This window comes from Orcinus orca, chromosome 6 (assembly GCF_937001465.1).
Source record: "Orcinus orca chromosome 6, mOrcOrc1.1, whole genome shotgun sequence".
NCBI classification, from domain to species: Eukaryota; Metazoa; Chordata; class Mammalia; order Artiodactyla; family Delphinidae; genus Orcinus; species Orcinus orca.
Window position 1 is genome coordinate 94,995,371 of NC_064564.1, and position 288,358 is coordinate 95,283,728.

A 288,358-nucleotide genomic window follows, 5' to 3' on the forward strand; every position below is an offset into this window, starting at 1 on the left:
AACTATTTTATAGAAAGTATAAAGAAAGTTAAAAGCAACTTTATTTCCATTTTTTAACATGCTATATTAAGTCTTCTTGTCTTCCTTTAGACACATATGTTCTTCTAATTTGTTTTTTTAGACAATATCTGAATCATACCATATACAGTTTTGTGGCTTCAATGAACATTGAACATTGTGAACATTTCCTCTTTCCCACAAGTGGTCTTTGAGAATGCTATGGACTGAATTCTATCCCCACAACATTCGTATGTTGATGCCCTAACCCCCAATGTGACTTATTTGGAGTAAAGAAGTAATTAAGGTCAAATGAGGTTGTAAAGTGGGGCCCGAATCCAATGGGATTTGTGCATTTATAAGAAGAGACACCAGAGAGCTGGCTCCCTCTCTCTGCCTTGTGAGGACACAGCAAGAAGGCAGCCATCTGCAAACCAAGGAGAGAGCCCTCACCAGAAATCGACCCGGCTAGATCTTGATCTGGGACCTCTAGCTTCCAAAAGTGTGAGAAAATAAATGTCTGTTGTTTAAGCCACATAGTCCTTGGTATTTTGTTATGGCAGCCTGAGCTAATACAGAGAACATGGGTTTTTCAGAACTATAATACTCTATCTGATGGATGTACAAAAATTTATTCAATAAATTTCCTTACGCTAATCCTGTAAACTGTTTCCAAATTTGCACTTTTCACAAGTAACACATATTATAAGTAATCTTTCCAGCCTCTTCACCTTAGGAAAAATTTCTAGAGGCAGAGTTAGTGGTAGGGTGATAGACTGTCTCAGTTTGCCCTGGACTGTCCTGTTTTTGCACAGACAGCCTCACATCCAGGGAAACCCCTGAGTTCTGGCAAATCAGGACAGTTGGTCACTATACCCTTGGGTCAATAGCAATGTACTTTCCAAAGCCTTCTGACATGTACTGTTGGATCACCCACCAGACATGTGCTAATTTCCACAGCTGCCATATAAGAGGTTTCCCTTCTGAGGTATAGAACCTTATCTGTAATTTACATTAACATGCTTCAGCATAGATAGGAGAAACATGAAGTATAAATTAAAAGTAGTCTATACCCTAGAAACGGTTAATTAATATGTGAAGTACCCTAATCATGAATCCATATTGCAGAGGTAGCTGGTTAGCATTTGAAAGACCCTAATCAGGAGCCCGCACTCCAACTCCAGTGCCTGCTACAAGCACCGTGACAAGTGCTTTCTTTAAATACCACTATCTGAAGCTGCATATTGAGCTTGTTAATTAGCATAAGGAATATTAGAAATAATGTTTCATCAGTGAAATGCAAGCTATTCAAGAATCATTCTGCCTTAAATTAACAGATATTTTGAAAAATCTGGTATCAAAACCCAGCAACCTTAGGAGTAATACTTTACACCTTTGGAGTGATACTCTAGGTCAAGAACTCCATTTGATCCCATCACCCTTACATTTATTAGAAGATCACAGAGGTTTGGAAATGGGGTGCCTTTTGGGGTTATCACAGTGATTAAGGGGTAGTGAATGCGGAGGATGGCTAGCAGAATTCAGCGCCTGGGTCCAGGGTTGCTAAATATCCTACAATGCCCAGGAAAGTAGAACACCCAAAATGCCAGGGATGCTGGAGAAGTTTAGCCAATGAGCAGAACCTTGTGGCATTTTTGCCTCAAAGTGAACCTTCTAGGTTGGAGGACCCCAAGGACAGAGGGTTCACACTTCAGTGGGCTTACAAAGCAGACTGACCAGTCTTTGTGTCTGTTTTCCATTATCGTGTTGGGTTTTTTTTTTGTTTGTTTCTTTATTATTTTGTTGTTGTTACATGTGGTTGAATTTGGTCCAAGACTTGCTAGTATTGTAACACATCACCTAGAAGTGAGATTTAGAGGAGGAGACCTACTGACTTCACTGACCTCTAATCACTGGAAACCATGAACATTCAACAAAAAAGAAGCTGCTCATGGTGGACAGGCAAATCAGCCAAGGTCAGGTCACAAAAACGGGTATCTTTAAGGTCTGCTTTAACATGTCAGTATCCCTTTTAGTGCTCTTAAATACCAAGAAAAATGAAATGCAATGAAAATAAAGCTGGTAAGTTCCTCTGTTTTATTTAAAACAATGCATAAGGCATAATTGTCTGATGCTACTGTTTACTGAAAAATATGCCAGATGAATGTGACAGTGTGCATATGTGCATTCTCCTTGGTAAATCCAGTTATACATGTGCCCATCTTGTTTAACTGATGGCCCAGATTTAAATTCAGTCTTCAAGCAAGCAGAGTGAAACTCAGAAGCAATGCCACTGCTGGTAGGTAAGATCCCCACAAAGAGAGGTCTTCCCCACCACCACTACCGCCACCAAAGACAGCCAGCAGAGGCTTATGTGGATGAGGGCAAATCCCCTATGACAGTGAATCTCAAACCCAATAGGGTATCCAAATCCACTGGAGGGCTCCTTAAAACACAGATCACTGGGTCCCACGTGCAGAGATACTGATTCAGAAGGGCTGAGAATCTGCATTTCTAACAAGCTCCCAGACGCTGCTGACGCTCCTGGTCCTGGGACTACACTTTGAGAACCATTGCTCTGGTCCTCAGCCTTAGCTGTACATTAGAACCAGCTTTTAAACCAATCAAGACTCAGCCACACCCCAAGAGGACTGTGTCAGAATCTTGGGGGTGAGTGAGTCCCTGGCCCCAGGATTTTCTTTAGCCTTCCTTAGGGAATTCCAGAGTAAAGCCAAGGTTGAAAACTACATTTCTAGAAGGAGGAAAGAGTCAAGCTATATCCAGCTTGGAAGTCCCAAGCTCGATAATATCAGCAGTAATAATAATAACAATAGATGCTCTTTATTACCTCTGACTGTATGCCAAGTTCTGTCCTAGACCTCCTTTAAGCATTTTAATTAATCTGTACAATAACCCTATGAAATTGGTATCTTTGACGTTTTTCATAACAGATGAAACTCAGACTCTGAGAGGCCAAGCAGCTTACCAAGGAAATAAGTGGTGCATTCAAACCCAGGAGGATGTGATTTCAAAATCTGTCTTTCTTAACGACCACATAATGCTTCCTCCTGTCATCCAATCCAAGGGGTAGGTGGAAGCCAGAGCGAACATGAAGGATTAAAAAGGGGAAAAGGGAATTCCCTGGCGGTCCAGTGGTTAGAACTCCATGCTTTCACTGCTGAGGGCCTGGGTTCAGTCCCTAGTTGGGGAACTAAGATCCCGCAAGCCAGGCAAAGAAAAAGTGGTGGGTGGGAAGGGGAACAAACCTAAGAGGACTTGAGAAAAGGAGAAATGAGCAAACAAGAGGAGGCTGGGGCAGTTCTAGAGGTGCTGCCAATGCCTAGGGCGCCACCTTTGGTCATCCTCTTATAGACCGCAGACAGATGGGGTCCATTCGAAGGGCCTCTGTGCACAGGATGTAAAGGAACAATGACGGGATGGTGATCTTCACACCCCGACATCCCACGTTCCAGGTCAGGTAGAGACATCTACAGAGTTGATGCCATAGTCAGCAGGGGAAAATCCAGGTGACCTCGTTCCCTGCCCACAAGGAGGATGAGGACTTCACGCAGCCTGGGTAGGGGTGAGGGGGGCAGACATGGGTTCATGACTTTAAAGGAGGTCTGGGATGAAAGGATGTGAACTGGGTCTGGGAGCCTTCGGGAGAGAAGGGGAGTTGGCATCTGGAGACTGCCGGGTTCCCCTGATGCCCAGAGCCTGGGAGCCTTCAGGGAGCTAAAGCGGCCCCTGAGAACCATGGGCAGTGCCCCTCGAATCACACAAGTGGGAGGGCCTCGGAAGCTTTTCTCCTCGTGAGGCTCTTACGTTCCGCTGCCTGCAGTTGTCATGCATCTTCCATCACAACGGACCTGCACCTGGTTGCAGTTAGAGTCACTTGGAAATGTTTATGATAGCAGTGCTCAGGCCCCTCACCCATAGATTATGATTTAATTGGTCTGGGGTTAGGTCCAAGCATCTTTTTTTTTTTTTAATGTTCCCCAGGTAATTCTAATGGGCAGCCATGTTCTAAGATATCCATAATTTACTTTAAAATACCTCAGCAGACAGTGTGGTGTTACTACATTTTTGGATTAAGCCAAGTTCTTGACCTGGGCTGCATGCTGAAGTCACCTGGGCATCTTTAAAAACACGAGTGCCTGGATGCCACCTCCAGCGAGTCTGATATACTTGGTCTGCAGGTGCAGCATCAGCATCAATGGTTTTAAAATTTCCTCCAGGTGACACCAATAGGTGGTCAAGGATGAGAACCACTGGATCAAGTTCTAGCCCAGAAACTGATAGTATACTGAAGTGTGCAAAGTTCGGGGGTGGTCAAATGGCATTCTAATCCAGATACTCATTCTTCAAGAGTAGCCTATCTCAATCGAAAACAAGTGCTTTGGGCTTCCCTGGTGGCGCAGTGGTTGAGAGTCCACCTGCTGATGCAGGGGACACGGGTTCGAGCCCTGGTCCGGGAAGATCCCACATGCCGCAGAGCGGCTGGGCCCGTGAGCCATGGCCGCTGAGCCTGCACGTCTGGAGCCTCTGCTCCGCAACGGGAGATGCCGCGGCAGTGAGAGGCCCACGTACCACAAAAAAAAAAAAAGTGCTTTGCAAATTAGCATACTGGACATCAAAAATGAGTTTTATGAAATAACATGAGTATTACAAATCGGCTCTCACTGGTGAAATTATAGTTATAGAATATATATGTATTGACTAATAATATTTTAGAGACACTTTGCATGAATAGGGTAGGAGAATCCAGTGAGGCCGATAACCTTTAATTTTAGGGATATTATATTAGGGATATCACGTTAGGCATATATTAGGGATATATTGCCCTGAGCTAAATCTCTTAAGTGGTTCCATGTTCAGCAATGAATTCTCAAAGATTCTGCCTAATGCCAGCTGTATGGGTGACAGGAACACTGCCTTTACATCAAATGAATCTTTGATGCAACGTGTTGATTGAGCACCTAAGAGCAGACTTCCTTAAGCTTACAGAACAGATCATATGATTTTGGTGGAGGGGCAGGGGGTGTAATAGCTTGCTTATAAGCATTTAGTTAGTAAATGTATGTACATCTAGCAGAATTTGCATATGTCCAACTCATCAAATTGTATACATTAAATATGTGCAGATGTGTGCAGTTTTTTGTACATCAATTATACCTGAATAAGGCTGTAAAAAATTATCATATAAAGACCTTTCCATTCCCTTCCAAAAAATTAATTAGTTAACTAACATTGCCATATCTTAAAAAAAACCCAAATGTATTAGTGAAGTTGAAGAAGTATCTAACTCACCCACCCACCCCAGGGCAGCCCCGATGGCTGTCAGCTCAGAGCTGACCTGGCTCTAACAGGAAACCCGTGCTGTTCTCCTGCTGAACACAAACAGGGCCACTCTGACTGTGGTGGGTGAGACAAAAAAAAAAAAAAAGGCCACTCTGGAACCATGTCTGAGCACAAAGACAGGAGTGCCGTCCAAACCACAAAAATGGCCAAGCATCCCGCTTTCCCTGCTAATGGAGTGACTGGGGCCTCTTCATCCATTCTGGCTTTAGCCCCACTATGTTCTTCTCACCTCAGAGATAAAACTTACTAGGCTACTCAACCACAGAATAGTCCCTCCTTCTTTCTGATAGCACCCAAACCAGAGCAAAACCATGCTTCTTGAACTCTCGCCCAAATCACCCAACATAAACCCAGATTCTAGGACCAGCCCTTCCATAACCTCCTTACTGAGACCCTCCAAGATTCCCCATTTTGTTCTGTCCCCCTTGTTGCAATGAACCAAATGCATTCTTTCTCTATTCTATGTTACTGCATAATAAATCACCATAAATTTAGAGGCTTAAAAATAGGAGAGACGTATCATTTCATAGTTTCCCCGGGACAGGAGTCCGGATGGTTAGCTGGGTCCTCTTCTCAGGCTCTCACAAGGCTGAAATCAAGGTGTCAGCTGGGGCTACATTCTCATCTGCAGCTTGGGGGTTTTCCAAGCTCATTCAGATTGTTAGCGGAATTTGGTTCCTCCTAGTTGCAGGACTGAGGTCCTGCTGTTCTTGTTGGCTATTGGCTGCTGACCTGGGGTCATTTTCAGCTTTGAGAGGTCACTCCCACATCTTAGCCACATGGGTCCCCTCCATAGGCAGTTCACAACATGATTGTGATGCTGTATGAGCTCCCTGATGTTTTACCTTCTCTGATGAGTTCACCTGATTAGATCAGGCCCAGCCAGGATAATCTGTCTTTTGACTCATTAGTAACCTAATCATGGGAGTGACATTCCAACATAGTCACAGGTCCCACTTAGATGGAGGGGGGAGTAGAGGGGAGGGGGAATGATACAGGGCTTATCCACCAGGGGGCAGGAATCTTGGGGGGCCATCTACCTATCACACCAAGAAACACTTTTCAGCTCTCATTTTCTATCAAAATGAGCCTAAGACTTGTGCACAATCAGACTACATCAAGTCACTTCATAACACCAGGATGGGAGACCATGGGTCAGACTTGCCAGGAGACTTTATTGAGCTTCAACCAAACAGTCTGGGTGAATCATTCCCCTTTTTCAATGGCAGAGACATTGAAAGCCTCTTCCACCAAAGGCAGATAGAGCTTGATACCCAAGGGAGTAAAACGAAGCCTATTTGCTCAGTGACCTAGTCACAGAATTTAAACTGCTTTTTAAATGATGTATTCCCAAACTATACCAACTTTACCCATTTACTTAAGTTAACCCTAAAGAATATTCTTCTTGAGTATATTCAACAAATATTAATATTTTCTGTTAGATATAAGAATGAAGAGCCCTTCTCCCCTTCTATTAGAAGCAAAGAATACTTGCTAAGTGAGCAAATAAATGGTATTTTCATTATCTACAATTTTAAGCACCTCCTGCCCAATGAGTCCAATTTAAATTATCCCTTTGGCAGAAAATATCAGAATGGTTGGGGACCTGGAATTCACATCCAATTGAAGTCTCTCTATGAACTACAACAGGTTGATTTTCCCGAGGAGGTGTCCCTATGACCCCAATTATCCTTTAACTTGTGTGAATTCTCCAATTATCTTCTTTTAAGCTTTTACTCAAATTATCAGGATTATTCATTTATTCATTTTTGAATAAATATGTTTTGAGCGCCAACTATATGCTAGGTTCTCAGTATGGAGATCCAGCAGTGGACCATAGAAATGTCCTCCCTCATGGAGTTTTCAATACAGCAGAGACACAGATGTTCAACAAAAAATCCAAAAATTAATATGTAATTACAAATTCTGATGACTATTAGGAAGGAAAAGAATAAGAAAAAACCATGTGCTTGTGATAGTTACAGTAAATTTGAAGTGAAAATTGTGAGTTTGGACATTTTCTCTTTTCTCCTATCGCTACAAAGATTGTTTAGGAAATATGCCCAATAAAATAAAATCACTATCGCAAAGAGATGCCTGCACTTCCGTGTTCATTGCAGCATTATTCACAATTGCCAAGACATGGAAACAACCTAGGCGTCCATCAATGGATAAATGGATAGATAAAATGTCACACACACACACGCGAATATTACTCAGCCATGAAAAAGAAGGAAATTCTGCCATTTGCAACAACATGGATGGACCTTAAGGGCATTATGCTAAGTGAGATAAGTCAGACAAAGACAAATATTGTATGATCTCACTTATATGTGGAATTTTAAAAAGCCAAACTCATAGAAACAGAATAGAGTGGTGGTTGCCAGGGCTGCGGGGTGCTCAAAATGGGGAGATGTCTGTCAAAGGGTACAAACTTCCAGTTACAAGATGAGTAAGTTTTGGGAATGTAATGCATAGCATGGTGACTATACTTAACAATACTGTATTATATACTTAAAAGTTGCTAAGAGCAGATCTTAAATGTTCTCAACACACACACACACACACACACACACACACACACACCCCTAATTATGTGAGTTTATAGATGTGTTAAGTAACCTAATTGTAGTAACCATTTTGCAATATATAAGTGTATCAAATCGTCACATTGTATACCTTAAACTTACAACGTGTTATGTGTCAGTTATACCTCAATAAAGCTGGAAAAAACGGAAGAGACATCCACCTTTCTGGGAAATGCAAAGGATAGTTTGGAATGTCCTTTACGCAGCGGTTAAGGGATCCACTTGATCAAGTTTATTTCAGAGATTAAAAAACAGGTCAGCTGTGTGACCATGACTTTCCACTCACCTCATTTCAACTGGAAAAGCTAGAGCTCCATCAATTCAAAGGTCTCCACTCCTAATATTACTTGCTCCATCAATCTTTGTTTAAAGTCAGCTAAACAAGAAGCACTTTTCCCCCTTATGGACCAAAAAAGTAAAGAAATCTACTCTGCTTATACTTAATGCCCATTAAAATTGTGTATGAGAATCAGGAATACCTCCTGTTTAAATATTTACCAAACACAGATTAATCTTAGGTCTTAAATTGAACAATATAATTTAGTTCAGTTTCATTCACTCTAAAATAAGGATTCTCCACTGTAATTATCCAGGTAAAGTCAGTTACTCTCTAAAACCTTCCTTGATTCCCCCAGGCACAGTTATTAATAGTTACGTCCTTCTCTGTGCTCCTGCAAGACTTCCATTACAGCTCATTTCTGCATTGTACCGTAAATAACTTGAGGTCTTTGAAATTATTTTTCTGGCTTTTTTACTCGACTGAGGCCCTTGAGGAAAACAACTTGGTCTTATTCATTCATGTATCCTTGGTATCTAGCAGAGTGCCAAGGTCATAGTGATAAAACTCAATAAAAGTTTGAGTGAATAAACAAAAGGCATTGCACAAATCTAATATTATTACAACAAGTGGAGAAGGGTGACAGCTGACTCTTGACTTGGACCCGGAATGAGGAGACAGCCATGCAAAGATCTAGGCAGGAATAGCATTCAAGAAAGAATCACCAGTGCCAAGGTCATGAGGGGAGGAAAAAAGATATGGGAAGAAGGCTACTGGGAGAGCGAAAGAGAGTAGAGGAGATAAGGTTAGAGGAGAGGGGCAAAGGCTGAACAATGAGGTCCTTCTAGGTCAGGATAAGAAGTTTGCATAGTGTGCTACGTACAAGGGAATTCACTTTCAGCAGAATTACATGATATAATTTATATTCTTAAAAGATCATTCTGGCTATTGTTTGGAGAATGGACTATAGAGGGTGCATGTTTGGGAGCAGGGAAACCCTAGAGGCCTACTGCAGAAGTTCAGGCAAGAGAAGATGGTGCCCGCGCACTGCATCCCAAGCTGCCCCTTGATCACCGGCTTCCCAGCTTTGCTGCTCTCCTCCCTCCTCCCACCCTCTGGCCCATCTGAGTCTGGAAACAATTGCAAAGGATTATTGTGTTGGGGGTTTATATAATATGGAGTGAAGTGTAGAGCACAAAAAAAAAAAAAAGAAGAAAAAGAGAAGATGGTGCCCAGTTCTAGAGTAGAAGCAATTGAGGTGGACAGAAGTAGCTGGATTTAAGACATGTTTTGGATGTAGAGGCGACCGGACTTGATAATCTGGATACGGGAAGGGCTGCTGTTTCACTGCTAAGTCCCTAAAGAGCCCACCCAGTGACCAAAATATTGAAATATTCTATACTAGTTGGTAAACAGTCACTGCCAAAAGCCCCCAAGTGGTGCCCCACTTCAACACCCTAACACCCTTAGACTTCCCCTAAAACCAAAAACCAAGATATCAATGCCTGGCATGGTAGAGACCCCCTTGGACAGCTCTACTGCCTGACTCTGTTCTGATTGGTGGGTCCCATGCCACACTGTTTGCTAAAAATCACAATTGGATTTAAAAGACGGGGAAAAGAGAGGAATGGAGCTCTCCTAGGCTTTTGGCTTGAGCTGTTGGATGGATGCATTGCTGTTGGCTGACTGTGGAGGGATAGGAGATGAATAAGTCTGGTGGGAGGAAAACGATGATTCTGTTAAATTTTATTACTTATTAAACTTCCAAGTGGAAAGGACTAAAGGCCAAGTGAAGGTTCCCAGTCACTATGTACACCACAAACTTCAATGCAACAAAACTCTAGAATGATCAAACTTTGAAATAATCTTGAGGATTATTTTATTGTGAATAAATCTATAATGCTCTGGATTCCATTAAAACCTTGAAGGACCTCCAAGCCTTTTATAAATCCAGGCTCTTATGATCCATTTGGCTGACCAGTGGTAGGCTGAATAGTGGCCACCCAAAGACACAAGGTCCTAATCCTGGTACCTGTAAATACTGCCTTATTTAGAAAAAGGGTTTCTATGGATGTGATTAGGCTAAGTATCTTGAGATGGGTAGATCATCTTGGATTATCCTAAATGCAATCACATGTACTATGGACTGAATTGTATACCCCTAAAATTCATATGTTGAAGCCCCAGCCTCCAATGTGACTATATTTGGAGACAGGACTTTTAAGAGGTAATTAAGGTTAAATGAGGTCATGAGGGTGGGGCCCTAATCTGAGAGGATTGGTGGCCTTATAAAAGAGGAAGAGCTTTCTCTCCCTACACCCCAAAAAATGTGATGACACAGAGAGAAGGTGGCTGTCTGCAAGCCAGAAAGAGAACTCTAACCAGGAACAAAATTAGCCATCACCTTAATTTTGCACTTTCCAGCCTCCAGAACTATGAGACATACATTTCTGTTGTTTAAGCCACACAGCCTATGATATTTTGTATGGCAGCCCAAGCAGACTAATACAGTATGTATTCATATAAGAGGGAAGCAGAGAAAGATTAGAAACAGACCAAAGAAGACAAGGCCTTGTGAAGATGGAGGCAGAGATTGGAATAATGTGGCCACAAGCCCAGGAATGCCAGCAGGCAGCAGATACTGGAAGAGCCAGGGAACAGATTATCCCCTAGGGCCTTCAGAAGGAGTGTGGCCCTACTGACTTTGATTTTGCCCCAGTGACACAAATTTCAGACTTCAGACCTACAGAACTGTGAGAGAGTACATTTCTGTTGTTTTTAATCAGCATGTTTGTGGCAATTTGTTACAGTAGCCACAGGGAACTAATATACCCACTAAGATAGGTGGGATGAAAAGTGGTGTCGTGTCCCTCTCACAAATGAAAACCCAGAGACAGGAATGTTTATAACATTTTGCCAAACTTTCATGACTTCTAGGGCAGCACATCTGCCCCACTCCTGCTTTCCTCAGTGGGAGTAGGACAGATGGCTTTCCCCAGGCTTCCTTTTTTTTTTTTAGCGAAAACTTTTATATTTAGAATTGGCCAGCCGGACTCAGTTTAGATGATCCCAATTTTGTTGGCAATATCCAAAGCGTCATAGTCAGGAGCCAGTCGAACATATTCCTTCTTCTCTCCATCAGGCCTGGTCAGGGTGATGACCTTAGCCAGGTCAATATCATAGGGCTTCTTCACAGCCTGTTTAATTTGGTGCTTGTTGGCCTTGACATCCACAATGAACACCATTGTGTTGTTGTCTTCTATTTTCTTCACGACTGACTCAGTGGTGAGGGGGAACTTGATGATGGCATAGTGGTCAACCTTAGCCAGGCTCCTCAGAGCCCTGTTCTCAACTAGGCCTTGATCTTGGCCCCCATCCTGTCTTCAGTCTGCCTACCCAGTCTTAGTAAGAATCCTGCTAAGTCAGTTTACCGAGAATCCCCCCACCCTTGATATCTGATCACTCAGATACCCCCACCCTTGGTATCTGATAAAGTTCCCCATTCCCCACCTTTGATGTCTAGGTTCTTGGCCTTCCTTTAGCAAGAATCCTAATAGGTCAGTTTAGCAAGAGTTCCCCTACCCTTGATGTCTCTTCTTAGTAATTTTTATCCACTGACCCCTTCATTCTGCTCCTTGGCTATCAATCCCCATTTGTTCTTGTATTCAAAGTTGAGCTTGATCTTTCTCCTCTATTGCAATAGAGTTCACCCTTATTGTACAAGCCTTGAATAAAGTCTTCCTTACCATTTTAACAAATGTCAGAATACTTTTTTTCTTTAACAGATGTGGCACTGCTGGTATATCAACTATTGGCTTCCAAAAGTTAGGGAACTTTAAACGGCTCTCCCTTCCAAATATAAAGATTGCTGCTGTCACTAAAAATGTTGCACAGGATTAGGACAAAGAGGAAATATCCCTACTCTCTTTGGAGATACTTGTCTTTGAGTTGAAACCATCGTAATTTTTGTATTACAAAGAAGATATAAGTAAGCTAAACCTTTCATATCTTTTCTCTTTCCTCCTCCCTTCTTTCCTTCCTTCCTTTCACTCACTTATTCATTCATTCATTCAGGAAGCATTTACTGAGCCGTGACTATGCACAAGGCTACATGCTCTGTGCCTTAGGGTTAGAAACATGTAGACATTGTAGTCATTGCCCTCAAAGAAGAAAAGAAACCACAGTAAGACTCTGAGCTGCTGCCATGTTATCTGTCACCATTTTTACGTGTATTGTCACATTTAATCCATCCACAGGACCAGAGAAATAGCTGTTATTTTTCTTTTTTTTTTTTTTCTTTTTCTAACAGATAATAAAACTGAGTCTTAAAGAAACTGAGCAACTTATTCAAGACCACGCAGCTACTGAGCTTTGGAGGTAGCTCTCAAAAACAGATATCAGGGGCTTCCCTGGTGGCGCAGTGGTTGAGAGTCCTCCTGCCGATGCAGGGGACAGGGGTTCGTGCCCCGGTCCGGGAAGATCCCACATGCCGCGGAGCGGCTGGGTCCGTGAGCCATGGCCGTTGAGCCTGCGCGTCCGGAGCCTGTGCTCCGCAACGGGAGAGGCTGCAACAGTGAGAGGCCCGCGTACCGCAAAAACAAACAAACAAAAAAAAAAAAAAAAAAAAAAAAACAGATATCAGGGGCTCCCCTGGTGGCGCAGTGGTTGAGAGTCCACCTGCCGATGCGGGAGACACAGGTTCGTGCCCTATCCGGGAGGATCCCACATGCCGCGGAGCGGCTGGGCCCGTGAGCCATGGCTGCTAAGCCTGCGTGTCCGGAGCCTGTGCTCCGCAACGGGAGAGGCCACAGCAGTGAGAGGCCCGCGTACCGCAAAAGGGAAAGAGAAAAAAAAAAAAAAAAAAGATGTCAGACATCAAAATCTGTGCCTTTTTTTCTCTCACTGTGATATATAACAATTAAGATATACACCCACATAACTATGATACAAGGTAAAGAAGAATAACTTTGCTGCCCTAGAAGAAATAAATACTCTTGGAATTCAAAGAATTATAAAATGTAGAAAGGAAAAAAAAATACTGTGTGTCTAGTGTTTGCTAGGCATTTTACTTTGCATATCCATGTGCATAATCTTTTCATTTTATTGTGGTAACAACACTTAATGTGAGATCTACCCTTTTAACAAATCTTTAGGTGTACAACAGTATTGTTGACTACGGGCACAATGTTGTACAGCAGATCTCTACAAGTTATTCACCTTGCATAACTGAAACTTTTTGCCCATTAGGAACAACTGTCCGTTTTCCCTTCCCCTCGGCCCCTGGCAACCGCCATTCTACTTCTGTGCATAGTCTTGTTCAATCCTTTCAACAACCCTGTGAAGAGAGACATCCCACTTTCAGCAAGAGAGACCGGGGAAATCTTCAAGGAAAAGGTAATGCCAGTCTGGGCTTCGGAAGATGAGGAGAGCAGAGCATGCGCAACTAGAGAGAAGACACGTTCAAAGGGAAGAAACGGGGTGCTCTAGAAAAGGAGGGTACGTTCTCAAAGCAGCTGCTGGTGAAACTGGCTGGAGCAGAAAGAACACAACAGGAAGGAACAAAAGGCAGAGGGCCTACAAGGCCATGCTCAAGTGTTTGGTCCTTGTTTGGTGAGCCATGGGAGCTCTTGACCTGGAGGCCAGAGCTGAACTTTGGGAAATATGTGGTGTGAGGGTTGAATTGAAAAGGATGGAGGGAAAACCCGGGGTCAAGAGAACAGGTGGGAGGCTATAAATAACCTAATGAGTGGTTTATCTCCTAAGGCAGAGAGGCTGGATAGGAGGGACAGGAGAAGCACATAGTGAGACGAAAGTACACATCATTTTTCAAAAACGGCATTAAAGAGAGGAAAAACTGTGGCTCAAGATAAATAGTTCTCTTCTGGAACAGAGGTAGCAGTGGGCCCATGATGCTTTCATTTAAACCTATATTTGTTAGATGGCAAGGGCGGCAGCTGGCCAGCAGTAAATTGCCCCTTATCTCTAGATCCAGGCCATTTCACTCCTCTGCCCAGAGTCTGAATAATAAATATTCTATTTTTCCAAAGAAAACAATGTCATTGAATGAGGCAGAAATATCAGAGATAGGACGGTTTGATTTTTATGGACAGAGTTTCATATGATATATCAGAACTCATCTGTTTCTTTCCCAGTTGACCCAGAGCCCAAATACCTGACCTTAGAAAGTCATTTTCTTCCTCTTTTCAGTACAGTTTAGAAACATCAAAGTGTTTTTAGAACTGGAGAGACAAACCTAGGAATGAAGCTTGCAGCAAAGAAAGGATAATCGATCTATTCAAAGGACCAGAGTTCTCCTGATAAGACTGAATGGGAACAGCTGGAAGTGGGCCAGCAAAGGCTACAGATTAGGCAGTGATGGGAAAGGGAACTAATTTATTCGTACCCGTTTCTCTTCAAATACTGAGCTTGGTGAATTTAACAATGAACAAGATGATCCCTGCCCTCAAGGTGCTCACAGACATAGAAAAATCCCCATACAGTGTGAGGTGAGCACCAATATGGGAGCAGAGGTTTGGGGACCCAGGGAAATTTCCCAGAGACCTGAGTAAATACACATGATCCAAGGCTCAGAACATCAGGCCTCCATAATCAATGTCTCCTAAATGTCCACATCACACTTACTGATTTCAAACTATATCACAAAGGAATAATAATAAAAGTAGTATGGTACAGGCATACAAATAGATACACAGACCAATGGAACAGATCCAACAGCCCAGAAATAAACCTTTGCATATACGATCAACTAATATTTGACAAGGGAGCCAAGAATACTCAATGGGGAAAGGATAATCTTGTCAACAAATGGTGCTAGGAAGACTGGATAATCACATGAAGAAGACTGAAATTGGACCCCTATCTTACACCACTCACAAAAATCAACTTGAAATGGATTACAGACTTAAAACATAAGACCTGAAACCATAAAACTCCTAAAGAAAGCATAGGGGAGAAGCTCCTTGACATTTGTCTTGGCAGTGATTTTTTGGATTTGACTCCAAAAGTGAAGGCAACAAAAGCTAAAATAAACAAGTGGGACTACATCACACTGTAAAACTTCTGTGCAGCAAAAGAAACAACAAAATGAGAAGTGCTGTTACAAAATGGGATGGACTGTCTTGAGAGGATGTACATCCTCTTATTTCTGCAGACGTTCAAACACAGGTGGGATGAGCACTGGGCAGGGGTATGGCAGAGGGGCTCAAAATAGCAGGAGGTCATTTAGAATAGATGACTTCAAGCTTCCTTCCAAGCCTGACATTCTGTGACTCTATATTGAAGGTTCACGCTAGATTTGCTCCAATGCACTCTTGATCCCTACAGAGCTCCCTGCCCAGAATCATGCTATGAGGAATGGTAAGTGGCATCTTGGATGGGCCTGGTCCAGGGCTAGCTGGAGATAAGTAAATAAACACATAAATATATAAAATCATAATAGTGCCAAACATTTATGTATGATACACCTTCAATCCACTCATGGAAGGTAATCCGATGGCAACTTTATTTCTGTTTCCCTTCAAATTGTATTCAGTGGGCTAAAAACTCAGGCAATCTCGTGATATTTGGATCAATTTCTGATCAAAAGTTTGACAACCACTTTGAGCTGCAAACACAGTATAAACCCTGAGATTACAAAGACCAGCCTCCTGTAATACTAATCACAGCTGCCTCCTCATTTGAAGGAAAGACTTTCCCCTACTTCCCAGGGAGGGTGGGGACTGGAGGAAGGGGAAGGAGTGTGGTAGCTCCTCCTCCTGACAAGACTCCCCTCCCCCAGCTTGTCAACGGCAGTTTCTGATCCCCTCAAGGTTGGGGTAGGGAAAGATCAGGTGGGGATAGGGGGTAGGAAAAAAAGTAAGAGTGGCAGGACTGTTTTACCTGCCTATCATAAGCAGGTTAGGCCCTGGAGATGGACTGATATTAAAGTTGTTTTCTGGGGCAGTTCACTGATGAGCTCTCACAGGCCATGCCCTTGACCCAGGCAAAAGCCCTCTGGTCTACCATTGCTCGCTCTCTCCTCTACCTCTAGGAATCCAGAAGCACGACTTCGACTTAGCCTCTACTGAAGGGCACTTCTCTCACCTTGGTGACTCTACTGGACAGCACACCAGATGACCCCACCCAGAGCTGCCAGATAAACCATCTTGTCTTTGCCCAAAGTCTAGGCGTGAAGACCAATCCCCAAGCAGGAGCAGTTCTCCTTTGCTTTGCTGCTACAACAGCTAATAGCCCAGGTTTCATCCTCTGACATCCCGGGTGGGCACAGTGGTGTGGGACCAGACAACAGGCCTGTGTGTTTCCCTAACTGCTCTCTGGTCCCAGTGAAACTCCTCTCCCTTGACAAGATGAGGGGGGAAGCTCCCTTCAACCCTTTTCCTTGGATGGGGTAGGAGGACTCACCGCACAGCCACAACTCTCCAGGGAAATCCTCATAAATTTCTCTAACTTTCCACTCTTCTAACCTTATTATATCCTTGATGTGGCTGGGGGTTTGGTGAGCTGTGTTTTCCAACTTCTCTGTAATTTCTGCACATGGCCTAGACTCTCCTTTACATTGTATGGTATTGCATCAATTGAAACTTCCAATACAACATCCTGTTTAATTTTCAGTGACCAAATTGGTAAGAAACTATAGAATTTATTTATAGCTATCTAAGTGCTTGATGCTCCAAAGCAAAGCCCTTGTAAGAGAAGAAAGAATGCGGGTGAGGCCTGAAGCCCCTTGCTTCCCACTCATGAATCTCTGCCTCTTCTATTCCCCAAACCCAAGGGTAGGATGTTAATCACTGCTGTGCAAAGAAAAACCACAGTGAACCACAACTACCAGAGGAAGTGGAGCTAGTCAAAGCACTAAAAGGACCACATTTGATCCCAAACCTAGTGCTGAGTATTCCAGGCACCTTTTTGTGGGACGAGAACAGTAGACAAGGTCAGGTGGTCATTGGGGAGAAATTCAATCCAACTGGAGACGGCCAAGTCTCCTCCAACACAGTAGAGAAAGACCCAATCATTCAACGAATCCTTGGAGTAGGAAGTAAAAGAGGAAGGTGCAGGAGAGCCTATCATGCATAGATTCAAGAAGTAAAAGAGAAAGAGGATGGCTTGGTCCCTGCCCCTGAGTAATCCAGAGCTTCCCAGTGGGCCAAGCTGAGGTGCCATGAATGGGTTCCAGATGTGCCACAAGGCCTTAAACCCCCAAGCCTTTGGGGGCTGCAGGAAACCCCAGACAGGTCAACTCTGGTCATAAGCAGCCTTATTTGGGGCTCTACAGAGGGGGGTTCCAAATAAGCAGGACCTGTCTGTACATCCCACAGTCCCTACAGGCAGAAGTGTACTGAGCACCACTGAGCATGAATGGTCAGCCTCAACCTTCTGAGTAGAGCTAAGCAGGAGCCCTTCGACATGGACAGTCATGCCAGCAACTAAGCATGGAGCCCAGACTGCCCATCATGGACAAGTGGCCCATGGAGCTTCTGGGGGAGTTTGTATTCCTGGTGCCCAAGGAGCATGGTGCATAGCCCAGGGTGCCATGTGTCTATGTTGAGAGAAGGTAGACCAGGAAGGCTGAGCTCCTGGTGGTGGCCTTCCCATACATTTGGGACTTCTGCCCATTTGTAATTGATGTGTCCTGTCAATGATGACTGCTCTCGTGATGTGTGAGAGTTTTGCACATTAATATTTGGAAGTACTAGATGTGAAAAAGTTCTATTATATTTAAAAACATTTGTGTTATCACAAGAAATTTCAATATTAAGTTTGTCAATAAAAGGATGGGCTGCTATAGTCCCTAAATATAATTTCAAGTACTACAAATTTTGAGACAGTTGTAAAACAATGGTTAAATAACTTTTTATGACCTCCTCATGCAAAGTTTCTCATTGATGGTGAATAACCAAAATTTGAAGAGATTGTTATTAAAGTCTTTTGATCAGGAATTGAGTTCAGCCATTTCAAGCATCAAACTTGATATTAAAAAGTTACATTTCTAGAAGCAAACTCATTTTCTCATTTTGAAAATTGACAATGCTCAATTTGGATGTTTTTATGCAAACCTAATATCCAATATCTTTCTCAATTTAAAATTTTTCTTGTAATTCCATGATGTAAAAAGAAATGATTTTTTTTCACCTTGTCCCACATAGGTGCCCCTGGAACCCCTTCAGTCTACCCACAATGTGCTGTAAGAATATTGCCATCTTCTGTATGAGCCATGACACAGAGGTAATCCTTGAGTTTGAGCACATGGTCTAATAATCAGATTAGGTAAGAGCTCCTTCTAACACTCTCTTGATCTGGGTGAGGAAGCTTAGAGGGAAATTTTCTAACGAGGAAATTGCTTTGACGTACATATTTTTACGTTTGCATGCTCTATCAAGAACATATCCATTGTGTATAGTGTGTCAAAGGTGTTTCCTAAAACACTGATCCTCAACGATGGATCTCAGCTCTCCAAATTGCTGCATGAACCCCATCTTGGGAGCATTGTTCATGGCTACCTCCTTCCTCAGGATTCTCCCTCCCGTGGGAAGACAAAGAGCAATCTGGGCTCTTCACTCTCCCAGGTGTTTCATATTACCAATCCATGTTTTCTTATTTGGTCGTTTGGCCACCTCAAAAAGACAAAACCAATTTAATCTAAGTCTAGCATACTCTTTGGCTAATTTTACTATTTTCATTATTTTATCTTTAAAATATTTTCTCTATTCTTTTAACTTATCTGTAATATTTTATCTCTTTTCTCCTAGTCCTTCCCCATTGTGGAATGGGAAGATTGGAGAGATGAAGGTGTGACTCACATAAGTGACCCAGGTCAGAGGACAATGTGTAGTCAGGGCCAGGCCTCAGGAAGCCTTGCTGAGTTTCTCCCACGCCCTCATTCATTGTTCACCTGCTATGTGCTAGGCACACACACATGCTATCGCTAGTCAGTACAAGGACCCTGCAGTACAGGTATTAGTAGGTCCAACTTACAGATAAGGACACAAAGGCTCAAAGTGACTTAGCAATTGCCCAAGGATACATCTCTAGTGAGTGCGTTAGTGTCAGGAGTTACAGTAAGATCTGTTTGATTTTGAGCCTGTGCTCTTTGTACTCTGACAGTGCTTCTCAAACTTCAATATGCTCACAAGGACTTCCCTGGTGGCGCAGTGGTTAAGAGCCGCCTGCCAATGCAGGGGACATGGGTTTGAGCCCTGGTCCAGGAAGATCCCACGTGCTGCGGAGCAACTAAGCCCGTGTGCCACAACTACTGAGCCTGTGCCCTAGAGCTCGCGTGCCACAACTACTGAGCCCATGCACCTAGAGCCCGTGCTCCGCAACAAGAGAAGCCACCGCAATGAGAAGCCTGAGCACTGCAACCAAGATTAGCCCCTGCTTGCAGCAACTAGAGGAAGCCTGCGCACAGCAACAAAGACCCAATGAAGCCAAGAATAAATAAATAAATAAATAAATTTATTAAAAACATATATATGCTCATAGGTCACCTGGGTGTCTTAAAATGCAGGTTGGATAGGTCTGGGGTGGGGCCCCAAGAATCTGCATTTCTAATAAGCTCGTAGGTGAGGCAGATGCTGCTCCTTGACCTCACTTGAGTTAAAATCTGCCCATGGGCTTAGCCAGGCCCCTCTGGGTACGCCAGCATCAGGGAGACACCCCAGACAGAGCTGTCGAGGTTATCATTTACAGCTGATTTCTCCCTCTTTCGCTCACTGGCTTTTGATCAGGGTTCCAATGGATGGCTAGCAAAAGCTAATTACAATCCCAACTAATTCACTGTGTCAGTTGTTATTCATTAACAAATTATGTTCCTGACAAACTGCTCTAGTGTGGTACCCTAAGTACTGTAATTAAAATCTTAGAAAGTTGCATGTGGGCCTAATTGATTTCCTTAATGTATTACTCAGACTAAACATTCCATTATTTCCTGTCTTGATGTTTATGAAGGGGTGGAACTGCCGCTGCCACCCAGGTAGCAGATAGATGGGCTCTGGCTTAATGGGGAGCTTGGCTGCTCTTGGGGACTGCCCACTTCCCCAGCAAATGACAGTGGGGACTGCTCTCCACCAGAAATATTCACGGAGAAAGGGATGGAGAGTAATTTGACTTGTGTCCATAATTAATTTGTGTCCTTGGATTTCCGGACTTTGGGGACGTTATAATGATTCCCTAGTGTACCGATGGAGAAACGGAGAGATGCTCCCCGAGGCTGTCATGGCCCCATGTCAAATAGCCTCTCCCTTTTAGCACTGAGCACCACAGGGCAGAATTGGAGAGGAAGCTGGAGACAATGTTTATATTCCATCTAAAGGTGTGTCTGATGCAGACAAGTCCAAGTGCATTTGGCAAATTTGGAATATTACAGACAGCCAATATCTATACTGCAGGCCATTGAATTAGACTACATGTACTCATTCATTCATGTTTTCAATAGCCTCTTAATGAATACCTAGGATGGGCCAGGCCCAGGGCTAGCTGGAGATAAATAAATAAATACATAAAATCATAATAGTGCCAAACATTTATGTATGATATGCCAGGCACTGTTCTAGGAACTTTAAACATATTAATTCATGTAATTCTCGCTCAGCTCCTGTTTAGTAGGTATACTTATTAGCCTTGTTTTACAAATGAGAAAACAAGCAACAGAGAAAGTGACGAATTTGCCTAAGGCCACACAGCCAGGATTCAGATCTGAACAGTCTGGCTCTGACTCCTTGCTTGAACCCCTGAACTACACTGCTTCTCTTCAGTATAATAATAATAATTAACAAGGACTTAGTGTGTCCTCATGAATAACTCTAGACTCACAAAAACCCTAAAATGGGGTAGGTACTGTCATTATTCCCATTTCACAACTGAAGACACTGAGGCATAGAAAGGTTGCTTAACTGCCCCAAGGTCTCACAGCTGCTAAGGGGCAGAGTCAGAATTTGGGCCCAGTCCAGGACCACAGCCTATATTCTTAATCTCTATGCATCTTAGATAAAACTAGCAGAGATCTGAGAAATCATATGGGGGTTGGGAGCCTGCATAGGTCAGCCAATTTAAATAATTAAACTCCAGGTGGCCCTGCCCTAGATTTCCAGTGGATGAAAGTACAGAGCTGGATGTGAAGGCAGATGGTCCGGTGCCTAGGGCTGCCCCTGACCTCTATTATCACGCCTCTTGACACTATTCCCCTGCCCTCCGCCTTACTCACTCAGCATCCAGCACAACAGGGGTGGACCACACATGTCTAAGGATAAACACATTTCTAAGGAAATGTGTTGCATTATTTGCTGCACACTACGTTATGTACTTAATTTTGGAACTTCACTTTCATTTTTTATGAAGGCAGACATCAAAAACTGCAAACTATAAATGACAGATGTTTCTTACATCTTCCTGATTTTGGGAAAAAAAAAGGTGTCAGTTGTGAGGTCTTTGGAAGAACTAGACTATTTTGTTTGCTGGAACAGGAGACTGGGCTTTTCCATAGGTTATTTCTCACACTGCAGCGATGTGCTCAATGAGGACTCCCATTACCCACCCACTGCCCTAAGTGTGAAGTGCTTCCTTAGTACTTTCAAGCTCTCCCCTTAGTTCTGGAACCACAGCTTGACATGACTCATCCCCGCTACCCTCTGAGTCACTTCCTGTGTCACTGGTTCACAGGCTCCCTCATCGTAAATTGCATTGTTTCTGCTTCTCTCAGACAAGTGCCTTTGCGTACACCCTAACCCAGAGTCAAATAATCTACACCCCATAGATCATCTGACTCCCACACTTCTGCTCCAGGAATCACAAATTCCTTTCCCTCTGGTTTCTCTGACTATGTGCCATCCTTGCAGAGCTCCTTCTCTCAGCAGTTTCCGCTCATTATTAGGCATGTTTTCCTCTCAGTAAACTGATTGTATATCCTTCCATTGGACTATCCCACCAGTAGAACAAACTGGCTTTTCATTCATCCCTTTTAACACATCATATTCTCCAACTATCTTTAATGCACATATATACATATATTTATATTTTAATATTAGCAGCCAATGCTGTAAATTTTTGTCATATTACTAAGTTCAAAGAAATTTGAGTTTAAGTTCAAAGAATCATGTAGACATATATGCATCCCTGCAAACTCCATTTTTCACTTCTTATGCAGGACCTTGGAGCATTGATGACTTAGCTAATAGAAATGCTGTCGAAAGCTAAAAGTCGCTCCTTGGGGTAGTGCTACCTTTCTCTAAGAAAGTCCTTAAAAACACTTGACAGAACTCGGTTGCCGATGACAGATTTTCCCCTCTACACTAGTTACCATTTGCAAGCAGAGAAGGAGGCAATGCAATCATCAGAAAAGCTTCAACCATTCTTTTCAATTTATTTGATATAAAGGAAAACATCTGGTTTAGGGTATGTGTTCAGAATACAGACTATCTGTGAGGCAGGCATGATGCCGGTACCTAGGAAAGACAGAGTTTTTTTTTCTTTGCTGGAACTGCCATTGGGAGGTTGCTGGCAGCTTCTAGCTTGGGGAGGCTGAGAAAGCTCTCAGAATTTCTGGAACCGATTCCTTTTGTTTTTGGAAAATTACCAGGATTGGTTCCGTAGTTATATAAATATAAAGCAAGTCCCCACCCATTGTCCTTGGCCACCGCAGTGAAGTCACCATAAATCTGAATGCTGATGCTGCAGATCCAGATGCCAAGTATTCTGTCCAGTGATGTAAGTGGGTATCTTCAGCCAGAACCATGCCCTTGAAGAGGGTGAGAAATGTTTTGCCTAAATGTGAATCTAGAGCAGGACCACTGGTATTTAAAGAGTAAATTAACACCAACCTTGTGAAATGTATTTTCAACTATTTGAGTGTTTTCAACTTTTCTGATTAAAAAAAAAGACATTTAAGAAGATATTTTATATTTTACATAGTATTCCAGTGAACATATGCCACAAATCTAACAAATAAGTTTCATAAAGCAACACCTGTCCTTATTATGCATAATGCTGATATTTCCATATATTCTTTGCTATTGTTTTTGATGTTGGTCATGTCCCACTGAATTCATATTAGGACCTGTTAATGGGTCGCAATTTGCAGTTTGAAAAACATCCAACTATTGGGTCCAGTGGTCAATCTGTGGAATCCAAGAGATTGGGGGCCTTAGACTTTGAGGTTTGGGGACCTATAATGATGACAGCATTTTACTTTAAAACACTTCAACATAGATAGGGAGATTTTATATATGTGCCAGTTAGTTTCAGTTTTAACTCTATGGGTAGCTGGGGCAGTCAGCTAGCATTCTGATATAAAGTCCATCCACCAGTGCCCCTGCTGTCTGTATCTCAATCAATAGTCATACATAGCTTTGTTAATTTGCACATGGAATGTAAAAAATTGGTTTTTATTGTGGAAAATGGTGTCCTGTTGATCAGCATAACAGATACCAGAAATGGGCTCCTTTTAGTGAAATTAAAAGGATTTTTTGTCAAATATATTTCAATTTAAAAACGTAAAAAAAAAAGAACATTTATAGTAAAGATGTTTCTAAGAATGTTAAAAAAAAAAGTGTTCTTAATATGTGGACTAGTTTAAATATCTCTACCCTCTCTACACGAGCAGGGTGTCAGAATCCAGAGAGCTGGGCAGCCTACAACCCTTGGAAGACTTAATTGCTAAAGGTTCCATATGCAACACCGGTGTGTGGCCATCGATGTGGAATGTCCTTGTTGTTGGATATTGACGGAAAGGGTGACAGAATCCTGCCTCTGCGGTCTTGGCTTTTGTCTCCAGTGAACAGAAGTTTATGCAAGGTGTTCATCAGACCATCCAAAAGGCCAGACAGAGGCTGTGACTTCGTCAAGCTTCCAGAATGACAGTGTGAGCTGCTTTGTGCCTGCTTGTTAGGGAACGTCTGCTGTGTGGCAGTCGTGGTCTGAGACTTGCTTTCAGTATAACACAGTGGTGAGTTACATGAGAGTAGCAAATTGTCCCCCACCTCAAACTTTTTTGGGTTACCATGTATTCTTTCACATATATTAAAAAAAAAAATGAGCTGTGTTACCAAATTGATTAAATCCAGTTCATAGGCCCCTTCGGCTCTTGCAAATCTATACAGAGATCAAGGCATCCCGGAGAAGCAGGTCACCTCAGGGGTGAATGGCTGACAAACACGACCAGAGAACAGATATGTAGAGCATGTGAGTGTCCTCTTGATGCCCAGAATTCAGTTGGTAGAAAAACTCAGCAGAGGAAGGATCTTCAAAGGATGAGGACTTAGGGTCATTTTACTTTAGATCATAAAAGGAAATATGACCTTCTTTGGTAATTAGAGGCTAGTGAGGCCTGGAAATCCTTAAGTCACCTTTGGAACCACGGTCTCTAACAAGAAGGATTTTGTTCATGTTCCACTCTATTTAAATGTTGGTGTTTTCACTGTGAAGTTCATTTTCTCAGGATAATATGGTGGGAGGAAAAGTGGCAGGACTCCCATTTGCGCCTAAGATATATACACTGCTGAGTTTCAGACCATCCTGATGAGCCAAAGAAGGGGACAGGCCATAACGGAACAACCACTGAGGAAGGGGCTTTCTGAATTATGGGGTTATTTGGAAATAGCAAGTGGAGGTTTGAAAAGGGTCCAAGAGCAATGAAGATGAAAGACTTGGGATCCTCCTTGTACATCACTCCCTGGCCCAGCCCATGAACTATGGGTCTGGTTAGATCTCTCAGGGCTGCAGGCAGAAACAAAAGGAGACATGAGAATATTGCTCCCAGTGTATTAGACCCGGGGAATTAAGTGTAGCCCAGATGGGAAGAAGGATCTTCTCTTCATTGCTGTTTGGATCCAACATAGAGAAGATTCAAGGGAGTGCAGAGCCACTTGGGAGCTACAGAGTTGGGGTCTGCACCTTGGGTATCACTTGGAGAACAGACAGTGCTGTCACCCAATGCCCTGGGATCAGTGACAGTACTGGAATATGGCCACTGAGGGGCTCTTCCATTGGTGCACATTGATTATGTAAGCCAGAGAAAAAGAATTTGAGATCAGTGTCTGTAGCCTCATGCAGTTTGGGGCAAAGACAAAAAATTTTGGTCATTACCCATGCTGAGCTCCACTGTACCTATTTATGCAGGTAAGACCTGAGGAAACTTGAATTAAATTTAGGACTCTCATTAGAATTGTGGTGATTCTGGGTTCTCCTTCAAAAATAGAGCCTGAGACGAGGTCTTGTGTGCGAGCAGTTTATTTGGGAAATGATCCGGAAAAGTGAGGCCAAGAGGGAATGGCAATACCAGAGTATATTATCAAGTTGGTCACTCTGAGTTACTAGGGCTTGACCCAGTAAGACCCTCTGAGAAGCCATGTAGAATATGCCTCATTTATCCACCAGCTCTCATCCCCCATTAGAAAAGAGATGCCCATTGGCTTTAACTCCCCCGCCCTTTCGGGTTCCATGTGCCTGAGTGGGTTTCCATAGTCATCTCACGGCGCAGCATTAGAGAAGTCCCAGGGCAGGAAGACATGATGCAGATGAAGTGAGGCGCTGTCAGAATGTTTGCACAAAGCTAGTTGCTACAACACCAGCTGGAGTAAAACGTGGGCTGAGAAACCTCGAGGATGTGCAGTGGCACACACACAGTGATACGGTACATCTCTTGCATGGCTTAGATCCACTCTCGTCCGACGTTAGTCCCATTCATCAGACAGCCTTCAGTGTGACGGCTTTCTACAGTCTCTACAAAAGACTTACAGGAGGCTTCCTGGAAAAAGCTATAGTCGCTCCTGATACAACCGGCATTGCAGGAAGGGGTCCCATAGAGTCAATCTGCTACCAGATGCCTGGCCAATACTTTCCCCATACCTTCACAAGAAACGGAAATTCTCAATTATGCGAATTGCAATTCAGTTTCAAGTAATAGATAACTGACCCAAAGTGGTTTAAACTAAAAAGGGAATTTATTGGCTCATCTAACTGAGCAGTCCAGGAGTAGATCTGGATTCAGATAGGGCTGGATGCAAAATATATGTGGTACTGTTGCCATAGAACAGAAGGAACTGATGCAAGGCAGGAAAAAAAACAGGTGCATATTACATCAACATTTTAAAATTTTGCCAATACAATAAATGAAAAAAATAGCATTTTTATTTGCATTTCCCCAACCACTGCTGGTCTAGTGGTTGAAGTGGAATTTGAACACAAGTCAGTTGACCCAGAAATTCATATTTTTTTTTACCAATATCCTACACTATATCTTTCACATCAGCTCCATTTGGAATCCTGAACTAGAAAAAGGCAGGAAAGAAAACACTGTCTATAAGATCTAAGAAGATGACAAAAGATTTAGAAATTCTGCCTGGGAAAATTTAATGGAAATGGGGATTTTCTCACTGTTAAATTTGTAAAGGCTATGAAATAATGTAACTTCTCAAGAACATTTAAGGGTTTAACTGTTGCCTTTTATTGACGGAGAATCATGAAAAGATTCTGACCAGCTGGCAGAAGAGGAAAGGAATTAGCCAGAGGGAATCAGTTTAGTCATAACAATTACATTTCTCAATAGAAAAGGTATAACACAGGGATGGGTATAGCAGACACACGTTGTCTGTCTACCCTGCATCCTCCCCGGTCATGTGGTCCTAACGCAACTGTGAATAGTGATGCCACCCTACCCTCAACTCAAGAGTGGTCATGCAGCCCAGGCTGACCAATGAATATGCTCATCCTTCTGGTCATGGTGAATGGTTCAAAGATGGGCATGTGATATAAGCAGAGTGATGATTAGTGAAGTAGAAATAGAAAGCACATAACATATTTAAGGAGATTTAAGGATCTATACCCAGGCCACAAAAAAGGAGAGAAAGGAAGACAAAAGCAGAAAATAAAATAGAAGTAATACAGTTACCACATGATTTCTGTAGTATGTAATAGAATGTGTATGCAATAGTGCAATTTTCTTTACTAGTCCAGCAAGGCAAATCTAAGCGGAGTCCTCCCCAAGACTTTTCTGCCAGAGTAACCAGAATACCTCTTTTTCATTGGGGTTGATAACCTGGCATCTAAAATCAGCATTATCCCTGAATTTCCAAATCATCTGAGCCAATAAATTTCCTATTTTGCCTGAGCTGACTTGTTCAGATTTCTGTTTTCCAACAAGAAGTTTTCGACCAATATACTAGCTCACTCTCAAAGCTGTTACAGCTCCTTCTTCTGAGTCTGTTTATGTGAGAGGCTTCGTGTGTGGAAGGACGATGGCCAGTCGACACCTTTAGACACCGGTCCCTTCACCAGGTCCCATGGAGAGTGTAATGGAAAGAAAAAGGAATGCAGGGAAGTGTGAGTCTCACTTCAGATTCCGGAAAGTGCATTCGTTCCCCCCACATTCCTTCCCCCCACATTCCTTCCCCCCACATTCCTTAAATATGATTCCAGAACCCGTAGGCGAAGGATATTTAAGTGATTTACAGTATGTAAGCTATAATCCTTTTTCCTTTGTCGCATGGGAAATGAAAAGTTGATTCCTATGTACAATCATTTAAACAAAACAGATTCTGGACCAAGTGTCAGCTGTTATGTTATCAGCCAATACTGTGCTTTTTAAACAGTCCTTCCTACAACTCGTCCATTAGAGCCAATTGATAAATCAGGATGTGAGTTGGAAGCAAGGCTGTGATGAATAAAGACTAACTGCAGCCCAATTAAAGCCTTTCTGAGGAACTTTGTAATGTGGGGTTTCAAAGGAACAAAAAAAGGAGCTGAACTGAGTCTCTGACCCAAAGGTGCTTAAGTTCCCTGGAGAAGGGGAGGGACATCAAACCACAAGAAGAATGGCCACCTTTTGTGGAGCTGCTTCTCCATGCTAGGCACGCTGCCTGCTTTATCCCACTTGATCCTCACAACTATTTTATAAAAGAGGCATTTTTAATCCATGGATATTCACATGGAGAAACAGAGGCTCACAGAAATCAAGGTTTGCCCAAGGTTGTATAATTGGTCCACGGAGGCTCTAGGAGTCAAGCTCAGTTCGAGCTTGTCCAAGGCCTGTGCTCTTCCCAAAAGCCTGTATTTTTTCCCACAGCATTATGTGGCCATGTATAGCTGTGTTTATTAACAGTTTTGCATTTAAGGCATTCCTTCCAGAACTAAACTTCTAGTTAAGACCTCTGAAGGAATCAAATCACACCCACAGTTATTACAGTATTGCTTGGTCTTCTTTTCTAGAAGGATGCTCTTCTAGAGGAATTGTTTACTGCCTTGAAATGCTCTCTTATAAAATCTCAGTTCAAAGGCTGTGTGTGTCCCAGTAAAAAAAAAAAAAGCTTTTAAATCTTTTGCCACCAGCTTAAATAGTGCATTATTGTCACTCACGAGTCATATCCTAATCTATGGTAAATCACACGATATACTCAATTTGTATTACAGCTAGTGCCCTAATTATATGTATCCTTAACTGTTTATACAATTGTGATGGAATCAATTCTATTAATTTTGCAGTACCCACAGATTTCCCCTCTTACCCAGTCTGCCAAAGAGATCCTGTAGTTAATTATCTGCTCTGTTCTCCTCCTTAGGAGACACGAGAAAATGAAAAAATTCCTCTAATTATTTTGTGCTTATTTGTGCCTCTATAAATCCAACCCTTCTCCAGAACTGAAGCACCTGGGACACAGCTTCCATAGCGCTGCACGACAACACCTGTGAAAAGCTAGCAGTACACCAGGTACAGAATCACACATGCCTGGCGGCGTGGCAAGGTGGGATGATTCCTGGAGCCTGACCATCCCTTATGTGCTCTTCACAGCATTATCAGGGGGATTACATGAAATAATATACATGAACATCCCTTCTTAACTACAAAACACTGTGCAAATGTGAGCTGTCCTAAACAGGTGGTGTGTGCAATGGAGATTACCTTTTGCCAGGGGGTAAGCATTTCAGTTTATATAACACTTTTCATTCCAGGAGCCCCAAACCCTTGTGAATATTATCCTAAGAAATATCACTTGAAATAAAGTGCACATAAGTAAACAGAGTCTAACAAACGGAGACACCAATTATGATGACAATGATGAAGGTCTTAAAAAAGATCGTCAATATTTTGACAAGTCAACTCTCAAGGATGCTGCCACTGTAATCACAACACCTTCTGAGGGGAAAAATCAATTCTCAACATTAAAGTTTCCCATCAGTGTTGACTGTTTGGGTGAGGGGGGAGGACGAGGGGAACAGAAGTGGGAAAACATTTTAAAACGTGAATTTTATTTCCCATAGCAGTATACATCAGAAAACTGAAATGTAAATCCGCGACTCTTTCAAGAGTTTCTTTTTGTTTTCCGATGGTAAAGGGGGAAAAAATAAACTGTCATTATCAGAATGATCAAATGCAGGGAGAAAAGAGGCAGAGGTAAGGAAAGCACCAATTACAGTGCTGCCAATCTGTGTGCATTGGGCTCCTTCCAAACAACAGTGCAAATGGATCAGAGGATGTGGGGAGGGGATGGTGCGGGTAGGGAAGGGAGAGCTGCCAAAATACAAGAGGGAGGCGGAGAGAAATTGCCCCCTGGCGCTCTGGCAGCAGTTTAATCAGCCAGAGCCCCTACATTCCCAGGCACCGCTTCCACTGTGTGTGTTCACTTGCGGATTTGGCTTCTGCCTCAGTCTCTTTGTTTGGGTAGCTAGGCATGAAAAAGAATCATCGGCAACCAGAGCTCCACTTGATTCCCAGTTCCTCTCTGGAAACTCTCTGTCCACTTAATTCCCAGTTCCTCTCTGGAAACTCTCTGTCCACTTAATTCCCAGTTCTTCTCTGGAAACTCTCTGTTGGCATCGTGTAATGTTCTGTGTAAAAGGCCAGGCTTTGGCAGGTCAGAAGAGAAATTTCAGACCCTCCATCAGGATCCTCATGGATAAAGCTAAGTCAATTCTTGGAAACTGACAGAAGAATCTGCACCTCTGGAATAATGTGTTGCCCCGGCATCTCACTGTTCTTGACAGTGACAAATAGGAACCCCTGACAAATGTTCCTCCCTCTCCTAGCGTATGCAATGACGGCACAGCTGTTTTCTCACTATAAGAAGACAGTTACTCCTCTCTCACTCCAGACTATAGCAAAAGTTCAACTTACACTAGTGATTGAACTACCATGTGTCATATGAACAAATACAAAAGAAATTCACCAGGAGATGCTCTAAGATTTCTAATCATTTTACCCACTTTCCAGTACCTAAATTTGAGCATGATGTTCACAAGTTTTTGAATGAGCAAAACCCAAGAAATCTGGATAGATATTGCATTACCTGCTCTTTTCAGAAATCTTCATGCAGGGTAATTTTAATCCCTGCCTTTTGTCCCCATGGGTCAGGGAAGCCACTTTGTCTTATTATAACTGCTTCGATTTGTATCAAGTACCTATTGGGTTCAAGATACATTGAAGAGTGCTCTGAGAGACATAAGAAAAACTGGAAGAAAGAATAAGTGAATAGACTTCCAGTAAACATGAAAGATTATACACATAAATTTGCCTTTCCCTTCCCAAACCCCTCTAAAATGACAGTAAAAATTAAAAGAAAAAGAAAACATGAACCTACAAAAACAAAGAAAAGAGAAAAGGAGATGACAGCAGATTATAGACAGCCACAATATTTTGGAAATGGAAACCCAAGGAGGGAAAGGAAAGGAGGTACGGGAGGAGGACTTAACCAGAAACACACCAGTTCATGCCTCAGAATCCCCAGAAAGTCTCAGGATTTGAGGATGCCAGGTGCCTCCCAAGGAAGAAATGCTGAGTGGGTTTGAAAGCAGGACAACTGACCGCAAGTTTTGTAAGGAGTGAGCAATCCCTCCAACCCCTCACCAGCCCTTTGTGGCCAGGCAGCCACAATCCCTGCCCCAGTGGAACCTCAGCGTTGTCCCCCGGACATGTCGTGCAGAGGTGTCTGGACTTGGGAACATCAGACACAGCTGACAACGGAGTGAGGCACCACAATTAAATAAGGAGACTGTGTGATAAATCACACAATAAACAGACAGTCCAACCAAATCCATCCCCTTCTTCATGGTAGTTCTCAGAAATATTGCCATTTAAGCTTCAGACTGCAGACAAGACAGGAGTTCCCTGGTGGCCTAATGGTTGGGATTCCGGGCTTTCACTGACGTGGCCCAGGTTCACTCCCTGGTCAGGGAACTGAGATCCCACAAGCCATGCAGCGCAGCCAAAAATAAAATAAAAATAAAAAAACAGAACTACCAATAACCAAAAGGACCTACTGTATAACACAGGGAACTATACTCAATATCTCAAAAAAACCCTGCAGATAGGAGAGAGAAAACTAGTCACAAAGAAGTAGGGATAAGAATGGCATCATCTTCTCAATAGCAACACTAGCATCTTGACCCTGGTTGACTCTCCTTCAATCCCACCCCACATCACTCCACATGCTTGGTTCTGCAGCTTTGACTTCATGCAGAGGCTCCCACAAAATATTAGTGTTTCCCTCTGTAAGTGCTTGGTATGGCGTATCCACCCAGCCCCCTCTTACCAAAGAAATGGCCTTGGTTCAACCTACAGAGATAATGAGGAACTGCTTTAGCAAAGGGAAGAACCAGCATGGATTGCTTCCCTGGTCTCTCTGCTCTTTGGATAGTACTTTACTCTCAGTTCCCTGTCCTCCTCTTGTGATTATAACCTAAAGTGCAACGATGGCAGCCAATCCCAAATATATTCCTGATTCCTGCAATGTAGCCAAAGACTGATTTCATCACCCTTTCCTTTTTTGCTGGTGATTGGAGGAACAAACGGATCATGGGCCTGGTTTGATGAATAAATATATGGCCTGGTGACATCTGGAGTGGCAGCCTGCCAGATCTGCAATTGGCATAAAACACACATAATGAACCTGGGGTGGAGACACTGGGTTTAGGGACCATAGATTTGGTATTACCTCACCATCCGGACATCAGCCTAGATTTCCCTTTCTTGGCTGCGTTCAGGGGCTAAATGCCAGCTCCTCATCAACTACGCAGTGGAGACAAGAAGATGATGCTTGGAAAGTCCACCATAGTTTAGGAAGCCTGCAGCAGCCAATTTGCTGTGTCCTTTTAATTAAAAAAAAAGAAAGAAAAAAGAAAAGGAAAGAAAAGAAGAATAATCTCATTGTTAGGTGACTGACGGAGAAGATGATTGTTTTTGCTTTCAGCAAACCAATGGAAGAGAAAGTCAACCCACATGGTCTGAAAAGGAAAATGAGAACCTCACTCATATACTAGGAAGAATTTAAGAAAGACAGTTTCCAGGCACTTGAATGGATACAACTCTGTTGTGCCTCTGGTTCCTGGATTTTGTGTTTGAGCTTGGTCTCTCTGCCTTTTGAACTTTCCACTGGTAAGGCCGGCCCCACCTCACTCATGAGGAGGAAATTTGCACATTTCCAGGTTCAGATGCTGAGTGAATCATGGAAGATAATGTTATTTGCAATAGAGGAGAAGCAGCCATTGAAGGAAAGAAGATGATAAGTTTGCTTGGGGGCATGGAGAGTTTGAGATACCTGCAGAAGGTTCAGGCTGAGGTTCCTGTGGACACTGAGAGTGTTACAAGGTAACTAGAAACCTAGATCCTGGGCTCAGGTGATCAATTAAGTTCAGTTCAGTAGATTTGGAATTCATTTAATTAGAGGATAAAGTTAAAGCCACAATCTTGGATAAACTCATCAGGGGCTAAGGTGAAGAGTTTAAAGAAAAAAAAAAAAGAAGGTTATTTCAGTCAGGGTAGAGCTAGATTATGCTGTAGAACAAATAATCCCCAAATCTCAATGACTTAATACCTCAAAGGTTTATTTCTCATCCATTCTTTATGGCAAGGATTGACTAGGAATGCTATTCAGTGTCATCTCACTCTGGGATTTGGACTGATGAACAACCACCCACCCGCAACATTGCTGGTCTCTGTAGCAGGTGGAAAGCTGGGTCTCATACTGGCAGTTAACTGTTGTAGCCCAGAAGTGACAGATATTGCGCCTGCTCATAATTCAAAGGCCAGAACTCATCACACAGCCCCACCCAACCACAAGGAAGGCAGTACTCGTCATCCAACCATGTGTCTGGAAAGAGAGGAGTGCTGACATCAGGAGCCACATTAATGACTACCCCAAGGCCCAGGACAGACTTTGTATAAACATGTCACTACAGAGATGCAAGAACTAAGAGTCGGCACAGAAAAAAGACCGGGAAAGAACACTTAGGCATAGGAGAAGGACCAAGAAAGCAAGAGTCATAGATGACCAGGAGGAAGGAAAGAGAGTGAAGAAAGGAGCAAGTCATCAATGCAGAAGTTTCTAATAGAAGGGTGCACCATGCACAGTAAGGCAGAGGGATTTAACACATCCAACTGGCTATCTCACAAGAGACCCTTCAAGATGGCGCTCATTTCCTTGATGATTTTCTCAGTCACAATTTCTGTCCGTCAGCCTAACCCTACCCCCACAACTAATCTTGATTATAATGATGTATACATAAGGCTGCCTCAGCCTGTGGCCACCAAACATTCTAAAGGTCTAATGATTTCATTCTTGTTAAGTAAACTTCTGCTTATGATTTGGCTTTCCTTGAAGGTCTATCTTCAGTAAGAGCCGTGTGTTAGTTATTGTATATTAGAGCATTTGGGACCACGTGACAACTCCACTGCTCATTTGGGTAAATTTAAAAGACAACATTCTGATTCATCAGTGGGATGAACATGGTATATATGAATCTCTCCCTAGATGGTTCCACCCTTGATATGCAGGTAAATGTATGATATGTAGGCAAACATAAGGCCTGCAAGCCCTATGTGCAATACTGACTTTTCTCTACAATGAGCATTTAGCAGGAAAAATCCAATAAAAATAAACTTCACGTTGAAGAGAGACAGAGGAAGGAGTACGAAGAATTCAACAGAGGAAAAGGAGTTAGGAAGTAAAGGAAATGGGGAAAAGAGAGACCCTGAGAGGAGATCGCAATTTCAGCAACCTAAAAACTTTGGTGGCCTTTTAATTTTTGCTGAATTTAAAACAGGACTACAATTGTTTGCAGACTATGAAGTCTACAGTTTGGCAAAGTTTAAGTTAAGGTTATTGATGGTGGGATGAAGTATCAAAACTGAACACATGTCAGAAGCCAAGTATATACCATATTTTTCTATTTCTAGAAACAAGCAAGCTGGGAATTATTAAATAAATTATAATAGAACCAGATTGTATATTTTAATATTACATATAACGTGCATTATAATATAATAAATTATAACAGATTATAATATGATGGAATATAATTTGGTCACCAAAATTAGATCATTAGATAGTATTAAATAGCACAGAAAAAAAAAATGGCCTCAGTAGAACGTTCAGTGGGAAAACAGCAGGGTTTTGAAATGTGTGTGCATTATTATACCCAGCTTGAGAAACAGAAAAGGCTAGAAGATCTCCAGAACGGGTGGGGAAGTAGTGCTGTGATTATGCTGATTTTTATTTTAGTCTTCATATTTTCCTGTGATTTTCAAATTTTCTATAATGAACTTAAAATTCCTTTAGATAATGTAAATGACTTGTATAGAGAAGCATGCTTCCACTAGCAACTCAGTTTTTCAATTATTTTGTTAGTTATATTGGAATTAAAACCTCATTAGATACATTAAATGTAGCATATTTAAATGCTCAGGGTATATATGTTCCCAACTGCTTTTAAAATGAAATTGTAATTAGATGGAATAAGAGAATTGAGACTAGAAAAGCTCTCTGAGGGTAATGGCAAAGGCATGAAATGCCCTATTTCAAACATTATAAAATACCATACAAATGGTAATCTTGTGAACATATTTTGCAGAATGCAATACATATAAATTAAAACTTGACTTTAGATTGTCTCATAAGTTTTAGTATGAACAGAAAAAGTTTTCTAAATTTCAAATTAAGCTCAAGGTTTATTTTTACAATATATGAAAATGAGATGATAAGCAAACCAATACTGAAAATAAGATTATGGAGAAAAGAGTTTACCTGCCTAAGAGAATATACGATTGTCAAATAGTGGAACCATCCTTTACATATTTACAATATATGTGTTAATTAACAATTAATACTCTAAGTACAGTTCTAAGCTCCATTTGGGGATGCAGAAGAAATGAAGAGTTTCCTCCCTTCTGATGAATTCTGCTCTTTCTGCAAAGACTGAAGCAAGTCATCTGAGAGTAAGGGGGCAGTGTGAAGCTCAGGGAGCAAGGAAGGTCGAGAGGCTCAAGGTAACTTTGCAGAGAATAGGAGGGTGTGTCCACCAGAGAAAATGCTATATTGCCATGGCTTGAAGGTCTCGACCTAGCTTTGGATTGAGATTATTTCAATGATATAATTGAATGATCTCACTGAGCAAGATGGATTCCTAGGGTGCAAAGAGAACACAATTGTATTCTTCACCCCCAACTGCCCATTTGAATTCTCTTTTTTGAGCCAGCTCTTCCTTACCTTTCAGATGAAATATTAGGAAGATCTTCTAACTCTCTGATCATCTCAGATAATAAAATGTCCTCTGGTCACTTCATCCCCAAATCACAGCTTCAGTTTATAAATTAATATGCCAAGAACTATTGCAACAAAACTCCAAACTTCACTGCAAGCTTGGATATGCTTTAGAACAAAGGGCCTGCCGTGGGGAATGAGGTTTCACCTCTATTTCCCCATTAGTGCTACTCCTCCCGACCCCTCTCCGATCTCCCACCATTTGGCTACCAAAAGGTCTTCCAAGATGGAGCAGAGACAGCAGGAAGGTAAGCGGAAGGAAGGCCTTATCTGACTGACACAAATATAAGTTGGTGTAGCTTCCCTCTGGTTCTGGCTGCTGTTTTAAGCTGGCATTTTTTCTCTCATTCGAGTATCTGTGGCCTCCCAGAAACCCGCCTGCTGGACCCTTCCAATTGGAATTCCTTTGCCTCAGGCAGTGCCTCTCCTCTAACCAGCCACCTACAATCCCTCTCTGCTTGTCTACCTAGTAGAACCTCCAACCCCTTTTTGCTGAGGACATCTCATTGACTGCAGGAAGTCCTTTGGGTCACAATTCCTTTTAAACAACCCAGACTCACATTCCTTCTGTGGGTTTCACATTTGGTCCTTGGAAAAATACAGCTTTGGCCTGGCATAGACCAGAATGTGGTTATTTCCTAAATGCAGCCCTCGGCTGTACTGACACAGTTCATTTCAGTCAGCCCCTCATTAAAGACTTTCTTCCTGGGCTTCCCTGGTGGCGCAGTGGTTGAGAGTCTGCCTGCCGATGCAGGGGACATGGGTTCGTGCCCCGGTCTGGGAAGATCCCACATGCTGCGGAGCGGCTGGTCCCATGAGCCACGGCCGCTGAGCCTGCACATCTGGAGCCTGTGCTCCGCAACGGGAGAGGCCACAGCAGTGAGAGGCCCACGTACTGAAAAAAAAAAAAAAAAGACTTTCTTCCCTAGGCATGAATCTAATGCCTGTCTGTGTCCCCCAAGCTTCAAAACATACCTGTCAAAGATGCCTGTGAAGCTCCCACGTGGCTAAGGTATGGGGAGGGAGGGAGTGTCACATAGGAAGAACTCACAGCTCAAGGTAAGTGAAAGATAAAACTCATAAAACCTGTTTCCACCCACTTTCTTCACAAGTCATGTATAGGTGGGCCGAATGATTTGCCTCGGAATATGATAGTATTTGGCATCCTTGGTCTTCGGGCCTCAGTGAAAACTGGAACAGAGGATTCTATTCTACTTTTATCTTCCCTCTGTGCAATTTTTTCACTACTGCTCAGCCTCCCAGTTGAAGAGAAACAAGATGGTTGGGATCACGTTATGTCAAAGAGAAATGATGAAAAATAGAGCAGCAAGGGGATTTGGGCTCTGGTAAGAGTGACTGAATTGATGCAGCATGGAACCAAGGCCGGATAAGGAAGGAAGTAAAGGAGGTCAGTGGACTAAATGGTTCAGGAGGCTGAAGAATGAAGAAGGAATGGCTGAGTAAACATTCTGGAAAGATACTTTTAGCAGTTGATTGACTAAAGGGAATGGAGATGAGAGCAGTTGAACAGTCTTTGGGGTTTGGAGCCTTGTGGACTGGTCAGTGATTATGGAATTATTGGCAGGGTTGGAGTACTGGAGAGGAGAGCTGGTTTTCAGACCAGAATGATGAACTCTACTTTGTTGAACAAGCTGAACTTGAGAGGTTAGTGAGACATCCAGGTAACGTGACTGGAGGGTTGGAGCTCAGAAGAACAGCATGGTCCATGATGTGCCTTTCAGAGTTAGGACCAGAGGTAATTTTGGGAGTCACAGGATTCAATGATGTCTCCAAAGGAGAAAGTAGAAAGACTGAATGCAGAAATCAAGGACCACTTGGGAAATGCATCTTGTTTGAAGAAAGGGGCATAAAAAGAGACGGTTAACAGAGAAGAAATAAAGCTCTCTGCCATCCCAGAGAAAGAGCTGCATCTGGAAGTCAGGCTAATCTGTTCTGAAGAGTGCTTCATCCAAGAATACCCTTTCTTCTGCTTCCTTTCTAATCACATTTATTGCCTGATTATGCAGCTAAATCTCCTCCTACCTCTACGCTTAGTTTCCACATCCATAAAATGAAGTTAGTAACACTTTCTGCCTCTGGGGCTGTGGTGAAGATATAGTGAAACAAAGGGTGACACGCCTGGCATAGAGTATAAACCCAGCAGATGTGAGCTATGATTATTATTATCATTTTTTCTCGTATCTGTCTCTGCTTAATCAATAATTACTCCTTTACAGGATGAGTCTATCGAACTTGTTTCCAAAGGCTTTGTCTTTTTTTGCCTCTCCGTTAGCTCCTCCCTCTAATGCGAACGGCACTGGGAAAGAGAGAATAACTCAAATGTCGCACTCCTGATGCCCTGGCATGGTTAGGATAAATATGCTGCCATAACCACACTGGTTTGATTTTCAAATCTAATGTTCAGAAGTCACTATTCCTCTTAGGGACTATGCCTAAGGTTTAGACACATTGTCCCCAACTGGACGATGATGGCTGAATTATGACATTTATTTACTGTATTAGTTTTCTATTGCTGTGCAACAAATTACAACAAACTTGGGGGCTTAAAACACCACTTCTGTCTTAGTTCACAGTTCTGTGGGGCTGAAATCAGGGCACTGCCTGGGTAGGTTCTCTGCTCAGGGTCTCACAGGGCTAAAATCAAAAGTCAGCTGCAGTCCTCATCTGGGGCTCAGAGTCCTCTTACAAGCTCACTAGTGTTTGGTAGAATTCATTCCTTTGTGGCTGCAGGACTGAGGTCCCTGTTTTCTTGCTAGTTTGTTGTCTGGGGATCTGTCTCAGCTTCCAGAGGCTGCTCCTTTCCACTGGCAGTTCACTACATAGCTGTACGTATTCTTCCAGGCCAGCAGGAATGTTTCTCTCCGATGTTTTCCTTTGCTACCAGTTGGAGAAAACTCTGCTCCTAACAGACTCGCCTGATTAGAGCAGGCCCATCCAAGAGAGTTTCCCTTTTGCCGTATAACATACCCTAACCACTAGACTGATGTCTCATCATTTTCATATGCTCCGCGCACACTCAAAGAGGAACGGATGATACAAAGGCAAGGGTCACCGGGGGTGGCCTTCGAATTCTGCCTCCCACGCTCACTTATGGAACAGCAACTATGTCTCATGCACTGCCCGAAGTACCGTGGGTACACGATAGATTAGATATTGCCTTTCAGTTGCTCGTCCTCTACCCCCCACTGTCCAACACAGGAGCCCCTGCCACATGTGGCTATGTAGCACTCAAACATGGCTAATCCAAATTGTGGTATGCTGTAAATGAAGCATGCACACTGGATTTCAAAGAACTAATACCCCCCAAAACCTGTGAAATATCTATTAATATTCATGTATTAAATACATAGCAAATTGATAATATTCAGGATACATTGGCTTCAAAAAATATATCATTAAAACTAATTCTACCTGTTCCTTTTTACTTTTTTAAAGTGTCTACAGTTGAGCCTTGAACAACGCAGGTTCGAACTGGGTGGGTCCATGTATACACAGATCTTTTTCAATAGTAAGTAAAACAGTATTACATGGTCTGTGGTTGGTTGAATCCACAGATGCCAAGGAACCTTGAAAAGGGAGGGCCGACTATAAGTTATACACAGATTAACCCCCTGTGGTCAAGGGTCTACTGCTTAAGAAAACTTAAAATCACAAATGTAGCTGGACAGTACCGGTCTAGACCAAGAAAAAGACAAGCACTTCCATGTGTACCAGGTGCCAACAGAGGAGAAGCCAATGATGTTTTGGGCACACAAGGAGGAGTGGTCAGTTCAGCTGGGGAAGAGAGAGCAAATAGGAAAGGCTTCCATTGCTCGGCTTCCCATTCACAGCAGACGAGGTAGAGCACACTGGTCCTTTTCCAATAGATAGCAATTTATATAAAACTGCAAAGCAATTACTAGTGACTTTTTAATTTTAGAAGGCACACTTCAGAGCAAGATTTTAAAACAAATGCAAATGCCCAAATACAAGTGAACACTTCCTGACAAACTTTTAACTGTTCTCCATCCAGCTGCACTTTCCTCTTTTCCTTGGACCCCAGCAGACAGAGCCAAGTCTCTCTTTGAGCTATTTTGTAGGGTGAGAACTTCAAGGCTGTCATCATGGAGAGAGGAGAGTGGCCTGTCTTCCAAAGTCCTCGCCGGCAGTGATTCTCTGGCTTTTAATCTCTTCGATAGAGGGCGGCTATTACCAGCTTAATTAGAGAGCAGTTAATTACCCTCTTGGCCCTCCCAATTAGTTCAAAGAGCTGTCTTTGGCTTCCTTGACTTATGGCAAATGAGAAAAAGAAATGCTGAAATGTGATTTATAACATTTTGTCTATTATGGTCTTCATTCCCATTGGGAGATTCCCTGTCAATTATCTTTTTAGACTATATTCCACTTCCTATAAAGACCCCTGTAAATAATGTGTACTCAGACAAATGCTTTTATATGCAAATAGTTAATACCCTTTAAGCACATGTTATATATCAGATGTGCTCAGCACTTACATCATCTCATTTAATCTTTACAACTCAAAAAGGTAACAATAATAGTATGATACTAACAATTATTGAGTGCTTGCTAGGTGCCAGTTACTTTTCTAATCTCTTTTTATTTGTGATGAAGTTAATTTAAGGATTAAATGAGATAAAATATGGGAAGTGCTAAGAATAGTGCCTGATACCAGAAGAAGTGCTCAATAAGTGTTAACTAATATTTAATCCTCACAAAGGTTTTGTGTCATCAATATTATTATTATTTCTATTGCAAAATAAAGGTAAGTAAAGTGAGGCTTAGAGGGCTTAAATTCCTTGCCCTATATCAGTGTAACAGAATCACCTGGAGGGCTTGTTAAAAAAGACTGCTGCCCCCACTCCCCACCCCGCCCTTGAGTTTCCGATTCAGTGGGTCTGGGGTGGGAGGCGGGAATGTGCATTTCTAGCCAGTTTCCAGTGAGGCCCATGATGATGCTCAGGGATCTCACTGCTCTGATCACACAGCTCATAAAGACTTCGCCTCTGCTGCCCATGCTCTTCACTACTCAACAATCCCTCTTTCCACCTTGTGTTAATGAAGCTTAAAGTGTCTAAAAATCAAGCTAATGTCAGAACTCAGACAGCTTTAAAGAAATTATAAGAGTTTTAAAGGACAGTATAAAATGATTGACTCAAACTACATACTGGGAAATCCTGAACCAAATAGGGCATCAGTTCTTCTGAGGACCATGCTATCCATAAATGCCCATTAGTAAGGGCCTTTGCTCACTTCCAGCCACCATATATACCAGCAAAGATGAGTACTGTCTCGTCTAAATATGCATGTAGATGGGTTCTTTCCATGCAAATTATGGCTCGTTCTTATCATCTTCATGATAAGGGTTTTCTCCAGAGTGGAAAGGAGGGCTATGGGATTGAGAGGAATTCACAAAGGTTTTAGTTAGAATACCAATGTTTTTGTTCTTTAAAAAAAATGTGAAACAATTCTGGCAAAATGTTGAGATTTGTTAAAGCTCATTGATGAGTACACAGGTGTTTATTATGTTATTCTCTAAATTTTTCTGAATCTTTGGACTATTTTTTAAGTATATATATTTAAAAGACCCTATGCCTACTAGTTAGTAGGGAAATCTCATAATGGAAAAACAGACACAGACCCAATTCCCATAGGAGTCACTCTCCAGTGAAGGAGGTGACCCTGAATCAAACAATTATAGATAGAGTTTCAAACCGCAGTTTGTTTTACAAAACTAAGGTTTAGAGTACAAGGAAAGCTTTCAACTCTGGTACCTGACCTAGACTTGGAGTCAGGGAATGCAGAAGTTCAGCTATGAGCCGAAGGACTTGAAAGTGTTGACCAGGAGCAAGTGGGTTGGGGCACAGAGAACACTGTAGAAAGGCCAAGTGCTGGGAAGGAGCAAGGAGTTTTCAAAGGAATGAAAGCGTGTCTGTGGGTCTGAAGAGCTGGGAGCAAGTAAAAGGGTGGCATAAGACGCAGCTTAAGAAACAGGCAAGGGGCAGGTCATGCAGAACCATATTTAGGATTCTGGACGTGATCAGGGCCCTAGCAGAATGTAATGTGCCTTCATGGTCACCTGGAAATAGGTTGAAACTATAAATATTAAAGCCTCGACTACTAAGCATCTATAGTTTAACAAGTGGTATACTGGCAAACTGGCTTTCCAAATTAAAAAAAAAAAAAATTCCTGGTTGAAGTGTTTGCCTATGTCTGTGGTGGAAATACTCCCTCCATGTCTGATTTCAGGTCACTCACGTGATATTACAGAAGAGATGTGTAGCCAGAGCTGATACAAGCTGGCTTCTGTTCACCACCATATTGTAACTTAGTTCTAGACACATTCTAAATGGAAATGATATTGTGTACTTTGGTATTAGTGAGAAACAACAGTTGTTGAGAGCAGATAGAATAGAATGCATTTTTTTCACAGAGAATATAAGATGTTCTCATTTCCTGAAACAAGTCACCACAGTGAATTTTAGGTTTTGTCACTTAATGGAATCAAATCAGAACCGACCATGATTTCAATCTAACCTTGAGTTTATAAGCTTCGTTCATCCTTTGTTTCCTCATGCATAAAATGTGGAATCCCTTGAAGGGATAAAATCTTTATTATTTTATGAAATGAGGTCTTTTATAACCAAGATCTAAGTTATGCCCATTAAGGGTTATAGCTTTCTAGTTTCATTGTCAGGGTGTGGGGACACAAAAAATCAACCATCTGCTGCTTGCTAGTGGTTTCTGACTCATAAATCAAAATTTCCCTCTTCTCTGTATGTCAGAGAATCACCACTGACGTTGGTTAAGTGATTTGACTTGGCATTTTCAGCACTTAGTCCTTAGCCTACTATGAGAAGGCATCTTTTAGGTCAAATATCCGTGTAACTAATGCAAGCAGTCTTTATGTCCAAAATTTACTCCACCAGGACTTGGAATTAATTCTATAATTAAAATGTTAGACGCCTGATTTCCTACAGCTACTCTTGATGATATCCCACTGTGTATGAGGGCCTCTGGAATCCCTGACTTTCTAAAGAAGTTTAAAAAAAATCAGTATTATCTCATGAATCCCAATTTGGTACACCATAGGTATTTATAAACCAGATTATACAGAAGGGAGAATTTCCTGATTGTGAAGTTTTGTTTTGTTTTGTTTCTTTTCAAGAGTGGTCTCCTTAACAAAGGGTATAAGACAGTATCTTCCAGCATCATTGGCAAGGGGCTATGATAATTTCCCTTGTAAAATATTCCTGTATGATTCATTTATTTCATGAAATAAAAGTGAATGGTGGCACACACTTGCATGGAATATAGTTTGAAATCTCTCCAAGGACTGCTATTACTTTAAAAACATTCCATTACAATATTTATCGTGAACTCTTATTCATTCAAGCTTGCTGCAAGGGCTGTACTTGGAGCCCCAAAGAACCAAGCAGGAGCACATGGCCACGTATTGGCCATATTACTCTGAGAAACTTTCTAAATTTTTATTCTAGACATGCACTTTCATACATATCCCAAATGAGGGAAAACAGCAGAATGAATCACCAGGTACCCACCACCTACTTCAATAGTTATTGATTCATGGCTGATCTGGTTTTATCTTTACCCCACCCCCTTTTCATTCATCCAACCCCACACTGGATTCCTGAGAGCTTTCAAAGGAAGTTGTGGAATCTTAGCCTGTGGCAATAACAACTGCTCACATTCCTTCCTGGAAACTAGACTTTCTTGTAACCTTACAGTTTCAGCACAGCCATCAAAGAAGGAATGAACACATTTTCCAAGGCATTCTATTTACATGCTCCGGGTTTTTCATCAATCATGTAAAACAGAGTGACATTTTCAATTCAAACTAAAGTGACTCATCAAGCCAGAGGGACGGGTCATTGAGGACATACGACACCTTCCAGTTTAACCTGCTCTTTGACTGTGAACACCTGTGTAGTCATCTTGCCATAAATCTCTCCCTGACCTTTCTGTAATGAGAGACCCTGTTTACATAATCCTGAGCCTTACCAGTACAGTAAGAAATGATTTCAAAATTTATTGCAGGAAACCTCAATTTTTGGAAAGTATAGATTTATATCAAATTCAACAGCAGGTCCATACTTTTACTTTAGAAGTAAAGCAAGCCACCGGGAAAAGCAATGGGAGAGAGTTTGATTCTTTCGACTAGAAATTTTTCTTAAAGAAACAATCAAGCAGTTCTTCAAAAATGTATGTTAGGGTGTTGAGTGCGGTAGATTGAATATATAAAAAATATTGGAAACAATTAATTATGCAACAATAGAGGATTGTGGAAATAAACTCTGGAACATCCACACAGTGGAATATTATGAAGCCTTGAAGAATAATGGGGAAATGTTTGTGATATATTAAGTAAAAGAAAAATGTTATCTTTAATAAATAAAGTGCTAAATAATAGATGGAAGAACCTATAGATTAAAAGAAACTTAAGAGAAATATTAACCAATTGCAGTGTACTGTATTGTCCTTGTAAGTCTAAGCATGCATACGTGGGCATAGAACTGAGGAAATCTGAACAGTGACCAGTTATTGAAAGATACTATGGGTTTTTTTATAACTATTTTTTAAATGTAATAGTGGTATATTTTTTTAAGTTCTATGTTTAGAGATGAAATGCTATGCTGATGGGGTGTAAGGCTATAGATGAAACGAGTTAACAAAATTTGAGGGTTCATTACACTCTCTACATCTGCACATGTTTAAAATTATGCACTGTGAAAACATGTTTAAGTTTGAAAACAGTATACACTGTGACTCTGTTTATTAATTTTAGCTATCTTTTTTCTCATTCTGTATGAAACATGATAATCTTTAAACACTTTTTGTAATAAATTATTTAACAAATTGAACGAATGAGACAGGAACGAATGGGGGCAGGCACAACCGTTAAAAGAATGACACAGCCATTGAGAAAAACGGGATACGACAAAGACTGGTAAAAACCGACCAGGCCCAAGATGGCAGAAGATTCGACCTCCAGGAGACCTTGAGCCTGAGCATCTGCTCATTGTAACACATCAGCTAAATGACACCCCCACAGGCACCATGGCAGCTCTGAGGCTGACCATAAAAGGCCAAAAAGTGGGCGGTAGTCCGATTTCTGAAGTCCCCACCCCTTCCCCAAAATAGTTAGAATATTCCTCCCACTCCTTAGCATATGAAATTACCCAGCCCATAAAAACTAACAACTCCATACCCCGGGGCCGCTCTCACTTTCTGATACAGCTGGCATTATGCCTGTGGAATATGTCTGTCACTAATAAACCTGCTTTCACTTTACTTTCGCTCGCTCTTGAATTCTTTCCTATGAGAGACCAAGGACCCTCACTTGGTGGCCTGTCCCAGGAACTCGCCCGAGACTTGGGACATGACCATTCTCTCACTCCCCCTTCTCCTGCAACACTAATTTATGATAGACGTTAATCACCAAAATTTTGCCATTTTCTCATTTTTGCTAGTAAACCACTGTGTTCATAAACTGTTAAAAATAGCAATCTAAGATGAAGTCACATATTGTCTCAAACTAAATTTGGTGATCTTCTATTGACCTAAGGCCCATACACCAGTTATGAAGTGACTTTTATCCCGTGGCCTGGGAGCAATTTATGCCTGAAACAAGCAAAGAGACAAGCACAACTCTTTTGAAATGCTTGGCTTTCAAGTTTCAATACGAAGCTAAACTTTCATAAACAAAACAAGTAAGCAAACGGAATCTCCTAACAGGTGAGTGTAGAGAAACAAACAAAAACTTATTTTATATAAATGATTTGAATAGTCTATAACATTTTAGGGACAATTCTGCCCAAACTGATAAGAAAATGCAATTTTTCCAGGTACCAATTTTGCTTTTGCTTTGTTAAGGTGGCAGGATTTATCTTATGTAGGAAAAACTAAGTCACCAAGACATTGAACTTCCAAGCTCCTGAAAGATGCAGTTAAGCCTGAAATGGGCTTTCCAGAAAGTGACCACAAGCATACAAAATGGAAAAAGGAAAAATCACATATAAAGTACTTACCATATCAGAACCCCTGTGGATAGGTGTGTGGCGCTTTGTAACTTGATCCTGCTTAAAAACTCAACCACAGACCCTGTGTGCAGGAAAGAGAACAGTCTGGAAACTGGATTTTTGTGATCCTGCTTGAGTCCTCCAAGGCTCCAAATTGTTTAACTGACTAGAAAATTCTGCTTCGCTTCTAGTATTGGTCTCTCCTCCCTGGCCCTCTCAACTACAGGCCCTGAGCCCCATTTGGGGTAATTTAAGTTCTGTCCCACTCACGCTCCTGAGCCCAAGTTCATCCTCTGTCCTGGGTGAGTCTCCACCCCCCCCAGAGAGTGGGGTCTGGAATGGGCCTTGCTGCCCTGTTGCCAGATGGGTACAGGCAGCAGGAGGCTTCTCCCCTCACTCCTTCTCCCATGGCACCTCAGGACTTCTGTTTTGCTTTCCTGACTGCTCCCCTGGTCAATACCCAGAAAGAAGCCCTGAGTCTCAGCCTTCTGCCCCCAGATGTGACCCTTATCCTTCTTCCTTTAGTAACTGCAGGCTGAGGTCTGGCTCCCTCTATGAGGGACCACCTGGAAGCACACTGCCCCCTGGTGGATGCCATTCTTCCTGCTTGGAGATCCCTGCAGCCAGCCCACCCCTCATGCCAGGTGGCTACCCAAATATCTCCTTAAGTGGGGATTAAACTGTAATTTGCCACACCTGTAAAAAACATAATTAGAACTGTGGGACGTTCCTCGGTGGTGTGCCAACTGATACATTTTTAGGCTTTCTACAAGTTGTACTGTTAAACACTGTCATTATTAAAATTGGCCGCTGAGCCTGCGCGTCCGGAGCATGTGCTCCGCAATAGGAGAGGCCACAACAGTGAGAGGCCCGCGTACAGCAAAAAAAATAAATAAATAAATAAAATAAAATTGCATAAACTTAAAATTAACTTACATTAAAAACAAAGGCCATAAATACTCAAAACTCATCCCTTCTTAATAATCTTACTAAATTTTACTATTTTCTATGCTCGTGAGTTATTTATATCTATTGGTATCTGGGTGGTGGAAATTACTCCACTTGTCAAATCATAGTTGAATTGCAACCAGAGGTTGGCTATGGATACAAGAGTTCAGAAAAAATCAATGAAGACATTTAGTGTGAATCAACTGGCTATATGGAATTTAAAATAAAAAGCATTGGGGCTTCCCTGGTGGTGCAGTGGCTGAGAGTCCGCCTGCCGATGCAGAGGACACGGGTTCGTGCCCCGGTCTGGGAAGATCCCACATGCCGTGGAGCGGCTGGGCCCGTGAGCTATGGCCGCTGAGCCTGCGTGTCTGGAGCCTGTGCTCCACAACGGGAGAGGCCACAACAGTGAGAGGCCTGCGTACCGCAAAAAAAAAAATTAAAAATTTAAAAAAAATAAAGAGCATTGTATATTTTATTATTATTTATAAATGGTGTGCTGCATACCCTTTACATCAGTAAAATTTATAAATGGACATAGTTTTTTTTTCTAGAGAGCTAATTGTTAAACATTTTGAAGCACACTACAGTGTCCCTTCCTCCCACTCCAGGGCCAGTTGTAGAGTCTCATTAATTCTCCCAGTTCTGCAAACACCCCATTACTGACTTTGAGAGCTGGTTGGAGGGTGGGAAGCTCATACTCCCACCCCTACCCTCACCACCCCCAATTAATCCTGTCCAAGTGGAGGGACATCATTAGCATACCACACCTGGCCTCTTCTGCTTCCTGACACATTCCTTCCCTGCGGAAGGTGAACTGACTTCCCTGGTTGGTGAGTTTAGAAGGAGAAAGAAATCATGCATGGCCTAGCTCCTGCTTCTGTTCCTTTTCTTAGAAGCCACCCACAGGGGGCCTCTCTCTCCACATGGGGAAGTCTGCCATATTCTGGTATTGCCTGAGGCTGATGAGCAAGTTGGTCAAACTCTGGAGTTTGGTATTAAGAAGCCCACTTGCTCAAAGATAGAAGCTATGCTCTGTAAAGTAGCATTGATCATAATGAGGGCCATATATTGGCCTCCATCTGCTAACTCCTTTGTCTTATTTCTCACTGGTTTAAAAACTGAATGGGGAAAAGAAATGCTATTTACTGGGTCCCTCAGAAACTCACAAAGGCTCCTCTTCCATCAGCCTTTGCTCCTGAGGTCACAGAATGCCTTGTGGCTGTACCCATTTGTACTGGTATGCATGAGCCTTTTCTAAGATGAGAAAACTTGACTGGCAAATTTATTTGATTCTAATTCCTTTTATTACCTATACGTGTATGTGGAATAATAATGCTTACATAGTTGAGCACCTTGTATATGCCAGATATTGTACATAGGAAAACAGATCTTAGAAAGCAAGTATCAATGACCTAGAGTGTTAAAGTAACTTTCCCAAGGTCACAAAGTAACAAGCTAGTTGTCTGATTCCAAGGCCCTTGCTCTTTCCAGTACATTTTCCCTCATTCCCCTTTTCCTTCTCTTTCCTCCCACCCCCAGCCCTCTAGTCTTCCCTCCTCTCCTCTCCTCTCCTCTCTCTCCTTCTCTCTTTCACCCATCCATCCTTCCACTACTACCTTCCCCCATTTCCACATTTTCTAGCCCTTTGACACTACAGAAAACTAAGACAGTATCTGAAATCTCGGAGGATTTTTTTTTTTTTTTTTTTTGCAGTGTGCAGGCCTCTCACTGTTGTGGCCTCTCCCGTTGCAGAGCACAGGCTCCGGACCCGCAGGCTCAGCGGCCATGGCTCATGGGCCCAGCCACTCCGTGGCATGTGGGATCCTCCCGGACTGGGGAACGAACCCGTGACCCCTGCATCGGCAGGCGGACTCTCAACCACTGCGCCACCAGGGAAGCCCTCTCAGAGGTTTTTATACATATATATAATTTTAGAATTTATACATATAATTATATATAACTCATATATAATTATATATAAATTCTAAAATATAATAAAAATAAATAAAAATTCTACAAAATCTTACCCCAACAGCTGGGCCCTCAAGAAACTTGGCGGCAGGCATGAGGAAAACTGTGGCTGTCTTTTTAGTATCTTCCTCGGGTTTCTCATGAGCAATGTCCAGCATCCCATTCAAGATCCTGGGGGAGGAGGTCAGAAAGAAATGAGTGTGTGTCGAGAGAGACCACAGGATTGCATCAAGCTAGAGTCTGTGCAGGCTTGACCAAGGGGGCTGGGCTCTACGTGGAAAATGCAGCCTTACCTCAAATGGAGTGTTTTCTGTTACCTCCACATCAAGCTTTCTTTCCCTGGGGTCAATAGTTGTGCAACAGTTTCAGAGATTGAGCAAACAGTTTAGAAATTATTTGGGGAATGATTACAGGAAGGGGAAAAATAAATACATATATATACACATATATACCTATTATATATATTAAAAAAATGCATTCTCTATGGGAGGTAACATCATCCCCAAGGGGGTGAAAATTTGTTCTCAGGGGAGAGGGTGAAAAAAATCTCTCTTTTTACATATAAAGCACAGATAATACTGACATACATATAGTGCCTAAACAAATAGAGTAAGTCTTTGGTATTAAAATTTCATGGAGGGGATATTAAGAAAAACATGTCTAAAAAGGCTCCTTAGGGGAACAATAATTTTTTAAAAAATGGTTGAAAAACAGTGATGTATATTGAGAGCCTAGCAGACTATGTGACACATGGTAGGTATTCAAAACATGAGACTTGTAGGTGCTATCATCATGGTTAGCTGTTCTTACAGTTGTCCAACAAACTAACTAGAGAGCCATGCCATCCCATCATGGTTACGGTGGAGAAGGGGTACTGTGGCCAGTTCCCAGATGAAGTTAGCTTAGGGTGGATGCATGAGCTAGAGGTCCAAACTGCCTGGAGTTCTAGGAAATAAGCAGATTCTTGCACACCACTGGGATGGCCTCTGGGATGCTCAGGAACACTTGTGCAGGATGGTGTTAAAATCCGAAGAACAAAGCATGGCACAGACGTTTGTGAGCAGCGCATGGGCTACCACAATGCCCATGTTAATCCTCTGGGGAAAGGACGTACTCCTAAATTCAGTTTCTTCCTGGCTAAGAACTCGACCACCGAGTTTTGTGTGCCTGCCTCTGTTTCTCTTTAGAGAATCTGGCTTCTAGGAGGCACTCAATATTTGACTTAATACAGGGTTGGAGCAAATATTGAGCAACCTCTCATGGCTGCTGCATGTGCTCTGCAGGTTGAATTACCCAATGATTATCCTTAAGACCTGTATTTGTGTTCCTTTCAGCGTACAAAGTGGTCTCATATATAGTATCTTATTAAATCATCATAATAACCTAGTCATGTTATTATTCTATCACTACTTGAAGGATAAAGAAGCTGAGGCTTGGAAAGTTCACTTATTTTAGTTATTTGTTGGTTTTTTTTGGCCGTGCTGTGCAGCATGCAGGATGCTAGTTCCCCGACCAGGGATCAAAACTGTGCCCCCTGCAGTGGAAGCATGGAGTCCTAACCACTGGACCTCCAGGGAATTCCCAGTTATTTCTCCTCTTTAGCTGCCCAGTAATAAGTAGCAGAGCAAGCCTCCTTTCTACTATGCTACACCACCTTTGATATTCCTTTCCCACAGAGGAGAAAGACACACAAATGGTAAAGCTACAGAGGAAAAGTCATATGCTGGAATTTGGGGACTCCGAGCGAGGGATATGGTAATATCTCTGAATTGACACAATTAAGTCATGCAGGAAGAGGAGTTATCTCGCGGAATACGAATCTGGCATACGGCAGAGCCTGCTGAGGCTGGTCAAACTAACAACTGCCAAGTTACAGGGAAATGAAAAGCCGTCAAAATAGAGATGGAAGCATCTCAAGATGCTGTGAAATTTGGAACATAGAAGACTTAGGGCACAAATGTGGAGAACGAAAATGTGACATGAAAAATGAATGGCCAGGGCACTTCCTTGGTGGGGCAGTGGTTAAGAATCCGCCTGCCAGTGCAGGGGACACGGGTTTGAGCCCTGGTCTGGGAAGATCCCACATGCCGCAGAGTAACTAAGTCTGTGTGCCACAACTACTGACCCTGTGCTCTAGTGCCTGTAAGCCACAACTACTGAGCTCATGTGCCACAACTACTGAAGTCCACATGCCTAGAGCCCATGCTCCGCAACAAGAGAAGCCACTGCAATAAGAAGCCCACGCACCGCAACGAAGAGTAGCCCCCGCTCGCCGCAACTAGAGAAAGCCTGCGCGCGGCAACAAAGACCCAATGCAGCCAAAAATAAATAACAAATAATTTTTTTTAAAAAATGAATGGCCAGATACACACTTGGTGCAAATTTTCATTTCAGGGCCACAGCTTCAAATGTAGGAATGAAGGATATTTGACTAAGAATGGAGAACATTTTTCAAAGAGTGAAAAGAATGTGTTTAGTCAGAGACCAACTCATCTGGCCAAAAGGGCTGTAAATGGAAAACAGATGGAAAGGAGAAAAAAACACCTACATAAAACTGAAATGGGTTTCCATGGATGACATGAAGGAAGGCCTGGGAAGAATTTCAACAGTGAGGGAGGTGCCGAGTGATTCCATGAGAAAACTATTGGGAAGGACATCAGAAACAAACTAGACAGCAGATGTCCTGATATCATGCACAGAACATAGTAACCTTGAGATTACAGCACAGGGTGACAAACAAGACCTCATAGATACCAAGAGAGTTGGCAGGATGGAACAGGTCCATGGGAACATAGTGATAGAGGGTGTGCTGTGCACAAAAGACCCGTTGAGAGGAGATGGAACAGCACTGTAGGCTGTAATAACAATAGATTCAGAGGAATCCCTGAACACTTGGATGAAGATGAAAGGAGAGAGGAACAGAAGTGATGTTTTTATGGAAACTGAGCTGAGCCACATGGGGGAAAGCCACAAAATTGGCAGAGCATACACGCTGGGGATAACATTCTGGATATCTCATTCAGATAAAAGCAGAGTTTTTTTCACTTGCCTTCACATCCTAGAAGGTAGAGGAAAGAATAAAAATAACTATGCTCTGACTGATTCCAACCAATGGGAAGAAGCCATTTGTTAGAGTGGAAGGGATGAGACCCCGGGAGAATGTGGCCATGTCGTCTTCAAGGGAAGACAAGGATGAGCTGGATAAAATGCGTACAGAGGACTTAAGGAAGCTAGACTTCAAAATATCTTTTAAAATAGGCATAATTCCACAAGTTTCCAAAAGAAGACAGTACCAGGAAGTGCTCAGAAGCATGACTTTGGGCAATTCCAAAGAAGAGAAAAGAGGTGCGGATATTCTTAAAGAAATTAGAGAGATGGCACAGAGCTCTTTAAACTAGAATATAGAATGAACACTCAAAAAGACGGAGGCAAGTGATCAGAGTGACAGAGAACCATACAAATAGTAGCAGGAATGTTAAAATCCTGGAGGAATCAAAGCATGCAAAACTGGCAAGGACCAGAGGATGTGTTACAGGTACAAGGGAATTATGATAATAGATGGTAGAAAGGATGTACTATTTCTCAAATTTCTCTTTTAGGGTCTGAAAAAGACTGCAATTGTGGGCCTCCAAAGACAAAAGTGGATAAGAATATGTTGAAATCCAAGGTTGGGGAAGATGTTACTGATCCCTTTTGAAAGCTAATACAGGATCAAACTTGGTGGTCCACAGTCTATGGATCAAGTGGCATTCATTTGCCTATCTCCACACATTCTTCCTTCTTCCTAAGTATTACCAATAGCATGTTAGCAAGTTGATCTCCAAATTCTTACAGGAGATTGGGGGTATCACTGTTTCGGATCAGAAGAATTGATTCCATTTGGATCATCTGCATACTCTTCTATTATCAGAGTGCTTTTAGTTGAAATATGTCTAGTTCAAGGCTTAAAACTAGCTAACTAATTACAGAAGAATAGTTTCTAAAGTCCTCAGTGGCATACTGTTTATACTTCTAGTAAGGTATTCTACCTTTACCAACACAAAATGAAATGTGTTGGAGTTTTCCAAGGGTTGTCTAGAGTGGTTTCTCTTAAAAGAACTTGGAAAAATGAGTGTCACTGTCTTATAAAAATTATGGAGTTAGCCCATAGTTAATACATCATTTTGTGAAATTATAGAACAGGCAAAACTGATCTGTGGGGAGAGAAATCATGATAGTGGTTGCCAGGATAGATAGGGGCAGGAATAGAATGGAAGAGACCGTAGTGAACCTCCTAGGATGATGGCATACTCAGCTGGAGTACTGGTTACACAGATATCTGCAGTTGTCAAAACTCATCAAATTGTCACTGTCACTGTATGCAATTACACTTCTATAAAAATATATAAAAAGTATATAATAAATCTGGGCAGTGATATGAAGTGAAAAAAGAATGATTTTCTCCCATGACTTGACAGCGATCAAATGAAGTTAAGAACATCAGGGAATCAGAGAAAAGCAGTCTCAGAGTTTGAAATTAGCAGTACTCTACCAGTAGATGTAGTGAAAAGTCAGTCTTACCAACACCCTTGACCTGTTAATTTCCTATTGGCAAAGTCTCCCATATTGTAGAAAAGGGGCACCACTACCCTTTTTCCTGGTTACACTGGAACCAAGTACTGCTGGTTCCCAAACTTCCATGCACATAAATATCACCTTGGATGTTTGTTAAAAGTGCAGACTCTGGGTCCATACCTGGAGATTTTGATACAGTAAATCTAGGTTAGTGTCGAAGAATTTCCATTTTAGTGAACATCCTTGGGGAGACTGATGGAGGTAGTCAATGGACTTATACTTTGAGAAACACTTTAGATAATCAAATCATAAAACTAGTTCCTAATTCCTCTAATTTCAGGCTCTCCAGCCCATCTTCTGATAATATAGCCTTTTTCCATTCCTTCACAAAGAAAATATGTTGCTTATAGCAATACGTGTATTCCAGCCCATGTGACCAGAACTTTCTTATTCAGTAATAAATAGGCATTGGTTTTGTACCTCAATCTGACGGACCTGGTATTTAAATAAATATAAATACCCTTATAAATGTGGTAAACGTTTCACATGATACTGAAAAACTGTACTTCTTGGACTGAAGGACAGATACGTGCCAAATTTATGCCAAATTTACCAAGATAAAGGGTATTTACAAAATTCCTTCCTTAAAGAAATCCTATGCCTGACATCATTACGGTTGCTGTGTTCTTTTTTTTAAATTAATAGACTTAATTTTTTTAGAGTAGTTGTAGGTTCACAGCAAAACTGAGTGGAAAGCACAGAGAGCTCCCATGTATTCCCTGTCCTCTCACACACACAACCTCTCGCATTGCGGACATTCTGTGCCACAGGGTATGCTCTTTATGAGCAATGAAACTGCACTGACATACCGCTATCACCCAAAGTCCACGGCACAAATTAGGGTTCACTCTGTGTTGTACATTCTATGGGTTTTAGCAAGTGTTGTGTTCTTCTAAGCCAGTAAGCTTAACAATAAACATGTAAATATAATATTTCCATTTTAAACGTAACTCAGCAAATATTTAAATAATTTGTGTTGTGGTTTACTTTTCTAATGCTAAATAAAAGTTCTTTATTGACATTTTGGAAAAATGAAAACATATTTAAAAACCACAAGTGGGACTTCCCTGGTGGTGCAGTGGTTGAGAGTCTGCCTGCCAATGCAGGGGACCTGGGTTCAATTCCTGGTCCGGGAAGATCCCACATGCCACAGAGCAACTAAGCCCGTGCACCACAACCATGGAGCCTGCGCTCTAGAGCCCGCGAGCCACAACTACTGAGCCCACGTGCCACAACTACTGAAGCCCATGTGCCCTAGAGCCTGCACGCTGCAACTACTGAGACCACATGCCACAACTACTGAAGCCTGCACACTCTAGAGCCTGCACACCACAACTACTGAGCCCACATGCCACAACTACTGAAGCCCATGTGCTCTAGGGCCCGCGTGCTGCAATTACTGAGACCGCGTGCTGCAGCTACTGAAGCCTGCACGCCTAGAGCCTGTGCTCCACAAGAGAAGCCATTGCAATGAGAAGCCTGCACACTGCAACAAAGAGTAGCCCCTGCTCACCGCAACTAGAGAAAGCCTGCACGTGGCAATTAAGACCCAACGCAGCCAAAAATAAATAAAATATTTTTAAAAATTAAAAAATATTTTTTAAAAATAAAATTAAAAAAAATGAAAACCACAACTTATTTTACTACCCTGGGCTAACCATTGTGAATGTTCTGATTCTTTTTTTCTTCAAGTCATTGTTCTGTTTTTATGTACATATATTTATCATGGTGGTGGTAATGGTGGTTGTTTATTTATTTACAAAACCAGGATTATAATATATAAACAGTTCCTAACACTGTATCATTCTATCATATTTTAACAGTATTAACCCTCCTCTGCTCTGATTTTATTTTTCTTCTTGGCATTTATTGCCACCTGACATAATACGTTTGCTTTTTTATTTTCTGTCCTCACTGAATGTATGTTCCAGAACAGCAGTTGTTCCAGAAGGGAGTTCTGTTCATCATGAAAACACAGCATCTATAACAGTGCCTGACACGTGTTAGTTATTCAATACATATTGGCAGAATGGACAAATAAATGAATAAGTGGCACTTTATTGTGTTAGTAAATATGCTTCAAAATCATGATTTACAATAATTAAGCAATTCCATCAAATGTATACATTGTAATTTGTTGAATCATTCTTCTAAGTGATCAACAGTTGGGCTATTTCCACCTTCTAGTTTTTTCCTATTGTAATTAATGAGGATATATAAATCTTGTTTATAAAAGGGAGTTCATATTGCTGATATTTCCTTAGGACTAATATCTAGAAGTAGAGTTATTATATGAAAAATTATAAAAATCTTAAAGATGTTTTTACATATTGCCATTTAACTTTCCAGGAATATTGCAATTCATTTGTCTATAAACAGTGTAAGAAAATGGCCACCTCTTTTCATCTTTGCTAATAGTGAGTACTGATATTTTATTTCAAAAAATTCTGTCCTGAGAAAGAAAAATGGAGATGTGGGAATCAGGCTCTCTGACTTCAGACGATACTACAAAGTTACAGTAATCAAAACAGTATGGTACTGGCACAAAAACAGAAATATAGATCAATGGAACAGGACAGAAAGCCCAGAGATAAACCCACGCACCTATGGTCAACTAATCTATGACAAAGGAGGCAAGGATATATACAACGGAGAAAAGACAGTCTCTTCAATAAATGGTGCTGGGAAAACTGGACAGCTACATGTAAAAGAATGAAATTAGAACATTCCCTAACACCATACACAAAAATAAACTCAAAATGGATTAAAGACCTAAATGGAAGACTGAATACTATAAAGCTCTTAGAGGAAAACATAGGCAGAACACTCTTTGACAGAAATCACAGAAATATTTTTTGGATCCATCTCCTAGAGTAATGAAAATAAATACAAATAAATGGGACCTAATTAAACTTAAAAGCTTTTGCACAGCAAGGAAACTATAAACAAAACGAAAAGACAGTCCACAGAATGGGAGAAAATATTTGCAAATGAAGTGACCGACAAGGGATTAATCAGAATATACAAACAGCTCATGCAGCTCAATATCAAAAAAACAAACAACCCAATCTAAAGGACAAGTGTTCTTTTCTCTTGTGTTGAGTTGAAATGTAATTTTTTTTAATGTGTATATTGACCACTTGTGTTTTATATTTGTTTATTGCCTGTCCATATCATTTGGCAAATTTCCTATTAGACGTTTTCTTATCAATTTGTAAGCATGCTCTATTACTTAGAGATATTAACATAGCACATGGTTTATTTTTGTCTTCATTTTAATTCTGCTCTTTTTTGTGAATGAAGTTAGCTGGAGCACTGACCCCTTTCTGTAACTGGCCTAATTTCTGCAGTACAAGCTTACTATTATTGAAACATCCATTCTTCTCCCACTGATTTGAAATGGTCACTTTTATCACATTCTGTTTATATGGACCAGTGGTTAATAGTGAAAACCCTGGGATCAGACTGCTGCCATCCTCTTTGTCACCGTTTTTTATGAGGTTGTGAGTGAACTGGGGCAGTGGCCTTTAGCACATAGTAAATGGTACTTAAGTGATAGCTGTTATTATTACACTGGCTAAATGATCTCTCCTGTTGTTTTTTGTTTGTTTTCACATCCTGCTTCATTTGGTGAGATCAATCTCAGTAAGCCTTGACCTTTGCTCTTGGAATATTTTCAGCTACACACCTCCCTAGAGACAGTTTGGAAACTCTCTCAAGTAAGATAAATGGAGTTCTCTAAATTCTTTGCTTTGATGCCCTCCCTGCACCATTAAAAAATTGCCAAACATGCCAGCTTCTGTCCTTGGATATTAGAGACATTGCAGGAGGTTACTGCGGTGGTGATATGCTGGACTTGTCATGACATGCTCAATTTACCATGGCAACCTGAAGGGTCACTGCAGCCACCAAACCCCTTACTGCCCGATCCAGGAGCTGGCTGTGGCACACCCCTCCCTTAGCCGGCACGCCTAGCAAAGTGAAGGTCCTTAAGTTCACAACCCCACCCAATTCTTTGCATCTCAGGGCTGGCTCCTGATAGCATTGCCTCTGCTCTGAGCGTGGAACACATACAGGAAGTTCTACCTGCGTTTGTTTGTTTACTGTCAGTCCACTTCCAGATGCTTTATAGCTTCTAGAATGATAGCCAAGTATCAATCAACCCAAAATTTCATGGCTTAAAACATTAACTTATTAAGATCTCTCATGACGTTATGTGTTGACTGGGTTCAGCTGAGCAGTTCTCCTGGTGTCATTTTAGGTCTCTCGCGCAGTTACACTCAGACGGCTAAGCTGCATGGGGACATCCGAGATGATCTCACACATCTGGCCCCTTGGTGCTTCTCCAAATGGCCATTCTCTCCATCCTCAGGGGTATCTCATCCTCCAAGGTCTTTCTACATGGCCTCTCTCTATAGCATGGTAGTTGGACTTCATACATGGTGGCGAGCTTCCAAGAGTGGGTAGGGGCCAGAATATGCCACCCTGAAATATGCCATTGGCATAAGGATTATTTTGAGCTAGAGGCAAATGAGAATCGACAAGTGCAGAAAGACACCTTCCAGGAGCTTCCCTTACCTGACAAAAAGCAGAAACTTCTGAGAAATGAGAGCTGCCATAACTCCCTCTCCCAGGGAAGTTTTATGGCCATGAAAAAGATGGAAAGTCAACACCGATATGGACCTGCAGAAACCAACCTCACTCCATTAGCTTCCCCCACATATTTACCTTCCCACAGTTTGTCACCCTTGGAAGCCTAAAACTATCTCCCTTTGTCCTGTCACTTCTCTACAAATTTATTGTTCTTTGCTAAGATCCCATACAAGCCCAAGTTCTAGCCACTCCTTTGAGCAACTCATCACTGAGCAGACACATAATGCAAGTGTTAATAAAATTCTTTTGTTCTTCTCTCTGTCTTTAGGCAGTTTAATTGGCAGGGCCCCAGTCAATGACCTAAGTTGGATACAGAAAAAAAGTTTTTCTTTCCTTCCCTGCAAGTGTAAAAGAGGAAGCTGCCAGGACTTTTAAAGGCTTAGATACAAAATGGTCCAGTACCACTCTTGGTATTCTATTGGCTAAAGTCCTGCTTCAGTATGAGAGGAGAACTACACAAGGACCTGAGTACCAATGTGCCTGTTTCACTGGGAACACTTTTATATAACTATCACATCACCTTCCTGGTTTTCCAGAGCTCTTATTTAAAAAACAAAACAAAACTAGATTATTTCAAAAAGATTTCAAGGAGAGAAAAATGGTGAATTCCTAGTTTTAATTCATCTTCTTCAAAGTGGAAATATTTGTTTTGAAGATGGCTATGCAAATTATTTTTTGCTATTTATGTCATCCTCCTTTTACATATGTGTATTATGTAATACAACATTTACAATACTCTACTCATTCTCCAATCCTCTCAATATCACTTAATTGAAAAAATAACCTTTCTTTGACAATGAGATCTCTCGGAATAAGAATATATTTAATTCTTATTTTAATAAACGTTTTAAAAATGCCAATTATGTGCTGTGTCCTAACAATTAGGGTACAAACAGACTAATATTTTCAATTCAATTCAATAGTCAGGAACAACAAAGCATTTTTTTAGAGGGCATTAAGCTGTTGTTAAATGCCTGGTACTGTAAGGGATATAAAGAATTATAAGACACAGTGCTGTCCTCAAAAGGCCTTCTTGCAATATGGAAAATCAGCAAATGTAATAAAAATGAACATCTAATATCCACGTGCAAAAGAATGAAACTGGACTCTTACCTAACACCGTATACAAAATTAACTCAAAATGGATGAAAGACCTAAACACAAGCTCTAAAACTATAAAACTTTTAGAACTGGGGAAAGCTTCATGACATTGAATTTGACAATGATTTCTTGGATATGACACCAAAAGAACAGCTACAAAAGAAAAAATAGGCCAATTGGACGTCATAAAAATTAAGAATTTTGTGCACCAAAGGACACTGCTATGTTTGTGTCCCCTCAAAACTCCTATGTTGAAATCCTAGCCCCCAAGGTGACGGTATTAGGAGGTGGGGCCTTTGGGAGGTGACTGTGTCATGAGGGCACAGCCCTCATGAATGAGATTAGTGCCCTTATAAAAGGAACTCCAGAGAGCTCCCTCATCCCTTCCGCCACGTGAGGACACAGCAAGAAGACTGCTATCTATGAACCAGGTAGTGGGCCTTCACCAGACACTGAAGCTGCTGGCACCTTGATCTTGGACTTCCCAGCCTCCAGAATGGTGAAAAGTAAATTTCGGTTGTTTATAAACTACCTGGTTTATGGTAATTTTGTTATAGTAGCCCAAATGGACTAAAACAGACACTATTATTAAAATAAAAAGGCAACTCACAGGAGAAAATATTTCTGGATTATATATCTGATAACGGAATAACATCCAGAATATATAGAGAACACCCAGAACTCAACAACAAAAAAACAAACAACCCAATTCAAAAATGGGCAAAGGACTTGAACAGCTGTTTCTCCAAAGACGATACACAAATGGCCAAAAAGCACACGAAAAGATGCTCAGCATCACTAATCACTAAGGAAATGCAGCTCAAAACCACAATGTGATACCAGTTCAAATCCATTATGACGGCTATTATTTAAAAGAAGCTTTGGCAAGGACGTGGAGAAGTTGGAACCCTTGTACGTTGCTGGTAATAATGTAAAATGGTGCAGCCACAATGAAAAACAGTATGGCAGTTCTTCAAAAAATCAAACACACAATTACCATTTGATCCAGTAATTCCACTTCTGGTTATATACCCAAAAGGACTCAAAGTAGAGATTTGAACAGATATTTGTACACCCATGTTCACAGCATTATTCACAACAGACAAAAGTGGAAACAACCCAAATGTCCATGGGCAGATGAATGGATAAACAAAGTGTGCTATATACATATAATGGAATATTATTCAGACTTAAAAAGGAAGGAAATTCTGATATATAATACAACATGGAAGAAGGTTGAAGAAATTATCCTAAGTGAAATAAACCAAACACAGACCAAACACAGAAGGACAAATACTGTATGGTTCCATTTATATGAGGTACCTAAGGTAGTCAAGTTCATAGACAGAAAGTAAAAGGGTTGCTAGGGACGAGGATGGGGGGAGGAGTCGGGGGGGCAAGGGCAGAATGGAGAGTTATAGTTTAATGGGTACAGTGTTTCAGTTTGGGATGATGAAAAGTTCTGGAGATGAACAGTGGTGATGGTTGCACAACAATATGAAAGTACTTATTGTCACTAAACTATATATTTTAAAATGATTAAAATGGTAAATTGTTATGTTGTGTATATTTTGCCACAATAAAATAAATAAAATAAACATATAGAATAGAAAGTGATAAATGCTATAAGAGAGGCACAAGTAACCTTTCCCTAGGATTTCCCTCAGACATGGAATCTAAAATTTCAATCCTGGACTTCCCTGGTGGCGCAGTGGTTAAGAATCCGCCTGCCAATGCAGGGGACATGGGTTCGAGCCCTGGTCCGGGAAGATCTCACATGCCACGGAGCAACTAAGCCCATGCGCCACAACTACTGAGCCTGTGCTCTAGAGCCCGTGAGCCACAACTACTGAGTCCATATACCACAACTAAGGAAGCCCGCACGCCTAGAGCCTGTGCTCTGCAAAGAGAAGCCACTGCAACGAGAAGCTCACGCACCACAACAAAGAGTAGGCCCCGCTCACCGCAACTAGAGAAAACCCGCGCACAGCAGTGAAGACCCAATGCAGCCAAAAATAAATAAATAAATTTAAATTTTCAATCCTATTTCCACTCTGATACTTCTTACCCCACCCCCACATGTGCTTTCTTTGTTCTTACCGCTATTTAATATTCTATAAATTTAACTTTATTTATTTTTATTGTCTGCCTTCCCCCTTAGAATGTAAGCTCCATAAAGGTAGAAATTTTTGCCTGATTTATCCATTGCTTTAACTGCAGTGACTAGAACATACAGTAAATGCTCAATAAATATTTGTTGAATGAGTAGATAAAATGATAAGGGAATTGAGAGGAAGGAAAAATGATTTACTGAGCAGTTGAAGGAAATCTTCAAGGAGAACGTGCCTTTAAGGATGAATAGGATTTGAATTCTTGAGAGGCAAGAGTGATGTGCCCATCAGATTGGCAAAAAAGAAAATTATAGAACCTATGAAGTGTTGGCTGGGGGGCAGGGGAAACTGGTACTCTCAAACCGTGTTGATAGGAATATACATGGCAATTTCGATAGAACTTTGGTAGGCTCTATTAAATTGAAAATCCACATTCTCTGTTGACCTAGCAATCTCACGTCTTTGCATCTTTCGTGGAGTAATTCTCAGACATGTTCACAGAGGAGGGAAACTGAAAGGCACAGAAAGATTAAATAACTCGACCAGAGTCATCTCATAATGATGTGAAGATTAAAAGTTAATATATTAGGCATTTAGAAAAGGACCTGAACACATAATAAGCACTGTATAAACAATGGCCCACGGGACTTCCATGGCGATCCAGTGCTTAAGACTTTGCCTTCCAATGTAGAGGGTGCAGGTTCGATCCCTGGTCGGGGAGTTAAGATCTCACATGCCTCGCGACCAAAAAACCAAAACATAAAACAGAAGCAGTATTGTAACAAATTCAATAAAGACTTTAAAAATGGTCCACATCAAAAAAAAAAATCTTAAAAAGAAAACAACAATGGCCCACATTATTATTTACTGGCTAAATGTACTTTTCCTGCAAATTTTCTGTATAAACCATTTGTGCTTTTGCCTAATTGGATTGTAATGTTTTTCTTTTTAATTTGTATGAGTAATTTATATATTAAGGCTATTAAATTTGTCACATGTTGGGAATATTTTTCAGTTTGTTGCATGCTTTTTATTCTGTTTATATTGTTACCACATGATGAGATAATGAAATCTTTATCTAGTCAATCCATTATGGCTATTTTTTTTAACTTGGATATTTGCTGCCAACCAGAAATTTGATAAATATATGCACCTTATTTATTCTGTTTCCATAGTCTGACTTTTTATATTTACTAATCAATCCATCTGGAATTGTTGTTAGTGTTCCTAGAAGTTTTGGTATTAGTTTCCTAGGGCTACTGTAACAAATTACAGCAAACTGGGTGCCTAAAACAATAGAAATGTATTGCTTCACAATTCTGGAGGCTAGAAATCTGAAATCAAGGCGTTGGCAGGGCTATGCTCTCTCTGAAGGCTCTAGGGGAAGATCCTTCCTTGTCTCTTCCTAACTTCTGGTGGTTGCTAAAAATTCCTGGTATTCCTTGGATTATGGCAGCATTGCTCCAATCTCTGCTTCCATTGTCACATGGCATTCTTCTCTTTGTCTGTGTCTGTGTCCAAATTTCCTCCTTCTTATCAGGTCACCAGTCGCTGGATTAGGGTCCACTCTAATCCAGCATGACCTCATCTTAACTGGATTATATCTATAAAGACTCTTTCCAATATGGTAACATTCACAAGTACGGGGGGTTAGAACTTAAACATATCTTTTGGGGAGACACAATTCAACCCACCATGGTTTCTACATAGCTAACCAATTATTCCACTGCTAACACTTTTCCCTATTAAAGATTATTAAATAGTCTTTTATTGTGCCGTCAGATCCTAAATTGAATGGGTATATACTAAAGTCTCAGGCTGTCAGTTTTTACTGTTTCTTATACCAATATGAGAGGTGATATTTCTTTAAGTGGCTTATAATCACTTTTTATAAGTAGCTGAATATGATACCTTTTTAAAATGTCATATAATGCAACAACACAACCAAATTATTTCCCTCTGCCAAAAACCTATACTTTGACCAGCAGAGTCTTCTTCATTCCTAACTTTCTCGGAGCCAGTGGTTTCATCGTGAAAGCTACATGGAAGAGCAAGAGGTACAGCTCTGCTACGTTTAGGAGCACACCCTATTCACAGCCCCCGTATTTTTTGGTTTTATTTTATTTTTAGCCCATATTTTATGTAGCCCATGAACTACAACATGGGTTACAACTACTTTATAATAATTTGGAACTGGCAGTAAGGAGACTCAATAAGAAATGAGACAGATTGGGAATACCAGTAGGAACTAAAACCATAAAACCAATTTCACTCAACAATGAATATGCAAGAAAAGATGTATCAGTGCGACAACTATCTAAGCTTCAAACACTTTGGGTCCTGGGACTCTTCTTAATTAATATATAGTGCAACAGCTCTGCAAAACACATGTATTGCATGTATTGCAAAACCACAAATTATAAACATGGGTCTGGGAAAAGGAACCCATACTTTCTATTTAAAGTAGAAAAAACATTTTAAATGCTCTAAAGTTTCTTTAGAGAAGCCCATAGGATTATATTAATTTATTCATAGTTTCATTTATGACAATATAATATTATAACTCTAATATAATTTTCAAAACACTTGACCAATATATAGATTAGATAACCAGCTGTGAAACAGAGACAGACAGAGAGCTGAAAAGATGCTGGATCCCTGTGTCCATCTCCTACCTCATCAAGAGCCAATCAAGCCTTACTGCCTTCCTGGAATCTACCTCAATCCCAGCACATAACAGAGATCTTGGACTTGTTTATTTCTCTTAGTAACCTCCTGAGGGCAGAGATTCAGAGACTCATCAGACATAGGTAGGGCCTGACATATAATTGCTTCCCAATAAATATTGGAGAAAAAAATGACAATAAACTAATAAACACATAAACGTGATTTCAACAAAAAGCCAGCTATGCTTTTTAGCTCAAAAGACAAGCCAGGTATACTTGAAATAAATCATAAATAAATCAGCTTTAGCTAGTAATGAAAAAACCTGCTGAAAGAAAAAGAATGTTGAACTGGGAAAAAACAGAAGAACCCAAACTATTTAAACATATTGAACTTCAGCAAAAAATCTAATCTATTTCACAACTTGTTGCTAACAATTTTTCGACTCTCTCTTGCAAAATTAATGAGAAAATCAGTTCAAATGAAAAAAAAAAGAAATTGGAAAAGAAGTAAAACTGTCACTGTTTGCAGATGACATGATACTATACATAGATAATCCTAAAGATGTCACCAGAAAACTACTAGAGCTAATCGATGAATTTGGTAAAGTTGCAGGATACAAAATTAATGCACAGAAATCTCTTGCATTCCTATACACTACCAACGAAAGATGTGAAAGAGAAATTAAGGAAACAATCCCATTCACCATTGCAACAAAAAGAATAAAATACCTAGGAATAAACCTACCAAGGAGGTAAAAAACCTGTACTCAGAAAACTGTAAGACACTGATGAAAGAAATCAAAGATGATACAAACAGATGGTGAGATATACCATGTCTTACTTTCGAAGAATCAATATTGTGAAAATGACTATATTACCCAAAGCAATCTACAGATTCAATGCAATCCCTACCAAACTACCAATGGCATTTTTTACAGAACTAGAACAAAAAATCTGAAAATTTGTATGGAGACACAAAAGACCCCGAAGAGCCAAAGCAATCTTGAGGGATAAAAAATGGACCTGGAGGAATCAGACTCCCTGACTTTAGACTATACTACAAATCTACAGTAATCAAGACAATATGGTACTGGCACAAAAACAGAAATATAGATCCATAGGACAGGACAGAAAGCCCAGAGTTAAACCCACACACCTGTGGTCAACTAATCTACGACAAAGGAGGCAAGGATATACAATGGAGAAAAGACAGCCTCTTCAATAAGTGGTGCTGGAAAAACTGGACAGCTACATGTAAAAGAATGAAATTAGAGCACTCTCTAACACCATACACAAAAATAAACTCAAAATGGATTAAAGACCTAAATGTAAGGCCAGACACTATAAAACTCGTAGAGGAAAACATAGGCAGAACACTCGTTGACATAAATCGCAGCAAGATCTTTTTTGACCCACCTCCTAGAATAATGAAAATAAAAATAAACAAATGGGACCCAATGAAACTTAAAAGTTTTTGCACAGAAAAGGAAACCATAAACAAGACGAAAAGACAACCCTCAGAATGGGAGAAAATATTTGCAATTGAAGCAACTGACAAGGGATTAATCTCCAAATTACACAAACAGCTCATGCAGCTCAATGTCAAAAAACAAACAACCCAATCCAAAAATGGGCAGAAGACCTAAATAGACATTTCTCCAAAGAAGACATACAGATGGCCAAGAGGCACATGAAAAGATGCTCAACATCACTAATTATTAGAGAAATGCAAATCAAAACTACAATGAGGTATCAGCTCACACCAGTTAGAATGGGCATCATCAGAAAATCTACAAGCAACAAATGCTAGAGAGGGTGTGGAGAAAAGGGAACCCTCTTGCACTGTTGGTGGGAATGTAAATTGATACAGCCACTATGGAGAACCATTTGGAGGTTCCTTAAAAAACTAAAAATAGAATTACCATATGACCCAGCAATCCCACTACTGGGCATATACCCAGAGAAAACCATAATTCAAAAAGACACATGCACCCCAATGTTCACTGCAGCACTATTTACAATAGCCAGGTCATGGAAGCAACCTAAATGTCCACTGACAGACGAATGGATAAAGAAGTTGTGGTACATATATACAATGGAATATTACTCAGCCATGAAAGGGAAAGAAATTGGGTCATTTGTAGAGACGTGGATAGACCTAGAGACTGTTATACAGAGTGAAGTAAGTCAGAAAGGGAAAAACAAATATTGTTTATTAACACATATATGTGGAATCTAGAAAAATGGTACAGATGAACCGGTTTGCAAGGCAGAAATAGAGACACAGATGTAGAGAACAAATGTATGGACACCAAGGGAGGAAAGCGGGGGTGTGGGGCATAGTGGTGGGATGAACTGGGAGATTGGGATTGATGTATACACACTAATACGTATAAAATAGATAACTAATAAGAACCTGCTGTATAAAAAAAATTAATAAAATAAAATTCAAAAAAAAAGAATGTTCGGTTGCATAAATGATACTGTTTAAACATAAAACATGTGAATGCTAAGCCTTCGCCCCAGTGGCTAGCTGACTGCACCATTGTATCAACTTTTCAAATCATAGTTAGATAGCTAAGCTGAGAAAAGTAGTTTCAGAGGTTTCATGTAGTGTGTACAAGAGTTGAAATTCCAGAAGTTAAGAACCACCTATACGCTAAGTGGCTTTCCAAAAGGTTGTAACAAATAGTAAAATCACCAGCAAACTATGAAAAACATTTTTCCCATATATTTTTTGATATTATTGGAGGTTATTAAGCCTTAAATGTTCATTTTAACATGTAACAATATCACCTTGTTTTACTTTGCTTTTTTTTGATGGGTGGCTAAATTTTCCTTTCATTGCTTAGTTCTTTCTGTTTCAGGCACTCTTTCTGGTGCTTAAAGAATGTAAGTAAAATAGACAAAGATCCCTGTGTTCTAGCAGGGGAGACAAACACTAAAGAAGAAACATAATAAATAAATAATGCACTGTGTTAAAAGAGGAGGAAACAGGGTAAGGGGTATAGGGAGTGCTGGACTGGGAAATGGGCATTTTGTCGTATTACATAGGGTGATTAAGGGGTTAGAGCAGGTTTCATTGAGAAGGTGAAATTTGAGCAAAGGTTGGAGGAGGTGAAGGAGAGGGCCGATATCTGTAGAAGAGTATTTCAGGAAGAGAGAACAAAAGATCAGGTAGGAGTGGACCTGTTCAACTCAAGGGACAGCAGGGAGGCCAGTGCGGCTGGAGCAGATTGAACCTGTGTAGCTGATGACATCAGAAAAGTAAAGAAGAGGATGGGGGAGGGGGCAATGTAAAGATTTGGGATTTTACTGGTTGAAGTGGGTAGCCAGGGTAGGGTTTTAAGCATGAGTGAACAGATCCATGTTTTAAAAGAATGGCTATTGTATCTAGAATAGACTATAGGAAGCAAGAGTAGAAACATGATGAGTGGAGTGACCATGGTGGCAGAGATGGAGACTATGTATGGCCTCTTGGCATGAACTCTCGGTAAGGCTAATCTAGCCATCATCACCTCTGAATGTCCAATCTGCCGAATTCCCAATGTGGTACTATTCTCTGAGGGACCAACTGGTCCCTTGGTGACAAGTTGACTTCGTTGGGCCCTATGCATGCTGGAAGGCCAAGCAATTCATTCTCACAGGAATAGACATTTATTCTGAGTACAGGTTTCCATTTCCTGCCAGCAGAGCTTCAGCCTATACCACTCTACAGGAGTTTACAGAGTGCCTGATCCATAGACCAGAACCCTGCCTATCACAGCATCCAACCAGGAGACCCACTTTACAGTGAAGGAGGTTTGCCAGTGGTCCCATGGTCATGGGACATGTTGGTCTTATCACATACCACCCTTCCCCAGAAGCGCCAGCCTGAGAGAGTGACAGAACAATCTGCTGATGGTGCAGACGAAGCACCATCTCAGGGGCAACATTGTGTAAGAACAGGGTCTCATTCTCCAGGGTGCAATCTACAAACTGAATAAAAGTACCCTCTAGGCTCTAGAGTCTAGGGCACGGTGTCCCCAGCAGGAAGACTAATTGGGTCCAGGAATCAAGGCAGGGAAGCAGAATGGTCTCATTTACCACTCCCAGTGACCTACTGAGGATTTTTCTGTCCCCACAACTCTGGGACCTGTGGTGTTAGAAGTCTTGGTCCTCAAAGGGGGAGTACTTTGCCAGGGGACACAGCAATGGTCCCACTGAACTACAAGCTTTGTTGCTTATATTAAGAGACCAAAAAGCAAGAAGAGTCATCAACTTGGGAGAGGCAATTGATCCTTATCAGCGAGAGAAGGTAGGACCACCTTATACTCAGAACAAGAAGGAATATATGTGGAATTGACTTGGATGCCTCTTGCTACTCCCTTGCCCAGTTGTGACTATGAATGGACAAGTACAGCAACCCAGACCTGAGAAGAGTGGAAACACCAAAGGCTCACCCTCTTCAGGAATAAAGGTTTGGGTCACACCACTAGGCAATGCACCAAGACCAGCAGAGGTAACTGATGAGAACAAGGGGAATTTAGGATGGACAGTGGAGGAGGGAAATGATGAGTACCAGTAGTGGCCCCGAGACCAGCTGCCAGTATGCAGTGTGGGGTTTGTCCCACTGTCCTACTTCATTTAGGTTTCCCTTTAGTAAGAGAGGCTCAATGGGCCCCTGGAACAGCTGTTTCCTGAGTGTGTATGGAGAAGCGGGTTTACATGGTGCAAGCAGATGCCTATTTCAGCCAAAAAAGTGCACTGCCTGGATAGCCCTTCAAGAAAAAAATTACCTGTGAGAACTTAGCTATGAGGAGTACAGTTAGCTGACAGCTCTTCCTGGGCAGCCTCTAGCCACTGAACATGGCAGGGATACCAGAGTCTGGCAATTTCATCCAAAGAGTGACTGCTCTAACAGGTAATCTTCACACCACTTACTCCCGTTGGGTTGGCTAATACTTTGTCAGATCTAGATCACAATCTGAGTCTTTCTCTACCCAACGTTTCCTTCTCTCTTTCCTTTCACAGCAAACATATCAGCATTCTGCTTCCTCCCTTGTATTCTTCACAGTTGATATCCACCAAAAAAACTTCTGGTACTCCTAACTCCATTTCAGTGTCTGAACTGACCTAGTGACTGAACAATGAATGAGACTCACAGGGCTGAGAAACTTGGGGTGGGGGAGGCAGGGTGGAAAATGAGGAAGGAAGGCAGAGCTAGAAGACAGAAGAAATTTTCAAAGCTCAATTGTTATGGGCTGAAGTTGTTTTTAAAAGTATATTTAATTGCAAAAGGAAATACTTTTAATAAAGAGTTGAAAACTTTAATTACAATAAGGAAATATTTGCACTACTCTATAAACATCTAGAACTTGGAAAGAGGTTCTATTAACATAAAGCTTACATCATAAATCACCAATAGGTTTTATAACCAATGGAGATGGGAGCCATGCGCCTTGCCTTTGGAAGGGCTTAAGTCAAACACTGCTATTTTTTTGAATAGGATCCCTAATCAGTCTTTATCCATTACTGTATATCCAACACAATGCCTGGCACAGAGTAGATGCTCAGAGAGTATCTGCTGGATAGGGGTGTGCCACACGGAACACCGTCAGTCAGGACAGACACTCTTGAGTCAGGAGGACCAGAGAATTCCAAGGAAGTTTCCTAATGTGAAACTCATGTGCAGTGAGCCTCTTTCTCTCACATCCCGCATCAACCCCATCAGCAAAACCTGTAAACTCTATTTTCAATAAATTGAGAATCCAGCTACTTCTTACCACTTGTAAAGTTTCCACACTAACACAAGTCACCAGTCTCTTATGGATTACTGCAATAACCTGCTAACTGGTCTCTTTGCGTACATCCTTGCTGTCCCCCCAGCCCACACCAAGAAGTTCTCCAGGCAGCACTCAGAGTAATCCTTTTAAAGCCTAAGTCAGATCCTGTCACTCCTCCCCCTTAAAATTTCTAATGACTTTCCAAGTTACTCCGAATAAAAGCCAAAGCCTTTACAGTGGCTTTGTGCTCACTGCCCCACTTCCTTTACACCTCTAATGCCACCAGCTACTCTCTCCCCACAGCTGTCCCAGCTCCTTCACCCGACATCCTGGGTATTTCTCCACTATGTCAAGGATACTTCTACCTCATGGCCTTGCACCTGCATGTGACAAATGCTATGTGAGTGTGAACATTTATGGCTATTATTGTTGTTCCCTCTACTTAGTCCCCTCTAATTCTACTCAGCAGCTGAATGTCTCCCTTCCTCACTTCTCTCTACTCTAATATCAACTATCAGGAAGACTTTCCTTGATTGACCCATATATCAGGCAGTCTCAGCAGAAAAATATACCACATTCAAATGAGGTATTGTTACAGATTGAACTGTGCCCCTCCAAAAGATTTACCTTAATTAGTTAAATTAAGTCATACTGGAGTACGGTGGGTCCTTAATCCAATATGACTGCTATGAAATAATAAGAAATATACCTATTGGTCTCTGCCCCTGGTTCTTGCTAATATTTGGTCTTTGACCTTGGTTCCTGACACAGGGCTCTCCAAAACTCTTATAATTTTCTGAGTGATAGCAGTTATCTGACACAGAGCTCCTAACCCCTTGGAATTTCCTGAGTAATAGGAATGTCTTTTGTTGTAATGAGGGGACTCTTGGTGGGCTCCTGGATGGGGGCTGGTCACCAGAGAGACTAAGCCATGATTAGAAGGTTGTAACTTTCAGCCCAACCCCCCATTCTTCAGAGAAGAGAGAGAGGCTGGAAATTGAGGTAAATAATTGATCACCCCTGCGTGATGAAGCCTCCATAAAAATCCCCAAAGTGCAGATTTTGGAAAGCTTCTGGGTTGGTGAATGTATCCACGTGCCAGGAGGGTGGGGCACCCCAACTCCACAGGGACACAAGCTCCTGCATTTGGGACTCTTCCAGAGCTCACCCTATATATCTTTTCATCTGGTTGGTCATCAGTATCCTTTATCATATGCTTTATCATATAATAAGCTAGTAAACATGTTTCCCTGAGCTCTGTGAACTGTTCTAGCAAATGATCAAACCCAAGGAGGGGGTCGTGGAAATCCCAGTAGGTAGCTGCTCAGTCTGAAGTACAGGTGACAAGTTAGGACTTGCAATTGGCATCTGAAGTAGGGGCAGTCTGGTGGGACTGAGCCCTTAACTTGTGTGATCAGGTGCTAACTCCAGGTAGTGTCAGAACTGAACTGAACGGCAGGACATCCAGCTGGTGTCTGCTGAGAACTGGGGAATTACTTGGTGTGGGAAAAAAGCCCACACATTTGGTGATCGGAAGTAAATATTAAGAGTAGTAATTGAGCGGTGAGTAGAGGAGAAACAATAGAGTTTTTCCTATTCTACTGGTGTCCTTATAAGAAGAGACACAGAGGGACAGACATACAAGAGTTGAACGTCACATGACGATGGAGACAGAGACTGAGGTGATGCAGCAAGCCAAGGGATGCCAATGACCGCCAGCAAACCACCAGAAGCTAGGAAGAGGCAACAAAGAACTCACCGTGACAGGTGTCAGAGAGAGCACTGCCCTACCAACACCTTAATTTTGGACTTCTAGCCCCCAGAACTGTGAGACAATAAGTTTCGATTGTTTTAAGCCACTCAGTTCATGGAGATTCAATTAAAGGGACTCTTCACAATCATGTAGGGAAGCATACAGGGACACTGCAAGGACAGTACAGCACCCTGGAGTGAGAAGTAGGGGCCCTCTAGGCATGAAGGGGCAAGGTGGGGAGCAGGTACCAGAACCTGGAAGGAGAGAGTCACCTGGAAGGTCAGGATACAGAAGCAATGACCTTGTATCAAGAGCATTGCCAACCACAAAGAGGAATACATGGCCTAACTTCATTCTCCTCCCTTAGTCCTATCTCCTGCTGGGACTCCCCAGGAAGCCAACTGTGGTAGCCCATACAGGGCAGCCCTCTTGGGGCCAACTGCTGGGTGGAAAAGGGGTAAGAAGATGGGGGAGGGGAATGAAAAATATCTGGCACATTCGCTGTAGCAATACTATTTCGGCTCTGTACTATTGATCTTCTTCATGTTTTTTTTTTTTTAAAAAAGCACTTATCAGTACCCAATATACTATAAATATTGATAACTTTGATTTTTAGTTTATTATCTGTTTATCTATTATTCCAATAGAATACAAACTCCATGAGGGCAGGGACTTTGTTTCTTGTTGTATCCTCAGCACCTAGAACAGTTCCTGGCATGGAGAGAGTCTCAAGAACTATTTGATGAGTGAATGGCTTGGAGTGTGGCATTTTTACCCTGGTATTTTCTAAGTCAGCAGCTGCTGCATCTCTGCTTGCTCATCTTCTTCCCTGAAATTACTTGACTGATTTCCAAAAATGCAAGCAAAATTCCCTGGCTTGTTACCAAGTATTTGGAATCAATGACTCCCTCCTGTCTTTTTATCTTGGCCCAATAGCTCTTGAAGAAGCCCAAGGCCTATCCTACAAGGCCTTGCTCATAAGCACCCTCATCTTGGTGGCCTTTGCGTTGGGGGGTTGGAGGGGGTCTTATCATCTGTCATGTGAACGGTGGGACTCTTGGCAAACACATCTACATCAGACGAGGAGGCATACAGGCTGTCCAACCTGTACTATTTAGCCAAGCAAATAAAAAGTAATAATTTCAGGTAGAGCCATGAAAATCTTTAAACCAGGGTACTGTTGTACTATCACATGGAGTTTTGTGGGGCTCAGATGAGATTATCCATGGAAAGTGCCTCAAATGGTGCCTTGCCTAAAGGGTTAATGTATGTTTATTATATATTATTAAAGTTGTTGAAGAAGTCCTCTGTGAGGAAGTAAATTATGACTTGGACCCTGAATGATGAAAAGGAGATAGTCAATTAGAGATCTGGGAAGAGAGTTTCAGGCTGAAGTAACCTCAGCTGCAAAGGCCCAGAGACGAGAACCAGCTTGGCCTGTTCGAGGGATGACAGTGAACGAGAGGGAGAGAGAAGGAAAGAGATGGGGCCAGAGGGTTTGGCAAGTATCAGATCATGTGAGCTCCCCAAGGCCAGGTAAAGAGTTTGAATTTTATTCTTAAGTATAATTAGGTATTAAGAGTAGATGTGACATGATTTATATTTGAAAAAGACCACTCTGCTGGGGAGGTTGAAAAAAGAGTAGAAGTGGAGAGACCAGTTGGGAGGCAGGGGAAAGATACTGATGCACTAGCCTAGGGTTGTAGAAGTAGAATTGGGAGAAATGGCTGAATTGGGGATATAACTTGGAGAATAAAGTTGATAGGACTTGATAATGGATTAGGTGTGGTGGTTGGCAGGGGTGGGGTGGGGGGAGGAAGAGAGGGAAGAGATTTATCAGGGATGATGACTAGATTTTTGGTCTGAGCACCTGGGTAGATGGTGGTGCCAGGAACTAAGATGGGGGAAAACTGGGAGAGGAGCAGGTTTCAGAGGGAGGGGAGGTCCAGAGGGAATCAACGGTTCTGTTTGGCCATGGTAAGTTTCAGAGGCTTACTATATTTCAAGTGAAGATATTGTGTAGGCAATTGGCTAACTCTATCCATAGCTAAGGGGAGAGGTCCAGGCTGGAGGTATTTCAAAACAAGGGGCAGGATGAGATCACCTGGTGACTAGCAGTAGATATACAGGAATACAGAGGGCGGAAGGTTAGATACTGAATTACAATACAGGGAGATACGTGCTGTGAATGGGGCAACACCAGGTTAGTGGAGAGGGAGGCTGGTCAGCAAAGTTCCGTGGAAGCATTATATCCACAGAAAACCAAGCAGTGACATTTTATCAGTGAGGATGCTGGTCCAGAGAGGTAATTTGCAATTAGTCACACAGCTAGTGACCTAACTGTAACTTTATACTTGAACTACTTTAAGTCAAACCCTATTAAGAGGCAGGATAGTCAGGCACCTAGGAACACAGGCTCTGGAGTCATTCTGCTTGGGTTCAAATTCTGGACCTGCCACTTACCAGGTGGGTGACTCCAGGTACATTACTCATCATCTCTATACTTCAGTTTTCTTATCTGTAAATAGGCATACTACAAATAGCTATCTACTTAGGGAATGCTTACTATGTTTCTGGTACTAAGATTTTACATACATTATTCAACACCCCCCTCCAATAATCAATGAAGTTGAATGCTATTATTATCCCCATCTTACTGATGAGAAACCGAAAGCATATTTACGCATTCACAAATATTTACTGTGCCTGCATTACATGTTTCTTCATGCTAGGGGTACATCAGGAGATACAACAAAGTCCTTGCCTTTGTGCAGCTTGTCTGTGATTTACTGAAAGGAGAAAGATGATAAACCTAATAAATATGTATACTATATGGCAATTAGAAGATGATAAATGCTATAGGAAAAACACCAGGGTAATGGAGCTAGGAAAGTTGCTGTTTTAAGTCGGGTATCCAGGGTAGACCTCTCTGAGAAGGCGACATTTGAGCAAAGATTTGAAGGAGGTGAGACAGCGAGCCACCCAGGTAGCTAGGGAAAGAAGACTCGGAGCGGAAACAGCAAGGGCGAAGGTAGGCTCTCAGGTGAGAGCGTTTGTCTAACATCCACCAACAACGCCTAGGGCCAGCCGTGAGAGTAAGATATGAAAGGAAGGGGCTGTGTATCCAGTTCTAAGAACTTTGACTTTTACTCTGGGTGAGATGAGGAACCACTGGACAGTTCTGCCCGGGGGAGTGATATAACTTGACCTTGTATTTAGGCTCAAGGTCCATCAAGGCAGTCTAGCGCTGGAGTCAATGCTCTCAGAATAAAAGAATCAGTCGCCGGCACAAGGACTCAGCCACACAGCGAGCGCCCTGCAAGCGCCGGCCCACTACTGTGGCTGTCACAATCCTTTCACTTAAACCCCGCCCCGACCTACCGCCCTCTACTTCCCCAGCTCCAGGGCTCCGCATCCACTCAGTCCGGTCTCCACGTAGCGCTTCCCCGGCTATGGATTGCGCAACTCAGACAACAGGGCGGAGCCTGGACGTGGGCGGAGTCTGGACGTAGGCCGAACCGCGGCGGGCTTGGAGAACGCCCGGGCCGAAGACTCTCCATGGAAGCCCCGAGAACCCCGAGACGCCCACTGACTGCGCCTGCGCACGCGCAATCCAGGCCGCCGACATTCCAAAACGGTAATCCGCGCCGCCCCGCCCCAATTCCGGGGCGGAGTTCTTGGCTGCGCCTGCGCACAGGCTCGCCGCACCCTACGCCTGCGCGTTCAGCCAGCCCGACCCCATCCCCCAGGTTTTTCGGGTGGGGGAGGGGGTGCGTCTCGGCGAGTCACGATGATGGCGGCCACCATCCTGTGGTGAGGTAGCGGATTCTCTGCTGATCTCGCAGAGCCCCTGGCGCTTCCTGCAGACTCAGTGGCTGGCGCCGGGCTCGTGAGGAAGCACGGTGGCTCGTGCTCGCGAGGAAGGCCGCAGTCGCGGAGGCAGCGGCGCGGCCCGGGGCCAGGGCTGGGGGAGAGGCCGCTCTGCAGGGCGAATGTGACAAGCCCCCACCCCCACCGCTTTCCTCCCTAGTGCGCGAGGAGCGCGGGCGACCCCGGGGCCCCGCAAGGCCACAGACCCCGCCCAGCGGCCAGCACCCGGAGCAGGCCCGGCAGTGGAGCTGCGCGGCGGCACCATGCTGGTCACCCTGAAGACCCTACAGCAGCAGACCTTCAAGATCGACATCGACCCAGACGAGACGGTGAGTGCGGCGGGAGCGCGGAGCCCGGCACCGGGCAGGGGAGGCGCGCGAGGCGCCCACCGGGCCTGGGCTTGGGGCGGTGCGGCGGGGCCGTGTGCGGGGCCCCGGCCTCAGCTTCTAGAGGGGCCCGGCGGCGCGCCCGAGCGGGGAGACCTCCGGTCCACCCTAGAGGGCCCGGCGAGCGGGGTCTTGGGCCCCGGGCGCTGGATGAGGCCTGTGGGCTCCGAGCGCGGGCAGGGCCCGGGGGCCCGGCGGCAAGCGGCCCACCGGACCTTCAGAGTTGGCTGTGGGCTTTGTGGCAGGAGTAAGGGGAAGCAGTGGTCGGACACCGAAGCCCTGGTGGCAGATGGCGTGGAGTACACGCCCGCTGGGCACGGGAGGCTTCGGCCTGGGCGCTCTCGGCGGAGGGGCCAGAGGGGGAGGGGAGGTCAGGGCTGCCTCGGCGGTCTAGCCGGGCTCCCCGATGGTGGGTGCACGGGTGGGGGAGGGAGATGTCGGCGTCACCACTGTCCCTGAGTGGACCTGGTTAGGCGCTGAGGTCTAGGAAGCGCTAACTGGAGATAATGAGCCTTATATAAAAAGTATCAGATTCCGTCTGCTGCACAGTGAGAGGCGAGTGGTGAGGGGTGGTGAAAATGCATTCTTTGCCCCCTTCGCCGCAGAATTGGTGACCCTTTTATTTGCCTATATCTTGAATCGTTTCGCTGCAGTTCTCCCGCCACCCAACCCACACCCATGTGTAGATTGCCCTTTGAGCCCTCTTTGGTGGTGAAGTTTGTTGGGTTAGAGCCCTTGAAATCCAGGCTCAAACTTAACTCCAGATTAATGAGTTCCCTGTGTTAAAAGTCTTGAAGTTGTAGGAGTCGGAACTCTGCACCCAACCCCCAAGTAATAGCCTTTCAGGGGAGAAAAAAAGAAAATAAAAACTTTGAATCTCTTCTGTAAACTCTTGAACACCTCAGAAGTTCACGTGTTAAATTCTCATGTCATCCTGTGTATTTGTGAGTGCAAAAAGGCACTGTGTTGAAATCAGTACAACTTTTTGCCAAGATCTAAAAATGCCATTCAGTGTAAACTTATTTGTGTTCTGGAATTGTGATGCTGTACACCATTGAGGTTGTCATAAGGCTGTATTTAAAGCAGCAACTTTCAGCCCATCTGTATTTTTAAGAATAGGTGATTCAATTTTGGTGGAGATCTGGGGCCTTAGTGTTAGTTAATTAAATAATCCTGAGCTCCCATGTGTGGCTCTAACTTATTTGCTATGTGCCTGTTTTGCAAAGATGTGAAGATTAAATATTATTTAATTGGTGGTCAGTAAATGGAATCGATTATTAATCACTCCATACCTTTGAGTGAGGGTATAGTGTTATGTTTTACCTATATCATTTAATCTAAAGTTTTCTACACCTTTAATTATTTAAAAAAAGTAGTTCCCAACCTTTTTGGAATTGTGGTACTAAATGATTTTAGTTCAAGATATTTAATTATATGTGTAAATATGCTGTGTGGTAAATTCTTAAAGGTGCAGGAGATAGTAATTTTAGATGAGAAATTCAGTGTTCTCAGAAGTAATTGACAACACCCTGTGGATTGCTATTACTAACAAAAATCATATTCTTCCTGAGTATTCCTTTACTGCTTGGTGTATACTTGGAAGTTAAAGGATGAAAGTTAATGCAGCTGTTTAATGTTTTCAGACGAAACTTTTCATAAAATGTTATTGACTTTGGATTTTTGTAGTGACACGTGTTGGTGCTGCAGGAACTTTACCAGCTTATATTCACAATTAATTCCAAGATTATTGAAACCTAAAGGATTTTTTTTTTTGGTAAATATCTGTGGATTTATTGAAGTTATGCAGTGACTTTCTACAGCTCCACTGAATTATTTATGTTCTATAAAGTTTGTATAGCTCTTTAGGCATTTTATGCATTCTTTATCTTAGAGCCAATATTGTATTTGTATAGATTCTTAACTGTACTTGCTGTTTTCCAGTTTATTTCCAAGGGGATTTAAGTTATATGAAACATACTTCTAGAGGTATATTTTCAGAAAGCTCAGTTGTTACAGAGAGTTGCTTCTTTAGCTTTTTATTGCTGTTTGTCCAAATATAATTTTGTTGCTGTTTATGTAAATATAAAAGCTAACATTGTTAGGCTGGGACAAGAAATGAAAACACTTAATCGGGATATACTGGAACATTTACATTAAAATGACTTGTGGGTTTTTACTTTAATGGACTTAAATTTTAAAAATGGGAAAAATGTTAGAACTATTTTAATTCCATCTTTATAGTGATTTTTAATTAAATATTTATTTTTGATACAGTATTTGAGAAAATTCCAGTAAGAAAAGAAGCAATGAAAATTACATAAATAGAGGGAGGCTGTAAGTGTCCTGTTTATAATTTGTGAAAGCTAGATAACCAAGGATATTAGAAATAGATCTAAAATAAAGGGAAAAAAATAGGATTTTACTGAGACCTCTAGGGAGATTCACATAAAATGAACAGATTTTGGTCTCTAAGACCTCTATTTTGGCTGCTCAAAGGTTTTATTTTTACCTAGAAGGAACTAAGAAACCTTAAGTAACTTGAGGTGGCCGGTATAGAAACTTGTGAGCTTGAGATGAGCAGGAGCGAAAATGAGTGAAAGGACTCAGAGATAAGAGGAATCATGGGAGTGAATCATTTGCTCAACAAGTGAATGTTCAGTGAGCTTTGACTGGCAGAACTGGAGGAGTACAGGGACATGGGAGACACGGTCTGGGTCTTCTTGGGAGCCATATTGACATAGTCTTAGCTCCGTCAGTGGCTATAGAGTAGATGCACAAAGTAGAAAAAGCAAGAGGATTTGTTTTTAAGGTGTTTGTATTTGCTTTAGTGTTTGAATGTTGAAAGTCCTCCCTTGCCTCTTTTTTAACAAGAGAAACTTTCTTAACATTCATTTGCCATTTTGTACCATTTACTTGACCATTACCATGCACTGCCTTTAGTGTTAACCATTACAAAACAGTGATTTTATTATTACAATAATAATTCATCTCCTCATAGAATAACTGGGGAAAAAACCAACAGTAAGTTTCAGGTGAGACTTTAAATGCATAAGCTGAAATATGATTGTATTATATAAGTGACATCAAAGTTATGTGTATACATTGGAAGTTTTTGGTAAGAGAATTGTGACGATACAGTAGTTTTAATTTCTATAGACAGTATATCTAATATGCTATGCAGTAATCTGCAAAGAATTAACCTCACTTTGTGGTATATTTGTGTAATGGTGATTATGCTATAAAATACTACTTGAGTACTAGTCTTGTACATGGGATTTACTAGCCATCATTTATTAGCAAATTGTTCCCATTGTGGCTTATTGTATTTTAACAGAGTTGTGCTGAAGATAGTACCTTATTATGGAAGTTCCCTAGATTATTAAAACATTAAGTAGTAAACCTATTAAAACACTGTATCACAGAGGTAAAAACTAACGTTTCTTGGCATATTGGTAAAACAAAATACTGTAGTACCTGGGAAGCCTGGTATGGTTTGTATCAGACCTTTGCTCTTTCTATACTTGGCACACAGTAGGCATTTAATAAAGATCTTTTGAATGAATTAAATACATTTTTTGGTGAATTGCCAAGTCAATGATCCCTCAGTGTTTGCATGTTGATTTATTTAATGTTTGTTGAATACTTACTAAAAATATCAGGTCTTGCTGTCATGGTGTGTACATTATAGTGGAATAAATTAGTCGAAAGCAAATTTTAAAAAACAGATAGTGGTAAGAGTTATGTAGAGAATTGAAATAGGGTGAGGTAATTTGATAGTGTATGACTGGGTGGCTACTTTTAAATTGGTCACAGAAGGCCTTTCTAAATAAGGTGACATTTAAACTGAGATCTGAATAGTAAGCACTCAGAGATGGGGAGAGTGTTTTCTGTAGGGAAAGACCTTTAAGAGTGTGTTTTGGGAATCAAAAAAAGGCCTGTATTGTTGATCTAGTAGTTAAAGGAGAAGAGAGGTAAGGGATTAGAGTTAGGCAAGGGGCCAGGGCCTGTAGGGCTTTGTAATAAACTGAAGGTTTTCAGTGTAAAATAGGAGGCCTTTGGGGGCTTTTAAGCAGAGGAGAAAAATTATTTCTTTTATGATTTGAAAAGGTTACTTTGCTGTATGGAGAATAGATAGTAGGAAGACCATTTAGAAGGCTTGCACAACAGTCTTAAGAGGTCAAGGCTTTGACCAGGGAAGTAGGAGTGGAGATACAAAGAGAGGTGGAGGGATTTGAGATATGATTGGGAGGATAGAGTTGAGAGAATTTTTTGATGCGTTGGAGTGGGGAAAATTGAGAAATCAAAGATTAAACATAGGTTTTGGTTGTATAACTTGTGTGAATACTTGTGTTCTTTCCTGAGATGTGGAGGGATGGGAGAGGGGCAGGTTTAGGGGTTGGGGTGGAAACTCAAGACTTAAGTTTAAGATGCCTATTAAACATTCAGGTGGAAATGACAAGGAGATTTGCTATGAATTTCCGTCCCAAAGGGGCATTTGGGCTGGAGTTAGAGACATGACAATAAGCAGCATATATGTTTGACCTCAATCCATTGGACTGGATGAGACCATCTTGCCACAGTCTTTTTCAGTGTCCATGCCTTGCAAAATTGAGTCCAAGTGCCTAGATTATCCCTTATGTGTAATTAACTTCTCTGCTACTGGAATTGAGGAACCCTGGTGAGAATGTAGTGGGATGGGGCTTAGGGCTGAAGCCTGGGATGCTATAACACGTGGAGATTGAGTACTGAAGAGGTCAGTTAAGGAGCAACCTTTGAGGTAGGAAGAATCCAAGAGAAGAAAAAAGTTTCAAAGAGGAAGAAAAGGTCAAATGTATCTACTGCTTGAGAAATCAGAAGTAAGATAAAAACAAGAAACATGACTTTTGGTTTTGGCAACTTGGAGGTCATTAGTGACCCTAATGAGTAGTCTCCATGGAGTGTTAGGGCCAGAATTTAGTGGATTGAGGAATGAGTGGGAAACATGTGAAAATGATCACAATAATTCTGAGCGTCACAGCCTATGGTAGGCATCGTTTAAAACACACACACACACACACACACACACACACACGCACACACACACACCAGACTTGTGGAAAATATGTATTGGTAACTTGCCTGGGGTCATACAGCAATGGCCTTGGTAGTTTTACTGTCTGTGAATGATGTTCTTGCCCATACTCTGACCTTCTGTTCCTTAATCGCTCATCCATTGATCTTTCCTTCTACTCTACCTCAGTTATTCAGACTCATGACTGGTAACCACCTCTTATCACAACCAGTAACTGTAGCTCTTCCCCCCATCCACAGTAATCAGTTTTTAGTATCCCACTTTAACTTCCCTCTGATTCCAATGCTAATGAGACTTACAGTCTATTCCATCCATACTCCTTTTCACTGGCCTTCCCCTCGTGCCCAGCTAAGATAGAGTCAGTGACTATAATCACTCCCTTGCAAGGGTCAGGTATAGCATGTCTCTTGAGCCAGGCTGCCTAAGTTTCAATCCTGGCCTTAGTACTTGCTGTGTGATGTGACCTTTGGCAAGTTACCCGATTTTGTGCCTGTTTGCTCATCTGTAAAAAGAGAACACAGCCATGGAAGTACTAACCTCACAGGATTGTTTTGATGGTTATATGAGTTTGATGTGATACACAGAGTGCTTAGTGATAGTGCTTAACAACATGGTCCCACTCTCACTCCATTATTCTTGTTTGAAATACTCCAAATATGATTAAATTCAAGTCTGTGTCTGTACCTGTGCAGCTAGAAGGCGAACACATAGGCACCTTGACTTGTCTCACTTAAATTCCTGAACAATAATCGTAATCAGGCCCTTGTAGTGACAGTCATACATTTCACTATTCACTTTTCCACTGTCATAGGCAGATTTCATATCATCTTCTCTCTTTATTTTCAATCAGTGACCCTAGATTTTAGGTTTTATTGAAAATATAGAAACAGTCGGGACAGAACTTTTACAAGATCCTACTGGAACTCCCTACCTGGTAGCCTCCTTTTATTGTGGAGATAGCTATGTATTGTGGATGGTGCTATCTAAGGCCAATGCCCCCCCCACTTTAACACAGCATCCTAAACTCTTGTCGTTTATGAAGGACATCACTCCATCAGTTCTCCTTTTCTACAATCATTGATTTTTCCATTTCTAAATTTATTTATTTCTGCATTGGCTCTTTGCTGCTCTGTGCGGGCTTTCCCTAGCTGTGGTGAGCAGGGGGCCACTCTTGTCTGTGGTGCTCGGGCTTCTCACTGCAGTGGCTTCTCCTGTTACGGCGCACGGGCTTAGTTGCTCCGTGGCACGTGGGATCCTCCCGGACCAGGGCTCAAACCCGTGTCCCCCTGCATTGGCAGGCAGATTCCCAACCACTGTGCCACCAGGGAAGCCCAATTTTTCCATTTCTAGAGTATCTAAACATTTTCCTTGTCTTAATAAAACCCTCCCTTGTCTCCACATTTGTCTACTCCTCCATTTCTCCCTCTTCCTCACATCAGAACTTAAGAGTAGCTCTTGAGTCTGTTTGCTTTTTTTTTTAACATCTTGCTCTTTCAAATACATCATGCTATTCCTAAACTAGAGGAGAGTTTTCTCCCACTTTATAGTTGCCCTGTGCCCTTGAGCATAGTACTTAAATCTCTTTTCTTGTGAGTAAAATGGGAGTAATAATACTTTACCTGCCTTCCTCGTAGAGTTGATCTGAAAATCAGATGAGATTATGGATCTGAAAAATTTTTGGTGAATTGTGAAATCAGAAATAAATCTATGCAATTTCTTTTTTAACAAGTCCTGTTTACAGTTATTTTGATCAGTATTTTCACTGTCCTTTTTGAACAAGGTTTGTGTAAGTGAGATATCCTCATTTTCTTAGCTTGATGTAATCAGCAATTTCAGTGTTGAGAGCAGTGTTCTAGCTTTAGCTTGGAAATTGAGATTATTTGATAGATAATGTATAAAATTTCTGTTGCCTTTGGAAAGAAATGTGCTAAATTTAAGCCTGCTGTAGAACAGTGAATCCTGCTGAAGGACACCATGTCTGTTGCCTATAAGTTTGGATAAATACATTCCTTGTGTAATGTCTCAAAGAGCTAATTTTATAATAGAATGAACTTTATAAACCCTTTAACATTACATATACCTATTCCAGCAGAGGAAGTAGACCAACTACAAATGACTAATATGTACGAATAGGTCCTAGATACTTCAACAGGTAGATAAAAATTGTTATTTGTCTCTCCCTCTGCCCTCTCCGCCACACACTTCTGGTTGAATGAGGTAGGTGGCTTCTTTGTAGTATGTTAGATCCATTTTCTGCCTATATAGAAACTTGAAAATTTACAAGTAACTTGGGAGTTTCTACTTTTCAGTCTTCAAAGTCTGTGTCTGTTTTGATTGTTGAAACCATACTGTTAGGGATATATTTTATAATAGAAGAGATTAAATTGGCGTAAATAGGTTTAGGAGCCTGAATACCATAGTTTCTGTGGGGGGAAATTAATTCTGTATTTAAAATTATATTTTAAAAAGTAGCCTTTTGGATCATAACCCTAATTTGAGAATTGGTTGCCTTTGTTTACTGTTTATCCACATATTATTAATACTGTAGTCTTAGTTATTTCAGTTAAAAAAAAAAACAAAACTCTTGTGCCACATTTTTTTCATTCCTTGGGTCCAGTGGGGAGATTTTTCCTGTTGCACTGATGTCAACCAACATCTTCATAATTCTGTTTTTAGAATTAGCAGAAACCAACTTTGTGGAAGAGATTCAGGAAATACTCCTTGGTGCCTGCACCAGTTTCTCAAATGGAAGGATACCACCCAAGGAACCAAAGAGGAAAAAGCTTTGCCCATAGCGTAAATCTATGAAATTCTTTTGTAAACATATTTGGCTTTAGGTCTCTGTTTCCTTTTGCTAATCGTTTAATTGCCAAAACTTATTTGCTCTTACTAATTTTTTTTTTTTTTTTTTTTTTGTGGTACGCGGGCCTCTCACTGTTGTGGCCTCTCCCGTTGCGGAGCACAGGCTCCGGACGCACAGGCTCAGCGGCCATGGCTCACGGGCCCAGCCACTCTGTGGCATGTGGGATCTTCCTGGACCGGGGCACGAACCCGTGTCCCCTGCATCGGCAGGCGGACTCTCAACCACTGCGCCACCAGGGAAGCCCGAAAGAACTACTTTTAATGGTGGTTGGCCTGAACTAGGGTAGTGCCATGGGATGCAATATAGTGTTCACATTGGGAAGTAGTTAGATGGTAAGTTGGAACAACTGAATAAATGATTTAATGTGAGGAATATAGGAGAAGGAAGAGACAAATACCTCACAAGGGAATGGGATGAAAAAGGATAACTGATCTGCTTTTGTGTTGGCACTTTTTCATAGTGATTATCTCCCTTTTGGGGAAAAAATAAAAACTACGTCAACTATGTTTAGTATTAGATGTTGAGTATATTTTTCTTTTAAAATGCACAATTTCATAAGAGAGAAGTATGTGGCTAGAAAAAATTTGACTTCTTGAGTGTTAACCATGCATTGTCTCTAGTTGAATCAATGATAAACTCCCATTCTTTATCTAGGGGGAAATAAGCAGCAAAATGAAAGTTTAGTTCCTGCTTCTTGTTTGTTAGCCTTGGAGAAGCCTGGTTATTTACTGGGATCATAGTGCTCAGTTTTAGATCCATCCTGTTGAGATGACTTATTGGAAGTATTGGCACGGGGCTCAGCACAGAGGAGTCATAACTACATTGGCTGTTGGACATAACCTTTCCAAGGGAAACCATGTGCAGAGTTGCTACCTTTTCCTTCTTTGCAACATCCAGAAAGAAGGCCTTTCTTTATAGCTGTTTTAAAGTATGCTCAATTTGATTGAGTTAGGGAAGACTTAGACAAAGTAGTCTAGAAACCATCTTTCAGCAATTACATTATGGTTGAGATGCCTATGGGACATCCAGTGAAGGTGTCAAGTAGAGTCAGGAGAGAGCTGGGCTAGAGATACACATGACATATGAATGGTTCTTAAAACTAGGAGTAGTTGAAATGGATTATCCTAGAAGTCTGTGTAGAAGAAAAGGCAGTCTTGGGCATAGCCCTAAGTAACACTTAAAGGTCTCGGCAAGGAAGAGGATTTCAAAAAGGAGTGAACAAAGAGATAGGAGGAAAACCAGAAGAGTGTGGTGTTATGGAAGCCAAAGGAAAACAGTGCGTAAAGGAGAGATGAGTCAGTACTGTCAAATGTGGCAGAGAGGTCAAGTAATACTACAGAGGAGGACTAAGAAGTATCTGATGATGATGTTGCTGAATTTAGTGGTACTGGTGAGGGCAGTCTTAATGGAATTGTGGGAGTAGCACTACTGCAGAAAATAAGCTGCAGAATGAGAACAAAGTCTGTGCCTCAGTTTATCAGCATTGTGTTGCACCCTGGAGTAATAAATGTGGGGTTATGAGTAAGTAAAGACAATGTATAGTTAAGTTTTTGAAAATTACTTGAGACTAAGAGGAGGAGGAGACTGTGGGGGATTTTGTGTGTTTTTAAGATGATAGAGAATTGGGTCTGTTTAAGTGTGAATGGAAATGAAGTGGCTTTGAGGGAGAGGTTGAAAATACAACTCGGCCGGGTGGGGGAGTAGGAAACAATGAATCTAGCAAGGTACTGGAGAAAGGAATTAGATTTGAAGAGAGGGATAGCTTTCATTTAGTAGGGAAGAAGATTGAGATTAGGTGGATCTGGACGCAAAAAACCATGTGTCAGTTTGGTAGCAGAAAGTTGAGGGTGTGAGTTCCTGTGGTGTCTTCTGTACCTTGAAGTAGAAAATGGTCATCTGCAGGGGGTTGCGGGGGAGTGTTGGGAATCAGATTTAGAGGAGAGTACAGGTTTCAAACAACCTCTTGGAGGAGGGAGAAGAGGGCTGACCAGGGGAACAGAAGGATTGGGGGTGTCGTTCTTTTTCTCCAGTAACATTTAGAAGACTGGATATAAATGTGGATAGGCAGCTGGTTAGACATTAAAGGTGAGATGTGTTAGATAAGTGAGGTAGAAGAGTATGACACCACAGTGGTTGAAGTAAATTTTATTTTGAGTACTGACAAATAAATTCAACTGTGCTGGTCCAGATGTGGAGTTTTACCTGGTAGGAGCAACAGAAAGGCAAACAAGTCTGTGATGTTAGGAAGAAAGTGATAGAAGCAGTGGCATTATTGTCTAAGCTGAATAGAGCTTGCAGTAAAGATCAGAATCAATGAAAGTAGAGGCTCAAGGAACCAAAGTTGTAATGAGATGCAAGACCAGGTGTAGTGAACAGTTACCGAGAGAGCTGGTGGGAATAGGAGATTGGCACTTACCATTTCAAAGAGCATTTTGAGGATGATGAGATTCAGCCTGTGTCCTGAATGACTGTGAGTAGATGACTTAAGTGGATTGGAAGTAAAGATCATTGGGTTGAGGTTAAGGAACAATGCCAGAAGTTTGGACAGGTCAGGGAACCTGGTTCCAAAGTCTGGTTCACTTCTTTTCTTTTTTTTTGATGCCGTTGTAAACAGGATTGTTTACTACAAGGTATTTTTTTCATCTTTATTGAGATATACTTCAAATACTACAAAAGTTCACGTATTTTCTTTGACACATGACCCAACGTGGTTTTGCTGCGTTGAATCCACACACACACACACACACCCTCTGCCCCCAAAATGTCAAGGTGTCCTGGCATATTGCCCACAAAACATTATATCATTTGATACCCTTGTTCTGAGTGTGTCTTTTCACACTTATCACCAAAAATTGTTCAAGACAGTCTTTTCCAGTATGACCGTCTATTGGATTAATGATGTCTGACATTAAAATTTGTGCTTTTGGTTACTAATGATGTTGAGCTTTTCTTTTTATTGGGTGTATAATTGTGAATTGCCTGCCCCTGTCATTTGTCCATTTTTCTGTTGGCACAAGAACCATTTTCTACCATTTCTCTTAATTTTTTATTTGCATTTTTTCTTTTGTTATGTGTCTTGTTATTTCTATTTGAGTTGCGTGCTTAGTTTATTAATTTTCCTTCTTTAATAATAAACATGTTTAGTGTTAGTCTATGATTACTTTTTTAACCACATCATATAGGTATTGTTATGTAGAGTTCTCATTGTTATGTTTTAGTATTCTTTAATCACAGTTTTGATTTTTTGAAGCAATGTTATTTAGTAGTAAAATGACTAGAGGGTTTTTTTGTTGTTGTTTGTCCTCCTTTCCCACTCTTAATCATATATATAGCGGGTTGAGATTCTTGTGATGGATTTCCACTTTGGGGATATCAGAATAGCAGTGATGCTACTGGCCCACTTCAGGAAGATCAGTATAGCAAGGGTGATTTATGTGGCATTTGCAAAATACTCTGCTCTAAAGCTTGGAGTCAGAAGAGCTGGTTTTGGATTTCAGCTACTACTTATAGTAGCAATGTGATTTGGGGAGGAACCCTACCTTTTGTATCCCTATTGTGACAGTTTTCCACTTAAAGCTCAGAGCTATCAATTCAGACAATTTTTTTTTTTTTTTTTTGCGATACACGGGCCTCTCACTGTTGTGGCCTCTCCCATTGCGGAGCACAGGCTCCGGACGCACAGGCTCAGCGGCCATGGCTCATGGGCCCAGCCGCTCTGTGGCATGTGGGATCTTCCCGGACCGGGGCACGAACCTGTGTCCCCTGCATCGGCAGGCAGACTCTCAACCACTGCACCACCAGGGGAGCCCCAGACAATTTTTAGAAGAATTCTGGGAACTGAAGGAAATGGAGTTTTCCCCCTTGATTCTTGGTCATTTAAAGTAGTGAAATTTAGTTCCATTATGTCTCCTTGCCTTTTTTTTTCCTACTCCTGTGCCACCCTACTTCAGAAATTGATTGCACTCTTTTTCTAAGTATCAATACTTCATAATGAACCTGTGGTCATGTAATTTTAGGGATGGAAGACCATAAAGATCATGTATTCCAGTCCCTCTTTATAGATGAGACTGATGTTGAGAAAAACTGAGCTACCTGTTCAAGATCATTGAAGTAATACAGTGGTTCTCAAGTTTGGCTGAACTTTGAAACCAACTGTAAAGCTTTTCAAAAATATTGATGTCCAGACCCACCCTCAGAAATTATATTTTAATTGGTCTTTGTAAAGCTCCCTCAGGTGATTATAATGAAACATTAGCCACTTTTAAAGTGAATAATTTGCCTTTTAACATTCACATTTAACTTTTTTTTATTATTGTGGACAAGACCACTTTATTTCTTAGACCTTTTAGATTAGAGAGCTTTTCTTTACTTTCTTACTCTGTGAGAAATAAGCCCATAAACTTTATAGTGAGAATCAAAACTTTCTGCTTTTGAAACCTTTATTTTGAATAGACTTATAAAGTCAACTGATAAAGTCTTTTTTTAAAAAACTGTGTACGTGGAACAGATGGTAAAACAGTTTATACTTCTACCTAGTAGTATGGGTTGTTAATAATAGGTCTTTTTGACGTAATATTATAAAGACATGATCTTTGAAGTTTTTGGAGTCATTGATAGTATGTATAAAATTTTTATCTTGCATCATTTGTTCAGATTCTGGATTTTCATTTGCTTAGACTTTTTCAAAAATCAAAAAATTTTTTCCTATAGGTAAGAGCACTGAAAGAGAAGATTGAATCTGAAAAGGGTAAAGATGCCTTTCCTGTAGCAGGTCAAAAATTAATTTATGCAGGTATGCATTAAATGCTGAAATTAATATGCCATTTTCTTGTGTACTGTGACATTCTTTAGTTTTAGAAATTGCCATCTTACAAACTGTAGTGTATACAAATTGATTGTCAGAAACATTGTACAAATAAAAGCAGAGAATGAACAGTCATTTGAATGTTATTAATATTCAGTCCTCTGTTTTTTCACATTTGCTTTATATATTTCTCCATGCAGTGATGTTAGATAGTTTTGCTTATTAGTTTTATCTTTTGTAAGTATTATGTAACTGGCTGTATTTGTTTTGTTTTGTTTTTTGAATTTAAAATTTTTTTTATTGAATTAGTTTGTGTGACATTGTATAAGGTGTACAGGGTGTTACTCTGATACACTTATATATTGTAATATGATTGCCAGTGTAACGATCTTTATCAGATTACATGGTTAGCAGTACAGTGTTATTGTCTGTGTTCATTATACTGTGCATTAGATCTCTATGGCTTATTTACTACTCATTAGAAGTTCGTACTCTTAAACACCATCACTCTTATCTCCCCCCAAACCCCATACCCTTGGTAACCACCAAGGTAAAATACTTTTTTTTTATAAGTTTAGGTTTTTAGAGTCCACATATAAGTGATATCATACTTAGCATAATGTTCTCAAGGTTCATCATGTTGTCGCAGACGGCAAGATATCTTCTTTCTCATGGGTGAATGATATTGTGTATATGGGTCACGTCTTTTTTATTCATTCATCCATTGGTGGGCATTTTGGATTGTTTCCATATCTTAGCTATTGTGAATAGTGCTGCTGTAGAGATGGGAGTGCATATGTCTTGTCAAAATCCTGTTTTCATTTTCTTTGGGTATATACCCAAAAGTGGAATTGCTGGCTCATATGGTAGATCTATTTTTAATTTTTTAAGGAACTTCCATATACTCCATAGTGGTTGGACCAATTTACATTCCCACCAACACTGTATAAGTATTCTTTTTTCACCACAACCTCACCAGCCCCTGTTGTTTCTTGTCTTCTTGATGATAGCTATTCTAACAGGTGTGAGGTAATACCTCGTTGTTTTTTGTTTTTTTTTTTTTAATACCTCGTTTTGATTTGCATTTCCCTGATGCTTAGTGATGTTGGGCATCTTTTCATCTGTCTGTTCACTATTTCGATGTCCTCTTTGGAGAAATGTTGGTTTACTCTGATGATTTTTAATCAGATTGTTTGGTTTTTTGTTATTGAGTTGACTGAGTTCTTTCTGTATTTTGGATATTAACCCCATATCTGATATATGGTTTTCAAAAATTTTCTCTCATTCTGTAGTCTGTTCCATTCTGTGGAATTCTTTTCATTTTGTTGTTTCTTGCTGTGCAGCGCTTTTGAGTTTGGTGTAGTCCCATTTGTCCATTTTTTTTGTTTTATTTTTTGTGCTTTTGGCATCATGCCCAGAAAATTATTGCCAAGACCAAAATCTCTGACTTTCTTCCCTACACTTTCTTCCAGGAGTTTTATGGTGTCAGACCTTATGTTTAAGTCTTTGATCCATTTCAAGTTAATTTTTGTGAGTGGTGCAAGATAGGGGTCCACGTGTTTCTTCAGTTTTCCCATCAAGCTGAGCATCTTTTTTAATCTATTGGAATGAAACCATTTATACTGATTATGTGTATTAATGTACTTGGAATCATTCCTGTGAAATTAAATTTCAGTTTATCTGTTTTTTAAATAAAATACCAAAATTGAAGAATACAGAAGACCTTATATGTCAAAAGACACTATAAATAAGCGACAGGAGAAGAAAGATTAATATTCAGATTATATAAAGAGCTCTTACAAATCAGTAAGGAGAGGATGACCCAATTAAAAAGCAACAAAGGATATGAATAGGAAATTGTAAATTAACTAGCCTCACTAGTAACCAGAAAAATGTGTGTTAAAAATAGACTTGATATGTGAATTTTGTGGAGAAAATTCTTTTCTTTGTTCTTGAGAAGAAATACTGAGCACTGTCATTGTAGATGTCGGTAAGGTGAATCTTGAGTTGCCCATGGATTCTTGTCTCTTCCTACATAGAGATTTTAAAGTATTTTCTTAACTGAGGTGGTTTAGAGGAAACACCAGCCCTGTGATGAGGAATCAGAAGCCTGAAGAGATGCATGTAGTTGATGGCAGACATAAAACTAGAATTTCTGCTTCCTAGTCTTGGCCTGTTTTTTCAATCCTATGCTGAGTAGAGACACTATTCCCTTTTGTCTTAATGCTTGCAGCTTTTGATTCAATAACTTTTTAAAAATGGAAAACGAATTTCAAGGAAAAGGAAGCCTGAAGGAATCCTGACCTTTCATTTGTCCTTCTGCATGACTAAAATCTTACATAGTCTGTGTGCCTTACTCAGTTCTATATTATCTTACCATTTCTGTGTATCAGGACACTATGAGTATCTTATTTTTATAGCAGTGGAACATTTCTGTGTTGCAGGTATCCAGTATTTGTGGGAGCAGGCAGTTCGTTCATTTTTTCTTCCATCACGAGGGATTATAGGTTATTTCGGGGAAGGGGTGGGGAATCCTTGAGCATCTCAAAATTGAATTTTGTTTGTCTAAATGATCTCCTCTTTCTCAGGACCTAGTTAATATTTCCTTACCCAGCAAGTCTTTTTTATTATAAGTAATAATTTTTAAGAAATGTTTGGGATTGAGATATCTACATACAGTATATGAGTTTGCTATCTTTTAGTCAAATGCTTATTTATGCCTTCTTAACTAATCATGTATCCACTTATGTTTATCTTGGCTGACTGGTTAATCTTTTTCTTTGGGGAAAGTTTTAATAGAATTGATGTTGGTGATTGTTTTAACCTCAGTTAGTGTAAGACAAAGTTACGGTGCCTTCAGTAATATGTTTTTTTCTTAATGTGCTAGGCAAAATCCTCAATGATGATACTGCTCTAAAAGAATATAAAATTGATGAGAAAAACTTCGTGGTAGTTATGGTGACAAAAGTAAGTTTCAACCTTGTTGTATATATCTTTATGCATGTGAGTTTAAAAAGAAAAAAAAGATGATCCCAAGTCTTGCTTTACACTTTCAAGTGAAAACAGTTTATACACATCCATAGTGGCATGCACTTAATTGTTATTAAAGATTTTAACAGTTTGCTTTGAGTCAACTATAAAGTTAATAGTTTCATATATTTGTAGTTTGAGCATAATTTTAAATATGTCAAAACAACTGATATGTGAAGTGTCATGTTAAAAATTATTAGGTATTGTTGGATTAGTAAAATCACTAATTGTATAATTATTAGAGAATGTGATTCTTAGAAATTGAATAAGTGTTTCTCATTTTGTAGTTTTTAATAAGAGTGCCTTAAAAGGATTTGCTAATTGATGTACTAGACCTAACAAATACTTCAGGGCCAAAAAGACATATAGATTAACAATTTCAGTGATATTTCTTAGCCAGTGGGATAGATTTTTAGAAACTAAAAAAGGGAAAAGACAGCTAAGCGAACGATGGAATGATTATTGTGAGAAGGTTTTTAACAGGAACTTTTTTGTGATTTATTGGACTGAAATAAAAGTCAAAAGTTTTTCTCTAAAGCAGAGAATGAATATGGATTCTCTCAGGATTTTTGTTTTATTTATATACTTGTTTAAAGATACGTAAACATGCAGTAGAGAGTTAAGACAAATAGAGGAGTGGTGGTGCTCATGATACTTTTAGGACTGAATTATGATCCTAAATTCTAAACTCCTAATAATCTCAGAAGAGTAGTGTTACTTGTAGCACCCAAAATAAATTTAAATAGGTAATTGGAAACCAGTTTGTCAAAGACTGTAGATAGAATAAATGTGAGTTTCTTTTAAAGTCTCAAAGTAATTGATATATGCAGTAGAAAACAAAGTTGAACAAGTAAATTTTTTTTAACATCTTTATTGGAGTATAATTGCTTTACAATGGTGTGTTAGTTTCTGCTTTATAACAAAGTGAATCAGTTATACATATACAAATATCCCCATCTCTTCCCTCTTGTGTCTCCCTCCCGCCCACCCTCCCTATCTCACCCCTCTAGGTGGTCACAAAGCACAGAGGTGATCTCCCTGTGCTGTGCGGCTGCTTCCCACTAGCTATCTATTTTACATTTGGTAGTGTATATATGTCCATGACACTCTCTCACTTTGTCCCAGTTTACCCTTCCCCCTCCCTGTATCCTCAAGTCCATTCTCTAGTAGGTCTGTGTCTTTATTCCCGTCTTGCCCCTAGTGAACAAGTAAATTTTAATTATGGAATACTTTTGTAGTGAGAAATGAAAAGCAGCTGACCAGTTTACATGTACTGGACTTAATTTTTTTTAATCTATTAAGAACCATATTGATTTTGCTATATTTAAGCACTTATTAAATGTTAAACTTTAAATACACAGGAACAGAATCATATGAGGAAACTTTGCCTCATCTAGTTTTTTCAAAAACTGTGGTACACAACACAAAATTTACAGATTTAACCATTTTTAAGTGTTTGGTTCATTGGCATTAAATGCATTCACATTGTTGTGTAGCCATCACCACCATCTGTTTCTAAACCTTTTTTCATTTTCCCAAACTGAAACTCTGTACCTGTTAAACAGTAACTACCCATTTCCCCTGCCCCCCAGCCCCTGACACCACTGTTCTCCTTTCTATGAACTTGACTACTTTTCGTACCTCGTATAAGTGGAATCATACAGTATTTGTCCTTTTGTGACTTATTACCCTTAGTATAATGTCTTCAGGGTTCATCCGCATTGTAGCATGTGCCAGAATTTCTGTCCTTTTTAAGGCTGAATAGTATTCCCTTGTTTAGTTTTATCATACATAGTACATAGTGGAAAATGTGGTAGCCACACATTTGGGTATGTATTTGTTATGGTCTTATTTCCTTTATTATTATAGTAACGTTGACTATTTAGAACATAACTAAGAGTTAAGCAGGATAGGTAAGTCCCATCCCCCTACCTTGCACAAGGCACTTTTTTCCAGTACACTCTATACTAGCTCAAATAGAACAAGGCACAAATCCACTCATTGCATTTACAGTTTGTTGATTTATACTTGGGGCAAATTATGTTGAATTTTAATCTCATCTTCCATCAAATCAGTTACCTTTTCACCTTAGGTAAGTTATGAGCTAAGCAGGTAGTGAGTATTGATAGGCTGGAGAAGAATAAAACTCATATAATATGATTTTTACCCATATGTAATTGCTTTTTTGCTTGGTGGGAATGTTTATGGCTCTGATTCTAGTTCAGAAAGTGCTGAGCATGCGGTTATAACTTTATTTGGCCTTTATTTGTCGGTTTAACTGTATATACATCTCAAAAGTTATGTTAATCTCTTTGTACTTACACCTATTGGCTTGTAGTCAATATTGGGATTTTCTTCCCTCCTCTAAAATACAGTAGACTTTCTGGCATGTTCATTAATCATACTTCTGTTTATACTTTCATTTCAAGAAAGTTATTTTTGTTGCTTTCAAATGACGATAAATACTTTGAAGTTGTAACCAAGAAACTTTAATTGTGAAGTTTTGGGGGGGAATTATGTGGTTCTTTTTCTGGATACACATTCTGTACGTTTTAAAATATTTGCTTCTTTTGGTTCTTTTTCATAATGATCCGAAGACTGAAACCGTTGGCTAAAGCTAATGGAAGTTGATAGTTAATGTATATGCTCTCATCAGCTTTGAAAGAATAACATAAATAGTGATTCAGATTGCCGCTATTGATCACTCATTATGTCACCTTACAAAATTATTTTCAAGTTACAAACTTGTATTAGTGTTATGTTTGTAGCATCCAGAGATCAGGTAATAATGCAGTGTTTTATCATAATGCATTATTTTGATTTGTAATGTGTTTAGCCCAAAGCAGTGACAACACCAGCACCAGCTACAACTCAGCAATCAAATTCTGCCACCACTACCACAGTTAGTTCCTCCACAGCACCAACTGTGGTTCAGGCCCCAACCCCTGCCCCCACTTTGGCTCCCGCTCCCACTCCCACACCTGCATCTGTCACTCCAGCATCAACGACAGCGTCTTCTGAACCTGCACCTGCTAGTGCAACGAAACAAGAGAAACCTGCAGAAAAGCCAGCAGAAACACCAGTGGCTGCTAGCCCAACATCAACTGACAGGTAAGAACTGGATTCTAGGAAATTGTATACGAATATGTTTATAACAGTGACTTCATGAATGTATTTATTTTGATTATTGTTTTGATCAAACTAACTTTCTATCTACTATGTTAAACTTTTTCTAAACTTTGAACCCTGACTAAAGCAGTATGCTTGTGTCTGTTCGGTAATCTGAATTTGTATACTCTGCATTGTTTTTTTTCTCCCAGGGTGAAGGGAAAGGGGTCAGTCATTATTCATTTTGTGTAGAAAAGTTAGGAAATACAAATGACCAAAAAGAAGAAGAATTATAAAATAATCTGACAGTATATTATAGCTTGACACATTATAAATAACTTGACATTTGTCCCCCAATCATTATTATATTTGACCTATATTCTTTGACTGTTGTCACATCTATCATAAACATCCTTCCATGTCAGTAAATTTTTCCAGTTGCTACGTAGTATTGTGTTTGGGTCTAACATTTGTTAGGTCTTAACCTTAGAAAAGAAATTAACGTCTTTGGATTTTTCCTCATCTGCAAAATGTGGATGACAGCAGGACCTATCTCATAGAGTTGTTATAAGGATTAAATGAAATAAGTAAAAGATATGATATAGCACATGGCACACAGTATGTGCTGAGTAAGTATCTACATCTTTGTGAAGTTGTATAGAAATTTAAGTTTTTGCCTATGTAGATCTTTAGAACAGAAGAAAAAGTGCTGGGATATTTGGGGAGCAAAAAAAAGTTCTTGTGGGAAGTTGGCAGTTAGGATTATTGAGTAGTTTGTGACAAAGGTTTTTTTCCCCAATGATAAATAAAATAACCAAAACAGTGCTTCAGTTCTCTTGGCTGGAAATCATACACGGGAATCTCTTCTTTATCTGAGAGCCTGAGTTGCTTTGTGTCCAGTATGTATTGGCACTGAAGCAAGCGGTTTGTATTTTGTGACTTTGGTGCAACTCAGGACCTCAGTGGCAGTAGCGTCCTGGAATCAGGACCAGTCACAATGGAAAACTATGCAGCATTTGGAAACACTGACATAGAAGGATGTCTGTGATAAATACAATGATGAGAAAGAATTTAGTCATGAATTCTTTCTCATCATCTTTCATTTTAGTGTTTTGTCTTTGAGTGCCGTTTCTTTGAGTCAGTCAGCCATGTTGGGAGGGGTTTGAGTCACCTGGTTTGTTGCTGCTTCGGGCCTCTTTTCAAGGATTTAATTCCCCAAGAGAACACAGGTTCAGGTAGTAAAATATTTTCCCTATGTCAGCCTGCTGTACTTTGCTTTAGGCATTCTGAAACACTGTTGCCTAATTTGGTACTTCTCCCATGTGCAGCTAGAATTGCATACAATCACCCTTAACTAGTGGGAGACAACCCAGAGTCGGCCTATGCTATTGCATCTAAAGGCTGTTACATCTTTTCTGTGTATGGGAGGGAACTTATAAATTTCACAAATTGGTTTTCCAAATCATTTAAACATTGTAAACTTAATTAAATATGTCTTGAGTTGGTACAGTATATCATATTTTGTTAATTGCTTTAAGCTCCTTTTAAAAAGCTCCATAGTGTAAGAATTCCCAAATTGATCAATCCATTTTAATGTGCTAATATCATCAATTCAAGTTTTTTTATTATCTCTATTCTTTTTATTTCTTCTTGGGGGTACAGTTTTATTCATCTGTTCTCAAGAGTCAGGATTATCTTTTCAGACCCATAGAGATTACATAAAGGAGTTGATGGTCAGAAAAGCAGACTCCAGAGTTGCCTACTTACTTGGGCTTTGTACAACCTTTTACTCTTTTTTTTAAAAATATAAATTTATTTATCTATTTATTTATTTTTGGCTGCTTTTGGTTCTTTGTTGCTGTGTGTGGCTTTCTCTAGTTGCGGTGAGCGGGGACTACTCTTCGTTGCAGCGTGTGAGCTTCTCATTGCGGTGGCTTCTGTTGTTGCGGAGCACAGGCTCTAGGCGTGTGGGCTTCAGTAGTTGTGGCACGTGGGCTCAGCAGTTGTGGCTCACGGGCTCTAGAGTGCAGACTCAGTAGTTGTGGCGCACGGGCTTAGTCGCCCAGTGGCATGTGGGATCTTCCCAGGCCAGGGCTCAAACCCATGTCCCCTGCATTGGCAGGCGGATTCTTATCCACTGTGCCACCAGGGAAGCCCAACCCTATACTCTTTATTTCCCCAAACTATACACCTCAGAGAAGGATAGCACAGAAAGGGAAGGGAGGAAAGCTCAGAAAACCAGCTGCTTAAATGTGCCTTAGTTTCTTCATTTGTGCTATAAAACATTTAGTGTCTTATAAAGCACAGAACTCAGTGAGATAATTATCAGGAGATACGCTGGTATGAATTTTGAGGAGTGTCAGAAAGTTTGTTTATCACCCTGGCCTGACATTTCATTATTAGGGATTTGTTTTTTTAGGTCAGTTTTGTTCTTTTAAAAACCACATATTGCAGTGCAAATTCCACTTGTTGATATCTACATTAGAGAAACTGCACTTGTGCAGAAGGACTGCATTGCTTGTAATTGAGGACAAATTGGAACCAACCTAAATATCCATTAGTAAGGGCATGACTCGACATGTTATTTGTATTAGAGAACTGTGCTATTCAAGTGTGGTAGTGAATAGACAACATCGGCATCACTGGGAGTTTGTTTGAAATTAATTGTTAGGCTCCACCCTAGACCTCTAAATAAGAATTTCTGGACGTGGGTCCTAGAAATCTGTATTTTAACAAGCTCTCCTGGTGAATTCTTGGGCTTCCTAACGTTGGAGGAGCTCTGATATCCAATACTACAGGCCAGTTAAAGTATGCAGTGTATATGCATATTAAATAAATGTGGTTTCAAGGCTTTGTTATCAAGTGAAAATAGCAGATTGCAGAACAGTATAGGCAATAACCACAAACCAAACAAAAGCCACATAACAACATTGCATATTTTCTGTGGGTGGCATATTAATGTGTAGAAAAACAGTAGCAGAGGGACAACACACTAACTGATAAAGTGGTTTCCTCTGCGGATGGGGAGGGGAGGAGTGTTGAGGCAGAATCAAGATTGAATGGTGGTTAAACGGTATCTCAGTCTTATCTGTAATGTTTAAAAAGAAATTTTAAAACAATGTGCAAAAATAGCACAAATTGTTCTATAAAAGAACAGTAACAAAGGGGTCTAATTCTACCAGATAGTAAAATGTATTATGCATGGTAATGATTACAATTTAGTATGGCTCTTAACTAGAAAGACTGCTTGGTGAAATAGTAGTCTAGAAACAGACCAAAATACATACAGGGACTTAATATAAGATAAAAATGTAATTGCAGACCACTGTGGGGAAAATGCTATTAGGATAAATGTCTAGCCTTCTGGAGGTAAAAAAAAGATGGATCACATCTTACACTCATAAAAATAAATTTTAGATGGATAGAGATTTAATGTAAAAGTGAAACCATAAACTAGAGGAGAGCATGGGAAAATAATCTTAACCCAAAAAAGTCATAAAAGGAATGATTAATACATTTGACTACAGAAAGAATTTAAAGGTTGGAAACCAAACAAAAAATGTCTTTATAGTTTGATTTGGTCAATTAAATGGAATACTATGCACCCCTGGGGAAAATTTAGGCAGTTGTAGTTCTGCTGACATGCAATAATTGTTCAAACACACAACAACAAGACACAGGTCAGGTCTAAGGCAGGAGAATTTGTTTTCCTATATATATAGTATAGAGCTGTAGTATATAGTTCTTTTTGATATTTTGCCTTCTACATGTTAATTTTACTATCTAGTTGATGAAGATATGTTAAAAATTATACCAAAGTATTGTCTTAATCATAACAATCATGTTGAGTGTTATGATACCAAGCACTTTGCTGAGCACTTTACCAGCAGTAACCCTACCCACAGCACTTAGGGATACATGGGTACCATTGTTGACCTCATTGTATTGGTGAAGAACTGACTGAGGCTTACAAAGTAATTTATGAATTCAAACTTAGGTATTTCCGTTACTCTTACTATGCTGTAGGGTTTTCTCAGAACTGAAGTCTACTGTGTTTTGTTTCTAAAATTGGGACAGAGGTATATGTGTGTATTGTGTTGTGTGTATGTTTTACTCCAAACTGCTAACTGCTGTCTTTACCACTTTTGTAAACCTCAATTTATTTTTCTTTGGCCTTCTCTTTATGGTCTTTCATTATTGTGTTTGTGTCTTCTTTGTTTTCTAGACTCATCTTCTGCAATTGCCTAACAAAACTTAGTCCTTCTAAACTGGCTTAAAACTTGGTTACAGCTTGGGTCTATCCTCCCTCTGCATCTTTTTGTTTATGCTGCATTCCTTGACCTGAAGGCTTTCTTGCAGTTTCTGTGTTCAGAACTTAACTATAAGACCTAATGAAATTCTACTATGTAAAGACTTCCCAGGCCTTTCCAGCCTAATGCAGTTTCTGCATGTGCTGTTTATCATATACAACTTTTGATATTTCTTTTACTGTGACTTGACTTATAGATTATTTAATTTTTCTTGTAAATTCTTTCAGGGAATTAGTTGTATGTTATCTTTTTTGTATTCCTTAAATGGTAAGCTCTCTGTAAGGATGTTCTTTTATATCTTTGGACATTTTAAATGATGGATTTGCAGAACAGAATGAGTATTAAAATTGAAAATTCTTCCCATGCCGTAAATGTTATGGATAAAGCTTTGGGGTTTAATCTGGAAGCATTTTTGAACACTGTAGCCAGACTTCTACATTCAATTAAAATCAAAGAATCTCTACAAATTGGATAGCTACTAAACTTTAAGGTAGATTTTACATACTTTCTGATACATGATTTTCTAAAAACATTTTACAGTACATCAGGTGATTCTTCTCGGTCAAACCTTTTTGAAGATGCAACAAGTGCACTTGGTAAGTATCTACATTGTAAATTACCTTGTAAGAGACAGGGAGGAGGTTTAAGTTTCATTTTTCTAGATCACGAAAATGTTCATTTTCATGGTTGCTTACAATCAAGTGGCTAAATGATTTAGATAATTCAGTTGATGTTACTGAAGACTTTTGTAAGTTAATGTATTATATATTGAATCCTTTAAATTGTATTGTTAGAGTTAAGCATACTTCTTGCCTTAAAGCAGATAGTTTTCCATTTTCCAAATGTGGGTTTTAAATGAGGTTTTAACAAAGTTTGATCTGTGTACAGGTTTATTACAAAGTATCTTTGAAATGAGTATAAGATGTTACTAAATCTGTCTCACATTTCATCTTTATTCACCTCCAGCCTTCATTCCACCTTGTAGCCTTATAGGTCCCCATCTGCATCTTGTTGCTTGTATTGTACTTGCAGTGAAAGTGCCTTTTTATCCCGACTTTCAGTTTTACCTGTTGAATAATGTCTTTCCATCCTTCCCTTCACATCTAATCTGTCAAAATCAATTTGGGGTTTTTTGCCCATTTTCCCACTGTAACTATACCTGGTACAGTGCCTGCTATAAGTACTCATTATTGGTCTGTTGGGTGGCAACCCCATTCCTTCCCTTTGGTACTCTTCTGTACTACATGAAATGGTAGGGAGGTAGAAGGCTGGGAACAGGTGGGAATGGCAGCTTCAGTAGAGTATGGGCTTCTGGATTCCTTGTTTAGCTGCTACAGCAGCAAGGTTCCAACAGCAGTAGTATCTCACAAGATATGGGATTGGCCCTCTGACCTAATTGAACTTGAACTCCATGGTGCCCTCATTGCCATGGAAAATGGCTGGCTGATTTCCCATAGCACATAGGGGCAAAATAGTTGTTTAATCAACTTAAGATCACCTGGATGTACCAAACCCACATTCCTATCTTTGAGAGACTGTTCTCTGGGATTACTCTGCTTCATATGAGTTAGTATCCAACAATCAGGAAAACAGAAATCACTCTATTTCAAACAGGAAAAGGCTTAATCTTAGGAGATTGTTACAGAGGTGCTGAAACAGCTCAAGATTACCCAGAGATGAGTAAAGGGCTCTGTACCCTCAGAGCTGAAACCAGCTAGCACGTGCCCCTGCTGCTGTCGGAGGCTGTGGCTGTTGCCGTTGCTGCTTCAGCTGGAATGCACTGATGCTGCTGGGCGGAAGCCCAGGAGTCCACAGCTCTAGCTGCTCCTGCTCTAGTCTCTGGTGGTGGTGTCTTACCTTTTACACCTTGCATCTCTTAGAACAGCAGTTCTCAACTGTATGGTCTCGAGACCCCTTTACTCTTTCATCTTTAATTTATCCAGTCTTTGTGTTGATACCTTGCTTCTTTAAATATTTCTTCTTTGACTTCTGTGACACCACTCTTTTCTTGAACCGTACCTCTGACTATTCCTTCTCAGGCTTTCTGGTTAATTCTTTCTATCTCACCTGGCTTTTAAATGTATGAGTTTTCTTTGGTTCTGCTCTAGGTCATAGTTCAAAGTTCAGACATGGGAATGGCAAATACCACCCATATACAGTTGACACTTGAACAACACAGGGGTTAGGGGCGCCAACCCCATGTAGTCAAAAATCCATCTATAACTTTACAGTCAGGCCTCTGTATCCACGGTTCTGCATCTGCAGAGTCAACCAACTATGGATCATGTAGTAGTGTACTAGGAATAGACTTAATCTGATTATTAGTGGATCTATGCAGTTCACACCCATATTGTCCAAGGGTTAACTGTACTACAAGCGTTCTCAAAATTAAAACTCTAGTACATATCTCCCTCTGACTTCCCAGACTCATTCTTTAAGCTGCCAGCTGGAAAACCTATAACCTCCACAAACTCCTTAGGTTCTAAATTTATTCATTTTTAATTCCCCCATCTGATTCTTCTCCTTTGTTCCCTTCTTGCTTGCATCATCTTCCACTCTCTACCAAAGTATTGGCATCAACCTTGACCCTCTGCCTCTCTTGGCCCAGTGAGGCCAGGAGTCCTATTGATCCTCCTTCCTAAAATCTCCGGAATATTTGTTTCTACTGCCACTTAATTGCCTTGGTTCATGTCCTTACCTTACTGATGCTCTTCTGTTACCCTCTTTTAGCTGTTCTATTCTCTGCCACAGTGGAGTTTCTAAAAGGCAAATCTAAATGAGGTCATTGTTCCTTTCACAGCACCTCCTAACCTAGAAGATAAGTACAAGACTTTTTTTTTTTTAATATTTATTTATTTTTGGCTGTGTTGGGTCTTAGTTGCGGCATGTAGAATCTTTCATTGCGGCGTGCAGGCTCTTTGTTGCAGCGCGTGGGCTTCTCTCTAGTTGTGGTGCGTGAGATCAGTAGTTGCATCATGCGGGCTTAGTTGCCCTGCGGCCTGTGGGATCTTAGTTCCCCGACCAGGGATCGAACCCACATCCCCCAACCAGGGATCAAACCCACATCCCCAGGGATCAAACCCACATATACCTCTGTGTTGGAAGGCGGATTCTTAACCACCAGGGAAGTCCCCCAAAACTCATTCTTAATGACATCTTCATCACTTCATCATTAGCTCTGTCTCATGTTGTTCATTGCCCCTAATTTTTCTAGGAGTCATTTCCCTCATACTTTCAGGATCTAAAGAGTATCAAACTTTAGTGTAGGCATTTCTTTTTGAGTTTTAATAACTTAGTCGACTAAGAAGTGTGATTTTAGGACGCATAGCATCAAGGAGAGGCATGGGAGCTCTGGAGTCTAGACAGCTTGTGTTTGTGTCTCTGCACCATGACTTAACAGCCGTTGATCAAATTGTTAATCTTTCTAAGCCTCAGCCTCATAATCTTTAAAAGGAAGGGAAAATAAACCTTTCTTATAGAGTTCCTATAAGAATTAAATGAGAAACACTACGTTAAAATAGTACAGTTATGATATTCCACAACTCTTAATTTTGTTTATTATTGATAATATTTTCTGTTTCTGGGAACTAGATTACTGAAAGTGTATTGGCACCTGAGTGATTTGTGCTAGAATTATATCAGTGGGTATTTTAAAAGATAAAAATAGCTTAAGTACTTTATGGAATAGGTAGGGAAAAGTCATTACTCTAAACCAAGGTATCAAATGCTAAATTTGCTCAGTGATACTTAGTTTTTTAAGCTATGCTTTCGTAGTTACTAGATAACTTTATTGAAAATTTTGCCATCAACAAAGTAGAAAGGCAACTTATAGAATGGGAAAAAATATTTGCAAACCATGTATATAATAAGAGGTTAATATCCATGATATATAAAGAACTCATACAACTCAATAGCAAAAAAAAAAAACCAAACCAATTTAAAATGGGCAAAGTACTTGAATAAACATTTCTGCAAAGAAGATATACAAAAGACCAACAAGTATATAAAAAGATGCTTAACATCACTAGTTGTTAGGAAAATGCAAATTAAAACCACAATGAGATACCACTTCGGGCCTGTTAAAATGGCCATCATCAAAAAGACGAGGTATAGCAAATGCTGGTGAGGATGTGGAAAAAGGGAACCCTTGTAAACCGTTGGTGGGATTGTAAATTGGTGCAGCTACTATGGAAAACAGCATGGTGGTTCCTCAAAAATTAAAAATGGAACTACCATATGATCTAGCAGTTCCAGTTCTGGGAATCTATCTAAAGGAAATGAAAGCACTAACTTGAAAAAATACCTGCATCCCCATGTTCATAACAGCATTATTTACAATAGCCAAGACATGGAACAAACCTAAATGTCCATCGATGGATGAAGAAGCGGGGTTGTATATGTGTGTGTGTGTGTGTGTGTGTGTGTGTGTGTGTGTACACATAATGGGGTATTACTCAACCATAAAAAGTGAGGAGTTTCTGCCATTTGCAACAACATGGATGGACCTTGAAGGTATTATGCTAAGTGAAATAAGTCAGGAAGACAGCTCCTATAGGATCTCACTTATATGTAGACTCTTCAACAAAACAAATCATCAAACTCAAAGTGGTTTCCAGAGGCAGAGGATGGGGGATAGGAAGTTGGAAGAAGATGGTCAAAAGGTACAAACTTCCAGTTATAAGATAAATACTAGGGATGTAGTGTACAACATGATGACTAGGTAGCTAGCATTGCTGTATGGCATATAGGAAAGTTTTTGAGAGTAAATCCTGAGTTCTCGTCACAAGGAGAAAAAATTTTTTTCTTTTTTTTGTATCCATATGAGAAGATGGATGTTAGCTGAACCTGTTGTAATCATTTCACAATATACGTAAGTCAAGCCATCATGCCCTATGTCTTTCACTTATACAGTGATGTATGTCAATTATTTCTCAATGAAACTGGGTTGGGGGGGTAGATAGACCAGAGTTTTAGTGTAATACACTATATGAAATAAGAAAAAATTCTGCAGAAAAAAATCATTCAACTCATTTTGTCACCTGTATATCAGGGAAACAGTAAAGCAAAAATGGCATGGTCCCTAGCAAGGTTGAACCTGTGATGGGGGAAAGAAAATAGAGTGAAACATAAAATAAATTGCAAATCATGATAAATGATATTTTAAAAATTAATGGCTTCCATAAAGAAGAACAAAAGGCACTTATATTTAGGCTAGTCAGGCAGTACCTCTCTGAGACTGTAGCGTTTAAATTGAGAACTGGAGCATGTAAAGGAACAGACCATCAAAGAAGCCTGGTGTGTGTGAAGGTCCTGGGGCAGAAGCTGTGACTTGTGAAGCAAGAAATGGATTGTTTGGAGTGTGGCACATGCAGGGTTGTTGAGGTTGGGAGCCCAAAATGAGATTAGGTTTTCTTTCTTAAAAGCTCACTTTTGCAACTGGCTGAAGAATGGATTGTGGGCTTGGGGGCAGAAGAGGAAGCAGGGCATAATCTAGACCAGAGATTGTTGTGGACTGGTCTTGAGTTAAGGCAGGGAGAAAGAGGAAGCTTGATAGGTTTGGGGTATATTTTAGAGATAGGACCTACCAGGTATGCTAGTGGATTAGATGCAGAAGGAGGGGAAAGGGAATTGAAATCACCAAGGTTTTTGGTTCAAGCACTTGGATGGATAGAGGTGCTGCTAATTGAAGTGGAGAAGGCAGATGATAAATGGTGAGGCATGTTTGAGGGGGAATCTTTGAGATCCAAAGTCACATGCTGGTATTGGTTGTGGAGTGAGCAGAATGTGAGAAGTGGACACCGCGTGTACAGACAGCTATGGCTGTGAAGGGAGGAGAGCAGACGGATGGACCAATTCCTGAAAGAGAATTGGGATGCAGTCAAGGGAGGCGTGTTTTTGTTTTTAGGATGACATTCTAGGACATAGTTAACTGCTGATCAAGATAATTAGGTGGGCAGGAAAGGGTGGGAGATGGACAAGAAGTGTGGTAGCTTTAAGTTTAGTGGGAGAGAGTTGGCTTTCTTTAAATCAGAGTGTTGTCTGACATTTCCATGAAGAGTGAGTCAGAGTTGGAGAGATCCTGTGGGAAATGCCTTACAGGGATAATTGTACCAGTTTTATACGGTATGGGACATTCTAACTTTCTAGCTTCCAACCTCCTTTTCCCCTCTGCTTTGATAACGGAAGGTGTCCAAGGAAAACAACTTATTACAGCACAGTTGATTTTGTGAAGTGTCCCTGCTACTTGTTCTCAAAAATCAGTTCATCTGTCTCTTCTTCCAGTTTGCCTGCCCTGACTTGCTAATTCTTTTCTATGTTTGTGCTACACTTGTACTTGATATTTTTATTATGTGTATTAAACATACTGTATTTTCCATTGCTGCTCTGTACCACAACTTAGTGGTATAAAACAACAGGTTTATTATCTTATTATAGTACTGTAGGTTAGAAGTCTGGTATGGAGCTCACTGGGCTAAAATCAGAGCTGCATTCCTTTCTGGAGACTCTAGGGGAGAATTTGTTCTGTGTCCTTTCCAACTTCTAGAGGCTGACCACATACCTTGGCTCATATCCCTTTCCTCTGTCATCAAAGGTGGCAGCATAGCATCTCTGGCCCTGCTTTTGTCCCTCTCTTCCTTACATCTATTTCTCCGACCCTCTCATCTGTTTCCCTCCTACTTTTAAGGAGCCTTAAGATTACATCGGACCCACCCAGGTAATCCAGGATGATTTCCCTATCTTAAAGTCACCTGATTAGCAACCTTAATTCCCTTTTGCCTTGTAAACCTGACTTACTTAATAGTTTCCAGGGATGGGAGGGGGTGGATTATTCTACCTACCACATATATGTTGTAGTTGATAACTGTTACTCATCTTTGTATTCCTGGCACTGTAGTGCCTGAAACAGTGTATACGTATATGCACTCACATTACATGGAGATTGTTTATTTATTAAATTTTCTTTTTCTTTCCCCTTCTTCCACCCACACACACCTTTTTTTAGTGACAGGTCAGTCTTATGAGAATATGGTAACTGAGATCATGTCAATGGGCTACGAACGAGAGCAAGTAATTGCAGCCCTGAGAGCCAGTTTCAACAACCCTGACAGAGCAGTGGAGTATCTTTTAATGGTGAGAAACATTTTGCTTTCTTTGTTCTAGTTGTTTAAGAACAAAATCTCAAAGAAACAGAGATTTTAATGGGATAGTAACAATTCAGAAGATAATAATGATGTATGCTAGATAATTTACATAACGCTTTTATTTTTCTTAGTACGTTAACATTTTGTGTTAATAAAATGTAACCTCTTCTAAAAGATTTTGATAGGATTTTCAATTAGAAAACAACGTGGCTAAATGGGTTGTAAAATTTGCTATCCACTTGGAGTAGTACCCTCAAAGGATGACAGCTGTGTGTTAGAGGGGTAGGGGTGGGGCAGATTTTAAATCTAATTGAATCCAACATTTTAGTAGCTTTTTTGCCTGCCAAGCATAATCCTGGATGTGCTATTTAGAGCAAAAGTTTCAAGTTGGAAGCCCAAGCCAAATTTTGTACTATGTGTAAATTTCTTAATTAGTTGCCAGCTTTTAAAAACTGGGAGATTTCACTTAAAAGTTCGGATAATCTGGTTTATCTGGACAACTCAGATCCCAGATTTAGGAAAAGTTTTAGGTTGTAGACTCTTTAATTCACTGTCTTCCTGTCCATTCCCTATTACCTGACAGCATCATGCATTTAATTTAATGTATGATATTATGACTGGTTCTGTTGGCATTTGAATTGTTAGCTTATTTATAGTCAGTAGCAGTCGAGGGAATTTTGAATAAATTATTGGGTTTTGTTTTCTACTAATGAAGGTTTTTGAGAAATAGATTGTTGTGGGCATGGACTGAAACCCGTGATATTTTATGACAATGAATGTCTGTTTTACAAATGTGACATGGGTCAAAAGCAAAGTGTAGAAGTTTGCAATAACATTGGATTAACTTTTTAGTCTTAACATTTTATTCTATAAATTATTTATAATTCTTTGGTGTGTTGGAATATTATCAAAAGTCTCAATTACCTTAAATATCATCTCAGATCCTAACTCTTTGGGGAATACCATCTACAAGTTTAATCCATTCCTTTGTTTCCAGTTGTACTTCTGTTAGAAACTCCTTTTGAGAGCGTAGTTTCAGGAGAGTCCCTGTCATGAGCAGATAACTGTGCTTCTCTACCACCAGTCATTTGCCTACTTATTTGCATGAGAGTCACAAAACCTTTTCTTAGCATATCATTTGAATTATTTTTCCCATTGTCCTCGAGAGTCTTTAAAATGCTGGCAGTTCATTTAATTATCATTTTGTTTGAAATTGAGGAATCATACTGGATTGATAGTTACTGTGGATCTGTTTGTGGTTGCCGCTCATTCCTCCCCTCCCCCAAAAAATACATATTATGTTAAAATATTGCCTTTCCTTTCATAGAATGGCTCTAATTTATACCTGATTTGGAATTCTGCATAAATTTAATGATATCAAATATTTTGATCTAATAGATTTGAAATTTTGAGGTATAAAAAAATGGATCACTCTTCACAGTTGCTGCTATTTAGCATCAAATACAAATGAATAGATGAGAGATAAGTTCATGAAACAGTTTAAAGTTTTATATATTTACTGTTTGTTTCATAGACTGGAAAAAAGGGGCTACCTTTAACTGTTACTAGTTTTTGACACTTCTGTGTAAGTGAGGGTGAGTGTATGGGAAAGGAGAAATAATGATCTAATAAAGGGCTAAATACTGTGAGAATTTGAGGTAGATCTGTAGCAATGGTGATTAACTTTTTAGTTTAACAAATTTGTTTGAGAATTTGATGGAGGCTTTTGGATCCTCGGTCTATATAGTTTGTTAGCACTTGATAGCTCCTCATCTAAGGGTTTGAATTGGTGGATTGTGAAAAACATTTGTTTGCAATGCCTACAATAAACTTCTAATATAGGCAGCCATTATCCTGCTGTTTATTACCGTTCATTCTTCATATGTTTATGATTTTGGCTTCTGATTTACTGGGAAATGGAAGCAATTACTATTACCATCTCATATTCAAATACAATATTTTCTCCTTTATTCTCCTTCCAAAATCTATGAAGATTTCATAAAGACTTTAATAAGTTATATCTGAGAAGTCTTATAAATCGTTTATCAAAATAGGGGTGTTCCAAAAATCTTAGTGCAGTTTTAAGTTATAATAACTTCAGAAGATAAATGCCACAAACTTAGAAAAAGCATTACCTAAATACTTAATTATTTAAGATTCTTTTATACCTATTTACTTTTTTTTTTGGCTGCGCCATGCAGCTTGTGGGATCTTAGTTCCCTGACCAGGGATTGAACCCATGCCTTTGGCAGTGAAAGTGTGGAGTCCTAACCACTGAACCGCTAGGGAATTCCCTTTATTTTTTGTAATTTTTGAATAATCAATTTTAAGTTTTTGTATGTGATACATTTCTGGATGACGCTTTCTCAGAACCATGGATCAGTAGAGGACATCCTCCTCACTTGGCCGCTGTCATCACCTACTCTGTCTCCATTAGACTCTTTTTCCAGTGATCACTTCACAACTGCCATGTGTGCATCAAAATCTCTTTGGATGATCTTAAGGCTAGGGTTAAAAATACAATCCTTTCTGTCACTGAGCTGGTGAAAGTTTCTGTGAGGTTCAAAAATCAATTAGAGTGATATATAACATAAAAGCCAGATATGTCTAATTTTAATAAGATTTGTGTTGATACTTTGAAAATTTAAATAATTAGCCTTATAATGTTAGACACCATTACTTCTATGTAAGTTTAGGGTCTTGCCCAATACTTTGGTGTTAGATGTTAACATGTGTTGCTGGATAAACATTTCATGATTTATTTTTTTAATTGCAAAATTATTTACTTCATATCCTAGATGTACACTGTCTAGTAGGGTAGCTGTTGAGTACTATCAAGTACAAGTAGCTATTTAAATGTAAGAAAATTAAAAGTAAGTTAAAATTTTAAGTGTCTTAGTACCATTAGCCACATTTCAAGTTCTCAGTAGCTACTTGGGGCTAATGGGTATTTTATTGGACAGCATAGATATAGAGCTATTCCGTCATCATGGAAAGTTCTGTTGGACAATGCTACTGTATATTATAGCAGTATGGGTTTATCTATACCACATTGAGGCCATTTCTAATCTGATTTGAATATGTGAAGATTTCAGATATGTCTTTATCCTTTACATTTAATTGAAGCAGACATCTGTTTGATGCTTTTAGAAATTAGACAAGGATATTAAATAGATTCATAAGTCTCTTACTCTGTGTAATATTTAACTAACTTTGAATGATGAGCTATGTTAAAGCTTGGAAATTGTGTTATAGGGAATTCCCGGAGATAGAGAAAGTCAGGCTGTGGTTGACCCCCCTCCAGCAGCGAGTACTGGGGCTCCTCAGTCTTCAGTGGCTGCAGCAGCAGCAACTACGACAGCAACGACTACGACAACAAGTTCTGGAGGTAAAGTGGAATCTTTCAATGGGGAGGAAATGGTCCTGAATCTTTAGTAAAAAATAATTTAATCTAAAATACTTTTGAGATGAGGTTCATTCCCAGAGCATCTCAGTAACTCTTAAATTCTCTATTCAGTGTTAGAGAAGGGCCCAAAAGAAATTATAAAAGATATTCTCATTTATATTAAACATCATTACTACAGTTTTGGTAAAGGGCATATTCTGTTTAGCTTATTCTAAGGAAGAGATGCTTTCCAGTTTGCATTTAGTGTTATATTCTGAAGCCGTTTGGAACGGTTTGCTCACCTTGTCTCTTTCTCTCCCAGTAAATGTCTTCAGAGCCAGTAGGATCTTAATGGTTATTATAGAACCAAGGAAATAAAACCTGGGAGGTTTAATATCTTGAATCTAGAGGTGAAAGCAGAGCTTGAATTCAGGTGTCTTTACAGCACCCACTCTTCCATTGGCAAAGGTTTGACTAGAAAGCAAAGCCTGGAGCCCGTGGTAGTCCTAGGAATTATTTAATGCTCTCTTTCATTATTTCTTTGTAAAATTGATAAAGTAATTCAAACTGTTACTTTTATTTTATTTTATTATTTTATTTTATTTTATTATTTTATTTTATTTTATTTTTTTGGCGGTACGCGGGCCTCTCCCTGTTGTGGCCTCCCGCTATTGTGGCCTCTCGCGTTGCGGAGCACAGGCTCCGGACGCGCAGGCCCAGCGGCCATGGCCCACAGGCCCACGGGCCCAGCCGCTCCGCGGCACGCGGGATCCCCCCAGACCGGGGCACGAACCCGTGTCCCCTGCATCGGCAGGCGGACCCTCAATCACTGCGCCACCAGGGAAGCCCCCAAACTGTTACTTTTGAAGAGACCATTCTTTTATGTATTTCCTAGCTCTAATTGTGGCAGTCATCTCTGGTTGACAGAAATCCCTAAGCACTTTGTGTGCAGTCTCCCGGAGGATAGGCTCTCATTTCCTGAGATTCAGCATGGAAATAGAAGAGGAGGCCACAGCTTTGGTTCAGATTTGGGGTGCTGTCCCATTCAGTGGCAGTTATTGGGTAACTTAGTTTCTGAGTCTTGTTTTCTTCTTCTGTAAAACTGGTGTTACACAAAGAAGAATAAATAACCATATGATGTGGCCTTTTTTTTTTTTTTTTTTTTTTCCCTTGGCGGTACGCAGGCCTCTCACTGCTGTGGCCTCTCCCATTGCGGAGCACAGGTTCCGGAAGCGCAGGCCCGGTGGCCATGGCCCCCGGGCCCAGCCACTCCGCAGCATGCGGGATCTCCCGGGACCAGGGCACGAACCCGCATCCCCTGCATCGGCAGGTGGACTTTCAACCACGGCGCCACCAGGGGAGCCCGATGTGGCCATTTTTAATTTGAATGATTGTCTTGAATAATTTAGATGACAGTGTACATCTAAAAAATTCTCATTACTCTTAGTAACCTCAAAAGCATAATTCTTTTGAATGCAATTAAAGTAGGTAAGTTTTTTGCGTTTCTTAATCCTGGTATATATTTTTCTTAGGAACTTTTGAGCATCAAGAACAACTTTTAATACTTTTTATTTTGATAGAGTGCACGAAGGGCACAAGTTCTCCGTGTTACTTGATAATATTGAGTGCCCAGGGCAATTGTAGGAAAACTTTGTTTTTTTAGTGTTCTGTACTCTCTACCTTAGCTAATAGGAATAATTTCTGCAGTATGAGACTTGCGAGCTGGTGCAGTTTGAAGATGTTTTCATTATTTACTTCATTTTATATACATCTGAGAATTCAAATCATTTTTTTTCTTGACAGTGTTTGCTGTCTAGATTATGTTTGTATATGTAATTGCTATTTTTGTTTAAAAATGTTCATGTGTATTTTAGGGCACCCTCTTGAATTTTTACGGAATCAGCCTCAGTTTCAACAGATGAGACAAATTATTCAACAGAATCCTTCCCTGCTTCCAGCATTGCTACAACAGATAGGTCGAGAAAATCCTCAGTTACTGCAGGTGACTATTTAATCAGTTAATTTCCAAAAATGGGTTTAGAGTATATCACATTTTGTAGAAGTCCATGAGCACCCCTTCTCCTTCACCAAGTCTATAAACTGTTCTTCTAAGCTGCACTTAGTAGAACATGCTATAGATAGATGTACTGATAAAACGAGAATTGGGGGTGGGGATTGGGTTAGATATTTGTTTGGGAAACACTTTATTAAAGAATCTGAGAAACTCTAGCAAAAAGAAATGTTTAACTGTCTAGGTCTCTCTTTCCCAAGCTTATTACTAGTGGCGCACTACCTCATAGAAAACATACCTGTGGACTTATTTTATTTTATTTTTATTTATTTATTTTTTTTGTGGTACGCGGGCCTCTCACTGTTGCGGCGTCTCCCGTTGCGGAGCACAGGCTCAGCGGCCATGGTTCATGGGCATAGCCACTCCGCGGCATGTGGGATCTTCCCAGACTGGGGCACGAACCCGTGTTCCATGCATTGGCAGGCGGACTCTCAACTACTGAGCCACCAGGGAAGCCCTGTGGGCTTATTTTAATGCTCAGGTCATGAAATATTTGAGTTTTATATAGCAGCAGTCCCCAACCTTTTTGACACCAGGGACTGGTTTCGTGGAAGACAATTTTTCCATGGACCAGGGTCGGGGGATGATGGTTTCGGGATGATTCAAGCACATTACATTTATTGTGCACTTTATTTCTCTTATTATTACATTGTAATATATAATGAAATAATTCTACAACTCATCATAATGCAGAATCAGTGGGAGCCCTGAGCTTGTTTTCACTTGCCACTCACTGATAGGGTTTTGATATGAGTCTGCAAGCAGTTGATTTATTATGGTCTCTCTGCAGTCAAACCTCTCTGCTAATGATAATCTGTATTTGCAGCCGCTCCCCAGCGCTAGCATCACCACCTCAGCTCCACCTCAGATCATCAGGCATTAGATTCTCATAAGGAGCACGCAGTTCATAGTAGGGTTTGCGCTCCTATGAGAATCGAATGCCTCTGCTGATCTGACAGGCGGAGCTCAGGCGCTAATGGGGGGCAATGGGGAGCGGCTGTAAATACAGTTAAAGCTTGGCTCGTTTGCCCGCCACCCGCTCGCTCGCTCACCTCCTGCTGTGTAGCCCAGTTCCCAACAGGCCACAGACCAGTACCGGTCCATGGCCCAGGGATCACGGACCCCTGTTATAGCATTCTACTGCCTACTAGTGTGGAGGATAAAATATATATATATATATAACTTCTATTTTTTCTTATACATCAAGTAGTTTTTTAACAATGACGGGGGTGGTGGGAGTGTTTATGAAAGAGAATTTGGATTCTTTTAATTCTTCACTGTTTACCTCAGAAATACGAAGTTTCTTTAATGTACAAGAAATCATATCCTTCCAAAGACTGAATAATCCAGAATCATTCTAAAATAATGCAGTTGCAAAGTTATAACTTTCTCTCTTATTTGTATTAGAATTCTTATTTTCCTGAAGATACTTTATATCAATGTCTTGTTTTTCTCTGTCCTTCAAATCACTGCAGCAAATTAGCCAACATCAGGAGCATTTTATTCAGATGTTAAATGAACCAGTTCAAGAAGCTGGTGGTCAAGGAGGAGGCAGTGGAGGTGGCAGTGGAGGAATTGCAGAAGCTGGAAGTGGTCATATGAACTACATTCAAGTAACGCCTCAGGAAAAAGAAGCTATAGAAAGGGTGAGTTTCAGTAAAACTTAGAAATTCAGTTCCTAGTCACACTAGCCACATTGCAGGTGCTCAGTAGTCACATGGGATTAGTGGCTCCTGCACTAGATAGCCCAGATACAGAGTATTTCCATCACAGTAGATAGCTCTTACTGGACAGAGCCAAATAGAGCATTACTAACCTAGGGACTGCAGTGGAGACAGTCTCTTCTCAGCCCTGCTCTCTATTGTGTTCTTTGTGAAGCCAAGGGACTAGCACTGAATACCAGTCTAGCATGAAATAGTTATCAATATATCAAGAAACTAAAATTTTCATTCATGTTTTAGAAAAATGATCTTAAAGTATATGCCCAATTCAAGATTATCCATTTTTAATTTATATTTAAAATTTTATTTCACTGTTGTCTCTAAAATGTAAATAGATATGTATATGAATATTTTCATAAAATACATGTGTAGTAAACATCAGAACCTGGTATCCTGATTCTCTTTTCATCCTATGTCTGCCCATACATGTGTCACTGCAGTAACCTAGTTTTTATGATACTGTGACTAGTCATTCATTTTTCTCTAGGCCCCATTGTTAACATTTGTAAATAGGAAATCATAGTACTTGCCCTGTCTTATCCTACAAAGTGTTTTGAGATGGAAATCAGAGAAAGTGCATTTTAACTTAATACTTAGAAAATCATTGGAACTATAATTAGTCTTTGTTTATGACAAACATATCAAGTGTTCAGGTTTGTAACTATGTATTTCTAAAAAGATACTTTATATATTGCAGTGTTATTTTTTCGCCCTCAAATAAATAGAAGTGAAAATAGACAATTGCCTCACTTGTTCTAGAGCAACTTTTTTTTGAGGTTACAGTTATCAAATCTTGATTTCTGTGTTGGAGAAATTTTTTCTTTTGTTGCTTGTGCTTTTGGTGTCATAGAAGAGAACATTGCCTAACCCAAGGTCAGAAGATTTAAGCCTCTATTTTGTCCAAAGAGTTTTATAGCTTTATTACATTTATGTAATGTAAAATGCCTATAATCCATTTCGAGTTGCTTTTTGTTTACGGTGTGAGGTGTAGGAGCCTAGCTTCATTTCCTTTGCCTGTGTATATCCAGTTGCCCCAGCACCATTTATTGAAAATACTGTTCTTTCCCCATTAAATTGTCTTGGCATCCTTGTTGAAAATATGTTGACCATAAATGTGAGGGTTTATTTCTGGGCTTTCAGTTCTGTTCTGATCTATATGTTTATCCTTATGCCAGTCCTTCATTGTCTTGATTGCTCTGGCTTTGTAAGTTTTGAAATCTGGAAGTGTGAGAGCTCCATATTTGTTCTTCTTTCCCAAGATTGTTTCGGCTCTGTGGTTCCCTTGCAATTTCATATCAATTTTAGGATTAGCTTGTCTAATTTCTGCAAAAAGAAAACTGGCTAGAATTTTGATAGATACTGTGTTTTTTTCTGTAGATCAATTTGGGGAGTATTGCCATGTTGGCAATATTAAGTCTTTACCAAGCCGTGAACACAGAATGGGATGTCTTTCCATATTGAATTTCCATAATTTCTTTCAGAAATTTCTTTAGTCTTCAGTTTGCTAAATTTATTTCTAAGTATTTTTATTCTTTATGATGCTGTTATAAAGAGAGTTGTTTTTCTTAATTTCATTTTTGGATTGTTCATTGCTAGTTATATAGAAATACAATTTAATTTTGTGTATCTTGCAACCTTTCTGAACTCATTTATTCTGATAATTTGTGTGTGTGTTCCTAAGGATTTCTATATGTAAGATATCATTTGCAGGTAGACGTAGTTTTACTTCTTTTTCAATCTGGATGTCCTTTATTATTAATATGTACATATTTTTTATATATATATATATATATATATTTGCTTAATTGTTCTATCTAGAGCCGCCTCTGTATAGTTGAATAGCAGTGGTGAGAGCCAACATCTTTTATCTTGTTCCAGATCTTAGAGGAAAATAAAACATTTAGTCTTTCACCATTAAGTTTGATGTTAGCTGTGCGTTTCATTAGATTCCTTTTATCAGGTTGAAGAAGTTCTATTCCTAGTGTGTTGGATGTTTTTATCACAAAGGGTGTGGGATTTTGTCAAATTGTGTGTTGATTGAGATGGTTGTGTGGTTGTGTCCCTTTTTCTGTTAATATGCCTTATTACGCTGATTGATTTTTTTGTATGTTGGCCTAACCTTGCATTCCTGGGGTGTTGCTGGAATTGGCCTGCTAGTATTTTGTTGAGGATTTCTGCATCTGTATTCATAAGGAATATTGGTCTGTAGTTTTCTTGTGATGTCTTTGTCTGGTTTTGGTATCAGAGTAATATTGGCCTTACAGAATGAGTTCCCTCCTCGTCTGTTGTTTGGAAGAGTTTATGAAGACTTGGTGTTAATTTTTCTTTAAACGGCTGGTAGAATTCACCAGTGTAGTTATCTGGGCCTGGCTTTTGGGGAAGTTTTGTGACTACTAATTCAATCTCTTTGTCATAGGGCTATTCAGATTTTTCCTTTTTTTCTTGAGTCAATTGGGGTGGTTTTTATCTTTCTAGGAATTTGTCTATTTCATATATGTTATCTAGTTTGTTGGCATACAACAACTTAGTTGTTCTCAGTATTCCCTGATAGTAGTTTTTATTTCTATAAAAAGTGGTAATGTTCCAACATTTATTTTTGATTTTAGTCATTTGAATCCTCAGATTTCTTTTTTTTTCCCTGTCAGTTTAGGTAAAGGTTTGTCAGTGTTGTTGATTTAAAGAAAAAAGTGAGAATTTTTGGTTTTGTTGATTCTGTGTTTTTTCTAGTGTCTATTTTATCTCCTTCTGCTTGCCTTGGATTTAGTTTTCTCTTTTTTTCCCTAGTTTCTTAAAAGTTGAAGCTTAGATTATTGATTTTATATCTGTCTTAATACATAGGCATACCTCTTTTTATTGTACTTTGTTGCATTTTGCAGTTAATTGCATTTTTTATAAATTGAAGGTTTGTGGCAACCCTGTGCTGTCAGATGATGGTTAGCATCTTTCGGCAATGAAGCATTTTTTAATTAAAGTATGTACATTGTTTTTTTTAGACATGATGCTGCTGCACACTTAATAGACTACAGTATAGTGTAAACGTAACTTTCATATGCATTGGGAAACCAAAAATTCGTGTGACCCGCTTCATTGCGATATTCGCTTTATAGCAGTGGTCTGTAACCGAACCTGCAGTATCTCTGAGGTATGCCTGTAGATATTTATAGCTAGAAGGTTTCCTCCAAGCACTGCTATAGCAGCATCCCATAAGTTTTAGTGTGTTGTGGTTTTATTTTCATTCATCTCAAACTATTTTCTATTTTCTTCTGTCATTTTTTTCTTTGATCTGTAGGTTATTTAGGATTGTATCAGTTTCCACATTTATGAATTTTCCAAATTTCCTTCTGTTGTTGATTTCTAAGTTCATTCCATCGTGGTCAGATAACATAATTTGTATAATTTTAATCCTTTTAAATGTATTGGGGCTTGTTTTATGGTTTAACATGGTCTTTATGGAGAATGTTCTGTGTATTCTTGAGAAGGATGTATAATTTGCTGTTGTTAAGTGTTCTGTAAATGTCTGTTAGGTCTGGTTGGTTTATAGTATTTTTCAAGTCTTCTATATCCTTGTCAGTCTTCTGCCTTCTCGTATGCATTATAGAACATGGGGATATTAAAGTCTCCAACTATTGTTGAATTGGTTATTTCTCCCTTCAAGTCTGTCAGTTTTTGATTCATGTATTTGGGGGCTCTGTTGTTCTCTATGTTTATAATGAAGTCTTTCTGATTGTTTTATCATCATAAAATGTCCTTTGTTTTAGTACCAATTTTAATCTTAAAGTCTGTTTTGTCTGATATTAATATAGCCACTTCAGCTCTCTTTTTGTAACTGTTTGCATGGTGTATATCTTTTTCCATCCTTTTACTTTCAGCATATTTGTGTCTTTGAATCTAAAGTGTGTGTCTTGTAGAAGCAATATAGTTGGATCGTGCCCTATCTACCTTTTACTTCAGCTAGCCCAGCTTTAATCTGGACAAGACCTAGGTAACAAAATCATTTTTGAGTTTCTTCTCCTTTCATGGATGAATATAATCATGCTGAATCGGGACTTTTGCCCAGTTTTTAGAAGTCATTTCTTGATATAGTCTAATGCAAGACGATTGAGACAGTTGAGGAAGGGGGTTCATAAATAACATTTGGCTGACATAATAACATTTGGCTGTACCTAGGGAATTAGACAGTTGACCTGAGTGTTTAAAGGCTTTTAATAGCAGCAATTACTGAGTTACAAGTGATTTTTAATAGACTAGGAAGACAAAAATTAAATGGGTCGTATCACCATTTAAAATGCTATAAAAATTAAGCAAATAAAAATCAAACACCATATGTCTTGATTTCAAAAATATATCATGTAATATTACTAATAATTGACCACCCATTTTTGTAGTATGAAGTGTTTCATAAGGCAAGGAGGTTGAGTAATATATGACCCTAATGAAAGATGTGGCTCTCTTTACAAATAATTAGCAACCTCTGGTTGCTCTCATCCATAGCTTCACCACTTATGTACTAAAAGCCATTTGATTTACAGATTTCTGTAAAGTCATTTATTTTTAAACCACCACAGAAGCTAATTTCTAGTGTTAATGCCAGTGAGTGTTATCAAAGTATCTGTTAGCCTAATAGCTTTAACTAGGAACAAAGAATTTGTAGGTGGTTACAGGAAAGGGCCTGGGTTCTGTCTACCCCCTTGAATTGGACAATGACTCCATATTCAGATAGGGGTGAATTCATGTAAAATTCTCAAGCTTCTTTGTGTCCTTTATAGTATGTTTTCAAGTGATGATCTGTCAGTAGTGCTATGCTGGACTCCATAATATGTTTTCTTTCTTTTCTTCCAGTTAAAGGCATTAGGATTTCCTGAAGGACTTGTGATACAAGCATATTTTGCTTGTGAGAAGAATGAGAACTTGGCTGCCAATTTTCTTCTACAGCAAAACTTTGATGAAGATTGAAAGGGACTTTTTTTTATCTCACACTTCACACCAGTGCATTACACTAACTTTGTTCACTGGATTGTCTGGGATGACTTGGGCTCATATCCACAATACTTGGTATAAGGTAGTAGATTCTTGGGGGTGGGGAGGGGGGTCTAGGATACAGGGCAGGGATAAATACCGTGCATGTCTGCTTCAATTAGCAGATGCCGCAGATCCACACAGCGTGTAAAATATTATACAACCAAAAGTCAGCTTTTGCAGGTCTTTATTTCCTCTATAAAACAGTAGGTAACTTTTCCTAGGTTTCACTCTTTTTAGTGTACTAGATCCAGAAATTTAGTGTAATGCCCTGCTTTATATTTCTTTGACTTAACAGTGGTTTCAGAAAGAATCTTTGCTACCTAGAATCTACAGTCCCTGTTTTATGGCAACACTGGATAATGGCTTTGTGAAATTAAAAAAAAAAAAAAAAAATTGGAGCAACTGTAAACAGAAATGCCAAATTATTGATGGTTATTGTTGCTGCTTCAAATAAGTATAAAATTAATGTGTAAGAAAGCCCATTCTTTCATGATAAATACTTGGGGTTGGGGGGGAGAGGGGGGAATCTTTTCTTAAAATGAAAATAATTACTGCTATTTTAAATTTCTTGATCATTGAATGTGAGACCCTTCTAACATGATTTGAGAAGCTGTACAAGTATAGGCAGAGTTATTTTCCTGTTTACATTTTTTGGGTTTGTTTTGGGGGGGAAATTGGTAGGTGTCTAATTACTGTTTACTTCATTGTTATATTGCAGTAAAAAGTTTTAAAACCACAGTTGCATGTTTGCTTTTGATGTATCCCGTTGTGGAATTAGCACTTTGGGGCCAATGGAGAAATGCAGCATTCACTATCCCTGTCTTCCCCTTCCCTCAGCAGAAATGTGTTTGTCAGCAAGTCATGAATTCCAACTGCTGCCTTTTTTAAAACCCACAAAATGCTGATTCAGTTCAAAATTAATGCAAATGTCTCAAAACTGGGTTTCTGATCTTTGTAAATGTTTTTCCTTATTAGATAAGAATGTATGACCATTAAAATCATTTAGGATTATTTGCTTTCTAAAAGAGAAGGTGGACAGAACTATAATCTAGCATCCTTTATTGCATTGGACAGACTGGAGAAATCTTTTGGAAGGGCTGGGAGATGCGGCTGGAAAAGTACTTTGGAAAATATACAGTCAAGATATCTCATGGCATATTAAAAGAAAAATCTTAATAGCAGTGTTGGCTTTTATTTGGATTTTTTTAATCTCAGCTTTTTTCTTTGGAATCTCCTTCATTGTCATTGTTATTTGATCATAAAGAGGGAGCAGGTGTCTACTTGTTCAGTTTTTCAAATCTGTTTTCCTGAATATAAAAAAAACTGTTTAAAGAAATGTTTTTTTTCTACTATCTGATACTGAGTGAAGAAGATGAATTTGCACAGATTTCTTCCTGCATAATCTCTTAATAATACTTAGCACAGTTTGGTGACAACTTTTAAGCTTTTACGTCATGCACTCATGAACTATCTCATGAAAATAAATGAAACCATGATTTCTCCCCATGGCGTCATCATGTAGTTTAATCTTCACGTGTTTATTCCATAAACAAAACAGGACCTTTGGATTTTGTATTACCTGTATGTTTTATAATGGATTATGCAGAAATGTCTCAGAATAAAATGAGGATTTCTAAATATGTTCATCTTTCAAAGCAGAACAATGAGTTGGGAAGAGGGCTGGCAGTTCTGGTGAGAAAATGGGATACTTTATTTTAACGATATTTTATCTGCCACTAATTGCTTAGAGCATAGTGAAAGCTGGAAAAGGGAAAAAACAACCAGCAGCAGCCTCTCTTTTCTCTGGAAAGTGACAGCAGAAGGTGATCGATCACATGGAGCTTTTGTCCTTGGACAACAAAACTACAAATAGTGGGATTAATAATTACCAGAAGACAGTTCAAGCCAAGTTTTGACCATTCTTTACAGTACTTTGTTTATCTGCTTAAAGAATCACCCATGACGCTATGAAAGAAATAGGCTTTTTGTGACCTTTTGCTGTTATCTTTTAATTTACAAACAATTTTGGTTAAGTGTCTACATGACTTTGGAATTTTGCATTTGAGGTATTCTGTCATCTGTTTCCTGAAATATATTTATTGTTGAGTTGCTTTGTGGAAAATGAGGAAGCTTAGGTTTATATTTGTTCAAATCTTATTGCCATCCCCTAGTCAAATATGTCTTTACATTGTTTAAAAATACTGAAGTGTTCCACCATACAATTTTTTCTTGTACTAGATGGCTAGGATTCTAGAGAATTAATTATAAAATATTTTCAATATATCCAACATGGCATTTCTCATTTTTTAAATGATTTTACCATATGGAATCTTAGATTGGAAGTTGATGGTGCCTCTATCACTTATCCTTCTGTTTTCTTCACTAATTGGTGAACATAGTGTGTAGGAGGCCAGGCACTAGGTCGATTTTATTGGGTCTCCTGTTTGTGTTCTCAGCTGAAATATCAACACAGAGATGGGATACTTGATAGAATGTAATCAAAGTTCATGAGAGCTTTTAGAGATTTCAGTGAGTTCCCCCTTTTCCATACTTCTTTTCTTGTATCAGCCAGCCTAAGATAGCTACAAAATATTAAACCCAAAGTAAGCAGTTTCGGGGAGTCTTTCATGACCACGTCTGTGTTCTGGTGAGGTCCCTAGCTGTGCATCTCAGGTACAATGTGTCCTTCCAATTGATGGCCCATTGTCCATTTTGTTCCACTTTGTTCTAAGCCAGGGGCTGGCAAACTGCAGCCCCATGAGCCAAATCTGGCTCACTGTCTGTTGTATGAGCCATGAGCTAAGAATGGCCTTTACATTTTTTAATGTTTTTTGTTTTTGTGTTTGTTTCTACAAAAAGGATTTTATGACATGTGAAGATTGATTCAAATTCCAGTGTCCATAAATAGTTTTATTGAAACGCAGGCATGCTCATTTATTTACATATTGTCTATAAGCAGCTACCTTTGTGCTAAAGAGGTTTGCTGTTGCATAGTTGCAACAAAGACTATGGCCAGCAAAACCTAAATAATTATTATCTGGCCCTTTACAGAAAAAGTTTGCCACCCCGTTTTAAATTGCAACCAAGGGGCTTCCCTGGTGGCACAGTGGTTGAGAGTCCGCCTCCTGATGCAGGGGACATGGGTTCGTGCCCCGGTCCGGGAAGATCCCACATGCCGCGGAGCGGCTGGGCCTGTGAGCCATGGCCGCTGAGCCTGCGCGTCCGGAGCCTGTGCTCCGCAACGGGAGAGGCCACAGCAGTGAGAGGCCTGCGTACCGCAAAAAAAAAAAAAATAATAATTGCAACCAGGTCCATCATGTGTTAAATTATGATGTTTTCCCCCCTCTATTTGGCATTCTTGGCCTCTTGAGGTCTTAGCTTCAGTTTGCTTTGCTTGTGACCCTCGTGGGTTCTTTCCAGAGGGGTGGTATCACCCCCATATATTCGTTATCAAAGGGAGGAGCGCATCGTGTGCCTGGTGTGCTTGTTTGGCATGTATGCGGTGTCTAAAATTATTCTTTGCTGTTCCTATGCTATGTCTTTCTCTTTAGCAAGATAACTAAATTCAGCACTAAGCGCTGTCAGAAGCACCTGGCATAGTGATGAATCAACCAGAACAGAAAAGTCAAATGAATGCATCTGGGAATCCCTGCGCCCTGGGATCAGAGCTGGGGCAATTCGAACAAGGATCTTAACCACAGCTGGAAGAGAGTAGCTGGAACCTTGGAGGGAGGGATATAGCAGTTGGACCTGTTGGGTGACAGACCAGTTTCCAGAACTGTGTGTGGATAGTTTGGGGATGGGAGGAGCAGTGACAAGGAGGCAGGAGAAGGCTTGGACTTGGTAGGCAAGAGATACAGCGCTGTGCACTAAAGGTTGGGGAACCACGGGGACACTGCTAGTGACAAATCGGTTATAAAAGGCCTTCCCTATCATGATACAGTTGGCGGAAAGTGGCCCCACAAGCAGGGTTTGCACTGTGGAGAGGCGAGGAGGACCAAAGAAACGCCAGCGATGACAGATTGCCTCACGTGTGGTGCTGTGGGTTCCAAAGTGAATGGGAACACGGTCTCTGCCATTGAGTTGATACACTATCTTAGAGACCGTTTGAATAGTAATGGATCCTTCAACAGGTGCAGCACAACTTGTCTTCTAGGAGCACAGATTCGAAAATCTTCATCCCAGACTTCTGCCTCATGTCTCACTCAAAACGTATTTCCCGTTCTTACTGATCCTCTCTTCTCACCTGGCTCAGAGTGAGTTATAGATGTTTGTAGATAGTATTCCTCTCCAGACCGTGAGGTGGTCTTCAGGGTGCCTGGGGAAGCTGGCCTCCAAGCCTCGCCCCGAGCAGCCTCACCCTTTTTCTCCAATGTTTTGTTTAACTATTAGGTTTTCTGTGATGAAAATGTTGGGCACCTCTATCCTACACGTGTACTAGCTGTAGATGGGTTTCCTGTCCATGGCCTTCCACACTTCAAACATGTGTCTGCCAGGATTGGTTACTGCTTGTTGAATTGCCACCTTAAGGCTCAAAGGATATTTGATGCAGATCCTGAGTTTTGTTATTGACAGCTTCCATCTATAACAAAGTCCAAAATTGTAAATCATAGAAGCCAACTGGGTTTTATTTGCCAACAATAGCAGATTAGAAGAACATGTGATAAATTATCTCAAAATTGGTTAAAAATAGATGAGAATGAATGGGACTGGTAGGGCTATGCCTGAGAACAGCTTGAGGTTAGAATTATTATTTTTTTTTTTTGGTTGGGTGATTTTATGATCCCTGGAGTTGATTTTTTTTTTTTCTTGCAACTTTTTAGCATTTTAGTCTATTTTTTGGTGGGGGCATTTTGTGGGGGTTTTTTTTGTTTCATTTTCAGATGTCTTTTTTTGTCAGTAAGGCCTGCTTCTGCTTGTTTGACATCATTTAAACTACTTTTTATATTATCTCCACTTGTAAGGAAATTACGAAGGAGAGAAATCTTTTCACTAATTTATTGTTACTTTCATTGTAAAATATTTTTGTATCTTAAATTTTGTTGTTATAATTTTTATACCATTTTTGCAAAAAGCCTTAATTTTTTCATCCTTACACAATTTCAGGCTTCCAGAAAAGTTTTGGGAACAGCACAAAAAGCTCCCAATTACCCCCACCCCATACTTCCCCAAACCCATTTAAGTTTTGCAGTTGTCCTAGTAATGTCCTTCATAGCAGAAGACTTCAATCCAGAATAATACACTGCATTTAGTTAGTCTCCTTCAATCTGTACTCTTTCTCAGTCCTTCCTTGATCTTTATGAGCTTAACTCTTTTTTTTTTAAGATTACAGGGCCCTTGTTTTATACCACGTCCCTCAATTTATGTTTGGTGTTTCCTCATGACTAGACTCAAGTCATGCATTTTTATAACTCATTATATTGATGCTCAAATGTCCCATTGTTCTGGTTCTCAAAGGTAACTTCTGTGTTTGGCGTGTCTTTATCTCTTTTGACTACTTCCTTATTTTCTGGCACAGTAATATATTTCAGGCTCTTGTACTTTCTGTGCACCAGCCCTGGAATTCACCATTTCTCCAACGAGCTCTGTTCCCTTTCAAGTAGAAACCAAAACTTTGTTCTAGGTGTGTTCATTGCTACTGGAGTCTCACTGCTCCCAAGCATTTCAGTAAATGCATAGAAAATAAATACACAAACATCACATCTGTATTCCTGCGTCTACATATGGGTACTGAACACCTCAGTTCACACTGGCACCTTTTTTTCCTAACAAGTTGTCATCTCCCTTTATTTTATTGAAGTATAGTTGATTTACAATGTTGTGTTTCTGGTGTACAGCAAAGTGACTCAGTTATATATATATGTGTAATATATTTTATATATATATTTTTTGTATTTTTTTCCATTCTACTATTTCTTTTCCAAACTACTGTATATAATAGCATCTCTAGGTCCATCCATGTTGCTGCAAATAGCATTATTTCTTTTTTATGGCTGAGTAATATTCCATTGTATACATGGTACCACATCTTTATCCATTCTTCTGTTGATGGACATTTAGGTTGCTTCCATGTTTTGCTATTGTAGATAGGGCTGCTATGAACATTGGGGTGCATGTATCTTTTTAAAAATTTTTATTTATTTATTTACTTTTGGTTCTGTTGGGTCTTTGTTTCTGTGCGAGGGCTTTCTCTAGTTGCGGCAAGCGGGGGCCACTCTTCATTGCAGTGCGCGGGTCTCTCACTATCGTGGCCTCTTGTTGCAGAGCACAGGCTCCAGACGTGCAGGCTCAGTAGTTGTGGCTCACGGGCCCAGTTGCTCCGTGGCATGTGGGATCCTCCCAGACCAGGGCTCAAACCCATGTCCCCTCCATTGGCAGGCAGACTCTCAACCACTGTGCCACCAGGGAAGCCCCAATGTATCTTTTTGAATTAGAGTTTTCTCCAGATATATGCCCAGAAGTGGGATTGCTGGATCATACGGCAACTCTGTTTTTAGTTTTTTAAGGAACCTCCATACAGTTTTCCATAGTGGCTGCACCAATTTACTTTCCCACCAGCAGTGTAGGAAGGTTCCCTTTTTTCCACACCCCCTCCAGTATTTATTATTTGTAGACTTGATGATGGCCATTCTGACCAGTCACACTGGTACCTTTAATTCTAGTCCAGCACCACAAGGTTCATTCTAGCTTCTCCCTTTCATTATTTATAAGTCCTTTCTTGCACAGTGAGAGACTTAGCTCCCATTATGCTCAATGTGTTTACTTATTTGTCATCTCCCCTGCGTGTAACCCATCTTCGTAGGCACTCAGCTGCCTAAGTGTGTTTCAGGTGCTAGTGGTGGTCAGGGAGACTGCAGGAGGAGCAGACTAACGGACAGGAGTGCAGCCCACGTGCTACACTAGTCACACTTCCCCTGCAAGGATTGCGCTCTGTGGTGTCTTTGTCTTGGCACATGCTACCACCCTGATTCATGCATTCAGCAACTAATGAGCAATTGCCTAAAGCCAGGCAGGCACTTGGTTTGGAATTGTTCCTACCGCTTTTATCTTGCTGGTTCCTCTGTTCAAAACCATACAAGACCCCTCTTTCAGGAAGCTTGCCCACGACCCCCTTTGCCCTCCAGTTTGGGCCAGAGACCTCTTTTTCTCTATTCCCTCAGCCACTTGTACGTACATATCTATCATAAAAGTGAAAACCCTGAATTGAAAGTGTCTATTTGTGTCTCCCATTAAACTGTACAGTGAATGAGAGAACACCTGACAAGCTCTTTAAAGGCAATGTGCCTTTAATCTCTGTACCCCCAGAACAAGTGAAGGGTGGAAATGCCTGGTCAGTTTTGGATGGATAAACAGGCAATGAACAAATAGTTGGGACAACCTTTGTCATCTTTACTAGGGCTCCAGGCTCTCCTTACCCTGTCTGCCATCCCTTCAGTTCTAAAAGCCGACTAAGAAGCTGAGGGACAATGAACAGAGTCCCAAAGCCTGCTCTGTTTTTCTTTCCTCAGCCCAGGGACCTTGGCACCAGATTCTGAAGACCTGACACATAATACAGTGAGCTGGCTGGTTGCAGGGACAGCGGGATTCTGTTGACAAATTCCAAATGGGCCTACATCTGAGACTTAAATGGAGAGCAGAGCAACAGCTGCAGTCCCAAGAATCCCATGCTGGGGCCAGGTCAGAGGGTCTTGGGGGTCAGGGTTTGGACTTAGGCCTGGATTTCTGTCTTCACACCCCATGCCAGCTGTGTGACTTCGGCCATGTGTCTCGATTTCCTCATCTGTAAAGCAGAGCCCGCCTTACAGCTTGCTAGTAGGGGTCAAATTAGAGAATGGATTGGTGAACATCTCTCCCAAGGCCAAGGCTTTAATGTGGCTGCAGACTGCCTGTCCTGAAGGCTGGGAGAAGTTCTCTGCCTTTCTGCAATGATGAGGCTTGGCCCCTAAAGGACTGAGAGAGTGACTGAGTTATTTTCAATGATGCTGAGTGCGCCTCTTTGATCTCTGGGTGCCTTGGTCCTCCCTCCTTCACTGTTGGCCCCTCACATTCCCAAGGGGCTGGGGGGCTTCCCCCTCAGCGGGGGCAGCGCGGCACAAACATTGGCATTTCAGGCACAGAAAGCTTTAATGTCTACGAACTTTCTGAGCAATGCTGAATTTTCTCCTGTCCATTTCTAGGCCAAGGAATTAGCAGCTACATCTCATCTCTGGATCAAATTTGGCAGAGAACCCAGCAAAAATGCCTGGCGGAATGCCCACTGCCCCTTTCACCCACCCCTAGGGACTCTCAGTGTTCCCTTTTGATTTCCTCTGACAGTCTCCGAGGTGCCAGAGGCACAGGAACTCAGACTGGGAAGGGCCTATGGGTGCCACCCAGTGACCAAGCACAGGGCCTCTTTCATGCCTCATCTCCAGCCTCCACTTGGACACTTCTAGTGATGTGGCCCTCACTACTGCCAGCTCTGACTTCCTACACTCTAGGGATTGTCAAGCTCCCCTCTCCCCTCTGCCTGTCCGGACAGGCCATCCTCAGGGCCTAATTCATTTCTGGGGGTCACCCTGAGCCAGTGTGCCAACCTCTCAGGTCTTTTAGAAGAGTGATTGTGTCTCCCTGACCGCCTCCCCACCTCTGGCCAAGTCTTCTCCATGCTGAAAAAAATCCCTCACTTGGAGTGAGTTACACAGAGTGCTTTGCCCATCCTGATGAACACAATACTTGAGGGGGGGTCTGAGCAGTGCAAAGTATTGGGTTGGCCAAAAAGTTCGTTCAGTTTTAAGTAAATAAAAGACATTTTTCATTTTCACGAAGAACTTTACTGAACAACGTATTCACTAACCAAACGAACTTTTTGGCCAACCCAATACTAGAGGAGCTCTCACCTCCCTTGTTCTGTGCATGGTGTCTCCATGAATGCACCCTGAATTTGAGCTTGCTGGTTTGACAGCCACATTACACTGTGGCCTTGGATTGAGCAGCTGTGCGAACAGTACCAAAGTTTTCAAGGTGCCCGTGCATTTGGAGTTCACGTCTGACCCATGTTACAGAAGCAAAACAGCCTATCCCAGACTTACATGTATCTCTTAGCTACTGAACCAAAGCTGTTTTCACAAAGTCCTCTTTTGGCCCAGGAGGAGGGAGCTAACCTTCAGAAGTCCAAATGTCTCACCCTGTGCTGCATGCTTTACTTATACTAGCATTATTGCCATTTTACAGATGGGTTAACTGAGGTCAGTCAGGCCAAAGCTACACAGTTACTTAGTGGCAGAGCCAGGAGGCAAACCTGTGTCGCCCTAGGTGACACAGCCTTGCTTTCACCCCTGCCTCTTCATATCCCCTGAATTAAGTCTTTTTCCTTCCTGTGATTTTTTTAAAAGCCCCTCCTTGCTGTTCTGACAGCTATTTGCTCCTCTGATGATTTGCCTGGCAGTTCTTAAAATGTGACTTGAAGACCACTTGCAGGAGGGGTCTATGAGATAAGAGCCATTTTCATAATAACACTGACTCTGCTTGCTGTTTTCACTCCCAGTCTCTCATAGGTGTATAGTGGAGTTTCCCAGAGGCTGCATGGCATGTGATATCACAACAGATGGAATGAAGGAGCACATGTGGAAATCCAGCTGTCGTCTATGAAGCCAGATAACAGAGATTTGCAAAAATCAAATACAACACCATTCCTGTCATTAATTCCTTTAACAATAATTATTTTTCATAAAGATTAAAAAACACTTCAACATACACTATGTTTATTTCAAATGAATTAACTTCTAAAATTTCTCAATTTCTAATCAAGTAAATATTGATAGAGGCAAGCCACACGAACAAAACCTCTTGGGTTGCTCAATTTTTAAGAGGGAGAAGAGGTCCTAAAACTGGAAAGTTTGAGAACTGATGGTTTTTCCACTTTACACTTGTTAAATGACCCCAAAAACACTACTCGGGATGGTCACTGGGTTGCTGGTGAAAGGTTTCCTCCTGTCTGCTGCAGATATGGTTGGGAAATTGATACCTGGAGCTCGTTTGGTGCCCCTCTGCCATAATGCCCTCCATTCCTGCTTTCAGGGTAATGAACTCTGAACTCCTCTCTTTGGCTTTCAGCGCCCTTTACAGGCTTGCTTCAGCGTATGCCTTCAGCCCGTCTCCCTCCCTCTCCACCCCATACCACACGACTCCATGACCCAGGCCTTTCCACAGCTGTACACACTTACACGTGCTGGTCACTCTGCCTAGAAATTCTCCCATATTCCTCTCTCCTCATCTGAACTCCTACTCCACCTTTAAAACCCACTTCAGCGTTACATGCACTGGGAAGGCTTTCCTACCCAGGAGCCAGCAGAGGACTGCTCACTTGTTCTACTGTCTGAACATGTAGTGCACTGACTGCATATCTGACCATAATTGTTTATGTGCACATTTGTTTTATGGACACGTCAAAGCCAAAAACAAAACTTGCCATATCAATCAGCAGCAGTAGGAGCTCGGCACTCACAGCCAACAAGGGAACTGGAAGGAATCGTGCTTTGAAGCCCTGGCTACAGGTTTGGGGTGGAAGGGAGGCTGGTCGGGCCCTGGAGAGGGAAAGTAAAATGCAAAGCCCAACTGAGTGATGGGGAAATGCCAGGACCTGACGGAACAGGTTGGGAAGGGGAATGGAAATAATGGAAAATGCTCTCCACCATACCCTGATACGCCCCCTTGTGGTGAGGGAGAGCCAGCAGTGTTTTAGGTGGGAGCACAGGATGGGGAAGAAATGGGCCCATAAGGGGGAACCAGCACCTCTGCAACGTGGAAGAGTTGAAGGTACCTGTGGGGAATCTGGCTCAGGGGAGAAGGGGGAAAATGCTGGTCTAGAAAAGCCAGCCCACACTGGCCCTCTGTTGCCCAGAGGAACGCTGGGGTGCTCTGTGGGGGGGGGGGGGAGGAAGGAAGGGAACTAAACCTACAGGACCGTGGGCACTAAGCTATATCTACATTGACTCATTTAATCCTGCCATGCAGATGAGAAGCTGAGGCTCAGAGAGGGTGACATAACTAGAACATAGCCCAGGGAGGATGGGGACCTATCTCCAAGCCACCCCCATGTCCCCCTTTATGCCGATTTTCTGTCTGTACGAGCATGCGAGCTGGGGAGACAGTGGGATTTTCTTCATCTGACATGTTCTTGTACCTTTGCCCTCCTATGGCACACCCGGAGGGAGCAGCGCAGGGAAAGCTCTTGGGATTTGGAGTCAGATGCGTTTCTTTTCTCTTTCAGATTTATATTACTGTACATGAAGCAGGGTTGGGGTGGAGAAGACCCTCCCTTTAGGAGAATCAGCCTATTCTCCTTCAAAACCCATCCACACAGAGACTTCTCCAAGGGGCTGTGAGGGAGACATCCCAGGCTGACACCACCGGGAGCTCCCTGCTCCCTGCTGTCTGGTCTTGACCCGTCCGTGTGCCACTCTCCAGCTGGAGCGATGGGCCTCTCTTAACCATGTGGATTCTTCAGCCAGAGGCCCCTGTAGCCATCAGTATTTACTGAGCACCTACTGTATGCCAGGCACAAGGAGGAGGCTGAACAGACCACTTGCCTCTAAAGCTACACTTCAATGTTTTACATTTGAGGCTTCTGTATATTGTTCTGTTATAGGAAAAAATAGGGTCATTGGCTAATAAGAAACACAAAAAGAAAAAACAAAAGTCTGTACCCTACTGCTTCCTTGGGGAACCACTGTAGGTTTTGTTTTTTCTTGCTGGGGGTGGGAGGGGGTAGTGTCATTTGTTTATTTTGTTTTTAGCAGAGGAGACAGATATGGTCAGATCTATTTTCAAAGAAATGAAGACAATTCTATGGCTTCTCAGCCCTTCCTCACAGCCACAGTACAGGAAGCAGGAAGCCCACTGCCCACTAAAGTGGAAGCTGTTCCTCTGGGTCCTGAGCTCGGGACTGGTCCTCTTGGCCCTGCTGGGTGCTCCCAAGGGAAGACAACAGTGGCAGATAATGTGGCTTCTCTCTGGTTCCAGGAGCCAAAGGAAATGTCAGTTGCTTCTGGGACGGAACATGACCTCCTTTGAGGCAGGGAGCATGACGCCAGTGCGCTCAAACTACCATTGCAACCAACCCCTTCTGCTCCCTGGGAAAGAGACAACTCTGAGGACAGCCTTGTGGAGTGGAAAGATCCCAGTCTTTGAAATAATGCAGACGTGGGTTTGAATCCTGATGTGGCCACTTATTAGCCCTGTGATCTTGGCCAACTCACTCCAATATTCCGAGCCTGAGTGCCCTCATCTGTAATGATAATAATTCTTGTTTACACCTACCTCACTTACCAGTGATTAAGATGCATTACAAAGCCATAGCCCAAGAAGCAACACAGGACAAAGCAAACGGAAGAAAGCCGGAAATCCTGAAGGAGATCTAGGAATATAGGAGAGCCTCCTATGAGAGGGAAGTTAACACCAAGTATCTGTGGACAAAGGATGGAATATTTAGTAAATGCTGCTGGGGAGACTGGCTTCTATCTGGACAAAAATAAAGTCATATGTATGCGTGTCTTCAGTTATCTTTGGTTGATTAAGACCTAAATGTGAAAGAGAAAACTGAAAACAAATAAAAGGACATTTTAGGGACCTGTCTGAGCAGAAGGCGCCATCACGGGAGTCGATATCCACCACAAGGAGGACCAAAACTCTCGCTGCACGGAACCCAGGAGCCAGGACATCTACAGAAGCTGTTCGCAGAGCTGCACGGTTTCTGGCCCGGAGGAAACAACTCCACCTTCAACCAGTTTGTGCTAAAGAGGTTGTGCATGAGTCGCACCGCCTCGCCGCCTCTGTCCCTGTCCTGGATGATCCGGAAGATGAAGTTCGCCGGCCGGAAAAACAAACCGCTGTGGTTGCGGGGCTATAAAGGAGGCTGGGCGTGTCCGAAGGTGCCCACGCTGAAGGTCTGCGCCGCGCGGGGGCAGCCGCGCCGGAGCCGCATCCCCGGAGTGAGGATGGGGAGCGGCGCCGTCCTCACAGCCGCCCGCCGGCGCCGCGCTCCCCCGGGGTGCGGCCCGTCCCGCTCTCTGGTCCTCGCAAGGGCCGAGAGGTGCACAGGCCTTTCGGCAAGGCCTGGGAACCCGCACAGCCGGGAGTTCAAGAACGCCCGCCCGGAGGCCAACGCGCCAGCCAAGGCTACAGAAACTAACCCGAGAGCCTGCCTTGTTATGAAAAAGATTTTGGATGCTGGGGAGAAAACAAACACTAACAAAAGGAATATGAGCGTCATTTTAACCTCAGGGAAGGTAAGGATTTCTTTTTTTTTTTTTGCGGTACACGGGCCTCTCACTGTTGTGGCCTCTCCCGCTGCGGAGCACAGGCTCCGGACGCGCAGGCCCAGCGGCCATGGCTCACGGGCCCAGCCGCTCCGCGGCATGTGGGATCTTCCCGGACCGGGGCACGAACCCCTGTCCCCTGCATCGGCAGGCGGACTCTCAACCACTGCGCCACCAGGGAAGCCCCTGGCAAGGATTTCTTAAAGGAGATTCCAGACAGGCAGAGGTGGGCTCTGAGGAGCGAATGTTGCCTTGTAGGAAGGGGCCTCTGTACCGTCTTGGGGGGGAGGGGCGGGCTGCACCCGGCTTCCGGCTTGGAGGGTTCAGTGGAGTCTGGGGAACTGACACATTCAGTGGCCTCTCCCCAGATGTCCCTATCTCATTGGTCGGGATCCCAGGACTTTACCTTGCCCTCACTGGGCTTGCCCTGGTAGGCCGTTAACTGTCTTTGAAGTTCAGCCACTCAGACTATTACGTCTTGGGCTTGTGGGCTTGCCCTGGATAGAAGATGAAAGTTTCCTTGTATGCAATTAAAGAGGCCCTGTGGCTTCCATCCCTGGCTTTCCACTGGCTGCCCCTAGGCCTTAGCTGTGCATTATCTCTCAGTGGGAGTATCAACAGTACTTAGCCATGGTCGTTTAATACTGGTATCTTTAGGGTTACTATTACTCCCCACCCCACCGTCACTCTCAAATGTCCAGTACACTCATGGCCTGCCTGCACACTCCACCCACAGGTACACCATCCATTCATCACCCCTGTGCTCGGGCCTGCCTGTGCTTCCCCTGCCACCAGGGATGGGGCCCTCCTTGCCAGCTGAGAGGGGAGTGATGCAGTCCTGAGCACCATCTAACCACCTGCTTTCTTGGACCTCTTCCAGAACCAGCTGCCACAGGTAAGTTTCTCGGGAAGCAAAAACTGCAGTGGAGTTCAGGGGGCAAGAGGTTTGTTGGGGACCAGCACCTAACTGGGCCGAGGAGGGAGGCAACTGCGATGCAAGCCTGACAAAGCCTCGGCCAGTCCGTGGGGGAGACCTGGAGCCAGGCTTGCTGGGCAGAGCTGTCACACATCTGGCTGAAGTGGCTGGGCCTTTGTGCCGCCCTCCCCTCCCCCATCACTTGGTCAGCAGGTGCGGCTGCCCCAGGAAGGGCTGCTCTCTGCAGCTTGGCAGCAAGTCCTTCCATGAAGGGGCATCTGGGAGCGGTCCCGATGTCTTCCACAACCCGGGAACGTATTGATAATTTGTGTGTGAAGGCAGACTGTGTGGATGTAACAATAGCCCATGTTTATTGAGTATTTACGGAGCGGGATGAGGCTAAGTGCCCTTTGTACGCTAAGGCAGGGACCATCATTATCCTCATGTTTCTGTGCCCAGATGAAGAAACTGAGGCACGAAAAGCGTAAATGATCTAGTCAAGGTTGCATAGCATGCAATGGAGTTGAGATTCCCTCTGGAGAATTTCTTTAAACGTTTAATAAAACGTTTTTGGAGTCATTTAAAATTTTCAGAGAACGATAATGCAGAGAGCTCCTGTATACTCTTCTCGCAGCGTTTCCTGATGTTATCATCTTACAACCATGGTACATTTGTCACAGCGGAGAAATTAGCACTTTACTGTTGACAAAATCACTGGCTTGGTGTGCATTTCCACTAATATCCTTTTACTGTTCCAAGATCACATCTAAGATACCACCTTGCATTTCACATCCCTGAGATTTGAACTCTTAGGTGTAAACTTTTGACCTGTCTGCCCTCCTGCCTGCTGTTCCCACAGAGGTTTTGTGGCCATAAACCGTTCAGGTGCCGCTCGCTGCCCCAGGTGTGTGTGTGTGGGGGGCAGCCCCAGAATGTGGCATGCTGACTAGCTCACTGCTTTCTTTGTGAGTGTCTCTTCTCTGCTGGCGTGTGGAGAAAACTCCCGCCGGGCCCAGCTCAGTGATGTGCTTGTTTTGCTTTGGCCCTTCCGACGTTTCCTGGTGCTCTCCGGTGTGTGGGGGGGTGGGGGCTGTACCAGGGCGCCCAGAGCTGCTGGGGGCTTGGTGCTGCCCTCCCAGAGCTCCCAGCCAGCTCACCTCTGCCTCTTTCACCCGGCCACCCCCCGGGCTCACTGGCTCTGAGGTCTGGCGTGAAGCAAAGAGGAGTTAAGTAGGGGACCCCTGTTCTCGTCCCCACAGCACTCAGCTACCTCATAGACCTCCTAGGTGCCTGCTGTGTGTCCGCTGGGGTCCGGAGCCCCCTGGCAGCTGCCCGCTGAAAACTGTGGCGCTCTGAGCACACTGCCTTTATACTATGGAATGAAAGAGACTGAGCTTTACTGGTTGGGAAGTGGGGAAAATACAGATTATTGCACTCTCTTCCCAGCTTTGCTGCTTACTACTTGTGAGGACTTTGCATTATTCCAGGTCCAGTTTTCTCACGGAACTCACTAAAACAGCATCTTGCTTAGTGGTTAAAGATGGTAGGCTGAAGACAGATGAATTGGGTCTCTGCTTATTGCCTGTGTGACCACGGTCATGTTACTTAACGTCTCTGGCCCTCACTTTCCTCACCTGTGACATGGGGACATAACATCCACTTTATAGGGCTTTTGTGAAGATGAAGGGAATTAATAAATGCACAGCATCTAGAACCATGCCTGGCATGGATAAACTCTCAACAAACATTAGTTGTTATCGTCTAATTCACATGGGTGTTTAGAGAGACTCAAATGAGATCATTATTGTAAAGGTGCATTGTAAATGGCAAAGCATGCTAAAAAATGATTAGTGTTACTTATTTTTTTCTTTCAGTTTTATTGACATCAATGACATATAGCACTTATAAGTTTAAGGTGTACAGCATGGTGATTTGACTTACACGCATAGGAAACGATTATCACAGTAAGTTTAGTGAACATCGTCATCTCATACAGATAGAAAATTAAAGACAGAAAAAATTTTTTTCTTTGTGGTGAGAACTCTTAGGATTTACTGTCTTAGCAACTTTCACGTATAACATACAGCAGTGTTCACTGTATTTATCATGCTGTACATTACATCTCTAGTACTTGTTTATCTTAGAACTGGAAGTTTGTACATTTTCACTGCCTTCATCCAGTCTTCCCACCCACCCCAGCCCGTGGTAACCACAAATCTGATCTCTTTTGATATGAGTTTCTTTGTTGTTTTTGAAGTATCATTGACCTACAACAGTATGTTACTTCCTGGTACACAACATAGTGATTCGATATGTTTGTACATTTCAAAATGATCACCGTAAGTCTAGTTACCGTCTGTCACCATACAAAGATATTACATAATTAATTATTGACTATATTCCCTACATTTCATCCTTGTGACTCATTTATTTTGTAACTGAAAGTTTGTGCCTCTTAATCTCCCTCACCCGTTTCTCTCTTCCCCCCCACCTTAGTGCTATTATTTTTTAAAGCTACTTTATTGTATCAGGAGACACAAGTAGTCAATAGGAAATCATTGTTCACCTGGGTCAGATTACCATGGCCAGGTACAACTGGAAAACGGAAGAGTTTGTGAAGTCTACCATCCTCTATGGAGCCCCTATGTGCTGTCTGTATTTTTAGGCATGTTTACTTACATTTTCTCACTTAATCATCACAATCCAACTTGAATGGCTATTTTTATCCACACAATGGCTGTCGAAACTAACCCTCAGATATGTTCCAGTCCCTCGAGAAGCAGGAATCAGCCTCAATCAGTTGGTATTTACTGAAAGCCTCTCACGTCTAGACACTTCTAGGCACTGGGGAGTAAACATGATGGGTCCCTGCCCTGAAGGAACCTGCATTCCAGGGGAGGTTCAGTGAGCTGTGGACCAGTGTGCCAGTCCTTTACCTGTCTGCCCCTGATCCTTCCCTGTCCTCCCCTTCCTCCCCTTGCTCCACGGAGGGCTTCCCTTGAAAAGTAAATTTCCCTGCCTGTCCAGTCCAAGTGAGTTTCAGGACCCTGGCGGATGGGCTCAGACTTCGAACCCCCTAGACCTGGGTAAGGGTAGGGCTGGAGTTGCCGCAGCCGGTAGCCTACTTGAGTGAGGTCAGCAGTTACTTGGAGAAAAACTGTCTTGATGATGTCTTTCTCATCTTGAGCCCAGCTGTGCCTGAAGCCGGGGCTCCTCCTGGGCTAACAAAGTCTCATTCTGTCTGAATGATGGCCTGAAACAGTCCTCACTGATTCATTGCCTCCCAGGTCTGCTGTGAGGATTAAGTGAGAAATTCCACAGAGGGAATTTAGCCCAAGGCCTGCACCTAAGCCCCAGCCGCGGTCAGTTATTAGGATTAGTTTAATAAAAAGTCACTGTTAGGGCTTCCCTAGTGGTGCAGTGGTTGAGAGTCCGCCTGCCGATGCAGGGGACACGGGTTCGCGCCCCGGTCCGGGAAGATCCCATGTGCCGCGGAGCGGCTGGGCCCGTGAGCCATGGCCACTGAGCCTGCGCCGTCTGAAGACTGTGCTCCGCAACAGGAGAGGCCACAACAGTGAGAGGCCCGCGTAACGCAAAAAAAAAAAAAGAAGTCACTGTTATTGTTTCTGTTGCCGTTGTTGGCTGTGTCCGGGTGTAGCCGGCTTGCAGATGTGGCCCAGGCAGAACTCCAGCTGCAGAGATCTGGGGTAGACGAGGCGGGAGCTCCCCAGGGCTGCATTTGTTTGGAAGCTGCGTCTCCGTGTTTGCTCTCCGTGGCTTCCCTGCGTGCGTGTAATGCCGTAATTGCAGCCTTCCCAGCTGTCGGCCACGGAGACGGCCCAGAAAATGAGGTTGGCTCGGTAAATATTGAACTAAATGATGCAAATGAGCTCCACGAGAGACTCAGCTGCAGAGACAGGGTCTGATTGGTGGGTTCTGGCCCAGCTTGCAGGAGACCCCTCCTCTTCCCCCCTACACCCCACTCCCGGCCCCCCGACTGTGCTGTCAGCCAGAGGCAGCCACCTGGGGCCCTCCAGAGAGGCTGGGGCTCCCAATGGCCGTCAGGGGTGAGGGCTGAACAGCTTTGTGGGTGAGGTTAGGGGGAGTGATGGAATGGGGGGTTTCGGCAGTAGTTTACCTCCTGCCACATCCTCATCTCACCCGTGAAGAGGCTGCCTTGGCAAATGAGTCTTTGAGGGCACAGACCTGGCCTCTCTGCTCGGTGTGTACAGCTGCTGCAGGTGGGAAGAGGGATGATGGGCTCCCTCACCCCCAGGAGTAAAGCATTGCAGTGGCCCATGCAATGCTGGCAGACCAGGGTCCTGAAAACCCCCATGGTGGCCAAGTTCACTGTGGAGGAACTTGGGGTTCTAGAACCATGGATTAGGGAGCAGGTGAGGGAAATAAAACTGAAGTTCTTTTGAGGTCGTGGAAGGGGGTCCCTGTGGCCTTAGCGGGGATGAAAATACATCCGGGCACGTCTGGCAAGAGTGGGTGTGTGTGCGGGAAGTTCACGGGTAGGGGAAGGGTGTTTGGCTGAAGGAGCAGGGCAGGTTGCGGCGACAGCCTCGGGAGAGCCAGGATGGGATGGGTGGCCGGGGTGGGATGGTATAGATCCTGATCCTTCCCCAGAGATCGCCCCCTGAGGGGATAGGGATGCAGCTGAAGGTATCGTACAGGGTCATGGGCAACACTTCCGTGAGACCAGATGCCCAGGTAAAAGACGAAGTGGGGGAAGGAGAATTCCCTCAGCTGCTTCCTGGACAATGTACAGTTTGAAGTGCTGAGGACAGCAGGGACAGAGTGCCGCTTTGGAAACGCAAGCATCTGATGCTCTGTGTGTCCTGCAAGGTGATCCCCTGGGGACAGGCCTGGGTGCTCTCAGAGGGCACCTGTGGCAGTAGATAGCATGGCCCAAAGGTAACAGAGGCATCACATATCACCAGAGGAGCTGGAGTGGAAGAATGTGCGGGATGTTTTTACGAGTTCTCATGAGTCAGCCCGGGACGCCTGTCCAGAATAAACAGTGAGACCTGGGGTGGGTGGAGAGGGCTCAGCTCCTGGGTCAGCAAGTAAGGGCATTATATCAGTTTCCCATTTCAGCTGCAACAAATCCCCACAAAATTAGCAGCTTAGAACAACACAGATTTAATATCTTACTGTTCTGGAGGTCGGAAGGTCTCACAGGGCTAAAATCAAGGTGTTGGCTGGGTTGTGCTTCTCTCTGGAGATGTCAAGGGAGAATCTGTTTCCTTGCCTTTTCCATCTTCTAAAGGCCGCCTACATTCCTTGGCTTGTGGCCACATCACTCAGGCCTCTGCTTCCATCATCACATCTCCTCCTTCAACTGACACTTCTGTCTCCCTCTTATCTGGGCCCTTGTGATTACACTGGGCCTACCTGGATTATCTCCTTATCCTAAAGTCAGCTGATTAGCATCCTTTTTAAAAAATATTTATTTATTTATTTGGCTCTGCCAGTTTTTAGTTGCCGCACCCAAGAACTTTGTTGCCGCCTGCGGGATCTTCATTGCAGCATGCAGGATCTTTATTTGCAGCATGCGAACTCTTAGTTGCGGCATGTGGGATCTAGTTCCCTGACCAGGGATCGAACCCGGGCCCCCTGCATTGGGAGCACGGAGTCTCAGCCACCGGACCACCAGGGAAGTCCCTGATAAGCATCCTTAATTCCGCTTTGCCATATGACTAACATATTCACAGTTTCTGGAGATTAGGACGTGGACATCTGGGCAGGGGGAGGGGAGGCATTATTTTGCTTCCCACAGGCATAAACTGAAAAAAATTGAGTTTTTACTGTTCAGTGTAACCCCAAGACTACCCACAGGCTGGCAAGGTTATGCTTATAAATATGTTCATGAAAATATGTTCATGAAAATAAAACAATGAAGACGGCATATCAAACAAAGCAAGTGCTGGTGCACATTGTATGTGTACAATTGGAAATTACGTGTACTATGCTATTCTTTTCTATGTACCATCTCTCGTTCAATATAAACTTTAGAGACTTTTTCTCCCCACAGTTTTAGTAAGAAACCTCTCGATTTGTTTCGCTGTGTTGCAGACAGGCCATGCTAAGAGGCAGCTTTCTGTTTGTTTTGTTTTTTCTTGTTTTAGTCTGATCCTTCCTTCATCCCAATAATCAAAACCTTTCTGATTTTACAATTGAATATTCCTAAGTGTTTCTCCTCCCAAATTCATAAGGGATCATCTTTATCTGAAATTTTCCTAGTGGTGGGAAGCATAGACGGGTAAATCTAGGGAAAACAGAATTATCCATAAGGAGCTTGCTGTTGGGAAGAGAAACAGATGAGTTCATCCAACAACAAGAATATTGTTCTTGCTGCCAATCAGTTGTTGGGTAGCTGGAAGCACTCAGAAGTTCTGGGGTTAGAAAACCATAATTCAAAGAGTCATGTACCAAAATGTTCACTGCAGCTCTATTTACAATAGCCAGGACATGGAAACAACCTAAGCGTCCATCATCAGATGAATGGATAAAGAAGATGTGGCACATATATACAATGGAATATTACTCAACCATAAAAGGGAACGAAACTGAGTTATTTGTAGTGAGGTGGATGGACCTAGAGTCTGTCATACAGAGTGAAGTAAGTCAGAAAGAGAAAAACAAATACCATATGCTAACACATATATATGGAATCTAAGAAAAAAAGAAGGTCATGAAGAACCTAGGGGTAAGACGGGAATAAAGACACAGACCTACTAGAGAATGGACTTGAGGATATGGGGAGGGGGAAGGGTAAGCTGTGACAAAGCGAGAGAGTGGCATGGACATATATACACTACCAAACGTAAGGTAGATAGCTAGTGGGAAGCAGCCGCACAGCACAGGGAGATCAGCTCGGTGCTTTGTGACCGCCTGGAGGGGTGGGATAGGGAGTGTGGGAGGGAGGGAGACGCAAGAGGGAGGGGGTATGGGAACATATTTATATGTATGACTGATTCACTTTGTTATAAAGCAGAAACTAACACACCATTGTAAAGCAATAATACTCCAATAAAGATGTAAAAAAAAACCAGAAGTTCTGGGGTTTTCCATCCTGCTTAAAATAGCCTCAGACTTAGAGGTCTGGTTTGACCCCCATCATGGACCCACCCCAAGCCATAAGCCAGTTTTGTTATCTGTTCCCCTTGTACTGGTCCCTTTTAAGCTCCCTAGACTTAGCTCTCCCTGTGCCCCCTCAGGCCACCTGCAAGGTCCAGACACATGGGAAGCCATCATTTTTGGCAAACCCCAGCACTCTCACACCTGCTGGTTTTGGCAGCCTCTCCCTTGTTTGTCTGACTAGTCATCCTTCATGGCCCAGCTCAAGATGTCAACCGTTCTGTGCAAAACAGTGCCTCCAACTCAAAGACTCGGGAGTCTAGGCCTCTGTCTGCCAGGAGCAAAGGGGGAGAACTGGATCTAATAAGTGAGTTTTTGGGGTTTTTTGTTTTTTGTTTTGGCTGCGCCGTGCAGCTTGCGGGATCTTAGTTCTCCGACCAGGGATTGAACCTGGGCCACAGCAGTGAAAGCCCCGAGTCCTAACCATTAGACCACCAGGGAATTCCCCGGTAAGTGAGTTTTTAAATCATCATCGACAGCCTTTACTGCTCACATCCCACCAAGCCCTGAGATGAGTGTGTGCTATGTGCACGACCTCATGTTCTCGTTTCATGCTGTGACCTCACAAGGGCCTTAGGATTTGTCTTAGCATCTCCACTTTTCAACTGCGCAGAGTTTAGAGTGATTGGGAACGTGCCCTAAACGATAGAGCTGGCAAGTGCAAAGCCGGGCCTCAACGCCCTTCTGTTGATTCCCAAGCCTGAGGCCTCTGCATAATCCTGCCTGCACACTAGAGGCCGAAGCCAAGGGCATGGGCGGTCCACGGAGGTGGCCTGGGCCACCAGACCAGGCATGGGAACTGGCAGGAGAAAGCCACGTGCACGCTGTGGCGTCTTAGGCAGGTCAGTTGGCATCTCTGAGCCGCCCTCAGCTTCCTTGTGCCTGTCTTGTGAGCTTGGTGTAATGAGCAGGTGAATGAAGCCAGGAGCACCCAGGTACTCTTCCTCAACCACGTGTCAGGGGATTTTCATCAAGGGGCATCAGGAAAAGCTTCCCAGCAGAGGAAGCAAAACAGGCACATGAACAGGCAGCCTCTGTCCTGAGGCTCTGCCACGGGCAGAGAGAGTGGAGGCACAGGAGGCCCAGCTGCACAGGCACTGGCCTTCCCAGAAGCTCCAGCTGCAGGAACGTGGGCGGGACAGTCTTTGGCTCGGCCGCATCCTGCTGCTCAGGGAATCAGCTCTGGGGCAAGGAAAAGAAAAAAGCCTGTGGGGAGAAAAATCCAGGCTTGCTAAAGTGATAAATCAGTGGGATGGGTGAGTGTTTGCTGTAGAGAAGGGTTCCTTTTATTTATTTATTTTTTGGCCACACCATGTGGCCTGTGGGATCTTAGCTCCCTGACCAGGGATCAAACCCGTGCTGCCTGTAGTGGAAGCTCGGAGTCTTAACCACCGGACCACCAGGGAAGTCCCTAGAGAAGGGTTTCTGATCACCTCCCTTTCGTTGAGCCACTGGGTGAGCTCATTTGGTGCATAGAAAGCCAGCCGAGTAGACCTGGGGTCCGATCCATGGGGGTCCCGGGCCAGGTAGTGCTTAGTCTCTGAATTTTGGCCTCTGCTTCCTCATGTGTAACACGGGCTGGGATCTGTCTACTGCTTTGTGTGGTGGAGGAGTAAATGGAGTAAAGAAAATCAAAATTATTTATAATTTGTAAGGTACATATATGAGAAGCCAGTAACAGTGGTCTTCTATGGGGTGGGGAACCAGGCGGCTGGGAGACAGGAGCAGGAAGGAGGCTTTCCATGTGTGCCCTGTATACGTTTTGATATTTTGAAACATGGGAAGGCATTCATTATTGAAAAAGTAACTTAGAAAAAAACCAATAAAGTTAGTAAGAAAGTCAAAACCAATAAATGCAAATAATGGCCGTTAGCAGCAGCAGCACTGACATCATCATCAATTAAAAGGTTCTTTTGCCATAATCTTCCTAGTTTAGTCTCAGCTGGTACTAAGAAAACTAGGTCCTCAGTCTCAAATTCCTGGTCTCCCCCTGTACCACACTGTATTCCCAGTGCATCTTCAGAATTCTTCCACATCTGCAAGGATCAGAGTCCTTGGAGAAAGTGGGTGGAGAAATTCCAACTTAATGCAGTTTTTTGCCGTAGAATATTAAGCAGCCATTTAAGAAGAGTTGGAGCCCTTCCAGGTGACCTGGAGGGATTTCCAAGAGCACTGATGACAGACAGAAGATGCAAGGAAATGGGTGATCTCATTTTCTAAAACAAAGACCAATAGAGCATGGCCATAGATAACAAACTGTGTAGGACTGTATGGCTGTGGAGGAAGAGAAGGACACGTACCAGACCGGGAACAAGGATCACTGGCGGGGCACGTATGGAGTAGGGGATGGAAGTGGAAAGGGTTGATGATTAAAAAAATTCACAATACCTTCTCATTTATGGAAACTTATATCTACCCGTGTGTATATGTGAATGCATAAACAGGTGCAAGAAAGCTGGTCACCAATATTAGCAGTGGTGAGCTTAGAGTGTGAGGTTTTAGGTGACTTTTCTTTGTCCAGATATTTATATGAATAGTTCTAATTATTAAAAATCATCATGTTATTTATGTAATGAGAAAAAATCTAATTTCAATATGAAAGATAACTAGAACAAATAACTGAAACTTACCACTTTTTTTTTTTTTTTTTGCGGTACATGGGCCTCTCACTGTTGTGGCCTCTCCTGTTGCGGAGCACAGGCTCCGGATGTGCAGGCTCAGCGGCCATGGCTCACGGGCCCAGCCGCTCCGCGGCATGTGGGATCTTCCGAGACCGGGGCACGAACCCGCGTCCCCTGCATCAACAGGCAGACCCCCAACCACTGCGCCACCAGGGAAGCCCGAAACTTACCACTTTTAACAGCTGGAGTTACAAATAAAGTCAGATTTCTTTTAAAATTCAAATGGAATGATTCCAAGACTGCTTCCCACCCCACTTACTGGTTTCCCTGTTCTGGTAAATTCAGAATCCCAGAAGTAGGGTTTTGACCCCAGGGGCAGCCCTGGGGTATCCTTGCTGCCACCTACAGGGAGCAGGGCCGCCAGTGCCTGCCTCTATGTGTGGGCTGCAGGGAGGGCTGGGTTCTCAGGCGGCTACCAGGCCATCTCCAGCACTGCCGCCTGCCACTGCTCTCTCTCGGTCCAGCATCGCGTGGAAGTTCTCAGTAAGAGTTGAGGCATGCATTGCTGATTGCTGCCGCTGATGCTAGGTCCCCAGGCCTTTTCTCAGAATGGGAGGCTGTCTCCCTCAGGGGAGGGACACACTGCAGAAGCCAGCTTCCAGGGGACAGTGCTTTAGGCTGTTTTAGCTCACACACACACACACACACACACACACACACACGTACACACACGGCAACCCCACAGTGCCACAGGGCTCAGTGCTACTACAACAGCCCATCCTACTACCTGGGGATGCTCAAGATCACTGTGATAGGCTGAATGTATTATTGTTTAGAACATTTGCACGTTCCCCTTATAGAGCCCCCACTTATGGAGGATGGCACTTTCTGCCCCATTGATGGCAGACTTGTCCATGTAACTTGCTTTAGCCAATGAAATGCAGGAAGAAATGACACATGCAGTTTCCAAGCCAAAGGACTCTTGCCTGGTCCCATCATCTTCCTTTATTCCTCTGCTGCAGAAATGGCAACGTCCCTGATGGGGGCTGCTCCTTCAGCCGGGATCCCAGGACCATGGCCAAGAATGGCCAGCATATATGCATGAGTGCACAACAAATTTCTGTTGTAAGCCACTGCGATTTGGGTTATTTTGTTACCGCAGCATAACCTGACCCAAGTTGACTAATACAATTGCACGGCTAGGAAGAGCTAGGCTGGGATTTAAACCTGTGCCAGTCAGGACCCAGATGAGAGACAGAAGCCACATAGGCTGCTATAACAAAATGCTGTAGAATGGGTGGCTTAAACAACGAATATTTATTTCTTACAGTTCAGGAGGCTGGGAAGGCCAAGATCAAGGTGCTGACAGATTCCACGTCTCCTGAGGGCTTGTTTCCTGGCAGAAGGGGTTAGGGACCTCTGTGGGGTCTCTTTTATAAGAGTACTGATCCCACAGATGAGGACCCAACCCTCATGACCTAATCATCTTCCAAAGACCCCACCTCCTAATACCATCACATTGGAAATTAGGATTTCAATATATAATTTGAAGGGAGAGGGAACAAGTTTAATCCATAACAATACCTCAGACATGTGAAGAGTGCATTTAACACAAAGAATTGATAACTAGGTAACTGAAAAAGTAAAAAGAAAAACTCTAAGGAATTAGAGTAGCAATTGCAGGAAGCAACTACAAGAGTGGAAATCTAGAGTGGAGGGAAGAAAGGGAAGATGCTGTAATTATTAAAACTTAAAAACTCAGGGGGATTTCCCTTGTGGTCCAGTGGTTAGGACTTGACGCCTTCACTGCCGAGGGCACGAGTTCAATCCCTGATCAGGGAACTGAGACCCTGAAAGCCACGTCGCATGGCCAAAAACAAAAAACAAAAACAAAACAAAAACAAACAAAAAAACCCAAAACTTAAAAACTCAGAAGAGGGACCCCATGGAGCTGCAACACAGATCTCTGAGCAGGGGGTGCCAGCCAGCTGGCACTGACATGTCTGAGGTGGACACAACGAAGCTGGACCTGCGAGCGTTGGAAAACTGCAGCCGGGATTCAGGGGCTGCTACAGGAGGAACAGCCACTGTGCGGGTGGGGGTGGGCTGCAGAAGCAAGGCTGGGTGACTCACGGGGTCAGGAGGTAGACAGGAAAGAGCAAATCCCTTCCCACTAGCGCCCCCTATGGACAGGACTTATCATCGGCAGAACCAACTGGCAAAGCAGGAATGAGGTTTGCAGGCTCCCAGCCTGAGCATCATAAAGAAGAGTGGAGAAGCATATGGGTTTGGAGCTGAAAGACACAGCACAATACCATGAAACCGAAGCATAAGCACTCTTTAAAAATTAAAAAAAATATACAATTTTAAAGGTTCCTTTCCATTTACAGTTGTTACAGAATATTGGCTATATTCCCCGTGTTGCACAATACATCCTTGAGCCTACCTTACAACTAATAGTTTGTACCTCCCACTCTCCCACCCCTAGATTACACCCCCCTCCCCACTGGTAGCCACTAGTTTGGTCGCAGCACCAGCACTCTTCCTGCCCCTCAAGGAGAAGCGATTTTCCAAAGGCTCAGAGCTTTCACGAGATACTACCATGTCGATCCTTAGGCAGTTTACCCAGAGCAGAGGGAAGGGAATGATCTTTCTGCCTGTTGTACAGACTGGGAAGCAGGAATGGCCAGCCATAGGCCCTGGACCCCCAGTGTTCCATCAGCAGATGCAGTTTCACCCCCTGGAGATCCAGGGGAGAGGGCCTTGCTCTAAGCCCCATGCTTTAGAGGACATTTCACAGACACAGTTGCTAAAGAACATGTGGGTGCCTCTGTCACTTGAGACCTGGTGCTCAGTGCCATCAATATGTGCTCTCATAACTAACTCCATTTAGGCCTCAGGAACTATGTCTTCAGATTTCCTGACCTATGTCCTCAAATCAAAAGGCACCTGAGTCCAAACACTGCATGTTTATGGATGCACTGCTGTTGATACTGGACGTGGGTACTGCTCTGGAGCGTGGGGAGGATCTGCTTGTGAAACTGCCTAGATAAAAGAGGAGTGAATTCACGTTTAAGAGGCTTCTTCTCTTGCTGTGCACAAGCTTTCTAGCTTGTGATAGGCCCACTTGTTGATTTTTGCTTTTGGTGTTTGTGCTTTTGGTGTCAGAGCCAGAAAATTATTGCCAAGACCAATGTCAAGGAGCTTTCCCCCTGTTTTCTTCTTGGAGTTTTATGGTTTCAGATTTTATGTTTAAGTCTTTAATCCATTTCAGGTTAATTTTTGGGTGGTGTTAGTGGCCCGTTTTCATTTTTCTGCATGTGGTTATCCAGTTTTCTCAGCACCATTTATTGAAGAGACTGTCCTTTCCCCATTGAGTATTCTTGGCTCCCTTGTCAAATATTAGTTGACCTTATATGCAGGGGTTTATTTCTTGGCTCTCTATTTTGTTCCATTGGTCTATGTGTCTATTTTTATGCTAGTACTATACTGTTTTAATTTAAAAAGCTTCGTAATATAGTTTGAAGTCAGGAAGTATGATGCCTCTGGCTTTGTTGTTCATTCTCAGGTCTGCTTTGACTCACACACAAGCAGGACTACATCAAACTAAAAAGCTTCTGCACAGCAAAGTAAACTATCAACAAACAAAAAAATCGACAGAATGGGAGAAAACATTTGCAAAACATATATCAGATAAGGGGTTAGTATCTAAAACATAAAAAAAATTCATACAACTTAATAACAAAAGACAGAAACAATCCAATGAAAAAAATGGGCAGAAAATTGAATAGACGTTTTTCCAGAGAAGAATGGCCAAGAGGTACATGAAAAGGTGTTCAACATCAGTAATCATCAGGGAAATGCAAATCAAAACCACAATGAGCTACCACCTCACACCTGTTAGAATGGCTGGTCTCAAAAAAGACAACAGATAACAGGTGTTGGCAAGGATATAGAGAAAAAGAAAACCTTGTTGGCTCTTGGTGGGAATGTAAATTGGTATAGCCACAATGGAAAACACTATGGAGGTTCCTCAAAAAATTAAAAATAGAGCTACCGTATGACCCAGCAATCCCAATTCTGGATATATATTCAAAGGAAATGAAAACAGGATATCAAAAAGTTAGCTGCACTGTCATGTTTATTGCAGCATATTCACAATAGCCAAGATATAGAAACAACCTAAGTGTTCACCAGTGGATGAATGGGTAAAGATAATGTGGTACATATATACAGTGGAACATTATTCAGTCATAAGAAAGAAGGACATTCTGCCATTTTGACAACATGAATGCATCTTGAGGGCATTATGCTAAGTCAGACAAAGACAAATACTGTATGATTTAACTTATATGTGAAGCCTAAAAAAGCCGAACTCAAAGAAACAGCAGAACGGTGGTTACCAGAAGCTGGAGGTGGGAGGGGGGAATTGGAGAGATGTTGGATCACTCTGATTCTGTTTTGAGAACAGACTAAGCAGAAGAGGGCAAAGGTAGAGATAAGGTAGTATCAGGGAGACTAGATGAGAGGCTAGTTAATAATTCAAGTGAGAGATGATGGAGGCCTGGACCAAGTTGATAGTACTGGAGGGGGAGAGTGGTTGAATTCTTGATATCTTGTGAAGGTGGAGCCAGCAGCAGTTCTGAAGGATGAATGTGGAGTGTGAGAGGAAGGGAGGCATCAAGGTTGACTCCAGGATTTTTAGCTTGAGCAGCTGAAGGATGGGGTTCCTGTCAACCGAGTTGGGAAAATCTGTGGGTGGAGCAGACTGGAAGAGCAGTTCGTTTTGGTCATGTTGAATTTGAGAAGTCTATTAGATGCTCAAGGAGAGATGTCAAAAGGTTTGCAGAGGAATCTGGGCTGAAGATAAACATGTGGGAATCATTAGCTTAGAGATAAAATTGAAAATAAGATCACCAAGGAGTGAGTGTAGATAGAGGAAAGGAAAAGAAAAAGTACTAGGTCCTGAGGCCATTCCAAGGCAGGGGGGTGGGGACGGGGTGGTTGGGGTGGTGGTGGACAGAACCAAGAGAAACTAAGAAGGAGATACTGGGGAGGTAGGAGGTGGAGAATGAGAGACAGACGACCCAAAAGCCAAGTAAAAAAAATATATCAAGGAGGAGGGAATAAATAACTATGTCCAATGCCACTGATAGGTTAAATAACAGAAGGAATGAGAATTGACCACTGAAATTTGCAACATGGAAGATGTTAGTGATAAGAATGTTTTTTCCTGGGGCAACTGGAGAGGAAGTCTAATTAGGGTTGGTTTAAGAGAGAATGGGAAAAGAGAAATGGAAGACAGCAAGAATGGATGACCCTCGCAAGGAGCTTTGCCTGCAAAGGGGAAGCAAAGAGGAAGGGAGACGGGGAAATTCTTTTTTCAAAGATGGAAGAAGAGCAGCATGTTTTTTGTTTTGTTTTGTGGTACGCGGGCCTCTCACTGTTGTGGCCTCTCCCGTTGCGGAGCACAGGCTCCGGACGCGCAGGCTCAGCAGCCATGGCTCACGGGCCCAGCTGCTCTGCGGCATGTGGGATCTTCCCGGACCGGGGCACGAACCCGTGTCCCCTGCGTCGGCAGGCGGACTCTCAACCACTGCGCCACCAGGGAAGCCCAGAGCAGCATGTTTTTATGCTGATGGGAATGTGCCAGTGGAGAGTGAAAAACTGATCCTGTAGGAGAGAGGGGGCAAGAATTGCTAGAGTAATGTTCTTTTAGTGCACGAAGGGAGAGACTGCACCTCAGGCATTCATCACCCGTGATCCTCAGAGTTGGAAGGCTGGGTTGTTGGCATTTATTCAGTGTCATGGAGCTGGCATCTGAGTGCTGGGGCTATGCGTCTATTTCGTCTATTTCGGATATCTCCACCCTGGGAGGAAGGAGTCTGGGAACTTGAAAGACAGCTTGGAGAAGGAAAAGACATGCATCATTTTCCGTAGTACTTAAACACCTGGACACACCATCCTTAGCTCCTGAGGCACCTCTGTGCTGGGTTTGCCAAGCTCTTGGTTCACAATTCATGGGATTCTCTCTTATTCCCACTAAGCAACATCACTGGGACCCCATGTTTCATGGACTACCTCTAATTACTGGTGTTGTCTCTCTCTTATCATCATGAGAGGATGATTTAACCATGAAAAAGAGTAAGATGCCAAGAAGGTAGGAGGAGGACCTTGAGAGAAAGGTGTGGAGACCCAGGGAAGTGAGTTTCCTGAAGAATGGGGTGATTAACATGAGACTCTCAGAGAGGTCAAGGGAGACAAGGACTGGAAAGCGCCCACTGGGATTGGCAGAAGGAGGCCACTGACCTTTGTCAAAGCAGTTCCGGTGGAGAGGTCAGGAGGAAACCAGGTTGCTGTGGGTTGAGGATGTGTGGGAGGTGAGGAAGTAGAGACAGGGTGTGAGGGATATTTGTTCAATTTATTTGGCTGTGAAGTGAAAGAAAGAGATGTGATGAAAACTTAAGGGCAAGGCAGGGTGAAGGGAAAGCCATTTCAATATGGGAGATTTTTGAACCCAGAGAAGGGACCCAGAGAAGGAATAATCGAAGATCAGAGGCAGAAAAAGAGGAAGTCAATGGGACAGAGTTTTGAAGGAGATGGAAGGGGTTCAGAGCACAGGTAAAGGAAAAGAAAGAAGATAAGTAAAAATACAGAGATACTTTGAGATGGAGAGAATCAGGCATTCCCTGGGTAGAGAAGGAGACAAAGTTCTGTAGGATGAGCGACTTTGGGAAAAGTCTGGGGTGTGAGAAGAGGAAAAACTTATTTTTTTTTTTTGGCTGCACCACACAGCATGTGGGATCCTAGTTCCTCAGCCAGGAATCGAACCCGGGCCCCCTGCAGTGGAAGCGCGGAGTCCTAACCACTGGACCGTCAGGGAAGTCCCAGCAAAACATTTTTCAAAGGCTCGAGCCACAAAGATGCAAGGGCTGGATAAAAGAATTCTGTAGCAGCATCATGGGTCCCCTGACTCTGTCAGTTAAGTTGAGAGCCCGGTGAAGTTCCCTGCTCCTCCAGAAAGGAAGCATGTAGGTGTGGAGAAGGACAGGGCGTGGTAACAAAGGATCCCTAGGGTAGGATTAATCAAAACCATAAATAAGGAATTGTCACATATTATAGATGATTTTTACCCACCCAGAGATAGCCCCTAAGAACCAGGCTTACCGTCTTCCTCTCTCTGACCTGCTGAGATGTGGTGGGATGACAGAAACTCAGCTTCCTCTTTCCATCAAAGAAAAAATTGGGGGAATCAGAGAGGAAGTATTTAGAATAGTTCCAGATATGCCAGTCAGATAAAACATTCAGCGAATGTGGGGCTCTTTGTAGTAAAAGTAGGCCAAGGAAGTTCCTTTGAGCACAATAATGACAGGGCTATAGTGTTACGAGGAAAAGGGTTAATATTTTCTTAATAGATGAAATATATATTCATCCTATGAGATGAGACTGTTCCCTTTGGAAGAAGATTAATGGTTTCATTGGAGGGGTGTTGCCCTCAGGTAATTCAGAAGGAACTAGTGAAAGCTTTCTCTGTTGGGGACTTCAGACTATAATTAGAGCATTCCAAATCTCCCCACCCCCTTCCTCCTCCCAACCGACAGGACTGATTCAGAAAACAGGTAGAGGAGCACTTCTGGCAACAGCTGGTGAAATTGGGGTTCCAGAGTTTGCAAGATGCAAGAGCTAAGAGTCAGAACTCTACCACGTGAGGATGATGGAATTCCGCAAGTCAGGGAGGTGAGGGGACGCTGGACTGAGGGGGTGGCTTAAGGAAACTGTGTGGGAGGAATTAGACAATGAGAGACTGAAGTTCAGAGAAAGATGGGGTCTGAGTGTGTGTTTATGTGGATGGCGGGGCAGTTTCCTGGGCCTGAGACCCGGGCATTCTCACAAGGCCTCTTGCTCAGAAGGCCCCTGTCCTAATCTCTGATGTCACCTTCTTGAAATGCTTAATATTTTTTGAACAAGGGGCCTCACATTTTCAGTTTTCACTACCACCCGCAAATGATGTAGCTGATCCTGTGAGCAGGTTTCTAACAATCCAAACAGGTTGGTTAAGTCATCGTTACTGTTTTGGGTGGATGTCTGACACTTCAGTAACAAAGCCCGTTGTACACCACCAGGCAGAAGGCACCACACAGCAGCCAACATCACCTCTAAGACGAGAGACCCTTAGCCTGACTTTCCTGATATCCTCCCTCAGGATAGAAGGGGACAATGCTTTCTCCCCACCTGACATCCCCATCATGACATAGAATAGAATGGCCCAGCTACACCCTGGTAACCAAGGTAACACCCTCATGCTTAGTCCTCAGGGGATGGCATTGTGTACCCCTTGGTTCCTTTGAAGTAATTCCTTTAGTTTCTCTCACTGCTCTGTCCTTCATTCAACAACCATTTATTGTTAGTTACTGTGTAACCGAGTGTTCCATCGCCAACCCACCCAGCAAGAGTTCAGCATGCCCCAGCCACCGATCAGCCTAAAGGAGCCCAACAGACAAAGACCTGGAAAGAAGAGGAAGGAAGGAGAGGCCGTGCAGAGTGTTTCACGCTCCATTTCCCCACCCACTTCTCAATTCAAAGTCAAAATCCCCTCTTCTCGTGTGCCACCTTCACTGTAGCAATTTATCCTGCAGTATGAATTTAAAACCTTATCATAAATTTCCACATTGGAACCTACAGTGGACTGTGCCCTTCCTAGGCACTGGTGGAGGATGGAAGTACAGAATAATGCAGTTGAGCTGATCACTTGACATAGCCAAGGACAGAAGGAGTCGTTGTGTGAATATCCATTTCCAATACATTCTCAATGCAAAAGATTAGAATGATATGAAATTCCCTCTTTAACATTACATCTTCATACCTTCCTTTCTCCTCAACCTGCATCCACAGTTTTGTGTACATTCTCCTCATCCTCTTTGTTTACATGTAAAGTCATATGTATCTTGCGTATACCTTTTTTTATGTATAAAATTTTTTCTATTTTAACCATTTAACTGTAACCAGTATACAGTTCAGTGGCATTAAGTACATTTATATTGTTGTGCAACCATCCATCTCCAGAACCCTTGTCATCTTGCAGAGCTGGAGCTATAGATCCTTTAAGCAATAACTCCCCATTCCTCCCTCCCCCAGCTCCTGGTAACCACTGTTCTATTTTCTGTATCTACCTGTGATTGTGACTACTCTGAGTACCTCATATGTCTCAGTCCATTTGGGCTACTCTAACAAAATACCATAGATTGAGAAGGTTATAAACAAGAGAAATTGATTTCTCACAGTTCTGGAGGCTGGAAGTCCAAGATCAAGATGCCAGCAGATTAGGTGTCTGGTGAGAACTGCTTCCTCATTCATAGATGGCTGTCTTTTTGCTGTGCCCTCAATGGTAGAAGGGGCAAGGGAACTTTCTGGGGTCTCTTTTATAAGAGCACTAATCCCATTCGTGAGGGTTCCACCCTCATGACCTAATTATCTCCCAAAGGCCCCATCTCCAACACCATCACATTGGGGGTTAGGTTTCAACATGAAAATTTAGCGGAGACACAAACATTCAGTCCATAGCATCATATAAGTAGAAGCATTATATGTGTCTTTTGTGATGGCCTTATTTCACTTCGCATAATGTCCTCAAGGTTTATCCATGTTGCAGCATATGTCAGGATTTCTTTCCTTTTTAAGATTGAATAATATTCCATTGTATGTATAGACTACATTTTGCCTATCCATTCACATATAACTTTTTAAATAAAAAAAATTAATGGGATAATAGTGCACGTAATGTTCTGAATATTACTTTTTTACTTAATGACACCTATTTTCATTATAGCTTCTGTAGATCTATGCACTTCTTTTTTAATGGTAGTCTGTTACATTGTGCAGATGTGTCATAGTTTAATCGTTCTATTTTTTGCTAGATATTTAGGTGGTATACAGTGAATATTATCAATAATCCTACTATGAGTGTTCTTGTTCATACATATTATGCCCATGGGCAGATGTTTTGTCAGGGAAGATGCTTCAAAGAGGAATTTCCAGATTCCAGGTTATGCTTTTTCTTGCAACTGCCAAGTGGCAATTCAAAAAATCACCAGTTTCTTCTCCCACCGACAACGTGTGAACGTGCTCCCTTCCCCAAATCTTGGCCAATATTTGATATTGATCTTTCATTATTCTTTTAATATTCATTTTGCTAGTTACTAGCAAAGTGGAACGTCTTTTAATTCTTTTGTTGGCTGCTTGAATTCTATGAATTGTCTATACATATTCTCAACACATTTTTCTTACTTTATCCTAAAAACTGCAACCCTATGAAGGAGGTGCTATTATTATCCCTATTATACAGCTAAAGAACTGAATATCCAATAGCCAGAGAATGATAAAGTAACTTCCACTTGACACTAAAACATAGTGGGAAGAGCTCAGCCTCTGGAATCAGAATACCACTTCTGGGCTGTGCTACCCCAGACAAATTATTTAACTTCTCTGTGTTACAGTGTCCTCATCTGTAGAATGGAAATACTAATAGTATCTATCTTATAAGGTTATTGTGAGGATAAAATGAGACAATCCTTGATATCTTATAAGGTTATTGTGAGGATAAAATGAGACAATCCTTGATAATGTTTGAATCATATAATATAGTGGCAGAGACCCTCAATATATGCCAGCTATTATTAATATTATAGAAAAATATGTAGATCTGGAGTAACCAGGGAAATATTTATGACACAATGGAAAATGCAAAAACAAAACACCCCACTAAATAGTATATATTCTATGATTGCAATTTTGTGAAAACTACTTCTGCTCATGGAAAAAGACTTGAAGGAAATATGCATATGTGAAAAGAATTTCTTTGTTAGGGTGATGGGATTGTGGTAGCTTTTTAAATATCATTTTATAATCAACAAAAAAGGAGGAGAAGAAAGGAAAGGAAGTAAACTCTGACTATGGGCTTTGTCCCTGAAGATGTGAAGGAGGTTCACAGGACCCCCAGACCAGTGCCTCACCTCTAAAGGATATGGCTCTGATGTGCCTGAGCCATGCTAGGCTAGCTCGCCATGCTCTTCTCTCTCCAAAGGCTGCCGGATGGCTTTGTCTCTCTGAATTATAAACAGCAGCGCTTTGTCTCCTTGTTCATTCATTCATCCATTCACTTCATAGGTATTCATGGAGAGCTTCCTATGTGCTAGACACCATTTTGGGCACTGGATATACGATGGTGAACAAGACAGGGAAGGTCTTGGATCCCAGTTTATAATGAGGAATTGAAGACAATAAAGCAACAAATACATAAACAAGAAACAACCAGATAGTAATAAGTGCTACGCAGAGAATTAAAATTCAGGGCTGTGATAGTGGCTGACTGTGTGGTTCCTTTAGACTGGTGGTCAAGGAAGGCTTCTCTGAGGAGATAGCTCTTCAGCTGATGGCAAGAAGGTACCAACCTGGGAAGCTCAGGGGAAGAATATTCCGGAGAGTGGGCAGCATGTTCAAACGCTCTTGGGCAGAAGCCCATTTGGTGGGTGTGAGATATGAAGGAAGGCTAGTGTGGCTGGAGTGTGGTGGGCGAGGGTGAAAGCAGCGTGAGATAAGGTCAGATCAGGCAGGGCTCCGTGAGGGAGGACAAGGATTTTGGAATTTATTCAAAGCGAGATGGAAAATCACTGGAAGGTGTTTACGTAAGAAAGTGACTTGATCAGATTTATGTTTTTAGAGAGATCCTCTGGCTGCCGTATGGCAAATGGACTGCAGGAAGATTGGAAGCAGGAACATCAGTTCCAAGGGTATTGCAGTGATTCAGGCAAGAGATGCTCAGGGGTTTGGTTAGGGTGTTGGCAGTGAAGAAGGAGAGGAGCGGAGGTTGGGGTATCCTGTGGAGGTAGAGGTCATAGGACTTGCTGAACGATTGGGCATGGGCTGTAGGAGAACAGAGGAATCAAAGATATTTCCTAGATTTTTGGCTTGGGTAACTTGGTGCTGTTTACTTTGATGAGGAAAATTGGAGGAGAAGTAAATTTTTCAGGGGAAAATTACTAATCCTATTAGCTGTCTAAGTAGAAATGTCAAACAGAGAATTGATTGTGTGAGTCTGGACTTCCAGAGAGAAGTCAGGACAAGAATTGCAGGTTTGGAAACTTCCATATGTGGATGGTATTTTAATCAGGAGATTGGTGGCATCACCCGGGCAGAGTGTAGATGGAGAAGAGAAGAACGCAGGATTGAGTCCTGGGTCCTTTAAAGTGGGGAGATTAAGCAGAAAACAGAGAATCTGATAAGGAGACTGAAGAGGAGCAGTCAGTGAGGCAGGAGGAACATCAGCAAATGAGAGTTCATAGTAGCCAAGAGGGCTTCCCTGGTGGCGCAGTGGTTGAGAGTCCGCCTGCCGATGCAGGGGACACGGGTTCGTGCCCTGGTCTGGGAAGATCCCACATGCCGCGGAGCGGCTGGGCCCGTGAGCCATGGTCGCTGAGCCTGTGCGTCCGGAGCCTGTACTCCGCAACGGGAGAGGCCACAACAGTGAGAGGCCCGTGTACCGCAAAAACAACAACAACAAAAAAAAAAACCCACACAGTAGCCAAGAGAAGACAGTGTTTCAGGGAGGACATAGGCCAGCTAAAACATCAAGTACAATGAGGACTAAAGTCACCATTGGATTTGGCAACAAGGAGATCATTGAACCTCATTGCAGACATTGTGAACATGGGAAGCATGCCAGTTGGGGAGCCAAATAGGATTTGGTTTGGACTGTAGTTCCACCACTTACCAGCTGGGTGACCTTGGACAGGTCACGTAACCTGTCTATAAATTTAGATAATGACATTCACCGTGTAGGATTGTTGTAAGTATAAGTGAGATAAACTATATGAAATTGCACAGCACTTAACAGGCACTCAATACATACTGATTCCCATTTTTTAGGCAGCTGTGGAAAGGCAGGGAACTTGGGACGGCCCCAGGGAAGAGGTCTTGGTGTCCTCAGGATCTGTTTTGGAAGCCTCATCAGTGCTTGTTTTCAAAGAAAAGAAAAGGGTTATTGATCCAGAGGCCTGAGAGTTGAGGCAGCTAACTCTGTCCAAGAAGGAAATGAGGGCAGGGTTTTGGGCCCCGTGTTCGGCCTCAGGCATCCTTACTAATAAACTCCTAGGTCATAAGGTTTCCTACTAGCTGGTCACCATCCTCACTCCTAGTAGGTACTGGGCTGAGCAGGACAGATTGAGGCTGAAGGTGACTGTCTAAATCCTTGAACAGTGTGTTCTGAGCAAACTTGGTGCTTAGGGTAATGCCCCTGTGACTTGGATGAGTTTCCAGGACTCGTGAGAAGTCCCAGACCCTGTGGTAAGAAGACCATGGTTCCCCCAGTCTTTGCATGGAGAAAAGTGGATCAAACAGAGCAGGGGAGCCCATTTCAGAGTCACATTTGTGCTCTCCTCCTGTACAAATGTAGCTGGGACCATGGGGTAGAAGGAGGTCAAAACTAGGAGTCAGTGCCCACGGGGCTGTGAGCAGGTGTTGGATTTAGTCCTTATCCCAAATGGTCAGGTCTGGAGACATCCAGTTCTCAGTCCCCCAGGAGCTACTGGAAATGCCAAGGGTTAAGTGGGGAAACTGCTGAGAGCGATAAATGAGACTGAGCGCCTGGGACAAGGAGGGCAGGTACGGGACACATGTGGCCACCTCGACCCCCTTGGTGCAGGGCAGACACAGCTACTCCATCACAGCTCATTTCCACTCAACCTAAACTCAGTCTCTGAGCCTAACCCAACCCATCCTCAACACAGAGCTGCATGCAGCCACTAGCAATAATTGAGCCTTGGCTTTCAAGGCAGACTTAGCAAATTTTTTTTTTTTTTTTGTCTAGGCCAGTTTTACTAATCTCTCTAACTAGTACTCAAATAACTTTTTACAGCCTGAGAAGAGGAGTGCTCTGCAACATTTTAATAGTATCATGTAGCACTTGGCCATCATCTTCAATCCTCCATTACATGAAACTTATTTTAAGAGGTGATGGGGGTTTGGAATTGAACTTTCATGGACCTCTAGAGCACTTCTTTGCAAACTTTATCATCTTAGTAAAGGCAGAGTCTGATTTAGCTAGTCCAGGGTGGGACCTGAGAGTGTGCATTACTGACAAGCTCCCAGGTGCTACTGCTGCAACTGAGCTGCAGTCCACACTTTGAGTAGCAAGGGAATGGACCCCGTTAGGCATTGACTCACAAGACAGCAGAGGAAAATTTCAGACAAACAGGAACCTAATAGGGCTCACAGTGTTCTAGAGACAAGTTGGCAAGATCCTGCAGCCACCTGGACAAGCAATCCAGGATGATGTAACTCTGCCATGGAGACTCATGTTATGAAATAGGGGAGTAGCTTGAAGAGAATTTACACTCCCAGCTCCCATTGCCTTGTGTGCAAGTTGCTGTTCATGGGCAGGACAGGGTGATGGCTACCGGGCCCCTTGCCTTGTCAGTTGGGAAGAGAGGCAGTGAGTGGGCCTCCAGAAGACTTCTTGGAGTTTGCTGGCACGAGGACAGGATAAGAAGCAGACCACAGTATCCCAGGAGCAGAGATAGAGCCAGGGGGCTGTGCCCTTTACATTGGCAGCTCCAGCTTTCTCAGTCCCAGTGGTAGTTCTGGAACTGCAACCAACCAACCAACCAGAGATCTGTAACCCACTTCTTTGCCTTCTCACTCAGTTTCTGCAGAACCTGTCTGTTCAAGCAGCCTCCCTGCCGGAGGGGAGAAGTTGAGTGAAAGATGGTTCCATGTACATTTCCTACTGCGCACAACTCTGGCTAGATTCAAAGCATATTTAGATACGTGCCTGAAGGCTAAAGTTGTACCTGGTTACTAAAGGGGGCAGACAAGAATGTGGGGGAATAGCTACCACCACCCAACACGGACCTCCTTGATAACCTGCATCCCAGGAGACCAATATGAAGGCGTGATGGAAAGGGACTTTGGATTTGAATCTCAGCTTCTCACGTAACACCTCTGTGACTTTAGACACGTTACTTGATTTGTCTGAACCTTGTTTTCCTCATTAGCCAAATATGATCTCCTTGCAGGGCTAAAACGGCAAAATTAAATGAGGCAATCGTTGTGCAAGAGCTGAAGGCAAGACCTGACTTATTCCCAGCACTCACCTATAGAGGCCTCCTTTCTGGCTCCCCCTGGCACTTTCCCTCTTATGACGCAGTCCCTGCTGCCCATGAAGATCTGGGCAAGGGAGCTGCTGACCCCACCCAACCTCTGCTGGACCAGCGGCCTCTTCCATCCCCGGCAGCACCCCACCCAGATAGAGTCAGCTAACAGGAAACACGGGTTTCTCCTGGACCGTCACATGAAAATAGTAAGATCCACCTCCAGGCCGTGAGGGTTTAGTGAACCACAGGATTTGGAAATATCTAGTATGACCATGCATCACAGTGTGTCCCAAACCGGTTCAGTTTAGAGCTGATGTGCAAGTGTCCATTCTCAAGGGCTCTACTTTGATAAAGTGTAAACACATAAATTGTAAGGGGCTGTGCAAATCCTAGGCAGTGTACGTGTATTTGTGGTTGGAAGCTCTTGTTGCTGACAATAAATGAAGGCTGGAAACACTAGAGTTGCAATGGTTTTCTCTTCACCTTCCATATTTTTTTAATTAATTTTTTTTTTTTTTGGCCACACTGCGCAACAGGCGGGATCCTGGTTCCCCGACCAGGGATGGGACTGCGCCCCCTGCAGTAGAAGCGTGGAATCTTAGCCACTGGACCACCAGGGAATTCCCCTTCACCCTTCATATTTGACTAGGCGCTTTTTCCTACCCTTGTCTTTTTGGGGACAAGAGGAAATCCGGGGAGTTTTGATGATTGGAGGGAGCCTTGGTATTTGGAAAAGCCCCCTGACCAGAAGAATACCCTTCCAGGATCCCCTCCACCCGTGCCCCCTATCAGCTACCCAGCTCTCTTCCAACCCTGCCAACCCCCAGGCCACTGACTCACTCCCATCCAGGCCTAGACCTATGCTCACCCAGTGTGTGGAGAACCTACTCCCCCTCGCCTGTGAGGATGGCAAAGACTTCCCTGAGAATATGAAGCCCACGTGGGCCTCTGGAGTTGCTCAAGCATCTGTCTTCCTTCTCCCTGTCTCCTTCTCCTCTTTTTTTGCCTCTTATGGAAGCTATACTGAGATTAAGCAATGCTCAGGGGTAACTGGGTCACATCAGCTGTGTGTGGGGAGGAGGAGACAGTGGGACCGCTCAGGGCACCGTGTATCAGACAGCAGCCGACGCCTCCTTAACCAAGCAGGAAAATCGGGACCTTCCGTTCGCTGACTGCTCAACTACCCATCACTTACTGCATCAAGCTCAGCTCCACTCAGAAAGCCAGGTAGCCTTCACCACTATGTCCCTCCATACCCCAGTCTTCAGCCACATGGAACTTCTCAGTGTCCCCTGGACTTACCAACTCTTCAGGCCTCTGTGCGCTGACCCACGCTCTTCCTTTTCCTCGCAGTGAAAGGAGCTCTCCCTCTTTATTGCTCTGAAAACTCTCTACATCTGCTTCTCTGAGAAGGTTTATCCAGGCAGAGTTGGTTTCTTTCTCCGCTCTCCTCCCAGAGCACAGCACTTGCATTGCCATTAATGCTTCACAGATCTGCCAACCCATCTTTGTATTTTCAGAGCCCATCACAGTACTGGGTTCATGTGAGCTGCTTAGTAAATGCATGTCCAGTGGATGAATGAATGAATGAATGAGTAATGGTAAGAGGGTTGGCTATGGGGTCAATTACCTTGACTGGTACCAGCAACCATTGTGTGCTCTTGACCAAGTCACTTAACCTCTCCTAACCTCAGATGCCTCACCAATAAGATGGTAATAATTACACCCACACTACCTACCTTGTAGGGCTGCGGTGAGGACCCAATGACATAATTTATGGGAAAGCACCTTATAAGCTAAAAAGGGAGATACATGCACCCCAATACCACGAAGTTTACTAGACCGATTGCGTTTCAAAACCCTCACTCCTGAGCGAGGTGAATACTGGAAAAAGAGACTCTCTGAACTCTCCAAGAAACTGTCAGCAGAAGCAGCTTTCAGTGCAAGCACAAAGACAGATGTATGTGCTTATATGGAAATGTGTTTTTAACAAATATAACATGAGAATGGAATTCTTTCTTTCCCACATCAAGCCTTGATAGCTAATTAATTCCACCTGGAGGAGGGAGCCAGCCATTGGGCAAAGAGAAGTCCTCCTTCCATGTTTGGGAAGGAATCTACGGTAGCTATCTCATGGGCATCTGGAGAAAGGCAACGGATAAACCAAGTCATTGGTTTTGAAGGATCTCAAAGATTACTTAGTCTGACCTCATCATTTATAGGCAACCCAGAAAGGGAACACGTTTAGCTCGGGAAACTGAGAAATGGCAGAACTGGGCATGACCTCCTCTCTTTCCACTGCTCTTTCTCCTACGTAGCCAGTTTTCCTGATCCCAGATGGCATCTCTTAGCTAGAGTCTATTGATAGTTGTTAAAACAACCTGTGGACAAATTAGTTATCCAAGGAAATACTCTTTATAGCAGGCTTTGTTCTCCTCTCAGCAAATATCGTGCCCAAATGAGTGCTTTCAAGCTGATGACCCTTGGCACCTTCTTGCCTTCATAATAATTGCCTTATAAATTAATTCCTTATAAATTGCCTTGGACGCACTGAGTGCCTGGGTAGACGCTGAGCGCTGTGCTGAACTTTGCAACAATGAGACTCAATGTCTAAACCTGCAATGAAGGACGCTGCAGACTGGTCCCCAGGGGACCTGGATTCCGACTCCTTGATCCTGCCACCAACCAACTGTGGCCCCTTGGCAGGGCACTTCCATCCTCTGAACCTCACTTTTCAAATCTGTGAAATAACGTTGAACTCCTTCCCGATTTCAGGGCTATAGGATGAACTGGGATTCTGGATGCCCACCTGACAAGAACAAGAGGATGTTGCCCCCAGATTTATTTTCTTAACCCAGGTGCCACTCCTAACTCGGGCTCAGGCACACGGTGGGGTAGGGGCAGGGACTGCGTCTCTTACAATATTTGAGCAGTATTTTAGGCACGATAGCAGCTTCAGCTGGGAGCCGATTTAGAGAAGCCATTGTGCGTTCACCTCTTCTCTGTCATAACCTCCAGGATGCTGAGGGATAAAAACCCTTGGCCTTAGCCTCAGTCACCATTTTTGTTTGTTTGTTTAATGTTATTCCATCATTAATTCTTTCCCATTTGCCTGATGTTCTCGACTTCGTTGCTACCTTCTCCCCTGGCCATTCATCAACACCTGTGGTTTCAAATACCACCTAGATGCTGAGGCTTCTCAAACTATTCTCCTGGTCCAGGGAAGATCCGTGTACTCTTGCCCTCGGGCATCACCTCTAAGCTTTAGACATAAATTCAACATCTCCTGAGTGTCCCACAGTCTTGTCACATTCAGCATCTCCTCCCGGCCCCCTGACTCTTGCTTCCCTCCCAGTCTTCCTCGTCCCGGTAACGATGCCACATTCAACCACTTGACCAAACAGAACACAGGAAATCATCCTCTTTTTTTGAAGATGGCATGCGGGGTCTTAGTTCCCCGACCAGGGATTGAACCTGCGCCCCCTGCAGTGGAAGCACAGAGTCTTATCCACTGGACCGCCAGGGAAGTCCTTGGAAATCATCCTTGATGCCTCTCCTGTCCTGCCTATCCTAGTCGTCTCCTTCTTTAACCTAGATCCTATCCTTCCTTTCCTGTTTCTACCACTTTTGCCCTGGCTCCTGCCTTATCATCCCTCCCCATGACCACTGTATCAGCCTTTAACCTACCTTCCCTGCTTCCTCCAATCTGTCCAGACTGGAGTCTGGACAGTGGTTCTCATCCTTGATGCAACTGAGATCATCTGGGAAGCTTTCACCCACTGATGCCTTCGTGGCACCCCCAGGGACTCTAATGTAATTGCTCTGGGGTGTGGTCCAGTATGGAGAGTCTCAAATGTTCCTCAGCTGATTCTAATTTAAAGTCAAGGTGGAGGGCTACTGTGCTAAAATAATCTTCTGAAACTACTTGCAGGGTAAAGTCTAAACTCTGTAACTGGCGTTACCTAACCATTCCCAAATAGGACACAGCCTCCCTCATCTATTAACTTCGCAGATGAGTCCAATATATGGGCAAGGATGAGACCACTTCTCTTAGCTGTAGCGTGGAGGATGGGGAGAGGCAGCAAGGCTGATACAGTGGTCCAGGTGAGAGATGATGGACAAAAAGAAGGGCAGATACAATGGAAGTGGTGAGTTCCACTGACTCTTTTGTACTCCCTCAAGCCCAGACGTATAATTAGTAAAAATGTTCTTGGACACAGAGTCGGATATCTCTTCTCCCATTTCCACCTCACTGTACTGTACATCCTTACAGCAAGAGTGAGTTTGATTAAGCAAGCGTAATACCTCAACTGTTCTCCTAGTGAAAGGGAGGGTAGGGAAGGACAGCCTGATACCAGAGGGGCCCCTGGAAAACTATTACACATACACACTAAGTCCCAAAGATGGTAAAAAACAGTTCTTTACTTTCCCTTCAAGTAGCCTCCTGCCCTTCTAAACCCACCTAAGCTAGACATTGAGGTTGTCTTTCTCTTTCTGCTTGCCCATCTTTCCTTTACATCAAACAGTCCTCTTGGTTTTTTATTTGTTTGTTTTAACATCTTTGCCTTCCCCCCAGGGTTCTGCTCCTTTCTCTTGGCTCTGATCTATGCTTAACCAATTGTGTACATCTGGTTTCTCCTTGACTGAGCTGATGGGAGGTGAGGTTTAGGGACTCTTGGAACACAGGTCTGTATGACTCCAGAGTCCATGTTCTTTCCATTGTACCAAGCACCCTTTACTAACTTTTGTTTTCTGGTAAATCAAGGCTTTTCCAAGAGCAATCTAACTTGAACGGTATGAGGTGAAAAGTAGATGTGACCTAAGGAGTGAACACTTCCAGAGCCTTGTGTTTTCCAGATCAACATCTTGCAGTGAGGGATCACAGTTCTCATGGGATTTCTTAGAGGAACATTCTTTAGAGTCAGCATGGGTGAGTAGGAAGTTCAGGGTTAGGAATCAGTACAACGGCAAGAGTCCTGAATAACAGGCCAGGTCAGCTTGAGAAAGTCACTTACCCTCTTTGAGCCTTGTTTTTCTTGTCAATAACTGAGGATAATATATTTGCTTTTGTTCAGTTTACTGTGAAGATCCTATGAAAGAATGCTCGGGGAGGTGCTTTTTAAACTGTGCAGAACTCTGTTGTTGTTGTTGTTTGTTTTGCGGTACCTGGGCCTCTCACTGTTGTGGCCTCTCCCGTTGCGGAGCAACAGGCTCCGGACGCGCAGGCTCAGCGGCCATGGCCCACGGGCACAGCCGCTCCGCGGCATGTGGGATCTTCCCGGAACGGGGCACGAACCCGTGTCCCCTGCATCGGCAGGCGGACTCTCAACCACTGCGCCACCAGGGAAGCCCAACTGTGCAGAACTCTGAATGCATAAAGCATTGCTATTCTACCTGCAAATACAAACACTTAATGCCTGGAAGTGAATGATGAGATAGAGACGTTAATTTGAAATGCCAAAACTGACCAGGCATTGGATTCATCACGTAGTTCGTATGGTTTTCTAATAAGGGATCATAATTTGTCTTGGGACATCCAAGAACTCTTGTAAAACAGTGCTGTACAGGATGTAACATATTGAAGATTAAGATGTATGGGCATGATACCCAGATTTACAACATACTGGCTGTTTTGCAATTTGAAAATCTAAAACCAGATTTTGGAAAGAAATATTTCTCTTCCAGCCAAGCAGCACAGCCAAAGACAGAATCCGAGGGAGAAGGTCCAATGGGTGCTTCTAGAGTCCAATCTGGGTTGACAAACCCAAATGTCCACAGGGTGAGGCAGTAGTGGGGGCGGACTGGGCTTCTGAAGGACCATTACAGGAGGCAACAGCTACTCAGTATCCATCCATTGTGGCCACGTAGGAATTGGGCTGCATGCACCAGATTTTCTGATTTTTTCAAGAGAAGCAGGAAATATAGGTTTTTGTTTGTGCATATATATGAAATTTCCATTTTTAAATGTTGGCAGTGGAACAAATTCAAAACATGTGGGCCAAACCAAACAGATGTGCTGATTGGATTTGGCCCTCAGGCCACCCACCTGTAACTTCTGATCTGGGCCAACTGGCTACCCATTAGAACTACCTGGGGGAGGTTTTAGAAATCTCAGTACTCAGGCCTTACCCTGAACCAATTAAATCAGCATTTCTGAGGGTGAGACTCAGGCCTGTATCTAAATTAAAGCTGACCAGGTGATTCTAGTGTTTAGCCGAGTTTAAGAACCGGTGCTTCAGAGCCTTCTTAAAGTCTAGTCCTTGCTGTAAAAACTATAGGGCTGACAAAAGAAACTGAAGAAGACACAAATAAATGGAAAGACATCTCCTGTTCATGGACTAGGATAATTAATGTTGTTAAAATGTCCATACCACCCAAATCTATAGCTCCAACGCAATCACTATCAAAATTCCAACGACGTTTTTCACAGAAATAGAACAAACAATCCTAAAATTAGTATGGAACTACAAAAGACCCTGAATAGCAAAAGCATTCTCGAGAAAGAAGAACAAAGCTGGAGGCATCATACTTCCTGATATCAAACTATACTATAAAGCTGTTGGAATCAAAATATTATGGTACTGGCTTAAAAATAGACACACAGACCAATGGAACAGAATCAAGAGCCCAGAAGTAAACCCACACATATACAGTCAACTAATGTTCAACAGGGGGACCAAGAATATTCAATAAGGAAAGGATAGTCTCTTCAATAAATAATGTTGGCAAAGCTCTATATCCACACGCAAAAGAATGAAACTAGACCCCTATCTTACATCATTTACAAAAATTAACTCAAAATGGGTTAAAGACTTAAAATACAAGACCTGAAACCATAAAACTCCCAGAAGAAAACATATGTCAAAGTTCTTTGACATGGATCTTGGCAGTAATTTTCTGGATTCGACAACAAAAGCAGAAGCAGCAAAAGCAAAAATAAACAACGGGAACTACAGCAAACAGCAAAAAACAGTCAACAAAATGAAAAGATAACCTATGGGATGGGAGAATGTATTTACAAATCACATATCTGATAAGGGGTTAACATCCAAAATTTGTAAGGAACTCGTATAATTCAATAGCAGAAAAAGCAAATAACCTAATTTAAAAATGGGCAAAGGACCCGAATAGACATTTTTTCCAAAGAAGGTATGCAAATGGCCAAATGGTACATGAAAAGCCACACAACATCACTGATCATCAGGGAAATGCAGATCAAAACCACGGTGAGATACCACCTCACACCTGTTAGAATGCCTCCGATCGAAAAGACAAGAGCTAACAAATGCTGGCGAGGATGTGGAGGATGTACACTGTTGGTAGGGATGTAAATGGACACAGCCACAATGGAAAACAGTATGGAGCCTGCGTGTCCGGAGCCTGTGCTCCGCAACGGGAGAGGCCACAACAGTGAGAGGCCCGTGTACCGCAAAAAAAAAAAAAAAGGAGGAAATCTTCCCATTTGCAACAGTGTGGACTTTGAGGGCATTATGCTAAGTGAAATAATTCAGACAGGGAAAGAAAAATATTATATGATCTCATTTATATATGCAGTCTTAAAAAAACCGAACTCGGGCTTCCCTGGTGGCGCAGTGGTTGAGAGTCCGCCTGCTGATGCAGGGGACATGGGTTCGTGCCCCGGTCCGGGAGAATCCTACATGCCACGGAGCGGCTGGGCCCGTGAGCCATGGCTGCTGAGCCTGCGTGTCCGGAGCCTCTGCTCCACAACGGGAGAGGCCACAACAGTGAGAAGCCCGCGTACCGCCAAAAAAAAAAAACAAAAAAAAAACCAAACTCATAGAGACAGGGAGTAGATTGGTGGTTTCTAGGGGTGGGGGGTGGGGGGTGGGGGGGGAAATTGGTGAAAGTGGTCAAAATGTGCAAACTTCCAGTTATAAGATGAATAAATTATGGGGTCTATTATATAGCACAGTGACTATAGTTAACAATACTGTATTGTATACTTGGAAGTTTCTAAGAGAGCAGACCTTAAAAGTTCTCACTCCCTCAAAAAAAAAAAAAGGTAACTATGTGGATGTGTTAACTAATCTTATTATGGTAATCATTTCACAATATATACATATATCAAATCATCACATCAAGAGGGAGAGGGCCAAGATAGCATTATGCTAAGTGAAATAGTCAGGCAGAGAAAGACACATGTGTGATTTTAGTTATATGTGGAATAGATACAGAACAAATAGGTAGTCACTAGAGGGGAGAGGGGTATAATACGTAATAATAGGTGAGGGAGATTAAGAGGTATAACTTTCTAGTCATGAAATAAATAAATCATGGGGATGAAATGTACAGCATGGGGAATATAGTCAATAATATTGTAATAACTTTGTATGGTGATAGATGTAACTAGATTTATGGTGGTGATCATTTTGTAATGTATAGAAATATCAAATCCCTACATTATGCACTTGGAACTAACATGGTGCTGTAGGTCAATTATACGTCAATGAAAATTTTTAAATAAATAAAAATAGAAAATAATCACATCAGATTTCTTAAATGAACTTGACTAAACTCATTCTTGGGGTGCACACGTGGGTGGTAACACTAAAAAAATACATCATGTCTTCTGCTGGGAGGCTGTTGACTGACTCGTGCCTGCACTGTACCTCCTGGTAACTTTCTCTGCCACCTGGAAGGCTGTTCTTTTCCACTAGCGTGTGACAAGTCTCTTTGCCACCAGTAGGTTACATAATCCTGTGGCAGCCATGTGCTCTCCAAAGATACTTGAATCTCAGCCTTGAAGGGGGGAATGGTGGGTGGGAAGAGGAGTCCTTCTGAGTTCTGATTCTTTCCTGGTCCACTCTCTCTCAACTTTAGAGGTAGTAACTGCTCTCTGCTTTTGCTACTTCAGTATTCTTTAGAGTCCCCTTTTATCCCTTTTAATAATTAACTATATTTTACTAGTTAAAAGTCCTTTATAATTATATAGATATCTCAAGTAGTCAAATCCGTAGAGACAGAATATAGCATAGTGATTACCAGGGGCTGGGAGGGGAGAAGAAAGGGGAGTGATTGATTGATGGGTAGGTTTCCATTTGGGAAGATGAAAACATTCTGGAGATGGATGGTGGTGACGGTTACACAACAATGTGAATGTACTTAGTGCCACTGAACTGTACACTTAAAGATGGTTAAAATGGCAAATTTGAGGTTATATATAATTTACCACAATTTTTTTAAAGTTCTTTATATTAAATTTCGAAGTTATAGATGTGGCTTGTCTCCTGGTCGGACCTTGGCTGGTACACAAGGCCTTTTGCAGCAGCCTCCTCAATGGCCTGTCCTCCTTCTGGCCTCTCACATTAATGCATCTTTCAGCCCTGCAACAAGGTCCATGTCCCTAGGTGGAGCTCTTTTGAATTCATCTCTGTTCTAGGGCAATTGTAGCTAAACAGTTTTAGTCTTGCTTCCCTATCTAATCAATTAGAAATGCTGTGTAGCCTCAGGGGAAAAGAGTACACGATTGATTAGTAATGTCTGTTGTGAGTGCAGGATGCGACATGGCAGCAAGCACAAAGCAGATTTGACGTTTCTGTTCCAGGTGCTTGGCTGCACTGATTGATTATGATTTCTTTGGAATGTATGCACAATTCAAAGTAGAATTTCAGGATCAGGAAAGACAGAAAATTTTTTCCCAAAGGAAATGTAGCTTCTTTATTCTTCTATGAATCTTTTGACAAGTTCACATTCCTAATTGGTAATGGGAAAATTGCATAGGCTCAGTCCTATCCATCAGTTTTTATCTAATCCAGTTGTACCTGTACAGATTTAGTTGTACAAAGAAATACCTTAGCTATTTTAAGTAAAAAGCAATATGTGCGGAAGAAATAATTGATATTTCAATTTCAAATAATTGATAGGGTTGAAAGGCAGACTCTGGGCTGAAGTGGTTCCCAGAGCACCACCACAGAACTGGGCTTCCAGGGGAGCTGCTACCTCTGTCACAACCAAGAAGGTAGATAAACGTCCATTCAACTTCAAGAACACCATCTCAAGCACCGTTCACAGTTCCAATGCTCCCTCTTCGTGTGTTCTCTCTCTTTCCTCCTTCCATCTGATTCTGTGCCGTGGAGGGCCTTCTTCCCATCCTTCGCCTAACAGTGGGGACAGTGGGGAAGCAGGAGAGTCTGCCCATATGAGTGATGGCCTGTGGAAGGAAAGAAGATATTGCTGGCTGGTCTGGCTCCCATTTTCATTGTCATCACTCTATCCTGACCCAGGTGATGATGTTGTAGGGCTCAGTCATGGCTGGGTGCCTTAGGGGTGAGGGCAGGCATGAGTCCTTAGTCTTCATCTGGTTCAATCCATGATCACAGGACTTTGCTGATGAAATGGCCTTGGCATAGGTGGTGAGTGTGGTTTTCTCAATCAGTGCTCATTATCAGAACACTCATGTGTCAGGGCACTCCCATGTAAGCAGCTGCTTTGATCCTACCCACAGTGTGCAGCCTGCCCCATTCCCAGTGTGTGTCCCATAGTCCAGCCTTACATGACTTCTGACCCTCCAGTAACCAGTGTTCCCGCATGTGCAGTGGATCCTCCTTTACCTCAGTAAGAACCAAGTGGGACTGAGAGGTGGGCATCCATCCTAAGCCCACTTCACCAGCACAGGGGCCTCACAAGTCTCCAGAGAGGCAGAGGAGCCCCTGTACTTTTGCACAAGTACATCCCCAAACTTCAGGGATCCCCTGGGAGAAGGGAGACAGGAATACATAAGTACCAAAAGGCTTTAGTCACTACAGACTGCATTTCTCATATAAGACTGAGAGGAAACATAGACATCAACCACTGCCAAGGTCACATAAAGAGACAGTGGAATTGACATGCCTCCTATAACCTATGCTGCTGATAATCTTGCTGAAAGGATTAAACCTGATCCCATGTCTGGATTAGGAAATTTCCAGGAAATCCAAAGGATAGAAAAACATGAAGAATTACACCAAGAGTGTGCAATCAGCAAAACTCTGGAAGCTCTATGGGTCAGAAAGCCTGGGTTCATCAAGTGAGAAGTTGTAATAAAATGAATGAGATGGAGGAGAAACATATAGATTCAAAAACATTTAAGAGACACATCCCTTTTTGCAAATGGTCTAGCTAAACTAAATCTTGGGAGGCACGTGTGGGTGGTAACACTGTTTTAAAAAATACCTGGGGGTGATATAAACAAGGCACAAGTTTTTTTATGGGGAGAGGAAGGAGATTGCAACAAAGTTCTTCTTTCCTTGACTCTGACAGGGATCCTTTTATTATAATTAATTAGACAATAATTTGATTTGTGTGGTTCCCTGTATTTGTGTTTTATGTTACAATAAAAATATTAAAAAAAAGAGAAAGCCAGAAAGCAGAGAGGGAGCTGGACCAGACTGGGAGTCATGGGTTGGAAAGCCATCCATCATGGTCTCCAAAAAAGCGCCTCAGCTGCTCTGAGCCTCCGCTCCTCAACCCGATGGTAATGGACCAGTGGGATAGCTCCCAAAGTCCTAATCCCTTTGTATTCTGTGGATTCTGTACCTTTTGGTAGGTTGATCCCGTGAATTGCCGCAGTTTTCAAGTTGATATGACCCTAGATTATTGCTAAAGTTCAGAAAGTATTTTGTAAACAAATACCTATAATCTGGGAAAAAACACATTCAATATGGCAGACACTGCTAGGCGCCTACCCAATATCCATCTAGTCTCCCAGTTTCCTTACTAACAAAACCCTAATTATTAGGAGTAGGTAGCAACATGCTCAGCTGAAACAAACTCAATTTCCCAGGTACTTATGCACAAAGCATGGCCAGTGAGGCCAGTGAGTGGGACTTCCAGGGAAATCTATTGTTTATTTTCCTGATAAAAACAACAGGCTCAACTGGCTTATGCTTTTAGCCTTTTGATCCTCCTCCACTTCCTGCCTGAAACTAGGATGAGGGCCTGGAGGTGCTACAGCTGTCTTTGAGCCTGAGAAAGAGGGCTAGGTGCTAGGTATGACAGAGCAGGAAGATGGGAGAAGCCTGAGTTCCTGATGGCATCGTGGACTCACTGCTCCATCTTGGGCTGCTGCTTCCAGATGTCCTAATATGCTAAGAACATGAGACCTCTTGTTGTTAAACCTCTGTGGTTATATTTCTGTTACCTGCAGCCAGATACTCTCCCCCCAGATTGGATGCCTCTGTGTGCAGAAGTAGAATGCTCTAAAAATGAAGGCAGGGATTTCCCTGAAAACTAGAAATTAACATCATGATTGTCACCTTTGTAATGCAAGGGCAAATAAAATTGTAACCATGTATAGTGATGGATGTTATCTAGACTTATTGTGGCAATCATGTCACAATGTAAGCAAATATCAAGTCATCCTGTTGTACACCTGAAACTAATATGGAAAATATATCTAAATTTTTTAAAAAAGGAAAAAAATTATTTAAAAGGGAAAAAGGAGAAAGGAAAAAAAAATTGTAACTACACCGCAAGGGCATTTGAGAGCCAATTTTGAGACTATCTTTGCTCTGGCCCAGAAGTAGAAATGGCACCAGTGTAGGGTTAGGGTTAGGTTTAGGCTCTCCTGGTTTTGCTGACCGATGATATGGAGCAAATGTTTGAGGATAGCAGAGATGGAGGCATGTGAGTCTGAGGCTTTCAACAGAGTTCATTGGGAACATGCAAAAATGAATGTAGAAGAGCTTTGTAAGCAACAGAGCACTGTGCACTTGGATGACTGGTTGTCATTGTTTTAAACTCTTTCCTACATGGTAAAAATAAAATAGAGAACCATGGTGGGAAAAGCACTGATTTCTGAGCCAGAAGGACCAGTGTTGGAGGCCTGGCCCCATCACTTCCTGGCCGTGTGACCTTGGACAAGTCACTTAGCTCTGAGTCTCATTTTCTTCATCAGCAAAATGAGCTTAATGCTAGCCTGGAAGGATTGTTGGGAGGCCTGGATTTGATGTTGTCTGTGAAGTGCCAGCACAGCCTGTGTGGCACTTAGTAGGCGCTCTACAAATGTAGGCCCTTGTCTCTTCTTCTCACACCCTGTAAGGTCTCATTAAGTAACTCTTCAATTTAAATCTGAATGGTGATCTCAAGACTGATGAGAATTTTAATTGTCCTCTGTTCCAGCCCACATCTAAGCCAGAATCTCGGCTGCAATATCCCTGCAGGTGGATTGCCAGCCTCTCTCTGTCCACTCTCGGGAGGGGACACTCATTATGCCCAAAGCACCTCTTCAAGCTCTAGACAGCTCTGCCTGTTACCGTGTTTTCTTCTGGGCCGAGTTGAAATCTGCTCCTCAGAGCCTCCTCCCAGAAGCCAGTCTGTAGCATTTTCTGAACTGCTTGAGCACTGCCTCCCTGACTTCTGAGCCCTTTGCAGAGCTCTGCCCCCCAGCCCACTCCATCTCCGGCTCCCTGGAGGAGAGCTGCTCTCTGCCGAGGTTACGGCACCAGGTGGTCCATCCCCACTGCTCAAAATTGGGTCCAGAGAAGCCATTCCACACGGACCTACCCCCTAGGAGTCCGATGCCCACAGACAGCTGAATCTGGTCTGCAAATGTGGGTTGTTGTTCTTTTGTTTTCTTTTTGCCCTCACAGTGTTTTCTAAAAAATGGAATTAGTAGGGACGTCCCTGGAGGTCCAGTGGTTAGGACTTGGCGCTTTCACTGCCGAGGGCCTGGGTTCAATCCCTGGTTGGGGAACTAAGATCCCACAAGCCGCACAGCTCGGCCAAAAAATAAAAAATAATTTTAATGGAATTAATGCCAACATTTAGAAACCTGAAGATTTCACATTTAAAAAATCCAGGTTCTTCAAACATGTGGACACCAAGGGGGGAAAGTGGCAGGAGGTGGGATGAACCTGGGAGATTGGGACTGACACATATACACTAATATGTATAAAATAGATAACTAATAAGAACCTGCTGTATAAAAAAATAAAATATATATTATTAAAAAAAAATTCAGGTTCTTATGGAACATCTGGCAATACCAAGTCTTCATTCCTGTACTCCAGGAGTTGGCTAGAGATGAGTAGAGGCCACCCCAGACACAGGGGCTTAGTGGTCTGCTGTTCACCATGTTCCCCACCTCTCCTGACTGTCTTACACTCACTGGCTCACCTCATTTATATTTAATACCTGGTCGCTATAGGCATTAGGGTCTACCACCTGTGCTCTGTTCAGCAGGGCCTCCCTTGTACATAAACAGTTCATTTGCAGCCAAGATCAAGGTAACCACACCCCAACAGGCAACTTGAAAACTGCCTAGGAAATTCCTTCATAATTTTTGGATACCACCTTTAAATAGTCATCCTAAAGAAACACTTTCACACGTGTTCGAAATAGCATAATTAAATATTTCATCACAGCATTGCTTATAATAATGAATATCTAGGAATAGCTTAAATGCCTGGCTACTGGAGAGTTGCTAAGTCCACCACAGTATCTGCAGGTCATAGAGTGCTATGCAGCCATAAAATACAAAAACAGTTAATGAGAAATCAAATATGTTCAGACTTGGAAAAATCTCTAGTATATATTCACTGAAAATAGTAAGTTACAAGGTAATATAAAAATATGATGCAATTTATGTTTAAAGACAACATATTTACAAATATATATATTTATGTAGATGGATAGAAAAGCTCTAGAAGGCACACATCAAACTTATAGTAGTAGTTACTGCTGAAATGGGACTAGAATTGGGGACAATAGTCAGGAAAGACTTTGGCGTTACTAGTTTTGTTTTAATTTTGTGTGTGTGTGTGAGTTTATTTATATATTATTTGGCTTGTTGAAATGCAATTAAAAAGACAATTTGCGGAGCAGAAGCAAGAAGAACTACAATCCTGCAGCCTGTGGAACAAAAACCACATTCTCAGAAAGACAGACAAGATGAAAAGGCAGAAGGCTATGTACCAGTTGAAGTAACAAGATAAAACCCCAGAAAAACAACTAAATGAAGTGGAGATAGGCAACACTTCAGAAAAAGAATTTAGAAAAATGATAGTGAAAATGATCCAAGACCTTGGAAAAAGAATGGAGGCAAAGATCGAGAAGATGCAAGAAATGTTCAACAAAGACCTAGAAGAATTAAAGAACAAACAAACAGAGATGAACAATACAATAACTGATATGAAAAATACACTAGAAGAAATCAATAGCAGAATAACTGAGGAAGAAGAAAGGATAAGTGACCTGGAAGACAGAATGGTGGAATTCAATGCTGCAGAACAGAATAAAGAAAAAAGAATGAAAAGAAATGAAGACAGCATAAGAGACCTCTGGGACAACATTAAACGCAACAACGTTCCCATTATAGGGGTCCCAGAAGAAGAGAGAGAGAAAGGATCCAATAAAATATTTGAAGAGCATAGTCAAAAACTTCCCTAACATGGGAAACGAAATAGCCACCCAAGTCCAGGAAGTGCAGAGAGTCCCATACAGGATAAACCTAAGGAGAAACATGCTGAGACACATAGTAATCAAATTGGAAAAAATTAAAGACAAAGAAAAATTATTGAAAGCAGCGAGGGAAAAATGAAAATAACATACAAGGGAACTCCCATAAGGTTAACAGCTGATTTCTCAGCAGAAACTATACAAGCCAGAAAGGAGTGGCATGATATACTTAAAGTGATGAAAGGGAAGAACCTACAACCAAGATTACTCTACCTGGCAAGGAGCTCATTCAGATTTGTGGAGAAATAAAAAGCTTTACAGACAAGCAAAAGCTAAGAAAATTTAGCACCACCAAACCAGCTCTACAACAAATGCTAAAGGAACTTTTCTAAGTGGGAAACACAAGAGAAGAAAAGGACCTACAAAAACAAACCCAAAACGAGTAAGATAATGATAATAGGAACATACATATCGGTAATTACCTTACACGTGAATGGATTCAATGCTCCAACCAAAAGACACAGGCTCACTGAATGGATACAAAAACAACACCCATATATATGCTGTCTACAAGAGACCCACTGCAGATCTAGGGACATATACAGACTGAAAGTGAGGGGATGGAAAAAGATATTTCATGCAAATGGAAATAAAAAGAAAGCTGGAGTAGCAATACTCATATCAGATAAAATAGAGTTTAAAATAAAGAATGTTACAAGAGACAAGGAAGGACACTACGTAATGATCAAGGGATCAATCCAAGAAGAAGATATAACAATTATAAATATATATGCACCCAACATAGGAGCACCTCAATACATAAGACAACTGCTAACAGCTATAAAAGGGGAAATCGACAGTAACACAATAATAGTGGGGGACTATAACACCTCACTTACACCAATGGACAGATCATCCAAACAGAAAATTAATAAGGAAACACAAGCTTTAAATGACACAATAGACCAGATAGATTTAACTGATAGTTGTAGGACATTCCATCGGAAAACAGCAGATTACACTTTCTTCTCTGGTGCACATGGAACATTCTCCAGGATAGATCACATCTTGGGTCACAAATCAAGCCTCAGTAAATTTAAGAAAATTGAAGTCATATCAAGCATCTTTTCTGACCACAACGCTATGAGATTAGAAATCAATTACAGGGAAACAAATGTAAAAAACACAAACACATGAAGGCTAAACAATACATTACTAAATAACCAAGAGATGACTGAAGAAATCAAAGAGGAAATCAAAAAATACCTAGAGACAGATGACAATGAAAACACGACAATCCAAAACCTATGGGATGCGGCAAAAGCAGTTCTAAGAGGGAAGTTTATAGCTATACAAGCCTACCTCAAGAAACAAGAAAAATCTCAAACAATCTAACCTTACACCTAAAGGAACTAGAGAAAGAAGAACAAACAAAATGCAAAGTTAGCAGAAGGAAAGAAATCATAAAGATCAGAGCAGAAATAAATGAAATAGAAACAACGAAAACAATAGCAAAGATCAATAAAACTAAAAGCTGGTTCTTTGAGAAGATAAACAAAATTGATAAACCATTAGCCAGACTCATCAAGAAAAAGAGGGAGAGGACTCAAATCAATAAAATTAGAAATGAAAAAGGAGAAGTTACAACAGACACCACAGAAATACAAAGCATCCTAAGAGACTACTACAAGCAACTCTATGCCAATAAAATGGACAACCTGGAAGAAATGGACAAATTCTTAGAAAGGGATAACCTTCCAAGACTGAACCAGAAAGAAGTAGAAAATATGAACAGACCAATCACAAGTAATGAAATTGAAACTGTGATTAAAAATCTTCCAACAAACAAAAGTCCAGGGCCAGAAGGCTTCACAGGTGAATTCTATCAAACATTTAGAGAAGAGCTAACACCCATGCTGCAGAGGAAGGAACACTCCCAAACTCATTGTACGAGGCCACCATCACCCTGATACCAAACCCAGACAGATAGTACAAAAAAAGAAAATTACAGACCAATATCACTGATGAATATAGATGCAAAAATCCTCATCAAAATACTAGCAAACAGAATCGAACAACACATTAAAAGGATCATACACGATGTTCAGGTGGGATTTATCCCAGGGATGCAAGGATTTCTCAGTATATGCAAATCAATCAATGTGAGACACCATATTAACAATTTGAAGAATAAAACCCTTATGATCATCTCAATAGATGCAGAAAAAGCTTTTGACAAAATTCAACACCCATTTATGATAAAAACTCTCCAGAAAGTGGGCACAGAGGCAACTTACCTCAACATAATAAAGGCCATATATGACAAACCCATAGCAAACATCATTCTCAATGGTGAAAAACTGAAAGCATTTCCTCTAAGATCAGGAGCAAGACAAGGATGTCCACTATTGCCACTATTATTCAAGATAGTGTTGGAAGTCCTAGCCATGGCAATCAGAGAAGAGAAAGAAATAAAAGGAAAACAAATTGGAAAAGAAGAAGTAAAACTGTCCCTGTTTGCAGATGACATGATACTATACATAGATAATTCCTAAAAACTACTAGAAAACTAGTAGCCACCAGAAAACTACTAACAACCAGCAAACTGTCCCTGTTTGCAAATGACATGATACTATACATAGAGAATACTAAAGATGCCACCAGAAAACTACTACAGCTATTCAATGAATTTGGTAAAGTTCCAGGCTACAAAATTAATGCACAGAAATCCCTTGCATTCCTATACACCAATGATGAAAAATCAGAAAGAGAAATTAGGAAACACTCCCATTTACCATTGCAACAAAAAAAATAAAATACCTAGGAATAAACCTACCGAGGGAGACAAAAGACCTGTATACAGAAAACTATAAGACACTGATGAAAGAACTTAAAGATGATACCAACAGATGGTGAGGTATACCATGTTCCTGGATTAGAAGAACTAATATTGTGAAAATGACTATACTACCCAAAGCAATCTACAGATTCAATGCAGTCCCTGTCAAATTACAGATGGCATTTTTATGGAACTAGAACAAAAAATCTTAAAATTTGTATGGAGACACAAAAGACCCTGAATAGTCAAAGCAGTCTTCAGGGAAAAAAATGGAGCTAGAGGAATCAGACTCCGTGACTTCAGACTATACTACAAAGCTACAGTAATCAAGACAATATGGTACTGGCACAAAAACAGAAATATAGATCAATGGAACAAGATAGAAAGCCCAGAGATAAACCCACGCACCTATGGTCAACTAATCTATGACAAAGGAGGCAAAGATATACAATGGAGAAAAGACAGTCTCTTCAATAAGTGGTGCTGGGAAAACTGGACAGCTACATGTAAAAGAACGAAATTAGAACACTCCCTAACACCATACACAAAAATAAACTCAAAATGGATTAGAGACCTAAATGTAAGACTAGACACTATAAAAACTCTTAGAGGAAAACGTAGGAAGAACACTCTTTGACATAAATCACAGCAAGATCTTTTCTGATCCACCTCCTAGAGTAATGGAAATATAAACAAATGGGACCTAATGAAACTTCAAAGCTTTTGCACAGCAAAGGAAACCATAAACAAGACAAAAAGACAACCCTCAGAATGGGAGAAAGTTTTTGCAAATGAATCAACGGACAAAGGATTAATCTCCAAAATATATAAATAGCTCATGCAGCTCAATATTAAAAACAAACAACCCAATCAAAAAATGGGCAGAAGACCTAAATAGACATTTCTCCAAAGAAGATATATAGACTGCCAACAAACACATGAAAGAATGCTCAACATCATTAATCATTAGAGAAATGCAAATCAAAACTACAGTGAGATATCATCTCACACCAGTCAGAATGACCATCATCAAAAAATCTAGAAACAATGAATGCTGGAGAGGGTGTGGAGAAAAGGGAACACTCTTGCACTGCTGGTGGGAATGTGAGTTGGTACAGCCACTATGGAGAACAGTATGGAGGTTCCTTAAAAACCTACAAATAGAACTACCATATGACCCAGCAATCCCACTACTGGGCATATACCCTGAGAAAACCATAATTCAAAAAGAGTCATGTACCAAAATGTTCATTGCAGCTCTATTTACAATAGCCCGGAGATGGAAACAACCTAAGTGCCCATCATCGGATGAATGGATAAAGAAGATGTGGCACATATATACAATGGAATATTACTCAGCCATAAAAAGAAATGAAATTGAGCTATTTGTAATGAGGTGGATAGACCTAGAGTCTTTTATACAGAGTGAAGTAAGTCAGAAAGAGAAAGACAAATACCGTATGCTAACACATATATATGGAATTTAAGAAAAAAAATGTCATGAAGAGCCTAGGGGTAAGACAGGAATAAAGACACAGACCTACTAGAGAATGGACTTGAGGATATGGGGAGGGGGAAGGGTGAGCTGTGACAAAGCAAGAGAGAGACACGGACATATATACACTACCAAACGTAAGGCAGATAGCTAGTGGGAAGCAGCCGCATAGCACAGGGAGATCAGCTCGGTGCTTTGTGACCGCCTGGAGGGATGGGAAAGGGAGGACGGGAGGGAGGGAGACGCAAGAGGGAAGAGTTATGGGAACATATGTATATGTATAACTGATTCACTTTGTTATAAAGCAGAAACTAACACACCATTGTAAAGAAATTATACCCCAATAAAGATGTTAAAAAAAAACACATGGGCAGAAGACCTAAATAGACATTTCTCCAAAGAAGACATACAGGTGGCCAAGAAGCACATGAAAAGCTGCTCAACATCACTAATTATTAGAGAAATGACAATCAAAACTACAATGAGGTATCACCTCACACCGGTCAGAATGGCCATCATCAGAAAATCTATAAACAACAAATGCTGGAGAGGGTGTGGAGAAAAGGGAACACTCTTGCACTGTTGGTGGGAATGTAAATTGATACAGCCACTATGGAGAACAGTATGGAGGTTCCTTAAAAAACTAAAAATAGAATTACCATATGACCCAGCAATCCCACTACTGGGCATATACCCAGAGAAAACCATAATTCAAAAAGACACATGCACCTAATGTTCATTGCAGCACTATTTACAATAGCCAGGACATGGAAGCAACCTAAATGCCCATCGACAGACGAATGGATAAAGAAGATGTGGTGCATATATACAATGGAATATTATTCAGCCATAAAAAGGAACGAAATTGGGTCATTCATTGAGACGTGGATTCATCTAGAGACGGTCATACAGAGTGAAGTAAGTCAGAAAGAGAAAAACAAATATTGTATATTAATGCATATATGTGGAACCTAGAAAAATGGTACAGATGAACCGATTTGCAGGGCAGAAATTGAGACACAGATGTAGAGAACAAACGTTATGGACAGCAAGGGGGGAAAGCGGCGGGGGTGGTGATGGTGGTGTGATGAATTGGGAGATTGGGATTGACATGTATACACTGATGTGTGTTAAATGGATGACTAATAAGAACCTGCTGTATAAAAAAATAAATAAAATTAAATTTAAAAAAATACAATTTGTGCTCTGTACAGTAGCTCATTCCTATGCTCGAGTCTGCAAGTATGGAGAAATCAATCACCCTGAATCACATTCTGTTTGTGAACTTAGTGTGTCATGCATTTCTAGGGAGTCCATACCTCTGAGCAGTTTTAGTTGAGTTCCAATTTCAAATATGCTGTGTCCCAATAAATACACTCATTCTTGCCAGACTTAGGTCTGGAAAATATTGTCACTGTATAACTTATACAAATTGCTGTTTCTAAGCAACTACATATCAAGGATACATCAAATTTACCAAAAATATACTCATGTGTGACTTCTGACCAATATAAATTCTTGTGGCTTCAGAGCATGAAGGAAATTTATCCAAGTTTTCCATCTCAGCTCCAAATGGCATAATGGCAGCTCAGTTGGAAACAGCACTCACAGGCCATTGCTCTGTGGAGCTGTGCTGCCTGCTGGCCCTCACGTTCCTTCAGAGGCTGAGCACTGAAACCTTGGCTGCTGCCAGCCCCCCTTCACCTGTAGACAGGTGCCTGGATCCATGTGAGGCTGGCCCGAGGAAAGGCTGTTTGGGTATTTCCACATCTGGCAAGAGCCTCTGATCCAAGCCATCCAAGACAAGATTGGGACCTGGTGTTTGAAGTTGACCTGTAGAGGAGGGAAGTGCTGCTCATAAAATCGCAGACTCTCTGGGCTAGACCTGGCCTTGGGGTTAGCCTGATATCTAAAGGAAGGCCTGTGTCCCTAGCAGACCAAGACAAGCCCAGTGGGCAGGCTGCCCCCAGAGAAGAGGCTCAGCCAAAGCAGTGGGACCATATTTTGACTGAGTCAAGAGGGGTGGCACAAATGCAAATCAGAGCCACAATGTGATACTACGTCACATCCACTAGGATGGCGATTATGAAAAATAGCAACAATGAAAAGAAAAACAAGCAAGCAAAACACCCAGAAAGTAACAAGTGTTGGCAAGGATGTGGAGAAATTGGAACCCTTGTGCATTTCTGGCAGGAATGTAAAATAGTGCAGCAGCTGTGGAAAACAGAATGGCAGTTCATCAAAAATTTAACATAGAATTACCATATGACCCAGCAGTTCCCCTTCTGGGTATATACCTAAAAGAATTGAACAGAGACTTGAACGGATATTTATATACCAATGTTCATAGCAATAGTGAAAAGGTGAAAGCAACAAAAATGTTCATAGTCAGATGAATGGATCAACAAAATGTGGTATATCGATACAATGCAATATTATTCAACCTTAAAAAGGAATGAAATTCTGATGCATGCTACAACATGGCAGAACCTTGAAGACATTGTGCTAAATGAAATATGCAGGACATATTGTACGATTCCACTTATATGAGATAGCTCAGATAGTCAAATATTTTTTCTACTTTGCTTTATTTCTCTAGTCTTATTTGAGCTGTATTTTTAAACATGAGTAAAAACATATATTGTAACTTATAAAATGTAAATTTTTGGTTCTTGTGTCCCTGGGAAAGTCTTTCATACTGTTCCAGCATCATTTTCTTTTCAATTTTATTATTATTTTTTATACAGCAGGTTCTTATTAGTTATCTATTTTATACATATTAGTGTATATATGTCAATCCCAATCTCCCAGTTCATCACACCACCACCACCCCACCGCTTTCCCCCCTTGGTGTCCATACGTTTATTCTCTACACCTATGTCTCTATTTCAGCCTTGCAAACCAGTTCATCTGTACCATTTTTCTAGATTCCACATATATGTGTTAATATACGATATTTGTTTCTCTTTCTGACTTACTTCACTCTGTATGACAGTCTCTAGGTCCATCCATGTCTCTACAAATGACCCAATTTCATTCCTTTTTATGGCTGAGTAATATTCCATTGTATATATGTACCACATCTTTATCCATTTGTCTGTCCATGGGCATTTAGGTTACTTCCATGACCTGGCTATTGTAAATAGTGCTGCAATGAACATTGGGCTGCATGTGTCTTTCTGAATTATGGTTTTCGCTGGGTATATGTTCTATTTATAGTTTTTTAGGGAACCTCCATACTGTTCTCCATAGTGGCTGTATCAATTTACATTCCCACCAACAGTGCAAGAGGGTTCCCTTTTCTCCACACCCTCTCCAGCATTTGTTGTTTGTAGATTTTCTGATGATGGACATTCTAACTGGTGTGAGGTGATACCTCATTGTAGTTTTGATTTGCATTTCTCTAATAATTAGTGATGTTGAGCAGCTTTTCATGTGCCTCTTGGCCATCTGTATGTCTTCTTTGGAGAAATGTCTATTTAGGTCTTCTGCCCATTTTTTTATTGGGTTATTTGTTTTTTAATATTGAGCTACATGAGCTGTTCATACATTTTGGAGATTAATCCTTTGTCCATTGATGCATTTGCAAATATTTTCTCCCACTCTGTGGGTTGTCTTTTTATCTTGTTTATAGTTTCCTTTGCTGTGCAAAAGCTTTTAAGTTTCATTAGGTCCCATTTGCTTATTTTTCTTTTTTTTTTTCTTTTTTTTTTTTTGTGGTACGCGGGCCTCTCACTGCTGTGCCCTCTCCCATTTCAGAGCACAGGCTCCGGATGCACAGGCTCCGGACGCGCAGGCTCAGCGGCCATGGCTAACAGGCCCAGCCACTCCGTGGCATGCGGGATCCTCCCGGACCGGGGCACGAACCCGCGTCCCCTGCATCGGCAGGCGGACTCTCAACCACTGCGCCACCAGGGACGCCCCTATTTTTCTTTTCATTTCCATTACTTTAGAAGGTGGGTCAAAAAAAGATCTTGCTGTGATTTATGTCAAAGAGTGTTCTTCCTCTGTTTTCCTCTTACAGTTTTATAGTGTGCAGTCTTACATTTAGGTCTCTAATTCATTTTGAGGTTATTTTTGTGTATGGTGTTAGGGACTGTTCTAATTTCATTCTTTTACATGTAGTTGTCCAGTTTTCCCATCACCACTTATTGAAGAGACTGTCTTTTCTCCATTGTATATCCTTGCCTCCTTTGTCATAGATTAGGTGACCATAGGTGTGTGGGTTTATCTCTGGGCTTTCTATTCTGTTCCATAGATCTGTATTTCTGTTTTTGTGCCAGTACCGTATTGTCTTGATTACTGTAGCTTTGTACTATAGTCTGAAGTCAGGGAGTCTGATTCCTCCAGGTCCGTGTTTTCCCTCAAGATTGCTTTGGCTATTTGGGGTCTTTTGTGTCTCCATACAAATTTTAAGATTGTTTATGCTAGTTCCGTAAAAAATGCCATCAGTAATTTGATAGGGAATGCATTGAATCTGTAGATTGCTTTGGGTACTGTAGTCATTTTCATGATATTGATTCTTCCAATCCAAGAACGTGGTATATCTCGCCATCTGTTTGTTTCATCTTTGATTACTTTCATGTTTGATTTCTTTCATGTCTTCAGTGTCTTAAGAGTTTTCTGAGGACAGGTCTTTTACCTGCTTAGGTAGGTTTATTCCTAGGTATTTTATTCTTTTGTTGCAGTGGTGAATGGGATTGTTTCTTTAATTTCTCTTTCTGATCTTTGTTGTTAGTGTATAGGAATGCAGGAGATTCTGTGCATTAATTTTGTATCCTGCGACTTTACCAAATTTATTGATTAACACTAGTAGTTTTCTGGTTGTTAGTAGTTTTCTGGTGGCTACTAGTTTTCTACTGGTTTTTAGGAATTATCTATGTATAGTATCATGTCATCTGCAAACGGACAATTTTACTTCTTCTTTTCCGATTTGTATTCCTTTTATTTCTTTCTCTTCTCTGATTGCCATGGCTAGGACTTCCAATACTGTCTTGAATAATAGTGGTGATAGTGGACATCCTTGTCTTGTTCCTGATCTTAGAGGAAATGCTCTCAGTTTTTCACCATTGAGAATGATGTTTGCTGTGGGTGTGTCATATATGGCCTTTATTATGTTGAGGTAGGTTGCCTCTGTGCCCACTTTCTGGAGAGTTTTTATCATAAATGGGTGTTGAATTTTGTCAAAAGCTTTTTCTGCATCTATTGAGATGATCATATGGTTTTTATTCTTCAAATTGTTAATACGGTGTCTCACATTGATTGATTTGCATATATTGAAGAATCCTTGCATCCCTGGGATCAATCCCACTTGATTATGGTGTATGATCTTTTTAATGTGTTGTTCGATTCTGTTTGCTAGTATTTTGATGAGGATTTTTGCATCTATATTCATCAGTGATATTGGCCTGTAATTTTCTTTTTTTGTAGTATCTTTGTCTGGGTTTGGTATCAGGGTGATGGTGGCCTCGTACAATGAGCTTGGGAGTGTTCCTTCCTCTGCAATTTTTTGGAAGAGTTTGAGAAGCAGGGTGTTAGCTCTTCTCTGAATGTTTGATAGAATTCACCTGTGAAGCCATCTGGTCCTGGACTTTTGTTTGCTGGAAGATTTTTAATCACAGTTTCAATTTCATTACTTGTGATTGGCCTGTTCATATTTTCTATTTCTTCCTGGTTCAGTCTTGGAAGGCTATCCCTTTCTAAAAATTTGTCCATTTCTTCCAGGTTGTCCATTTTATTGGCATAGAGTTGCTTGTAGTAGTCTCTTAGGATACTTTGTATTTCTGCGGTGTCTGTTGTAACTTCTCCTTTTTCATTTCTAATTTTATTGATTTGAGTCCTCTCCCTCTTTTTCTTGATGAGTCTGGCTAATGGTTTATCAATTTTGTTTATCTTCTCAAAGAACCAGCTTTTAGTTTTATTGATCTTTGCTATTGTTTTCTTTGTTTCTATTTCATTTATTTCTGCTCTGATCTTTATGATTTCTTTCCTTCTGCTAACTTTGCATTTTGTTTGTTCTTCTTTCTCTAGTTCCTTTAGGTGTAAGGTTAGATTATTTAGAGATTTTTCTTGTTTCTTAAAGTAGGCTTTTATAGCTGTAAGGTTCCCTCTTGGAACTGCTTTTGCTGCGTCCCATAGGTTTTGTATCATCGTGTTTTCATTGTCATTTGTCTCTAGGTATTTTTTGATTTCCTCTTTGATTTCTTCAGTGATCTCTTAGTTATTTAGTAATGTATTGTTTAGCCTTCATGTGTTTGTATTTTTTACATTTGATTCCCTGTAATTGATTTCTAATCTCATAGTGTTGTGGTTAGAAAAGATGCTTGATATGACTTCAATTTTCTTAAATTTACTGAGGCTTGATTTGTGATCCAAGATGTGATCTATCCTGCAAAATGTTCTGTGCACACTTGAGAAGAAAGTGTAATATGCTGTTTTTGGATGGAATGTCCTATAAGTATCAATTAAATCTATCTAGTCTATTGTGTCATTTAAAGCTTCTGTTTCCTTGTTTATTTTCATTTTGGATAATCTGTGCATTGGTAAGTGAGGTGTTATAGTCCCCCACTATTATTGTGTTACAGTCGATTTCCTCTTTTATAGCTGTTAGCAGTTGCCTTATGTATTGAGGTGCTCCTATGTTGGGTGCATACATATTTATAATTGTTATATCTTCTTCTTGGATTGATCCCTTGATCATTATGTAGTGTCCTTCCTTGTCTCTTGTAACATTCTTTATTTTAAAGTCTATTTTATCTGATATGAGTATTCCTACTCCAGTGTTCTTTTGATTTCCATTTGCATAGAATATCTTTTTCCATTCCCTCACTTGCAGTGTGAACGTGTCCCTAGGTCTGAAGTGGGTCTCTTGTAGACAGCATATATATGGGTGTTGTTTTTGTATCCATTCAGTGAGCCTGTGTCTTTTGGTTGGAGCATTGAATCCATTCACGTGTAAGGTAATTATCGATATGTATGTTCCTATGACCATGTTCTTAATTGTTTTGGGTTTGTTTTTGTAGGTCCTTTTCTTCTCTTGTGTTTCCCAATTAGAGAAGTTCCTTTAGCATTTGTTATAGAGCTGGTTTGGTGGTGCTGAATTCTCTTAGCTTTTGCTTGTCTGTAAAGCCTTTGATTTCTCCACAAAGCTGAATGAGATCCTTGCCAGGTAGAGTAATCGTGGTTGTATGTTCTTCCCTTTCATCACTTTAGGTATATCATGCCACTCCCTTCTGGCTAGTAGAGTTTCTGCTGAGAAATAAGCTGTTAACCTTATGGGAGTTCCCTTTTATGTTACTTGTTTTTCCTTGCTGCTTTCAATAATTTTTCTTTGTCTTTAATTTTTGCCTATTTGATTATTATGTGTCTTGGCATGTTTCTCCTTGGGTTTATCTGGTATGGAACTCTCTGTGCTTTCCGGACGTGGGTGGGTATTTCCTTTCCCATGTTAGGGAAGTTTTCGACTATAATCTCTTCAAATATTTTCTTGGGTCCTTTCTTTCTCTCTTCTCCTCTAGGACACCTAAAATGCGAATGTTGTTGTGTTTAATATTGTCTCTTATGCTGTCTTCATTTCTTTTCATTCTTTTTTCTTTATTCTGTTCCACAGCTTTGAATTCCACCACTCTGTCTTCCAGGTCACTTATCCTTTCTTCTGCCTCAGTTATTCTTCTATTGATTCCTTCTAGTGTATTTTTCATATCAGTTATTGTATTGTTCATCTCTGTTTGTTTGTTCTTTAATTCTTCTAAGTTTTTGTTAAACATTTCTTGCATCTTCTCTATGTTTGCCTCCATTCTTTTTCCGAGGTCCTGGGTCATCCTCACTATCATTATTCTGAATTCTTTTTCTGGAAGGTTGCCTATCTCCACTTCATTTAGTTGTTTTTCTGGGGTTTTGTCTTGTTCCTTCATCTGGTACATACCCCTCTGCCTTTTCATCTTGTCTGTCTTTCGGTGAATGTGGTTTTTGTTCCACAGGCTGCAGGATTGTAGTTCTTGCTTCTGCTGTCTGCCCTTTGGTGGATGAGGCTATCTCAGAGGTTTGTGCACGTTTCCTGATGGGAGGGGCTGGTGGTGGGTAGAGCTGACTGTTGCTCTAGTGGGAAGAGCTCAGTAAAACTTTAATCTGCTTGACTGCTTATGGGTGGGGCTGGGTTTCCTCCCTGTTGGTTGTTTGGCCTGAGGCAACTGAACACTGGAGCCTACCTGGGCTCTGTGGTGGGGCTAATGGACTCAGGGAGGGCTCATGCCAAGGAATGCTTCCCAGAACTTCTGCTGCCAGTGTCCTTGTCCCCACAGTGAGCCACAGCCACCCCCCACATCTGCAGGAGACCCTCCAACACTAGCAGGTAGGTCTGGTTCAGTCTCCCCTGGGGTCACTGCTCCTTTCCCTGTGTCCTGATGCACACACTACTTTGTGTGTGCCCTCCAGGAGTGGAGTCTCTGTTTCCCCCAGTCCTGTGGAAGTCCTGCAATCAAATCCCAGTAGCCTTCAAAGTCTGATTCTCTAGGAATTCCTCCTCCTGTTGCCCGACCCCAGGTTGGGAACCCTGACGTGGGGCTCAGAACCTTCACTCCAGTGGGTGGACTTCTGTGGTGTAAGTGTTCTCCAGTCTGTGAGTCACCTGCCCAGCAGTTATAGGATTTGATTTTACTGTGATTTCACCACTCCTACCTTCTCATTGTGGCTTCTCCTTTGTCTTTGGATGTGGGGTATCTTTTTTGGTGAATTCCAGTGTCTTCCTGTCAGTGGTTGTCCAGCAGCTAGCTGTGATTCTGGTGTTCTTGCAAGAGGGAGTGAGAGCAAATCCTTCTACTCCACCATCTTGGTTCAGGGCCTGGTTCCAGTTTCCCATAGGTTTTGGATCATCATGTTTTAATTGTCATTTGTCTCTAGGTAATTTTTGATTTTCTCTTTGATTTCTTCAGTGATCTCTTGGTTATTTAGTAATATATTGTTTAGCCTCCATGTGTTTGTGTTTTTTACGTTTTTTTCCCTATAATTTATTTCTAATCTCACAGCATTGTGGTACGAAAAGATGCTTGATATCATTTCAGTTTTCTTAAATTTACCGAGACTTGATTTGTGACCCAAGATGTGATCTATCCTGGAGAATGTTCCTTGTGCACTTGAGAAGAAAGCGTAATTTGCTGTTTTCAGATGGAATGTCCTATAAATATCAGTTAAATCTCTCTGGTCTGTTGTGTCATTTAAAGCTTGTGTTTTCTTATTGATTTTCTGCCTGGATGATCTGTCCTTTGGTGTAAGTGAAGTGTTAAAGTCCCCCACTATTTTTGTGTTACTTTCTATTTTCTCTTTTATAGCTGTTAGCATTTGCCATATGTATTGAGGTGCTCCTATGTTGGGTGCATATATATTTATAATTGTTATATCTTCTTATATTGATCCCTTGATCATTACGTAATGTCCTTCCTTGTCTCTTGTAACATTCTTTATTTTAAAGTCTATTTATCTGATATGAGTATTGCTACTCCAGCTTTTTTTTTTTTTTTTTTTTTTTTGCGGTACGCAGGCCTCTCACTGTTGTGGCCTCTCCCGTTGCGGAGCACAGGCTCCGGACGCACAGGCTCAGCGGCCATGGCTCACGGGCCCAGCCGCTCCGCGGCATGTGGGATCTTCCCAGACCGGGGCACGAACCCATGTCCCCTGCATCGGCAGGCGGACTCTCAACCACTGCGCCACCAGGGAAGCCCCTCCAGCTTTCTTTTGATTTCTATTTGCATAGAATATCTTTTTCCATCCCCTCACTTTCAGTCTGTACGTGTCCCTAGGTCTGAAGTGGGTCTCTTGTAGACAGCATATATATGGCTCTTGTTTTTGTATCCATTCAGCAAGCCTGTGTCTTTCTGTTGGAGCATTTAATCCATTCACATTTAAGGTAATTATCGATATGTATATTCCTATTATCATTTTCTTAATTGTTTGGGTTTGTTTTTGTGGTCCTTTTCTTCTCTTGTGTCTCCTACTTAGAGAAGTTCCTTTAGCATTTGTTGTAGAGCTGGTTTGGTGGTGCTGAATTCTCTCAGCTTTTGCTTGTCTGTAAAGCTTTTGATTTCTCCGTCGAATCTGAATGAGATCATTGCCAGGTAGAGTAATTTGGGTTGTAGTTTCTTCCTTTTCATCACTTTAAATGTATCATATCACTCCGTTCAGGCTTGTAGAGTTTCTGCTGAGAAATCAGCTGTTAACCTTATGGGAGTTCCCTTGTATGTTGTCATTTTTCCCTTCTTGCATTTAATAATTTTTCTTTGTCTTTAATTTTTGCCAGTTTGATTACTATGTGTCTTGGAGTGTTTCTCCTTGGGTTTATCCTGTGTGGGACTTGCTGTGCTTCCTGGACTTGCGTGGCTATTTCCATTCCCATGTTAGGGAAGTTTTCGACTATAATCTCTTCAAATATTTTCTCAGGTCCTTTCTCTCTCTCTTCTCCTTCTGGAACACCTAAAATGTGAATGTTGTTGCGTTTAATGTTGTCCCAGAGGTCTCTTTGGCTGTCTTCATTTCTTTTCATTCTTTTTTCTTTACTCTGTTCCACAGCAGTGAATTCCACCATTCTGTCTTCCAGGTCACTTATCCTTTCTTCTTCCTCAGTTATTCTGCTATTGATTCCTTCTAGTGTAGTTTTCATTTCGGGTATTGTATTGTTCATCTCTGTTTGTTTGTTCTTTAATTCTTCTAGGTCTTTGTTAAACATTTCTTGCATCTTCTCGATCTTTGCCTCCATTCTTTTTCCAAGGTCTTGGATCATTTTCACTATCATTATTCTGAATTCTTTTTCTGGAATGTTGCCTGTTTCCACCTTATTTAGTTGTTTTTGGTGGTTTTATCTTGTTCCTTCATCTGATACAAAGTCCTCTGCCTTTTCATTTTGTCTGTCTTTCTGTGAATATGGTTTTCATTCCACAGGCTGCAGGATCCTAGTTCTTCTTGCTTCTGCTGTCTGCCCTCTGGTGGATGAGGCTATCTCGATAGTCAAATTTACAGAGATAGAAAGGAGAATAGGTATTGCAGGGAGGAAGTCAAGGGAGTTATTGTTTAATAAGTGCAGAGTATGGGAAGTGGAGAAGATGAAAAATTTTGATGATAGATACATGTGATGGTTGGACAACAGTGTGGATGTACTTAATGTCACTGAACTGTATGCTTAAAAATTATTAAAATCGTAAATTTTATGTTAAATATATATTACTAAAAAAAATAACAACGAGAAAAGGAAGAGGGGTAATACCCAGGGCAGAGAAAGCCACTGTGGTGGCAAAGGGATGCAGCAGAGGAAGCCAGAGTCACCCCTGAAGGCCCTGGGCTTTCATCTGTTGCCATTCAGGCTTCAGCCTCCTTTTAGTGGATGGGGTCATGTGCGTGAAGTTTTACAGCAGGCATTAAAGCTGGTTCTATGCCACTCTGGACCAAATGTCATCATAAATTCAGAGGGAGTGAAAGCTCATAAGCTTTAGTCAGGTTGAGTGCAGCTCTTTGTTCTTGCTTTGGTGGCTGTCAGAGGGTAGGAATTCACATTCAAGTTGACAAGTGTATGCTGTGCTCATTTTCCCTTAAAAGGTCATGCTTTTCTTCTTTGCTTTTTTTTTTTTCTCTCTCTCCTTAAGGGATAGTCATATGTTAAATCCATGTGCCTGTGTTAATGCAAAGGTGGAATTGCATATTGTGGCATGACCACTGCACAGGGTGGGAGGGACATAAGAGCCAAGGCCCTTAGGTGGCTTTGAGGGATGGGATGAGTTACAGAGGCCTATTGTATGGCTCTGTGAGATACGGGGGCACGTGAGCTGAGACAGCCATGTGACTAAGAGGGATAGGGTGTGACTGCTGAAGTGGTGGGGAGGTGGTAGTACATGTTTACAAGAGCTCCAATCTAGAAATTCTCATACTGACCCTGGAAGGTGGACATGACTATAACTATCTCCATAAGTCAGATAAGAAAGTGAGGCTTAGAGAGAAAGGAACTCATCCATTTTGCTGCAGTGGAGGTGGAACCAGAACCATGTTTTCTTGGCCCAGGTCCAAGGCACTTAGTACCTGTTCTCAGGTACTATAACAATTGAGGTCCCAAACAGCTTATTGGTCTTCTCTGACGCATTACATTGTAAATTTGCAATATAGACATTCTGACCTAAACCAGAGTTATCATTGATATGAAGAGTGTAGCCATAATTCTGAGATGGCCCCTCTGGTGTTATGCCCAGTATAATCCCACCCCTTGAGTTGGGTAGGACCTGTGATCTGCTTCCAACCAATGGAATATGGTAAAGGTGATGAGAGAGCACTCCTGTGATTACATTGTGTTATATGGCAAAGGTGGTGAGCTTTTGATGAAGGTCCTAATCAGTTGACTTTGAGTGAAGCAAAAAGAAGAATGTCCTGGGTGGACCTGACCCAGACACTCCAAGCAGCAAAGCCTTTCCCAGTCGCTTTCTGTCTTTCCCTCTCCCTCTCTTTCTTCATTGCTGGCTTTGAAGAAGCAGGATGCTATGAATTCTACAGTCACAGGGAAGTAGATTCTGCTAACAACCTAAGGGATTTTAGAAGCAGATCATCCCTTAGTCCAGCCTTCAGATAAGAACACAAGTCAGACAACACCTTGACTCCTGACCTGGGAAAACCATGAAATAATATGGGTATTGTTTTAAGCTGATACATTGTGATAATTTGTTATGCAGCAATAGAAAAATAATTTAATAGATAAATAAATTGGATGTGTTAAAAAAAATCTAGAAAGGAAAACAGTATTCTAAGGGGTAACCAGATGAACATAACATCAGGAGGTATCAGAACCCACCCACCAAGCTATTTCCTTATCCTCTTCAGCTCCCCTTAAATTTATATAAAGTTGTGGAGTCCACAAAGGGCTTTGGCACATACAATTTCTTTGAGTCCTTGTGACAACCCTGCAATGTATATATTTAAAATATACCCATTTCACAGATGAGGAAACCAAGACTCAGGTTCAGAGAGTAGTTCTTTTAAACACATTTATTAATCACTTTCTCTTTACCAGGTCTTATTCTAGGTACTGATGATACATCAATGAAAAGAACAAACAAAAGGAGCTTACATTATATGTAGTGGTGTTTAGAGCAGTGATTAAGTGATATATCTACAGATTAAAAGACCCAGTCAGCATCTGGGTGAGCAAGGGGAAGAGTGAAAATCTGAACCTGGTCTGTCTAGCTTCAAAGTCTATGCTTTTTGCACTATAATAAAAATATTTCATTTTGATTCACTGCTCTGGTAGAAAAGAAATTTTTAATGTGTATACACACACTTTTCCCCACTCAACACTGTACTATATGGAAGGAAGTCACTATACACAGCCCACACTTAAGGAATGGGAGTTATGTTTCCCCCTCCTTTAGGGTGGAGTAACTATAAAATTTATTTGGAATTCTACTGCACAGGATATTTGTCTCTTCTCTCCTATTTATTTGTTTATTTATTCAGTCATTTACTTATATCAGTGTGGACTCATAGATATTTATTTTACACTTTGGCTTATAATTCACTGCTACTTTATTTCTTGCTCAAATTGCTCCAGCTTTGGCCCCGGGAGCTCTTTCAGTTGGCTCCTCCTGTGTCCCTTTGACATACCCCCATCACGGTTGCTATTGTTGTTTGAGCACTCCCTTCCTTTCTGGCACTACAAGATACTTCAGGCTCATTTTGTATATCTTTACCCCAGTCCGATAACCAACATGGCTCCAAGGAGCTCTGATTCCTTTTCTTGGAGAATGGCATTCAAAACCAAGATCTGGGTGCTAGGTGTGCTGATTGCTCCCAGGGCACTTCCCACCCCAGCCACGCCCACATGGCATATGGGATCCCAGTTCCCTGACCAGGGATCAAACCCACGCCCCTGCAGTGGAAGCGTGGAGTCTTAACCACTGGACCTCCGGGGAAGTCCCCTCCCAGGGCACTTTTACTTTGTATTTTCAGGTTGAATATATTTGGTCCAGGTGCAGTAATCATGATTAAGTCTGCCGTATTTTGAGTACAGGTTGATTCTAAAAGTTAAAAAATCAAACAGCAAAAGAATGAATGTGGGGCTTCCCTGGTGGCGCAGTGGTTGGGAGTCCGCCTGCCGATGCAGGAGACGCGGGTTCGTGCCCCGGTCCGGGAGGATCCCACATGCCGCGGAGCGGCTGGGCCCGTGAGCCATGGCCGCTGAGCCTGCGCGTCCGGAGCCTGTGCTCCGCAACGGGAGAGGCCACAGCAGTGAGAAGCCCGCGTACCACAACAACAACAAAAAAAAAAAAAAAAAAAAAAAAAAAGAATGAATTTGGACCCCTGCCTCACACCATATACAAAAAATGAACCCAAAGTGAACCACAGACCTAACTATAAGAGCTAAAATTACAAAATACTTAGAAGAAAGCAACAGGCATATATCTTTGTGACCTTGGATTAAGTGATAATTTCTTAGATATGACACACAGAGTACAAACAACCAGAGGACAAAACAGATAAGTTGGACTTCATCAAAATTTAAAACTTTTGTACTTCAAAGGGCACTATCAACAAAGTGAAAAGACAGCACATAGAATGGGACAAAATATTTGTAGATTATATATCTGATAAGAGTCTAGTATCCAGAATATATAAATAACTCTTGCAATTCAGCAATAAAAGACAACTTAATTTTCCAAACAAGATATACATTTTTAATTTTGATCAATGTCGTCAAAGGACTGTCCATGGAGGCTGGAGCAATTTACACTCCCTACAGCAATCCATAAGAGTGCCTTGGCTCCACACCTTTTGCCAACTGGGGGTGTTGTCAAACAATTTAGTCCTTATGAATCTCAAAGTGTCTCGCTATAGTTTTAATTCACATTTCTCTTAGGTGTAAGAGTGAGCATCGTTTCATATATTTCTAAGCACATTTTCCTTTTCTGTGGCTTGTCTGTCCGAGTTCTTTGCCCAGTTTTCTATTGGCTTTTTGGTCTACTTATTAAATTTTAGCACTGCTTACATTATGTATATTACTAAAATTAGCCCTTTATTGATTTATGTGTTCAAATAATCTTTCCAATTGCCAGTTGTTTCCAATAAAACAATTTTCAACTGTTTTAAATTTGTTATGGCATTTTTTGCCATGCAGAGGAAAAATATTAGTTTTCATATAGTTGAATCTACCAAGCCCATATTAAAAAAATGATTTTTAGTTTTGTGAACGTGTACCTTCCCAACTCAGAGATTTACCCCAAAAAATTATATATATTTTTCTAGAACATTTTTATTTTACATTTTAAAATGTCCTCATATTTTATTCTAGAACATTTGCAAAAAATTTTTTCTGCTTAACTTTTATTTTATTTTATTTTTTTCTGCTTAACTTTTAAATGAATAGTTTCTTACACTCTTTGCAAGAAATATAACATCACATATAATGTAACCTCTATGTAATAAAAGAGGGTGTTCCTTCAAGTGTTTCCAGAAACTCCTCTCTTGAGATTTCTTATTCTCTTGCTCCAGTCTGGTCTTGCCTCTCCAGGCCTCTTGTTACCTGGGAACTTCCTTCACTGCTTTCCTAGGTTGATGGAACTATTCATGGATCCCATGTCTTTTGTTTCTTTTCTCCCTCATTTTACTGTTGTATTTCCTTTTTGTCCCCCTACTCCCCTGGCGGAACTTGGACTCTTTGGAGCTTTGTGATTTAGGGCAAGTTATGTGACCTCCTTGGCTCTCAGCTTTCTTGCCTGTGAGGAAAACGCCTTCCCCACAGGGTGAATTGAGATGAGGGAATGAAGAGGGCTTAGGACAGAGGCTGGCATGTTGCGGCGGATCAAACATGGTGGCCAGTCCAGAGCTAACCACTGAGGTGGGTAGCATGGTGCTCGGCGCTCATCCTTCCTTTCTGCTCCTCCTGCCACGCCCAGGACTTGACTCCTTCCATCTCTCACCCTCAAAGAAGGGTTATATAGGCATTCACACCAAAGCTGAATTCAAGGTGTCTCCAGGAATCAGAATAGTTCATGAAGTTTTTAAAAACTATTTATTATGGAAAATCTCAAACATACACAAAACTAGAAAGAACAGTATAATAAACCTCCATGGACCCAGCTATAGCATGTATCAATTCATAGGCAAATTTGTTTATTTATTTTTCAATTAATTTATTTATTTACTTTTGGCTGCATTGGGTCTTCGTTGGGTTGCACGGGCTTCTCATTGCAGTGGCTTCTTTTGTTGTGGAGCACAGGCTCTATGCTCGAGGGCTTTAGTAGTTGTGGCTCTCACGCTCTAGAGCACAGGGTCAGTTGTAGCACACGGGCTTAGTTGCGCCCTGGCATGAGGGATCTTCCCTGACCAGGACTCGAACCCGTGTCCCCCGCATTGACAGGCAGATTTTTAACCACTGTGCTGCCTGGGAAGCCCTAGGCATATTTATTTTATCTATACCTTCATGCATTCCCCATATCCCACTCTCCATACATATAGAATCATTTTGAACCAAATCTCAAATGATTTCATTCATAAATATTTCAGTGGATACCTCCAGAAGATAAGAATTAAACACACACACAAAATACCATAATTGCACCTAAAAAATTAAGAACAATTTCTTAGTACCATCCAGTGTTTACATTGCTTGATTACATCACTGTTTTTAAAAAATAGTTGGTTTGTTCCAATCAAAATGCAAACAAAATCCACGTATAACATTTGGTTGCTGTGTCTTTTCTGGATTTTTTAGTCTAAAATTTCCTTCTCTGTCTTTTTTTCTTCCTCTTGCAATTTGCTTGTTGTTGGTTTTCTCTGGCAAGTATTGTCCTATTATCTAGAGTTGGCCGCATTCTGGAGATCACTGATTGCAACCCCAGGATATCATTAAACTTGGAGGCTGGTTCTTTGGTGCCTTTGGTCCAGTGCTCAGGCAGGAGAGGGCAGTCGGCACAAGGAAAGTGCAGTGCTGTTGCTTTTTCTGTCCCTTGCTACATCAGTGCACTGACCAGACTTGCCACTAAGATGGTCTGGCCCTCCTCAGCATGCAAGACTCCAGAGTAGTCACTGAGCCGGTGGAGTACGGGGAAGAAAGTTTCGGATCAGCTTGAGGAAGAAGCTGCTTGTAGCTTCTGAATGGAATTTGAACCAAAGCAATAATAATGTCAGGTGTCAAAATGACCTTATAATTTACGTAAGTCATCTTATTTAGCCCCATGTGGTCCTATGATCTAGGTGTTATGAGACTGTTTTACAGATGAAAAGACAAACTTAGAGAAGGAAAGCAACATGACCAAGATCACAGACTAAGTGGTGGAGCCAGAAGTTTCCTGCCCTCTGAAAACGTCCAGCAAAGCCTAAACTGTCAGCTGGCAGGGGTGCCCAGGAGGAAATTCAGACACCAGATGATGGATCTCCTTTCCTACACTAGAATGCTGGAACTTTCCATATATTGACCCATCCACCCATCCATCCATCCATGCATCACCCTTTTCCTCATCCATCCACCAGACATTCAATGAGAAGTTCCTATGACTCAGGCACTGAGCCAGGCGCTAGGGACACAGGGACGAATGGGACCCAGTTCAGGTCCTCAGGGTAGTCAGGGCCAATGTAAATACAAGTGGAGCAGCCAAAGATGCTGGTATTGGGCCTTCCTGCCGTGTTCTTCTCACAGACATGAGCAAAAGGGAGCTTGTAGTAGGGGTTCTGCCTGGGTATCAGAAAGCTCATCAGAGGATATGGCTCCTGAGATGTCTGTTGAGGGATTCATGGGAATGAGCCAGGCGAGGTGGAGAGGGTGAGGGGTGTGGACGGAAAAGAGAGGGCATTCCGAGCAGAAGAACTGCAGGTGCACAGGCCTGGAATCCAGGGAAGGTGAGCCTGTGGGAGGAACAGCAAGCATTTCAGAATGGCTCCAGCAGACGGTGTGAAGGACAGGGATGGTGTGAGGCCTTGGAGGCCCCAGGCGTGGTTATTTTCCAAGGCCCCATCCTCACACCATATCGTGCATGTTAAAATTCACCCACATTGCATATTAAATATGAGTTATATATAGCTATGAGGCCAGCTGCAAAGACAGTTGACATAAAGTTACATTTTGTAGACATTTAATTACACATGTATTAAACTTGGTAGCCTTCTTGTTTTATCATTTTTGGTGAATGTACCTCTATATAGAAAGAGAGGCTCTGGAAATACATCTTTCTGTAGCTACATCTGCAATACCTAATTGATAAATTAGTCCTGGAGAGTGGATCGCTGTGAAAGTGAGTCTGGAGCTGTGTGTGAGTTGCCATCCCAGTGGGCCTTGGGCTTCCTCGGGGGAGCTTTGCACCGGAAGCCTGGAAGGGTTTTAGGCAGGGGCAGCCTAGAAGGGCATCGGTGGGGGAGTCTGGAGGCAGGGAGCCCAGAGAGGAGGCCCAGGCAGGACCCGAGAGGCAAGATTAGAAAGAACAGTCTACATCTCCCCGAGCTGGCATGCATTTGCAGGCTCAACACTTTTCTCTTGTTCTGGAGCTGGGGCCTGGGATTCGAGGCCAAGCACTTGGCAGCAGAGGAAAGGGAGCCCTGCTTCCTCCAGAGGGCGTCACAGGACCACTTTTCAGGGCTGGGGGGCTGGGGCAGAGTGGCTGGGAGGTCCCTGAAAGGAGCTGGGCCAGCCAGAAGGGCTCCACCTTCCAGAGCAGGGCGGAGACTCAAGCTTGCCCAAAGCAAAGACCCAAGGGAATCCCGAGCCCGGCTGCTTCCAGCACCTGCATGGAAATCACAGATTAACCAAACGCCTCATCTTACCTAAGAGGAAACTGAGGCCTGGGAGTGGTGGGGCTCGCCCAGAGCCCCAGAGTATTTCAGGGGCAGGTCAGGACTGGAGGCCAGCTCTGTCCTGGCACTTGCCCTCCCTTAATTAAGTGTAGGGCTCAGTACATTGCAGTGGTCAGAGACATTGCACACAATAATAATAAATACCGAGCACTTGCTACACGCCAGACACCTTGCTAAGCACTTTATATGTGTCTCCTTTCATCCTCATAACATCCCTGGAAGCTGGGTACTGTCACCCTCACAAGAAAACAGATGCCCTGAAGGTTAAGGCCATGCCTTGCCTGAAGTCACACAGCTGTGCTTAACAGAGCTGGGACCCCCAAAGGTCTCTCGGACTCAGCCCCACTACTTAGTTTTAAATTTGAGAGGGAAACAGCAATGCCTCCTTAATACTTTCTAAGAATACGTCATTGTATTTAATGAAGTAACTTCCTAGAGCTGGAAAATGGTTTCATATACTATTCATATTTTCAGTAAGGATATTTTTGTTAGTTGACACTTAGCCAGGAAGTTAAATGAACCAGGACGCCTCTTCCCCCAGGCACTCTGGCTAGTTGGTTAATGGAGACTGCAGTGCCGGCAAAGTGGCTTTGGAGTGCAGGGCATGGCGAACTGCCCTTCGCAGGGGCCTAAATCCAAACACCCAAATCCTCACACTGGGGCAGGAAGGACCCTTAGAGATCAGCGCTTAGGGGGCACTGGGGCTCCAAGGTAGACAGTGACCCATCCGGGGTCACAGAACTGATGAGTAGAACCAAAACTAGTACCCCGTGTACCTAAAGCCTGAACTCTTAACCTTGAAGCTCAACTGTAAACCAGCAAAGGAAAGCACTGTGACAGTAATGCAAATTCAAATTTGCTTTTCCATTTCCCAGGACAAGTAACAGAAAAGGCAAAACAAAGGAGCAATGAGAATGTCTATTTAAGACACACAGATGAGAATTTTAGCTTTGGCCATCTTGAAGGCAAACAAGGCACTTGAAGGATATCCCCCTCTCAACATTCATTCAATAAATATTTACTACGGGCACCGAGGAGACCACAGTGACCAGGCTGTTCAAGGCCTCAGCTCTCAAGGAGCTTCTGTTCTAAGGATGAAGAGACACTGGGTTGTTTTCTTTTTTGGGGGGATGGGGGTTGGGGGGAACAGTAAACACAATATGAAAAGAGTGTTATGTGCTGTGAAGACAATACAACTAGATAATATGATGCGAGGAGGATAGAGGGGGACTGTTTAGCAGTCAGGTATGAGAACTTTGAATTGAGATCTGAATAAGGAGAAAGAAGGGTGTCCTGCTGGAAGAAAATCATTCTAGTCAGAGAGAAGAGCAAGTACAAAGGCCCTGAGGCAGGAAAGAAGCTTGGCGTGTTGGACTATAGAAATACAACATGAGCCATGAATGTAATTTTAAATTCTCTAGTAGCCACATTTTTTTAATGAAACAAAAAGGTAAAATTAACTTCAATATATTTTATTTAGCTCAGTGTACAAACGTTTTTATTAATAAAATAATTACTTTTTTCATACTGATTCTTTGAACTCTGATGAATTGGGAGTACATTTCGGGTACTCAACAGCCACACGCTCCTAGTGGCTAGTATTGGGCAGCCCTGTGGTCGGTGATGGGAGTCTTGGGAGGGCTTTAAACCCCAGGGATCACACTCATGGGTTATAATGATTCTGAGTATCTCACGACTAATCCTTAGAATCCCTGCGAAAGCCCCACTTGGGCTCTTTGGAGCAGCTGCTTCCTGGGGCAGGACGCTGCACACAGAGGGAAAAGCCCCCTGCTTTCCTCTCTTGGGGAGACTTCCTCCCTTCCTGGAGTCCGCTCGTTCTAGGGAAGCGAACGCCTGCCCACGTGGGAAAGCAGCGTGGCTGGCCCTGAGCCGGGAGCCACCACCTGGGCCCCCTCTGCCAGGCCTTAGTTCCAGCCGCCGGTGTCCGCCCAAGTGAGGTGGGGCCTCTCCGCCAGCGGCCCGGCCACGCCCCTTGGACTCGGTTTTGATTTTCGGGTGCAGACAGGTCTACATTCCTCCGAAGAGGCCAGCCCAGGCATCATCAAAGCTGCTGAAATCAACAGTAACAGTAAGCCCGGACCTCGGTCTGCAGTTCCTGCGGGCGCCACGAGGGGCGCAAGAAGCTAAGGCCGGCGCTGGCTGCTCCCCAGCCCCTTGGCAGCCTCTCCTTCCCCACCTCCGCGTCTCACGCAGGCCGGCTAGTGCGACTCAGACCCCACCTCCCTCCAGCACAATGTTCCCTCCACCAGCCTCACCCGGCAGGGCTACGTCCCCAGCGGTTGCTAGATTCCTTCATTTTCTAGGCCTTGGGCCTCTGCCAAAATGGCGGCAGGGGTGCCAGCTGTGAAGCAGCCAGAAACACAGGATGCAGGAGAGTAGATGTGCCTCAGGAGGCCCTTCTGCCTGCTGTGGTGATTGGTGGAGACAAACAGTGGTGAATCCAGAGTCTGCGCAGTTTGAACTGGAGCCAGGAACAAAAAAGATTCCACGGTTCGGGTGTTTTCACCCCGGAGGCTGAAATAACGGCAGAGGCCTGACTACCCACGTGGTGTCTGTGGCCAGAATAGGACCCACATAATAATGGCTTAGATCAGGGAAGAGCCTTTCCCGTTCCGTGGGGCAATATCGTCATCAGGGCAACATCATCACTCTGCGAACTGACGTAGGTTCTTAACGGATGCCTTGCCTCTGACCTCGCCACATTTCTGTGTACTCCAAAGGCATCCCCCGCACATGGTGTGGTCATACCCTGACTGCTGGCAAGTGCTAGACCCTGAAGGGACCTAGAGTTGGCCGATCCCCAGAAGACTGAGATTAGCCCAGCTGGCTCATCACCTCTTGGTTCACCCTCCCTCAAACATTTGTCAGCACGAGAGGGCTGTTTTGGGTTTCTGGTAGGACAGTGAGCGTGTTCATCTTTCTAAAAAAAACTTGGGTTACATGTGACCATGCTTTTGCAAGAAAGCACCCTAGCTTACCTCCAAAAGCCCTGAAAAATGGTACAGGCCAGCTGACTGGAGGGCATACAAGTTGACATTTCCAAGCTGGAGGATGAGATCAAAAGACTGCTTTTCTGGAGAGATTCCAGTTAGGAGAATGTGAAGAAAGCAAGTCTTGGTCTGGGAGGAGCACATTCAGGAAATGGGTCATGAACAGGAAAGTCAAAGAAGACAGTTTGGAAGGAGCCGGAGGAAAATGCAGGATTTGGAAAAGGGAGGAAGAAGGAAGGGCTGTCTTTTGTTAAGTACCTTCTGCTCCTCCAGTAGTATCTGCTCCTCCTCTCAAAAGTATTTGCATGTACTTCGAGTGTATTTAGTCCTTGTGGTAACACTCTGAGGCAGGTACACATCCATAATCTCCATTCCAAATTCCAGAAAGCTTAACAAATGAAAACACTTCTGTAACTTCTTTAGTGGTAGAATCTAATTTGAAATAATACGAGTCTTTACCCCACTCAGTGTGAATAGACTCTTGCTGCAAAAATAGTGTGTTTGATTTTGTGTTGCAGACTCCAGTGGGATGTTATATAATACACAGTGTGTATGCTTGTCACCTTTCTAAAATCTGAAACGCTGAACTGAGACACAGCTGGCCTGGAGGGTTTTAGGTAAGAGATTGTGATGCTAGAGGATTCCCAGTTTACAAGGGAAAGAGCTGAGGCTTAGCAAGAGAAGCCAATTGTCTTAGGCCGCAGAGGTGCCAAGTGACAGACTGAGAATTCCAGCTCTGGTCCCGTTTCAAGTAAGGGACTGTGATTCCATGAGGCTAAGCAAAGGCTGAGCCTGAATGGCAGTGAAATGGCCTGACTGGAGAGAAGATTGCATGGGTCATTCATGGTCTACAGACGCAAAGACCAACTAGCTGAGAATGAATCTGGAAGTCAAGGGGAACCGCTGTACACTTGAGAGACTTCGGTATTTCTAGAAGGCTGGGACCTAGGCTTTGGGCACTGCCAGGTGCTTCAGCAGAGCAGCCCTGAGGTCTGGATCCAAAGATCCACAGCTCATTAGCAAAATTACTCTTTTTCTCTATGTATTAGTTTCTTCTTCTGTAGTGTGGAGACGATAATAATATTTGCCTAGATTTGGTGTAACTATTAGATAAGAGATGCGTGAAAGCAATTAGCATAGTGCCTGGAACTTACTAAGCATTCAGTAAATGTTAGCTGTGACTGTTATTCTCAAAATGGGGTGTGCACACCTCTCAGAGAGTTCCAGATCTCAGTATGGATGTGAGAATATTCTTGGATTGCCAATTTTGCTTGTTTCCTAGTAATTTATTTTAATTTATTTTTTTAATAAAGGCAGAATATTGTTTCATTTTTATTTTATTATTTTATTTTATTATTTCATTTCAGTTCATTTCATCTTATTTTTTGGCTGTGCTGCATGGCTTGTGGGATCTTAGTTCCCTGAGCAGGGATCGAACCTGGGCCCTCGGCAAGGAAAGCACGGAGTCCTAACCATTGAAATTCCCTTGGTTCCTAGTAATTTAAATCATTATTTTTTGACTATTAAAACTGTCACAGAAGTGAATATACTCAACTGAAGTGAATATACTCAACACTGAACTGCACACTTGAAAATGGTTAAGATGGTAAATTTTATGTTATGTGTATTTTACCACAATTAAAAATTAAGATTAAAAATAAAAACTAACCTGGCACAAGTATATGAGGAAATAGAATGCACAAGTACATGGATAAAATATATGAGATGGCAATGACTTTCTGGCTATTTGCGGGGCGGGGGAGGGGAGGATAGAGATTGAATGTGGGGAAGGTAGAGAGGCAAAGTTCACGAATCACAGATGAATGAGTATGAGAAACCCTCCTGGAGGCCTTGTTGTCCCATGCTGCTGAAATTGGTCCAGGGTTCTAGGGTTTGATGTTCTTTATAAATGTAGGCAAATGTAAGTTTTACAGATCTTCAGGACATGAAGGTTCATGGGCACATTCATCACATGTTTTGGGCCCTACTCTGGGCACTGGGGCAGACACAGACTTGTGTGACCAGGTCCCTGGCCTCAAGGCTCTCCTGGCTAATGTGGGAACATAAGTGTGAAGAGAGAACAATCACAGACACTGGAGGTGGTCAACAGCGCTAGGAGGTGTGTTCAGTGTTCAATGAACACTTTTTCTTTTTTTTTTTTTTTGCGGTACGCGGGCCTCTCACTGTTGCGGCCTCTCCCGTTGCGGAGCACAGGCTCCGGACGCGCAGGCTCAGTGGCCATGGCTCACGGGCCCAGCCGCTCCGCGGCATGTGGGATCCTCCCAGACCGGGGCACGAACCCGTGTCCCCTGCATCGGCAGGCGGACTCTCAACCACTGCGCCACCAGGGAAGCCCTCAATGAACACTTTGAGGAGCTTTGAAGAAGGAAGCATTCCCTCTGCAGAGGGTGACAGGGAGTTGGGAAGGACATCTTAAAAAAGCAACACCTGATCTTAGTTGAGTCTGCTTTCACTAGTCAGCGGTTCTCAAACGTAATGGTGCATCAGAATCCCCAGGGGGACTTGTTGAAACCCACATTGCTGGTTCCCATGCTCAGTGTTTCTGATTCTGTAGGTCTGAGGTGGGGACCACGGATTTGCATCTCTAACAAGCTCCCTGGTGATGCGGTGGTCCCTGTGGTCCAGGGACCACACTTTGGGAACCACCAGGCTAGATCAAGAAGAGGAGGAAGGGTGGGCCAGGAGGCAGGGGAGGTTTGTGCAAAGACGTGGAGGAGTGAAAAAGCAGCAGGTAATTTAGAGAGCGGCGAGCAATTTTGGGAGGCTTGAACATGGTGGGTTGCCGGGTGCAGCTGATGGTGGACTCGTGTCCAAAGTCCGGAGTTTGGACTTGATCCTGGAAATGAAGGGCAGCCGAAGGAGCTTCTTGTGGAGGAAAGAACATGAACAGATTGGCCCTTCATCGAGATCCCTTGGGAGGGCAGGTGGAGTGGGGAGGAGAGGAGAGTTGAGGCAGAGAGACTAGTCAGGAGGCTGGCACAACGAGCCTGTCAGATCCCACTAGTCTTGGTCTTCTTGGTCCCCAAAGTTCCCGAGTAGAAGTGATCAGAAACCTAGACAAGCAGCCGTTCATATAAAAACAGCCACGTGGGGCTTTCCTGGTGGCTCAGTGGTTGAGAGTCTGCCTGCCGATGCAGGGAACACAGGTTCGTGCCCTGGTCTGGGAAGATCCCACATCCCGCGGAGAGGCTGGGCCCGTGAGCCATGGCCGCTGAGCCTGCGCGTTCGGAGCCTGTGCTCCGCAACGGGAGAGGCCGCAACAGTGAGAGGGCCTGCGTACCTAAAAAAACAAACAAACAAAAAACAGCCATGTGGACAACCACGCATCAGCAGTAAGCATGGGACCCAGCATTTTAGGTGCATCATCTCATGAAATCCTCCTAACACCCCGTGTTCAGACGTTGAAAAGGAAGCTCAGAGAAATTCAGGAACCTGCCCAAGGTTAGGACAGAGCCAGATTCAAACCCAGGGGTGAAGCCCATTCTCTCTCCCTCTAAGCATTTCCCCACGTCTGGGCTCCTCAGGAGTTTGCCTCTTTCCTCCGGGGGCTTTGTTGCTGTGTGTTGTAAGAGCTCAGTCTCTTGTGTGGTATGTGCTGGATGCTGTGATGTGGTTGCCCCCAGCCCCTCCCCTCCCACCTGTCACAAGGTAAAGTGTCTCCTTGGATGTCTTCATGGGGATGGAGAGAGCCAGGAAGAAAGGACTTTGCTGGGCATTCAATTCCCTGCCCCCGCCCCCCGGGGCAGTAAATCAGGCACTGTGGGAGAAGGATGTCACCCTGCCTGTCAGCTCTAGTGACATAACTTGGAATAATCCTCAGGCACTCCCAGGTCAGTGGGAGAGAGCATAAAGCCAGCCCTGCCCAAATCCCAGGGATAACGAGAGCAGTGAGGAGAGTTCACTTGCCAGGTAGAAAGTAATTTTTTTTTTTTTTCTGATGCACTCAAACAACCCGGTAAGGAAGTAGGCACAGGGAAAGATGTGGGAGAATGAAAGAAAGGATGGCAGAGAGGGAAAGACTTGTGAACTTGGAGACAGAAGAGCTGAGTTCAGGAGTCCCAGCTGGCTGTGTGACCCTGGACAAGTCCCTTCCCCTCTCTGGGCTTCCATTTCTTCAACCAGTACAATTAGGTAGACAGATTAGATTATCCCTAAGCTCCCTTCCTGCTTTGACATTCTATGCTTTTTCTTTTCATAGTACCTGAGCGTGACTTTTCCAGGAAAATGTCAAACGTTTCAAAGGGCAAACTTCTAAGTTTGCCAGACATCTTTTGTCACTCTTCAGCTGGTCTTGTCTACGTTCACGTCCAGGGGATTTTCTATGATATATACATTTTCTTATTTCTCCAGCTATATTTCCTTGTTTGCATTGGTTGATTGTTGCAGAAACAGGGCACGGTTTTTCTAAGCAAATATTCAGTTCCATGCCAACAGGAATATCCTGTTTACAAGAGCCTCTTTTTACAAGGTACCAGCTGTTTGAAGACATTTGTGTATTGCCACATCAGAATAATCTGATAAGCAACTATCTTTTTTCTAGTAACATAATTTTCTTTAATGTAATCATTATAGTGGTATAGATGCTCCTTAAACAGTGAACATCCTATGTGATGATCGTGATAACCTGTTTCTTCCTCTCCTATATTAGTTTGCTAGGGCTGCTGTACAAAATACCAAAACCCAAATGGCTTAAACAACAGAAATGTATTGTCTCCTAGTACTGAAGACTACAAGTACAAGATTAAAGTGTGGGCAGGGTTGGTTCCTTCTGAGGGCTCCGAGGGAGAAACTGTTCCGTGTCTCTCGCCTGGCTTCTGGCAGTTCGCTAGTGTTTGACGTCTTTTGGCTTGTGGAAGCATCACCCATCTCTAACTTCTCTTCACACGGCATTCTTCCTGTGCGCGCGTCCCGGTCCAAGTTCCTCCTTTTTATACGGACGCCAGTCATATTGGATTAGGGGCCCACCCTACTCCTGTATGACCTCATTTCACTTAGACTTCCAACTACAGAGAGAGTAATTGGCCGTCCCTGACCCAGTGCTGCTGTGAAATCCAACACTGTGTTTGTACATCTGCCACAGGTGGTTCCCAACCATTTACTGAGTGCAACAGGCATACCAAGGCAGCCCTGTTCCTGGGAGATACAGGACTCTTCTGTGAGGTGACACTGGTTCAAGGACTCCCCACAACCTTGCCGAATCTTCCTTAGATAGTATAGACGCGTGATAGTATAGATAAGTCTACCCAAGCTTCTATCCTCGTCTCCTTCACTGGGGTCAGACTTGTGTCCACCCTTGTGCCACCTCTTGAGATAGCATGTAGACACCTCTATTCCCTTCCTCACATCCCCCCACCGCTCCCAGCTTCCTCAGCCTCCCACTGCCCCCTCCTGGTTTCTCCTCACAGGTGTTTTTCCTAATAAAATCCCTCCATGTCTAATCCCACCTTAGCACCTGCTTCATGGAGGTCCTGGTCTAATACAAGAGGTAGCAAAGACTTAGTGACTTCAAAACCACAACGAGATACTACCTCACACCCATCAGGATGGCTGCCATCAAAACAAAACAAAACAACCCCCCCACCCCAGCCAAAAAAAAAAAAACAGAAAATAACAGTGTTGGTGAGAACCTAGAGAAATTAGAACCCTTGTACACTGTTAGTAGGAGTGTAAAGAGGGGCAGCCACTATGGAAGACAGTGTGGTAGCTCTTCAAAAACTTAAATATAGAGTTACCATATGATCCAGCAATTCCACTCTTGGGTATATACCCCAAAGAACTGAAGTCAAGGTCTTAAACAGATATTTGTGAACCCATGTTCATAGCAGCATTATTCATGGTAGCCAAAAGATGGAAGCAACTTAAATGTCCATTAGTGGTTGAGTAGATAAACCAGATGTGGTCTATACATACAATGTAATTTTATTCAGCCTTTAAAAGCAAGGAAATTCTGACACATGCTACAACACGGATAAACTTGTGGGCATTATCCTAAGTGAAACAAACCAGTCACAAAAAGACAAATAATGTGTGATTCCACTTCCATGAGGTACCTACAGTAGTCAAATTCATAGAGATAGAAAGCAGAGTAGTGGTTATGAGGGTCTGGGAGGAAAGGGAAATGGAGACTTAGTGTTTAATGGGTGCAGAGTTTCAGTCTGAGAAGAGGAAGAAGTTCTGGAGATGGATGGTAGTGTTGCTTGCACAACAATGTGAGTGTACTTAACACCACTGAAGTGTATGCTTTGAAATGGTTAAGACAGTACATTTTATGTGTATTTTATCACAATTAAAAATTACATAGGGACTTCCCTGGTGGTGCAGTGGTTAAGAATCTGCCTGCCAGGGCTTCCCTGGTGGCGCAGTGGTTGAGAGTCCGCCTGCCGATGCAGGGGACACGGGTTTGTGCCCCGGTCTGGGAGGATCCCACATGCAGCGGAGCGGCTGGGCCCGGGAGCCATGGCCGCTGGGCCTGCGCGTCCGGAGCCTGTGCTCCGCAACGGGAGAGGCCACAACAGTGAGAGGCCCGCGTAACGCAAAAAAATAAATAAATAAATAAAAAAAAGAATCTGCCTGCCAATGCAGGGTTTGATCCCTGGTCCAGGAAGATCCCACATGCCACGGAGCAACTAAGCCCAGGCACCACAACTACTGAGCCTCTCTAGAGCCCGCGAACCACAACTACTGAGCCCGTGAGCCACAACTACTGAAGCCCACGCGCCTAGAGCCCGTGCTCCGCAACAATGGAAGGCACTGCAGTGAGAAGCCCTCGCAACGCAATGAAGAGTAGCTCCCACTCGCCACAACTAGAGAAAGCCCGCGCACAGCAACGAAGATCCAATGCAGCCAAAAATAAAAAATAAATAAATAAATTTAATTTTTTAAAAAAAGTTCAGGGGCTTCCCTGGCAGTCCAGTGGTTAAGACTTTGCCTTCCAATACAGGGGGTGTGAGTTCGATCCCCGGTTGGGGAGCTAAGATCCCAAATGCCTTGCAGCCAAAAAAAAAAACCAAAACATAAAACAGAAGCAATATTGTAACGAATTCAATAAAGACTTAAAAAAAAAAAAGAAGTTCATCTTTTTAAAAAAAATGGCATACAATAAAATCCTTGCCTCTTAGTGCAAAGTTGAAAGAACACCAAATCCTGTTGACGAGTGCTTGGGGTACCTGGGTGAACGGGCCAGAGAAGCACAGGGCAGGGTGTTTATTCTTCAAAAGACCTAAATGGTCTGAAGACTTCCAGTTACCACTTTACAACTTTAAAACCTAAAGTTTAAGCTTGTCATTGTTGGGATGGTCCTCATTCACAGCTCATTTTCAAGGAGCTTTATGACTCACCAGACAATGGTAGTGAATTGAAAAACATGTTTACAGTTTAGGCTTATTACTTCATAAACTTGGGAGTTCTTTAGGTGAGAGAAAGACAGAGAGAAGCAATAGCTCCTAGCAAGGAGATTCCCTCATAATGAACCATTCCGATCATTTTTAAATGCATCCTTTTGTCCCAGCTATACCGGGAAGGTACCAGATGCAAAAACGGCCAGGCTTTTCCATCTGAAACTTCCTGTCATCAGAGAGAGAAAAATAGAGATTCAGGCACAAGTCAAAGTGATTTGGCCAAATACCCAGCAGGCAGAAAAGGAGAAAATGCTTTCTGAGTTTAATGCTTTGTTTTCAGCCCCTCATCTTCAAACTGCAGTTAGGGGCTTGGGCGTGTTGTCAGAGTTCAAATCTTAACTCGACCGTATACCTTGGGCAAACTGTATAATCGCTCTGTGCCTCAGTTTCCCTCTCTGTAAATTGAGAATACAAATAGTGACTCCTTCATCAGGGCGTATTAACAATGGCTAGAAATTACTCCACATCTTCGAAGTGCCAGGCGTTGTGCTAAGTCTTTTATATACATTGACTCATTTAATCCTCAAGCCCAGGATGATCTCATTCCAAAGCTTATGATCCTAACCGCAGCCTGACACCACAGTGTATTCATTGCCCAATGACTGTAAGAAATGGAAGCCTGGCCCCATTCAGGCTTAGTCGCATTTCCCTTCTGTTTTAGGGATGCAGATCTGAGCTTGGGAGAGACGAGGAAACGTTTTAAAATCCCAACACCAGGGGACAGTAGAGTGGGGCTTAGCGTTGAATATTTCCTCCCTCGGCCCAAATGAAGCATGCAGAGATGCAGGGGAGACTGGCTGTCAGGCCGCCCGAGAGGTGGAGCTTTGAGCTGGGCTTCAAAGAGAAGAGAGGAGAGGGAAGAGGAGAAGTAAAGGCATTCCAGGCATGGCCGAAGGCCTAGAGGCAGGAAGTACATGGCAAATCAGCGTTCTGGGAATGGAACACAGAGCGCTGGGCTTGGCGGGGGTCATGGGGGCAAGACTAGAGGGTATTCTGGGCCAAGTCAGAACCTCATAACCCAGCAACCCACTTCTTGGTCTATACCCTAGGTGGAGCCTGCTTGCGTACACCAGAAAATACACACAGAATGTTCATAGCAGCCTTGGAAATAAGGGCCAACGACTGGAAACAGGCATAATGTCCATCCACAGGTGAATGAATAACAATGACCATATATTCACCCAAGGGGCATGGATGAGTTATAGCCACGCGCAATGACATGGAATTAATGAGTAAAGAAAGCACGCTGTGTAGGATTTGATGGAGTAGGACACCTTTTCATGAAGAGCAAACCAAGCAAAACAAAATAAACTAAGTAATAGATCGTTTCTTATTCACTGGGAGTGAAGTCATTAAAAAACAAAGGGAATAAGGAACAGAAAGTTCAATAGAAATGCCATGAGAGGTCTGTGACAGTCTGCAAGAGGGTGAGTTAGGAAAGGCTCACCTAGGTGGATGCAGCAGTACTAGAAATGCTCTATCGTCAACTTGGGTGGTGGACTATAGGTATTCATTTTTAAACTGTATTTCATAATTTACATATATAGTGTATAAATGTTTTCTATGCATTTTGCCTCCTAATACTAGTAATAATTTTAATAAGAAAATGCAGGGGCTTCCCTGGTGGCGCAGTGGTTAAGAATCTGCCTGCCAATGCAGGGGACACGGGTTCAAGGCCTGGTCCGGGAAGATCCCACATGCCGCGGGGCAGCTAAGCCCACGCGCCACAACTACTGAGCCTGTGCTCTAGAGCCCGCGAGCCACAACTACTGAGCCCACATGCCACAACTACTGAAGGCCACGTGCCTAGAGCCCATGCTCTGCAACAAGAGAAGCCACCACAATGAGAAGCCCATGCACCACAATGAAGACTAGGCCCCTCTCGCCACAACTAGAGAAAGCCCGTGTGCAGCAACAAAGACCCAATGCAGCCAAAAAATAAATAAATAAATACATTTATTAAAAAAGAAAATGCAGAGGTGCCCAGCAGAAATACTCAAATAAATTAAATGAGATCTAAATTAGAGCCACATGTAACTCCTGAGATACAGGGTGTCAGGGCATGTGGTCTTCTATGGATGTGGAATAGTCTTCTAACCTTTCATTCATTCAACAACCATTTTCTGAGTCCCTACATCGTGCCAGGGATTTGCAGATGGAGAGGAATTGGTCCTTGGTCTAGAGTTGCTCAGAGATTTGGGAGGGTGTGAACTGTAGGGACCTGCAGTCGTGGAATCAGGCACTGGCTCTTCTGGGCCTTGGTTGGTGGCCCCAAGGATGTGCTTCAGAAGCGGTCATGGTTGGTGGGAATGGAGCTCGTTTCATCGCTGGCGTGGATGGCCTCCTCTGTGCAGTTCTCCCTTCTGGCTCTCGACCCAGGCAGAGCAGTCCTGGCATCAGGCATCATCACAGTCTGCCTTCCTGACTCTTCGCTGCATACACGCTCTCCTCCTCCTCCGACCCCCAGGCCCTGCCTAGCACTTGACAGGCAGTGTTTGCTGCCTGTCAGACTGTGCTGATGTTGACTCTGAATTTCTTGGTAGCTTAGATCATTGTGCAGAACACTCTGCTCAACCCGGGGTGATGCTGGGAAGCAGGAGACGCAGCTCCAGCCCTAAGGCGGGCTCATGATTTAGCTGTGCCTTTTGCTGCCAATCTGTTGCTCTACCCAAATACTTAGGCAATTTTAGGACACCTCTGGAAAATAAAGACATTCTATATTTCTTTGTAACTCATGTATAAGATGATTAGTAAGGTAGTATTTCACTTCCTTCATCTTAAAACAACTTTCTCATCTGCCTTGTAGGGAGCTCTGGCACCCCAGGATTTGGGGGCTACACCTGGGAATTCCTGTGGTACCCTGGGTGCCGTGAATCCTCCTGCCATCGCTGGGCATGGAATGGCTTATTCACAGCAGGTCCTCCCTGCTGAAATAGATGCTTGTTGAGGGCAGAGACATATCCTGTATCTCCCCGTTGCCAGGGCCTGGCTCACAACAGCTGCTCAAGCAAGTGCTGTTGACTGTCGGAAGGGAAGAAACTGTTTCTGGATTTTGATCATGTGTGTCTCCTCTCAGCCTTTGCCCTTCCAAGCTGTAGAGTCCTAAGCGTCCTCTCTGAGCTACTTGCGTGTGCTGGATCTCAGAGAGGCCTCAAAGCCACCTTCTGTAATCAGGGTGTGTGCGTGTGTGCACGCATGTAGGTACAGATGCAGGAACGTGCAATCCGGTTCTTCTAGTTACACAGCATCATACTGAAAACCCCAGAGCACCAGGCTGGCCTCATTTATGAGTTTAAAAATAACAACCCTTTCCATTCATTCACAAGTGTTTTATGGTTTCCAAAGTAGTTCTGCAGTTGTTCACTCAGGGCAAAACTCACAGCCACCTTGGGAGGTGGGTTTTACTCCCCTCTCCCACTTTACAGATGGGGAAACTGAAGCTCAGAGAGGAAAACTGATTTGGCCAAATGCAAACAGATCCAGGTCTCCCGGTGCCGAGTTCAGAGACTTCCTGGCACACAGCGATGGCCTGGACAGACCAGGTTGGGGTCCAACAGCACACGGTGGTTGGTGCCTGTCCAGGGTGAACGTGGAGATGAAGTCGAATTGCTCCCAAGCCCTGGCTTGTTGCTAAGGTTTTGTTTTGATCAGGAGCTCGTTTCTCAGGACAGGCTGAACCCCAGACAGCAGCCTCATGGTGAAAAGCAGTGGTTTGTGCAGGCCGTTCAATAACGACGACTCTTCAAAGCCTCTGCTCTGTCCCGCGCTGCCAGGCAGTTTTACTCCAGGGTTCACTTAGCTGCGTGTCCCGTCTCCTGGAATTCACAGAGGAAATGCTTGACCCAGCCTAGGCTCGAAGAGGGGGTGGGGGTCAGAGAAGCTTCTGCAGGAATGAAAACCTGAGCTGGGTTTTCAAGCAGGAGTAGGCATCAGCGGGGCAAGGGGTGCCAAGGCTGAGGAGACAGGGAGGCAAGCTGGGGAGACAGGAGGACCAGGCAGAGAAAAGGCATCAAGACGGAGAGTAAAGACCTATTTCAGGCCTGTGTACATCACCTTCACGATCTGTACTTCCTCTGACTACCATCTATCCAATATCTAGATAATATTTTTAATCAACTATTTCTTAAATGCACATAGTTGAAAAGGATGCACTAGGACTTCCCTGGTGGTGCAGTGGTTGAGAATCCGCCTGCCAATGCAGGGGACACAGGTTTGAGCCCTGCTACGGGAAGATCCCACATGCCACGGAGCAACTGAGCCTGTGCTCTAAAGCCCGTGAGCCACAACTACTGAGCCCACATACCACAACTACTGAAGCCCGTGTGCCTAGAGCCCGTGCTCCGCAACAAAAGAAGCCACCGCAATGAGAAGCCCATTGCACCGCAATGAAGAGTAGCCCATTTGCCGCAACTAGAGAAAGCCCGTGCACAGCAACGAAGACCCAACGCAGCCAAAAATAAAATAAATAAATTTATGGAAAAAAAGGATGTACTACATTGACAGATGAATGAATAAAGAAGATGTGACATACATATGTGTACACACACACACACACACCACACACATGAATATTAGCCATAAAAAAGAATGATTCTTGCCATTTGCGACAACATGGATGGACCTGGAGAGTATTACGCTAAATGAAGTAAGTCAGACAGAAAAAGACAAATACTGTATGTTTTCACTTATGTGTGGAGCCTAAAGAACAAAACACAAATATAACAAAACAGACTCACAGATACAGAAAACAAACTAGTGACTGCCCGAGGGGAGAGGTTGGGGATGGATGAAGTCGGTGCAGGGGATTAAGAGATGCAAACTACCAGTTATAAAATAAATAAGTCACAGGGATGTCGTGTACAGCACAAGGGAATATAGTCAATAATATTATAATAACTTTGAATGGTGCATAATCTATAAAAATATCGAATCACCTTGTTTTACACCTGAAACTAATATAATATTGTAAGTCAACTATACTTCAATTAAAAAATGTAGGGCTTCCCTGGTGGCGCAGTGGTTGAGAGTCTGCCTGCCGATGCAAGGGACACAGGTTCATGCCCCCGTCCGGGAAGATCCCACATGCCGCGGAGCGCCTAGGCGCATGAGCCATGGCTGCTGAGCCTGTGCGTCCGGAGCCTGTGCTCCACAACGGGAGAGGCCACAACAGTGAGAGGCCCACGTACTGCCAAAAAAAAAAAAAAAAAAAAAAAAAACACTTCTAACAACATTACAATCATCAAAGTTGCTAAGAGACTAGATCTTAATTATTCCAACCACTAAAAGGAAATGAAAATTATGTGACATGATAGGGGAGTTAATTATTGCTACAATGGCAGTCATATTACAAGATGTGAATGTATAAAATCAATAAGACATATACCTTAAATTTATACAATGTTATATGTCAAATATATTTCAATAAAAAATTAAAAAAAAGTAAAAAGTTTTAAAAATTAAAAAAAAATAAGGGCCACACTATATTGTGGGGTTGCTTGCTAGTTTGTTTTTTCCTAATACACGTAAAAATAAATACCTAGGTATTCAAGTGAAAAACAGTCATCCTTTTATCCCCCTGCAATCATCTGGTAGAATGGGTACCACATTTGGCAAACAAATGAACAAAGGCATGGCTATGAGTAAGAATGTGGGGTGTGGAGGAAACTCTGAAAGAGTAAACGTGAGGCGGGAGGATTGTGATGTAAGATTGGAGGACTGAACGGGGCCTGAACTTGAAAGGGCTTGTGTGCCTGGCTAAGGAGCCGCACTGGATCATCTCAGAGTCAAGAATAGGCAATCACTGAAAGGCTGTGCTATGAGTAACTCACAAGAGAAGCCATCACCTCCTTCTTGTGGCTCACTTTGTCCTTTAAAGGTCTTATTGTAAAGGGTTCCCATAAACCCTAATTATCAGGAAACCTTGAGGCAGATCTCTAAACAGAATGAGCCTTAGAGTCAGAAAACCATCTCCCTGATTGGGATTGACATATATACACTAATATATATAAAATAGATAACTAATAAGAACTGCTGTATAAAACATAAATAAAATAAAATTCAAAAATTCAGAAAATAAAAAAATTTTAAAAATAAATCACAATGAGATACTTAAAAAAAAAGAAAAGAAAAGAAAGCCATCTCTTTGACAGCTCAATGACATTGGGCAAGTCCTATAACCTTTCATAGCCTCAAGCATTCCGTCTGTATATTGGGCACATGGCAGGTTGCCCGGGCAGATCCTACAGGTTGCAGGTCACAGCCTCCTTGCCCATCTCCCTCTAGATTGGGTTTCTCAACCTTGACAGTATTGACACTTTGGGCCCAAGAATTCTTTGCTGTGAGAATCTGTGGAATGTTTAGCAGCATCCCTGGTCTCCCCACTAGCTGCCAGTAGCCTCTTCCCAGTTATGACAACAATAACAAAAATCTCCAGACATTGCCAGATGTCCCCTGGAGGAGGAGGATGTCACCCAGACTTGTCTTTAGAAAGGTGGAGTGTCGGACAGGTCCTGTGGCCTGTGGTCCTGTAGAGTGTTGGCTAAAGATGGACCTTGGAGAGCAGAAGGCTTCCTGCAGATGAGCCTGCACCCCCCAAGTTCAGAGCCTCAGATGGGGAAGGAATAGTTGATGGAGTTTTTGTCATTGACTTTATCACTGAGAGGGTCACTCATGGATTGATTCACCCTCACATGGATTACCTAGATTCTCTATGTAATGTCTCCAGGGAAGGATACCCCAAAGAGGGTCACATGCTCCCAGCACTCAAAAGTGTGACCCAGGGCTTCCCTGCGTGGGCCCGTCCTCCTGGATAAGGCAGACCACAGGAGCCTTAGCGCAAGACCACTGGGCTCAGAGCAAGTGTGAGAACAATCAGAGTGACTACCCAACGTGGCAGTGCACTCACACACTTTCCAGGTCCTAGAACCCTGCCAACCTATTCTTTATTATTACTCCTAGGAATAATTATAGTAATAGCCTCAGTTGAGCATCTCCGGTATACCATTGCCTACATTTATCTAATCCTCACAATATTTTATCCTGATTTGATACATGAGAAGATTGAAGCTCTGTGGGATTGGGGAATTTACATAACATGGGGACTATAAAGTAGAAAGCAACAAGTAAAGAGTGCAGACAGCAGGCTTTAGCCTAGGTCTGTCTCATTCCAAATCCCTTATTTCTCTGTGTTAGGCTACAACTTCTCCTTCCTGGTGATGCTGTGAGAAAAGACAACACCTGCGAAATGGTGAGGGTTTTTGAAGGATCATTGACTCCTTGACGGTTGCTTTGGATGTCAGAGCTTAAAGCCACCTGCACGTAAACTGGAGAACGCTGCCTCTGATATTTTTAACCTTGTAACATAGAGCTCAGGCACAGCAAGCCGCACAGATGTATAGCTTAGTGAATTATTATTATAAGGCACACATCTTTTCAAACTTCACCCAAGTCAAGAAGCAGAACTTTGCCAGAACCTCAAGAAGCCCTCCACATGCCTCATTCTGGTCGTAGCCCCAGCCCTCCCTCCAAAGTAACCACAATTCTTGATTTTTAGAGTAGTTACTTCCTTGAATTTATCATCCAATTAGGCATATCTAAACATTATAGTAGTTTTACCTTTTTTAAAAAACTTGCTGTATCTCTAAAGTCTATTTTCATCTATGGGTTTCCCATTCATTCTTTCCTTTCCATACACTTTATATATTGAAGAGCTCTACAGGTTGACCTAGAAAGTTTCTCAGTCTGGATTTGGCTGGGTGAACGCTCGGGATGCAGCTCAGTATTTCCCTCTGTCCTCTGTATTCCCTCCAAAGTGACAGCTGGACCCAAAGGCTTGATCAGACACAGGAGTGATCCCTTTGGCAGTCCTATGGGTGGCATTGCATTCTTTCATCAGAGGACACATGATGTCTTGTTTTCATTCCTTTTTTGATGTTAGCAGACGTTGATGCTCAATGCCTAGATCCGTTGATTCACTGGGGGTTGCAAACTCATGATATTCTCATTCCAGCATTTTGTTCTCACATATTAGAAAATCTTAGAAGGAGACACGTTCCCTTATCTGTTAGTTGGTTGCACAGTGGTGGGTTCATCTATCACATCTGATTATGGAGGGGAAGTAGGTGCCTTTTTATATGAGACTGATTTCTCTGTCTACAGATCTTCCTTGACTCACGATGGGGTCATGCCCCGATAACCTATTGTAAGTAAGTTGAGAATGCATTTAATACACCTAGCCACTATAGCTTAGCCTTGCTTACCTGAAATGTGCTCAGAACCCTTCCATTAGCCTACAGTTGGGCAAAATCATCTAACACAAAGCCTATTTTATAATAAAGTGTTGAATATCTCATGTAACTTACTGAATACTGTACTGAAAGTTAGAATGGTTGTGTGGTTACCGAATGGTTGTAAGTGTATCTTTTTTTCCCCTCTGTGATCACGTGGCTGACTAGGAGCTGTGGCCGCCGCTGCCCAGCATCATGAGAGAATATTGTACCGCATATCGCTAGCCCAGGAAAAGATCAAAATTCAAAATTCGAAGTACGCTTTCTACTGAACGTGTATCACTTTTGCACCATCGTAAAGTGGAAAAATTGTAAGTTGAACCATCCTAAGTTGAGGACCGTCTGTATGCGTTTTCCCATCTTTCCCCATTTGAATTTCTTCTTTTGTGTCTTCAAATTCAACCCGTCCATCATTTCCCATGCTCCATCTCTCTCATCTCAGTTCAGTACTCCTTAACATAGCCCATGCTACAGTTACTACCCTGGTTCTCCCCTGCCTTTCGGGATGTGTTTTGGGGAAGCATTTTGCGCTCACTTGCTCCGTGTCCTTTTCTCCTCTCATTCCTTGTCTCCCTGATGGCTGCTTTCCCTCCCCACCCTCCAGGATTTACTCTCTTTTCTTGTATTTTTCACTGTAGCATTGTTTTTAATAGTTGAAAAAGAGAAATTATCCACATGTTTGTGAAGAGATGAATGAATAAACTGGGGCATATTATTTTTTATTATTATTAATTAATTTTTGTTGGATTATAGTTGCTTTACAATGTTGTGTTACCTTCTCAGGATTTACTCTCTTAATAACTTGCATAAATAACATAAAGGAGTGTTAATTATATTTATCATTTTGTACATTACATCCCACGTTGTTAGGTTTTTATTTTTTAATTTTTATTTGGAAATAATTTCCAACTTACAAAAGTTCCAAAAAAAAAAAAAAAGTACAAGTCACCTCACATACCCTTTACCCAGATTCACCTATTGTTAAGATTTTACTGTTTGAGATGAAGTTACATGCATGATGGCCTTTTACCCCTAAGTACTTCAGTGCATGTTTCCTAAGGTTGGGGACATTCAACTCCGTTCAACTTCAATGATCAGTTACACATATTTCCGTACAGGACTTTGGCTGCTATATTGTACATATGTCAAGTTTTGTCAGTCACTTTATATTAGGTTTTGACTGTATGGAGTCTTGTCTCAAGGTGCCCGATTTGGTCCTTGGAATTCGCAGCTTGCAGCCATGGAAAGGTTAATTTGGATTCTTTCCTGCTTTCAGGGCAAGGAATTGGAATAGGATGGGAGAGAAATGAAGAATTTTTTTTAATGAGGTCCTCCAAATTGTAGCAGAGAGCATGCTCAGCGCTGTTAGAGACCTAGACCGGTTCCTTTAATGAGCAGTATGGGGATTGTGGGTGGGAGACTAAGGCCAAAAGATGGGGAGGGGCTTGCCTTAGATCCCGAGGTCACGGGGCCAGTGATTAGATGAGCTAGAGCCGGAAACTGTCAAACATCGGAGGCCTGAAGATTTCACTCCAGCAATCTCTTCTCTGAGATGGCTTTATCAGCATTATTTAGTAATGGAACCTCAGCTTGCATTCTTTCTCCCAACACCCAGGAAATTGGACCCAATTAATAATGGTGATAAAAATAGCCAACATTCATGGAATGCTTGCTATGAGGCAGACACTGAATTATCCCATTTCATTCTTATTAATAGTCTTACTTTTAACAAGTCCTATTGTCTTCCCCCATTTTACAGATGATGAAACTGAGGCTTAGCCAGGTTAAGTAACCTAACCAAGGTCCCGTCCTTAGCAAGTAAATCTGTCAGCACTTGAGTCTAGGCTTCCAGTGTTGGATTTCTTTAACCACAGTACCGTGAGGAAGAGAGTGAGAACCATGGGCCTTTGGGGGCCAGTGTTTTGGAGAAGTTTGAGAGGGTCATGTAGAGCTTCTCAAATATGCTCCGAAGTTCATATCAAAATAGCCAGGTGTGCACTGATACTTCCCATTGGCTGTCTCCTTTTGTCCCTCTAACTGCCCATCTAAAAAAGTACAGACATAAGATTCAAAGTGGTTTGGTGAATTCCACAAGGTTCCATGGCTATTCTGACTAAGTAGAGATTTGACCCAGGGCTGCCAATTTTTTCACTCTGCTACCCAAGCAGGCATGTGATACCTGATCAGGCATAGAATGACGTATTTTTGATGATCAGCCTGCTTGGCATTTTGTAAAGAAAGCCCAAACAACTGTGTTGCCTGGGCAAACCTGAAAGCTGCTTGCTGGTTTCAACACTGTTTCTTAAATGGCATGACAGGACAATGGTTACTGCTCCAAGTCCTGAAGTTTTCAGATCATCTCACATTTAACAGATCACCTTTTTGTTCAATAGCTGCCACCATCGGTAATAGTCAGCAGTCGGGGGCTAATTTTAGGAAGGAACAGCCTTTTAGCTGTGCACTAGGCTGTGGTACAGTAGCAGGAGGGCTTGATCTGATCAGAGCGACAACCTGCTGAATCACCTGATTTCTCCTACATTGGTGTCCTTAGTCATTCGCCCATTCTTTCCAAATATTTATTAAGCATCCACTACATGCCAGGCACTGTTCTAGATGCTGATACAGCAATGAATCAAGGTAAGTCAAGTCCCTCCCACGTTTGAGTTTGTGAAATGCCGAACTCACACAGTTGCAAAAGGCAAATAGAGGTAAGAATGGTAGTGTCATTATTTTCCCATCTTTTGTCTTCTCTATTCTAACGTTAATAACTGGAGGGTAGTGTCATTAATTTTCCCATCTTTTGTCTTCTCTATTCTAACATTAATAACTGGAAGGTAGTGGAGTAGAATCTGAGCCACCGTAACTGGAATGACTGGTGTAGGTTTGCCTGCAGAACAACAGGAGAGCATGTCACACCCTCAGGGAAGTTCACGCTCTGGGACACCAGGCAGCCCAGGGGTCTATATTTGTTTAAAATTCCTGGGGTGACTATGATATAAAGCAGAGACTGGAATCTCAGGCTTGTTATGCTGCCTAAGCCTCTGCTTCCCGAGTTCTAGAATTGGGATAATACCTCCTATCCAGGGATTTGTGAGAATTAAATGATAAAAGACCTTCAATTTATATTAGTTTCTTTATTAATGTTTTCCTCTGAGAATGCCTTTTTTAAAAAAATTTATTGAAACATAGTTGATTTACAATGTTGTGTTAATTTCTGCTGTACAGCAAAGTGACTCCGTTATACATATATATACATTCTTTTTAATATTCTTTTCCATTATGGTTTATCAAAGAATACTGAGTATAGTTCCCTGTGCTATACAGTAGGGCCTTGTTGTTTATCCATCTTATATATAATAGTTTGCCTCTGCTAATCCCAAATCCCCAGTCCTTCCCTCCCTCACCACCCTCCCGCTTGGCAACCACAAGTCTGGTCTCTATGTCTGTGAGTCTGTTTTTGTTTCGTAAATATGTTCATTTGTGTCGTATTTTAGATTCCACATATAAGTGATATCATATGATATTTGTCTTTCTCTTTCTGACTTACTTCACTTAGTATGATAATCTCTAGGTCCATCCATGTTGCTGCAAATGGCATTATTTCATTCTTTTTATGGCTGAGTAATATTCCATTCTTTATCCATTCATCTGCTTTATCCATTCATCTGTTGATGGACATTTAGGTTGTTTCCATGTCTTGACTGTTGTAAATAGTGCTGCTATGAACATAGGGGTGCATGTTGAGAATGCTTTTGAGCTTCTGCATTTAAAGGACAGTAGGTAATAAAAGTTCTTCTCTTTGTATGCTCATGTATTTGTTTGTTAGGAGTGATGTCAGACATATACAGAACTTTTCACCCAATACACATTCTTCTCAAGAGCACACATAACATTATCCAGAATAGATCATGTTAGGCCACAAAAGTCTTAAAAATTTGAGAAGACTGGAATCATATAAAGTATTTTTTCCAATCACCACAATAGGAAACTAGAAATCAATAACAGGAAGAAAATTGGAAAATTCAAAAATATGTGGAAATTAAAAAATACACCCCTAACAACCGACGGGTCAAAGAAGAAATCAAAAGGGAAATCAAAAAATATCTTGAGGACTTCCCTGGTGGCGCAGTGGTTGAGAGTCCGCCTGCCGATGCAGGGGACGTGGGTTCGTGCCCCGGTCCGGGAAGATCCCACATGCCACGGAGCGGTTGGGCCCGTGAGCCATGGCCGCTGAGCCTGTGCATCCGGAGCCTGTGCTCCGCAATGGGAGAGGCCACAACAGTGAGAGGCCCACGTACCACAAAAAAAAAACCAAAAAAAAAAAACCTTGAGATAAATGGAAATAAAAACACAACATACCAAAACTTATAGGATGCAGCAAAACAGTACTAAGGGAAGTTTATAGCAATAAATACCTGCATTAAAAAAGAAGAAATATCTCAAATAAACAACCTAACTTTTCACCGAAAGGAACTAGAAAAAGAAGGACACATAAAGCCCAAAGTTAGCAGAGGGAAGGAAATTATAAAGATTTGAGCAGAAATAAAGGAAATAGGATATAGAAAAACAATAGAAAAGATCAACAAAACTGAGTTGTTTTTTTGAAAAGTTAAATCAACAAAATTGACAGACCTTTAGCTAGACTAAGAAAAAGAAAGAAGACTCAAATTTGTTAAAAAATAGAAATAAAATAGAAGATATTACAACTGATGACAGAAACACAAAGGATCATGAGCAACTACTATGAACAATTATATGCCAACAAATTGGATAACCTGGAAGAAATGGATAAATTCCTAGAAACATGAAGAAATAGAAAATGTGAACAAATCAATAATGACTAGGAAGACTGAAGCAGTAATCAAAAACCTCCCAACAAAGGAAAGCCCAGGACCAAATGGCTTCACTGGTGAATTCTACAAAACAGTGAAAGAATTAATGCCAATACTTCTCAAACACTTCCAAAAAACTGAAAAGGAGGGAACACTTCCAAACTCATTGTACAAGGCTAGGACTACTCTGATATCAAAAGCAGATAAGGACACTACAAGAAAAGAAAATTACAGGCGAATATCCCTGAACATAGATGCAAAAGCCACAACAAAATAGTAGCAAACCAGGGCTTCCCTGGTGGTGCAGTGGTTAAGAATATGCCTGCCAATGCAGGGGTTTGAGCCCTGATCCGGGAAGACCCTACATGCCGTGGAGCAACTAAGCCTGTGTGCCACAACTACTGAGGCTGCGTGCCACAACTACTGAAGCCTGTGCACCTAGAGCCTGTGCTCCACAACAAGAGAAGCCACCACAATGAGAAGCCCATGTACCACAACAAAGACGGTAGCCCCTGCTCGCCACGACTAGAGAAAGCCCACGTGCAGCAACGAAGACCCAACACAGCCAAAAATAAAATAAATAAATAAATTTATTAAAAAAATAGTAGCAAACGAATTCAACAGCTTATTAAAAGGATCATACACCATGATCAAGTGGGATTTATCCCTGGGGTGCAAGAATGGTTCAGTATACACAGATCAATAAATGTGATAAACCACATTAACAGAACGAGAGATTAAAATATATAATCATTTCAGTAGATGCAAAAGCATTTGAAAAAATTCAATACTTTTTCATGATAAAAATATTCAATAAACGAGGTACAGAAGGAATGTACCTCAACATAATAAAAAGCATATGTGACAAGCCTACGGCTAACATTGCACTCAACAGTGGAAAAACTGAAAGCTTTTCCTCCAAGATCAAGAATAAGACAAGGATGCCCACTCTTGTCCTTTCTATTTAGCATAGTACCGGATGTCCTAGCCAGAGCAATTAGGCAAAAACAGAAGAAAAAAAAAAAAAGGAATAAAAGTCATCCAAATATAAAAGGAAGAAGTAAGATGTCTGTTTGCAGATGACATGATCTTATAAATAGAAGTCCCTGAAGACTCCACCAAAAAAACCTTTAGAACTAATAAACAAATTAAGTAAAGTTGCAGGATAGAAAATCAGCATACAAAAATCAATTGTGTTCTGTACGGAAACAACAAACTATCTGAAAACAAGTTAAGAAAACAATCCCCCTCACAATAGCATCAAAAAAAAATACTAAAAATTTAAAAAATTAAAAAATAAAAACCTAAAAAAAATACTTAGGAATTAACTTAACAAGAAGATGAAAGACTTGTACACTAAAAACTACAAAACATTAATGTAAGAAATCAAAGAAGACAAAAATAAATGGAAAGATATCCCATGTTTATGCATTGAAAGACTGTATTGATAAAATGTCCATACTACTCAGAGTGATCTGCAGATTCAATGCTGTCCTCATTAAAACCCCAATGGTGTTTTTAACAGAAATTTTTAAAAATCCTAAAATTCAGTGGAACCACCAAAGACCTAGAATAGCTGAAGTAATGTTGAGAAAAACAAAGCTGGAGACATTACACTTTCTGATTTTGAAATATAATACAAAGCTATAATAATTAAAACTGTATGGTACTGGCATTAAGGCAGACATATAGACCAATAAAATAGAATAGAGAGCCCAGAAATAAACCATGCATGTATAGTTAACTGATCTTCGACAAGGGTGCCAAGAATACACAGTGGGGAAAGGATAGTCTCTTCAACAAATCCTGTTAGGAAAACTGGATATCAACATGCATGCAGGAAAAAAAAAGAAAAAGAAACAGAACCCCAATATTACACCATACACAAAAATCAACTCAAAATGGATTAAAGACTTAAATGTAAGACCTGAAACCATAAAGTCGTAGAAGAAAACATTGGGGAAAATCTTCCTGACATTGGCCTTGGCAGTGATTTCTCAGGTATGACATCAAAAGCTCAAGCAACAAAATAGACACATGGGACTACATCATGACTACATTAAAAACTTCTGCACAGTGAAGGGAACGATCAACAGAGTGAAAACGGAGAAGATATTTGTAAACCATTTATCTGATAAGGGGTTAATATCCAAAATATACAGGGAACTCATAAAACTCAATAGCAAAAAAACCCAAATACCCCAATTTTTTAAATGGTCAGAGGACTTGAATACACGTGTTTCCAAAGGAGATATATATGGTCCTAGGTAAGGTGCTCAACGTCATTAAGTCATCTGTTAAATACAAATCGGAACCACAATAAGGTATTACCTGACACCTGTTAGGATTGGCTATTATAAAAAATAATAATAATAAATGTTGGTAAGGATGGGAAGAAATTGGAACCCTTGTATACCGTTTTTTTTTTATTTAATTTATTTATTTTGGGCTGTGTTGGGTCTTCATTGCTGCACGCGGGCTTTCTCTAGTTGCAGCGAGCAGGGGCTACTCTTCACTGCAGTGCGTGGACTTCTCATTGTGGTGGCTTCTCTCATTGTGGAGCACAGGCTCTAGGCGTGCAGGCTTCAGTAGTTGCGGCACATGGGCTCAGTAGTTGTGACTCACGGGCTCTAGAGCACAGGCTCAGTAGTGTGGTGCACGGGCTTAGTTGCTCTGCGACAACTGGGATCTTTCCAGACCAGGGATCGAACCCGTGTCCCCTGCATTGACAGGCAGATTCTCAACCACTGTGCCACCAGGGAACCCCTCCCCCACTTGTATACTGTTGATGAGAATGTAAAATGGTGCAGTCAATAGGAAAACAGTACAGAGAGTCCTCAAAAAATTAAAAATAGAACTACCATATGATACAGGAATCCCACTTCTTGGCATATATCTGAAAGAACTGAAATCAGGATCTCGAAGAGATATCTTCACTCCCATGCTCATTGCAGCATTATTCACAACGGTCAAGATGTGGAAATAACCCAATGTCCATCAACAAGTGAATGGATAAAGAAAACATCAGTGGAATATTATTCAGCCTTAAACACAAAAAGAAGGAAATCTTACTGTTTCTGAAAACATGGATGAACCTGGAGGACATTATGCTAAGTGAAATAAGCCAATCACAGGAGAAAAGTACTGCTTGATTCCACTTCTGTGAGGTGTCTAAAATAGTCAAGCTCATAGAAGCAGAAAATAGATTGGTGGTTGCCAAGGGCTGGGGGCGGGGAGGAGGAAATAGGGAATTATTGCTCAGTGGGTATAAAATTTCAGTTATGCAAGATGAATAAGTTCTAAAGATCTGTTATACAACATAGTGCCTATAATTAATAATACGGTGTTGTGTACTTAAACATCTGTTAAGAGGGTAGATCTCATGTACAGTGTTCTTATTACAACAACAAACACACACACACAAACACAAAGGGACACAAGGAAACTTTTAGAGGTGATGGATATGTTTATGACTTTCACTGTGGAGGTGGAATCATGGGTGCACGCACATGTCCAAACTTATCAAATTGTACACATTAAACAAATGCAGAGATTTCCCTGGTGGTCCAGTGGTTAAAAATCCGCCTGCCAATGCAGGGGACGTGCATTCAATCCCTGGTTGGGGAACTAAGATCCCACATGCCGTGGGCTCAGTGTGCTGCAACTACTGAGCCTCTGCGCTCTGGAGCCCACACACCACAATTAGAGAGCCCTCTAGCCACAATTAAGAGCCCACGTGCTACAACTAAGACCCAATACAGCCAAATAAATAATAAATAAATAAAAATTTTTTAAAAGGAAGAAAAAAAATGCAGTTTTGGGGTATACAGTAATACCTCAATAAAGCTGAATAAGAAAACAAACACATAAAAAAACTTGTTTTGTCCTCAAAGAACGTGAGATTCCCTGATATATTTGTGTACTAAATAAAATTCATCCTTTTGGGAGGGAGTGAAGAAAGTCATAGCATGTAAACTTCCAGGATAAATACAAATAGAGACAGGAAGGCATACGCTGTGGAAAACTGAAATAGAGTGGAGGATGGGGAATGCATTTGACGTGGTCAAGAAATCTCATAAGCCAAAGAGCTAGCAAACACTTGGGCAACCTTTAAGTTCCACAGTATACGGAGACCAGTTAAAGAGAAGGCTCTGCAGGGGCCTCCCTGGTGGCGCAGTGGTTGAGAATCCACCTGCCGATGCAGGGGACACGGGTTCGTGCCCCGGTCCGGGAAGATCCCACATGCCATGGAGCAGCTGGGCCTGTGAGCCATGGCCGCTGAGCCTGTGCGTCTGGAGCCTGTGCTCCGCAACGGGAGAGGCCACAACAGTGAGAGGCCCACGTACCGCAAAAAAAAAAGAGAAGGCTCTGCAAAGGCTCTTTGAGGAGTTGCCCTGGCCTGGAAGGGAAATACAAAGTTGCTTTAAATTAAATCTTTGCATCTGAATCCTGGCTGTGCTGTGAACCAGCAAATCTCTTCCACTCTCAGAGCCTCAATGTTTTTGTCTGAAAATGGAGCTAATACAACCTCTATGTATGTAAGAGTCTGCCTTGGGTTGGGGTCTCAGCAACTGCTTCTCACCTGTGCTTTCCACAGCCTGGCCTCATAAGCCCCCAGGAAGCAGGTACTGTGATTATCCCCACTTCACAGATGAGGTGACTGTTGGATGCACTTCATATATGCATCTCTCCTTCCAGACTGTGATACAGTGGATGACAGAGACCACAGAATATCCCTTTGTGTGTTGCCAAGCACAGAAATTGGCACACTGGAATTACTCAGTAAATGTTTGACTAGATTTTCAAAAACCAAGTATGACACAAAGAAAATCTTAAATTTTGAACTGACTGGCACTTAACAGTTTGAAAAGTTAAGCTAACCGCCCTACTCCTGGGGATGACAAACCTTCTCATTATTAGCTTGGCTTCTAAGTATGACCATCACCTGATAGTAACTTATTTTTGCTTCCTGTGAGTCAGAGAGCAAAAGGCACTGTCCCCAAGCCACCAGGGTAACCTTTAAACAAACAGCCCCGTAATGAATAGTTTTGGTAAAGTAACAGCTGTTGCATACCTTGTCATAATATGGGGAAACTCTCTAATTTCTTTAGTGCTCTGTATTAATAAAGTTCATGTCCCAGCATTTCTAAAGTGTCTCTAAGAACGCTTGTTCAGATGGCCAGTGAAAAGCCCCGCGTCATAGCCTGGGAGAGCAGCATGGAGATGAGGCAGGACTCAGAGGCAAGTCTGTGTCATAGAAAGGAGCACCGAGTCAGTCATCTGCCTCAACGAGGTTCATCTGGAAAATGGGCTGTACCGAGGATTCTGTGGATGTAACAGACACAGAAATGCCCTGTGACTGCTAAGGCCCATTTAAAGATTGGACACTGGTTGGTTGGTTTTCCCATTTGGAGTTTGTCACATTCAAGAGCTAGAGAAGTCACAGGGACGGGACCCTGAAATTGCTGGCATCTTATCACACAGTCCCACAAAATCAATCACATGTGAATGGCTGGCAGAAAATATGGTTACACAAACGCTCAGATAATTCAGGATGACTTCTTTTTCTTAATTGTTCCTTTTGTTTCTTTATTTATGGCTGCGTTGGGTCTTCGTTGCTGCTCGCGGGCTTTCTCTAGTTGCGGCGAGCGGGGGCTACTCTTCGTTGCGGTGCGCAGGCTTCTCATTAAGATGACTTCTCTTTGTTGCGGAGCACAGGCTCTAGGCACGCAGGCTTCAGTAGTTGTGGCACGCGGACTCAGTAGCTGTGGCTCACGGGCTCTAGAGCGCAGGCTCAGTAGTTATGGCGCACGGGCTTAGTTGCTCCTCAGCATGTGGGGTCTTCCTGGACCAGGGCTCGAACCCGTGTCCCCTGCATTGGCAGGTGGATTCTTAAGCACCGCGCCACCAGGGAATTTCCCTCAGGATGACCTTTAAATAACACTCTACCCTCATCCCCCAGATAAAGGCACACTGGCCACGAAAAACAAAACAAAAATATGAGATTTCCATGTTGAATTTTATCTCAGCAATACTAGGTTTTGAACTCTGGAAAGATCCATCGCTCTTCCTATATGCAAAGTACCAACCTCTAGAAAGAGGTCACAAGCAGCAAGACACAGGACATGACGTTTGACAAGGCCAAGGACAGGGAGAAAGCTCGAAGGGAAGCTTTCCCAGGTGTAGAACTCAGCAAAGGGTAAAGCCCAGTTCAGGCCAGCAAATACTCACTGGGCGCCTGCTTTGTGCTTGAAACAAATAATAAATTAGCATTCACTGAATACTTACTGTGTGCTTGGTGCTTTTTTTTTTTTTTACTTATTTATTTTTGTCTGTGTTGGGTCCTCGCTGCTGTGTGTGGGCCCTCACCAGGTGCGGCAAGCGGGGGTACCCCTAGCTGTGGTGCGCGGGCACCCCATTGCAGCAGCTTCTCCTGTTGCAGTGCGGGCTTTAGTAGTTGTGGCTCGCGGGCTCTAGAGCGCAGGCTCAGTAGCTGTGGCACACGGGCTTAGTTGCTCTGCGGCATGTGGGATCTTCCCGGACCAGGGCTCGAACCTGTGTCCCCTGCATTGGCAGGTGGACTCCCAACCACTGGGTCACCAGGGAAGCTCGTGCTTGGTGCTTTTATACACATGTATCCATTGACCCTCACACTGGTCCACCCCAGAAGGTGTTATTGCCTCGTTTTTAAAAGATGAGGTAACTGAGGTTCAGAGAGTTTACAAGATAAAGACAGGAACTTGTAGGGCTGCTCTTGACAGCCAGGTCCTCTGACTGTACATTCCATTACTCCAAGATCAGGGGTGTGTGTTCTTATTATTTCCAACACTACTAATTTCCAGAAGGGATCTGAGGTATCTGGGGGAGAGGGTTTCCAGGGGACGTGAAAGAGAAGAACCTCAGAGTTAAAGCCTCCTGCAGCCCAAGCTGTCTCAGTCAGAGGAGGATAGAAGAGGTACCGAGTAAGGACTCAATAAATGGCATACTGACTGATAGCTGGGGGTGGGCGGGGCTTGCACTGAGCACCTACCGTGTGTTAGGAAAGAGACTGCGCAGGCGGACTGCTAGTAAGTAGGGGAAAGGGGCTTGCACTGCACCTACCATGTGCTGCAGGTACAGGTGTCCTGGGACCTGCTGGCTGGGGGCCACGGGGAAGGCGTGGAGGGGTGAGGCTTTCTGAGCACGGACTATGTACCAGGAGCTCTGCATTTCCTGTCTTGCAACAAGTCTGTGAGTTGGGTATGATGATTCCTGTTCTGCAATGAGGATGTGAGTTCAAAGAGAGGACGGCTGAGTCCACAGTTACAGGTGGAGTTGAAGGCACAGCAAGGCTGGCCCCTAGCCGGGTGCTTAGGTTCCTTCTCCACTTCAGAGGAGAGGCAGAAACCCTCTGTCCCTGTCCTCCCCTCAGACCCGCCATAGAAGAGCAGAGACGTCAGTGAGACTCCCTTCCAAAGCCTGGCCCGCTAGTGATGATGCCGGTGATGGTGGCGGTGGCGATGGCCATTTACCCAGGACTTGCTAGACCAGGCACTTGATGGCACGCTCTCTCCATTTCATAAGCTTTGGTGTATGATGCACAAAGGGAGGCAGACGTCCAGAGCTCCCGGGAGCAGGAAACCAGTAAGGGACAGAACCAGGCTGAGAATCCACCTCGACTTGATTTTAAATTTCTTAATACTGTGTCAGCCTCAGCAGGGAGGAAGAGGTGCGAGTCTCGCACGCAGAGGTGCGGCGCGGTGCGGCTCTGGGACCTGCGGCCGGGTGCCGTCTTGAGCCGGGCCGGCCGGCTGGGGGCACTGCAGACCGTGCGCTGCGCTACGCCTGCCTCCAGCTACGGACGACCTGGGGCCGCCGCGCCCTCGTGCGCCGCTCTCGCCCCTACCTCGGCCCCCGTCAGACCCGGCCCCCCAGCGCAAACCAACCTTCCCGCGGGGGATGCCAGCGAAGTCGATCGGGGTCCACAAGGACAGCCCCTGGCGCCCTGACGTACGCGCACTCACTCACACCTCCACTTGCGCACGGAAAGTTTGCGGGGACCGCGTCTTCCTGGGTGGACTCGGGCGGTCCCGGCACGGGCCCGCCGGCGATCTGGGGATTTAGACCCGACTGGCTCCGACCGGGCAGAGAAAGAGGAAAACCGGACCGAGAGCGGCGGGAGGATACCCGGCGCTTTTGAATGTCGGGCTGCTGCTTCCCCACCCCGCCCACGCTGTCACTTTCCTCTCCTTCTGCCCTGCGGATTCCACACCCCACCCAGTCCGCTCACCGAATTCTGACTTTGAACCCAAACGTGGTCGGGCGTGTTTGGGGCCAGGCCCCAGCCAGCAGGCGCTCTGGCCCTCGCCAAAGCAGCTGCAAGAGGGCATCGCTGTCCCTGGGGAGGGGACCCCGCCTCGGTCCGAGGCGGGGTCACGCTTTCCAGTTATTTCCAGGCGAGGTAAGAGGCATCCACCGACCGCGACCCTTCTCCGCGGTCACCTGCGGTACAGGCATTTAAAGTGGGCAGTTTAACGAGGTGATAACAAAGCGAAAATGGCCTGGTAGCCTCCTGAGTTTGAAGCCCCAATTGAGGCAGGCTTTCTTTAGAAAGGGAATGTTATGAATAGGTTACTCTCAAGGAATTCTATTACCAGTAATAAACCCTGAATGTTAATTGATCATTTTGCCGATTAAAAATCTTGCAGACCCCTCCAAGGTCTAAGACGAGGAGAAAAAGAATGTATCCGAGATTTACAACTGGGAGGGAAATATCATATTACTTTGCATTAGGTTATACATTAACATACTTGTTGAATTGAATTTTCCGCTTTCACTTTTTAATATCTTTCCAATTCCCAACTAGTCTCTGGAAATTTAAAAAGGGGCGGTGGGAGCATTGGTGATGTGTATGCCACAGATGGAGATGGAAAAGCTGCCCGGAACATGTTGACATTTAAAAAAAAATTAACATCCCCCCACACTTTAAAACTATGATATTAGGAACAGAGTCATGATGGCAAAAGTTACTTGTCGAACATCTGTTCCTTCCAATGGGAGGATTTCTTTCCTGCCAAGAATTTATGAATTTTATATAGGAGCTGGATTCTGTTTGGGGAAGAGGAAGGAAGCGAGCCAGAGCAGCCCCCTCCTCTGCCTGGAATGCAGGGATACTGTGCTCCTGACTTGTAGATGGTTCTTGAAGCTGCAGATGGGGTAAAAGTCCCCTTTCAGAAGGACGCGGCTGAGAATGAAAAGAAATCACAAACCACTCCCACCCGCGGTTTAAAGTGAGTAGAACAATACAAAGGAAGGTCAAGGCCATGGGACTTGAAGACAAGACTCCCATTCACAGGCCTAATCCTTTTTAGAGGAGAAAGGAGAGACTTTATTTGGGGGATAAAACCTGCCCAACTCATATCAGCTCATTTCAAATGTTGCTTTCATTTTCACACGGGCCAGATAGGTGGTCTTGCATTCATCCCAAACACTTCGATCGATCCCTTCATCTGCAGTCAATTGTCTTTTGCTGCTGCTCAATTGAGCCTGGCGACTGGAAGGGTTTTCTTTCTAAAACCACCAGAGGGATGCTCTGAAAAGTCATCTGGGTGAATAGGACACTAAATGGATTAGCAGTTGAAACATTAATGAATCTCATTTGACTCAAGGCGAGTTCACCTAAGTGGATTTCCAATGGTCTCCTCTTCTGCGAGAACTTTCTGCTCTTGAGAAAGTGTATGTCCAGCATGGAGGAGATCATTTTGCATTTTCAAGTAAACCATTTTAGGTTCTTACCCTTTCCTTGGAATGTGCTTTTTTTTTTCTTTTTTACTCATAGGATTTTGGAAGAAACATAAAAAAAAATCAAATCATTTACGTATCAAGAAACTAAATTGTTTCTGTTTGACAGCAAGAGGGAGAAAAAAATAACCATCAACATTAAGGGTTTACAAACGTAAAATAGATAGCTAGTGGGAAGCAGCCGCATAGCACAGGGAGATCAGCTCGGTGCTTTGTGACCACCTAGAGGGGTGGGATAGGGAGGGTGGGAAGGAGGGAGGGAGACAAAAGAGGGAAGAGATATGGGGACATATGTATATGTATAACTGATTCACTTTGTTATAAAGCAGAAACTAACACACCATTGTAAAGCAATTATACTCCAATAAAGATGTTTCAAGAAAACAAAAAACAACAAAAATAATCTTATATTTGTTGGAGAAATATTTGCCAAATAATAAAAGGTGCATATGTTAGTTTCAGAGCTACCATTGTGACCTGGTGGAATTAAAAAATGAGGAGAAAAAACAAACAAACAACAACCAAAAAAGAAAACATTAAGATTTTAGTACATTTGTTCGAGTCAACAAATATTAAGCACTTACTGCATGCCAGGCAGTTTGTTAGGCATTGTTACCCCTCCTTCTATAGGGGAGCTAGACAATAAATGTATCTGGTATATGTTACATCTCAGGTAATGCTAAGTGCCCTGAGGAAAAGTCAAGCACATTAAAAGATAATAGCAGGGGCAGCATGGGAGGGCTCTTTTAGTGTGGTCAGGGGAGACTGCTCCAAGGAACTGACGTTTGAGCAGTCCTTCCATAACTGTCCCAATGCAAATATACCCCCAAACACATAAACGTAGATATATTTTTACCAAGTTGGATCGTACTATGTAGGTGTCTCCCCCTCCAGTTAGCTTCTCCTGAACATTCTTCTGCATATAAAGAGTATATGGCTCGAGAGCTTGGGACTGGGTCGAATCCGGTTTAATTCCAGCTTCACCATTCACTGGTTTTGTGATTCCTGGCATGTTCCCTAAGCTCTCTTTGCCTCAGATCCTCATCCCTAAAATGTGGAGAAGAATAATGGCTGCCTCACAGGGTTATTGAGGGGACTAAATGAGAAAAATACATGTCAAATGCTGAGTATAGGGACAGCATGTAGTAAATCTTAATAAAGGTTGGCCCTTATTTATTACTGTTTACCAGATAATTTTAATGGAGCATGGTAGTCCATTCTAAGGAGAACTAGGGCTTGCTTAACCAATGCCGTACTGCTGGACAGAAAGATTTGTATGTAAACCTAACTCAGATGATATGAATTAGCTAAAGAAGAAAAATAAAACAGGAAAAAAACAAAACCCAAATGTAGGAAATGTGCCAAATCAACACATTTTTTTAGTTGAGACTCTTTTTCTTTCTGCCACCCTGGATGCTGAATCATACACATTAAAAATCTGTCCATTTACCATCTACACTTAAGGTTTGGGGAACCTCTTGGGAATTCCCTGGAGGTCCAATGGTTAGGACTCCGTGCTTCCACTGCAGGGGGCAGGTTCCATCTGTGGTCGGGGAACTAGGATCCCACATGCCGCACAGCCAAAAAAAAAAAAAAAAAAAAGGTTTGGGGACCTCTGGGTCTTGCTTAGCAAGTCAGTCTATGGCCTGATACAGGCTGAGAAGAGTCTGGAAAAGTCTTAGGCTGGAATGAGGTTCTGCAGCGGCATAACTGCGGGAGACTTGGGGGCCTCAAATTCTTCGTGAGTGCAAAGGAAACTTCAGGTGAAATGTTTCTTGGAACTCCTTCTGGCTCTGTTATTCATTTGTTCCTTGAGTACTAACCAGCTCCCAGACTGTGCTCCCATGCTCTGAAGAGACTTCCCTGCTTCCAAGATCTGAAATGGTCCTCTGAGTCACTTGTCCATTCCCTGAGGCACAGACCCAGATCTGTTTTAGGTTGAGGTCCCGTTTAGGGGAAAGGGGATTATCTTCAGATACTGGGAACATTAGGAGAATGTTGGCAGAGCGTTTTGGAAGATGGCAGAGAGGGAGTGTTTCCCATGGGATGTGGCTGAGAATGTGGGCTCAAAGTACAACACTCCAGCATGCCACTCCTTTTGGCCGACTTCCTCTTGGGCATTCTCCATTCAAGGGGGCCTCAGAGTGTATAGTCTTCGGCAAAAGATACTCTGTTAGGCTGACCTCTAGTTGGCCCAACTATCAAAAGGGCTGCTAGTTCTTTATTCTAATAGAATGAATACATGTGTGAAGTACTTTGGAATCAGTGAATGAAATACCCAGGAAGAAAAGCATGGCTTATTTACTTTTGATGATTTTATAGAGGCTGTGCTGGTGCTATAATGCAGAAATGGACTACCTTTTCTTGAGTCATTATCCAAACTGGAGCACAGAAGAATGTGGTGTATTTTTAATGGAATGACAGATAAGATTACTTGTTTCTATTAGAAAGAAGAGTAGATTAGGTCAGTCTTGTCCTTATAGCTTCCTGTGCACCAAATTAACCCCTGTTTAGTTTAAAAAACAAACACATTCCAAGGAGGTGAGGAACAGAAAAACCCCCAAATGAAGTTAACTTGAGTTTACCTGGGAGGTGACATGATGTGGCGGAAAGAGCCTGAGCTTAGGAATCGGGTAGATCTGGCTTCCCATCACAGCTGTGTGACCTTGGGTAAGTCACTTGCCTCCTCTGGGCCTCAGTCTTCTCCACCACAAAATGGGCGTAATCACAAATCCCTAAACATCTAGCAAAGTCCTTGACATGCCATAGGTGCTCCATGAATGTGAATACTTTCCTTCTACCTTCAGCTTGCTCAACTAGCAACTCCGAGTTCCCAGGACCTTCCTCCAAACATGCAAGAAGTGTTTTCTTGTGGTCAATGGCAAAGACAAAGGATGAAGAGTTAAAAAGAAAACAAACAAATAAACCATACTTCTTAAACTCACAATCTAAGAAATTGTTCCTCCTCACGCAATTTCTTTTTTTATATATACAAACTTATTTATTTATTAATTTATTTATTTTTGGCTGCATTGGGTCTTTGTTGCTGTGATCGGGCTTTGTCTAGTTGGGACTACTCTTTGTTGCTGTGAAAGAGCTTCTCATCGCAGTGGCTTCTCTTGTTGCGGAGCACAGGCTCTAGGCATGCAGGCTTCAGTAGTTCTGGCACACGGGCATAGTTGCCCCGCAGCATGTGGGATCTTCCCGGATCAAGGCTCGAACCCGTGTCCCCTGCATTGGCAGGCGGATTCTTAACCACTGTGCCACCAGGGAAGTCCCTCCTCACGCAATTTCTATTCCAAGTTTTATGTGTCCAATCTGGGAACACTGTCAAAGCAAATGTTAAAATTGTTTACCAAAGGACAGGTAGTTAAATATCATGTACAGCTGAGAATTTTGTTATCGCAAACCTAAAATAATTCTTCTCAAACCTTTCCTTATAAAGGAAGACATTGGATGGACGTATTCGCCTATGTCCTGAGGTGGTCAGAGGATTTTTTTCTTTCAGTTCATTTTGTAGGTCCACTGTCTGGTCAGACCTCTGTAGTGAGTTTTTTTTTTTTTTTTAAGCAAAGTGCCATGCATTCTAATTAAGGAAATAATAAATGAAAATGTTTGTTTACCTATGAGTTATTTGTCAGTTGCTAGATAGATTACTGGCTCACTATTGCTGGAGCCCAGGTAGACTCCACCATTCACAGAGAAAACCAATCTACCTGACTTCCTTAATCAGTGCAAACATTTGGCCGTGCAGTTGTATCAGTTTTTTCACAGGCAGTATTGATTGTATATCAGAACAAGAAAATGAGAATAAAAAAACGCTAAACCTGGAAGAGGGCATGTGCTTCCAAATGCAAATTGAGATCCAAACATTAAACAATAGGGATCTCAATCCTTTTACAAAGGCAGAAATTGCAAATCAGACTCCCGTGCCAGAGTGGCTTCACCTAACAAAGTCTTTAATGCAAAGCATCTCTTAGGATCCCAAAGCCTCCCCTTTTTCTACAAGCTTTGGCACCTGGCACCAAAGTAGCCTATGAAGTCAGTTATGCTGCCTAGCCATAAAGTTAATTGCGCTTCAAGCAAAATCAGGTTGTTCCCCCGGTCTAGATATGCAATCTCCAATCTATAGAAACCCAAGTTACCCGGGTTTGCCGGTTAAGCTCCATTTTACTCGAATCACTCATTTCAACAGAAGTTTGTGATACCTTGTCAAATAAGGCTAAATCCTTCACGCTGAACCTGAATAACGCGTTTTAACGTGCTTTGACATGCGCCTGATAAACAAGTTGGAGGTATCTAAAATAATAAGCAATTAAGAAAACCGAAGGGAAAGAAATGGCTCATGTGGTTGTAGTCAATGTGGTTGAGTCTCTCAGAGAACTCTCCGATCACTTTTCCAAGAGAGGTAAACAAGTTTTACTGAGTTAGCATGCTGATTTCCATTTAACTTACACTTTATACCCTTAGCAGAGCAATTGCATTAGGAAAAAAATATCTGTAGACAGGCATATTTATATATTCGTATTCATTTTCGGTTCCATCACTCTTTGCACTGTTGCTGTTAAGGTAGGTGTTGAACAGATTATATATGTTTGAATGAAGTTGCATGGAAATAGCAGAACAAAGCGAGAATTATATTTTTACATTTTTTCCCATGTGTTCCCTAGAGGGGCACCGTGGTAAGTGAATAGTCCTTGTTTCAGCTGGTAACACAATACTATAATAGAAGCACAATAGAGATCAATGAAACACTTTTTTGGACATCGGAGCACAACATCACATTGAATTTAGAACTTTCCTTTTAAAACCATCCTTTTGCATGTGTCTTAAAAAAAATCTGTATTAGCCTCTAATGTTCCCTTGGGTTCTCAGGATAGAGCCATCAGCCGGTTGGCTTGTTAGGCGAGACCTAGGCCCTGGCTGGTGTTCAGATCCCCACCTGATGTGACCTTGGGCAAGTCCAGTCTTTTATCCCGGCCTCAGTTTTCTCCTTGAGTTAAAAGGTCTTGAAGACCCTTTCCTGCTCAGACAGCCTGTGTAATTTTATAGCTTTCAGTGCCTGCCGTCTGTTGCTCATTCCTCTGTGAGGCGGTAACTGCCTCAAAGGCAGGGGCATTTGTCAATTCCGTGCACTGTTTTCTAGAGTCAGTTTTCTAGAACAGTTTAGACATGTTCAGAAGTCAGAAAATTACTCTCATCCAAGCAGCAAGGAGAGTCTCAAGCTTGAAGAGCAGCAAACTTGAAGAAGAATAGGTGACCCTTCCTCATTCGGGCAGACTAGCCCACCCAGGATCCTAGAACGCAAAGTGCCTTCAAAGCTTTTACAGTGTGTTTTTTTCAAAAAAAAAAAAAAAAAAAACCTTCATAGTTTGTCATGTTCACAATACACTTATATTTTTGCCCTTGAAAGGAGGCACAATGGGTTTTCCAAAGGGAAGAATAAAATATTTTCTTTTCCCAAATTCTGGCTTCCTGAAGGCCATGCCCAGTTGTCCCCTAACTGCTTCCAGTGGGTCACCTGACACCCATCTGCCTCCCCTAATACACATCAACCCCCGCCCATATGAACAAAATTCTTTCCAGAATCAACGCCGAAAATCACCTGGCAAGGAGGAATCCTCTAAGAAGAAATGCCAGGATTTGGGCTAAATAGTCAATAAATGATTAGTTGTATTCAATTAAATCCAGTAACTGTGGGTATTCAAGGGCAAAGAAGGGAAGCTCCCGGTACCCTTCAGGAGCTCGTGTCTGTTGGGGGAGCCAAACCCATAAAGTCTTTTTTTTTTTTAATTCTTATTGAAATATAGTTGATTTACAATGTTGTGTTAGTTTCAGGTATACAGCAAAGTGATTCAGTTATATATATACACATTATATATATATATATATATATATATGTTTGTATGTGTGATATATATACATGTATATATATTCTTTTTTAGATCCTTTTCCATTATAGGTTATTACAAGATATAGATATAGCTCCCTGTGCTATAGAGTGGGTCCTTGTTGCTTATCTACTTTATATATAATGGTGTGCATAGAATCTTGTAGTCTATATGGATATGATTTTTAAAATTTTATTTATTTATTTTTGGCTGCCTTGGGTCTTTCTTGCTGCACGTGGGCTTTCTCCAGTTGCGGTGAGCGGGGGCTACTGTTCGTTGCAGTATGCGGGCTTCTCATTGCAGTGGCTTCTCTTGCTGCGGAGCACGGGCTCTAGGCGCGCGGGCTTCAGTAGTTGTGGCGCACGGGCTTAGTTGCTCCGCGGCGTGTGGGATCTTCCCGGACCAGGTGCTGGAACCCATGTCCCCTGCATTGGCAGGCGGATTCTTAACCACTGCACCACCAGGGAAGTCCAGGATATGATTTTAACGAAAAATCTAGATTGAGGGGGTGGGAGAGCTTATTAAGAACTCGCTATGAAGGATATATAAGTGCTTGTCAGGGGAATATGGATCTTTCCAGAAGCAGCAGAGACGAACACCTGCCAGCAAAGGCTCAAAGGCTGAAGCAGGCATAGTGCGTTGGGGGGTCCAGAGTAGTTTTGCATGGCTGGTACACTTAAGGTGTGATTGGATACTTAAGGAGATGATACTGGACAGACAGCTGGGGGCCACAATTTAACTCTTTATCCAGTACACCCTAGGGACCTTGGGAAGGTAATGAGTAAGGGAGGGGCTTGACCAGATCTGTTTGACCAGGAGAACTGTGTGCTGGGACAGAAACAGGTGCTTTTCTTCCACCTCAAACTAAAAGTATAGATCATATTCATGGCATAGTGACCAGCTCAGAAAACTTCTGCAGGAAACGTCCCCGTCTTGTCTACCTTGACAAAGGAAATAGCACCTTAATTGGGAGACAGAAAGTCTGGGGCTTTTAACTCCTAAACAGGTTTACTGGAAGAACCTGGATGTTAGTAAATCCTTCTGAATTGGGGTGTATCCATTTGCCTGTAGCCCTACTTGCCCAGCAGACTGAGGACAAAAGCATTAGAAGAGAAATACTTTGAGTATGTCAGCAAGAATGGGAAAAAAAAACAAAACACTAATCTGTGAGGGGAACCTCGGTTTCCTCGTCCATAAAATGGGGATGAGAGAGGGAAATCCCACCCCTACCTTTTGTTGTGAGGCTTAATTGAGGTAATGGAGTGTGTAAATGCTTCATAGACCTCACAGAGTTGTGCAGAAGTAAGGGGTGACTATACACCAGCAAAAAGTGACCCGATCAGCAAAGAGGTATTCTTGTCTTTACTGAAAAAATCCCTTCCATGCGTCATGTCTAAGAGACTCTGCTTATGGTTTGCACCAATTCACATATCTCCTTGGCTTTCAGCAAGTGTATCTAAGAGTTCCTTCACTTCCCCTGTAAAGTTATTTATCCATTTTAGCTTTTAAGAGGGTGTGCAGGGTAAAGTGCCTGAGTGCATTGGCTTTATTTCATGATGATCTGACCACCATTCAGTAATGTGTTATTTAGTGCCAGTTAGTACAGATACAGATATTATAGGTGAGATAGGTGTTGTAACCCCACTCAACCTCCTGGCCTCAGATACCTTGGACTGGACGTGGTTGACTGTTTGCCCTAATTGATTTTAGATAATTGTCAAATCTCCACCTGCAGCTTCATCTATCCGTCTATTTATCTATCTCTCCATAAAGAGCTACTTCTCGTTTCTTATTCTGTTTAGATGATAACATGTAACATAGACATGAAAAGAAACACAAAAGGAGAGCAAATGGCCCTCATACTCTGGGATATCATTATAATTATTGTGTTGTATCAATGAAAATTGTTCTAGGAGGTATACTCAGATGTCAAAGGGATTCTGGAAGTGTGAATTTATTTCCTGTCGTTGCTATTAAATTAGATTTATATTTATTTCCTCCTTTTCCTTTAAGAACAAGTGGCACAGGACATTTGGGAAGACGGGTTGCAACATGCTGACTCATTTAGGGTGTTGAGAAGACTGAAGCAATTCGAAAAAGTGATATTATAGCACTGGCGTCGTGGAAAACAATTAAAAAGATAGGCTCCCTACGTTCATATTTCCAGAGAAGCAATTTGACTGAGATTCCTACCCCATGCACTTCCTCCCCCTCAACTAAGTCAGCTGGCTATGGTAGCCTAGAGACCAGCCTGAAAGATTTTCTGTGTTTATGCTAACATTTTAGCAGTTGGTTTCCTTTGTGTTTAGACTGTGACCAGGGCATTGAACCCCTAGGTACTTCAGAAGGATTTAAGAATTTGTTAGTTTTTTAGGAGATGGTGAGAAATTTACTCAAAATTTACTTTTTTGTTTAAGGTAAAGCCTTCCAAAGGGTGTCTTGTTCTCAACTTTCATTTTAGTTTCACTTAATGTGAAAAAAAAAAAAAAAAAAAAAAACTTTATACAGCATTCTGATTGCAACTGTATTCTCTGCATTTTCACAGGTAGAACATTCCGTGCTATATTCCACAGCGTTCATTATGTAGAGAGTTCTTGGTGGTTTTGTATGAAGTATTATTGACTGAGTACTCTGCATGTGAACAGCGAATGATAGTTTCATAAACGACCTTTAGGAAGTACATAGCTTCAGCTTATCGCTATAAAAACATGTCACTGTACAATAGCGTGTAAAAGGTGCTAAGAAAAGACGAGGAAATAAAATACATAAAAGGTTAATATATAGTAACAAATAAAATGACAAAATAATAAATACACAAAAAAAGGTTTGTGTAGGTCTAGGATGGTGTCTATGCGTTTTATAAGAGAGGGAGAAGGGTGAAGGTGGGGAGAAAGAGAGAGAATAAGGACTACCAATTCTTATTGTGCTGAACGGAGCCTCAGAAGCCAGAACGTATCATAGAACAGGTGGCTACCTAAGCTGCTAGATTTAGATATCCCCATAGATCAAAGTACAGCGGGTACCACCACGGGCTTGTTTTAGTATTTTCCCTGCAGACTTGCTTCCATAGCGTAAGGACTGACTTACCTGGACTTTCTTATATGTAAAGAAATTATATGTAAAAGTCGTGAATCTCCAAATATGAAATAACATTGCTTATTTCTAAAAACGAACAGTTTTTGAAAGGAAGAGGATTCATCCCCACTAATCCTACTTGAGATGGTGAAGGTTCCTGTTTTGTTCTAACAAACCCAAACAAGACGGTAGGAGTCAAACAGGTTCTCAGGTGGAAAGAATATTTTGCTGGAAAAGGCATTTTGTTGGAAAAGAGAGAGACTGAAAGTCTGTTGATGTGTAGGAAATGCTATTGTTAATCCTGTGTGTGTGTGAGCACAAGTTAAAATCTAGGACATATAAAATTAAATGTCATGAGAAAAATGTAATAAGCAGGCATCTCAATTATTAGGTGGTCTTTATTATACAGTATAAACGGCTCTGTAATGCAGTAATAACAGTACACCTAGGAGCTCAGAACTGATAGGTACTAAAGTAAATAGTTTAGCTATTTGTGCATCTTGAATAGTTTTGTCCTGTTACATTTTTGGAAAATCTTCCTCATTTTAGATACTGAAGCTTTCTTATTCAGGTTAGAAAAAGTTAATGCAAGTGATGTTTCCCTATGACATCAGAAAAATTTGAATACATTTAAAATGTCTTGATATTTTATGAATGACGTTTCTTCTACCTGAGATGATAGGCACTTAGTGAATATGAAAATGGTAGAACTTTTTGATAAACACTTTCCATACACAAACTATGTGCCAGAAACCTCTATATAAGAGAAAGGTGGATTCCAAGAGCAGGAACCACAAGTTAATACAAAAATAATGTATTAGAATGTAGGCTTTTTGTTTAAATAGCTTTAATTGCGCTTTTTAAAATAAATAGCTTTTCATTGCGCCAGTACTCTTTTTAAAACGTTTCTCCATTTAAAATAGACACTTACTTGAGAATATTTGGAAACTAGAAAATTTAATCTGAGAAAACCAGTATTAATATTTTGGTGTTTCCTTCCAGTCTTTTCTCTTAATTTTCGATTGCTTCTCTCTCTCCTTCAATGCACACACACATTTGAACTTATACAATTGGAATCATACTGTTTATAGTCTTATATCCTGCTTTTTCCACTTAACATACCATGAGCATTTTTCATGTCATTAAATATGCTTTGAATATGCTCTTGGCCACATAAAATTCCATCCTATTGATGCACCTGTTTTCTTTTAAGCTAAGACACATGCCATGTTTTCCAGTCGTGCTGGACTCTTAAAAGCCAAGGAAAATACTTTCTGTTGATCCACCATGAGCCTCTTATGAATTTCTGTTTTTCATTCCATTTATAAAATGTACCCACAGTGCAAACACACCTCTGAACACTAGCTATAATGGATAGGTAATAAGCAGTCTAAAGAAAATGTCAGTCAGCTTCTGCCTGCTTGACAATGTTAATTAGTCACCCACATTACCATTACAAATATAGTGTCAACAAGTGTCACAAATGCTTTTTCCATTTTGTGACAGCCACAAATGAACTTCAGATTCTCGGGTATCCACCGCAAAGTTTTAAGCCTTAATAATTTGAGAAATATGCTACCAACTTACAAAAACAGCATTTAAGATCTACTTGAATTTACTTTACACTTGGTTTTGTGACTGAGTCATTTTTGCCTCTTTAGTTTCAGTCAGCTGAAACAATGGGGCTGGCTTATCTTCAGAGGACTGACGAAGTTTTAAAAATCTGTCAGAAACTTTGGTTCTGCCCTCTTTGGGGGCTATAACTAAAAGTAACGTATCTGTTACACAAAGCATAAGTGAATCCTTTAATCCTCAGGAGGGCACTGTGGAACCATGTTCTTTGGGGTTTTCCACTGTGGGGAGGTTCTTTTGTTACATAAATTGTTCTGAGTGCAAGGGCAGGCCTCGAAAGAGAGATTTTTATATTTTCACTTAATTTTAAAGAAAAACCATAAAGATCTTTTAAAATGTGAATGGGTATAACTACTCTTATATTAAACTGAGCAAACTGAAGAATTATTGAGCTCTTTCTACCTGGAAGTTCATAGGTAGGGAAACTGCTTTCATGCACTTTTTAAAGTACATTTGAAAGAGGAACCTGAACCAGGTAAGGTTTAGTCTTTAAAAAGTCTTCTTTTAATCTGTCGAGATAAAGTTGGCTTTTTGGTGTGCTTTTCACATGCCTACCCAGTGGGTTTAAACTGCAATTTCTGTTATGTGCTTTTCAAGGGGAAAAACAAAAACCAAAAACAGTGTTCAGATAAAATATTATAGGTTTATTTAAAACTTAATTCTCACCTTGAGTATGCAAAATACAAACTCCACAAAATGTTCATTTTTTTACTTTGTAGTTTACAAATATACAAAATAGAAGTTTGCTTAAATTTATATTACATATTTATTAAGGCAAGGAACTATATAGAAAAAAACATTTGTTCTGCTTAAGGCATACTTGGGAATAAACCATTGTACAAATTATTGCACATCTGAAACCACAGTGCATAACAGACTGTCTGCATAAAAAGGTTAAAGTAAACCAGGTGTATTTACCTGACTTAGGTCATAAATGTAGATCGGAAGACAAAAATAGATTTTCCTTGTCAAAGTATGCAGCAGTTTGAGAACTTTGGCCTCATTTGGTACCTTTAGAACCAAGACTCACCAAGCACCATCGTTTAGGCTATTAAAACACATTTTCTGTACCTGAATTTCTTCCTCTTCTTCTAAGATCGTAATAATGGCTTTTAGAAGGCAAAGAGAATACAAGGTGATCTTTATGCTTATATTGCATCGAAACAATTCAAGGGATTCTGGTCTTCCCCTCCCCCCCAACTCACGGATCTAATTTATACCCTGATATCCACAACTTCCAGTCACCCCCTTGGCGTTTTGTAAGTCCAGGAATATATATTCAAGTTGGATTTAGAATTGGAATGATAGAAGATCCAGTCACAGACCCCATCTGTTCTTTGTCATTTGGTTGCCTCATGTCTCCTGATTATCCATTCACAAGTTGACTTGTTGGGAACTTGACCATGATTGTAGTGCTTTCCAGCTGGGTTCTTCCCCTCACCGGGAAGACAGTGTGAAAGGTAAAAAATACTGAATGCTTGTCTGGCAGTGTGGGTCATATCCACTGTTTGGGGATTTAAAAGTGCCTCTTCATGTGTAAGGCGAGGTGGTCCGACCTCGAAAATGCCCGGTCACACTTCTGGCACTGGAAGGGGCGGTGCCCGGTGTGTTTGCGGTAGTGCCTGGTGAGTTCATCTGAGCGGGCGAACTTCCACCCACAGCCGTCCCAGTCACAGTGGTAAGGTTTCTCACCTGGAAAAGGAAAATAAAGCCACTGGAAGCGATTGTGAAAGAATTAAGAACTGGCCATAGAGGCCAGACATTCAACCAACTCCCCAAGCACCCCATTCCGAAAGGATCCAGGGTCTTTATACCTCTTAAGGCCAGATTAAATTTTAGATCGTAAAGCAGGAATATAGGAATTTTTTGCTCTTTTTTTTTTTTTTTTTTAGGGGAAGTTAGATAGCTTATCACAGAGAACAAAGACCACTTAAACCTATACTTCTGTTGGACTAACGTTTTCATTCTTTTGAGCTAAGATATCGCTGTGGAGGAAGTGAATTTAGAAACTATGGCTGCTAGTGCCTCTTCCTGGTCCAAATCAGTAATATCCTATCCCACTAGAACTGGTTCTAGAAAGTGACAGGAGGCTACTTTTCCTGTACCAACATTATTCATGACTGCTGTGCCTTAGTGACCTTATATACCTACTTACATCCACAAACAAATTCTCTGCGGTGACAATCTTAAACCAGAATCTCCGCAAGCCTAACCATTAAGTCCTTGGGATTTAAATAAAACCTAATTGTTAAGACTAGAAAGGGGGAGGGGTGAGAAAAAAGCAATAAAAATAGCCTAGAAAACAAAAAACTGATTTAAGAAAATACCATGCTTTTGCGCTGCAAAGTATAATTTCTTTTCTTTTTCTTTTTTCTTTCTTTTTTTTTTGCCAAGTATAATTTCTTGATTACAAGGGCAATGGTTTGCTCAAGCTAGAAGAGGCCCACATGCAGCCTGGAATCTCCCTGCCTTTCAAAGGCCTAACAAAACTGCATTTTCATGCACTGATACCATCCGCCCAGCAAAAGGCTCCTGAGCAATAGTAGGCGCCGGTTTGCTTTCTCTCCTGTGATCCAGGAGATGGAGGAGATAGACTGCGCCCCACATCCCAAGGGAGGCCCCAGGAGTGTCCGTAGTCAGCCGGTGAGGCTGGACACCAGCCCCCCTCCTTTCCGCGGCTTCTGGCCTCCTACCTGTGTGGGTTCGCAGGTGTGCCTTGAGATGAGAACTCTTCGTGTAAGTTTTGCCGCAGCCTGCGTAATCACATGTGTGAGTGGCCGTCCTTTTCCGGGGCCACGACCTTCTCCCCCTCTTTGGCTTGGGCTCCTCCGGCATGCAGGAACCGGGTGGCATGAGCTCTAGGGGTGAAGAAGGTGGGGTCAGCGTCATCCCGTGTGCCCCGCCGGGGCGGGGCTCCCCAGCCCCAACTATGAATCCCTGGGACTGACCTTGGTAATGGAGCGGTGGGACCTGCGGCTGCAGCTGGTCGGGCAGGAAGGGAGGGTAGTTGGGCCCCGGGTGGGGATGGAAGCCCGGTGGTAGCGGCAGGGCAGGATGACAGTCCCTGCTGCTCAGCAGTTCCTCGGCACCCAGGGTCGGGGTAGTCCTGCTGGGGAGCTGCCGCCCCAAGGGAAAGTCGTGCGCAGGAGGCCGGTGGCCATTGCTGAGAGGGGGTCCAGTGCCTAAGTGGGCATCTAGGGACCGACCGACGGTACACGAAGAGACAGCCTCTTGCTTGATCTTGGGGCACATGCGCGGCGGCCCGCCGCTGTAGGGCGCCACCACCACCGGGTGGCTGCCGTCCGGGCTGCCTTTGCTAACACTGATGACCGACGGGCTGCCGTACTCGCTGCCAGGGGCACTCAGCGACGCCTTCAACACAAACTTGCCCATCAGCCCGCCACCTGGCGGCTGCGGCTGCTGTGGTGGAATGTACACTGGGTCCAATTCGGGCCGCAGGAGCTCGGCCACGAAGCCGCCGGAGGGGCTTACGTCGTTGATGTCCGCCAGGTTGAAGGGCGCTGTCGGAGGGGGTGCAGACTCCCGGCCGTAGAGGAGGCCGCCGCCCGTGCTGCCCGGCGCCACGCCCGGGTCGCCCCCGGCCCGGATTGGATAGCTGAAACTGCAGGTGGAGGGCGCACTGGCAGGACCGCTGCTCGACGGGGAGGACGAGGATGAGGCTGATGCCGACGAGGACACGGTGGCGGCCACTGACTCCTGATGGGACAGCGAGTTGGAGAGGATAAAGTCCAGGTCCAGGAGATCATTGAACTCCTCCGTCTCCCTCCGGGGTAAGAGAGCCGGGTTGCTGCTGCCGCAAGCCGCGCCGACTCCGCCACTCTCCAGGTCGGTGGCCACGGTCGCCGCCGCCAGGTCGTAGGGGCGGCCGGGAAGCACCGGGGGAAGTCGCTTCATGTGGGAGAGCTCCTCCCGCCAGCGCTGCGGGAACAGGACGCGAGAGAGACCGTCAGTGCTGTCCCTAACTGCCATCCAATGTAGTGGTGGGCCCGCCGCGCCTACACCGCCTAGACACGGGGACCGGGCAGGCAGGAAGCGCCCGGGGACTACGGGTGCCAGCGCTGCAGTCATGGCCCACACCCGGGTCCGAGAAGAGGCGGTGCGTCGATATGGAGGATGTTATGTTGTGTCTGCCCGATTGCGTGTTAGCCAGCGCCGCGGCTCGCCCGCCTGGGTCCCTCCCCCGCCAGATCCTGGGGACGCTCCCGCCGCCCCGGAATTGGGACACCGAGGCGCTCTCGGTGCGCCCTCGCCAAGGGGACGCCTACGCGCCAAGCTCACTCTGGCCCAGCCAGCGTCTGGGTACACAGACACCTCCCGCCCTGCCGCTTGCACGCTCCGGGATATGTGCGGACCCGGTGTGCACCCCCGGCGGCTCCACAGCGTCCGGACCACACGCATGTACAGCTGAGACAAGGGCGCGGAAGCCATCCCGGGAAGGCTGCGGAGCCCGTGCGGTGGCCACTCCTCCCCGTCGTCCGGTGGTTCTCGGTGACCCCAGGGCTCCGCCCGTCCCCACCCCAGCCACAGAAGTCCACCGGAGGATCCCAAAGGCCCGGAGCAACACTCACGTTATTCGGGGCACCTGCTGGACGCAGTGTCTTCTCCCTTCCCGCCGGGCCGGACGCGAACGTGGAGAAGGACGGGAGCAGTGCGTCGCTGACAGCCATGTCAGACTCGCCAGGTGGCTGCCTGCGGGCCGGGTGGGGAGTACACAGGGGCAGGAGTCAGGGGCCACTCTCGACTGCCACTCTGGCGCGTCCCACCGGCCCTCACCCCTCCCTGCGCCCCGCGCCGCACCTACCTCATTAATGTTGGGCCCCAGAAGATCCTCGGGAGTCCGAAGCAGTGGGGTACCCGAACCCCAAAGTCAACGAAGAGGGAAAAAAAGGAACTTAGAAACGAAGCCAAAACCAAAAACCCCAAACTGCCCGAGATCCTTCTTCTTTGGATTAAATATAAAAGGGAGATGTCTTTTTAAAAAGTTCCTTTGTATACAAAAGTTCTTAGAAAAGTTGTAAACTCATAAAGATAGACAATCAGCAAGGCGAATAAAAGTAGGTCCGGTGGCCGGGTTGCGCTCTCTTCGACTCAGCAGCGTCCGCCACCGCTGTCGCGGTCGCCGCGGCTATCGCCGTGGGCGCTGGGGCTGTGGCCGGAGTGGCTGGCGGGCGGCGCCGCCAGGTGAGACTGGCCGCGGTGGCGCGGATCTGCGGACTGGGCGGCGGCGCGGGGCGCGGAGTCCGGGGGGCTGCGCGGGGCGCTCGCGGCCATGGGCGCTGGCCGCGGGCGGGTGGCTGGGTGGGGGGCCGGAGGGGCGGGGAGGGGCACTTGGCGGCTCCCGGTGCCGCCGCCGCCCGCCACCGCCTCTGCTCCCCGCGCGCCCGCAGCCGCGCTCGTTCTCTCGGGCCGGGGAACTGCCGGCGCCCGCCGGCGCGCTCCTTACTTATAACTTCTTGGCTCCCGCCCTCCCCCCCGCCTCCTACCCGCTGTGTGCTGGGGCCCGCCGCCAGGCCCCGCCCCCTGCCTTTCTTCTCTCCTCCCTCCCGCAGCCCCCCGCGCGTTGCCGTGGCAGCTAAATAAACAAACTCGGCGCACGTGGGGGCGGGGAGGAGGGAGGGGCGCGGGCGGGGCCCAGCGGTCTGTGACGCCAGCCCAGCAGCTGGCGGGCAGGAGCCGCGCTGACGCCGGCGGCGGTGGCGGCAGCGGGCCTGGCGTGGGGCTCTGGGTACGGGGCGCGGGTCCGGTCGCCGCGAGACCAGGACGGTCGGTGTCGCCACGGGCGTCTCCGTGGGTTCGAAGTTCACGGTCGAGAAGGCCGGTAGGGGCGAAGGGGGACGGTAACGCGCCCCCCACCCCAGTCCCGGGACGCGCTTGTCGAGCTGTCTGCGCTCTAGAGAAGAGCGCGATTATCCGCGTGACTCCTTTAGCCCGGGTCCCTCTTATACGCACTCAGGACCGTGGCTCTAGGGCCCGAGCTCCAGTGCGGGCGTTTGGCCTTGCCTTGCACGGTTCTTCGCGGGCTCTTCTGCCGGATGGGGGTGGGGGAACAGAGAAGAGGCGGGTGCCCAGCGCTGCGTGGCTGGGACCGGGAGCCTGAGAAGGCCGGAGGAGGGGTGTTCCCCGCCTGGAAAGGGCGGAAAGAGGCCGGAATTGGAAATGGAGCTACAGTTTTGATATTTGAAGGAGCGAGCGAGGGAGTGAAAGGGCTCAAGAGTCACTTTGTGAGGTGGGGGAGAGGAGAAGGGCGTGAGGCGTGGGGACACCTTTCAAGCTGGAATCTCAAAGCACTTTGCAAGGCACGCAACTCTCCTTTCCATTTTATGGATGAGAAAACTGAGTCAGAGAGAGGTGAAATGGCGAGGTAAAGGTCAAACGGCAACTCTCCCTTGGCTTAGGCTCTGAGCGGTCAAACCCACCGAAAGGGACTTAGCTGGAAAGCGTCCCCGTGCCAGAAAGTGGAACGGTGCGCTGGGACCCCGATTCCCGAAAAGGGCACACGGAGCTCGCGGCAGCCGTGCCTGCCCACAGGGCAGAGAAGAGGAAACGGCGGTCGTTATTTCAGTCTTCTAACTGCCTCCCCTCCCCCACTCCCCCTTAGTTTGTGATCAGTAATTTTCCAGCCGGGAAATGTTTTCGTCCTCATCTTCTCTGCGAACAGCGCTGTTTTTTTTTTTTTTTTTTTAAACGTGAGTGTGGTGTTCGGTATCGCTTTCTAAACGTAGGCTTGCGAGGTGTTTTGTTTGGATTCAGGCGAGCACAGGGCTCCGCCCGCCCTTTCCACCGAGCCCCCTTGTCAGTAAACGCGGCCGGTCCCGTCCGGGTGTCAGCCCAGGAGAGAAAAGGTAGGAGGCGGGCCGGGAAAAGGATCGAAGCCCCTGCCCTGTGCAGTGTGCGCTCACCCTCATCGAGATCCAGTTACCTCGTACTTTAAGTCGTCACCTTGTTTGTTTGAGTCCTGCGATCCTGGCACCTGTTAGGTTTCCTCAGAATATTTGTTATCCTCGATTTTTCCACTCCTTGCCAACCACAGAAGCATTCTTGGAATGCATCGCTCCCCGAATGAATCCACTCGACCCTTTATGCCAAGGCCAGGAATCCCGCTCAGTCCGGAGAGTTGGAAGCCCTTGAGGATGACTTCCATCCTCCAGCCCGGCTTTGGCCAATGGCTGCGAGATCCTGCCGCTGGGGGAAGGGCATGCTTTGGCAGGAACCCCCCCGCGAACCTCCTCCAAGGCCTAGAGGGTTTCAACCCCACCCCACAGGAGCCAGCCAGTTACTTTAACTCTGAAAATACTGCCCTTTTCAAAAGGAGGAACCAAGAAAGAAAGATACCTGCTACCTCCTCCGCTGTTCCTTTCATTGTGATGGCAGACATGTCTTGGGATGCTAGGACTTGAGGATTGCATGGAGAAGTTATCCACTTTACCATCAAGGCCAAGGTTCCTAAACTGCATTGACCTTGGATAAGCCTTGATTGGCAGCCATCACCTTCATGATGTAAATGTTTGTCAGGACTTGGAATTTCCTATTTAGGTAGCCAGTGCATGAGGAGTTTTCTGCTTTTCTCCCATTTATCTAAGGCAGTAGCCCTTCCCCTTCGACAAAAGTAACCACCACAATGAAAAAACAATGTTACACAGATGAATTGGAAAACCACTATTATTGTGTCATAATCAAGAGAAGATTCTGAAGCTCAATTAAAAAGACCAACTTGTAGTTTCCAAACAGCTTTCTGGAGGAGGGAAGCCAGTGCCTCTTTGTGGCAGGCAACTTTCTGGTTATTCCTGATTGCATCATAAAGGGAAATCTGTAGATTTGCTCCACATTTCTAAAAGAGGTAAGGAACTTCAAGTTCACAAATCATCTCCTTTCAAGGCAGGTGCCCGGTGTGACATCAGGGTTATGACCCTCCCTCTCCTCCTCAGAACAGGTAGGTCCAGAAGAGTTAAATCCCTGCCCCGTATAATTTATAAACATGAGGCTGAGTATACATTTGATGACTAAACTGCACTCTGAAATAATAATGGAAGACACCCTTTCAAGGAGAATTAAATACTTATGACTTTATTTCAGCAAACTGATACTACAAGTTTTGTGGTATGGAAGTTGATTATATAATGTCCTTGGAGTTATAAAATAGATTTTTTTTTCCCCAGCACAAATTGCATTAGTTGGCAGAAGATGTGATGGAAACCATTTAGTGCCAAGGGGTTCATGTGGAGCCATGGAGGGGTGTGATAGGTTGAAGAGGCGACATAGTGTTTCAAGGGAAGGACTCCGCAGCCAGAATTGGACACTGGATCTGGGTACCTGGCAGCACCCTGGCCTGGTGTCTGTGCATAAAGGCCACAGAACTCAGGAAAAGCTGCTTTTTCAGAAGGTGAAAGCAAGAGATGCTTTTAAGTAACCACTGCTTTGAAATGAAATCCCTGCGGATAAATAACTGGGAGAGGGTCTTGCAACTTTCTCAAGGTGGCAAAGCTTTTCTCAGCCTCTGAGTGACTCCCATGTCCTGGTAAACTCTCAGCCTCTTTTCCACCTCAGTCCTGTGCAGAGGTTAAGAAAGTGGGCTGTAACACTAGATTTCCTGGGTCTGTGTTCTGGCTCTGCTGCTTTCTAGCTAGGCAAGTTCCTTGACCTCACTTTCCCTGTTTTCTCTTCTACAAAAATGGGGATATTAATAGTATCTACTGCTTAAAATAATGAGGACTGTAAATGGGATTATCCGAGTAAGGTGTTTAGTGCAGGACGTCCCTTTCAGCTCTCAGCTGTGTGCCCATTAATCCCCCTTTGGGTCAAGAACCTCAATCCACTCAGACGCGTACCATAATTTTCCCCACCGTATTTCATCACCCTTCCCCAGCTTACCAAGCTAGAAACCTAGATTCCCCTCCACTCCTGCCTCATTTTCTTTGACCTGGGCATCCAGGCATCCGCAGAGTTCAACCACGTCTATTCCTAAATATCTCTGTTATCCTTCTCCTACGATCAAGTTGGGCTGCCTTGGTTCAAGCCCTCCTCATTTATCACTTTTAATTACTGCTGTAAGCGTCCCAACTGTTGTCTTCTTCTTCCACCTCCCCCACAGTCCCCCTGGAGGGACTTCCCTGGTGGTCCAGTGGTTAAGACTCCGTGCTTCCACTGCAGGGGGCTCGGGTTGGATCCCTGGTCAGGGAACTAAGGTATCCCACATGCCGCGTGGCCAAAAAAAAAAATAAAAATAAAAAACAATCATAGTCGCACTGGAATTTCCCTGCCAGATCTAATCGAGTTTGTTCAGATCACCACCAGTTCCATTTCTGCCCAGCTGCCCTCCATCAGCTCCCCTTTGCCTAAAGGAGCAAAACCAAACTCCTTAGGCTGGTATACCAAACTCTTCCTACTCTGGCTCTAGACAGACTAACAGGATCATCTCCAGACTCTGATCCCATCCTCCCTCAACTTTAACTGGATGCTCTCTCAAGTCTCTGAATACACAATGTGCATTTTCCTCCTCTGTTTTCTCGTCTGAAATGCCTTTTCTCCCCTCGGGCTCTCAACGGCCTCAGACTCCTGAGCCTGTCTTAATAGTCCCTTGGTCTGTGTAGTGCCTGCTAGATTCCTCCTCTTTCCTCTGAGCTCTAATAAAGCCATGTGGCCACTCGCTCTATGCTACTTACCCAGCGGACTGCAATTATCTGCCTACTTGTTTGTGGCTGCTGTTCCACTGGGGCGTCTTTAGGACAAATGCCCAGCGAGTATACATTGTAGCATGAAGGGAGCCAGCAAAGCTGCCTGGGTAAAAGGATTCATCTGGGAGCCCTGCCCTGAGCCCTGCCCTTATCTTGTCAGTAACGTCTGTCTCTGGTGGAGAGTTCACTGGCTCGGTCCTCTGCTTTCCAGTCCCTTCTCTTCTTCCACCCACTTCTCTTCTTTGAAAAATTCTATGAAGGAGACAGAAAATAAAGTCCTTCATAATTCTGTTCTCTCAAAACAGTTGGACAAAAAGCCAGGGAACAGCCCAGGCCAAGGCATTGTAATAAAACAAACTACAAAACACAAACAAAAATAACCCAAAGCCAAACCAAAACCAGACAGAGAAAGTGTCCACTCTTTTCTGGAGCCAAATCCATTGCCTTTCAAAACCCAAACATTGGGTTTTGAAGTTTTTAGAGCAGAGAATGAATCGCAGACGTTAAAAAATCAGTTCTCAGAAATTTAATTAAAATCTTTTTCATGAACCTTTAGGTTTGATCACTTAAGCTACATTCTTAGCCCAAAAATGTGAGGCCCATACATTCTTTAAGCTATTTAAAAAGAAATTCTACACCTAATGGGATTATCTTAAAGACCTGAACTATTCTGACAGCAATATGTTAAATTCGGGCTTTTCAGTGTCCTCAGCTTGTTCTGAGATGTTAAGAGACACAAACAAACAAAAACCAAAATCTCTTTTTAGATTGTTTATTTGTAAATGTCTAAGTACAGCGTAATATCTTTTAAGAGTAAGATACATAGTAGTAATATTTATCTTAACAAATTACTAGGGTCTAACATTTACCATCTTTTATCAACTATGATTGTTTTCAAGGCCCCAAGAAGAATCCTGATATTACGCTTTTGAAAAGAAATCTAGCCTTTAAAGTAAATGAATCGGCAAAGAAGGCAAATCAGCAGAGAAACCTGTTCCTGGAATTTTCTCCTTGACTTGGTTCACCAAATTTTCCTGGCCTGGTAAAGAATTTCCCCAGGGAAAATAAGCATTGAAAAGAGAAGCAAAACATTATTATACTCTGGAAGATTCTATCTCCTTAATTAAAAAGCCTCCATGGGCTGCATGGCAATTGTATCTCAGTAAAACTGAAGGAAAATAAAGTTTCTGCACCTCATATTCTTAGACCAGTACAATGTCGCCCTTCTGAGGAAAACATGGTTCCCTGGTTTAAATCAGAATGGAAGTCAAATTTTTGCACTATGGAAAGTGTAGGGATTCTGAGCGTTTGAAAATGAGTGTTTCACACCCTGAGAAATGCAAACAAGAAACAAACAATTCTGTGTTTAATTTTCTTCCCAGTTTGTGGGCCAGACAAGAGGATAGGTTATTTTTGCCAATTTGACATTATGTACTGCTGGCCAAGGAAATGATTTTTTTAAAAATAATAACAATGCATTTGATTATCCTGCGGTTCACTCTCTCACAAACATTGTGTTTGTTAATCAATTTTAATATACTGGCTGGTGGGAAGAGTGCTGGGAGGATGGCCAGTGTCCGTGTTTAGAAAAAAAGGTCAGAATAAATTTCTGGCAGCCCTCAAATATATCACATTGTGCTTGATGTATTTTTCAAAGTTGCTAGCTCAAATGTAGACACAGGCTTTTCTTCTATCAAGGGACGATCAGAAGCTTCTTGAAAGAGAAAGCCCTAGAATAGTTACCTAATCTTAGAGGAATTTCCAGCATCATAATAGAGATTCAACAAGGTAATCTATGCAGAGACTCCCTCAGTCTATGTTGTCAGTTACTGATGAATTTTTCGGATTGCTGCACTTACCCAACAAAGATTTCAGAGTCAAGTGTTTATGGGAAACACTGAACTGTTGAATTTCAGTGTTCTGTGTTTCATTCAGCAAACTCGGTTTTCCATTAAAATAGAGACTCTTTTGGGTTTCTTTAAAGGCAAGAGTATCTTTGGTCTGTGTTAGTGTGGATTAGAGTGTCATCATCTGAGTTTGATTCTTTGCCCCCTCTTGCTTCAACTCAGTGAAGGAGAGGTCTTGGCAGACAGAATTCATTGGCTTATGGGGGATGAAGGAAAAGCTTGGGATGAAAGTGCAGACACGCAGGAGGAGATGGCTGGGACGGCCACCCAAGAATTTGGATTCCAGGCCCTGTGCTGCCTCTTACTAGTTGGATGAACTTGGGCATGTCATCTAGCTGCCCTCTACTTTCCTTGTCTGTGGAATGGGGCTATGAGTGTACCTGCCTCACAAAGTTGTTGTGAGCACTGAGACATTGGGTGTGAAAGGCACCATCAGTGTTAGCTTCTGCACTCTAGCAATGAAACCTGACATAGTTATCCCCATTTGATAAGTTTGAAATTGGTTCTGTTGTACCCAACACTGGGAGATGATGCAGTATCTTGGTTTGAAGACCAAAAAGCTTTTTCCCAAAATTCTACCCACCTCCCTATACCGGATATCCCAGCATCACGGCAGATGCAACAACTAAGGACCAAGCTCACCTAAAACCTCACAAAGACACTGTTTTAAGTAGGGCCAGGTATAAATTAACTTGGGAATCACACTTCTTGGATTCGTGCCATGACTTGCAAAGGCCTTTTTTGGGCTGTATCCGATCTAGAAAGCCAGTGACCTTGACCCTTCATAAGCCAGTCCAGATTTAGGTTGGACAGCGGGGAGTTTCAAAGTCAAATTCACCACTGGAGAGTTATATACTGGTAAACACTCTTGGCAAAGTTCTAAGCTTGTCTCTCCTGCGAGTACTGGAAGGGTCTGCTGTGTTCTCCCTGCAGGAATCAGAAGGAGCGGGGACATTCTAAGTAATAATTAACATCACGACTGTCAGACACGGTACCAGATACTGCGCTGAGCACTTTCTGAGGTTGGTACTGCCACTGATGCGCTAGAGTGCAGGCTTCAAGGGACAAGGGCCCTGGCTGACTTATTCTTATTCCAAAACGTAATGCAGTTTGCCGGCCCATAGTAGGTGCTCAATACATATTTGTTTAACAAGTGAACCCCATTTTACAGTTTAAAAAAAAACTGACTAGCCCAGGGTTGTGCAGCTAAGTAAGTGAGGCAGCCAGTGTTCTTGGAGCCCACGTGGGGAAAGAGGCCTGTGGCATCACTTCTCCTTATTTGGCCTGACCTTTTGTCATCCTTGTTTGCTCCTGTCCTCAGCTGTGCCGGCTTCCCTCCAGAGTTCTTAGATCAGTTTCCTCAGTGAATAAAGCTCTAATCTTCTTCTCAAGTTGGGGGAAAAGTAGTCATCGGGTAGCGGGGGAATCTTAGGGCTTGACTACTTGGATGGATGAATGGATGGATTAGTGGGTAGGTGGGTGGATGGATGGATAGATTAATGGATTTTCCAACAGCTACTTATATAGGCTTTCAATCAATAGTCCTGTTTCCATCCCCACATGCACCTTACTTTCTGAGTAACTTGGTGTCTCCACATCCTGGGCCTTCCAAGGGTCCTGCACCTTGGAATCAGTGTGCCTAGTTTTTCACTTCCTCTGATCTAAGTTTGTGTCTATGTGTCCATTGCTTCCCAGCTCCCATTCTCTTTGTCTTGGTAGGTTTTGCCTTTTCAATTCCTTTACTGTCATCTGAACAGGGCATCAGAAGGAGCATCAGAAAACACTTTTGTTGAATACACTATGTTTAATAAAAAATCCTTTGCTCCTTTTATTTTTTAAAAGTTTTTTTTTTTTTTCTGATTTCAAAAATTAACGCTTGCAGGACTTCCCTGGTGGCACAGTGGTTGAGAATCTGCCTGCCAATGCAGGGAACACGGATTCGAGCCCTGGTCCGGGAAGATCCCACATGCCGCAGAGCAACTAAGCCCGTGAGCCACAAAAGCCCGTGAGCCACAACTATTGAACCTGAGCTCTAGAGCCCGCGAGCCACAACTACTGAGCCCGCGCGCCACAACTACTGAAGCCCGTGCGCTTAGAGCCCATGCTCCGCAACAAAAGAAGCCACCGCAGTGAGAAGCCCGTGCACCGCAACAAAGTGTAGACCCTGCTCACCGCAACTAGAGAAAGCCCGCGTGCAGCAATGAAGACCCAACGCAGCCAAAAATAAATAAATAAATGTATAAAAAAATTAATGCTTGCTTGCTTAAAAAATCAATCAATAAATGTGGTCCCAAGAAAAATGAACCCACGTCCTGCTAATCTAGATATGACTATGATTAGCAGTTTGGTGTACAAATTTTCAGGATTTTTATGCATCTATAGAAATATTAAAATTTATTTTTTAAATACCAATTATCATTTGCACACATCTTTGTAAATTTGCTTTTATTTTCTCTCAGCACTGTACCACAGACAGCTGTACATGTTAATGCATAGATATACCTTATTTTTTAAACACACCCTAGTAGTTCCTAATATTGGTATTTAATCAGTCTCCCTTCGATGGTCATGTAGATTGTTTCCAATTTTTCACTATTCCAGAACTTCCTTGTGCACCCTTAGATGTATTCGCTTATTTCCTTAGGCTCAATTTATATAGATTGTTTTACTGGGTTAACATTATCGCCCGTTATCAAATTGCTCCTCAAAAAATTTACATTCCCATCAATTTACGTTCCCATCAGCATTTCCATTCACATTAGCCAGGTGTGAAGGTATTACATGCTGCCCAGCACTGAGTGTTAGCATCTTATTCTCTTGCTACTCCTTTATGTATGTATGTATGTATTATGTTTTTTGTTTGTTTTTGTTTTCTTAATGTTTATTTTATACTGGAGTATAGTTGATTTACAATGTTGTATTAGTTTCAGGTGTACAGCAAAGTGATTCAGCTATACATATACATATATCCATTCTTTTTCAGATTCTTTTCCCACATAGGTTATTACAGAGTACTGAGTAGAGTTTCCTGTGCTGTACAGTAGGTCCTTGTTGGTTATCTATTTTATATACAGTAGTGTGTATCTGTTAATCCCAAACTCCTAATTTATCCCTCCCCCCCACTTTCCCCTTTGGTAACCATAAGTTTGTTTTTGAAGTCTGTGAGTCTGTTTCTGTTTTGTAAATAAGTTCATTTGTTTTTATTTTTAATTGAAGTATAGTTGACTTACAGTGTTGTGTCAGTTTCAGGTGTACAGCAAAGTGATTCAGTATTATATATATGTATATATATATATATATTCTTTTTCAGATTCTTTTTCATTATAGGTTATTACAAAATATTGAGTATAGTTCCCTGCTACTCCTTTGAAATACTGGCGTCTCCATATATCAGCTTTGGGGCTAGTCAACCTTGTAGGGCAGTTTGTTTGGACCGCCTCCAGATTTTGCGGGTGTGGAAACGGGTCAATGTTTGAATGTAATCAGAGGCTTCCTCTTTGCACGTATGGAATCAGAGGCCTAGGGAGGAGAGGTGACTGCCCATGACACACACTGGCAGAGTTGGGACCATAGAACACGTATCTTGGCTCCCAGTCAAGTCCCAGCCTCCCTCCCTGCATCAAACTGCACTGACAGGAACCCCCATAACTTGCCCTTCCCTGAGCCCCTTTCCCTCCTGCAACCAGAAGCACGGACCTCAGGAGGGGATGGGAACCAACATTTTCAGTGCACCTTCTAAGCACTTCAACCTGCCTCAGGTACTTTGCCTATGTGTGCCCTCAATAATCCTGTGATGTAGGTGTCATTCATTCCATTATACAGAGGAGGAAATGGGTGAACTGGAGATGAAGTTAATCAGATGAGTAATGTGTGCCCAGTCCTGGGGAGATTTCACACCGGGGACTAGATTAGATCTGTCTTAGAGTGAATGAGGAGACAGTGTGTGCGCTGGTCTTAAAGGGAGGAGGGGTGGTATTAGCAAGACCCATATGCCCTTCCTGGATCAAGGAGATGTTCTCTGGGATGGCTGAGGACCTTCTGACACCTCTTCCCCTAACATACACTAATTCAGGCGTAAGAGTAAAACCCAGCCGCGCAAGCACTTCTCAAGACATCATCTAGCTGGTTCAGGATTGTGTTGCTTGGGGTTGAGCACAAGTGGAATCCAGTGCTTGCTGGCCGGGCCCCCGTACTGGAATGACTGAGCTGTCCAGCATGGCCTGTGTGTAAATGTCAAGTAAACACCAAATTGAAGTGCAGTCTAACTATTGTGCTGCGACTGTTTGCTTTAGATATAACAGTCGGCAGCAAGGAAGAAGGAGAGGGAAAAATATATGTCACTTTGCAAGGCAGGTCGTGAACGTCGTGAGCCCTCCCTTGCCAAGCTGGAACGTCACAGAGACCAACGTCAAATAAACACAGAGCTTGCACTCCATGTTGCAAAAATAAGCATGTCCATTTGCTTGAAAAAAAGTTTTTCAGATGAGGGAACATTTTCCAGTCAATCACACTACAGCAAAGTCATCCTGTTGAATTTGTGACTCACAGGCTCTCTGTGTCAATAGACAGAGAGCGAGCCCAGCGTTATGACTTCAGTGGGAGATGAAGCAGAAGCTGGGATAAGGCAAGGCTGGCTTTAAAGCAGGGCCCTAAGCTCTGACAATAAATAGCAGAGGAAAGTCTGACCACTCACAGGCTGGGTAATTGCGTTTGTTGTTTCTTTTTCTTTATTTCTTGCGTCTAGAAAAGAACCAATTTAAAAATTTGTCGTACGGGTCTTCCCCGGCAGTCCAGTGGTTAAGACTCCACACTCCCAGTGCAGGGGACATGGGTTCCATACCTGGTTGGGGAACTAAGATCCCGCATGCCGCGCAGCGCAGCCGAAAAACAAAAATTTGCCTTACTTCATCTTTTCCTTGCATCTACAGTGATGAAGGATGTCATTGTAAGGGCTACTGATGGAGCATCCCGTGTGCTGATGCTCTCCGCAGATCATCTTCTGTCCTTGTAGCAATTCTGTTAGGTAGTTGGTATTTGTGTTAGTTTACAGATAAGAAGATTGAAGCCCACAGAGGTCGGGCTTCTTTGTAAGCTTCTGGCCAAGGATTCTAACACAGTTCTTTCTGGCTTCAATTTCAGATTCTGTGCCATTTTTGGATATCCTCCCATTTTGCCATCCTGCCGTGAGCCAGACGCTGGCCTTGGCATTGCAGCTGCACCAGTAAGTAAAAAATGGTTCTTGCCCTCAAGGAGCTCCGGGACCAGTCAACGTATGTTGTCTGGTATTCCAGACCACTGGGACCTGATTAGTTTAGGTTGCCTAAAACCAGTAGATATTTAAGAAAAGATAGTACCAAGAGGCTCACTGCTTGTTTGCAAGGTGGCACTGAGTGCGGATGCCTCAGGGATGCCCGCGGGATAGAAAAACCACTTTGATAAAGACCATGGATGAGCTAAAACGTGGCCCTCAACTGGCTGATCTGAAAGCAGAGCTTGCAGCCAATCACCTCTGTTTGGCACGCGGGCTGGGGGCAGGAAGAGGCTTGCTGTTTGGTCTGGGGCAGCCACAGAGCAGGGTGGGCAGGGACGTGAGCCTGACCACGAAACTGGGCAGTCTGGCCTCTAGTTCACACTCACGTGAGCTGGGGTCAGTCACTGGCTCTGTCTGCACATCGGACTCTTCATCTGTCACACGAAGGAGGGAGTGGAGCCAGTCCCTTGTGGCTCCAAAGTACCAGGATTAATCTGTATGGTTGGGTCCATTCTTGACTTTGTCTGGACGGCATCAGCCTAGATATTCTCAAGTAAGAAAGGGAAAAAGCAACAAATCTGCTAGCTCTCAAGGCTGAGACATTTCTTCTCCTTCACCCTCCCTGCAGCTCTGCTGAAAACTGAGCTGGTAGAGTAGCTTTGATCCTTTTAGGAAACCTGTTGTCTGGCTAGACAAAAGCAATTTTTAGAGTGGCTTTGCCTTCCTTTTAGTAGGACACCAATTCTTCCTTCTTCTTTCTTTCTGTGGTCCCAGTGTCCTCCCAGTTCAAGCTGTCGGCACAGATAATATATTCCCTGGTTTCCTGAGTCCTCTTCAAAGTCTTTTTATTCTCGCTGGCTGGGAAAATTCTTGAAAGGACACGGTCAATTCTCTTTTGCTGGAGTAGACTTTTGACACATTTATTTTGGCTCCCTGGTGTTTGTGAAGCCCTCATGGAGCCCCGTGAGCGAGAACGCTCCGTTTACCATTTTGAATTTCTCCCCTTCTAGTTGGCAAGCATCATGTTTCCACTGTAATCTGTCTGAAAAACAAACAGGAGAGTTTACATTGGTCTGTGTCAACCATCTGCCTACTCAGTGATCTCTACAACAATGTAGGTGCTAGAAGCCCGTGGTGTGTGTGTGTGTGTGTGTGTGTGTGTGTGTGTGGAGAAAAGCTCATTCATTCATTTGTATGACTGATATTTAGCTATGTGTCTGGCTCAGTGCTGAGCATTGATTGAAAGGCCAATGGTGAACACAGGCAGATGTGATCCTGCCCACAGGAAGCTTACAGTCTATTGCCGGGAGAAGACATTAATCAAATAATCACAGAAAATAATAGCAAACTGCAAACACTGCTATGAAAGAGAAGGCACTGGGCAGGGAAGCTTATAAAAGGGGAACTCACCTAGTTGGGGTGTACAAGGAGTGCAGTGGGGAGAGGAAAGTCATGTTCTCCTTGTGGCCTATGATCCCCGATGATTAAGACAAGTATTTATGCCTTTAAATTTCTAAACCTAGCGTGCCTCAATGGTATTTCTAAGTTATTAATTTTTTAAAGTTGTTTAATGGTCTAGGCTAGGGACTCGGGGCACGTAGACAAACAAGATATTACCTATGTGGAATCTAAAACACAAAACAAAAAGACTCATAGATACAGAGAATAGGAGGGGGTGCTGGGGAAAATAGGTGAAGGGGATTAAAAGGAACAAACCTCCAGTTATAAAATAAGTAAGCCGGGCTTCCCTGGTGGCGCAGTGGTTGAGAGTCCGCCTGCCAATGCAGGGAACACGGATTCGAGCCCCGGTCCGGGAAGATCCCACATGCCGCGAAGCGGCTGGGCCCGTGAGCCATGGCCGCTGTGCCTGCGCGTCCGGAGCCCGTGCTCCGCAACGAGAGAGGCCACAACAGTGAGAGGCCCGCGTACCGCAAAAAAAAAAAATAAAAATAAAAAAAATAAGTAAGCCACAGGGATGTAATATACAGCCTAAGGAATACGGTCAGTACTACCTTGATAACTTTGTATGGGGACAGATGGTTACTAGACTTATTGTGGTGATCATTTCATAATGTATGCAAATGTCAAATCACCACGTAGTACGCCTGAAAGTGACATAATGTGGCACATCAGCTATATTTCAATAAAGAAAAAAATAATTAAAAAAACCCAAGGCATTGCCTAGGACCACCCCTGAAAGAAATCGTAACACAAGGTGCCGAGGTCATAATAGCAAGCATTGTGCACAAGACTGTGCAGGAGACCAGAGGAGAGAGAGATTGATTCTGCTTGAGGTTGGCCTGGCAGAGAGAGAAGACAAGGTGCATCTAGGCAAAACAAGGCATGGAGGTGGGAGAACACAGGGTGTGTAGGTGGACTGGTGTGAAATCCAGTGGGGCCGAAGTAGAGTGTGTAGATGGGATTGGGAATCTTTGGAAAGTCATCTGGGGACAAATGAGGGGCCCAGTGTCATGACTGCCCTTAAATCAAACAGTTGCTCACGACCTGCAGGTTAAAGTTGTATTTTCTATACTTCCAGTAATCCTAGAACTATGTTAAATTTTTTTGGCATGGATAGGTTCTACCAGTCATGATATGATCACTTTTTCTTTAAATCCACTCATTTAAAAAATATTTTAAAACTTAAAAGTACACTTCATAATAATTTGTGCAATATCACAGTTTGGCTGTGCTAGCTCAATGTTTTATAACACACCGTATCATGCATAATGATTAAAATAATAAATGTTTCTCCATATGCCATATAAAATCACCTTGAGTCCTATCAGTGGTACTTGTATTCCATTTTGAGGAAAACCATTCCACAACAATTCTAGGGCAATTTCTTTCTTTTTTGTATTTAAAAAAAATTTATTTTATTGAAGTATAGTTGATTTACAATGTTGTGTTAGTTTCTACTGTACAGCAAAGTGATTCACTTATACATATATATATATATACATATATATACATTCTCTTTCATATCCTTTTCCATTATGGTTTATCACAGGATATTCAATATAGTTCCCTATGCTATACAGTAGGACCTTGTTGTTTATCAGGGCAATTAGATGTTAAAAACAAAAAGTTTACTTATTTCTTCTATCACTCGTCTCACATTTTGTGATTGAGCAGAATCTCTTCTGTCTAAACTGCTGATGTCTATGACTAGCAAGGGCCACTGCCTCCTTTGGAAGAAGCCTGTGGGCTTGGATTCTCTTTTGTATCTAAGATTTTACCATTTCTGTGGTTCTGAAGAGCATGCATTATCCAGCTAATGACACTCGCCCACGTACCTCCTCTTGTATTCCCCAGCAGTGCAGCTTCTGGTGGTGAGTTGCCTGTTTAAAATATACAATGGGGAATTCCCTGGTGGCCCAGTGGTTAGGACTTAGCAATCTCACTGCAGGGTGCATGTTCAGTCCCTGGTCGGGGAACTAAGATCCCGCAAGCCGCACAGCATGGCCAAAACAAATAAATAAATAAAATTTAAAAATACAATGTTTTTTTCTGCCCACGAGCTCATGTAACTAAAAGGAAGGGAATTTTCAGTGTTAGGCATCTCATGTCTGAATTAATCCTCAAAATAACCCTGAAAGAGAAGTGGTTAAAGCCTCATTTTACGGATGAAGAAACTGGGATTCAGATGGATCCGAGTAGCTGCCCATTTCAGGGCTGCGTGGTCAGCCAGAGCTGGGCTTTGAACCCAGGAGTGTCTAGAGATACAGAGCCCGCAGCTCCTTCTTTGGCTTCTAAATTCACCTGGGAGAACTTTTTCCTCATCCGTTTAATAGATATTTGACGAATGCCAGTTATGTACAGCGTGTTCTACCGTATGAAGGAGGATTCAGAGAAGAATGTGAATGACATGGGCTGTGTCCCGGGGGAAGTCAGAGTTGTAAACAGTTCTGTTTTTAACAATTAAATATTAATTTTTAAGTTAAAAAACTGATTTTATATTAACTAGTACTGGACCTGGTAAAAGATTCAAATATTTTATGAAAACCCTAAGACTAAAAGCAAAACCTTTCCTAAATCCTAGATCTATTCTGCAGGTGAAATCATCGCGAATAGCTCCTTATTACTTTTGCTTTTGCTTAGCCACTCTACAGAGACTTTGAAGTGACTCACAATGAATGCCTGATTTTCTTTTCCTTTATACGCTAATAATGTAGAAATAGAAAACCAAGTCCACGGAAAAAAAGAAGGAAGCTGGCATGTGATACGGTTGCTAGGACTGAACATCAGATCCGCTTCTTAGCTTCCCGGCAGCCGAGAGAAAAAGAGAACAAGCTGAATTTCATAGCTCTCATTATCGTAGAGGAAAAAGCCCATCGTTATTTCCGGTCCTCAAGCCTCAAGTTCACTTCTCACCTGGAAGCCCACCTAGGGACATTGATAGACACAATAATTAATGTTTTTGGCAACAGCTTTCCCACAAATGCCAGTTTTTGTCTGCCATTCCTTGTGAAGGCCTTTAATTAAGGTCAAGGGCTTCACACCCAGGTGGACAGCAGTGAAGGTTAGACTTACCTGGTTCAACAACCAAATGTAACACAAAGCAGAACCGAATAGAGGGCTAGTTAGGGCTGCAGGTGAAGTCCTGCAGGAGCTCAGAGGACCGCGTGATTATTTGCAAGTTGGATGATGGAGAAAACCTTCATGAAGGAGACCATCTTTGGACTGGGCTTGGGGAGCAGGAATCAATGGGCAGAGGAGGGGGTAAATGGGAAGCACATTCCAGGCTCAGGGAGCAAGTGCAACAGCACAAAGAAATGAAAATGCTTGGCCTGTTTGGAGAATGTCAAAATGATGGGGTGGAGAGACAGAGATTGTAAGAAGGCTTTGGTGAAAGAGGCTGGATTTGCTACTTGGACCTTTTCTAGCTCTTCCGAGACAATTTTTTGTTGAGTTAGGCGAAAACGAATGAGAATCAGATGGACCACATTTCTCTCGAATCCACACGGGCTTAAAAAACGAAGGGGAAAAAGAACTTGACAGAATGTGTCTTGGCTTTTGCCAAACCCGAAGTATTTGAAACATCACACAAGACACATCTCGAACCCAAACACATGCCTGGATTCGCCCACTCCTAATTGCAGCTGCGGCCATTTAATAAAATGAATTGTGTACAAGAGAACGGGGTCTGATGGAGGAGCCTCATTAAAGAGAATGACTGATGTGGGGTGGTTGGCCAGTTTGCCCTTGAGAATGTACGCATCTCGCTGCCCTTGTGGAGAGAGAGAGGGGGCCAGTGTGGAGTTGCCAACCAAGCTATTGATCTGGCTCCCTTGTAGGACAGTAAAAACCCATATTATTTAACTTTATTGTATCACGTGTAGAAAGAATTCAGCATCTCTTGTTTCTCTCCCTCTCTGTCTCAGTTTTACATTTCAGAGGGTAGAAATGAAAAGAAATATGTTTTGCATCAGTCTCTATTCACATGAGTGGAGACCGAATGAAAGATGGTGGAAATAGAGAAATGAGATCACTAACATACTGTTTATTATGATTTGAAACTCCTGGCTTGAGGATCACGGACATTTGCAGAGTGGAAGGAATCAGGAAGAGGGGTTAACTGGCTTGTTCATGGTCCACAGTTGGTCAGCTGTAGAGTTCAGACTCCAGCCTGGGCCTCTGATTCCTGTTCTTCCATAGCCAACACATTTTTGTCAGGCTCGGAACTGAGAATAAAAGTGAATTCTCTCATATATTCCTTCCTTCCTCCCTTCCTTCGTTCTTCCCTCCCTCCCTTTTCCCCTCCCTCCATCCTTCTAGTCTTTCCTTCCTTCCTTTCTTCAAAAGAGACATTAAAAAATATATTTTCTTCGAGTATAGTTGATTTATTTATTTTATTTTTTTATCTTTTCAGCTGCGTTAGGTCTTCGTTGCTGCTCTCGGGCTTTCTCTAGTTGCGGCGAGCGAAGGCTACTCTTCGTTGCTGTGCACAGGCTTCTCATTGCAGTGGCTTCCCTTGTTGCAGAGCCCGGGCTCTAGGCGCGTGCGGGCTCAGTAGCTGTGGCTCGCGGGCTCAGTAGTTGTGGCTCACGGGCTTAGTTGCTCCGCGGCATGTGGGATCTTCCTGGAGCAGGGCTGGAACCCGTGTCCCCTGCATTGGCAGGCAGATTCTTAACCACTGCACCACAGGGAAGTCCCGAGTATAGTTGATTTAGAATGTTGTGTTAATTTCTGCTGTACAGCAAAATGACTCAGTTATACATATATATATATATATATATGTATAGATATATATATATACATTCTTTTTCATATTCTTTCCCATTATGGTTTATCATAGGATATTGAATATAGTTCCCTTTGCTATACAGTAGGACCTTGTTGTTTATCCATCCTAAATTTAATAGTTCGTGTCTGCTAATCCCAAATTCCCAGTCCACCCCTCTCCCCCCGCCCCCTTTGGCAATCACAAGTCAAGACAGACATTTTTTGAGAGCTCAGTAATGGTAATGGCGTCCAAATAGAGTTAAGGTGTACTCAACCTCAGTCTGGAGAGACAACCATGGAATTGTGCTGATAGAGTTTAGAAATCAAAAAAGGGGACTTCCCTGGTGGTGCAGTGGTTAAGAATCCGCCTGCCAATGGAGGGGACATGGGTTTGCTCCCTGGTCCAGGAAGATCCCACATGCTGTGGAGCAACTAAGCCCATGAGCCACAACTACTGAGCCCGCGCCCCTAGATCCTGTGCTCTGCAACAAGAGAAGCCACCGCAATGAGAAGCCCGCACACTGAAACGAAGAGTAGCCCTCGCTCGCTGCAACTAGAGAAAGCCCGTGCACAGCGGTGAAGACCCAACACAGCAAGGAAGGAAGGAAGGAAGGAAGGAAGAAAAATCAGAAAAGAAGTAGTGATAGAAATGAGCTGCAGTAGGGGTGGGGATAGGAGAATACAAAAGGAAGCCTTCACAGAAGAGGACGCATTGGAATGAGCGTGAAAACCCATAGCAGGTGTGGATGGATGGGCGAGCGGTCGGCATCCAGGACACTGAGGCTCAGCGAGGCCGGGGCTGGATTTGGGAAGGGGATGGTGGTGGTGTTGGCAGGAGATGAGGGAGAAGAAGTGGGAAGGGGTCAGATGCCAGAGGGTCTTATATTCCGTGTGAAGTAGGGCGTTTGGGCTTGATGGTGTTGTCATGGCCATGACTGCTCAGAGCCCCTCCACCTGAAATGAAAGTTCTTAGAGCGGAGGCTGGCCTCTATTTTCATATTTGTGTGTGTGTGTGTGTTTGTGAGTATTTTTAAGGTCTTTAATAGAGTCCAAAGGGCATGCTTGTGGAGCTGTACACTTATGGTTTGTGCCCTTTTCTGTATGTAGGCTACGCCTCAATACTCAAGGGGAAAAAACGCAGGCTGGGCAGAATCCTTAGCCAGGTTTGGAAACTACAAGGTGTCAGCTCCTTTAAACGAGGACGATGGTAAAGTGACTGGAATCCATAGAATTATCTTTCTTGTCCCAGGGCTTGCAGAGTGTGAGCCAAAGCAAACCCTGGGAAAACCTCTGGGACTAGGAGGAGAACCTGCTTACTGAAGCTCTCCTCTTGGACGATCTAGATTCCTCCAGCTTAACCGTCCCTCATATCTTCCTCTCAAACCTGCTTGTCCCTTGGTTCTGGTCTTGGTAACACTGTCACCTCTGGTTAAGTCAGTGCAGGAACCTGGGAGTTCTTCTCCCTGACTTCCTGTCCTACTAACCTTACCCTCTAAGTATTTTTCTTTTTTCCGCTTCTTTTTTAAAATTGTAGCTGACTTACAATATTATGTTACAATGTTGTATATTACATAATATACAATATTATAATAGTATATTAGGTGTGCAGCGTAGTAATTTGATATATATATTTTTTTTAATTAATTTATTTATCTTGGGCTGTGTTGGGTCTTCGTTTCTGTGCGAGGGCTTTCTCTAGTTGCAGCAAGGGGGGGGCCACTCTTCATAGCGACGTGCGGGCCTCTCACTATCGCGGCCTCTCTTGCTGCGGAGCACAGGCTCCAGATGTGCAGGCTCAGTAGTTGTGGCTCACGGGCCTAGTTGCTCCACGGCATGTGGGATCTTCCCAGACCAGGGCTCGAACCCGTGTCCCCTGCATTAGCAGGCAGATTCTCAACCACTGCACCGCCAGGGAAGCCCCAGTAATTTGATATTTTGATAGATTACACTCCACACAAAGTTATCATAAAATATTGACTATATTTCTGTAATATGTTACTTTCTCTTCACTAGGTTTGCTGATCAAGTTTCGGCCCTATTTCTCTCTCTCTCTCTCTCACTCTTCCACTTAATAAAACCCCAAACTTAATATTTTAAATTTATTTTCCCGGGCTTCCCTGGTGGCGCAGTGGTTGAGAGTCCGCCTGCTGATGCAGGGGACACGGGTTCGTGCCCCGGTCCGGGAAGATCCCACATGCCGCGGAGCGGCTGGGCCCGTGAGCCATGGCCGCTGAGCCTGCGCGTCCAGAGCCTGTGCTCCGCAACGGGAGAGGCCACAACAGTGAGGGGCCCGCGTACAGAAAAAAAATAAAAAAATAAAAAATTGTTTTCCCAATGTATATTTTGCTGCATCATCATTTACCTGGATTATTGCAATAGCTCCCTGAGTGGCCTCCCTGCCTCCAGTCTCAGCCCTCGGAAGCCAGGCTTCACACTGCTTCCGTGATTTTTCAGTGTGAAAATTACCTGCCGCTGCCCATCCTTCACTCTCCTACACAGCAGTGTTCAGCCCTCACAAGACTGGCCCTTATTTATGCTTCCAGGAGCCCCATCTCTTGCTGCTTCCAGCCTCAACCTTTATACTGCACACGACAACTTGTTGCTTCCAGAACAAGATCAGCTGTTTTTTGTTTGTTTGTTTGTTTGCTTTTGCTTTCTTTTGTTTTTGCCTCTGTGTCTTTGCTCATACTGTTGCCTCCACAGGAGATGCCCTTCCCACCCATCACTTATTGCCCCAAGAAGGACTCTCCAAAGAAGGGTTCCTTCTGAATCAGCTTTTCATCCTCAGCACCTGGCATGAAGACTGGCACACTGAAGATGTCCAACAAATATTTACTGCACGAGAGCACTCTTGACTCACGAGCACAGTGCGTGTGCCCCATCGCTCACACTCATTCACTCACTTATTCATTCATCTGCTAATCTCATTTAATCTTCACTGAAAGCCCACAGACAGGCTGCCAGTCACATGATGCACACAGGTCCAGTCCAGTGGCTTGTTATGATATTATATCGATATTGTAAATAAATAGCAACTGTCCTGAGTGTCCCTCACCACACTGTCCCTTGGTCCTTCCTCGGATCCAGCAACTAAAGGGTTAACTCCAGGCACTGTGGGGACCACTGAAAACCCATCGCAGTTTCCCTGCCATATGAGTTGTTAAATGCCTGGTGAACTCTCACCCCTGCCCATAGGGGAGGCTTCACAGGCCCCATTTTATTTTATTTTTTTAAATTAATTTATTTCTTTTTTTGGCTGCGTTGGGTCTGTTGCTGTGTGCGGGTTTCTCTAGTTGCAGCAAGCGGGGGCTACTCTTCGTCGCGGTGCGTGGACTTCTCACCGTGGTGGCTTCTCTTATTGCAGAGCATGGGCTCGAGGGGCACGGGCTTCAGTAGTTGTGGCACGTGGGCTTCAGTAGTTGTGGCTCATGGGCTTAGTTGCTCCACAGCATGTGGGATCTTCCTGGACCAGGGAGCAAACCCATGTCCCCTCCATTGGCAGGCGGATTCTTAACCACTGCGCCACCAGGGAAGTCCACAGGCCCCATTTTATACGTGCTGGGGTCACCCAGCAGGCATGGGATGGCCCTGCCTTTGCATCCAGGCCTCTTCCCAGGATACAGTCAAGCCTCTTCCCCCCACCTCTCCTATTCTGTGTGACGTCAAGTATCTGGGCTGACCAAACCCACTTGAGTTTTGACAAGCTCGTCCATGCACAGAGTGAGGCTCCGGGTAGCCAAGTGTCAGAGGCTTGAGAACAGCCTCCCAAGTTTATCTAAGCTTAGAATATGACACCAAGCAACGGGGGTCTTTCTTTTTCTCCCTCGCATAAATTCTATATGTGTGTGTGAGTTGCACATTCAAGATCAGCCAGATAAAATTCAGTTCAACTTGTTCAAACAAAATTACATTCACATGGAGACACAGTAGGGGCATTTCTGGCCGTAACACGTTATTACTTTCCTTAGGTTATAACTTTCTGTTTCCCCATCTCTCGCTATCCAAAAAACAGAGTCCCTTTTCCAGCTTGTACATCACTTAAAAAGAGTGGGGTAGCAGGAGACAGAGGGCAGAGCCCAAGATTTACTGTTGTTTCTGGATGTGGGGTCCAAACGTTTATATATAAATAAAAACGGACTTCTAACAACTAAGGTTTTGTGCTCCAAATTTCATAGTCCCAGCCTGACTCTGCTGAACTTGTAGGGGTTTGAAGGACTTCACATCCACCTCCTCTCTGCCCAGCAAAACCCCATCCCTGTTCCTCTCGTCCACCAGGAAACCAGGACCTCCTCCGAAGCTGTCCCCCCGCCTCCAGCTCCTCCGTAAATGACCTCCTGCAGCACAGCCTGGGTGCCAACCCGTCCTTCCGGATGGCTTGGACACATGTGAGAGGTTCAGGGCAATACAGAAATGACCACTCTCACTGTAGATTGGCTTGGGCCATGTCACAAAGCAATAGCAAGCCTACGTTGATTGAACATCCACAGGGTGCCAGATACTAGTCTAGCAGAAAGGCATAATCTGTATTTCCTGGAGTTTAGGAAACATTTTGTTTGTTTTTTAAATATTTATTTATTTGGCTTGTCGGGTTTTAGTTGTGGCACACGGGATCTTTGTTGCGGCTTGCGGGATCTTTTTAGTTGCAGCATAGGGAATCTTTTTTTTTTTTTTTTTTTTGCAGTACGCGGGCCTCTCATTGTTGTGGCCTCTCGCGTTGCGGACACAGGCTCTGGACGCGCAGGCCCAGAGGCCATGGTTCACGGGCCCAGCCGCTCCGCGGCACGTGAGATCTTCCCAGACCGGGGCACGAACCCGTGTCCCCTGCATCGGCAGGCGGGCTCCCAACCACTGCTCCACCAGGGAAGCCCCATATGGAATCTTTAGTTGCGGCATGTGAACTCTTAGTTGCGGCATGCATGTGGGAGCTACTTCCCTGACCAGGGATCGAACCCCAGCCCCATGCATTGGGAGGGTGGATAGGACACTTTTTTTTTTTTTCTCATTTTTTAACATCTTTAAAACTGGGATAGTTGTTACAATCAATGTCTCTTCCAATTGCTGTCGGACAGGTACTAGTCACCATGGAAGCGTTAATGCCTTAACCAATTGATTTCATAGACAAATACATGTCATATGCACAGGAGTGATAAATGATATCGAAACTCTTTCTGAGTTCCGAAGAATTCTTTCACTAAGCATAAAATAGAAATTCCAAGTAATAAGGCAATGTGTCAAGATGTAATTGGCAGCGCCTTTTTGTTTCTAAATGGTACGTGAAATAGTGGTGAATCTAAAAATTTGCTGGCAGACAAAATTTGGTGAAATATGGCAAAAGAGATGATCTCTCTTTGTCCTCAAGGAGCTTGTGCTTTTTTTTTTTTTTTTTTTTTCAAGGAGCTTGTGCTTTAATCAGGATAAAAAATTAAAACCCAGGTAGTTAAAGCCAGTGTAGCAGTAAGTGCTATGATAGAGGAAAGCATAGGGTGCTGTGGGCAGACAGGAGAGAGAACTGACCAGGCAGAAAGAGCTGGGGAGGCTTTCAAGGAGAGGTAGCATTGCAGCTAGAGCTTGAAGGATGCCTGGTAGCTCATCAGGCAGAGAAGAGGAAGGGTGTTCTAACCAGAGGGAGATGTACAAAGGCAAAGATGCACATCCCATTGGGTAAAGGATGAATAGTGTCTTTATAGGTCAGGGGTAGAGAGTGAGGGCTCCCAGATGCAGCTAAAGGAGTTTGGAGCATCATCTCTGTCTACAGTGTGCTGACGGGCATGAGGATGAAAGCTGGGAGGCCGGGGAGGTGCTGCTGGGAGTGGCCCAGCAAAAGAGGGGTGAGAGTCTGGGTCAGGGAAGGAAGGGCGAGATGGGAAGCCAGGAGCCTTGCTGGCTGTCAGATGTTTTATCTCATTTGGTTCCTACAGCCAACCTTGGAGATTGGAAGTATCATGCCCATTCTACAGTTGAATAAACTGAGGCTGGGTGAGGCTCAGCGGTTTGGATCAGAAGTTGAGTGGTGAGATCAGAATAGTACCAAGAGAAAGACAGCTGACTGGCCGTCACGCAGCCTCACAAAACGGCATAGCCGTGGAGAGGACACTGTGGCCTTGGGGCCTAGTCCAGGAGTCTGGCAGGTTTAGAGACTGGATTAGTCCACCTTCCCCAACCTCCCTGCAGGGCTGCTTCAACTCTGGGAGCTAGAGTCACGTTATACAAGCTCTGAGATGGGGATATGTATTATACTGGTTTACATTATACCATAACATACTGTAGCAAACCATATTATCTATCGACTTACAATGAAAAGTAGAAGTGTCACCATGAGGACAACACCCTGGTTGCCAGCATTCTCTCCCTCTAGAAGACCTGTCCGTCTGTGGGAGACCAGGGTATGACCAGGTGACCTTGTGGGCCAGGAATCTAAGCAGGAGGTCAGTTATGGGCCTTTACTCTTTAAAGGTATCGGCCCCTGACAGCCCAGTGCATCCCTCCTGCCACTGGGAGGAGAAGGCTCAGAGTGCACTGGGGAGCCTCCCTCCCACTGAACAGTGCTGGGATCTACCTCTGTGTCTCACCAAGTCTTTACCGTGTTCTACCAGGCCTGAGATAGTCCAGCTCCCCGTTTCCTTCCTGACCTTGTCTGCGGCTCCTCACTTGCAAACCCCCTTCCAGCACTGGCCTCCTTGCAGCTCCTCCAGCACTCCTGGCATCCTCCCATCTCAGGTTTTCACACCTGCAATGTCCTCTCTCTAGAATGCTCTTCCAGACACCCAAATAGCAGACTCTCTAATTTCAAGTCTGCTCAAGTACCAACTTATCAGCATAACTGGCCTTTAAAATATTGCAGTCTTCCCCTTCCGCACCTGGAAATCTCCATTCCCCTTGCCAAGCTCTTTCTTGGCACCCTCTGACGTATCTTTTCTTTGTCTCAGTTATCTTTTTTATTGTCTCCCTAGAATGTCAGCTACACAAGAACAGGACTCCTGTGTGTTTCCTTTAGTCTGCATCCTCATGCCTAGAACAGTGCCTGGCACATGATAAGGGCTTAGAAACTATTTGTTGAGTAAATGAATGAATGAATGAATGACTTTGCTTTTCCTGTACCTTCAGGCTGACACGCCTTCCCTTCCTGCGGCCAGCCGCTTCTGAAGGGCACATTCCTTCTTTAGATGCCTTTATCCTAAATCAAATGTAGCTTTGCTCGGGAAGGGCCATCCCGGCTCTTTTCAGCGTTGCTTAGTTTGTCCTAATGCTTTAGGGCATCTCACTGTCACCTCTAACTCCAGTCCTAGGACTGGCCTGCGTGAGAGGATAGCTACCCTCTGACACCCACGCAGCCTAGGGCCCTGGAAGTGGGTAACAGAAGTCAAGGTGGCTGTAAGAGCTCTAGGAAGAAGATGGGCCAGGTGGGGTAGAAAGAGGAGAGCCGAGTAACAGGGAGCCGGGCTGGGTTAGCGATTCAGGAGCAGCGGGCAGGTCATTCGGAGAGTGCTGTGTCCACAACATTCATTTCTATGAAGGCCGAGCTCACTTACCAGAATGAATTTGAATAGAGCAGCTGAAGCTGATGTGCTTTGTGAGGGCAGGAGCGGTTGGGCCTAGTGGCCTGCAAGCTGTACTTGAAGGGACTTCTCCAGTGAGGGTCAGGGGACCCACTGAGATGGCCACACCCAGGCTGCAGGCCTCCCCACAAGGAAGGGACTCACTGCCTCTAGAGAATCTTCTACCCTCTGGGCTGGAGAAGGGCCAGTCTGAGACGCCTGAGGCTGCCTACATTGTCGAGATCTCTTAACACGTGGCTTTGTAACTGCTGGCTTGTCTCTCTGTGTCCTCAACCAGACAAAGAGATCTCTGGGGACAGGAGACTCCATTTGCACCCTGCCCCCTTTTTTTGTGAAGACTTTTTTTAGACTAGTTTTAGTTCACAGTAAAATTGAGGGGAAGGTACAGAGATTTCCCATGAGCCCCCTGTACACACAGCCTCCCCCATTATCAAAATCCCCACCAGAGTGGCACATCTGTTACGATCGATGAGACTACTTTGACACGTCATCATCACCCAAAGTCCACAGTCTACATTCGGGTCCCCTCTTGGAGTTGTACGTTCTGTGAGTTTGAATAAATGTAGAATGACATGTGTCCATCATTATGGTATCATACAGAGTATTTTCACTGCCCTACAAGTCCTCTGCACACCACCTATTCATCCCTCTCCCCTCCCCCAAGCCCTGGCAACTACTGATTCTTTTCCTGTATCTCCACCGTTTTGCCTTTTCCAGAATGTCTTCTACCTGTAGTTGGGCTGTACTATGCAGTGGGTAGGCTTTCGGATTGGTTTCTTTCACATAGTAATATGCATTTAAGCTTTCTCCATGCCTCTTCATGGCTTGATAGTTTCTTTCTTTTTAGCACTGAATAATAGTCCATTGTCTGGATGTACCACAGTTTTTTAATCCATTCATATTCTTTTTTAAATTGTAATAAAGTATATATAACATAAAACTTCCATTTTAGCCACTTTTTAAAGGATGCTGTAGATGTCTATTTATTGATGTAAAACCATTTTTACCATTTTTAAGTGTGCAGTTCAGGAGCATTAAGTGCATCCACATTGTTGTGCAACCATCACCGCCCTCCATCTTCAGATCCTTATTGCCTTCTCAGACTGAAACTCTATACCCATGAAACACTAACCCCCCCCCATTCTCCCCTCTTCTCAGCCCCTGGTAACTCCTACTTTCCGTATCTATGAATCTGACTACTCTAGGTACCCCACATAAGTGGGACCGTACAATATTTGTCCCCTTGTGTTAGGATTATTTCACAGAGCCTACTGTCTTCATAAAGGTTCATCTGTATGATAGCATGTGTCCGAATTTCATTCTTTTTTGTTTAGCCATCGTCTATCAATGGACACTTGGGTTGCTTTCCCATTTGCCTTTGAGTTATGTCCAGAATATTGGATAGGTGTTCATGAGCAGTTAATGGATGAACGAAGCTCAAATAGCACCCTGAGAAGGTCTGGGGTGGTGGAGAGTTGAAGAAATCTCCCCCCTTGAAGAAGAGGGTGCTGTCCAAGGAAGGCTGCTGTCACTTCAGAGCAGGGGGATGCTGATGAGTGAATGTATATAGGTTCTGAGACCTTTGTCGCCTCCCATGTCTGTGTCTGTTGTCTCCTATTCTAGCAGCGATTAGCAGTCACAATGTCAACACTCAAAGGGCCTGTGGATCTGTTTTAAGGGGTGACAAGGAACTGAGTAATGGGGTGAGTCTATCCAACTTTTAGCCTGCTCCAAGAAGACGAGGAGCCTCAAGGTCCAGGGCAAGAAGTTAGCATTTATTGAGCACCTATGGGCGCCAGGCATTGTGCGGGCCCTCATCCATCTGGTTTCACAGATTCCTCCTAACAAGCCTGTGAGGTCAGGCTGATCCATCCCCCCCCCAGGTGCTCCCTGAAGTCCAGCCAGGGTCAGAGCTGGCCCAAGGTCACACAGCTCTTACATCTGGACTTGGACTGCTGCTGTGTACTGTGCTCTTGCCTCCAAACCCCACTGTCTCCAGGTGGGCTGAGCCATAGCTATGGTTGGCATTTGGAAACCCCTGGGGCTGGTGTAAGATCAGTCAGGATGGGGTCTTGGACATTGTGGCCCCAGAGTGAGCCAGACAGCCTCTGTGGCCCTTCAACCGGAGTCCCTTAGCTCAGTCCTGGTAGCTTCTGGAAGGTCCAGAGAGGCCAGTGGGTCTGGCTGCTGACCTTCATTAACTGAGTACTCCTTGCCTATCTCAGGAGGCCCCAGATGGCATGGAAAAGCTGAGGGTCAATTGGAAGTTGACTTGTCCTAGAAAAATAATCTATCTCCTACTCCCTCATCCTATGTCCTCTTCCCAATGCTCACCCCTGGGTCCTCCCCTCAGGCATCAAGAAATGAGGGGTGGGACTTCCCTGGTGGTCCAGTGGTTAAGAATCTGTCTTGCAATGCAGGGGACTCCGTTTCGATCCCTGGTTGGGGAACTAAGATCCCACATGCCGCGGGACAACTAAGCCCGTGTGCCGCAACTACTGAGCCCGCGTGCCACAACTAGAGAGCCTGCATGCTGCAACTAATGAGCCTGCATGCTCTGGAGCCCCCGCGCCGCAACTAGAGAGAAGGCTGTGCACCCCAACAAAGAGCCCGCATGCCGCAACGAAAGATCTCACGTGCTGCCACTAAGACCCAATGCAGCCAAGAAAGAAAGAAAGAAAGAAAGAGAGAAAGAGAGAAAGAGAGAAAGAAAGAAAAAGAAAAAGAAATGAGGAGTCACTCCAGCTGGTATTCTCATTCTGGAACCTGTCGGTTCCCAGCCATATGTCTATGGGCAAGTCATTCATCCTTTATGTGTCTTAATTTCCTCTTCTCTAAAATAGGGATAATTACTGTACCCACCTTATAGTGTCGTTATGGGATTTAAAGGAGTTAATAAGTGTAAAGTGTTTAGCATGGAATCTGTATGCTGTGGCTCAATAAATGTTAGCTTACATTATTAGTAGTCCCTTCTCCATTTGCAATGTCCTTACTGTCATTTCTACTGCAGACCCAGCTCTCCCACAACCTCCTCCAAGAAGTCTTCCCTGATTCTGGTCAGAGGGATGAAGTGCTCCAAAGACCCCAAAGTGCTTTTCACCCTCTTACTCATGGTGTTTATTTGTGGGCATGAATCCTCTCTCTTGCTGATTTGCAAGCTTCTTTGGGCCAGGATGGTGTGCAGGCTGTACAGCACCAAGCATGTTTCCCTGTCGATCTTGAGGCCACGTGGAGATTACAAGTACTGCACAGGGTGAGGAGACCCAGGGCTCGGCAGAGAACTCCATGTGTAGTCGGCTTGGACACATCTTGTTCTGGGCTCCAGGTTCTCCATCTGCACGATGAAGACTCTGGATAGATGCCTTCCGAAGTCCTTCCAGGCATGACCATTTTATAAATAAATAGAAGGCACTAAATCCTTCAGAAAGTAATTTCTCCCATCTGCCAAGCTGGACTTCCCAGCCTCCAAAATTCCAGCTCAACATCCATGTGTTCATCGTTGGGTTTAGAGCTGGGGTGCTGGAGTTAGTGGAGACCTGGGTTGAATCTTGGTCCTTAGTAATGGCGGCTGCATGCAAGTTACCGCCTCACTTCCGGGAAACTCCCTTTCTTTGTCTGGACCTTGGGGATGATAATAACAACGTCAAATACATTACAGAGCATTATATGAAATAATTTTTAAAGGTCTGCCTATGATGGAGTCAATCAACTACAGCTGTTATCTCATTCTCTGAAAAATATGAGAAGGAAAGACAAACACTTTTGACTCCACTTCTGACCAAAGCTTTACCTAAACAAATAAACAATAAAAGTTGTGTTTAAAAGTGGGGGTGGGAGGGCTTCCCTGGTGGTGCAGTGGTTAAGAATCCGCCTGCCAATGCAGGGGACACGGGTTCGAGCCCTGGTTTGGGAAGATCCCACACGCCGCGGAGCAACTCAGCCCGTGCGCCACCACTACTGAGCCTGCGCTCAAGAGCCTGTGAGCCACAACTACTGAAGCCCGCGTGCCTAGAGCCTGTGCTCTGCAACAAGAGAAGCCACCACAATGAGAAGCCTGCGCCCCGCAACAAAGAGTAGCCCCCGCTCACTGCAACTAGAGAAAGGCCACGTGCAGCAGCGAAAACCCAATGTGATCAAAAATTAAATAAATGGGGCTTCCCTGGTGGCGCAGTGGTTGGGGGTCTGCCTGCCAATGCAGGGGGCACGGGTTCGTGTCTCGGTCCGGGAGGATCCCACATGCCGTGGAGCGGCTGGGCCTGTGAGCCATGGCCGCTGAGCCTGCGCGTCCGGAGCCTGTGCTCAGCAGCAGGAGAGGCCACGGCAGTGAGAGGCCCGCGTACCGCAAAAAAAAATAATAATAATAAAATAAATAATTAATTAATTAATTTTTAAAAGTGGGGTGGGAGTGGGGGATACATGTCACCATTAATTAATGTGCTAATGTATTTTACTAATGGTAGCCCTTTGTTCGTGTGTTTTATTGCATAAGTATACCTAAAGTATAGAGGCTCCCTAAAGAAAATATTTTCTAGACAAGTGCCCTCAACCATTTGACCTGGAAACCTTCCCATCACCTTGCCAGTTCCACCTGTTCCCCTAACTGCTCTGCTCAGGCTCAGACCCATGCAAAGGGAGGACTGAAGTTTTGTTCCACTGAGGAAACTGATGGTCACAACTTCCCTTGAAAACCAGGTGATAACGATGTTGACTACATGAGTTCAGTCTGTGCCAGCCACCAGGCTAAGAGCTGCATATGACTTAGTTCCTTAAAATCTCCTTGATGTGCTCTGCAATAGGTGTTACTATGATCCCCACTTCACAGGTGGGAAGACTGAGGACCAGAAATATCAAGACACTTGCTTGAGATCACAAGGCTGGTGTAAGTTTTGAAGTCAGGATTTAAATGCAGGAACCTAATTCCAGATTCTCCAAGATTAGCTACTGGGATTAATTATTCCCTCGCCTGACAGTTGATAAAGCTTACAGGTGGGGAAAGGCAGCTAGATGAGGTGATTACAGGGGACCAGAGGGAGGGGACAAGGGCAGTCAATCCCCCCTCCTCACCTCCCCCTGTGCCTGTTGTAATTCCGGTGCTCAGCTGTTCTCCTACACTGTTGCCACAGTTGAGCCTCCTACTGGTCCACACCTCCATTCTCGGGGTCAACCTGCCACCTGGACAGCCAAGGAGATCCTTCTGATAGTGAATCTCACTATTCAACTATATCATCCAAAAACAGACAAATGAGTAGCGAAAGTATACATTCTTCAATAAGTGGTGCTGGAACTACTGGCTGCCATTCATGAAAAAAGATTTACACACACACACACACCCCACACACCACACAGGACTGGAGCCCTAACTTCTGCAAAATAAGCTCCAAGTGATTTAAGTATTTAAAGGTAACAAATGTAACCATATTAGAAAAATGTATAACCATTTCTATAATTTTGAAATAGAAAGAGCTTTCCTAAGTACTTTGCAAAAATACAGAAGTTATAACAGATGGACAGATTTTTTGCTATATAAACATTTCATATTCATTTGTGTAGGAAAAAATACCTATAAATAAAATTAAAGGGGAAACACGAAATATTGGGGAATATATCTGCAGTGTATGTAACATTGAAAAGTTAGTATCCCTGCTACATAGAGCCTTCTTTTTTTTTTTGCAGTACGCGGGCCTCTCACTGTTGTGGCCTCTCCCGTTGCGGAGCACAGGCTCCGGACGCACAGGCTCAGCGGCCATGGCTCACGTGCCCAGCTGCTTCGCGGCATGTGGGATCTTCCCAGACCGGGGCACGAACCTGTGTCCCCTGCATCGGCAGGCGGACTCTCAACCACTGCGCCACCAGGGAAGCCCCATAGAGCCTTCTTCCAGAATTATATGAAAAATTTAATGACAGCATGGACAAAATATGTGAACTGCTAATTACAAAAGAAAAATGACCAATAAACAGATTTTAAAAGTTCAGCTTTATTAGTGATCAAAGAGCTAAATGAAACGAGATACTATTTTTCACTGATTGTGTTGGTAAATGGGACATGTGTCCGCCTCTTGTGGGAGTGAAAGTTGACCCAAACTTTCAGGAGGATGCTTTTGTAGCTTGAACCTGTACGGAAATAAAAATGAGCATGACCTTGAGTTCTAGGAATTCATTCTGGGGACATATTTAAGAGGTATCAGAAATCTTTGGGTCTTTGGATGAGATAAGAATTACATGTTGTTTGAAGTATGTGCCTGTTTCTCCAGGAGCTCGTAAGGGAGGCCAGCCTGGTCAGAAATGAATCTTTTTTTTTTTTAATTAAATTTTATTTATTTATTTATTTATTTATGGCTGCGTTGGGTCTTCGTTAGTGTGCGCGGGCTTTCTCAAATTGTGGCGAGCGGGGTCTACTCTTCGTTGCAGTGTGCAGGCTTCTCACTGCGGTGGCTTCTCTTTTTGCAGAGCATGGGCTCTAGGCGTGCAGGTTTCAGTAGTTGCAGCATGCGGGCTCTGTAGTTGTGGCTCGCAGGCTCTAGAGCACACGGGCTTAGTTGCTCCGTTGCATGTGGGATCTTCCAGGACCAGGGCTCGAACCTGTGTCCCCTGCATTGGCAGGCAGATTCTTAACCACCGCGCCACCACGGAAGTCCCAGAAATGAATCTTATTCCTAACGGTGCGCACAGATTCTAGCAAAGGGCCAAGCGGAAAATACAGCTTAGGGAGTGTGTGATACCTGGGTGAATGGACAGAACGAAGAAAAGGAATAAATAGAGGTTGGTACATGCTTTCCAGCCACACCGGCCCACTCTAGTCTGCTCTTCTGGGACCAGGGAGGAGGGAAAAGTTGGTGCAGACCCTGGTAAAAATTCAGTGGACGGACCAGTATTTACTACCTAGCCCCAGCAGTGTAGGAGAGCTTGGTTACTCCATATTCTTGCCAACACTGGCTATCACCTGACTTTCCATTTTAGCCCTTTTCTCAAGAGTCCAGAGGTGTCTCTTGGTAGTTTTAATTTGCATTTCCCTTCTGCACCTTTTCATATGTTTATTGGCCATTTGGCCATTGTGTGTGTGTGTGTGTGTGTGTGTGTGTGTGTGTGTGTGTGTGTGTGTGTGTAAAGTGCCCATTCAAGTTTCTCCTTTTCAGGCTTCCCTGGTGGCACAGTGGTTGAGAGTCCGCCTGCCGATGCAGGGGACGCGGGTTCGTGCCCCAGTCCGGGAAGATCCCACATGTCGCGGAGCGGCTGGGCCCGTGAGCCATGGCCGCTGAGCCTGCGCGTCCGGAGCCTGTGCTCCGCAACGGGAGGGGCCACAACAGTGAAAGGCCCGCGTACCGCCCCCCCCCCCCAAAAAAAAAGGTTTCTCCTTTTCCTCCTCCCTCTGCACATTTTTCTGTTGGTTCTCTTTCTGTCATTGACATGTAGGAGTTCTGTATACATTGTTTACAAGTCCCTTGCTGGGTATATTTTTGCAAATATCTTTCTCAACCAGTGCTGTGTTTTCAATCCCTAATGGTCTCTTTTGAGGAACCATTCTTATTTTTAAAGTAGTCCAATTTATCAAAATTTTCCTTTATAATTAGCGCTTTTTATGTCTTATTTATAGGAAATTTTTGCCTACTTCAAGTCATATTCTAGTGAATTTTATATATATATATTTTTTAAACTTATTGTTTTCGTTTTAACATTTAGATCTATAATCCATCTTGAACTGATTTTAATGTGTGGTTCAACATTCTTTTTCATGTGTTTATCCAATTGATCTGGCACCATTTATTGAAAACATGGTTCTTTCCCCTTTGCATGGCCATGTTACCTCTATCATAAATCAAGTAACATGTATTTGTGAATCTGTTTCTGAATTCTCTCTTCCAGGCTATTGGCCTATTTGTGTCCAAACTACCCTGTTTTAATTCGTGTCGTTTTATAATACGTAGTGGTGTAAGACCTCCAGTTTTGTCTGAGATCGTCTTGGGTATTTTTCAGCCTTTTGTGTTTCCATATACATTTTAGAGGCAGCTTGTCAGTTTCCACAATCACCTTAAAAACTGTTAGGCAGCATCCGCCAAAGCTGAACAATAGGACTCCTAGGTAAATACTTAACAGAAAAATATCCAGGAATGTTCCTAGCAGCTCTATTCCTAAGAGCTCCAAATTAGAAACAAAGTGTCCATCAACGGTAGAATGGATAAATAAATAACTGCATAACCACAGTGGAATGCTGTGCAGCAAATGAGAATAGATTAACCAGCGCTCTACAAAACGACATGGTTAAATCTCACAAGCATGATGTTTAATACAATAAGCCCAAACCAAGAGAGGTCACATAGTGATTCCATTTATACAACATGCAAGAAAACAAGCAAAGTTAATGTATGGTGTTGGAAGTCGGGAAAGTCTTGTCTTTGGGGGAGGAAAGGTCACGGTGCCAGCCTTGGGGGGGGGGGGCTGAATATATATTCTTTCACTTTGGGAACATTCAAAGGCTTATATGATCGTGCGCCCTTTCATATGCACATTATACTTCAAGAAAAAGTTTACTTAGAAATTGACTCAATGCAATGACGTACGGTGAAGGCTTACTGTATGCTGGGAACCTGATCCTGCCTGAGCTGGGGGTAGATATGAGGACAAATATAAATACAATGTGGTTATTGCCCTGGGGAGAGTTCAGGGTTTGGGGGCGGTGGTGGGAAGGGTTGGAGGCACAAACTTCTATTTTATGAAGCATTATGGGAGCAAAGGGACCATTCTTGTAGCCTTGCCTGGGGGTGGGGGAAGGTATGTTGGTTATTGAGTGCTAAGTAGGATTTCAACTACTGTAGTCAAGGAGCTCTTAGTGTTTTTGAGGCCAGGAAATAGAAACATATGAAACTAATGTGGCAAATTGTATTTTTAATTTGAAACAAGGTTAAAGTTTAATTTAAGGCCTGACTAATTTCCTTGGAACTCTGGAGTAATAGGTATGTTGTAATCAGGACGGCTAACATAAAAAAAAAATAAATCTTAAAATCTCTAATATGAAGAAAATTGATACATGGATCCCTTTATCCTCTATTCTTGGGTATACTGAACAATTGCTAACCAATCTCATTGGTTAGATGTGGCTTCACCAAGGAAGTAGTGAAATGTAGTTGTGTTTGTTAAAAAAAGGAAACCCCAAAACAAAAACATCCACATTTCTCCGGGTAGTAAGGAGTTGCCAAAGTAGGAAATCTACTCGTAGGTAAGGTAGGGGAAATGTCGGATACTGTGAAGCAACCAGGGAAAGGGAGATGGAATTTTCTGTCTAATCGTTGGCAATTTGAGGAAGTCCCAAAGGACCAAATGTTCTGGAAGAAATTTTGTGTAGTAAGAATGTCCCCAAATTAAACCTCCGGCTAATTCAGGCCTTCTGGAACTCCCTGGCTTCGTGAAGGGTAGTTTGATTGCTTCCTTAGAAATGTAAACGAAGTCGATTCCACCAAGTGTGGGTGAGAGCCAGGCAGGGGAGGACTCGGTTCCTTGTACAATGGACTGGTTCTGCACAGTTTCCAAGCTACTTTGTTGAGAAGCATCTCAGCCCTGTGGAAAAAGTGTGTAATGGAAAGGACTCTGTAGGCGGACAGATAAAGGTTCCAACCTTGCCATGGCCATTTGCAGATTCCGTGACCTTGCGGATGCCCCATCGCAGCTTCCCTTTGCCTCAGTTTCCTTTTCTAAAAAATGCGGGTCATAACCTACACCTCCAAACCCATAGACCTTGTGAGCATGAACTTGAATGTTTTTAAGTCTCTAAGCACAGTGTCTGGCAGAGTCTGGCTCTAAAGGCCAGAGTGAACAGGCCTTCACTCCATAATCATAATATTATTTTCGCAATGCTTTCTGGCTGATGTCATGCTGGACAATAAATGCAGCGTTGAGCATCTCCTTTCTAGGTCATCGTGTCCACAGTTAGGGTTCATACTGTGATTCCATTTATATGAAGTTCAAAAAATAAGCCCAGCTAACGTGCACCATGAGAAGTAAGGAAAGTTCTGTCATTTGGGGAGGAGGGGTCCTGGTACAGACCTTCTGGGCACACCCTCTTTCACTTAGGGGATTAGGTCTATATATTCATGAGCCAAATCACGGTTCACTTGGAGCTGGACTCAGCCTGCAGGCAAACAATGGGAAATTGGCAATTAGGCCAGGAGTAGAATGGACCTGTTAGTGGGTCTGTCTGCTACTGGCCTTGAAAACTCAACATAGTATGTTTTGAACTTTTTTAAAACACAGTAATCCACAGTGAGAAATAAATTTTGTTTTGATCTCAGCACAAGCATGTCGATAGATGAAATAAAAGTTTCACAAGACAATACTTACCTATTAACTGCAATGTACCCAGATATTTTATATTCTAAACTCTTCTATTTCCCTTTAAAAAAAATGTTGAGGGCTTCCCTGGTGGCACAGTGGTTGAGAGTCCGCCTGCCGATGCAGGGGACATGGGTTCGTGCCCTGGTCCAGGAGGATCCCACATGCCGCGGAGTGGCTGGGCCCGTGAGCCATGGCCGCTGGGCCTGCGCGTCCGGAGCCTGGGCTCCGCAACGGGAGAGGCCACAACAGTGAGAGGCCCGCGTACCGCAAAAAAAAAAAAAAAAAAAAAAAAAAATGTTGATTTCATTACATATCATTGGATTAAAACTTGCAGTTTGAAAATCATTACTCTCATCGTCCCTCCGATTACAGATGAGGAAACTGAGGCACAGAGAGGGGATGGGGAGTTGCTTAAGGAAAGTGATGGGTGAAATAGGACTGAAGCCAGATGTGTGGACCCCAAAGCTCTGGCTATTTCCACAAACCACTGCACCCAGGTGTGTAAACAGTGGCACTTCTAACACGATGGACTGGAAGGGACATTTCTTTTTTCTTTTTTTTTTTTAATGATTAAAAAGATTCACAAAGGCTCTTAGGTACATCATTTTCAGGAGCAGGCCTATTGCTAAAGGAGACACCAGGATATTTTCTTCTGGAGCTCAGAGCCCCGCCTTCACCTGCCAAGTGTAAGCAGCAGCCCCTAGAACCGCCCAAGCTGTGGTCAAAAGAACTGGCCGTTCTTTCTGAGGAACTGAGTGGTTTAAGATCTTGTCCTGCTTTCTGCAAATAGCAGGAAGCAGTTTGTCAATCTGCCCCCCAGGCCTGCCACTGTTTGCAGAGCTAGAAAAGGATGTCAGACATTGCGGGGCCATCTTTGCAGTGATAGCAGGGAAGACCGGGGAAGTTCTCAAGGGCTGTTTTTGTTGTGAATTTCCCTACAGGTAGCACTTTCACCTCTACAGGAATGGAAAGCCTGGACTTAGCTTTGGATGGAGCTTCTGAATCCCTCCTCCGTGCTCCTGGAGGAGTTAGTGCTATTTTATTTTATTTATTTATTGTTTTTTGCGGTACGCGGGCCTCTCACAGTTGTGGCCTCTCCCGTTGCGGAGCACAGGCTCCGGACGCGCAGGCTCAGCGGCCATGGCTCACGGGCGTAGCCGCTCCGCGGCATGTGGGATCCTCCCGGACCGGGGCACGAACCCCCGTCCCCTGCATCGGCAGGCGGACTCCCAACCACTGCGCCACCAGGGAAGCCCAGCTAGTGCTATTTTAGTACTCTTTTCTTGCTCTGCTTTGTTAGTTATTCCCATTGTAGTCCTGTCTACCCTACGAGATACGCTCTGAATCTTGTTCGTCCTGCTACAGGACTTGGCCCAGTAAATGTGGGTTGAATCAAAGTGAGCTCGTGCTATTTCCCAAGAATTGGTTTCTCTTGAGCCAGATTTTGTCTTTTTTTTTTTTTTTTAAATTCAGGGAAGGACATGGACTTTTGGCCTCGTATCCACGGCTGCACTAAAGCCCAGACATCAGATCTAAGTGGCTATGTCTGACCAGCAGTTCTGCCTAAAGTTACACAAGGCTGACGTTGCTGAAACTTACAGGTTTCTGCTGTGGCTGGAGCCTCTTGTGCCAATTGCTACCTACACCTTGGTCTTGCCTGCCATCTGCTTGTTGGCTAAAATGCCTGAAATTCTGCCCAGGTATGTGTGCATGCACAAGTCAGTCAGCTGGGAGATGGGGCATTGCTTATCTGTCCCTTACTCATCCCTTCATCATTAGCAATTGACACGTGTTCATTTGTTCCTTTGTTCTTAAATACTGATTGAGTGCATTGCCAGTGTTCCATTGCTGGAGATACAGTGGCCAAGTGAGACAGATAAGGTCCTTGATCTGATGGTGTTTATATTCTAGAGAAAGAAAGGCACATAATAAACATGTAAACAAATGAGATAATTTTAGATAGCATATATAAGTGTTATGAAGAAAAGAAAAGAAAAAGGGTAATGAGATAGAATGATCAGGGCTGGGCTCTGGAAGGAGATAACATTGATCAGAGACCTGAATTGCAAATAGGCAAGGAGCCGACCCAGGTGAAAGGAGCCTGGGGGAGTGAGAGTCAGGTGCTGACTAGCTCGTGGTGATGCTGGCGGAGGTGCACATGGGAGAGTAAGGTGAGAGCCCAGTCCTACCTTGAGTACCTTCTCTGTTCAAGAAGGTGCTCTTGGGCCCCTAGGAAGGAGCGTGGATTTTTTTCCCAAATGCAGTGGGAATCTAATACTTTAACACTTTCTGACCTTTCTCCCTGCAAACTGCAGACTTCTGTTTCCACCTGCCTAAGACTTATAATCTTGAAGGCATCCTCAGAGCCAACTGCCACAACATTTTGTGCCACAAAAACCACAAGGGTAAGGTTTTTATATAAATATATATGTGTGTATATATTGGGTGGGCCAAAAAGTTCGTTCAGGTTTTTCGTAAGATGTTACGGGTAAAGCCGAACGAACTTTTTGGCCCACTCAATATGTATACACATTTATATTAATATATATGACAAAACTGTATTCTTTGTGCAAACAACATTATGACGAGAACTGAAGAAAGGAAAAACAATCACTCCACATTTCTCCACCGTACCTAGCAAGACAATTCTCATCTTCCATGTGATGGTCCAGTTCTTGCCAATATGTATACTATTTATATATTTCATTAGGTGAGAGTGACCCACTGTACGAAGCAAAATATAAATAATTTACCAGTTAATACTTCTGTCTTCCTTTCTCCAACCCACCTACCTACTGAAACTGACATTGTTAGCTATTGCAGGGAGCCAGGCATTGTGTGAATTGTTTTAAGCGCATTATCTTGAATAATCATCATGACAATCCTGTGAGGTAAGTGCTATTATTATTCTCAGTTTACAGAGGAAAAACCGGAGGCTCAGAAAGATTAAATAAATTGCCTAAGATTATGCAAATTGTTACCACTAGTGACGCAGGCAGGATTCAAGCCTAAAATCTCAAAGCTACTGTGCTCTAGACCCTGATCCGAACCCCTTCCCTGCAGCTCCATCCATTATAGGGAGACTTCTCCAAATCAGGTTCTTTGAAAAAGAACTTCTGCTTCTGCCTAGTGGGGTTTCCTTCATATTCATCTCACACACTTACTGTAAATAATGCTGATCGTTAACATGCATACGGGCTCCGTAGATAGTTAAATGTTTACCAACGTTTTTTCAAATATATGAGCTCACTTAATGCTCTCACAGTAACCATGTGGCAAGGGCTCTCTCAGTATATCCAGTTGACAGATGAAGAGAGAGGACGGGGAGCTGAAGGGACCACAGCCCAAAGTCATCCCGGAGCGCATGCCACACCAGGAGGACGAAGGTGGGCGTGGATGGTGGGTGTTTCATAAGTAGATGCTGAAATTCTTTCTTGCTTGTCTGTGGTGGATATTACCGTGGGAGGGGAGGTAGGGATAAGTGTTCTCAATTTGCTTCTGTATAAAGGGTTACTGCTATTGAGTGCCCCAAAACTTGCCCCAGATTCTTGCCTTTTGGAAGTTATTTGCCATTTCCTAGATCACTATCTCCCAAGGAATCCTGTGAAGTAATGCAGGCATCTTGTGTCTGAAGTGACCCAGTTGGGTCAAGGCAAAGATGCTTGATTCGTAGTCCTAGTTTATAGCTCATAGGGACCTTTCACATCTATTATCCCAACAATCCCCAGGGAGGCAGGCTTGCTGTTATTTGTGCCCATTGTATAGATGGGGAAACTAAATCCCAGAGAATACACAGCACCAGTAAGTGGTACTGTCAGGACTAGAGTCCAATTTGTCCAAGATGAATCCAAGTTTAGTCCCTCCTTTTTCCAGTACACCATGCTTTTCTTTTTTTTATTTTCTAAAAAATCAATATGAAACATTCAGCAGCCCTAAAATTGTTTATTTACTGCACCCCTTCTCCTCCCCGCCGGCCCCACCAAATGCGCCTCATAGATCTGTTATCCAGGCAACATCTGAGCATCTGGCAAATGGTAAGATCTCTCCCCATGGCAGCTGGAAACCAGTGAGTGAAACATTTACCAGGTTATTGACATAATGGCGCTGGATGTTTGTGTAGGTATCAGGCAGTTATAGATTGCTTTTTAACACTCTGTTTTAAAATGAAAATAAATGCAACAATAAGTCCCGGATGACCCTAATAGAATGTCAAGAGTAATCAATACTCGAGTGTGATAAAGTTTATAGTCATGGGAGGGAACCCAGAGGGGGACCCATTCTTTCTGCCTGAACTGGGGCTGGGGGCTTGCAGGATGGGAAAGAACCCAGGAGGCCTTTGAGAAGAACTGGAGGAGGGAGCTGGAGCAGGGATCTGGGGACAGAGAGTCAGTAGGTGGAAAGATCACTAACTCCAGGTGGATGACCTCATGCTAGTCACAGACCCCTTGCTGGTGATACCCAAGCAACAGCATGCCAATCTCATGGGCACTTGTAAATGAGGAGAACTATAAACTAGCCAAGTAGGAATGGGACCAGAGGTATGCAAATCAAAAAAAGAGATAAAACAGCTGACCAGGGCAAGACTGTCTGGAATTTTAACATATCTAAAGAAGGATTGTGTCAGTCTAACGGGGACCAGGTCATTTCTGGAATCTTGGGAACTGGAAACTGCAGAGGCTCACGGGGTCTCAACACCAGACTTGACATCTTTCTCTATTAGGGGTATGTGGAGGTGGATTCTCCAAGACACATTAGCTCAAACCTCCTAAACTTTCAGGTCACATGACTGTATCTGGGACCCTCCAAGATTCTACTGTGCCTTTCCACGGGCAGGTGTCTCTATAGGCAGACTATCAGCTGGTCATGTTCAGGGGGCTGCTGAGGCCAGGCACCTGTGTGAGCATTTGGGGGTTTGGGGATGAAGTGTTAAGGAAGATGATGGACGGAGCAATGGCTGTGAGCGGGCAGGAGGTTGGGTACTCAGACTGACAACTAGGTTTGGCTAACAGAGGATCTTGGTGACCTTCAACTTAAACGTCCATCAACAGAGGAATGGATAAAGAAGATGTGGTACATATATATAATGGAATATTACTCAGCCATAAAAAGGAATGGAAGTGGGTCATTTGTAGAGATGTACGTGGACATAGAGACTGTCATACAAAGTGAAGTAAGTCAGAAAGAGAAAAACAAATATGGTATATTAACGCATATATGTGGAATCTGAAAAAATTGGTATAGACGATCTTATTTACAAAGCAGAAATAGAGACACAGATGTAGAGAACAAACGTAAGGATACCAAGGGGGAACAGGGGTGTGGGATGAATTGGGAGATTGGGATTGACATATATACACTAATATGTATAAAATAGATAACTAATAAGAACCTGCTGTATAAAAAATAAAAATTCAAAAAAAAATAAACAGCAATGCCTATTTCAAAAAAAAAAAAGATCATGGTGACCTTGGTAAGAACCGTTTTAGGAGCAGAATGGGCCTGATGCCAGCTTGTGGGCTGTGCAGCACTGGAGGGGAGAGATGAGCCAACAGCAGTGAGAGCTAAGGTAATAGCTGGAGGGGAATTAGGACGAAGGGACTTACAATCTTGTGAGAGATGTGAGCACGGTTGAACGTTGACAGGAAGAGCTGGTGGAAAGGAGCCCATTATAGACACTGCAGGGAGAGGATATAAAGGCAGCAGGCTCAGGTGGAAGAAGAGAGACAGGACTGGAAGGGCGGCTGAGGAACACCGAGAATGCAGGGCCAGATGTCTTCTTTGCTGAGGACGAGGGAGCCAGCTTGGGTGGGCACAGCTGTTAGTTTGGGGAAGGGGTGGAGATTTAGAACCAGCTGCTGAGAGAAATGGGGGTAGGGGCATCCTCACCAGTGATGGAGGAAAAGGCTGATCTGAATGATGTTTCAGATCCATCACCCCCCTCCCCAAACAACACATTTGGGAGGGCCACTCAGTGTAGGGAACACAATCTCCACCCTCAGTGATGCAACAGTGAGTAAGAGTCACCAAATCCTGTCTCTGACGTAAAAATGAAAGTGATATTAGAGAGGGAGCCATTCTAAAAATCTAGACACATCTTTCTTTCCCTATGTATCATCCAGCACATGGCTTTGCCAGCCCTGGGTCTTTATTTTCCCTGAAGTGGTACCACGCCAAGGATCCAAGGCCCCTCCTCAGCTCACAGGCCGGGACCTCAGATCTGCACACACGTTTGAGGAGGAAAAGGAAGCAGGGAGAGGAAATGAAGCTCCGATGCCAGGCAGGGGGGAGCCGGGAAGGATTACAATTCCAAGTACTCCGAGCTTGGAAGTGGGAGCTGGCAGGTCCTTCTTGAAGCAAACCCATTAGGTATAAATGAAACCCTCTGGCCAGCTATTCTCCTTATAGTAGGAATCTTCACTTTGCCTTATAAATGCCTGCAGGCCTCCTCTAAATACCAAGCTTCCTCGTGCATTTAAATTAAGATTTTAATGTCTGCAAAGTCACTTCCAGGGACGCCTCCTGAGCGTGATGAGCATGGGGCCCTCGGATGAGCCGCTTCCCTTGGGTGGCAGATTAGAATTCTGGGATTCTTAAGGCCAAACGTTCGCAGGACGGGGGGGGGGCGGGGGTTCTGTACTGGGATCTGCCTTCTGTAGCAGGTAGATCTGTACTCTCCCCTCCCCAGGACCTGCTTTGTGTAGAAGGATGAGCACAGTCCAGGAACAGAGCCTATTGGTGACAGCAAATTAGAAATAGCAGATAGAGGGTGAGGCTGTTCTCGTAAGAGTGAGTTGTACATGTTACCTAGACTGTACTTGTGACGTCCATGGCAACATGTAAGAAACAGTACATAACACAGACTTGTGAGCGTCCCTTCAGGGCCGGCTGTGTGCTGGAGGGGTGGGGTGGGGTGGGCAGGGAGGGACCCGGAGGCCAGGATCCCAGTGCCACGTCTTCTCATCGTGTGACCTGGGGCCATTGTCGCTCTGTGAGCCTCAGTTTCCTCATCTGAGAATGGTCACAGTGATACCCGGATCAGGGGAGGTTATGTAATGTGAAGTCCTCTGCAAATTGAGGTACCCATTACAAACATGAATTCTCATAAGTGGAGGCTACAGATAGTTAGTTATACACGTGCAAGAACTGAGGTGTGGACCACATTTGTTTATTCTGCCCATTGTGTGCAAGGCCCCAGGCTAGGCACCTGGGAGACAAAAACAATACGATGTCAATCTCTGACCTGAAAAAAGCCCCGCTAGTGGGGAGGGGAGCGGGTAGGAAGCAGTGATTTCACTAAATCACTGTGGTAAGTCCTCTGAGGGCGAGAGGAAGATGTACTCTGGTTTGAGGGCAGGATCCTTCATGACTGAGCTGACTTTGAGAGAGTAAATTGCAGGCTTAGGAGGGAAGAAAGGCTTTTAAGGCAGAGAGAAGAGCGTAAGGGCGTGGAACGGCAGACTCTCTGGGGAACTTGTCAGAAAATCTAGAGTAATGGCCTAATTCCCCACCTGGACCCCCTGAAATGTGAGGGAAGCTGTGAGTCCCATCTGCTCCCTTTTACTCTTTCAAAGGCCCGGTGGGGGTGAGGGGTGATTAAGAGGAGATAGGGAGATGAGGAATTTAAGGTGTCGGAAGAG

The 288,358-nt window shown here is 43.0% G+C and overlaps 3 protein-coding genes, 1 long non-coding RNA gene and 1 pseudogene across 8 annotated transcripts; 2 read left to right on the forward strand and 3 right to left on the reverse strand.

Annotated features, from left to right (window-relative positions):
• Nucleotides 1-11,145: 11,145 nt before the first annotated feature.
• On the reverse strand, nucleotides 11,146-12,181 carry LOC117195389 (60S ribosomal protein L23a-like). Its single transcript, XM_033431042.2, has 2 exons — nucleotides 12,146-12,181; nucleotides 11,146-11,600 (listed from the first exon to the last, which is right to left on the reverse strand). The coding sequence occupies exons 1-2, from the start codon at nucleotides 12,179-12,181 to the stop codon at nucleotides 11,283-11,285; spliced, it is 354 nt and encodes a 117-aa protein (XP_033286933.1). The 3' UTR covers nucleotides 11,146-11,282.
• A 14,191-nt stretch (nucleotides 12,182-26,372) lies between these two features.
• On the reverse strand, nucleotides 26,373-74,920 carry LOC101286967 (uncharacterized). Its single transcript, XR_007477891.1, has 4 exons — nucleotides 74,784-74,920; nucleotides 48,796-48,910; nucleotides 45,827-45,899; nucleotides 26,373-27,498 (listed from the first exon to the last, which is right to left on the reverse strand). It is a non-coding gene; the product is annotated as an uncharacterized LOC101286967 (long non-coding RNA).
• Nucleotides 74,897-119,363, forward strand: RAD23B (RAD23 homolog B, nucleotide excision repair protein). Of its 3 annotated transcripts, none has more exons than XM_033431252.2 (11): nucleotides 74,897-75,039; nucleotides 75,433-75,601; nucleotides 88,303-88,384; nucleotides 91,284-91,363; nucleotides 94,263-94,537; nucleotides 99,385-99,440; nucleotides 105,848-105,975; nucleotides 109,242-109,374; nucleotides 111,246-111,373; nucleotides 112,918-113,088; nucleotides 118,003-119,363. In XM_033431252.2, the coding sequence occupies exons 2-11, from the start codon at nucleotides 75,536-75,538 to the stop codon at nucleotides 118,114-118,116; spliced, it is 1,233 nt and encodes a 410-aa protein (XP_033287143.1). In that variant the 5' UTR covers nucleotides 74,897-75,039; nucleotides 75,433-75,535; the 3' UTR covers nucleotides 118,117-119,363. The 3 variants fall into 3 exon arrangements, with proteins under 3 accessions (XP_033287143.1, XP_049566937.1, XP_049566938.1); XM_049710980.1 differs by lacking the exon at nucleotides 74,897-75,039 and adding an exon at nucleotides 75,117-75,220; XM_049710981.1 differs by lacking the exons at nucleotides 74,897-75,039; nucleotides 88,303-88,384 and having other exon boundaries at nucleotides 75,129-75,601.
• A 10,859-nt stretch (nucleotides 119,364-130,222) lies between these two features.
• LOC117201859 (60S ribosomal protein L18-like) lies at nucleotides 130,223-143,734 on the forward strand (annotated as a pseudogene).
• A 96,656-nt stretch (nucleotides 143,735-240,390) lies between these two features.
• On the reverse strand, nucleotides 240,391-245,208 carry KLF4 (KLF transcription factor 4). Of its 3 annotated transcripts, none has more exons than XM_004271514.3 (5): nucleotides 244,590-245,208; nucleotides 244,357-244,477; nucleotides 242,716-243,706; nucleotides 242,461-242,625; nucleotides 240,391-241,459 (listed from the first exon to the last, which is right to left on the reverse strand). In XM_004271514.3, the coding sequence occupies exons 1-5, from the start codon at nucleotides 244,592-244,594 to the stop codon at nucleotides 241,284-241,286; spliced, it is 1,458 nt and encodes a 485-aa protein (XP_004271562.1). In that variant the 5' UTR covers nucleotides 244,595-245,208; the 3' UTR covers nucleotides 240,391-241,283. The 3 variants fall into 3 exon arrangements, with proteins under 3 accessions (XP_004271562.1, XP_004271560.1, XP_033287144.1); XM_033431253.2 differs by having other exon boundaries at nucleotides 241,344-241,481; nucleotides 244,590-245,096; XM_004271512.3 differs by having other exon boundaries at nucleotides 242,461-243,706; nucleotides 244,590-245,098.
• Between the last annotated feature and the right edge of the window lie 43,150 nt (nucleotides 245,209-288,358).

Excerpts from the sequence above, each read along its gene's own strand:
- RAD23B (XM_033431252.2), top strand. The coding sequence starts at position 75,536 with ATGCTGGTCACCCTGAAGACCCTACAGCAGCAGACCTTCAAGATCGAC. Across the intron at positions 99,441-105,847 it reads AGATGCAACAAGTGCACTTG|TGACAGGTCAGTCTTATGAG; the intron begins GTAAGTATCTAC and ends ACCTTTTTTTAG. Across the intron at positions 109,375-111,245 it reads TACGACAACAAGTTCTGGAG|GGCACCCTCTTGAATTTTTA; the intron begins GTAAAGTGGAAT and ends TGTGTATTTTAG.
- KLF4 (XM_004271512.3), bottom strand. Across the intron at positions 243,707-244,356 it reads CAGCAGGTGCCCCGAATAAC|CGCTGGCGGGAGGAGCTCTC; the intron begins GTGAGTGTTGCT and ends CTGTTCCCGCAG. Across the intron at positions 241,460-242,460 it reads ACACCTGCGAACCCACACAG|GTGAGAAACCTTACCACTGT; the intron begins GTAGGAGGCCAG and ends TTCCTTTTCCAG.
- LOC117195389 (XM_033431042.2), bottom strand. The coding sequence starts at position 12,181 with ATGGTTTCAACTCAAAGACAAGTATCTCCAAAGAGA. Across the intron at positions 11,601-12,145 it reads GACAAGTATCTCCAAAGAGA|GATGGGGGCCAAGATCAAGG; the intron begins GTAGGGATATTT and ends GACTGAAGACAG.